The sequence below is a fragment of the Ranitomeya imitator genome, chromosome 2 (assembly GCF_032444005.1).
Source record: "Ranitomeya imitator isolate aRanImi1 chromosome 2, aRanImi1.pri, whole genome shotgun sequence".
NCBI classification, from domain to species: domain Eukaryota; kingdom Metazoa; phylum Chordata; class Amphibia; order Anura; family Dendrobatidae; genus Ranitomeya; species Ranitomeya imitator.
The window spans coordinates 269647062-269880122 of record NC_091283.1 but is presented as its reverse complement, the minus strand read 5'-3'; the positions used below and the strand labels follow the sequence as shown (position 1 = coordinate 269880122).

General features: G+C 47.2%; 3 protein-coding genes and 2 long non-coding RNA genes across 5 annotated transcripts; 3 read left to right on the top strand and 2 right to left on the bottom strand.

The window, feature by feature from the left end:
- Window positions 1-29942: 29942 nt before the first annotated feature.
- PSMD12 (proteasome 26S subunit, non-ATPase 12) lies at window positions 29943-38450 on the bottom strand. Its single transcript, XM_069749173.1, has 11 exons — window positions 38241-38450; window positions 33770-33829; window positions 32750-32878; window positions 32457-32564; window positions 32269-32373; window positions 31921-32070; window positions 31018-31152; window positions 30813-30925; window positions 30515-30689; window positions 30354-30431; window positions 29943-30251 (listed from the first exon to the last, which is right to left on the bottom strand). The coding sequence occupies exons 1-11, from the start codon at window positions 38343-38345 to the stop codon at window positions 30042-30044; spliced, it is 1368 nt and encodes a 455-aa protein (XP_069605274.1). The 5' UTR covers window positions 38346-38450; the 3' UTR covers window positions 29943-30041.
- Window positions 38451-62509: 24059 nt separating this feature from the next.
- On the bottom strand, window positions 62510-98001 carry LOC138663089 (uncharacterized). The gene is made up of 5 exons (XR_011318118.1): window positions 97485-98001; window positions 73883-73968; window positions 69010-69095; window positions 63151-63225; window positions 62510-62691 (listed from the first exon to the last, which is right to left on the bottom strand). It is a non-coding gene; the product is annotated as an uncharacterized lncRNA (long non-coding RNA).
- On the top strand, window positions 69091-74010 carry LOC138663088 (uncharacterized). Its single transcript, XR_011318117.1, has 3 exons — window positions 69091-71484; window positions 71585-71731; window positions 73880-74010. It is a non-coding gene; the product is annotated as an uncharacterized lncRNA (long non-coding RNA).
- On the top strand, window positions 88451-187349 carry PITPNC1 (phosphatidylinositol transfer protein cytoplasmic 1). The gene is made up of 10 exons (XM_069749172.1): window positions 88451-88777; window positions 138574-138722; window positions 150841-150929; window positions 153632-153639; window positions 161824-161895; window positions 163391-163486; window positions 179698-179853; window positions 179933-179996; window positions 183480-183598; window positions 187210-187349. The coding sequence occupies exons 1-10, from the start codon at window positions 88730-88732 to the stop codon at window positions 187213-187215; spliced, it is 807 nt and encodes a 268-aa protein (XP_069605273.1). The 5' UTR covers window positions 88451-88729; the 3' UTR covers window positions 187216-187349.
- Window positions 187350-202027: 14678 nt separating this feature from the next.
- On the top strand, window positions 202028-209416 carry NOL11 (nucleolar protein 11). Its single transcript, XM_069749171.1, has 18 exons — window positions 202028-202241; window positions 204093-204206; window positions 204337-204393; window positions 204555-204703; window positions 205878-205935; window positions 206028-206169; window positions 206245-206424; window positions 206561-206637; window positions 206719-206830; window positions 207123-207205; window positions 207359-207421; window positions 207514-207698; window positions 207786-207911; window positions 208034-208255; window positions 208363-208441; window positions 208518-208610; window positions 208694-208801; window positions 208890-209416. Exons 1-18 carry the CDS (start codon window positions 202077-202079, stop codon window positions 209004-209006), a joined length of 2130 nt encoding a protein of 709 aa, XP_069605272.1. The 5' UTR covers window positions 202028-202076; the 3' UTR covers window positions 209007-209416.
- Window positions 209417-233061: the final 23645 nt, after the last annotated feature.

Sequence of the window (233061 nt, the reverse complement as noted above, 5' to 3'; positions counted from 1 at the left end):
GAGAGGCGGGGAGGCAGGAAGTGTGAGAGGGACGGGGAGACAGGAAGTGTGAGAGAGGCGGGGAGACAGGAAGTGTGAGAAAGACGGGGAGACAGGAAGTGTGAGAGAGGCGGAGAGACAGGAAGTGTGAGAGGGACGGGGAGAGACCGGAAGTGTGAGAGAGGCGGGGAGAGACCGGAAGTGTGAGAGAGACGGGGAGACAGGAAGTGTGAGAGAGGCGGGGAGACAGGAAGTGTGAGAAAGACGGGGAGACAGGAAGTGTGAGAGAGGCGGGGAGACAGGAAGTGTGAGAAAGACGGGGAGACAGGAAGTGTGAGAGAGGCGGGGAGACAGGAAGTGTGAGAGAGGCGGGGAGGCAGGAAGTGTGAGAGGGACGGGGAGACAGGAAGTGTGAGAGAGGCGGGGAGACAGGAAGTGTGAGAGAGGCGGGGAGGCAGGAAGTGTGAGAGAGGCGGGGAGACAGGAAGTGTGAGAGAGGCGGGGAGACAGGAAGTGTGAGAGAGGCGGGGAGGCAGGAAGTGTGAGAGGGACGGGGAGAGACAGGAAGTGTGAGAGAGACGGGGAGACAGGAAGTGTGAGAGAGGCGGGGAGACAGGAAGTGTGAGAGAGGCGGGGAGACAGGAAGTGTGAGAGGGACGGGGAGAGACCGGAAGTGTGAGAGAGGCGGGGAGAGACCGGAAGTGTGAGAGAGACGGGGAGACAGGAAGTGTGAGAAAGACGGGGAGACAGGAAGTGTGAGAGAGGCGGGGAGACAGGAAGTGTGAGAAAGACGGGGAGACAGGAAGTTTGAGAGAGACGGGGAGAGACCGGAAGTGTGAGAGAGGCGGGGAGAGACCGGAAGTGTGAGAGACGGGGAGACAGGAAGTGTGAGAGAGGCAGGGAGAGACCGGAAGTGTGAGAGAGGCGGGGAGAGACCGGAAGTGTGAGAGAGACGGGGAGAGACCGGAAGTGTGAGAGGGACGGGGAGACCGGAAGTGTGAGAGAGACGGGGAGAGACCGGAAGTGTGAGAGAGACGGGGAGATAGGAAGTGTGAGAGAGACGGGGAGATAGGAAGTGTGAGAGAGACGGGGAAACAGGAAGTGTGAGAGAGATGGGGAGACAGGAAATGTGAGAGAGACGGGGAGATAGGAAGTGTGGGAGAGACCGGAAGTGTGAGAGAGACGGGGAGAGATCGGAAGTGTGGGAGAGACCGGAAGTTTGAGAGAGACGGGGAGAGACTGGAAGTGTGAGAGAGTCGGGGAGACAGGAAGTGTGAGAGAAATGGGGAGAGACTGGAAATGTGAGAGAGACAGGGAGAGACCAGAAGTGTGAGAAAGATGGAGAAGACGTGTGAGTGTCACGGATTTACCGCAACAGAGAGGAGCTAAGAGAGCGCAGCGTCTGATTTCTCCTACTCCTGCACTGATTAGAAGCACTTCACCTTCGTATTAAACGGTGCAGGTTTCTTCTAGCAATGCAGGGGTTAATCTGTTCAGTTGAGAGCTCCTGGAAGCTTTCCTGCATTAAGCCTCTCATCTGTGCACTGTTAGCCGCTCCCATGTCCTATATAATCTGGGCCCTGGCTAGCACTCATTGTCAGAGTTGCTTATGCTGCATGGCTGGAGGTTGCTGGTAGTTCTTGGCGAAGGCGTTTGGTGGATTTATATGTGACTGTCGCTAGGTTTTGAGTGTGTGATAATTCACTTTCTTCTACTTTGGTTTCACCGCATCCTCCACTCCCCGATGCATACCTCTGTTATACAGGTGCTTCTCACCAAATATCAAAAAGTGAATTTATTTCAGTTCTTAAGTACAAATAGTGAAACTCATATATAGAGTCATTACACACAGAGTGATCTATTTCACGTGTTTATTTCTGTTAATGTTGATGATTATGGCTTACAGCCAATGAAACCCCAAATTCATTATCTCAGTAAATTAGAATACTTTATAACACCAGCTTGAAAAATGATTGTAAAATCTGAAATGTCCTACTGAAATGTATGTTCAGTAAATGCTCTTGTTACTTGGTCGCGGCTCCTTTGCATCAATTACTGCATCAATGCGGCATGGCATGGAGGCGATCAGCCTGTGGCGCTGCTGAGGGGTTATGGAAGCCCAGGTTGCTTTGATAGCAGCTTCAGCTCGTCTGCATTGTTGGGTTTGGTGTCTCTCATCTTCCTCCTGACAATATCCCATAGATTCTCTATGGGGTTAAGGTCAGGCGAGTTTGCTGCCAATCAAGCCCAGTGATACTGTTGTTTGTACACCAGGTATTGGTACTTTTGGCAGTGTGGACAGGGACAAGTCCTGCTGGAGAACGACATTTCCATCTCAATAAAGCTTGTCGGCAGAGGGAAGCATGAAGTGCTCTAAAACGTCCTGATAGATGGTAGACAGCGGCGCTGACTTTGGTCTTGATAACACACAGTGGACATATACCAGCAGATGACATGGCTCCCCAAATCATCACTGATTGTGGAGACTTCACAGTAGACCTCCAGCAGCTTGGATTGTGGTCTCTCCACTCTTCCTCCGGACTCTGGGCCCTTGATTTCCAAATGAAATGCAAAATTTATTTTCATCTGAAAACAACACCTTGGACCCCTGACAACAGTCCAGTTCTTTTTCTCCTCGGCCCGGGTAAGACGCTTCTGGCGTTATCTATTGGTCATGAGTGGCTGACACAAGGAATGTGACACTTGTAGCCCATGTCCTGGATACGTCTGTGTGTGGTGGCTTCTTGAAGCAATAACTCCAGCAGCAGTCCACTCCTTGTGAATCCCCCCCACATTATTGAATGGCCTTTTCTTAATCCTTTCAGGGCTGCGGTTATCCCGGTTGCTTGTGCTCCTTTTTCTACCACAGTTTTCCTTCCACTCAACTTTCCATTGATATTCTTGGATACAGCACTGTGTGAACAGCCGGCTTCCCATCGTGGATTGTGTCAATGACTGCCTTCTGGTCATCTGTCAGGTCAGCAGTCTTCCCCATGATTGTGGAGCCTACTGGAACACTAAGGGACCTTTATAAACGCTTAGGAAGCCTATGTGGGTGCTTTTTGTTAATTATTCTAATTTACTGGGATGACGACTTTTGGGTTTTCATTGGCTGTAAGCCATAATCTTCAACATTAACAAAAATAAACACGTGAAATAGATCACTCTCTAATGACTCTATATAATATAGGAGTTTCACTTTTTGCATTGAACTGAAATAAATTAACTTTTTGATGATATTCTAATTTGGTGAGAATCATCTGTATGGGGGAGTATATTTGCATGATTGGAATTTTCTGTTATCCCTTGTTTGTATTTCCTTGTTAGTCTGGTTGATTTATTATGGTACACTTCTTCCCTGAGAGGGGGCAGGGTACAGACTGAGGGCGGATTCAGGAGCTTAGGCAAGGTACGTGGCCCCGGTATCTTCACCATCAGAAGTAATCAGGGCAAGCTAGGGCGCCCCCTAGTGTTAGGGACAGGGAAGGAGCCCCTGGTCCTGGGACACCCAACAACAGAGTCGTGACATGAGCTCTGATCAAAACCGTTTTTTTTTTAATCCAGTATGGATCCTATCACCGCTCTGACAGCGCAACTGCAGCCCAACCTGGAAGTGGCAGGTCTACGCACTGTCGTTTTGTAACACATCAGGTTTGGGGACCATGACTCCCAGGCGACTGTCCAAAATCGCTTTGCCTGACAGGTTTTCTGGGGGAAGCAAGAAAAGTTTTTTGTAACGGGTGTGGATAGTCTCTCCTTCAGGGTGACCCCCAAGCATGGGCATTCTCTCTTCTGTCTCACTCCCAGTCGCTCCAGACGATGGAGGAATTTTTTATCGCTCTTGGTTTTACATGCCACTTTCCCGACCGCGTCTCCCTCAGCAGAGAGACGGGCCGGTGTAGGAATATTGTTCCGAGTTTGGGCGGTGGTCCACAGACACTAAGTGGAATGATTCTGCGTTCCGTAGCCAGTTTTGTGAAGGTCTGTCAGTAAGGGTGAAGGATGCCTTAGCCCTGTTCGAGACTCCAATGTTCCTTGAAGTGGCCATGTCCCTGGCTCTCCGGGTGGATTGCCGTCTTTGTCAGATACATTGGGAAACAACCATGGGAAACCTGGTCTGCGTCATTTGAGGAACCCATGTAGTTGAGTGCTTAATCTCATCCTGGAAAGCAGTCTGTTGTTCAGCGCAAATGGGGAGGATGTTTTTACTGTAGGAAAAAGGGTCATTTAGTGGGTATTTGTTCTTTCATGTCTTAAAGTAAACAGCCGCTGGAAAACTAAGGAGCCCTGGTTGCAGGGAGGTTAGCAACCTGGGTGTACTTATCCCACTTGTGGGTAGGACACAATTTTTTCTTCCTGCTGAAATCGATCTGGGCAAAAATAAGGTGATTATTTTTGCCTTTCTGGGCAGTTGGGCAGGGTTTAACTTAATTGACGCTAGTTTAATCCAGGGCTTCAAACCACATACACTGTCCAGACATATATTCATAATGTCCAACGACTCTGCAACCTTGAGACGGGTATTTTACTCAATCTGTCCGAAGGTTACATGTACAGATCGGAGCCATGCACTCAGAAGGTATTGACTGTTATGTGCTAGAGGGTCTACCCTTACCTGTGGCTTTTGGACTTCCTTGGCTCATTCTGCACAATCCTGTGATAGATTGGCAGACTCGGTAAGTGGTAAAGGGAAGTGAGTATTGTCAAGGACACTGGGTACCCGGTTGGCTGGGATGGATACCCAATCTGTGCCTAAATACCTATTTGACTTTGGGGATGTGTTTTCGGAGCAGAGGTGCCAAGAACTTCGTACCCACCTGTAGTGAAATATGTATATATCTATATGTGTGTAGTGACATATATCTAGGGTTATATGTGTAACTAGCAGGAGTTGAACATGTCTCCTGAAACTGCAGGCCTCACAAAGGTCACAGTATACTTATCTTGAGAATGCAGACTACTGTCTCCACTCTCGCCAGGAGGTCGTGCTGGGAACCAAGAAAAAGGGAAACATTTGACACCTCCTAGCTCTTTGAAGAGAGATGTCAATTACAGCCTGACACCATCTATCTGTGAGAACTTTTATACAGGGAATCTCAGAGCAAATAATATACTCACTGGGGGGGGCAGCCACCGTCCAATCAAAAAACAAGCAATTATGGTATTAACCTGAGGGGCTGTTCTATAATTCTGACCGCCAGAGTAAAGCTATAAATTAGGCCTGTATACATAGAATCGTGTTCACATGTGAGGGCAGCATGGGAAGCTGATGTGTTCCACCAACTCCTTATTCACCCCCCCTCTGAGCAGAAAGCAGACTACAAAGTTAGACGCTTCTGTAAGTTTTCTCCTGATTATTTTATACTGTGTTGCGTACCTGTATGTCTTTTTATTATATGTTTATACCTATTTCTTACTGTAAGCACTGAACCTTTTTGAAATAAAGCATAAAACTTTAACAAGTTGAACCTTGAATGCTCTAATGAATCCAAAGCCTAAGGTGTGTGAGCCTTATGAGTGGTAGACAATATCATTATTAATATTTCCGGGACTCATCTCCCGTGTGTTCGATGAGTGGTGGCAGCGTGTATGAGTGGGTGTGTGGGCTGGGTCGGTGTGTGATTTATGCTCCCATTATAGCATAGGACTGAGGTTGATTGCTGGACTGAGAATGGGAAGATAGATTAACCCTTGCAGGCACAACCCCAAGTCACGTGCTGAGAGCGGGTGCGTGAGAAATTAGTGACGCCACGGAGTGGGATCCGTGACACCACTGTTCTTATGACTGCGCCGTTAATCTTGTTCCTGGGGCCAAGCTGTCTAAGAGCAGACTATATAATATCTCTGGTCCAGAGAGGCAGGCCATGAAGGACTACATCGCGGAAAGCCTGGCTAAAGGTCATATCAGACCATCCTCATCTCCCATTGCCGTGGGGTTTTTCTTTGTAAAGAAGATGGGTGGTTACTAGTGATGAGCGAATATACTCGTTTCTCGAGATTTCCCAAGCACGCTCGGGCGTCCGACGAGTAGTTTTTAGTGCTCGGAGATTTAGTTTTTATTTCCGCAGCTGAATGATTTACATCTGTTAGCCAGCATAAGTACATGTGGGGGTTGCCTGGTTGCTAGGGAGTCCCCACATGTACTTATGCTGGCTAACAGATGTAAATCATTCAGCTGCGATAATAAAAACGAAATCTCCGAGCACTAAAAAATACTCGGAGGACCCTCGAACATGCTTGTGAAATCTCAAGTAACGAGTATATTCGCTCATCACTAGTGGTTACACTCCTGCCTAGATTTCTGTGAACTGAATCAGATCACGGTCTGAGATCCGTATCTGCTCCCTCTCATCCCGGATCTCTTTAATCAGATTGTAGGAGCAAGATGGTTTTCTAAACTGGATCTTGGGGGGTGTATAATCTCATTCGCATTAAAGAGTGGAAAACAACTTTCAATACACCTGAGGGACACTATGAGAACCTTTTGATGCCATTTGGGTTGACTAATGCTCCCGCTGGCTTTCAGCACTTTGTAAATGTCCTCTTTAGTCACCTGGTAGGTAGATTTGTGGTGATCTATCTTGATATTAATTTATTCACCTGACCTTGAGTCCCATCAGGTACATGTCAGGCAGGTCTTACAGATACTCAGACAAATAAATTATTTGTCAAACCAGATAAATGTATGCTCTCAGTTGAGGAGATCCCTTTTCTAGGATATGTGTTATTGTCCACTGGTTTTCGCATGAATCCAGCCATAGTCCGGGCGGGACTGGATTGGGATTGTCCTTAGGATTTGAAGGTGTTACAAAGGTTTTTAGGTTTCGCCAACTACTACGGTAAGTTCATCAAAACGTTTTCGGTAGTGGCTAAACCGCCCCTGGGTGAACATAAACTTGTTTTTTCTTTCAGGTTACATTGGGGGGGCTTAACATACCGCCAAACAAAAAGTGGAATAACACGCGATGAAAAAGACAGAGAAAAATGACCATGGTACCGCTGAAAACATCATCTTGTCCTGCAAAAAACGAGCTGCCACACAGCATCATCAGCGAAAAAAATAAAAAAGTTATAGTCCTCAGAATAAAGCGATGCAAAAATAATTTTTTCTATAAAATAGTTTTTATCGTATAAAAGCGCCAAAACATAAAAAAAGATATAAATGAGGTATCGCTGTAAACGTACTGACCCGAAGAATAAAACTGCTTTATCCATTTTACCAAACGCGAAACGGTATAACAGCCCCCCCCCCCCCCCAAAGAATTTCATGAATAGTTGGTTTTAGGTCATTCTGCCCCACAAAAATCGGAGTAAAAAGCGATCAAAAAATGTCACATGCCTGAAAATGTTACCAATAAAAACGTCAACTCGTCCCACAAAAAACAAGACCTCACATGACTCTGTGGACCAAAATATGGAAAAATTATAGCTCTCAAAATGTGGTAATGTAAAAAATATTTTTTGCAATAAAAAGCTTCTTTTAGTGTGTGACGGCTGCCAATCATAAAAATCTGCTAGAAAACCCGCTATAAAAGTAAATCAAACACCCTTCATCACCCCCTTAGTTAGGGAAACAAAACAAATTTAAAAAATGTATTTATTTCCATTTTCCCATTAGGGCTAGGACTAGGGTTGGGGTTAGGGTTAGGGCTAGGGTTGGGGTTGGGGTTAGGGTTGGGGCTAAAGTTAGGGTTAGGGTTGGAGCTAAAGATAGGGTTGGGGCTAAAGCTAGGGTTACAGTTACGGTTGGGATTAGGGGTGTGTTTGGATTAGGGTTTCAGTTATAATTGGGGGGTTTCCACTGTTTGGGCACATCAGGGGCTCTCCAAACGCAACATGGCATCCGATCTCAATTCCAACCAATTCTGCGTTGAAAAAGTAAAACAGTGCTCCTTCCCTTCCGAGCTCTCCTGTGCGCCCAAACAGGGGTTTACCCCAACATATGGGGTATCAGTGTACTCAGGACAAATTGGACAACAACTTTTGGGATCCAATTTCTCTTGTTACCCTTGGGAAAATAAAAATTTGGGGGGCTAAAAAAAATTTTTGTGGGAAAAAAATTTATTTTTATTTTCACGACTCTGCGTTATAAACTGTAGTGAAACACTTGGGGGTTCAAAGTTCTCACAACACATCTAGATACGTTCCTTGGGGGGGGTCTAGTTTCCAAAATGGTGTCACTTGTGGGGGGTTTCTACTGTTTAGGTACATCAGGGGCTTTGCAAATGCAACGTGACGCCTGCAGACCATTCCATCTAAGTCTGCTTTCCAAATGGCGCTCCTTCCTTTCCGAGCTCTGCCATGCGCACAAACGGTGGTTCCCCCCCACATATGGGGTATCAGCGTACTCAGGACAAATTGGATAACAACTTTTGGGGTCGAATTTCTCCTGTTACCCTTGGAAAAATACAAAACTGGGGGCTAAAAAATAATTTTTGTGAAAAAAAATGTTTTTTTTATTTTCACGGCTCTGCATTATAAACTGTAGTGAAACACTTGGGGTTCACAGCTGTCAAACCACAGCTAGATAAGTTCCTTAGGGGGTCTACTTTCTAAAATGGTGTCACTCGTGGGGGGTTTCAATGTTTAGGCACATCAGGGGCTCTCCAAATCCAACATGGCGTCCCATCTCAATTCCAGTCAATTTTGCATTGAAAAGTCAAATGGCGCTCCTTCCCTTCCGAGCTCTACCATGTGCCCAAACAGTGGTTTACCCCCACATGTGGGGTATCGTCGTACTCAGAACAAATGGCACAACAACTATTGGGGTCCATTTTCTCCTGTTACCCTTGGGAAAATAAAACAAATTGGACCTGAAGTAAATTTTTTGTGAAAAAAATTTAAATGTTAATTTTTTTAAAAACATTTCAAAAATTCCTGTGAAACACCTGAAGGGTTAATAGTAACATAGTAACATAGTTAGTAAGGCCGAAAAAAGACATTTGTCCATCCAGTTCAGCCTATATTCCATCATAATAAATCCCCAGGTTTACCTCCTTCTACAGAACCTAATAATTGTATGATACAATATTGTTCTGCTCCAGGAAGACATCCAGGCCTCTCTTGAACCCCTCGACTGAGTTCGCCATCACCACCTCCTCAGGCAAGCAATTCCAGATTCTCACTGCCCTAACAGTAAAGAATCCTCTTCTATGTTGGTGGAAAAACCTATTCTCCTCCAGACGCAAAGAATGCCCCCTTGTGCCTGTCACCTTCCTTGGTATAAACAAATCCTCAGCGAGATATTTGTATTGTCCCCTTACATACTTATACATGGTTATTAGATCGCCCTTCAGTCGTCTTTTTTCTAGACTAAATAATCCTAATTTCGCTAATCTATCTAGGTATTGTAGTTCTCCCATCCCCTTTATTAATTTTGTTGCCCTCCTTTGTACTCTCTCTAGTTCCATTATATCCTTCCTGAGCACCGGTGCCCAAAACTGGACACAGTACTCCATGTGCAGTCTAACTAGGGATTTGTACAGAGGCAGTATAATGCTCTCATCATGTGTATCCAGACCTCTTTTAATGCACCCCATGATCCTGTTTGCCTTGGCAGCTGCTGCCTGGCACTGGCTGCTCCAGGTAAGTTTATCATTAACTAGGATCCCCAAGTCCTTCTCCCTGTCAGATTTACCCAGTGGTTTCCCGTTCAGTGTGTAATGGTGATATTGATTCCTTCTTCCCATGTGTATAACCTTACATTTATCATTGTTAAACCTCATCTGCCACCTTTCAGCCCAAGTTTCCAACTTATCCAGATCCATCTGTAGCAGAATACTATCTTCTCTTGTATTAACTGCTTTACATAGTTTTGCATCATCTGCAAATATCGATATTTTACTGTGTAAACCTTCTACCAGATCATTAATGAATACAGTTAGGGCCAGAAATATTTGGACAGTGACACAAGTTTTGTTATTTTAGCTGTTTACAAAAACATGTTCAGAAATACAATTATATATATAATATGGGCTGAAAGTGCACACTCCCAGCTGCAATATGATAGTTTCCACATCCAAATCGGAGAAAGGGTTTAGGAATCATAGCTCTGTAATGCATAGCGTCCTCTTTTTCAAGGGACCAAAAGTGATTGGACAATGGACTATAAGGGCTGCAATTAACTCTGAAGGCGTCTCCCTCGTTAACCTGTAATCAATGAAGTAGTTAAAAGGTCAGGGGTGGATTCCAGGTGTGTGGTTTTGCATTTGGAAGCTGTTGCTGTGAGCAGACAACATGCGGTCAAAGGAACTCTCAATTGAGGTGAAGCAGAACATCCTGAGGCTGAAAAAAAAGAAAAAATCCATCAGAGAGATAGCAGACATGCTTGGAGTAGCAAAATCAACAGTTGGGTACATTCTGAGAAAAAAGGAATTGACTGGTGAGCTTGGGAACTCAAAAAGGCCTGGGCGTCCACGGATGACAACAGTGGTGGATGATCGCCGCATACTTAATTTGGTGAAGAAGAACCCGTTCACAACATCAACTGAAGTCCAGAACACTCTCAGTGAAGTAGGTGTATCTGTCTCTAAGTCAACAGTAAAGAGAAGACTCCATGACAGTAAATACAAAGGGTTCACATCTAGATGCAAACCATTCATCAATACCAAAAATAGACAGGCCAGAGTTAAATTTGCAGAAAAACACCTCAAGAAGCCAGCTCAGTTCTGGAAAAGTATTCTATGGACAGATGAGACAAAGATCAACCTGTACCAGAATGATGGGAAGAAAAAAGTTTGGAGAAGAAAGGGAACGGCACATGATCCAAGGCACACCACATCCTCTGTAAAACATGGTGGAGGCAACGTGATGGCATGGGCATGCATGGCTTTCAATGGCACTGGGTCACTTGTGTTTATTGATGACATAAGAGCAGACAAGAGTAGCCGGATGAATTCTGAAGTGTACCGGGATATACTTTCAGCCCAGATTCAGCCAAATGCTGCAAAGTTGATTGGACGGCGCTTCATAGTACAGATGGACAATGACCCCAAGCATACATCCAAAGCTACCCAGGAGTTCATGAGTGCCAAAAAGTGGAACATTCTGCAATGGCCAAGTCAATCTCCAGATCTAAACCCAATTGAGCATGCATTTCACTTGCTCAAATCCAGACTTAAGACGGAAAGACCCACAAACAAGCAAGACCTGAAGGCTGCGGCTGTAAAGGCCTGGCAAAGCATTAAGAAGGAGGAAACCCAGCATTTGGTGATGTCCATGGGTTCCAGACTTAAGGCAGTGATTGCCTCCAAAGGATTTGCAACAAAATATTGAAAATAAAAATATTTTGTTTGGGTTATGTTTATTTGTCCAATTACTTTTGACCTCCTAAAATGTGGAGTGTTTGTAAAGAAATGTGTACAATTCCTACATTTTCTATCAGATATTTTTGTTCAACCCTTCAAATTAAACGTTACAATCTGCACTTGAATTCTGTTGTAGAGGTTTCATTTCAAATCCAATGTGGTGGCATGCAGAGCCCAACTCGCGAAAATTGTGTCACTGTCCAAATATTTCTGGCCCTAACTGTATGTTGAAGAGAACAGGTCCCAATACCGACCCCTGCGGTACCCCACTGGTCACAGCAACCCAGTTAGAGACTATACCATTTATAACCACCCTCTGTTTTCTATCACTAAGCCAGTTACTAACCCATTTACACACATTTTCCCCCAGACCAAGCATTCTCATTTTGTGTACCAACCTCTTGTGCGGCACGGTATCAAACGCTTTGGAAAAATCGAGATATACCACGTCCAATGACTCACCGTGGTCCAGCCTATAGCTTACCTCTTCATAAAAACTGATTAGATTGGTTTGACAGGAGCGATTTCTCATAAACCCATGCTGATATGGAGTTAAACAGTTATTCTCATTGAGATAATCCAGAATAACATCCCTCAGAAACCCTTCAAATATTTTACCAACAACAGAGGTTAGACTTACTGGCCTATAATTTCCAGGTTCACTTTTAGAGCCCTTTTTGAATATTGGCACCACATTTGCTATGCGCCAGTCCTGCGGAACAGACCCCGTCGCTATAGAGTCCCTAAAAATAAGAAATAATGGTTTATCTATTACATTACTTAGTTCTCTTAGTACTCGTGGGTGTATGCCATCCGGACCCGGAGATTTATCTATTTTGATCTTATTTAGCCGGTTTCGCACCTCTTCTTGGGTTAGATTGGTGACCCTTAATATAGGGTTTTCATTGTTTCTTGGGATTTCACCTAGCATTTCATTTTCCACCGTGAATACCGTGGAGAAGAAGGTGTTTAATATGTTAGCTTTTTCCTCGTCATCTACAACCATTCTTTCCTCACTATTTTTTAAGGGGCCTACATTTTCAGTTTTTATTCTTTTACTATTGATATAGTTGAAGAACAGTTTGGGATTAGTTTTACTCTCCTTAGCAATGTGCTTCTCTGTTTCCTTTTTGGCAGCTTTAATTAGTCTTTTAGATAAAGTATTTAAACTTCTTGAATGTGGTTTTGAGCACCCTGAGGGGTGCAGTTTTTAGAATGGTGTCACACTTGGGTATTTTCTATCATATAGACCCCTCAAAATGACTTCAAATGTGATGTGGTCCCTAAAAAATATTGGTGTTGTAAAAACGAGAAATTGCTGGTCAACATTTAACCCTTATAACTCCCTAACAAAAAAAATTTGGGGGTTCCAAAATTGTGCTGATGTAAAGTAGACATGTGGGAAATGTTACTTATTAATTATTATACATGACATATCTCTGTGATTTAAGGGCATAAAAATTCAAAGTTGAAAAATTGCAACATTTTCAAAATTTTCGCCAAATTTCCGTTTTTTTCACAAATAAACGCAAGTTATATCGAAGAAATTTTACCACTAACATGAAGTACAATATGTCACGAGAAAACAATGTCAGAATAACCAGGATCTGTTGAAGCGTTCCAGAGTTATAACCTCATAAAGGGACAGTGGTCAGAATTGTAAGAATTGGCCCGGTCATTAACGTGCAAACCATCCTTGGGGCTTAAGGGATTAAAAATACATGATTATACACAAGAATACCAAAAAAAAAAAAAAAAAAAAAATCTTTGGCTACAAGGAAATTGACATAAAAGAATATTTAAAAAAAAAAGCAAACAGGTGGCAAAGAATGCAAGACAGACCATAAAAGTATTCAAAGGAATATTGCTGGTAAAATTCTTATCATAAAAAAAATGTGGCACTAAAAGCTGCTCCATAAAAAAGCAAAAAATGTGAAAAATTACAATACAAAAAAAAAACAATATAATGAATAATAAATACCCAGTGGTAAATACAATCACAAAAAGTGCATAAAAAAAAACTGATAAGAATCAATGTATTGAAATTAATATATAAATTATTTAGACAAATAAGTGAATACATGATAGTGAAGAAATAAGACGGTATGTGCAAAAATGAGAATATAATAATTATTATTTTATTGTTAATTTAATAATAAAAGTGCAATAAATATTACAATGCATTATAAATATACGTAAAAAATAAAAGTGATGTGTAATTAGTGCGTGAAAAAATATATATAATTAAGGTGTATATGTGCAACCATAATATATATAGGTATACTATAAAAATATGTATGTGAAGGGATTATATTATTTAAAAAAAAATGTAAGAATGAAATGAATAATATAAGAATATAAAAAAATATTTTTATTATTAAAAAATATATGAAACAAAAAAGAATAAAAATGAAAAATATGCGTATGTATAAAAATAACACTGCCAATTAAAATATAATGTAAAAATAAAAATATGTATATAAAAATAATGAAAAGTACTGTACAAATATAAATGTGCAATACACACGTACAAGTACAATTTTTTTTTTATATGATTACGCACAAAAAAATCTTTAAATATATATATGCACCATTGAAAACACACACACGTACACATGAATGGACGACTGCATACAAAGATAAACCTAAAAAGAAGAGGAATTGGCAGCGTTACAGGCACTAGAAGATCAGGTGATAGATTCCCTTTAAAATAACCAAGATGGTTGATTCTCACTTAGTTCATCGGTTGCTTCAGTATCTGGTACACTGGAAGGGGTACGGTCCTGAAGAGGGTATGTGGGTAGCGGCATCTGACGGCCATGCGGCCAGGCTGATCGGTCTTTTCACGTGGCACACCCTGATAAACCATGTAAAATGCTTCTAGTAACAGTACCCCCTCCACTGCGCTCCTTTCATATATTGGACAGCGCTCTGACCCCATCGCTGCGCTCCCGTCCTGTAACGGATGCCGCTCTGATCTCCTTGCTGCGCTCCCCTCCTATATTGAACGGTGTGCTGAACCCCTCACTGCACTCTCCCCCTATACTGTGCGCCACGCAGACCCTCTCACTGCGATCCCCTCCTATACTGTACGCCACAGACCCTCTCACTGCGCTGCTATACTGTACAACACAGACCCTCTCACTGTGCTCCCCTCCTATACTGTATGCCACAGAACCTCTCACTGCGATTCCCTCCTATACTGTACGCCAGACCCTCTCACTGTGCTCCCCTCCTATACTGTACGCCACAGAACCTCTCACTGCGATTCCCTCCTATACTGTGCGCCACAGACCCTCTCACTGTGCTCCCCTCCCATATTGTGCACCACAGACGCTCACTGCGCTCCCCTCCTATACTGTGCGCCACAGACCCTCTCACTGTGCTCCCCTCCTATACTGTATGCCACAGACCCTCTCACTGCGCTCACCTCCTATACTGTGCGCCACAGACCCTCTCACTGCGCTCCCCTCCTATACTGTCCTCTCACTGCGCTCACCTCCTATACTGTACGTCACAGACCCTCTCACTGTGCTCCCCTCCTATACTGTACGCCACAGACCCTCTCACTGCGCTCACCTCCTATGCTGTACGCCACAGACCTTCTCACTGCGCTCCCCTCCTATACTGTACGCCACAGACCTTCTCACTGTGCTCACCTCCTATACTGTGCGCCACAGACCCTCTCACTGTGCTCCCCTCCTATACTGTACGCCACAGACCCTCTCACTGCGCTCACCTCCTATACTGTATGCCACAGACCCTCTCACTGTGCTCCCCTCCTATACTGTACGCCACAGACCCTCTCACTGCGCTCCCCTCCTGTACTGTACACCACAGACCCTCTCACTGTGCTCCCCTCCTATACTGTACACCACAGACCCTCTCACTGCGCTCACCTCCTATACTGTACGCCACAGACCCTCTCACTGCACTCCCCTCCTATACACCACAGACCCTCTCACTGTGCTCCCCTCCTATACTGTACGCCACAGACCCTCTCACTGTGCTCCCCTCCTATACTGTACGCCACAGACCCTCTCACTGCGCTCACCTCCTATACTGTACGCCACAGACCCTCTCACTGCGCTCACCTCTTATACTGTACGCCACAGACCCTCTCACTGCGCTACCCTCCTATACTGTACGCCACAGACCCTCTCACTGTGCTCCCCTCCTATACTGTACTCCACAGACCCTCTCACTGCGCTCACCTCCTATACTGTATGCCACAGACCCTCTCACTGTGCTCCCCTCCTATACTGTACGCCACAGACCCTCTCACTGCACTCACCTCCTATACTGTACGCCACAGACCCTCTCACTGCGCTCCCCTCCTATACTGTACAGCACAGACCCTCTCACTGCACTCACCTCCTATACTGTACGCCACAGACCCTCTCACTGCGCTCCCCTCCTATACTATACACCACAGACCCTCTCACTGTGCTCCCCTCCTGTAATGTCCACACGGTGTAAGGAATTTAAGAGAGAGTAAGCTTTAACTGTATTTTATTCTTCTCTTTTCCTCCAGCACACAACATACAGCAGCATAAGATTTCCTCCTCAGGCCAGAACTGAAACTGAAACTCCTCTCAACTCCCGCCCTCGCTTTCTTAAAGAGACAATCTAATTCTTATACATTACATCATCCCCCTTTTTTTTTTTTTTTTATATATATGTTAACCTAAAACAAATATTGACAATGTAACAATACAAAAATGTCCAAGAAAAACCATATGTCTGTATTGTCTTATTCCCCCTTTTGTTTTAAACTATATCTCTTCAATAAGTCTCGATGGAGCCCTTCTTTCCCGTGTAGGGTAATGTCTGCGTTCATTGGCGGTGTCCAGTGCTGACGGATCAGTCACCTCTTGTTGGTCCTCTCCACCGTCGGGTATCAAATCTTCCACTGGTGGGAGTTCATTATCATTGTTCTGCGGTATGATTTTAAAATGTGAGGAATTTCGAGTGATGGAGTGTCCGTCTCGCTCAGCCGTGACCATACTGCCTTTTCTCTCAGTAACATTATATTTTGCAGGACTATATACAGGTGAGGTTTTGTTGTTTGATTTTTGACGCACAACAACCATATCACCTCTTTTGATGGCACATGGCTGTGCCCGTCGCCTTCTGTCTGCATAATGTTTCATGGCTTGCTTGTTATAGAAATCCATTGATCGCACTGAAGAGTCATTTGGTAAGGGATGACTGGTCACATCAGGGATCCATGTACGAAGAGTTCTGCTGAACATTAGATGAGATGGCGCAGCATTAGTGGTGGAATGTGGCATGTTGCGGTAATTGCGCAGGAATTTGTATAGTGACTGTTTCAGTGGGGTGTGCTCCAGGCTAGCTGCCTTGATTCGTTTCCCCATGGTGCGCATGAAACGTTCTACGATTCCATTGGCTTGCGGCCAGCAAGGTATGATTTTTCTGTGGCTGAACCCCAAGTATTCAGAAAACTGTGCAAACACATGTCCATTGAATGGAGGTCCATTATCTGTTTTGACCACTCTTGGAATGCCATATGCAGAGAATATGTCGTCCAGTTCTGGTATGACACTATTAGAAGACGTTGAAGAGATGAATGAAATGACAGGGTATCTAGAATATTCATCAATTGTTACTAGAATGTATTGGCCATTTGGTAATGGTCCATATACAGTGGGGCAAAAAAGTATTTAGTCAGTCAGCAATAGTGCAAGTTCCACCACTTAAAAAGATGAGAGGCGTCTGTAATTTACATCATAGGTAGACCTCAACTATGGGAGACAAACTGAGAAAAAAAAATCCAGAAAATCACATTGTCTGTTTTTTTAACATTTTATTTGCATATTATGGTGGAAAATAAGTATTTGGCCAGAAACAAACAATCAAGATTTCAGGCTCTCACAGACCTGTAACTTCTTCTTTAAGAGTCTCCTCTTTCCTCCACTCATTACCTGTAGTAATGGCACCTGTTTAAACTTGTTATCAGTATAAAAAGACACCTGTGCACACCCTCAAACAGTCTGACTCCAAACTCCACTATGGTGAAGACCAAAGAGGTGTCAAAGGACACCAGAAACAAAATTGTAGCCCTGCACCAGGCTGGGAAGACTGAATCTGCAATAGCCAACCAGCTTGGAGTGAAAACATCAACAGTGGGAGCAATAATTAGAAAATGGAAGACATACAAGACCACTGATAATCTCCCTCGATCTGGGGCTCCACGCAAATTCCCACCCCGTGGGGTCAGAATGATCACAAGAACGGTGAGCAAAAATCCCAGAACCACGCGGGGGGACCTAGTGAATGAACTGCAGAGAGCTGGCACCAATGTAACAAGGCCTACCATAAGTAACACACTACGCCACCATGGACTCAGATCCTGCAGTGCCAGACGTGTCCCACTGCTTAAGCCAGTACATGTCCGGGCCCGTCTGAAGTTTGCTAGAGAGCATTTGGATGATCCAGAGGAGTTTTGGGAGAATGTCCTATGGTCTGATGAAACCAAACTGGAACTGTTTGGTAGAAACACAACTTGTCGTGTTTGGAGGAAAAAGAATTCTGAGTTGCATCCATCAAACACCATACCTACTGTAAAGCATGGTGGTGGAAACGTCATGCTTTGGGGCTGTTTCTCTGCAAAGGGGCCAGGACGACTGATCTGGGTACATGAAAGAATGAATGGGGCCATGTATCGTGAGATTTTGAGTGCAAACCTCCTTCCATCAGCAAGGGCATTGAAGATGAAACGTGGCTGGGTCTTTCAACATGACAATGATCCAAAGCACACCGCCAGGGCAACGAAGGAGTGGCTTCGTAAGAAGCATTTCAAGGTCCTGGAGTGGCCTAGCCAGTCTCCAGATCTCAACCCTATAGAAAACCTTTGGAGGAAGTTGAAAGTCCGTGTTGCCAAGCAAAAAGCCAAAAACATCACTGCTCTAGAGGAGATCTGCATGGAGGAATGGGCCAACATACCACCAACAGTGTGTGGCAACCTTATGAAGACTTACAGAAAACGTTTGACCTCTGTCATTGCCAACAAAGGATATATTACAAAGTATTGAGATGAAATTTTGTTTCTGACCAAATACTTATTTTCCACCATAATATGCAAATAAAATGTTAAAAAAACAGACAATGTGATTTTCTGGATTTTTTTTTCTCAGTTTGTCTCCCATAGTTGAGGTCTACCTATGATGTAAATTACAGACGCCTCTCATCTTTTTAAGTGGTGGAACTTGCACTATTGCTGACTGACTAAATACTTTTTTGCCCCACTGTATGTCGACTGCCACTTCCTCCAATACAGCAGTGGGTAACGGAGACATTTGTAATGGCTCTAGAGTTCATGATGGAGTAATTAATTGACAAGTGGAGCAATGTCTAATCTTCTCTTCCACCAATTTATCCATATTTGGGAACCACACTTTTTCTCTGAGTAACTTTTTTGTGCCAACAATTCCTAGATGACCTTCGTGTGCTATCTGTATGACTAGGTTGCGCAAGGCCTTAGGTACAACCAGTTTGGTACCATGAAGGATGAGTTGATCTTCAGTGACTGATAATTCCTCACGTACATTTGAAAATAGTTTTAACTCTTTCAGATCAATCCCATCTTCAGGAAATTTTTTCTTTTGAATTTCATGCCACCTTCTATTTTGGATAATTTGTATTAAGGCACAGAGTGTCTTGTCACTTGTTGTATTCACAAACTGATCAACAGAAAGTGCTTTTGGCACAGCGTGAGCTGCAACAAAGTGGATGTATTCTTCAATGGAGGAATGCACAGGTAAATCATCATTCGTGGGATGTCTTGAGAGATAATCAGCCGGATTGCTGTATTTTCCAGGTTTGTGAACAATTTTGTAATTATAGTCCTGTAGACGTAGACCCCATCGTTCAATCCGTGCTGGCATTTTAGCTCGGGGATTTCCAAAAATTGTAAGGAGAGCTTGATGATCTGTGACAATAGTGAAGGGAGCGCCATAGAGAAATAAGTGAAAGTGTTCACATCCCCAGACGACTGCCAAGCTTTCTTTTTCAGGTTGTGAATACTTTCTTTCAGTGCTTGTTAAGCTTTTACTTGCATAGGAAATGATGTGGGGACTTTGATTGTCATCCTTGTATTGTGCTAAAATTGCACCCAGTCCCACGGGACTAGCATCCACAATCAGTTCGGTTCGAAGAGCTGGATCAAAATAGGCCATGGTGGTTGTTGAGCAGAGTTCGTTTTTGATTGTTTCAAAAGAGGCCTGACAGTCTTGGGACCATTGAAAAACACAATTTTGTTTCGTAAGTTCCCTTAATGGAGTGCTGATTGTCGAAAAATTTGGAATATATCTAGCACAGTAACTTGCCATTCCAAGAAAAGAGCGCACTTCACTGGCTTCCTGTGGAATTGAAGCTGCTCTGATGGATTCCACTTTCTTGGGATCAGGTCGTACTCCTTCCGCCGAGAAAATGTGACCATAGAACTCCAATGAATTTTTATCAAATTCGCATTTTTCTTTGTTTAAAGTGAGTCCAGCAGAGAGCAGACATTCAAAGATAGCATATAGAGCACGATTATGTTCAGCTTGAGTTTTCCCAAAAACCAGTATGTCATCACTGTAATTAAAGGCATTTGGAATATGTTGAATGACGCTCCTTATCGTATCTTGAAAAATTTCTGCTGCTGAGCAGACCCCAAACGTCAATCTTTTGTATCTTCTGAGACCCAAATGGGTGGAAAATGTTGTTAAGTATCTGGATTCTGGACTCAATTCTAATTGATGATAGCCCTTATTGAGGTCGAGCTTTGAAAAAACAGTTGCTCCATTTAATAAATTAATAATGTCATCAATTGTGGGTGAGATGTGTCTTTCCCTTTGAATAGCAGTGTTGGGCAGGCGCATGTCAACACACAGTCTTACCTGTTCTGGAGTCTTTGGTTTTGGAACTACCACAAGTGGAGAGACCCACGGAGTGGGACCAGAAACGGTTTCAATGACATCATCATCCATGAGTAATTGGAGTTCCTTTTCTACCTTCTTTCTCAGGTGAAATGGAATACGCCTGTGAGCCTGGGCTACTGGACGGACACTGTCATCCACATGAAGATGCACTTGAGAGTCCGTTCATTTTCCTAATCCACTAAATAGGGAGGGAAAACTATTCACCATGGCTTGTACATCCAGGTCCGCAGGGTCGGTTATGGTATGAACAATCTGGATGAGTCCTAGCTTCAAGGCAGTGTGATAGCTGAGAAGACAGCCTCCTGATCCTTGTAATGCGTGAAAAGTGGTTTTCTGCCTATTTTCTTTATAGCTAAGTTCAGCATCAAACTGTCCCATTGTAACTAGAGGTGTTTTAGATCCATATGGAAAGATTTTAGTATGCACTTGCTGTAAGACTGGCTTTGTTTTCAATTGTTCATAAGTATTGCTGTCTATGATATCCACCGAAGCTCCTGTATCTATGGTAAAGGTGATATCCGTGTTGCAGATGGTGAGTGTAATACATGGAGACTGCACTGAGCCAGTGACAGAAGTTGTGAACACATAGTTCTCAGCCACAGACATTTCTTCTATATCCTGATTTACCATTTTTATATTTGCAGGCTTTGTCATTGGCAGAGGAGACTTGTTGGGCGCTGATTTGCAGACAACTGCAAAATGGTTCCCTTTTCCACATTTACTGCAAGTTTGTCCTATAGCTGGACATTTGTTCATGTGGTGAGGGAAATCTTGTCCACATCTATAACATTTCTTCTGTTGCGGGGCCTGCTTGCCTTGTGCACTGTTATGTTTGAGATTATGCACATGTAAATTATCCCCACTCTCCATTGCACTTGCCTGACGATCTGCTGTCTCTATAGCACGGGCCATCTTGAGTAAATCATGCAGAGAGAGATCCTGCTGCAGAGCTTTACGCCTTATGTTATTAGACGAGCAGGTGACAAATACTTGAGTTAGGATTTCATCATCATCTACATCAGTAAATGCACACCCATGTGCTAGTTCTTTTAGCCGGGTGACATAGGTGTCTATGGATTCTTCTGGAAGCTGCTTAGCAATCCTGAACTTGTATCTTTCATCTGATGTTTTGTTTAGGGTTGAAGTAGTCAGTGAGAGCTTTGGAGCATTTGCTGTACGTGTCTGTCTCCGCTGCTGGTAATGTGCTATATATGTCATAGACTCCTGTGCCCGCACAATGCAGGAACACGGCTTTTTTTCTGTTCTCCTCTCTTATATCTATTGCTTCCAGGAAATTCTCAAATCGATTTAACCATTTTCTCCAGTTATGAGAGAGATTAGTGACATCAGTCATATCAAACTGTGGGAACATGTGCAAGTATTCAGCCATGACGGAGTCTCTCAGTGGTGCTGGCGTGTGAAGCAGTAAAGCAGGGGTCAGTACTCACAGTAGCAGGTGATTCTATCCCATCCTCGTCGCCAGTTGTAATGTCCACACGGTGTAAGGAATTTAAGAGAGAGTAAGCTTTAACTGTATTTTATTCTCTCTTTTCCTCCAGCACACAACATACAGCAGCATAAGATTTCCTCCTCAGGCCAGAACTGAAACTCCTCTTAACTCCCGCCCTCGCTTTCTTAAAGAGACAATCTAATTCTTATACATTACACCTCCTATACTGTACGCCACAGACCCTCTCACTGCGCTCCCCTCCTATACTGTACACCACAGACCCTCTCACTGTGCTCCCCTCCTATACTGTACGCCACAGACCCTCTCACTGCGCTCCCCTCCTATACTGTGCACCACAGACCCTCTCACTGCGATCCCCTCCTATACTGTACGCCACAGACCCTCTCACTGTGCTCCCCTCCTATACTGTACACCACAGACCCTCTCACTGTGATCCCCTCCTATACTGTACGCCACAGACCCTCTCACTGTGCTCCCCTCCTATACTGTATGCCACAGACCCTCTCACTGCGCTCCCCTCCTATACTGTACGCCACAGACCCTCTCACTGTGCTTACCTCCTATACTGTACGTCAGACCCTCTCACTGTGCTCCCCTCCTATATTGTACGTCACGCAGACCCTCACTGTGCTCCTCTCCTATACGCCACGCAGACCCTCACTGTGCTCCCCTTCTATACTGTACGCCGTGCAGACCCTCACTGTGCTCACCTTCTATACTGTACGCCACGCAGACCCTCACTACGCTCCCCTCCTATACTGTATGCCACAGACCCTCTCACTGTGCTCCCCTCCAATACTGTACGCCACAGACCCTCTCACTGTGCTCCCCTCCTATACTGTACGTCAGACCCTCTCACTGTGCTCCCCTCCTATACTGTACGTCAGACCCTCTCACTGTGCTCCCCTCCTATACTGTGCGCCACAGACCCTCACTGCGATCCCCTCCTATACTGCACTCACCTCCTATACTGTACGCCACAGACCCTCTCACTGTGCTCCCCTCCTATACTGTACACCACAGACCCTCTCTCTGTGCTCCCCTCCTATACTGTACGTCAGAGCCTCTCACTGTGCTCCCCTCCTATACTGTACGCCAGACCCTCTCACTGCGCTCACCTCCTATACTGTACGCCACAGACCCTCTCACTGTGCTCCCCTCCTATACTGTACACCACAGACCCTCTCACTGCGATCCCCTCCTATATTGTACGCCACAGACCCTCTCACTGCGCTCACCTCCTATACTGTGCGCCACAGACCCTCTCACTGTGCTCCCCTCCTATACTGTACGCCACGCAGACCCTCTCACTGCGCTCACCTCCTATACTGTACACCACAGACCCTCTCACTGTGCTCCCCTCCTATACTGTGCGCCACAGACCCGCTCACTGTGCTCCCCTCCTATACTGTACGCCACAGACCCTCTCACTGCGCTCACCTCCTATACTGTGCGCCACAGACCCTCACTGTGCTCCCCTCCTATACTGTAAGCCACAGACCCTCTCACTGTGCTCCCCTCCTATACTGTGCGCCACAGACCCTCTCACTGTGCTCCCCTCCTATGCTGTACATCAGACCCTCTCACTGTGCTCCCCTCCTATACTGTGCGCCACAGACCCTCTCACTGCAATCCCCTCCTATACTGTACGCCACAGACCCTCTCACTGCTCTCACCTCCTATACTGTACGCCACAGACCCTCACTGCGCTCCCCCTCCTATACTGTACGCCACGCAGACCCTCTCACTGCGCTCACCTCCTATACTGTATACCACAGACCCTCTCACTGTGCTCCCCTCCTATACTGTGCATCACAGACCCTCTCACTGTGCTCCCCTCCTATACTGTACGCCACAGACCCTCTCACTGCGCTCACCTCCTATACTGTACGCCACAGACCCTCTCACTGCGCTCACCTCCTATACTGTACGCCACAGACCCTCTCGCTGTGCTCCCCTCCTATACTGTACGTCAGACCCTCTCACTGTGCTCCCCTCCTATACTGTACGTCAGACCCTCTCACTGTGCTCCCCTCCTATACTGTACGTCACAGACCCTCTCACTGTGCTCCCCTCCTATACTGTACGTCACAGACCCTCTCACTGTGCTCCCCTCCTATACTGTATGCCACAGACCCTCTCACTGCGCTCCCCTCCTATACTGTACGCCACAGACCCTCTCACTGTGCTTACCTCCTATACTGTACGTCAGACCCTCTCACTGTGCTCCCCTCCTATATTGTACGTCACGCAGACCCTCACTGTGCTCCTCTCCTATACTGTACGCCACGCAGACCCTCACTGTGCTTCCCTTCTATACTGTACGCCATGCAGACCCTCACTGTGCTCACCTTCTATACTGTACGCCACGCAGACCCTCACTACGCTCCCCTCCTATACTGTATGCCACAGACCCTCTCACTGTGCTCCCCTCCAATACTGTACGCCACAGACCCTCTCACTGTGCTCCCCTCCTATACTGTACGTCAGACCCTCTCACTGTGCTCCCCTCCTATACTGTACGTCAGACCCTCTCACTGTGCTCCCCTCCTATACTGTGCGCCACAGACCCTCACTGCGATCCCCTCCTATACTGTACGCCACAGACCTTCTCACTGCACTCACCTCCTATACTGTACGCCACAGACCCTCTCACTGTGCTCCCCTCCTATACTGTACACCACAGACCCTTTCTCTGTGCTCCCCTCCTATACTGTACGTCAGAGCCTCTCACTGTGCTCCCCTCCTATACTGTACGCCACAGACCCTCTCACTGCGCTCACCTCCTATACTGTACGCCACAGACCCTCTCACTGTGCTCCCCTCCTATACTGTACACCACAGACCCTCTCACTGCGATCCCCTCCTATACTGTACGCCACAGACCCTCTCACTGCGCTCACCTCCTATACTGTGCGCCACAGACCCTCTCACTGTGCTCCCCTCCTATACTGTACGCCACGCAGACCCTCTCACTGCGCTCACCTCCTATACTGTACGCCACAGACCCTCTCACTGTGCTCCCCTCCTATACTGTACACCACAGACCCTCTCACTGCGATCCCCTCCTATACTGTACGCCACAGACCCTCTCACTGCGCTCACCTCCTATACTGTGCGCCACAGACCCTCACTGTGCTCCCCTCCTATACTGTAAGCCACAGACCCTCTCACTGTGCTCCCCTCCTATACTGTGCGCCACAGACCCTCTCACTGTGCTCCCCTCCTATGCTGTACATCAGACCCTCTCACTGTGCTCCCCTCCTATACTGTGCGCCACAGACCCTCTCACTGCAATCCCCTCCTATACTGTACGCCACAGACCCTCTCACTGCGCTCACCTCCTATACTGTACGCCACAGACCCTCACTGCGATCCCCTCCTATACTGTACGCCACAGACCTTCTCACTGCACTCACCTCCTATACTGTACGCCACAGACCCTCTCACTGCGATCCCCTCCTATACTGTACGCCACAGACCCTCTCACTGCGCTCACCTCCTATACTGTGCGCCACAGACCCTCACTGTGCTCCCCTCCTATACTGTACGCCATGCAGACCCTCTCACTGCGCTCACCTCCTATACTGTACGCCACAGACCCTCTCACTGCGCTCACCTCCTATACTGTACACCACAGACCCTCTCACTGCGCTCACCTCCTATACTGTACACCACAGACCCTCTGCTATCCCCTCCTATACTGTACGCCACAGACCCTCTCACTGCGCTCACCTCCTATACTGTGCGCCACAGACCCTCTCACTGTGCTCCCCTCCTATACTGTACGCCACAGACCCTCTCACTGCGCTCCCCCTCCTATACTGTACGCCACGCAGACCCTCTCACTGCGCTCACCTCCTATACTGTATACCACAGACCCTCTCACTGTGCTCCCCTCCTATACTGTGCATCACAGACCCTCTCACTGTGCTCCCCTCCTATACTGTACGCCACAGACCCTCTCACTGCGCTCACCTCCTATACTGTACGCCACAGACCTTCTCACTGTGCTCCCCTCCTATACTGTGCGCCACAGACCCTCTCACTGTGCTTCCCTCCAATACTGTATGCCACAGACCCTCTCACTGCGCTCACCTCCTATACTGTACGCCACAGACCTTCTCACTGTGCTCCCCTCCTATACTGTGCGCCACAGACCCTCTCACTGTGCTCCCCTCCTATACTGTATGCCACAGACCCTCTCACTGCGATCCCCTCCTATACTGTATGCCACAGACCCTCTCACTGCGCTCCCCTCCTATGCTGTACACCGCGCAGACCCTCTCACTGTGCTCCCCTCCTATACTGTACACCACAGACCCTCTCACTGTGTTCAACTCCTATGCTGTATGTCACAGACCTTCTCACTGCGCTCCCCTCCTATACTGTGCGCCACAGACCCTCTCACTGTGCTCCCCTCCTATACTGTGCGCCACAGACCCTCTCACTGCGCTCCCCTCCTATACTGTACGCCACAGACCCTCTCACTGCGCTCACCTCCTATGGCTACGTTCACATTTGCGTTGTGCGCCGCTGCGTCGGCGACGCAACGCACAACGCAATAAAAACGCACCAAAACGCACGCAAAAACGCTGCGTTTTGCGACGCAGGCGTAGTTTTTTGCCGAAATTTGGACGCAAGAAAAATGCAACTTGTTGCGTTTTCTGCGCCCGACGCTTGCGGCGAAAAAAAACGCATGTGTCGCACAACGCATGTCCATGCGTCCCCCATGTTAAATATAGGGGCGCATGACGCATGCGTCACCGCTGCGTCGCCCGATGCAAACACGCAAAACGCTAATGTGAACGTAGCCTATACTGTACGCCACAGACCCTCTCACTGCGCTCCCCTTCTATACTGTACGCCACAGACCCTCTCACTGCGCTTACCTCCTATACTGTACGCCAGACCCTCTCACTGCGCTCACCTCCTATACTGTACGCCAGACCCTCACTACACTCCTATACTGTACGCCACAGACCCTCTCACTGTGCTCCCCTCCTATACTGTACGCCAGACCCTCTCACTACTGCATAACTATTATACTGGACTCCACGCTGAACTTCTCACTGCTCTAACCTATACTAGACACTGCTTTGACTCCATCGCTACCCTCCCCTCCTATATTGGACGCTGTGATGAACCCCTCACTACGCTCCCCTGCCATAATGGATGCGGCTCTGACACTGTCGCTGCGCTACCCATCCATAATGGTCGATGAAATGGTCCTCTCATACTGTTGCTTCAACACTGGCTGCCATAACGGCTTCCTCGCTGCGCTCTCCCCAATGTAAAATGCTTCTAGTAAGTCGCTGACCCCCACGCTTTGCGCCCCTCCTGTATCCTGTATTGGACGCTGCTCTCACCCCATCGCTGCGCTCCCCTCCTATATTGGACACTGTGCTGAACCCCTCGCTGCGCTCCCTCCTTTACTGGATGCCACGCCAATCCTCTCACCGCTCTCCCCTCCCATACTGGATTCCGCACTGACCCCCACTGCGCTCCTATACTGTATACCACGCAGACCCTCTCACTGTGCTCCCCTCCTATACTGTATGCCACGCACACCCTCTCACTGTGCTCCCCTCCTATACTGTACGCCACGCAGACCCTCTCACTGTGCTCCCCTCCTATACTGTACGCCACGCGCTCACTGTGCTCCCCTCCTATAGTGTACGCCACGCAGACTTTCACTGTGCTCCCCTCCTATACTGTACACCACGCAGACCCTCACTGTGCTCCCCTCCTATACTGTACGCTGCGCAGACCCTCTCACTGTGCTCCCCTCTATACTGTACACCACGCAGACCCTCACTGTGCTCCCCTCCTATACTGTACACCACGCAGACCCTCACTGTGCTCCCCTCCTATACTGTACGCTGCGCAGACACTCACTGTGCTCCTCTTATACTGTACTCCGCGCAGACCCTCTCCCTGTGCTCCTCTATACTGTATGCCACGCAGACCCTCAGTGCTCCTCTATACTGTATGCCACGCAGACCCTCTCACTGTGCTCCCCTCCTATACTGTACGCCACGCAGACCCTCTCACTGTGCTCCCCTCCTATACTGTACGCCGCACAGACCCTCTCACTGTGCTCCCCTCCTATACTGTACGCCACGCAGACCCTCTCACTGTGCTCCCCTCCTATACTGTACGCCACGCAGACCATCTCACTGTGCTCCCCTCCTATACAGTACGCTGCGCAGACTCACTGTGCTCCCCTCCTATACTGTACGCCGCGTACTCACTGTGCTTCCCTTATACTGTACGCCGCGCAGACCCTCTCACTGTGCTCCTCTCTATACTGTACGCCACGCAGACCCTCTCACTGTGCTCCTCTATACTGTACGCCACGCAGACTCACTGTGCTCCCCTCCTATACTGTACGCCACGCAGACCGTCTCACTGTGCTCCCCTCCTATACTGTACGCTGCGCACTCACTGTGCTCCCCTCCTATACTGTATGCCGCGCACTCACTGTGCTTCCCTTATACTGTACGCCGCGCAGACCCTCTCACTGTGCTCCCCTCTATACTGTACACCACGCAGACCCTCTCACTGTGCTCCCCTCCTATACTGTACGCCGCGCAGACCCTCTCACTGTGCTCCCCTCCTATACTGTATGCCGCCCAGACCCTCTCACTGTGCTTCCCTCAATACTGTACGCCACGCAGACCCTCACTGCGCTCCCCTCCTATACGCCACGCAGACCCTCACTGTGCTCCCCTCCTATACTGTACACCACGCAGACCCTCTCACTGTGCTCCCCTCCTATATTGTATGCTGCGCAGACCCTCTCACTGTGCTCCCCTCCTATACTGTACGCCACGCAGACCCTCTCACTGTGCTCCCCTCCTATACTGTACGCCACGCAGACCCTCTCACTGTGCTCCCCTCCTATACTGTACGCCACGCAGACCCTCTCACTGTGCTCCCCTCCTATACGCCACGCACTCACTGTGCTCCCCTCCTATACTGTACACCACGCAGACCATCTCAGTGCTCCCCTCCTATACTGTGCGCCACGCAGACCCTCACTGTGCTCCTCCTATACTGTACGCCACGCAGACCCTCACTGTGCTCCCCTTCTATACTGTACGCCGTGCAGACCCTCACTGTGCTCACCTTCTATACTGTACGCCACGCAGACCCTCACTACGCTCCCCTCCTATACTGTATGCCACGCAGACCCTCACTGTGCTCCCCTCCTATACTGTATGCCACGCAGACCCTCTCACTGTGCTCCCCTCCTATACTGTATGCCACGCAGACCCTCTCACTGTGCTCCCCTCCTATACTGTATGCCACGCAGACCCTCACTGTGCTCCCCTCCTATACTGTCACGCAGACCCTCTCACTGTGCTCCCCTCCTATACTGTATGCCACGCAGACCCTCTCACTGTGCTCCCCTCCTATACTGTATGCCACGCAGACCCTCTCACTGTGCTCACCTCCTATACGCCGCGCAGACCCTCACTGTGCTCCCCTCCAATACTGTATGTCTCGCAGACCCTCTCACTGTGCTTCTCCCCTATTCTGTATGCCACACACTCACTGTGCACGCACAGACCCCCTCACTTTTCTCCTCTCCTATACTGGACTCCATGCTGACCCTCTCACCGCATTTCCCTCCTATATTACTGGACGCCGCCCTGACCCCCTCGCAACGCTCCCCTCCTATAATGGATGCCACTGACTGATCCCCTCACTGCACTCCCCCTGCTATACTGGATGCTGTGCAGACCCTCACTGCTCTCCCTTTCTATTCTGGATGCTGCGCAGACCCTCTCACTACTGCACTACCCCATGATATTTGACTCCACGCTGACCCTCTCACTGTGCTCCCATTCTATACTGGATGCTGCGCTGACCCCTCGCTATGCTCCCCTCCTATAATGGACGCAACTCAGACGCGGATGAAGCGCTCCCCATCCATAACGGCCGATGCAACGGTCCTCTCATACTGCTGCTCCAGTACTGGCCGTGGTGGAGACCCCCGCGTAATGTTGCCCGTACTGGCCCCCTCGCTGCGCTCTCACCCATGTAAAATGCTTCTAGGAACAGTACCCCCTCCACTGCGCCCCCTGTGGTTCAGCAGCGCTCCAGCCAGCATCTGCCCTGCTACTGTCCCCTTTCTTTGTGGTGGAGGGGCAATAAAAGCTTCCATCGAACGCTCTGCCCAGTTATCTGGGGGGCAAGTCACGTGACATGGGGGCTGAAGAATCGGCACAGTCATCGTTTACGGAGATTTTACTATTAATATTAAACAATTCAAAACAAAACAGGAAACCTAAAAAGACGTAGGAATATGATACATTGTGACGCCACCGCCCCTCACTGCAGGTTGTGGATCATCTCCTCCTTGGCAATCAGGTGGGTGGTCTTGTTTACCAGCGCCATCAACGAGTTCAGCTTCTGGGACCAGTCGTTCAGGAGGTCGTTGGGGTCCTTGGGCCTCTGGAAGTTGATGATGCCGGCCAGGCGGTCCACCTTGGCGTAGATGGTTTTATTCACGACCAGCGTGGAGAGGAATTCCTCCGATTCCTGGAGAGGAGAGAGGAAGAACGTGGAGGGGAGGCCTGGCATCTCAGGGGTTAAACAGCCCGGCCAGTCGGGTGGGTGCACACGCTGCAGGCGATCACTTACATCCACAGATAGGTCCAGCATCTGCGCCATCCTCTTCATCGTGATCCGCGTGTAATACTTTGCCATAATCCGAATATTCTGTTGGAAAGCAAACGTGGCGGTGAGAGGTCGCAGCGGAGGACCCCCGACCCTCCCGGACCCCAGAAGCAGATGGCGCTTACGTGCTCCACGACGCGGTTCTTCAGGTCCTTCCAGTGCTTCTCCCCCTGCTCCGAGTAACTGAAGACATCCGTGGCCACGCTGTCCAGGGAGCCTTCCCGCAGCTCCTTCCCATACTCCTCCACCAGCGCGGACCACCGCATCAGCTCCATGGTGGTGAAGAGCTTGAGGAGATCCCTGCCGGAGAGAGGGTTACATGGGACTGCAGCTACTCCAGTGTGAGAACCGAGACATCACTGGAAGTGACAGCTACATTACCACTGTCAGCCAGGGTCTCGCATGGGACTGCTGGTCACTTACTTGTACTTGGGGATTTCTTCCAGCTTCTTGTCTCCACTTATCCTGTGCACCAGGTCGGACTGCTCGTTGTCGTAGGGGGAGAGGATGACGTAGAGGACCACGCTCTTCAGAGCCTGCAGGAGAGGTGGGCACGGTCATGTGACTGCTGGGGTGGGCGCGCACTGCGGGGAGGGTGAGCACTGCGGAGACCGAGGGCACAACTCACCTGCTGCCACTTCTCGCTCTCCGCCTGGATGCACGGCGTGTCGTAAATGGCGCGGTAGTGCTTACAGATAGAGAGGTAGGAGCCCTCGTGTTGGTCCACCTGGATCATCAGGTTGTAGTATTTCAGCTTCAGCTGCTGCAGAAGAGAGCGAAGAACCGGGGATAACGGAGGCAGACACAGGATGTAACTCAGGATCAGTAGTGACTGCACCAGCAGAATAGTGAGTGCAGCTCTGGAGTATAATACAGGATGTAACTCAGGATCAGTAATGTAATGTATGTACACAGTGACAGCACCAGCAGAATAGTGAGTGCAGCTCTGGGGTATAATATAGGATGTAACTCAGGATCAGTAATGTAATGTATGTACACAGTGACTGCACCAGCAGAATAGTGAGTGCAGCTCTGGGGTATAATATAGGATGTAACTCAGGATCAGTAATGTAATGTATGTACACAGTGACTGCACCAGCAGAATAGTGAGTGCAGCTCTGGGGTATAATACAGGATGTAACTCAGGATCAGTAATGTAATGTATGTACACAGTGACTGCACCAGCAAAATAGCGAGTGCAGCTCTGGGGTATAATACAGGAGGTAACTCAGAATCAGTAATGTAATGTATGTACACAGTGACTGCACCAGCAGAATAGCGAGTGCAGCTCTGGGGTATAATACAGGATGTAACTCAGGATCAGTAATGTAATGTATGTACACAGTGACTGCACCAGCAGAATAGTGAATGCAGCTCTGGGGTATAATACAGGATGTAACTCAGGATCAGTAATGTAATGTATGTACAAAGTGACTGCACCAGCAGAATAGTGAGTGCAGCTCTGGGGTATAGTACAAGATCGGTGTTTATTGGGGTCTCCGCCCTCGCTTGTCTTTCGTGGTGTCCTTACTTCGCTGTTCTCATCCTGGAAGAACTTGGTGTTGATCTTCTTGCTGATGATCTGGGTGCGGATATAATCCTTCACGGCCAGGCACAGGCGCATCTGCTCCAGGATGAACTCCACCTTCTCCTTCTTCTCCATGGATCCATAGGTCTCCACCTAGAACCAGAGAGGACATTACAGGACTATGTGACCAGATCCTGCACACGGGGGTCTTTACACGACAGATTAGCGTCCGTCTGTTGCTGCCGAGGCTGGAGACATTGTGCTGTCACCGCACTGACCGGACGCTCTGGCACCATATCACTGCCCCATGACCATGAATACGGCGGGCTCGTGGGTGCGGAGGGTCCTCACCTGGAGCTCCTGCAGGATGGACGCCGCCTCCGTCACGTCTCCGCTCTGCTCCTTGATGGCGGCCAAGGTCTTGGTGAGACGAGCCCGTTCTATCTCCACATAGATCTGTATGGGAAGAGTGGTCAGCGCGGCCGTCACTGCGGTCACAACCTCTCTGCACGCTGTCAGTGAAAGTCTCATCCGCTCACCTTCCCCTCGGTGACTGTCCGCAGCGTGTCGATTAACCGCAGCTTGAGGGGAAGCTCCGCCATCTCCTCCACGTACTTACAGCACTGCTGCACCATCTTGGCCACGGCCTGGAGAGAAACGTCCCAGAGATGGATCATATAGTGGAGGACCCCAATATCTGTAGGGGCCACAGTAAAGGGGGTGTCCGGATGTAGGACCCCCAACATGAAACACTTATGTACCACCACATAAATCTGACCAAAAAAAATATACACCCCAAGAGGGGTCAGAGGTCACAGTAAGGGGGCGGCACCTGCTTCAGCTGGCTCCTCCTCTTTGACAACAGCATGATGTTCTCGTTCAGCAGGTCCCAGTCTTTGGCTTCGTAGCACATCTTCACCACGGCCACCAGGATACGAGACGTGGATACCATGTCAGACGCCTGCAAGACAAGAAGGCACTGTGACAGGAGGAGAGGCAGCGCACCACCCCGGGGGCCACGTGTCCGGCAGCGGCCGCACCCCCCGGGGGCCACGTGTCCGGCAGTGGCCGCATCCCCCCCGGGGGCCACGTGTCCGGCAGTGGCCCCTCCCCCCAGGCCACGTGTCCGGCAGTGGCCCCTCCCCCCAGGCCAGGTGTCCGGCAGTGGCCCCTCCCCCCAGGCCAGGTGTCCGGCAGTGGCCCCTCCCCCCAGGCCAGGTGTCCGGCAGTGGCCCCTCCCCCCAGGCCAGGTGTCCGGCAGTGGCCCCTCCCCCCAGGCCAGGTGTCCGGCAGTGGCCCCTCCCCCCAGGCCAGGTGTCCGGCAGTGGCCCCTCCCCCCAGGCCAGGTGTCCGGCAGTGGCCCCTCCCCCCAGGCCAGGTGTCCGGCAGTGGCCCCTCCCCCCAGGCCAGGTGTCCGGCAGTGGCCCCTCCCCCCAGGCCAGGTGTCCGGCAGTGGCCCCTCCCCCCAGGCCAGGTGTCCGGCAGTGGCCCCTCCCCCCAGGCCAGGTGTCCGGCAGTGGCCCCTCCCCCCAGGCCAGGTGTCCGGCAGTGGCCCCTCCCCCCAGGAGTCCGGCAGTGGCCCCTCCCCCCAGGCCAGGTGTCCGGCAGTGGCCCCTCCCCCCAGGCCAGGTGTCCAGCAGTGGCCCCTCCCCCCAGGCCAGGTGTCCAGCAGTGGCCCCTCCCCCCAGGCCAGGTGTCCAGCAGTGGCCCCTCCCCCCAGGCCAGGTGTCCAGCAGTGGCCCCTCCCCCCAGGCCAGGTGTCCAGCAGTGGCCCCTCCCCCCAGGCCAGGTGTCCAGCAGTGGCCCCTCCCCCCAGGCCAGGTGTCCAGCAGTGGCCCTTCCCCGTACGCACCGTGCGGGTCTGCTTCTCCAGGGACAGCAGGGTTTCTATCACTTCCTGTAGTTTTCCCTCCTGAAACAAAAGATTATTATTAAAAGGAGAACTTAATAAAATGTCACATGACCCCGAGGAGCAGAACGGAGATGCGATGACATGACCCTGGACATCTACTAGAAAGAATCAATTAAAGACGAGGTCCAGAACTTCTCCCCCCCCCCCCCCCCCCCAGAAAGATCAGCGCGGACTCTGGACACTGCTGCCGGAAAACTGATGACGCCCCGTGGTGGCACGTCTGACCACAGATCTCCGCTGTAAGAAAAGGGGAACGTTCCATGTTAATGCTCCAAATGCTGAAACTCCCATGAACCCCCCCTCCTGGGGCCCCGTCCTCTTGTGCCCCCCACCACCATCCTGGGGCCCCGTCCTCTTGTGCCCCCCACCACCATCCTGGGGCCCCGTCCTCTTGTGTTCCCCCCCCCCCACCATCCTGGGGCCCCGTCCTCTTGTGTTCCCCCCCCCCCCCCCCACCATCCTGGGGCCCCGTCCTCTTGTGCCCCCCACCACCATCCTGGGGCCCCGTCCTCTTGTGTTCCCCCCCCCCCCCCCCACCATCCTGGGGCCCCGTCCTCTTGTGCCCCCCACCACCATCCTGGGGCCCCGTCCTCTTGTGCCCCCCCCTCCCCATCACCATCCTGGGGCCCGGTCCTCTTGTGCCCCCCCCTCCCCATCACCATCCTGGGGCCCGGTCCTCTTGTGAACCCATCCCAGTGTGACTTTACTGGTGAAGACGGCAGCTCATAACTGCCCACCCCGGTCTCCATGACCCCTTCTCCCAGGTGAATTGCCTTTTCTCCTCCTCTAACCCCAAAGTCTGTGGCCCCTTATCTACCCCTCTAGTCTGTGCCCCCTCCTCATTGACACCCCCATTCTGTTGACCCTTCTCTTCCTCTACCCCATCCCCCAGTTTGCGGCCACTTCTCATCTACCCCCCTAGTCTGTGGCCCCTTGTCCACCGGTGTCTATTTTCTGGCACCCCCTTTCCCACGGCCTCTGCCCCCCTATTCTCTGTGGCACCTGCTAACCTCAGTCGTCTCTGCGGACCCTTCCTTCTCCCCCTTCTGCCCCCGGTCTCTGCGGACCCTTCCCCCCCCCCCCCCGGTCTCTGCGGACCCTTCCTTCTCCCCCAGTCTCTGCGGACCCTTCCTTCTCCCCCAGTCTCTGCGGACCCTTCCTTCTCCCCCAGTCTCTGCGGACCCTTCCTTCTCCCCCAGTCTCTGCGGACCCTTCCTTCTCCCCCAGTCTCTGCGGACCCTTCCTTCTCCCCCAGTCTCTGCGGACCCTTCCTTCTCCCCCAGTCTCTGCGGACCCTTCCTTCTCCCCCAGTCTCTGCGGACCCTTCCTTCTCCCCCAGTCTCTGCGGACCCTTCCTTCTCCCCCCCCCCTCTCCCCCAGTCTCTGCGGACCCTTCCTTCTCCCCCAGTCTCTGCGGACCCTTCCTTCTCCCCCAGTCTCTGCGGACCCTTCCTTCTCCCCCAGTCTCTGCGGACCCTTCCTTCTCCCCCAGTCTCTGCGGACCCTTCCTTCTCCCCCAGTCTCTGCGGACCCTTCCTTCTCCCCCAGTCTCTGCGGACCCTTCCTTCTCCCCCAGTCTCTGCGGACCCTTCCTTCTCCCCCAGTCTCTGCGGACCCTTCCTTCTCCCCCAGTCTCTGCGGACCCTTCCTTCTCCCCCAGTCTCTGCGGACCCTTCCTTCTCCCCCAGTCTCTGCGGACCCTTCCTTCTCCCCCAGTCTCTGCGGACCCTTCCTTCTCCCCCAGTCTCTGCGGACCCTTCCTTCTCCCCCCCCCCCCCCGGTCTCTGCGGACCCTTCCTTCTCCCCCCCCCCCGGTCTCTGCGGACCCTTCCTTCTCCCCCCCCCCCCGGTCTCTGCGGACCCTTCCTTCTCCCCCCCCCCCCCCGGTCTCTGCGGACCCTTCCTTCTCCCCCCCGGTCTCTGCGGACCCTTCCTTCTCCCCCCCCCCCCCTGGTCTCTGCGGACCCTTCCTTCTCCCCCCGGTCTCTGCGGACCCTTCCTTCTTCCCCCGGTCTCTGCGGACCCTTCCTTCTCCCCCCGCTCTCTGCGGACCCTCCTTCTCCCCCGCTCTCTGCGGACCCTTCCTTCTCCCCCGGTCTCTGCGGACCCTTCCTTCTCCCCCCCCCCCGGTCTCTGCGGACCCTTCCTTCTCCCCCCCGGTCTCTGCGGACCCTTCCTTCTCCCCCCCTGGTCTCTGCGGACCCTTCCTTCTCACCCCCGGTCTCTGCGGACCCTTCCTTCTCCCCCCGGTCTCTGCGGACCCTTCCTTCTCCCCCCGGTCTCTGCGGACCCTTCCTTCTCCCCCCGGTCTCTGCGGACCCTTCCTTCTCCCCCCGGTCTCTGCGGACCCTTCCTTCTCCCCCGCTCTCTGCGGACCCTTCCTTCTCCCCCGGTCTCTGCGGACCCTTCCTTCTCCCCCCCGGTCTCTGCGGACCCTTCCTTCTCCCCCCCGGTCTCTGCGGACCCTTCCTTCTCCCCCCCCCCCGGTCTCTGCGGACCCTTCCTTCTCACCCCCGGTCTCTGCGGACCCTTCCTTCTCCCCTCTCCCCGGTCTCTGCGGACCCTTCCTTCTCCACCCCCCCCCCCCCCCCGGTCTCTGCGGACCCTTCCTTCTCCCCCCCCCCACCCCCCGGTCTCTGCGGACCCTTCCTTCTCCCCCCCCCCCCGGTCTCTGCGGACCCTTCCTTCTCCCCCCCGGTCTCTGCGGACCCTTCCTTCTCACCCCCGGTCTCTGCGGACCCTTCCTTCTCCCCTCCCCCCGGTCTCTGCGGACCCTTCCTTCTCCCCTCCCCCCGGTCTCTGCGGACCCTTCCTTCTCCACCCCCCCCCCCCCCCGGTCTCTGCGGACCCTTCCTTCTCCCCCCCCTGGTCTCTGCGGACCCTTCCTTCTCACCCCCCCGGTCTCTGCGGACCCTTCCTTCTCACCCCCGGTCTCTGCGGACCCTTCCTTCTCCCCTCCCCCCGGTCTCTGCGGACCCTTCCTTCTCCACCAACCCCCCCCCCCCCCGGTCTCTGCGGACCCTTCCTTCTCCCCCCCCTGGTCTCAGCGGACGCTTCCTTCTCACCCCCCCGATCTCTGCGGACCCTTCCTTCTCCCCCCCCCTGGTCTCTGCGGACCCTTCCTTCTCACCCCCCCGGTCTCTGCGGACCCTTCCTTCTCCCCCCCCCCCCCTGGTCTCTGCGGACCCTTCCTTCTCCCCCCCCCCCTGGTCTCTGCGGACCCTTCCTTCTCACCCCCCCGGTCTCTGCGGACCCTTCCTTCTCCCCCGGTCTCTGCGGACCCTTCCTTCTCCCCCCGGTCTCTGCGGACCCTTCCTTCTCCCCCCGGTCTCTGCGGACCCTTCCTTCTCCCCCCGGTCTCTGCGGACCCTTCCTTCTCCCCCCGGTCTCTGCGGACCCTTCCTTCTCCCCCGCTCTCTGCGGACCCTTCCTTCTCCCCCGGTCTCTGCGGACCCTTCCTTCTCCCCCCCGGTCTCTGCGGACCCTTCCTTCTCCCCCCCGGTCTCTGCGGACCCTTCCTTCTCCCCCCCCCCCGGTCTCTGCGGACCCTTCCTTCTCACCCCCGGTCTCTGCGGACCCTTCCTTCTCCCCTCTCCCCGGTCTCTGCGGACCCTTCCTTCTCCACCCCCCCCCCCCCCCCGGTCTCTGCGGACCCTTCCTTCTCCCCCCCCCCACCCCCCGGTCTCTGCGGACCCTTCCTTCTCCCCCCCCCCCCGGTCTCTGCGGACCCTTCCTTCTCCCCCCCGGTCTCTGCGGACCCTTCCTTCTCACCCCCGGTCTCTGCGGACCCTTCCTTCTCCCCTCCCCCCGGTCTCTGCGGACCCTTCCTTCTCCCCTCCCCCCGGTCTCTGCGGACCCTTCCTTCTCCACCCCCCCCCCCCCCCCCGGTCTCTGCGGACCCTTCCTTCTCCCCCCCCTGGTCTCTGCGGACCCTTCCTTCTCACCCCCCCGGTCTCTGCGGACCCTTCCTTCTCACCCCCGGTCTCTGCGGACCCTTCCTTCTCCCCTCCCCCCGGTCTCTGCGGACCCTTCCTTCTCCACCAACCCCCCCCCCCCCCGGTCTCTGCGGACCCTTCCTTCTCCCCCCCCTGGTCTCAGCGGACGCTTCCTTCTCACCCCCCCGATCTCTGCGGACCCTTCCTTCTCCCCCCCCCTGGTCTCTGCGGACCCTTCCTTCTCACCCCCCCGGTCTCTGCGGACCCTTCCTTCTCCCCCCCCCCCCCTGGTCTCTGCGGACCCTTCCTTCTCCCCCCCCCCCTGGTCTCTGCGGACCCTTCCTTCTCACCCCCCCGGTCTCTGCGGACCCTTCCTTTTCCCCCCGGTCTCTGCGGACCCTACATCCTCCCTGGAGCCGCAGCCTCCGGCCTCCTCATCCCCGGGCCGGCGTGACTCAGCCGCTGCTCCCCCTCACCGCAGCCAGCTTCTCGCACTCCGGCAGCCGCTGGTCCACCGTGGCGCTGTAGTCCACCTCCATCTTCACGATGCGGCCATCGGAGCGCTCCGTATCCTCAGACATGGTGACTCCGGGCAGACACCGAGCCGGAGCCTGACAGCAGCACGGGAGACTGGGGCCGAGGCTGGAGCAGGCACCGCCGGGGACACCTACAGCAGTCAGGACCCCAATGACAATGGAGAAGAATGAAGTCAGGCGATCGCTAAGGACAGCTCAATGACGTCACGACGTTACGTCCCAGGACCTGCTCCGTCTTTTTTTGCTTCATTCAGCTTTATTTGAATCAATACAAAATGACAAAATGAATTTGTAGGTGATAATTGTCACCATTTTGCAGAGCTGCACTCTCAGTTTGTGCTGCTGGTGAACATTTAATACGGAGAAAGTTGACACCAAACAAATTGATCTTTGATGGAGAAGGTAGAGAATCACGTAGCGTATGTGACGTTTCGACCCTTTCGGGGGTCTTTTTCAGACAACGCTGAAAGATAAGTGAACATATATCAATCGTGGTCTAAACAGTGGTGAATTCACTAAAGTAGAAATACATCCATAAAAAATCAACACCGCCACCGACAAAATAATACGTATCGGAACACATTTCATGCAAGCAAGAATAATGCAAATATTTGGGAAAATGGGGCGGGGAGGAGGAAGAGGCGCGCAATAAAGTAGCACTGCGGTATCAAATCTAGACATGGCGCGCACCAGGCTTGTTCTTCAGCCTTTATTGCAGCATCTTCTGCGGGAGAATGGGAACGGGTGCGTGAATGAAAAAAAATTATCGCCAAACTTCAAACCATTCTCCCCCTTTTCTTTTGTTTTTTTCTTGATTTTTCTTGATTTTTTTTACCTTAATTTCCCAATTTTTATATGATTATTATTTCATTTCTATCTGCGATTACTATCCCCCCCCCCCCCCCTTTTGCTTCGCTGCTTATTTTTCCCTGTTATGGCCATTGGGGCACTTCCTACTACATTAGAGCTATTCTGTGCTGCTCTGCACAAGCGCGCTATTTTATCTACTCCAAGCCTCTCCTTCACACTGCGCATGCGCCTATATCCCAAGCCTCCTCTTCATACCGCAGCCACTGTTTTACCTACACCAAGCCTCTCTTTCACACTGCGCATGCGACTATATCCCAAGCCTCCTCTTCATACCACAGCCGCTATTTTATCTACTCCAAGCCTCTCCTTCACACTGCGCATGCGCCAATATCCCAAGCCTCCTCTTCATACCGCAGCCACTGTTTTACCTGTTGTGAATTCCGCTCTTGGGCTCCCTCCGGTGGTTGTAAGTGGCACTTTTGTGAGTTCTGCTCTTGGGCTCCCTCCGGTGGTTTTAAGTGGTATGGCTGCTCCTTGGATTTAGCAGTCAGCAGCTGCTTCCACTGATTGTCTATTCTGCTCGGCTATTTAGCCTGGCTCTTTCCTTCAGCTTGTGCCACTTGTCAATGGTTCCTGGTTGGATTCACATCTCTTTGGATTTCCCTGTTATCCTGACCAGTTCAGCAAAGCTAAGTCCTTGCTTGCTCTTTTCTGTCCACAGGTTGTGGACTTATCCGTTCTGTGCTTTCTATGTTTGTCCAGCTTGTCAGTGTGAATTAATTCAGTTAAGCTGGAAGCTCTGGGAAGCAGATTTACCCTCCACACCTTCAGTCAGGTGTGGAGATTTTTGTAAACTCTGTGTGGATATTTTGTAGTGTTTTATACTGACCGCACAGTATTCCATCCTGTCCTATCTATCTAGCTAGACTGGCCTCCTGTGCTCATCCTGGTTTCATTCTGTGTATGTCTTTTCCCTCTCCACTCACAGTCATTACTTGTGGGGGGCTATCTATCCTTTGGGGATTTTCTCTGAGGCAAGATAGTTTTCCTGTTTCTATCTTTAGGGGTGGTTAGTTCTCAGGCTGTGACGAGGTGCCTAGGGAGTGTTAGGAGCATCCCACGGCTACTTCTAGTGTTGTGTTGAGCTTGAGGTACAACTTCCTTCAGAGCTCGTCCCATGTTGCTCCTAAACCACCAGATCATAACAGTACAAGTGGCCAAAAATGAATTAAGTGCATCTCAAAAGAAGGAAAAAATTCTGAGCCATATTTTTTCTGTGCTTTGTTTTGTCTTTTTTTTCCTCTTGATCTCTGGGTGGTTCAGGATTTATGCTCTGGCATGGATGTTCAGGGTTTGTTTTCTCGTGTGGATCAACTTGCTGCAAGAGTACAGAGTATCCAAGATTATGTTGTCCAGACTCCGGCTTTGGAGCCTAGAATTCCCACTCCTGATTTGTTTTTTGGGGACAGATCCAAGTTTTTGAACTTTAAAAATAACTGCAAATTGTTTTTTGCTTTGAAACCCCGTTCTTCTGGTGATCCCATTCAGCAAGTTAAAATCATCATATCCTTGCTGCGTGGTGACCCTCAGGACTGGGCATTCTCCCTTGAATCAGGGGATCCGGCATTGCTGAATGTAGACGCATTTTTTCAAGCGCTCGGATTATTGTATGACGAACCTAATTCTGTGGATCATGCAGAAAAAACCCTGTTGGCCCTGTGTCAAGGTCAGGAAGCGGCAGAATTATACTGCCAGAAATTTAGGAAATGGTCTGTGCTCACTAAATGGAATGAGGATGCTCTGGCTGCTATTTTCAGAAAAGGTCTTTCTGAAGCCCTTAAAGATGTTATGGTGGGCTTCCCTACGCCTACTGGTTTGAGCGAATCTATGTCTCTAGCCATTCAGATTGATCGGCGTCTGCGCGAGCGCAAAGCTATGCACCATATGGCAGTGTCCTCTGAGCAGAGTCCTGAGCCCATGCAATGTGATAGGATTTTGACTAGAACAGAACGGCAGGAACTCAGACGTCAGAATGGGCTGTGTTTTTACTGTGGTGATTCTGCTCATGTTATTTCTGATTGCCCTAAACGTACTAGGAGGGTCGCTAGGTCTGTTACCATTAGTACTGTACAGCCTAAATTTCTTTTATCTGTGACCCTGATTTGCTCATTGTCGTCCTTTTCTGTCATGGCATTTGTGGATTCAGGCGCTGCCCTGAACTTAATGGACTTAGAATTCGCCAGGCGCTGTGGTTTTTCCTTTCAGCCTTTGCAGAGCCCTATTCCTTTGAGGGGCATTGATGCTACACCGTTGGCCAAGGATAAACCTCAGTACTGGACGCAGATGACCATGTACATGGCTCCTGCACATCACGAAAATTGCCGTTTTCTGGTGTTGCATAACCTGCATGATGTTGTTGTACTGGGTTTTCCATGGTTACAGGAACATAATCCGGTGCTGGATTGGAAAACTATGTCTGTGACTAGTTGGGGTTGTCAAGGGGTACATAGTGTTGTTCCTTTGATGTCAATTTCCTCTTCCCCCCTCTTCTGAGGTCCCTGAGTTTTTGTCGGATTTCCAGGATGTATTTGATGAGCCCAAGTCCAGTTCCCTTCCTCCACATAGGGACTGTGATTGTGCTATTAACTTGATTCCTGGTTGTAAGTTCCCTAAGGGCCGACTTTTCAATCTGTCTGTGCCAGAGCATGCCGCCATGCGGAGCTATGTTAAGGAATCTTTGGAGAAGGGGCATATTCGGCCGTCTTCGTCACCATTGGGAGCGGGTTTCTTTTTTGTTGCTAAGAAGGATGGCTCCTTGAGACCCTGTATAGATTATCGTCTTCTTAATAAGATCACGGTCAAATTCCAATACCCCTTGCCTTTGCTTTCTGATTTGTTTGCTCAGATTAAGGGGGCTAGTTGGTTTACTAAGATTGACCTCCGAGGGGCATATAATCTTGTTCGTATTAAACAGGGTGACGAATGGAAAACTGCATTTAATACGCCCGAAGGCCATTTTGAATATCTTGTGATGCCATTTGGGCTCTCTAATGCTCCATCTGTGTTCCAGTCTTTCATGCATGATATTTTCCGCAATTATCTTGATAAATTCATGGTTGTATATTTGGATGATATTTTGATTTTTTCCGATGATTGGGAGTCTCATGTGAAGCAGGTCAGGATGGTGTTCCAGATCCTTCGTGATAATGCTTTATTTGTGAAGATTTCTAAGTGCCTATTCGGAGTTCAGAAGGTCTCTTTTTTGGGCTTTATTTTTTCTCCCTCGTCTATGGAAATGGATCCTGTTAAGGGCCAAGCTATTCATGACTGGATTCAACCCACATCTGTGAAGAGCCTTCAAAAATTTTTGGGCTTTGCTAATTTCTATCGCCGTTTCATTGCCAACTTTTCCAGTGTGGTTAAGCCCCTTACTGATTTGACGAAGAAAGGCGCTGATGTGACGAATTGGTCCTCTGCGGCTGTTGAGGCCTTTCGGGAGCTTAAGTGCCGATTTACTTCTGCCCCTGTGTTGCATCAGCCGGATGTTTCTCTTCCTTTTCAGGTTGAGGTTGACGCTTCTGAGATTGGGGCAGGGGCCGTTTTGTCTCAGAGGGATTCTGATGGTTCTTTGATGAAACCATGTGCTTTTTTTTCCAGAAAGTTTTCGCCTGCGGAACGCAATTATGATGTCGGCAATCGGGAGTTGTTGGCTATGAAGTGGGCATTTGAGGAGTGGCGACATTGGCTTGAGGGAGCTAAGCACCGCGTTGTGGTCCTGACCGATCATAAGAATCTGATTTACCTCGAGTCGGCCAAGCGGCTGAATCCTAGACAGGCTCGATGGTCCCTGTTTTTCGCCCGTTTTGATTTTGTGGTCTCGTATCTTCCGGGATCTAAGAATGTTAAGGCTGATGCCCTCTCTAGGAGTTTTTCGCCTGATTCTCCTGGAGTCCTTGAGCCGGTTGGCATTCTTAAGGAAGGGGTGATTCTTTCTGCCATCTCCCCTGATTTGCGGCGGGTGCTTCGGGAATTTCAGGCTGATAGGCCTGACTGCTGTCCAGTGGGGAAGCTGTTTGTTCCTGATGGATGGACAAGTAAGGTGATTTCTGAGGTTCATTGTTCAGTGTTGGCTGGTCATCCTGGGATTTTTGGTACCAGAGATTTGGTTGCTAGGTCCTTTTGGTGGCCTTCCTTGTCACGTGATGTGCGTGCTTTTGTGCAGTCCTGTGGGACTTGCGCCTGGGCCAAGCCTTGCTGTTCCCGCGCTAGTGGGTTGCTTTTGCCTTTGCCGGTCCCTAAGAGGCCCTGGACGCATATTTCCATGGATTTTATTTCGGCTCTTCCTGTTTCCCAGAAGATGTCTGTTATCTGGGTTGTTTGTGACCGGTTCTCTAAAATGGTCCATCTGGTACCTTTGCCTAAGTTGCCTTCCTCCTCAGATTTGGTTCCATTATTTTTTCAGCATGTGGTTCGTTTGCATGGCATTCCGGAGAATATTGTTTCTGACAGAGGTTCTCAGTTTGTCTCTAGGTTTTGGCGGGCCTTTTGTGCTAGGATGGGCATTGATTTGTCTTTTTCTTCGGCGTTTCATCCTCAGACTAATGGCCAAACTGAGCGAACTAATCAGACCTTGGAGACCTATTTGAGATGCGTTGTGTCTGCTGATCAGGATGATTGGGTGGCTTTCTTGCCATTGGCCGAGTTTGCCCTTAATAATCGGGCTAGTTCGGCTACTTTGGTTTCACCTTTCTTTTGTAATTTTGGTTTTCATCCTCGTTTTTCTTCTGGGCAGGTTGAGCCTTCTGATTGTCCTGGTGTGGATTCTGTGGTGGACAGGCTGCAGCAGATTTGGACTCATGTGGTGGACAATTTGATGTTGTCTCAGGAAAGGGCTCAACGTTTTGCTAACCGCCGTCGGTGTGTTGGTCCCCGGCTTCGTGTGGAGGATTTGGTTTGGTTGTCTTCTCGTCATGTTCCTGTTATGATACGGTGGTCTAGGAGCAACATGGAACGAGCTCTGAAGGACGTGGTAACTGTACTGACCGCAGTCCCTAAGCTCAACACAACACTAGAAGTAGCCGTGGAATGCTCCTAACTCTCTCTAGGCATCTCGTCACAGCCTGAGAACTAACTACCCCTAAAGAAAGAAGCAGGAAAACTATCTTGCCTCAGAGAAAATCCCCAAAGGATAGATTAGCCCCCCACAAATAATGACTGTGAGTGGAGAGGGAAAAGACATACACAGAATGAAACCAGGATGAGCACAGGAGGCCAGTCTAGCTAAATAGATAGGACAGGATGGAATACTGTGCGGTCAGTATAAAACACTACAAAAATCCTGTGCTCATCCTGGTTTCATTCTGTGTATGTCTTTTCCCTCTCCACTCACAGTCATTACTTGTGGGGGGCTATCTATCCTTTGGGGATTTTCTCTGAGGCAAGATAGTTTTCCTGTTTCTATCTTTAGGGGTAGTTAGTTCTCAGGCTGTGACGAGGTGCCTAGGGAGTGTCAGGAGCATCTCACGGCTACTTCTAGTGTTGTGTTGAGCTTAGGGACTGCGGTCAGTACAGGTACCACTTCCTTCAGAGCTCGTCCCATGTTGCTCCTAAACCACCAGATCATAACATTTACCTACACCAAGCCTCTTTCACACTGCGCATGCGCCTATATCCCAAGCCTCCTCTTCATACCGCAGCCACTATTTTACCTACACCAAGCCTCTGTTTCACACTGCGCATGCGCCTATATCCCAAGCCTCTTCATTCCACAGCTGCTGTTTTACCTACACCAAGCCTCTCTTTCACACTGTGCATGCGCCTATATCCCAAGCCTCCACTTCATACCACAGCTGCTGTTTTACCTACACCAAGCCCCTCTTTCACACTGTGCATGCACCTATATCCCAAGCCTCCTCTTTATACCGCAGCCGCTGTTTTACCTACTCCAAGCCTCTCTATCAGACTGCGCATGCGCCTATATCCCAAGCCTCCTCTTCATTCCGCAGCCGTTGTTTTACCTACACCAAGCCTCTTTCACACTGCGCATGCGCCAATATCCCAAGCCTCCTCTTCATACCGCAGCCATTGTTTTATCTACACCAAGCCTCTCGTTCACACTGCGCTGCGCTGTTATCCCAAGCCTCCTCATACCGGAGCAGCCACGTCCAGGTTCCATATACCGGAACTGCACCGCAATGCTCCCCTTTATGAGGTTATAACTCTGGAACGCTTCAACAGATCCTGATGATTCTGAGACTGTTTTCTCATGACATATTGTACTTCATGATAGCGGTAAAATTTATCACAAACCTAACCCTAACACACCACTAACCCTAATCCCAACCGTAACCCTAATCCTAACCCTAGCCTTAATCCTAACTCTAACCCCAGCCCTAACCCTAACTTTACCCCAATTCTAACCCTAATGGAAAAATGGAAATAAATATTTATTTTTTTATTTTATTATTTTTCACTAACTAAGGGGGTGATAAAATGGGGGGTTTGATTTACTATGTTTTATATTTTGTTCACTGTCATAGGGTCTATCACAGTGATCAAAATTAACCAATAAGAAAACTTTCCTATTGCTGCCCGGTGACGACCGGCAGATCTCGACGGACGCATTGCACATGTGCCCACCATTATCTCCCGGAAGAAGATGCCAGCAGCCCAGGGAACTTCATGGGGGATGCCTGGACACAAGAGGTAAAGGGGAGGGTGATCGGGGAACCCTATTTCTCTATCCTCTGATGTGAGATCACATCAGAGGAGAAAGAAATTAAGAGGGAAATGTGATTTTTACTTTTTTTGCAGTTGCTGTTATACCGTTAATAACAGTGATCACAACACCAGGGTCGGTAAAAACCGACCCGAATCATGCTCTCTGGAGTCTCAGCTACCCCCAGCAGCTGAGAACCAGGAGAAATTTCGATGCTGGGGGGCACTATACACTTAAACCTCAGCGCCGTTAAAAAGCGTATTGGCGGTCGATAAATGTTTAAGGTCCTGTCTGCTGCCACCACTAGGGGTATCTCCGTGTATAGATAGAAACATGATAAGATCCTGTCTGCAGTCACCACTAGGGGGAGCTCCCTGTATACAGAGATACATGGTAATATCTGTCTGCAGCCACCACTAGGGGGAGCTCCCTGTATACAGAGATACATGATAATATCTGTCTGCAGCCACCACTAGGGGAGCTCCCTGTATACAGAGATACATAAGATCCTGTCTGCAGCCACCACTAGGGGGAGCTCCCTGTATACAGAGATACATGATAAGATCCTGTCTGCAGTCACCACTAGGGGGAGCTCCCTGTATACAGAGATACACGATAAGATCCTGTCTGCACCCACCACTAGGGGGAACTCCCTGTATGCAGAGATACATAAGATACTGTGCAGCCACCACTAGGGGGAACTACCTGTATACAGAGACACACGATAAGATCCTGTCTGCAGCCACCACTAGGGGGAACTCCCTGTATGCAGAGATACATGATAGGATCCTGTCTGCAGCCACCACTAGGGGGAGCTCCCTGTATACAGAGACACATGATAAGACCCTGTCTGCAGTCACCACTAGGGGGAACGCCCTGTATGCAGAGATACATAAGATCCTGTGCAGCCACCATTAGGGGGAGCACCCTGTATACAGAGACACATGATAAGATCCTGTCTGCAGTCACCACTAGGGGGAGCTCCCTGTATACAGAGATACATGATAAGATCCTGTCTGCAGTCACCACTAGGGGGAGCTCCCTGTATACAGAGATACATGATAAGATCCTGTCTGCAGCCACTACTAGGAGGAGCTCTCTGTATACAGAGATACATGATAAGATCCTGTCTGCAGCCACCACTAGGGGGAGCGCCCTGTATACAGAGATAAATGATAAGATCCTGTCTGCAGCCACCACTAGGGGGAGCGCCCTGTATACAGAGATACATGATAAGATCCTGTCTGCAGTCATCACTAGGGGGAGCGCCCTGTATACAGAGATAAATGATAAGATCCTGTCTGCAGCCACCACTAGGGGGAGCTCCCTGTATACAGATACATGATAAGATTCTGTCTGCAGTCACCACTAGGGGGAGCTCCCTGTATACAGAGATACATGATAAGATCCTGTCTGCAGTCACCACTAGGAAGAGCTCCCTGTATACAGAGATACATGATAAGATCCTGTCTGCAGCCACCACTAGGGGGAGCTCCCTGTATACAGAGATACATGATAATATCTGTCTGCAGCCACCACTAGGGGGAGCTCCCTGTATACAGAGATACATAAGATCCTGTCTGCAGCCACCACTAGGGGGAGCTCCTTGTATACAGAGATACATGATAAGATCCTGTCTGCACCCACCACTAGGGGGAACTCCCTGTATGCAGAGATACATAAGATCCTGTGCAGCCACCACTAGGGGGAGCTCCCTGTATACAGAGACACATGCTAAGATCCTGTCTGCAGCCACCACTAGGGGGAACTCCCTGTATGCAGAGATACATGATAGGATCCTGTCTGCAGCCACCACTAGGGGGAGCTCCCTGTATACAGAGACACATGATAGGATCCTGTCTGCAGTCATCACTAGGGGGAGCGCCCTGTATACAGAGATAAATGATAAGATCCTGTCTGCAGCCACCACTAGGGGAAGCTCCCTGTATACAGATACATGATAAGATTCTGTCTGCAATCACCACTAGGGGGAGCTCCCTGTATACAGAGATACATGATAAGATCCTGCCTGCAGTCACCACTAGGGGGAGCTCCCTGTATACAGAGATACATGATAAGATCCTGTCTGCAGCCACCACTAGGGGGAGCTCCCTGTATACAGAGATACATGATAAGATCCTGTCTGCAGCCACCACTAGGGGGAGCTCCCTGTATACAGAGATACATGATAAGATCCTGTCTGCAGCCACCACTAGGGGGAGCTCCCTGTATACAGAGATACATGATAAGATCCTGTCTGCAGTCACCACTAGGGGGAGCTCCCTGTATACAGAGACACATGATAAGATCCTATCCATAACAAAAAAGAAGACAGCGCCACACCGGTCAGTGAAAAAAGACTTACAGATTTAATCTGCCATCTGCGGCGACGTTTCGGTACAATGACCTTTATCAAAGGTCATTGTACCGAAACGTCGCCGCAGATGGCAGATTAAATCTGTAAGTCTTTTTTCACTGACCGGTGTGGCCCTGTCTTCTTTTTTGTTATGGATTGGACTTTGTAGCTGGGCTGACCCCCTGGCAGTGACGTGCGCCACTAAGCCTATGAAGGCCGTATGGGTGGAGGGTGCGGTTTAACGCATTTTTTGGATTTTTACATGATAAGATCCTGTCTGCAGTCACCACTAGGGGGAGCTCCCTGTATACAGAGACACATGATAAGATCCTGTCAGCAGTCACCACTAGGGGGAGCTCCCTGTATACGGAGACACATGATAAGATCCTGTCTGCAGTCACCACTGTTGTGAATTCAGCTTTTGGGCTCCCTCCGGTGGTTGTAGAGGGTAATGCAGTTGTGCCTGGACTGCAGGAGTGGACATGTGTATCTACTAATTGCAAAACTGACTGGGGTATATAGCTTTGCAGGACTCTTTAGTCAGTGCCAGTTGTTCATTGTTTTTGCAGGATTCACTTCCCTGCTGGTCTCTCCAGTTTGCTGTGCTTTTCTACAAAGATAAGTCCTGGCTTTGTTTTTGCTGTTCACCTGCTGTGGACCTTATAGTTCTGTGCATATTCATGTTTTTGTCTTGTCCAGTTTTGTCTGTGAAGGATTTTTTGCAGCCAAGCTGTGTCTCTGGAGATGCAGATATACCCTCCATGTCTTTAGTCAGATGTGGTGATTCGTATTTTCTGTGGTGGATATTTTCTAGTATTTTTATACTGACCGCATAGTACTCTTTTCTTTTCTTTCTTTTTAGCTAGTATGGCCTCCTATGCTAAAATCTGATTTCATATCTGCGTATGTTATTTCCCTCTCCTCTCACAGTCAATATTTGTGGGGGCTATCTATCCTTTGGGGATTTTCTCTGAGGCAAGATAGGTTTCCTGTTTCTGTCTTTAGGGGTAGTTAGATCTTAGGCTGTGCCGAGGGGTCTAGGGAGTGTTAGGTACCCCCCACGGCTACTTCTAGTTGCGCTGCTAGGTTCAGGGTTTGTGGTCAGTACAGGGACCACCTTTTCCAGAGTCCGTCTCATGCTGCTCCTAGGCCACCAGATCATAACAGTACAACTGGCCAACAATGAGTTAATTGCATCTCAGAAGAAGGGAGGGAAGCTTTTGAGCCATTTTTTTTTCTTTAGCCTGTTTGGTATTTTCCTCCCTCTTTACCTCTGGGTGGCTACGGAATCTAGTATTAACATGAATGTTCAGGAGTTAGTTTCTCGGGTGAATCAGCTTGCTGCTAGGGTACAGGGTATTTCAGATTATATTGTTCAGACTCCTGCCTTAGAACCTAAGATTCCCACTCCTGATTTATTCTTTGGTGACAGATCCAAATTTTTGAGTTTCAAAAATAACTGTAAACTGTTTTTTTGCATTAAGACCCCGGTCTTCTGGTGATCCTATTCAGCAGGTTAAAATCATCATATCTCTGCTGCATGGTGACCCACAGGATTGGGCATTTTCCCTGGAAACTGGCAATCCTGCTTTGCTTAATGTTGATTCGTTCTTTCAGGCATTGGGGTTGTTGTATGATGAGCCTAATTCTGTGGATCAGGCTGAGAAAATCTTGTTAGCCCTGTGTCAAGGTCAAGAAGCGGCAGAATCGTATTGCCACAAATTTAGAAAATGGTCTGTATTAACTAAATGGAATGAGGATGCCTTGGCGGCAATTTTCAGAAAGGGTCTTTCTGAATCCCTTAAAGACGTTATGGTGGGGTTCCCCACGCCTGCTGGTCTGAGTGATTCTATGTCTCTGGCCATTCAGATTGATCGGCGCTTGCGCGAGCGCAGAGTTGTGCACACTGTGGTGTTGTCCTCTGAGCGGAACCCTGAGCCTATGCAGTGTGATAGGATTTTGTCTAGAGCTGAACGTCAAACATTCAGGCGTCAGAATAGGTTGTGTTTTTACTGCGGCGATTCTGCTCATGTTATTTCTGATTGCCCTAAGCGTACAAAGAGAATCGCTAGTTATGTTGCCATCAGTACTATACAACCTAAATTTCTGTTATCTGTGACCTTGATCTGCTCATTATCATCATTTTCTGTCATGGCATTTGTGGATTCAGGCGCCGCTCTGAACTTAATGGACTTAGAATTTGCCAGACGTTGTGGTTTTCCCTTGCAGCCTTTGCAGAACCCTATTCCTTTGAGGGGCATTGATGCTAGACCGTTGGCTAAAAATAAGCCTCAGTTTTGGACACAGCTGACCATGCGCATGGCGCCAGCCCATCACGAAGATTGTCGTTTTCTGGTGTTGCATAATTTGCATGATGATATTGTGCTGGGTTTTCCATGGTTGCAGCTACATAATCCGGTGTTAGACTGGAAATCCATGTCTGTGACTAGTTGGGGTTGTCACGGGGTTCATGATCAGGTTCCTTTGATGTCAATTTCCTCTTCCCCCTCTTCTGAAGTTCCTGAGTTTTTGTCAGACTTCCAGGATGTATTCGATGAGCCCAAATCCAGTTCCCTTCCACCGCATAGGGACTGTGATTGTGCTATTGACTTGATTCCAGGTTGTAAGTTCCCTAAGGACCGACTTTTCAACCTGTCTGTGCCTGAACATACCGCCATGCGAAGCTATATTAAGGAGTCTTTGGAGAAAGGGCATATTCGGCCATCTTCTTCACCGTTGGGAGCGGGGTTCTTTTTTGTTGCCAAGAAGGATGGCTCCTTGAGACCCTGTATTGATTATCGCCTCTTGAATAAGATCACGGTCAAATTTCAATACCCCTTGCCTTTGCTTACTGATTTGTTTGCTAGGATTAAGGGGGCTAGCTGGTTTACTAAGATTGACCTTCGAGGGGCATATAATCTTATTCGTATCAAGCAGGGTGATGAATGGAAAACTGCATTTAATACGCCCAAAGGCCATTTTGAATACCTTGTGATGCCATTCGGACTCTCTAATGCCCCATCTGTGTTCCAATCCTTCATGCATGATATCTTTCGGAGTTATCTTGATAAATTCATGGTTGTATATTTGGATGATATTTTGATTTTTTCCAATGATTGGGAGTCTCATGTGAAACAGGTTAGGATGGTATTTCAGATCCTCCGTGAGAATGCTTTATTTGTGAAGGGGTCAAAGTGCCTCTTTGGAGTGCAGAAGGTTTCTTTTTTGGGTTTCATTTTTTCTCCCTCATCTATAGAAATGGATCCGGTTAAGGTTCAGGCCATTCATGATTGGATTCAGCCCACATCTGTGAAGAGCCTTCAGAAATTCTTGGGCTTTGCTAATTTTTATCGTCGTTTCATTGCCAACTTCTCCAGTGTGGTTAAACCTCTGACCGATTTGACCAAGAAAGGCGCTGATGTGACGAATTGGTCCTCCGCGGCTGTTTCTGCCTTACAGGAGCTTAAACGCCGATTTACTTCTGCCCCTGTGTTGCGTCAGCCAGATGTTTCTCTTCCATTTCAGGTTGAGGTTGACGCGTCTGAGATTGGGGCAGGGGCCGTTTTGTCTCAGAGGAATTCTGAGGGTTCCTTGATGAAACCGTGTGCCTTCTTTTCTCGGAAGTTTTCGCCTACGGAACGCAATTATGATGTCGGCAATCGGGAGTTGTTGGCTATGAAGTGGGCATTTGAGGAGTGGCGACATTGGCTTGAGGGGGCCAAGCAGGGCTGCCACTAGAAATTTCGGGGCCCCATACTGGCAAAATTTTCGGGGCCCCCTTGAAACTCCGCCCAGGCTCCACCCCAGCCCCGCCTCCAGGCTCCACCCCACGAACTGTCCACAGTCCCACCACTCTCTCTTGGAAAATCTCCACTTCTCACCTATCACACATTAACAGTTCCCATCACCAGATCACACATATAGCCGGCAGCTTTTTTTTTGGCCAAAAGATTTTTTAAGCCGCCACCACAACAAGGTAGACACTTTTGGCCGGGCCCTACTCTACTGTAACCTACTAAATATTTGTTAAAATATGCAATACAATTTAGGTATATTTTTATTTATTTTTCAATTTTTAAAATGACCTATAATACTACATACAAGGAACAAATACCACAACACTATGACCAGATGACATATTACCACCACAGTGATCGAATAATATAAAATACAAGGAACAAATACCGCTACACCATGACCAGACCACATATTACCTCCACATCATGACCAGACCACATATTACCAACAATGACTGAATACTACAATACTGATCAGTAATACAAAAAAAAACCACAATACTATCACCATCAGTGCCATTATGCACAGGAGATCTGTAATTAGTAAGCAGTGTCTGTGTACAGGTAATACAGTGATCACTGGTGACATTACACACAGGAGCTCTGTATATAATGTATAGATAATACAGTGATCACTGGTGACATTGTACACAGGACCTCTGTATATAGTATACAGTGTATAGTGTAAGTGTATAGGTAACACTGACTCACCAGTGATGTCTCTAGGTGAAGTCCTTCATCTTTCATCCAGCACAGACCGCCATCACTTTATCCAGCCAGGACTCGTCTCTGCAGGAAATAAAACAGTTATCTCGAGTTCCGCTTGTAGAACACATTACTTAATTTTCCCAACTTCTACATTACACCACATGAAGAAGGCAACATAGTATCACTCTACACAGTAACAGGACCGCCCCCCCATTTAAAACAGTATACTCAAAAAATAAAATAAATACATCACTGCAATAATAATATCCCTTAATTAGCCCCTATGGTAATATTCGCCATCCTGGCCACCGTGTGTCTCATTTCAGGCTCCATCCATATGTTCTCTCATCCTGCCCTCATGAGTATCCATTCTACCCCATATGATCTCCCCATCCTGCCCCATCTGTCTCCATCGTATCCATCCTGCCCCATCTGTTTCCAATCCTGCACCATCTCTGTCCAGCACTCTGCCCCATCTCTGTCCAGCACTCTGCCCCATCTCTGTCCAGCACTCTGCCCCATCTCTGTCCAGCACTCTGCCCCATCTCTGTCCAGCACTCTGCCCCATCTCTGTCCAGCACTCTGCCCCATCTCTGTCCAGCACTCTGCCCAGCACTCTGCCCCATCTCTGTCCAGCACTCTGCCCCATCTCTGTCCAGCACTCTGCCCCATCTCTGTCCAGCACTCTGCCCAGCACTCTGTCCCATCTCTGTCCAGCACTCTGCCCCATCTCTGTCCAGCACTCTGCCCCATCTCTGTCCAGCACTCTGCCCCGTGTCCAGCTTTCTGCCCCCCATGTGTCCAGCTTTCTGCCCCCCATGTGTCCAGCTTTCTGCCCCCCCCGTGTCCAGCTTTCTGCCCCGCCCCCCCTGTCCAGCTTTCTGCCCCCCCGTGTCCAGCTTTCTGCCCCCCCCCGTGTCCAGCTTTACTGCCCCCCCCCCGTGTCCAGCTTTACTGCCCCCCCCCCCCGTGTCCAGATTTACTGCCCCCTCTGTGTCCAGATTTACTGCCCCCTCTGTGTCCAGATTTACTGCCCCCTCTGTGTCCAGATTTACTGCCCCCTCTGTGTCCAGATTTACTGCCCCCTCTGTGTCCAGATTTACTGCCCCCTCTGTGTCCAGATTTACTGCCCCGTGTCCAGATTTACTGCCCCCTGTGTCCAGCTTTACTGCCCCCTCTGTGTCCAGCCTTCTGCCCCCCGTGTCCAGCTTTACTGCCCCCCTGTGTCCAGCTTTACTGCCCTTCTGTGTCCAGCGGCCTTCTGCCCCCCCCCCCGCCCCCCCGTGTCCAGCTTTACTGCCCCCTGTGTCCAGCGGCCTTCTGCCCCTTCTGTGTCCAGCTGCCTTCTGCCCCCTCTGTGTCCAGCTGCCTTCTGCCCCCGTGTCCAGCTGCCTTCTGCCCCCTCTGTGTCCAGCTGCCTTCTGCCCCCTCTGTGTCCAGCTGCCTTCTGCCCCCTCTGTGTCCAGCTGCCTTCTGCCCCCTCTGTGTCCAGCTGCCTTCTGCCCCCTCTGTGTCCAGCTGCCTTCTGCCCCCCTGTGTCCAGCTGCCTTCTGCCCCCTCTGTGTCCAGCTGCCTTCTGCCCCCCTGTGTCCAGCTGCCTTCTGCCCCCTCTGTGTCCAGCTTTACTGCCCCCCGTGTCCAGCGGCCTTCTGCCCCCGTGTCCAGCTGCCTTGTGCCCCCTCTGTGTCCAGCTGCCTTCTGCCCCCTCTGTGTCCAGCGGCCTTCTGCCCCCCTGTGTCCAGAGGCCTTCTGCCCCCCTGTGTCCAGAGGCCTTCTGCCCCCGTGTCCAGCGGCCTTCTGCCCCCGTGTCCAGCTGCCTTCTGCCCCCTCTGTGTCCAGCTGCCTTCTGCCCCCTCTGTGTCCAGCTGCCTTCTGCCCCCTCTGTGTCCAGCTGCCTTCTGCCCCCCTGTGTCCAGCTGCCTTCTGCCCCCTCTGTGTCCAGCTGCCTTCTGCCCCCTCTGTGTCCAGCTGCCTTCTGCCCCCTCTGTGTCCAGCTGCCTTCTGCCCCCTGTGTCCAGCTGCCTTCTGCCCCCCTGTGTCCAGCTGCCTTCTGCCCCCTCTGTGTCCAGCTGCCTTCTGCCCCCCTGTGTCCAGCTGCCTTCTGCCCCTCTGTGTCCAGCTGCCTTCTGCCCCCTCTGTGTCCAGCTGCCTTCTGCCCCCCTGTGTCCAGCTGCCTTCTGCCCCCTCTGTGTCCAGCTGCCTTCTGCCCCCCTGTGTCCAGCTTTACTGCCCCCCTGTGTCCAGCTGCCTTCTGCCCCCTCTGTGTCCAGCTGCCTTCTGCCCCCTCTGTGTCCAGCTGCCTTCTGCCCCCCTGTGTCCAGCTGCCTTCTGACCCTCTGTGTCCAGCTGCCTTCTGCCCCCTCTGTGTCCAGCTGCCTTCTGCCCCCCTGTGTCCAGCTGCCTTCTGCCCCCCTGTGTCCAGCTTTACTGCCCCCCTGTGTCCAGCTGCCTTCTGCCCCCTCTGTGTCCAGCTGCCTTCTGCCCCCTCTGTGTCCAGCTGCCTTCTGCCCCCCTGTGTCCAGCTTTACTGCCCCCCTGTGTCCAGCTGCCTTCTGCCCCCTCTGTGTCCAGCTGCCTTCTGCCCCCTCTGTGTCCAGCTGCCTTCTGCCCCCCTGTGTCCAGCTGCCTTCTGCCCCTCTGTGTCCAGCTGCCTTCTGCCCCCTCTGTGTCCAGCTGCCTTCTGCCCCCCTGTGTCCAGCTGCCTTCTGCCCCCTGTGTCCAGCTTTACTGCCCCCCTGTGTCCAGCTGCCTTCTGCCCCCTCTGTGTCCAGCTGCCTTCTGCCCCCTCTGTGTCCAGCTGCCTTCTGCCCCCTCTGTGTCCAGCTGCCTTCTGCCCCCCTGTGTCCAGCTGCCTTCTGCCCCCCTGTGTCCAGCTGCCTTCTGCCCCCTCTGTGTCCAGCTGCCTTCTGCCCCCCTGTGTCCAGCTGCCTTCTGCCCCCGTGTCCAGCTTTACTGCCCCCCTGTGTCCAGCTGCCTTCTGCCCCCTCTGTGTCCAGCTGCCTTCTGCCCCCTCTGTGTCCAGCTGCCTTCTGCCCCCCTGTGTCCAGCTTTACTGCCCCCCTGTGTCCAGCTGCCTTCTGCCCCCTCTGTGTCCAGCTGCCTTCTGCCCCCTCTGTGTCCAGCTGCCTTCTGCCCCCCTGTGTCCAGCTGCCTTCTGCCCCTCTGTGTCCAGCTGCCTTCTGCCCCCCTGTGTCCAGCTGCCTTCTGCCCCCCTGTGTCCAGCTTTACTGCCCCCCTGTGTCCAGCTGCCTTCTGCCCCCTCTGTGTCCAGCTGCCTTCTGCCCCCTCTGTGTCCAGCTGCCTTCTGCCCCCTCTGTGTCCAGCTGCCTTCTGCCCCCCTGTGTCCAGCTTTACTGCCCCCCTGTGTCCAGCTGCCTTCTGCCCCCTCTGTGTCCAGCTGCCTTCTGCCCAAACCCCCCCCCCCCGATCGCCGCTCTCCGCTCTTAATAGAAAAAAAAAAAGTTCTACTTACCTGCCGCGCTCCTGATCTCTCCACGCAGCTGCACTGTGCACTCGCCGGCGACTGACAATGACGTCAGACGCCGGCGACCTGCACGCTGCGGCTGGCGGCTGTTAACTATTGACGTGCGGGCGCGGGCCCGCATGTCAATAGCGTACAGCTGCAGCGCCGGCCGCCGCTAAGGGCCCGGTTCAGCCTGCGGCTGCCGGTAGGGGCCCGGTGAGCAGGTAAGAGGGGGCCCGATGCGGGCCCCCTCTGCTCACCGGGCCCCTTACGCCAGTCACGGCTGTAATGCCCTGATGGCGGCCCTGGGGCCAAGCACCGTATTGTGGTCCTGACCGATCATAAGAATCTGATTTACCTCGAGTCTGCCAAACGGCTGAATCCTAGACAGGCTCGATGGTCCCTGTTTTTCTCCCGTTTTGATTTTGTGGTCTCGTACATTCCTGGTACTAAGAATGTTAAGGCGGATGCCCTCTCTAGGAGTTTTTTTCCTGATTCCCCTGGGGTTCTTGAGCCGGTCGGCATTTTGAAGGAGGGGGTGATTCTTTCTGCCATCTCCCCTGATTTGCGACGGCTTCTTCAGGAATTTCAGGCTGATAAGCCTGACCGCTGTCCTGTGGGGAAACTGTTTGTTCCTGATAGATGGACTAGTAAAGTGATTTCTGAGGTTCATTGTTCTGTGTTGGCTGGCCATCCTGGGATTTTTGGTACCAGAGATTTGGTTAGTAGGTCCTTTTGGTGGCCTTCTTTGTCGCGGGATGTGCGTTCTTTTGTGCACTCCTGTGGGATTTCTGCACGGGCTAAGCCTTGCTGTTCCCGCGCTAGTGGGTTGCTTTTGCCATTACCGCTCCCCGAGAGGCCCTGGACACATATTTCTATGGATTTTATTTCCGATCTTCCTGTTTCCCAAAGAATGTCGGTTATCTGGGTTGTCTGTGACCGATTTTCTAAGATGGTTCATTTGGTGCCTTTGCCTAAATTGCCTTCTTCTTCTGATTTGGTTCCATTGTTTTTTCAGCATGTGGTCCGTTTGCATGGTATTCCGGAGAATATTGTGTCCGACAGAGGTTCCCAGTTTGTTTCTAGGTTTTGGCGGGCCTTTTGTGCCAAGCTGGGCATTGATTTGTCTTTTTTTCTGCATTTCATCCTCAGACAAATGGCCAGACTGAGTCTAATCAGACTTTGGAGACTTATTTGAGATGCTTTGTGTCTGCTGATCAGGATGATTGGGTGGCTTTTTTGCCATTGGCCGAGTTTGCCCTTAATAATCGGGCTAGTTCGGCTACTTTGGTTTCGCCTTTTTTTTGTAATTTTGGTTTTCATCCTCATTTTTCTTCTGGGTAGGTTGAGCCTTCTGACCTTCCTTTTGTGGATTCTGTGGTCGACAGGTTGCAGCAGATTTGGGCTCATGTGGTGGACAATTTGGTGCTGTCTCAGGAGGAGGCTCAACGTTTTGCTAATCGTCGTCGGTGTGTTGGTTCCCGGCTTCGGATTGGGGGATCTGGTTTGGTTATCTTCCCGTCATGTTCCTATGAAGGTTTCTTCCCCTAAGTTTAAGCCTCGATTTATTGGTCCTTATAGGATTTCTGAGATTATTAATCCGGTGTCCTTTCGCCTGGCGCTTCCGGCCTCGTTTGCTATTCATAATGTCTTCCATAGATCTTTGTTGCGGAAATATGTGGAGCCCGTTGTTCCCTCTGTTGATCCTCCGGCCCCTGTGTTGGTCGATGGGGAGTTGGAATATGTTGTTGAGAAGATTTTGGATTCTCGTTTTTCGAGGCGGAAGCTTCAGTACCTTGTCAAGTGGAAGGGTTATGGCCAGGAGGATAATTCTTGGGTTTCTGCCTCTGATGTCCATGCCGTTGATTTGGTTCGTGCCTTTCATCGGGCTCATCCTGATCGGCCTGGGGACTCTGGTGAGGGTTCGGTGACCCCAGTTGTTCATTGTTTTTGCAGGATTCACTTCCCTGCTGGTCTCTCCAGTTTGCTGTGCTTTTCTACAAAGATAAGTCCTGGCTTTGTTTTTGCTGTTCACCTGCTGTGGACCTTATAGTTATGTGCATATTCATGTTTTTGTCTTGTCCAGTTTTGTCTGTGAAGGATTTTTTGCAGCCAAGCTGAGTCTCTGGAGATGCAGATATACCCCCCATGTCTTTAGTCAGATGTGGTGATTCGTATTTTCTGTGGTGGATATTTTCTAGTGTTTTTATACTGACCGCATAGTACTCTGTTCTTTTCAGCTAGTATGGCCTCCTATGCTAAAATCTGATTTCATATCTGCGTATGTTATTTCCCTCTCCTCTCACAGTCAATATTTGTGGGGGGCTATCTATCCTTTGGGGATTTTCTCTGAGGCAAGATAGGTTTCCTGTTTCTGTCTTTAGGGGTAGTTAGATCTTAGGCTGTGCCGAGGGGTCTAGGGAGAGTTAGGTACCCCCCACGGCTACTTCTAGTTGCGCTGCTAGGTTCAGGGTCTGCGGTCAGTACAGGGACCACCTTCTCCAGAGTCCGTCTCATGCTGCTCCTAGGCCATCAGATCATAACACACCACTAGGGGGAGCTCCCTGTATACAGAGACACATGATGAGATCCTGTCTGTAGTCACCACTAGGGGGAGCTCCCTGTATACAGAGATACATGATAAGATCCTGTCTGCAGTCACCACTAGGGGGAGCTCCCTGTATACAGAGATACATAAGATCCTGTCTGCAGTCACCACTAGGAGGAGCTCTCTGTATACAGAGATACATGATAAGATCCTGTCTGCAGTCACCACTAGGGGGAGCTCCCTGTATACAGAGATACATGATGATAAGATCCTGTCTGCAGTCACCACTAGGAGGAGCTCTCTGTATACAGAGATACATGATAAGATCCTGTCTGCAGTCACCACTAGGGGGAGCTCCCTGTATACAGAGATACATGATGATAAGATCCTGTCTGCAGTCACCACTAGGAGGAGCTCTCTGTATACAGAGATACATGATAAGATCCTGTCTGCAGCCACCACTAGGGGGAGCTCCCTGTATACAGAGATACATGATAAGATGCTGTCTGCAGTCACCACTAGGGGGAGCTCCCTGTATACAGAGATGCATGATAAGATCCTGTCTGCAGTCACCACTAGGGGGAGCTCCCTGTATACAGAGATACATGATAAGATCCTGTCTGTAGTCACCACTAGGGGGAGCTCCCTGTATACAGAGATACATGATAAGATCCTGTCTGCAGCCACCACTAGGGGGAGCTCCCTGTTTATAGAGATATATGATAAGATCCTGTCTGCAGTCACCACTAGGGGGAGCTCCCTATATGCAGAGATCCATGATAAGATCCTGTCTGCAGCCACCACTAGGGGGAGCTCCCTGTATACAGAGTTACATGATAAGATTCTGTCTGCAGTCACCACTAGGGGGAGCTCCCTGTATACAGAGATACATGATAAGATCCTGTCTGTAGTCACCACTAGGGGGAGCTCCCTGTATACAGAGATACATGATAAGATTCTGTCTGCAGTCACCACTAGGGGGAGCTCCCTGTATACAGAGATACATGATAAGATCCTGTCTGCAGTCACCACTAGGGGGGCTCCCTATATGCAGAGATCCATGATAAGATCCTGTCTGCAGCCACCACTAGGGGGAGCTCCCTGTATACAGAGATACATGATAAGATTCTGTCTGCAGAAAATACCAGAGGGAACTCCCTGCATACAGAGATACATGATAAGATCCTGTCTGCAGTCACCACTAGGGGGAGCTCCCTATATGCAGAGATCCATGATAAGATCCTGTCTGCAGCCACCACTAGGGAGTGCTCTCTGTATACAGAGATACCTGATAAGATCCTGTCTGCAGCCACCACTAGGGAGTGCTCTCTGTATACAGAGATACCTGATAAGATCCTGTCTGCAGCCACCACTAGGAAGAGCTCTCTGTATACAGTGATACCTGATAAGATCCTGTCGGCAGCCACCACTAGGGGGAGCTCCCTGTATGCAGAGGTGCATGATATGATCCTGTCTGCAGTCACCACTAGGGGGAGCCCAATGCATAGATACATGATAAAATCCTGTCTGCAGCCACCACTAGGGGGGGCTCCCTGTATATAGAGATACATGATAAGATCCTGTCTGCAGTCACCACTAGGGGAGCTCCCTGCATAGATACATGATAAGATCCTGTCTGCAGTCACCACTAGGGGGAGCTCCATGTATACAGAGATACATGATAAGATCCTGTCTGCAGCCGCCACTAGGGAGAGCTCCCTGTAAACAGAGATGCATGATAAGATACTGATACTATTACATTTAGAGAGAGAGAGAGAGATCATGTGAAATACCCTGCAGAGTATTACAATACTGAAATGTACTGATAAATAGGGGTACATCTTTAATTTAAAAAAAATAATAATAGTAATAATAGCATAGAAACATTTTTGCAAGACACGTGTGCACTATTTTCTGTCCTGTTTTTTTGTGGCTCTGGTCGTTTAATGAGTGGATGATGGAGATTAGGGGGAGATGAGGTGTTATTCTTCACATTTTCCGTACTATTATTGCAAATCAGACAGAAATTGATCACATTATTTTGTTGCTGAATCCTAAGGAGAGCAGATGCTTAACGTCCAGGGGAGAAGCTTTAGACGGAGAGCAGACGCATAACATCTCTGTGAGAAGCTGAAGGCAGAGAGCAGATGCCGAAAGTTCAGAGGAGAAGCTGAAGACGGAGAGCACAGGCCGAACGTAACGGGGAGAATCTGAAGACGGAGAACAGACACCGAACATCCCAGGGAGAAGCTGAAGACTGAGAGCAGACGCGGAATGTCACAGGGGGAAGCTGAAGACGGAGAGCAGATGTTCAACGTCCCGGGGAGAATCTGAAGACGAAGAGCAGACACTGAACATCCCAGAGAGAAACTGAAGACAGAAAGAAGATGCCGAAAGTCATGGGGAGAAGCTGAAGACAGAGAGCAGACACCGAACGTCCAGGGGAGAAGTGGAAGACGGAGAGCAGACATTGAATGTGTCGGGGAGAAGCTGAAGACAGAAAGCAAATGCCCAACGTCTCGGTGAGAACCTGAAGACGGAGAGCAGACACCGTACGTCCAGAGGAGAAGCTGAAGACGGAGAGCAGATGCCGAACGTTCAGAGGAGAAGCTGACGACAGATACCAGATGCCGAATGTCCCGGGGAGAATCTGAAGACGGATAGCAGACACCGAACATCCCAGGGAGAAGCTGAAGACAGAGCAGATGCCGAACGTCACGGGGAGAAGCTGAAGACGGAGAGCAGATGACGAACGTCCCAGGGAGAAGCTGAAGACGGAGAGCAGATGCCAAATGTTACGGGGAGAAGCTTAAGATGGAGAGCAGATGACGAACGTCCCAGGGAGAAGCTGAAGACGTAAAGCAGACACTGAATGTCCTGGGGAGAAGCTGAAGATGGAAAGCAGACGGCGAACGTCCAGGGAAAAAGCTGAAAACAGAGAGCAGACGGCGAACGTCCAGGGGAGAAGCTGAAGACAGAGAGCAGATGCCAAACATCCATGGAAGAAGCTGAAGACAGAGAGCAGACGCTGAACATCCCAGGGAGAAGCTGGAGACAGACAGCAGACGCTGAACTTCCCAAGGAGAAGCTGGAGACAGACAGCAGACGCTGAACATCCCAGGGAGAAGCTGAAGATGGAGAGCAGATGTCAAACATCCAGGAGAGAAGCTGAAGATGGAGAGCAGATGCCGAACTTTCAGAGGAGAAGCTGAAGACAGAGCAGACGTCGAATGTCCCAAGGAGAATTTGAAGACGGAGAGCAGACACCGAACAACCCAGGGAGAAGCTGAAGACAGAGAGCAAATCCCGAACGTCACGGGGAGAAGCTGAAGACGGAGAGCAGACACCGAACAACCCAGGGAGAAGCTGAAGACAGAGCAGATGCCGAACGTCACGGGGAGAAGCTGAAGATGGAGATCAGACGCCGAACTTCCAGGGGAGAAGCTGAAGACGGAGAGCAGACGCCAAACGTCCCAGGGAGAATCTGAAGACAGAGAGCAGATGCCAAATGTCACGGGGAGAAGCTAAAGACGGAGAGCAGACGCCAAACTTCTCGGGGAGAAGCTTAAGGTGGAGAGCAGATGACGAATGTCCCAGGGAGAAGCTAAAGATGGAGAGCAGACCCTGAATATCCCGGGGAAAAGCTGAAGATGGAGAGCACACGCCGAACATCCTGGGGAGAAGCTGGAGACGGAAAGCAGATGTCAAACGTCCAGGGAAGAAGCTGAGAACGGAGAGCAGACGGCGAACGTCCAGGGGAGAAGCTGAAGACAGAGAGCAGACGCTGAACATCCCAGGGAGAAGCTGAAGATGGAGAGCAGACGTCGAACATCCCAGGGAGAAGCTGAAGACGTCGAGCAGACTCTGAACGTCCCAGAGAAGCTGAAGATGGACAAGATGTTCAACGTCCCGGTGTCCTGTTCTGCTCCTCAATGGATCTCCGCTCTGGAGGAGACTTCATGGGAATGTTATATAGTCCCGAGTTGAGTCCCTGGGGTGAATAAATAGATGGGCAGACCAGAAACAGACTTTCGCAGTAGCAGGACCACCCCCTGTATATAACATCACATCCCCTGTACATTACACCTCTTCCCCTGTATATTACACCACACCCATGTATATCACACCTCCCCCCTGTATATTACACAGCACCCCCGTATATTACACCTCTTCCCCATATATGTTACACTGTAGCCCCCTGTGTATTTGTATTGCCAAGTTTTTAACACTAAGGTTCGGATACGGTATTAAAGGAGGCTACTATTTGCGATATAATGCAATTTTATTTCAAAGTACAAAATTAAAGGAATGGTATGATTGAATAGTGTGATTGCGTACACCTTTGTATATTTTAAGATACAAAGTACATACAGTATAAGGATTAAATACATATAATGATTAAGAATATATAAGGATTAAATACATATAATGATTAAGTACATATACTCACATCATCCGTCACCAAGGAGCTTTTAAACATCATCCATTTGGAAAATCAGAGAAGCAACACCAAGACAGAGAACCCCTGGAAAATTTACAACACTGCATGGGCGTCCCCACTTATGCAGGTATCACAACACTGTAAGTACAGGTATACCAGTTTATGCTTCTGTCCTAAGGTACCGTCACACTAAACGATATCGCTAGCGATCCGTGACGATGCAGCGTCCTGGCTAGCGATATCGTTCAGTTTGACACACAGCAGCGATCAGAATCCTGCTGTGATGTCGTTGGTCGCTGCAGAAAGTCCAGCACTTTATTTCGTCGCTGGACTTCCTGCTGACATCGCTGAATCACCGTGTGTGACGCCGATTCAGTGATGTCTTCACTGGTAACCAGGGTAAACATCGGGTTACTAAGCGCAGGGCCGCGCTTAGTAACCCGATGTTTACCCTGGTTACCAGCGTAAAAGTAAAAAAAAAAACAAACACTACACACTTACCTTCCACTGTCTGTCCCTTGGCGCTCTGCTTCTCTGCCCTGTGTAAGCACAGCGGCCGGAAAGCAGAGCGGTGACGTCACCGCTCTGCTTTCCGGATGGCCGACGCTGGCACAGGGCAGAGAAGCAGAGCGCCGAGGGACAGACAGCGGAAGGTAAGTATGTAGTGTTTTTTTTTTTTTTACTTTTACGCTGGTAACCAGGGTAAACATCGGGTTACCAAGCGCGGCCCTGCGCTTAGTAACCCGATGTATACCCTGGTTACTGGCATAGTTGGTCGCTGGATAGCTGTCTTTGTGACAGCTCTCCAGCGACCAAACAACGACGCTGCAGCGATCCGGATCGTTGTCGGTATCGCTGCAGCGTCGCTTAGTGTGACGGTACTTTTAGATAAACCCACCTCAGACAGAGGTTAAATAAACCTTGTTTTACAATAACAAACAGAAACAGAACTGTTTGTGAACCGAAAGGTCTTCAGACAATAAATAAACAGCTCTCAAGATTGTGTCACAATGAGCATTGTCTGTCTGTAAATGCATAACAAGAGTTGCTGCTCTGTAATGGTCTGTATGCGTTCAGTATATTTCAAAATGGACTCAAAATAGCCATTTTTATATTCACATTACAGTATTATACGGCACCCCATGTATATTACACTGCGCCCCATGTATGTTACACCGTGCCCCATGTAAATTACTCTGCAGCCCCTGTATATTACACAGCACCCCCGTATATTACACCTCTTCCCCATATATACTACACTGTAGCCCCCTGTAGACACAAAAGAGAATAGTAAAACCAAAAACACTCAGTTTGGAAAAATGTTGCAGTAATCCGCAAGTGCGGATCATACAGACTTGTTCACTGTGCAAGTAGCCCATGTGTTCCTGTTTCCATAATTGTTCTCTTGTGTCTACAAGACTGGGGAGTTCCACCACTCCTCTTGGGCTATCTGCACAAAAGCTGTTCTACCCTGTATGCACACATGGATTTTTCCTCTCTGAACCCTGTTCACACAGGTTATATACAGATGATCAGGTTTTTAAATACATCAGATAGGGATTGCATACATTAGTTAGGACTGCTCTGATAAGGGTATACCGTGAAGATTAGTAGAGCAGCTTAGTATACATTTTTTGCAAAAAACGTATCAACCAAATACCCTGTTTTTTACATCTTTTACTAGCACTTGCGGATTACTGCAACATTTTTCCAAACTGAGTGTTTTTGGTTTTACCATTCTCTTTTGTGTCTTCAGGTTTCTTGGTGGTGTGTGAACATGATCATACAGACTTGTTCACTGTGCAAGTAGCCCATGTGTTCCTGTTTCCATAATTGTTCTCTTGTGTCTACAAGACTGGGGAGTTCCACCACTCCTCTTGGGCTATCTGCACAAAAGCTGTTCTACCCTGTATGCACACATGGATTTTTCCTCTCTGAACCCTGTTCACACAGGTTATATACAGATGATCAGGTTTTTAAATACATCAGATAGGGATTGCATACATTAGTTAGGACTGCTCTGATAAGGGTATACCGTGAAGATTGGTAGAGCAGCTTAGTATACATTTTTTGCAAAAAACGTATCAACCAAATACCCTGTTTTTTACATCTTTTACTAGCACTTGCGGATTACTGCAACATTTTTCCAAACTGAGTGTTTTTGGTTTTACTATTCTCTTTTGTGTCTTCAGGTTTCTTGGTGGTGTGTGAACATAATCATACAGACTTGTTCACTGTGCAAGTAGCCCATGTGTTCCTGTTTCCATAATTGTTCTCTTGTGTCTACAAGACTGGGGAGTTCCACCACTCCTCTTGGGCTATCTGCACAAAAGCTGTTCTACCCTGTATGCACACATGGATTTTTCCTCTCTGAACCCTGTTCACACAGGTTATATACAGATGATCAGGTTTTTAAATACATCAGATAGGGATTGCATACATTAGTTAGGACTGCTCTGATAAGGGTATACCGTGAAGATTGGTAGAGCAGCTTAGTATACATTTTTTGCAAAAAACGTATCAACCAAATACCCTGTTTTTTACATCTTTTACTAGCACTTGCGGATTACTGCAACATTTTTCCAAACTGAGTGTTTTTGGTTTTACTATTCTCTTTTGTGTCTTCAGGTTTCTTGGTGGTGTGTGAACATGATCATACAGACTTGTTCACTGTGCAAGTAGCCCATGTGTTCCTGTTTCCATAATTGTTCTCTTGTGTCTACAAGACTGGGGAGTTCCACCACTCCTCTTGGGCTATCTGCACAAAAGCTGTTCTACCCTGTATGCACACATGGATTTTTCCTCTCTGAACCCTGTTCACACAGGTTATATACAGATGATCAGGTTTTTAAATACATCAGATAGGGATTGCATACATTAGTTAGGACTGCTCTGATAAGGGTATACCGTGAAGATTGGTAGAGCAGCTTAGTATACATTTTTTGCAAAAAACATATCAACCAAATACCCTGTTTTTTACATCTTTTACTAGCACTTGCGGATTACTGCAACATTTTTCCAAACTGAGTGTTTTTGGTTTTACTATTCTCTTTTGTGTCTTCAGGTTTCTTGGTGGTGTGTGAACATGATCATACAGACTTGTTCACTGTGCAAGTAGCCCATGTGTTCCTGTTTCCATAATTGTTCTCTTGTGTCTACAAGACTGGGGAGTTCCACCACTCCTCTTGGGCTATCTGCACAAAAGCTGTTCTACCCTGTATGCACACATGGATTTTTCCTCTCTGAACCCTGTTCACACAGGTTATATACAGATGATCAGGTTTTTAAATACATCAGATAGGGATTGCATACATTAGTTAGGACTGCTCTGATAAGGGTATACCGTGAAGATTGGTAGAGCAGCTTAGTATACATTTTTTGCAAAAAACGTATCAACCAAATACCCTGTTTTTTACATCTTTTACTAGCACTTGCGGATTACTGCAACATTTTTCCAAACTGAGTGTTTTTGGTTTTACTATTCTCTTTTGTGTCTTCAGGTTTCTTGGTGGTGTGTGAACATGATCATACAGACTTGTTCACTGTGCAATAACTATGATTATTTCACAGCACTAAAAGAGTTGAATCTATTCTCACGAAAACTTGTGTTGAAAAAACTACACTCCCGACACCCCATTGAGGGGACGTCGACATCTGACCAAGAAGTTGTCGCCATACTGGAAGAATTGGAGCGAGAATCTATCAACCCTCCTACAGGTATTCCTCCCCCGTCGATCCGTGCCAGGTCGGCCACGTTCCCCCCTTTGTCTTTATGCCCTCAAGTGGAAATCTTTACCAATTTAGTTGCTGCTGACTTAAAAACCATCAGCAACAGAAAGAAGAGGGATAACTTGACACGAGGTCAAAGAATTGCTCTGCAGGAAATCCGTGAGTTACGTGATGTCATCATTAAACCATCAGACAAAGGGGGGAACGTGGTGATCTGGCCTACGGACAAATATGAAAGAGAGGCGTTTAAACAATTGCGGAATAAAGATACATATACCATGCTACCTTATAATCCGTTACCTAAATTTATGAGGGAACTGGGAGAGATACTGGAGGAGGCCCTGTATCAGGGTATCATCAGTAAAAAAACGTTTGATGGCTTGATAGTAGAATATCCCGTGATGCCCACATTTTATCTTCTCCCCAAGGTCCATAAGGATTCAGTAAATCCCCCTGGGCGTCCGATTGTCTCTGGCATGGGAGGGCTATGCGACCCAATATGTAAATACATTGATTATTATCTGCGTTCGCAAGTAGAAACTTTGCCCTCCTATGTCAGAGACACTACGGACGTCCTGAGGAGACTGGATGGTCTTTCTTTGGAGCCAGACATGCTGATGGTCACGGCAGATGTCGAGACATTGTACACCTCCATCCACCATGATGATGGGATTGAGGCTGCTACCTTCTTTCTTGAATCTAGCAACATAGACTCAGATGTAGTGAGCCTGGTGTTGAGGCTTTTGCAGTTCATTCTAACACACAACTGTTTTACTTTTAAGGACCGATACTACCTCCAGAGTCGCGGGACCGCGATGGGGGCGGCGTGTGCGCCCTCGTATGCAAATTTATTTTTGGGATATTGGGAGAGAATGATATTCGGGGGCGCACACTCCGCCCCCCAGGTACTGGGGTGGTATCGGTACATTGATGACATTCTGTTTATTTGGCAAGGGTCTGTTGATCAACTTCATACATTTATGAAAGAGTTGAACCGTAACAGCCTCAACATCAGGCTCACCTATAACTTTGGTAGAGAGAATATCTCATTTCTCGACATCTTGCTGCAGACCCAGCTGGATGGCTCCATACACACGGATGTTTTCAGGAAGGAAACCTCAGTCAATGCACTCCTCCATGCTTCCTCATCCCATAACAGTCCCACAATAAGTGCAATTCCAATAGGACAATTCTTAAGGATGAGGAGGATTTGTTCTTCAGAGGAGGCGTTTGCTAGGCAATCTGTGGACCTTGGGGAGAGATTTAAATCACGTGGATACAGTAACAGGAGCATCAAACGTGGATTTTCCCGGGCTAAAAACCAGAAAAGGTGTGACTTACTGTCACAGACAGTGAGAACAAAGAAACAAGATGATGAAAAAATTCGATATATCTCGATTTTTAACCACCAGTGGGGGACAATGAGAAAGATCTTGAGGAGACATTGGCCTATTCTGAAGACTGAACCTACCTTGGCCAAGTATCTCTCGGATGAACCATTAATGACAGCAAGAAGATCAAAAAATCTGAGAGATATGTTGGTCAAGAGTCACTATATCTCCAAGAGTCCATCGATTTTTGGAGGTGGGAGAAAAAAATGGGGTTTCTTTCCATGTGGTGACTGCCTGGCTTGTCGGAATCATGTGAGGACGATATCCTTCACCTCCGCAGATAATACAAAAGAATTTAAAATAACGGATTACATCTCATGTAGTACCACTTATGTGGTCTATATGGCAAGATGTACATGTGGTCTGGCATATGTGGGACTAACTTCACGGGAATTGAGGGTTCGAACCCGTGAACATGTCAGAGACATTATGGCGGCTAAAGAGGTGAAGGACGTCGTGTCCCTAAAGACGATTCCCAGACATTTCAGGCAGCACCACAAATGTAATCCCAAAGATCTGAGTGTCTTTGGAATAGACCATGTTAGGAGTGGAATAAGAGGCGGAGATTTGAAGAAAAAGCTTGCACAACTAGAATGCCGCTGGATTACGGTGCTGGGCACGTTGGCCCCACATGGCCTTAATGAACAAATTAGTTTCGCTCCATTTTTATAGATCAAATTTATCAGGTTCATGTACTCATCTCTTGTCTAGATTTTAATTGTGTGTGTCTTATGTTTTTTTGTAGTACCTGTATCACGTGTATTCACTTCACCATCCGTTTGTCTTTGGGGCTGTATGAAGACATCTGGACATCTGGACAGCGGCATCTCGTTACTAAAGAAAAAGATTGAAGAATTACATATACTGTTGGCGGTGGTTTATGCTGCTACAAAGTGATAGTAGCAGGACAAATATTAGGTTTTCCATATATGACAGCAGTTGTGTATTGACAGGATTTGCTGTTCTTTACTGTGTTTTTACTTTCTTGTTTTTCTTTTCCTTTTTTTCTTATACACTTTTTCTTGTATTATAGGTGTCGATTATATGTTTTTTCTTGTAGTAATAATCATATGGTTGTCTAGTGATGATAATAGGGGTATTTATTCTAATAGGTACTGTACCTCTATCACATAGTAATAGTGGCATGTTATGCACGTATTCATATTTATTGTTATCCATGTATGTAGGGGCTGTCCCGTATTATACATTTATAGTGGCATCTTATGCACATAATCACTTATTCCGCTGTATGTTTAAATTGGCTTCGTTTTTTATATATATCGGTAGTGGCATTTTATGCATATATTTACGGATGGTGATATATAGCCAAGTGGGTGTTGTTCCCCATTCTGTATCAATAGCGTCATCTTTTGCATATATTTGCATTTGTTGTCACTAGTTTATTATTATATTTGCTTGTTTGTAATAAGGTAAAAAGTGGGGGTTATCTCTATATTGGGTGAGTTATGTGATAGGACACGCCCACTCTTTGTTCCACCCCCTTTAGGCATATCGCTTACTTATCAGTAATTCCTTACACTTTATCCCTATATATTCAGGTGCTTTCACGTCCCCATTTTTGAGATTGGGATACTATGTGGTGACACAGTACTGGTACGCTAGTCATATATACCTGCTGCCCTTTTCTCCGCCCACAGTAGAGATGGCCGCTGGTGCACGTGCGCATGCGTGCCGCAGTGGGATATTCCGACCATCTTCCCCGCCGCTCACAAGCGCCGAAGCAGGACATGACGTCACGAGGGATTTCCCTCTTCCTGCTTCTAGCGCCGGAGACGCCGGGGTTTATGTTACGGAGGTCTCACATATCGCGGTGCGCATGCGCTAATTACGTAGCGCCAATTAAGATCCAGCTGGACACGTCTCTTTATATAGTGCCCCAGTACACACACAAACACGACCCCCCGAGGAAGCCAACGCGAAACGCGCGTCGGGGCCGCCGGACGGACGCTGACACCTGAACTAACGCGGGTAAGACAGGCTATGCACCTTTCTACTATTCTAAGATGCCATTCAGTTTATAAGATGTAGTGCTATTGGGCAGATGTAGGAGGCACTATGCACTTTATATAGGAAAGGATATTTTGAAGGACTACTACATCCCTGATAGGCTTTTGGGTATATGCCTAGTCTGCACCCGAGGTGGTATATGTGGCGTGTTCTGTCTGCCGCACATGAACTACTCGTGTACATTTTATGTCAAGTCTGTGACTCTTTTGTAATTGTGTCATTTATGTAACAGGAGATTTAATAAATTTGTTAGCAACTTTTACATTTGGGTGTGTTAATACTCCGTAAGTTATCTGTAGGATTAATCTAATATTGGAGTTTCCCCGGTATTTATTTCTAGTCCATGATAGGGAGTTTCCCTGAATTTGATATGCATTGAAATATGCATCAGTGGTATGTATATCTAGTCATTTTCTGTGTATTCACAGTTTGGTGTACTGGTGCGATGGACTTTAAAGCACGAGAGAAAACGTGGCTTGTACAACTTGACAGGGTGTTCAGTGAGAGCCCATGTGCGGTTTTAGACTCTAGATCAAGAGATGTGACGGACCTGACCACTAAATTTAAGGAGCTTTTACATAAAAAAACTCGCCTGTGGTGGAATAAATCATTCTTGGAACGATACATTTCCTGTGGATTGATCCCGAGAGGGCTACGGATCCAAGTATTCCCGTCCTTTAGTGTGGATAATGATTCGTTTAAAAACGATTGGGAGGAAGTAGCAGCAACTTGCTCTAAAGGATTTATGACCCTTCTAATTAAAAATAATGAACTAACTATTAACGAACTTGATAAAGAATTGGAAGGGATTCAGGAAGAACTGATTAAAATCCTCACCCCTGAAGCTAATACCATCTTTAAAAATGAACTGGATTTAGATCTCCAGAAATGGGAAAAAGAGGTCGTAGCCCTTAAAACCAAAAAATATCAAAGGGATGTCTCCGACGCCAAAAACAACAGAGTATATAGGTGGAGGAATGCCCAGGCGATTAGGGGATTAGGATCAAGAATGAGATATGTATCATTCTCATCAGTATCATCTACTGACGAGAAAAGGGAAGATAAGGGTACGTCGGGACCTGAGAGGAATGATACATATAAAGACCGGTGGCAGAGAGTGACCAGACACGGTAACAAAAGAAAGGTCCCTACGTCCCCCTTGAAAGACAAGAGACCCAAGAGTACCACACTCGAGGTAATAAATTTATCACAACATACTCTTACAGAAACCCAGTGTGAAGTTCTGGCTCTCGGTCTTTCATTTTCCCCATGCAATAACTATGATTATTTCACAGCACTAAAAGATTTGAATCTATTCTCATGAAAACTTGTGTTGAAAAAACTACACTCCCGACACCCCATTGAGGGGACGTCGACATCTGACCAAGAAGTTGTCGCCATACTGGAAGAATTGGAGCGAGAATCTATCAACCCTCCTACAGGTATTCCTCCCCCGTCGATCCGTGCCAGGTCGGCCACGTTCCCCCCTTTGTCTTTATGCCCTCAAGTGGAAATCTTTACCAATTTAGTTGCTGCTGACTTAAAAACCATCAGCAACAGAAAGAAGAGGGATAACTTGACACGAGGTCAAAGAATTGCTCTGCAGGAAATCCGTGAGTTACGTGATGTCATCATTAAACCATCAGACAAAGGGGGGAACGTGGTGATCTGGCCTACGGACAAATATGAAAGAGAGGCGTTTAAACAATTGCGGAATAAAGATACATATACCATGCTACCTTATAATCCGTTACCTAAATTTATGAGGGAACTGGGAGAGATACTGGAGGAGGCCCTGTATCAGGGTATCATCAGTAAAAAAACGTTTGATGGCTTGATAGTAGAATATCCCGTGATGCCCACGTTTTATCTTCTCCCCAAGGTCCATAAGGATTCAGTAAATCCCCCTGGGCGTCCGATTGTCTCTGGCATGGGAGGGCTATGCGACCCAATATGTAAATACATTGATTATTATCTGCGTTCGCAAGTAGAAACTTTGCCCTCCTATGTCAGAGACACTACGGACGTCCTGAGGAGACTGGATGGTCTTTCTTTGGAGCCAGACATGCTGATGGTCACGGCAGATGTCGAGACATTGTACACCTCCATCCACCATGATGATGGGATTGAGGCTGCTACCTTCTTTCTTGAATCTAGCAACATAGACTCAGATGTAGTGAGCCTGGTGTTGAGGCTTTTGCAGTTCATTCTAACACACAACTGTTTTACTTTTAAGGACCGATACTACCTCCAGAGTCGCGGGACCGCGATGGGGGCGGCGTGTGCGCCCTCGTATGCAAATTTATTTTTGGGATATTGGGAGAGAATGATATTCGGGGGCGCACACTCCGCCCCCCAGGTACTGGGGTGGTATCGGTACATTGATGACATTCTGTTTATTTGGCAAGGGTCTGTTGATCAACTTCATACATTTATGAAAGAGTTGAACCGTAACAGCCTCAACATCAGGCTCACCTATAACTTTGGTAGAGAGAATATCTCATTTCTCGACATCTTGCTGCAGACCCAGCTGGATGGCTCCATACACACGGATGTTTTCAGGAAGGAAACCTCAGTCAATGCACTCCTCCATGCTTCCTCATCCCATAACAGTCCCACCATAAGTGCAATTCCAATAGGACAATTCTTAAGGATGAGGAGGATTTGTTCTTCAGAGGAGGCGTTTGCTAGGCAATCTGTGGACCTTGGGGAGAGATTTAAATCACGTGGATACAGTAACAGGAGCATCAAACGTGGATTTTCCCGGGCTAAAAACCAGAAAAGGTGTGACTTACTGTCACAGACAGTGAGAACAAAGAAACGAGATGATGAAAAAATTCGATATATCTCGACTTTTAACCACCAGTGGGGGACAATGAGAAAGATCTTGAGGAGACATTGGCCTATTCTGAAGACTGAACCTACCTTGGCCAAGTATCTCTCGGATGAACCATTAATGACAGCAAGAAGATCAAAAAATCTGAGAGATATGTTGGTCAAGAGTCACTATATCTCCAAGAGTCCATCGATTTTTGGAGGTGGGAGAAAAAAATGGGGTTTCTTTCCATGTGGTGACTGCCTGGCTTGTCGGAATCATGTGAGGACGATATCCTTCACCTCCGCAGATAATACAAAAGAATTTAAAATAACGGATTACATCTCATGTAGTACCACTTATGTGGTCTATATGGCAAGATGTACATGTGGTCTGGCATATGTGGGACTAACTTCACGGGAATTGAGGGTTCGAACCCGTGAACATGTCAGAGACATTATGGCGGCTAAAGAGGTGAAGGACGTCGTGTCCCTAAAGACGATTCCCAGACATTTCAGGCAGCACCACAAATGTAATCCCAAAGATCTGAGTGTCTTTGGAATAGACCATGTTAGGAGTGGAATAAGAGGCGGAGATTTGAAGAAAAAGCTTGCACAACTAGAATGCCGCTGGATTACGGTGCTGGGCACGTTGGCCCCACATGGCCTTAATGAACAAATTAGTTTCGCTCCATTTTTATAGATCAAATTTATCAGGTTCATGTACTCATCTCTTGTCTAGATTTTAATTGTGTGTGTCTTATGTTTTTTTGTAGTACCTGTATCACGTGTATTCACTTCACCATCCGTTTGTCTTTGGGGCTGTATGAAGACATCTGGACATCTGGACAGCGGCATCTCGTTACTAAAGAAAAAGATTGAATAATTACATATACTGTTGGCGGTGGTTTATGCTGCTACAAAGTGATAGTAGCAAGACAAATATTAGGTTTTCCATATATGACAGCAGTTGTGTATTGACAGGATTTGCTGTTCTTTACTGTGTTTTTACTTTCTTGTTTTTCTTTTCCTTTTTTTCTTATACACTTTTTCTTGTATTATAGGTGTCGATTATATGTTTTTTCTTGTAGTAATAATCATATGGTTGTCTAGTGATGATAATAGGGGTATTTATTCTAATAGGTACTGTACCTCTATCACATAGTAATAGTGGCATGTTATGCACGTATTCATATTTATTGTTATCCATGTATGTAGGGGCTGTCCCGTATTATACATTTATAGTGGCATCTTATGCACATAATCACTTATTCCGCTGTATGTTTAAATTGGCTTCGTTTTTTATATATATCGGTAGTGGCATTTTATGCATATATTTACGGATGGTGATATATAGCCAAGTGGGTGTTGTTCCCCATTCTGTATCAATAGCGTCATCTTTTGCATATATTTGCATTTGTTGTCACTAGTTTATTATTATATTTGCTTGTTTGTAATAAGGTAAAAAGTGGGGGTTATCTCTATATTGGGTGAGTTATGTGATAGGACACGCCCACTCTTTGTTCCACCCCCTTTAGGCATATCGCTTACTTATCAGTAATTCCTTACACTTTATCCCTATATATTCAGGTGCTTTCACGTCCCCATTTTTGAGATTGGGATACTATGTGGTGACACAGTACTGGTACGCTAGTCATATATACCTGCTGCCCTTTTCTCCGCCCACAGTAGAGATGGCCGCTGGTGCACGTGCGCATGCGTGCCGCAGTGGGATATTCCGACCATCTTCCCCGCCGCTCACAAGCGCCGAAGCAGGACATGACGTCACGAGGGATTTCCCTCTTCCTGCTTCTAGCGCCGGAGACGCCGGGGTTTATGTTACGGAGGTCTCACATATCGCGGTGCGCATGCGCTAATTACGTAGCGCCAATTAAGATCCAGCTGGACACGTCTCTTTATATAGTGCCCCAGTACACACACAAACACGACCCCCCGAGGAAGCCAACGCGAAACGCGCGTCGGGGCCGCCGGACGGACGCTGACACCTGAACTAACGCGGGTAAGACAGGCTATGCACCTTTCTACTATTCTAAGATGCCATTCAGTTTATAAGATGTAGTGCTATTGGGCAGATGTAGGAGGCACTATGCACTTTATATAGGAAAGGATATTTTGAAGGACTACTACATCCCTGATAGGCTTTTGGGTATATGCCTAGTCTGCACCCGAGGTGGTATATGTGGCGTGTTCTGTCTGCCGCACATGAACTACTCGTGTACATTTTATGTCAAGTCTGTGACTCTTTTGTAATTGTGTCATTTATGTAACAGGAGATTTAATAAATTTGTTAGCAACTTTTACATTTGGGTGTGTTAATACTCCGTAAGTTATCTGTAGGATTAATCTAATATTGGAGTTTCCCCGGTATTTATTTCTAGTCCGTGATAGGGAGTTTCCCTGAATTTGATATGCATTGAAATATGCATCAGTGGTATGTATATCTTGTTCACTGTGCAAGTAGCCCATGTGTTCCTGTTTCCATAACTGTAGCCCCCTGTGTATTATACGGCACCCCATGTATATTACACTGCGCCCCATGTAAATTACTCTGCAGCCCCTGTATATTACACTGCACTCTCTGTATATTACTCTTCAGTATATATTATCCGCACACCCTGTATATCACATCTCTCCCCTTCTATATTACACAACACCCCCTCGTATATTACACCTCTTCCCTATATACAACTCTGGCAAAAATTAAGAGACCACCACATCAAATCCCTGTCATGGCCAGCCCAATCTCCAGACCTGAACCCCATTGAAAACCTCTGGAATGTAATCAAGAGGATGATGGAAAGTCACAAGCCATCAAACACAGAAGAACTGCTTACATTATGGTACCAGGAGTGGCATAAGGTCACCCAAAAAGCAATGTGAAAGACTGGTGGAAAGCATGCCAAGACGCATGGGATTAAAAATCATGGTTATTCCACAAAATATTGATTTCTGAACTCTTCCTGAGGTAAAACATTAGTATTGTTGTTTCTAAATGATTATGAACTTGTTTTCTTAGCATTATTTGAGGTCTGAAAGCACCACTGTTTTCTTTTTTTTAATTTTGACCATTTTTCTTTGTCCAAAAAAAATACAAAATTTATTGCTTGGAAATTTGGAGACATGTTGTCAGCAGTTTATAGAATAAAAGAGCAATTTACATTTTACTCCAAAATATACCTACAAAGAGAAAAACTGAACATTTTGCAGTGGTCTCTTTTGCCAGAGCTGTATATTACTCCGTAGCCCCCTGTGTATTATAAGGCACCCTGTATATTACACCGCACCCCCTGTATATTACACTACAGCCCCCTGTATATTACACTACAGCCCCATATATTACACTACAGCCCCATATATTACACTACAGCCCCCTGTATATTACACTACAGCCCCCATATATTACCCTGCAGCCCCCTGTATATTACACTACAGCCCCCTGTATATTACACTTCAGCCCCATATATTACACTACAGCCCCCTGTATATTACACTACAGCCCCCATATATTACCCTGCAGCCCCCTGTATATTACACCGCACCCCCTGTATATTACACTACAGCCCCCTGTATATTACACTTCAGCCCCATATATTACACTACAGCCCCATATATTACACTACAGCCCCCTGTATATTACACTACAGCCCCCATATATTACACTACAGCCCCCTGTATATTACACTTCAGCCCCATATATTACACTACAGCCCCCTGTATATTACACTACAGCCCTCATATATTACCCTGCAGCCCCGTATATTACACTGCAGCCCTCCATATATTACACTGCAGCCTCCCATATATTACACTTCAGCCATCATATATTACACTACAGCCCCCTGTATATTACACTGCACCCCCTGTATATTACACCGCCCCCCCTGTATATTACACTACAGCCCCCTGTATATTACTATGCAGACCCGTATATTACACTGCAGCCCCCTGTATATTAAACTTCAGCCCTTATATATTACCCTACAGCCCCCATATATTACACTGCAGCCCCCTGTATATTACACTTCAGCCCTTATATATTACCCTGCAGCCCCCATATATTACACTGCAGCCCTCATATATTACACTGCAGCCCTCCATATATTACACTGCAGCCCCCTGTATATTACTCTGCAGCCCCTTATATTACACTGCAGCCCTCCATATATTAAACTGCAGCCCCCATATATTACACTGCAGCCCCCTGTATATTACACTGCAGCCCTCCATATATTAAACTGCAGCCCCCATATATTACACTGCAGCCCTCCATATATTACACTGCAGCCCCCATATATTACACTGCAGCCCCCATATATTACACTGCAGCCCCCTGTATATTACACTGCAGCCCTCCATATATTAAACTGCAGCCCCCATATATTACACTACAGCCCCCATATATTAAACTGCAGCCCCCATATATTAAACTGCAGCCCCCCCATATATTACACTGCAGCCCCCTGTATATTACACTTCAGCCCCCATATATTACCCTGCAGCCCCCATATATTACACTGCAGCCCCCATATATTACACTGTCTGCAGCCCCCATATATTACACTGCAACCCCCCAGTATATTACACTGCAGCCCCCCATATATTACACTGCAGCCCCCCTGAAGGAGTAATGTAAGATATAGAGGTTACATCGTCCTCTTCCCTATTGCAACCAATCCCAGAGCAGATTTTATTTTTCCAAAGCAGAAAAAAAAATGAAAGCTGTGCTGTAATTGGTCGCTATGGGCAACAAATACATTTCTAATTTCAGACAGTATTATACATCTCCTCAGTGATGTGTGAGGTAAAAATGGTGGAAAATTAAAGGGGAGAGGGCCAAGTATAAAGGGTGAGAGCGTAATATACAAGGAAGAGGGCCCGGTATACAGGGGGAGAGCGTAATATACAGAAAAGATCATAATATACAAGGGAGGGCATAATATACAGGGCAGAGCGTAATATACAAGGGAGGGTCCGATATACAGGGGAGAGGGTCCGATATACAGGGGAGAGGGTCCGATATACAGGGGAGAGGGTCCGATATACAGCGCAGCGTAATATATAAGGGAATGCAGTGTAACACACGGGGTGCAGTATAATATATAGGGTGTGTGCAGTGTAACATATAGGGGTGTAGTGTAATACACTGGGTTAGCAGTGTAATATATAGGGGGTATGTGTGCAGTGTAATACAGTTGTGCTCAAAAGTTTACACACCCCGCCAGAATTTTTGCTTTCTTAGCCTTTTTTCAGAGAATATGAAAGATAACACCAAAACTTCAAAACTTTTTCTCCACTCATGGTTAGTGGTTGGGTAAAGCCATTTATTGTCAAACTACTGTGTTTTCTCTTTTTAAATCATAATGACAACCCAAAACATCCAAATGACCCTGATCAAAAGTTCACATACCCCATTTCTTAATACCGTGTATTGCCTCCTCTAACATCAATGACAGCGCGAAGTCTTTTGTGGTAGTTGTGGATGTGGTTCTTTATTTTCTCAGATGGTAAAGCTGCCCACTCTTCTTGGCAAAAAGCCTCCAGTTCCTGTAAATTCCTGGCTGTCTAGCATGAACTGCGTGCTTGAGATCTCCCCAGAGTGACTCAATGATATTGAGGGCAGGAGACTGTGATGGCCACTCCAGAACCTTCACTTTGTTCTACTGTAGCTAATGACTGGTCGTCTTGGCCTTGTGTTTTGGATCGTTGTCATGTTAGAACGTCCAAGTACAACCCATGCCCAGCTTCCGGGCTGACGAGTGCAAATTTGCCTCCAGTATTTGCTGATAACGTGCTGCATTCCTCTTTCCTTCAACTTTGACCAAGTTTCCTGTGCCTTTGTAGCTCACACATCCCCAAAACATCAGCGATCCACCTCCACGCTTTACTGTAGGAATGGTGTTTCTTTCATCATAGGCCTTGTTGACCTCTCTCTAAATGTAACATAGTAACATAGTAACATAGTTAGTAAGGCCGAAAAAAGACATTTGTCCATCCAGTTCAGCCTATATTCCATCATAATAAATACCCAGATCTACGTCCTTCTACAGAACCTAATAATTGTATGATACAATATTGTTCTGCTCCAGGAAGACATCCAGGCCTCTCTTGAACCCCTCGACTGAGTTCGCCATCACCACCTCCTCAGGCAAGCAATTCCAGATTCTCACTGCCCTAACAGTAAAGGGCAGTAACGTTATGGTTGTGGCCAAAACGTAAAATTTTGGTCTCATCACTCCAAATTACCTTGTTCCAGAAGTTTTGAGACTTATCTTTGTGCTGTTTTTTGTATTGAAGGTGAGATACTTTGTGGCATTTGCGTAGTAATGGCTTTCTTCTGGCTTCCTCTTTATTGTGCATCTTGAAACAGGAACACTGCTAGTGTTCAGAGAGTCCTGTATTTCAGCTGATGTTTTTTGTGGATTTTTCTTTGCATCCCAAATAATATGGCAATTCTGGAAGACATTTTTGTTAGTCTACCTGACAGTGGTTTTGTTTTTTTCAGAGCCCCTGATTTTCCATTTGTTAATCACAGTGTGAACGCTGCTGACTGGCATTATCAATTCCTTGGATATCTTTTTGAATCCCTTTCCTGTTTTATACAATTCAACTTTTAACATAGATCCGTTGACAATTCTTTTGGTTTCCCCATGACTGATAATCCAGAAACGTCAGTGGCTGGATGAAAGATGCAAGAGTCTGCCTGGATCCAGGGACTCACTCAGCTTTTATGCACACACTGATTACAAGCAAACTGGTCACAGGTGAGGATGTTCCCTTTAGTAGCCATTTACACCCATTTGTGTCAACCTCTGTATGTTATCAGGGCAAAATCACCAGGGTATGTGAACTTTTGATCAGGGTCATTTGGATGTTTTGAGTTGTCATTATGATTTATAAAGAGAAAACACAGTAGCTTGACAATAAATGGCTTCACCCAACCACTAACCATGAGTGGAGAAAAAGTTTTGGTGTCATCATTCACATTCTCTGGAAAAAAAGGCCAAGAAAGCAGAAATTCTGCTGGCGTATGTAAACCTGAGCACTGCTGTATATATGGGGTGAAGGGTAATATATAGGGGTGAAGTGTAAGATACAGGGGGTGCAGTGTAATATACAGAATGGGGGGTGCAGTGTAATACACTGGGGGTGCAGTGTAATATATAAGGGGTGCAGTGTAATACATGGGAGGTAGAGTGTAATATATGGGGAGCAGTGTAATATATAGGGGGTGCAGTGTAATATATAGGGATGACGTGTAATATATATGGGGTGCAGTGTAATATATATGGGGTGCAGTGTAATACATGGGGTGCAGTGTAATATATAGGGGGTGCAGTGTAATATATGGGGTGCAGTGTAATATATAGGGGTGAAGTGTAAGATACAGGGGGTGCAGTGTAATATATAGTATGGGGGTGCAGTGTAATATATAGGGGGTGCAGTGTAATACATGGTGGGTGCAGTGTAATACACTGTGGGTGCAGTTTAATATACAGGGGGTGCAGTGTAATATACTGGGGGTGCAGTGTAATATACTGGGGGTGCAGTGTAATATACTGGGGGTGCAGTGTAATATACTGGGGGTGCAGTGTAATATACTGGGGGTGCAGTGTAATATATAGGGGGTGCAGTGTAATATCCAGGGGGTGCAGTGTAATATCCAGGGGGTGCAGTGTAATATCCAGGGGGTGCATTGTAATATATAGGGATGAAGTGTAATATATGGGGTGCAGTGTAATATATAGGGGTGAAGTGTAAGATACAGGGGGTGCAGGGTAATATATAGTATGGGGGTGCAGTGTAATATATAGGGGGTGCAGTGTAATACATGGGGGGTGCAATGTAATACACTGTGGGTGCAGTTTAATATACAGGGGGTGCAGTGTAATATACAGGGGGTGCAGTGTAATATATAGGGGGTGCAGTGTAATATATAGTGGGTGCAGTGTAATATACAGGGGGTGCAGTGTAATATATAGGGATGACGTGTAATATATATGGGGTGCAGTGTAATATATATGGGGTGCAGTGTAATACATGGGGTGCAGTGTAATATATAGGGGGTGCAGTGTAATATATGGGGTGCAGTGTAATATATAGGGGTGAAGTGTAAGATACAGGGGGTGCAGTGTAATATACAGGGGGTGCAGTGTAATATACAGGGGGTGCAGTGTAATATACAGGGGGTGCAGTGTAATATATAGGGGGTGCAGTGTAATATACTGGGGTTGCAGTGTAATATATAGGGGGTGCAGTGTAATATACAGGGGGTGTAGTGTAATATGCAGGGGGTGCAGTGTAATATATAGGGGGTGCAGTGTAATATACTGGGGTTGCAGTGTAATATATAGGGGGTGCAGTGTAATATACTGGGGGTGCAGTGTAATTTATAGGGGGTGCAGTGTAATATACAGGGGGTGCAGTGTAATATACAGGGGGAGCTGTTATGATATGGTGGTCTAGGAGCAACATGGAACGAGCTCTGAAGGAAGTGGTAACTGTACTGACCGCAGTTCCTAAGCTCAACACAACACTAGAAGTAGCCGTGGAATGCTCCTAACTCTCCCTAGGCATCTCGTCACAGCCTAAGAGCTAACTACCCCTAAAGAAAGAAGCAGGAAAGCTATCTTGCCTCAGAGAAAATCCCCAAAGGATAGATTAGCCCCCCACAAATAATGACTGTGAGTGGAGAGGGAAAAGACATACACAGAATGAAACCAGGATGAGCATAGGAGGCCAGTCTAGCTAAATAGATAGGACAGGATGGAATACTGTGCGGTCAGTATAAAACACTACAAAAATCCACGCAGAGTTTACAAAAAGTCTCCACACCTGACTAAGGCTACGTTCACACTAGCGTTGCGCCGCCCTGCGTCGGCGACGCAACGCGCGACGCATGCAAAAACGTGCGCAAACGCACGCAAAAACGCGCGCGTTTTGCGACGCGTGCGTCGTTTTTTGACCAAAATCGGACGCACAGAAAATGCAACTTGTTGCATTTTCTTGCGTCCGACGCTAGCGTCGAAAACGACGCAAGTGTCGAAAAACGCCACCCAAAAAACGCACGCGTCCCCTATGTTAAACATAGGGGCGCGTCGCCGCTGCGTCGCCGGCGCAACAGCGACGCACATTGGCGGAACGCCAATGTGAACGTAGCCTAAAGGTGTGGAGGGCAAATCTGCCTCCCAGAGCTTACAGCAAGACAGAATTAATTCACACTGATAAGCTGGACAAACATAGAAAGCACAGAATGGATAAGTCCACAATCTATGAACAGAAAAGAGCAAGCAAAAACATAGCTTTGCTGAACTGGTCAGGATAACAGGGAACTCCAAAGAGATGTGAATCCAACCAGGAACCATTTATAAGTGGCACTGGCTGAAGAAAGAGCCAGGCCTAAATAGCGGAGCAGAAGAGACGATAAGTGGAGGCAGCTGATGACACCTAACTCCAAGGAGCAGCCATACCACTAGAAACCACAAGAGGGAGCCCAAGAGCAGAACTCACAAAAGTGCCACTTACAACCACCGGAGGGAGCCCAAGAGCGGAATTCACAACAGGGAGCAGTGTAATATATAGGGGGTGCATTGTAATATACAGGGGGTGCAGTGTAATATATAGGGGGTGCAGTGTAATATACAGGGGGTGCAGTGTAATATATAGGGGTGCAGTGTAATATACAGGGGGTGCAGTGTAATATATAGGGGGTGCAGTGTAATATACTGGGGGTGCAGTGTAATATACAGGGCGTGCAGTGTAATATAGGGGGTGCAGTGTAATATACTGGGGTGCAGTGTAATATACAGGGGGTGCAGTGTAATATATAGGGGTGCAGTGTAATATACAGGGGGTGCAGTGTAATATATAGGGGGTGCAGTGTAATATACAGGGGGTGCAGTGTAATATATAGGGGGTGCAGTGTAATATACAGGGGGTGCAGTGTAATATACTGGGGGTGCAGTGTAATATACAGGGGGTGCAGTGTAATATACAGGGGGTGCAGTGTAATATATAGGGGGTGCAGTGTAATATACAGGGGGTGCAGTGTAATATACAGGGGGTGCAGTGTAATATATAGGGGTGCAGTGTAATATACTGGGGGTACAGTGTAATATACAGGGTGTGCAGTGTAATATATAGGGGGTGCAGTGTAATATACAGGGGGGTGCAGTGTAATATATAGGGAGTGCAGTGTAAAATACAGGGGGTGCAGTGTAATATACAGGGGGTGCAGTGTAATATATAGGTGGTGCAGTGTAATATACAGGGGGTGCAGTGTAATATAGTGGGGCGCAGTGTAATATACAGGGGGTGCAGTGTAATAACCAGGGGGTGCAGTGTAATATATAGGGGGTGCAGTGTAATATACAGGGAGTGCAGTGTAATATATAGGGGGTGCATTGTAATATACTGGGGGTGCAGTGTAATATACAGGGGGTGCAGTGTAATATATAAGGGTGCAGTGTAATATACAGGGGGTGCAGTGTAATATACTGGGGGTGCAGTGTAATATATAGGGGGTGTAGTGTAATATATAGGGGGTGCAGTGTAATATACAGGGGGTGCAGTGTAATATATAGGGGGTGCAGTGTAATATACAGGGGGTGCAGTGTAATATACAGGGGGTGCAGTGTAATATATAGGGGGTGCAGTGTAATATATAGTGGGTGCAGTGTAATATACAGGGGGTGCAGTGTAATATACAGGGGGTGCAGTGTAGTATATAGGGGGTGCAGTGTAATCTACAGGGGGTGCAGTGTAATCTACAGGGGGTGCAGTGTAATATACAGGGGGTGCAGTGTAACATATAGTGGGTGCAGTGTAATATACAGGGGGTGCAGTGTAATATACAAGGGGTGCAGTGTAATATACAGGGGGTGCAGTGTAATATATAGGGGGTGCAGTGTAATATATAGTGGGTGCAGTGTAATATACAGGGGGTGCAGTGTAATATACAGGGGGTGCAGTGTAGTATATAGGGGGTGCAGTGTAATCTACAGGGGGTGCAGTGTAATATATAGGGGGTGCAGTGTAATCTACAGGGGGTGCAGTGTAATATACAGGGGGTGCAGTGTAACATATAGTGGGTGCAGTGTAATATACAGGGGGTGCAGTGTAATACACGGGGGTGCAGTGTAATATACAGGGGGTGCAGTGTAATATACAGGGGGTGCAGTGTAATATATAGTGGGTGCAGTGTAATATACAGGGGGTGCAGTGTAATATACAGGGGGTACAGTGTAATACACGGGGGTGCAGTGTAATATACAGGGGGTACAGTGTAATATACAGGGGGTGCAGTGTAATATATAGTGGGTGCAGTGTAATATACAGGGGGTGCAGTGTAATATACAGGGGGTACAGTGTAATACACGGGGGTGCAGTGTAATCTACAGGGGGTGCAGTGTAATACACGGGGGTGCAGTGTAATATACAGGGGGTGCAGTGTAATATATAGGGGGTGCAGTGTAATATACAGGGGGTGCAGTGTAATATACAGGGGGTGCAGTGTAATATATATGGGGTGCAGTGTAATATATAGTGGGTGCAGTGTAATATACAGGGGGTGCAGTGTAATATACAGGGGGTGCAGTGTAGTATATAGGGGGTGCAGTGTAATCTACAGGGGGTGCAGTGTAATCTACAGGGGGTGCAGTGTAATATACAGGGGGTGCAGTGTAACATATAGTGGGTGCAGTGTAATATACAGGGGGTGCAGTGTAATATACAAGGGGTGCAGTGTAATATACAGGGGGTGCAGTGTAATATATAGGGGGTGCAGTGTAATATATAGTGGGTGCAGTGTAATATACAGGGGGTGCAGTGTAATATACAGGGGGTGCAGTGTAGTATATAGGGGGTGCAGTGTAATCTACAGGGGGTGCAGTGTAATATATAGGGGGTGCAGTGTAATCTACAGGGGGTGCAGTGTAATATACAGGGGGTGCAGTGTAACATATAGTGGGTGCAGTGTAATATACAGGGGGTGCAGTGTAATACACGGGGGTGCAGTGTAATATACAGGGGGTGCAGTGTAATATACAGGGGGTGCAGTGTAATATATAGTGGGTGCAGTGTAATATACAGGGGGTGCAGTGTAATATACAGGGGGTACAGTGTAATACACGGGGGTGCAGTGTAATATACAGGGGGTACAGTGTAATATACAGGGGGTGCAGTGTAATATATAGTGGGTGCAGTGTAATATACAGGGGGTGCAGTGTAATATACAGGGGGTACAGTGTAATACACGGGGGTGCAGTGTAATCTACAGGGGGTGCAGTGTAATACACGGGGGTGCAGTGTAATATACAGGGGGTGCAGTGTAATATACAGGGGGTGCAGTGTAATATATAGGGGGTGCAGTGTAATATACAGGGGGTGCAGTGTAATATATAGTGGGTGCAGTGTAATATACAGGGGGTGCAGTGTAATACACGGGGGTGCAGTGTAATATACAGAGGGTGCAGTGTAATATACAGGGGGTGCAGTGTAATATACAGGGGGTGCAGTGTAATATATAGGGGGTGCAGTGTAATATACAGGGGGTGCAGTGTAATATATAGGGGGTGCAGTGTAATATATAGGGGGTGCAGTGTAATATACAGGGGGTGCAGTGTAATATATAGGGGGTGCAGTGTAATATATAGGGGGTGCAGTGTAATATACAGGGGGTGCAGTGTAATATATAGGGGGTGCAGTGTAATATACAGGGGGTGCAGTGTAATATACAGGGGGTGCAGTGTAATATATAGGGGGTGCAGTGTAATATATAGTGGGTGCAGTGTAATATACAGGGGGTGCAGTGTAATCTACAGGGGGTGCAGTGTAATATATAGGGGGTGCAGTGTAATCTACAGGGGGTGCAGTGTAATATACAGGGGGTGCAGTGTAACATATAGTGGGTGCAGTGTAATATACAGGGGGTGCAGTGTATATATAGGGGGTGCAGTGTAATATACAGGGGGTGCAGTGTAATATACAGGGGGTGCAGGGTAATATACAGGGGGTGCAGTGCAATATATAGGGGGTGCAGTGTAATATATAGTGGGTGCAGTGTAATATACAGGGGGTGCAGTGTAGTATATAGGGGGTGCAGTGTAATCTACAGGGGGTGCAGTGTAATATATAGGGGGTGCAGTGTAATCTACAGGGGGTGCAGTGTAATATACAGGGGGTGCAGTGTAACATATAGTGGGTGCAGTGTAATATACAGGGGGTGCAGTGTAATACACGGGGGTGCAGTGTAATATACAGGGGGTGCAGTGTAATATACAGGGGGTGCAGTGTAATATATAGTGGGTGCAGTGTAATATACAGGGGGTGCAGTGTAACATATAGTGGGTGCAGTGTAATATACAGGGGGTGCAGTGTAATACACGGGGGTGCAGTGTAATATACAGGGGGTGCAGTGTAATATACAGGGGGTGCAGTGTAATATATAGTGGGTGCAGTGTAATATACAGGGGGTGCAGTGTAATATACAGGGGGTACAGTGTAATACACGGGGGTGCAGTGTAATATACAGGGGGTACAGTGTAATATACAGGGGGTGCAGTGTAATATATAGTGGGTGCAGTGTAATATACAGGGGGTGCAGTGTAATATACAGGGGGTACAGTGTAATACACGGGGGTGCAGTGTAATATACAGGGGGTGCAGTGTAGTATATAGGGGGTGCAGTGTAATCTACAGGGGGTGCAGTGTAATATATAGGGGGTGCAGTGTAATATACAGGGGGTGCAGTGTAATATACAGGGGGTGCAGTGTATATATAGGGGGTGCAGTGTAATATACAGGGGGTGCAGTGTAATATACAGGGGGTGCAGTGTAACATATAGTGGGTGCAGTGTAATATACAGGGGGTGCAGTGTATATATAGGGGGTGCAGTGTAATATACAGGGGGTGCAGTGTAATATACAGGGGGTGCAGTGTAATATACAGGGGGTGCAGTGCAATATATAGGGGGTGCAGTGTAATATATAGTGGGTGCAGTGTAATATACAGGGGGTGCAGTGTAATATACAGGGGGTGCAGTGTAGTATATAGGGGGTGCAGTGTAATCTACAGGGGGTGCAGTGTAATATATAGGGGGTGCAGTGTAATCTACAGGGGGTGCAGTGTAATATACAGGGGGTGCAGTGTAACATATAGTGGGTGCAGTGTAATATACAGGGGGTGCAGTGTAATACACGGGGGTGCAGTGTAATATACAGGGGGTGCAGTGTAATATACAGGGGGTGCAGTGTAATATATAGTGGGTGCAGTGTAATATACAGGGGGTGCAGTGTAATATACAGGGGGTACAGTGTAATACACGGGGGTGCAGTGTAATATACAGGGGGTACAGTGTAATATACAGGGGGTGCAGTGTAATATATAGTGGGTGCAGTGTAATATACAGGGGGTGCAGTGTAATATACAGGGGGTACAGTGTAATACACGGGGGTGCAGTGTAATATACAGGGGGTGCAGTGTAATACACGGGGGTGTAGTGTCATCTACAGGGGGTGCAGTGTAATCTACAGGGGGTGCAGTGTAATACACGGGGGTGCAGTGTAATATACAGGGGGTGCAGTGTAATATACGGGGTTCCTCGGTGCTCAGGGCAGGGTGTTAGGGGCTGCGGCTCCTGCTAGTTTCTGGCTCTGCAGCCCTGACACCAGCTGACCCCCGGCGGCAGCAGCAGATGAGCCCCCTCCCTCCAGGCTGCAGCCCCCACACCAGGCTCCTGTGAGGAGGGTCTCCCATTGGTCCGCACTGTGCATCCTTCCTCTGCTGATGTCACTATCACTCATGTAGGAACTGAGCGCAGGCTGCATCCTCTGCTGCTGGGGCCACGGCTCGTGCTGCGGGGGGCTGCAGGGAGCGGAGATCGGGGGCTGCGGAGATCGGGGCTGCAGGGAGCGGAGATCGGGGGGCTAAGATCAGTGTGGTAGGAGCTAACTTGGGGGGGAGGGCTGTAGGGCAGGGAGCTGATGTTGGGGGGCTGCAGGGCAGAAGCTGAGGTCAGGGGATTGCAGGGAGCTGAGGTCGGGGGGCTGCAGGGCAGGAAGCTAAGATCAGGGGGCTGCAGGGCAGGGAGCTGAGGTCAGGGGGCTGCAGGGAGCTGAGTTCGGGGGGCTGCAGGGCAGAAGCTGAGGTCGGGGGCTGCAGGGCAGGGAGCTGAGATCGGGGGGCTGCAGGGCAGGGAGCTGAGATCGGGGGGCTGCAGGGCAGGGAGCTGAGGTCGGGGGGCTGCAGGGCAGGGAGCTGAGGTCGGGGGGCTGCAGGGCAGGGAGCTGAGATCGGGGGGCTGCAGGGCAGGGAGCTGAGGTCGGGGGGCTGCAGGGCACGAAGCTAAGATCAGGGGGCTGCAGGGCAGGGAGCTGAGGTCGGGGGGCTGCAGGGCAGGGAGCTGAGGTCGGGGGGCTGCAGGGCAGGGAGCTGAGGTCGGGGGCTGCAGGGCAGATGATCTGTGATGGCTGCAGAGCAGTGATCATCATTTCCACGCGTGGGTCTGTGTGCGGGATTACGATGATTCCAGCCTGAGGCTTTGCGGTGCAGCGCATCCTCCCAGGGATCTTGTGAAGCCCCCTCGTCTCCGGCATCCCCCAGTCTGACCATGCTGCTGAAGGAGTACAGGATCTGTATGCCCCTCACTGTGGAGGAGGTAGGTGCCCTAGGAAGGGTTAATAATGGAGGGAGGGGTGATTCCTGGCCTGTTAACCCTTGACTGTAGTAACCCCCTTCATTGATGGATCCTGCTCATTAGACCCGTTAACCCCTTCACTGCTGCAGGGAATGCATTCCTCCAAAAGTAAGCTCTTCCTCTCATTCCTCCACAGTAACCCCTTCAGTGCCAGGATTGGTGAATTCTCTCAGCTTGTGTTGCATTTATTATGTGATATTTTCCCCACTTTCACACCCACATGTAATTTAAGGTGGGGGTCTTCTAGGAGATTTCAGAGCGGGAACATTATGGGAGTTATTACAGGGGAGCTGGTCTGTTATCGGGATATCTCAAAGAAGCTGGGACGTTCTGGGATATCACATTGGAGCTAGGAAATCATAGGGGCATCAAGGTGGAGCTGGGCTATCTTGGGCCATCAGGAGCTATTACAGGGGAGTTGGGCCATCATGAGGCCATCATAGGGTAGTTGTGACTTCAGGGGCCATCACAGGCAACAGGGGCATCACAGGAGAATTGGACCATCATGGAGCAATCACAAGAGAACTGGGTCATCATGATCCATCACTGGGTTGTTGGGCTATCATGGGGCCTTCACATTGGAGCTGGGCCATTGTGGGACCATCACAGGGGAGTTTGGGCCATCATGGAGCCATCACGGGGAGTTGGGTGATCATGGGACAATCACGGGGTAGTTGAGCCATCATGGGGAAACCACAGTGGAACTGAGCCATCATTGAGTCAGCACATTGGAGTTGGACCATCACAGGAGAGTTGGGCCATCATAGAGCCATCACGGGGGAGTTGGGCCATCATGGGGCCATCACACTGGAGCTTGACCATCACAATGTAGCTGAGCCAACATAGTACCATCACATTGGAGCTGGGCCATCATGGGGCCATCACATGGGAGTTAGGGCCGTCACAGGGAAGTTGGACCATCATGGGGCTATCACCGGAGAGCGGGGCCATCACAAAGGGCATTAGATGAGAGTTGGACCATCACGGTGCCATGACAGGGGACTTGGGCCATCACGGTGGAGCTGGGCCATTATAGGGCCATCACAGCGGAGTTGAGCCATGAGAGGGGCATGACTGGAGAGTTGGACCATCATAGAACCATCACAATAAAGCTGGGTCATCATGGGGCCATGACAGGGGAGTTGGGCCATCATTGGAGCATCACAGTGGAGCTGAGCCCTCGTGGGGCCATCACGGGGGAGTTGGGCTATCACGGAGCCATCACATTGGACCCTGGGCCATTATGGTGCCATTAGGCTGGAGTTGGGCCATCAAGGTGGAGTTGAGCCATCACAGAGCCATCACATTGGACCCTGGGCCATTATGGGGCTTTTATGCTGGAGTTGGGCCATCACGATGTAGTTGGGCTATTATGTGGTTATCACTGGGCCATCATATTGAAGCTGGGCTATCATGGGGCTATCACGGGGGGAGCTGGACCATCATGGGGCCATCACAGGTGAGCTGAGCCGTTACAGGGTCATCACAGGGTAGCTGGGCCATCATGGGGAATCACGTTGGAGATGGGTCATCATGGCCGGAGCTGGAACATCATGGGGCTATCACAGGGTGATCACAGGATGAGCTAAGATATCACATTGGAGCATGGCCATCATGTGGCTACCACAGTGGGAGTTGGACCATCACGTGGCCATCATAGGAGAACTGGGCCATCACAGGGTCATCATAGAGGAGATGGGCCATCATGCAGCATCACATTGGAACTGGGCTATCATGGCGTCATCAGAGGGGAGTTGGACCATTATGGAGTCATCACAGTAGAGCTGGGCCATCATGAGGCCATCTCATTGGCGCTGGGTCATCATGGGGCCATCTCATTGGCGCTGGGTCATCATGGGGCCATCTCGGGGGGAGCTGGATGTTTATGGGCCAGCACAGAGAAGCTGGGTCATCATAGGGCCATCACGGGGGAAGCTGGACCATCATGGGGCATCACAGGAGAGCTGGGCCATCATGGGGGCATCACATTGAAGCTTGGCCATCATGGGGCCATCACATTGGAGCTTGGACATCATGAGGTCATCATAATGGAGCTTGGCCATCATGGGGCCATCACATCGGAGCTGGGCCATCATGGGGCCATCACATTGGAGCTGGGACATGATGGAGCTTCACAGTTGAGCTGGGCCATCATGGGGGCATCACATTGAAGCTGGGTCATCATGGGGCCATCACATTGGACTGGGCTATCATGGGGCCATCACATTGGAGCTGGGCTATCATGGGGTCATCTCATTGGAACTGGGCCATCATGGGACCATCACAGTGGAGCTGGGCCGTCATGCGGCCATCGAATTGGAGCTTGGCCATCATGAGGCCATCACATTGGAGATGGGCCATCATGGGCTCATCTCATTGGAACTGAGCCATCATGGGACCATCACAGTGGAGCTGGGCCATCATGGGGCCATCACATTGGAGCTGGGCTATCATGGAGCCATCACATTGGAGCTGGGACATCATGGGGCCATCACATTGGAGCTTCGACATGATGTGGCATCATGGGGGCATCACATTGAAGCTTGATCATCATGGACCATCACACTGGAGCTAGGCCATCATGGGGTCATCTCATTGGAATTGGGCCATCATGGGACCATCACATTGGAGCTGGGCCATCATAGGACCATCACATTAGAGCTGGGACATCATGGGGATCATTGGAGCTGGGACATCACAGTGGAGCTGGGCCATCATGGGGCCATCATATTGGAGCTTACCAATCACTATAATCATTTACTGGGGCGCTGGGACAACATTGGGGTCCCCCTTTACCAAGTGTAACCCCCACCTTGTGTCTTGTAATATGATAATAACCCTTTCAGTGATGATGAACACTCTTGGGTCCTTCTCTCTGAGCACTCTGATGGTGAGATGTTAACCCTTTCCTATACAGTGTGGGGCACAGGCTGTGTTGTCACATTGTATCCTCTGCTGGTTGCTACAATGATGTATTCAGAGATATTGTTGCTTCTCCCTTTGTGCTGTTTCCTATCAGACGTGTACAGCGCAGTGCACACTGCTCCACCTGCCATCTGTCCTCTCCTTATAATCTCCCTGTATGATGGCGCTGCCTCTTGTGTCTGGTGATGGAAGGGTTAACCAGCTGTTATACAGCCACATATTGCCGTGACCGTGTACTGATGTTTGGGGGGCTTCATGTCTCGTGGTAGGGGGGTCTGTGAATGGGAACGGACTGCTACCCTCCTCTCATTCACCCGCCGCTCATTCAGCCTCCTCTCATTCACCTGCCGCTCATTCAGCCTCCTCTCATTCACCTGCCGCTCATTCAGCCTCCTCTCATTCACCCGCCGCTCATTCAGCCTCCTCTCATTCAGCCGCCGCTCATTCAGCCTCCTCTCATTCACCCGCCGCTCATTCAGCCTCCTCTCATTCACCCGCCGCTCGTCCGTTCAGAAATCTGAGCAGAAAACGTTAATGGAACAAACCATTCACTAAAGTGACTAGTCTGAGCGCTGAGCGGAGCCACCTCATCCTCTCCGGAGCAGAAATCATAACATACTTAACCCTTCATATCAGGAACTCTGGAAGCAGAACATTCCAGGAGTGATATCTGATACGTAATACCGTCTATGTATGTATGGATGCACAGCAACGCTCACTGCTCTCTGTATGTATGGATGCACTGCGCTGCTCACTGCTCCCTGTATGTATGGATGCTCAGTGCTGCTCACTGCTCCCTGTATGTATGGATGCACAGCAATGCTCACTGCTCCCTGTATGTATGGATGCACAGTGCCGCTCACTGCTCCCTGTATGTATGGATGCACACTGCTGCTCCCTGTATGTATGGATGCACAGCAACGCTCACTGCTCCCTGTATGTATGGATGCACAGTGCCGCTCACTGCTCCCTGTATGTATGGATGCACACTGCTGCTCACTGCTCCCTGTATGTATGGATGCACAGCACCGCTTACTGCTCCCTGTATGTATGGATGCACAACAACGCTCACTGCTCCCTGTATGTATGGATGCACACTGCTGCTCACTGCTCCCTGTATGTATGGATACACAGCACCGCTCACTGCTCCCTGTATGTATGGATGTACAGCAATGCTCACTGCTCCCTGTATGTATGGATGCAGAGTGCCACTCCCTGTATGTATGGATGCACAGCAAGGCTCACTGCTCCCTGTATGTATGGATGCACAGCAATGCTCGCTGCTCCCTGTATGTATGGATGCACAGCAACGCTCACTGCTCCCTGTATGTATGGATGCACAGTGCTGCTCACTGCTCCCTGTATGTATGGATGCACAGCAACGCTCACTGCTCCCTGTATGTATGGAGGCACAGTGCCGCTTATTGCTCCCTGTATGTATGGATGCACAGCAATACTCACTGCTCCCTGTATGTATGGATGCACAGTGCTGCTCACTGCTCCCTGTATGTATGGATGCACAGTGCTGGTCACTGCTCCCTGTATGTATGGATGCACAGTGCTGCTCACTGCTCCCTGTATGTATGGATGCACAGTGCTGCTCACTGCTCCCTGTATGTATGGATGCACAGTGCTGCTCACTGCTCCCTGTATGTATGGATGCACAGCAATGCTCACTGCTCCCTGTATCTATGGATGCACAGTGCTGCTCACTGCTCCCTGTATGTATGGATGCACAGCAATGCTCACTGCTCCCTGTATCTATGGATGCACAGTGCTGCTCCCTGTATGTATGGATGCACAGTGCTGCTCACTGCTCCCTGTATGTATGGATGCACAGCAATGCTCACTGCTCCCTGTATCTATGGATGCACAGTGCTGCTCACTGCTCCCTGTATGTATGGATGCACAGTGCTGCTCACTGCTCCCTGTATCTATGAATGCACAGCAATGCTCACTGCTCCCTGTATCTATGGATGCACAGTGCTGCTCACTGCTCCCTGTATGTATGGATGCACAGCACCGCTTACTGCTCCCTGTATGTATGGATGCACAGCAACGCTCACTGCTCCCTGTATGTATGGATGCACACTGCTGCTCACTGCTCCCTGTATGTATGGATACACAGCACCGCTCACTGCTCCCTGTATGTATGGATGCACAGCAATGCTCACTGCTCCCTGTATGTATGGATGCAGAGTGCCACTCCCTGCTCCCTGTATGTATGGATGCACAGCAAGGCTCACTGCTCCCTGTATGTATGGATGCACAGCAACGCTCACTGCTCCCTGTATGTATGGATGCACAGCAACGCTCACTGCCCCCTGTATGTATGGATGCACAGCACTGCTCACTGCTCCCTGTATGTATGGATGCACAGCAACGCTCACTGCTCCCTGTATGTATGGATGCACAGTGCCGCTTATTGCTCCCTGTATGTATGGATGCACAGCAATACTCACTGCTCCCTGTATGTATGGATGCACAGTGCTGCTCACTGCTCCCTGTATGTATGGATGCACAGTGCTGCTCACTGCTCCCTGTATGTATGGATGCACAGCGCTGCTCACTGCTCCCTGTATGTATGGATGCACAGTGCTGCTCACTGCTCCCTGTATGTATGGATGCACAGTGCTGCTCACTGCTCCCTGTATGTATGGATGCACAGCAATGCTCACTGCTCCCTGTATCTATGGATGCACAGTGCTGCTCACTGCTCCCTGTATGTATGGATGCACAGCAATGCTCACTGCTCCCTGTATCTATGGATGCACAGTGCTGCTCACTGCTCCCTGTATGTATGGATGCACAGTGCTGCTCACTGCTCCCTGTATGTATGGATGCACAGCAATGCTCACTGCTCCCTGTATCTATGGATGCACAGTGCTGCTCACTGCTCCCTGTATGTATGGATGCACAGTGCTGCTCACTGCTCCCTGTATCTATGGATGCACAGCAATGCTCACTGCTCCCTGTATCTATGGATGCACAGTGCTGCTCACTGCTCCCTATATGTATGGATGCACAGTGCTGGTCACTGCTCCCTGTATGTATGGATGCACAGTGCTTCTCACTGCTCCCTGTATGTATGGATGCACAGCGCTGCTCACTGCTCCCTGTATGTATGGATGCACAGTGCTGCTCACTGCTCCCTGTATCTATGGATGCACAGCACTGCTCCCTGCTCCCTGTATGTATGGATGCACAGCACTGCTCACTGCTCCCTGTATGTATGGATGCACAGTGCTGCTCACTGCTCCCTGTATGTATGGATGCACAGTGCTGCTCACTGCTCCCTGTATGTATGGATGCACAGTGCTGCTCACTGCTCCCTGTATGTATGGATGCACAGTGTTGCTCACTGCTCCCTGTATGTATGGATGCACAGTGCTGCTCACTGCTCCCTGTATGTATGGATGCACAGTGCTGCTAACTGCTCCCTGTATGTATGGATGCACAGTGCTGCTCACTGCTCCCTGTATGTATGGATGCACAGTGCTGCTCACTGCTCCCTGTATGTATGGATGCACAGTGCTGGTCACTGCTCCCTGTATGTATGGATGCACAGTGCTGCTCACTGCTCCCTGTATGTATGGATGCACAGTGCTGGTCACTGCTCCCTGTATGTATGGATGCACAGTGCTGGTCACTGCTCCCTGTATGTATGGATACACAGTGCCGCTCACTGCTCCCTGTATGTATGGATGCACAGTACCGCTCACTGCTCCCTGTATGTATGGATGCACAGTGCCTCTCACTGCTCCCTGTATGTATGGATGCACGGTGCTGGTCACTGCTCCCTGTATGTATGGATGCACAGTGCTGCTCACTGCTCCCTGTATCTATGGATGCACAGTGCTGCTCACTGCTCCATGTATGTATGGATGCACAGTGCTGCTCACTGCTCCCTGTATCTATGGATGCACAGCAATGCTCACTGCTCCCTGTATCTATGGATGCACAGTGCTGCTCACTGCTCCCTATATGTATGGATGCACAGTGCTGGTCACTGCTCCCTGTATGTATGGATGCACAGTGCTTCTCACTGCTCCCTGTATGTATGGATGCACAGCGCTGCTCACTGCTCCCTGTATGTATGGATGCACAGTGCTGCTCACTGCTCCCTGTATCTATGGATGCACAGCACTGCTCCTTGCTCCCTGTATGTATGGATGCACAGCACTGCTCACTGCTCCCTGTATGTATGGATGCACAGTGCTGCTCACTGCTCCCTGTATGTATGGATGCACAGTGCTGCTCACTGCTCCCTGTATGTATGGATGCACAGTGCTGCTCACTGCTCCCTGTATGTATGGATGCACAGTGTTGCTCACTGCTCCCTGTATGTATGGATGCACAGTGCTGCTCACTGCTCCCTGTATGTATGGATGCACAGTGCTGCTAACTGCTCCCTGTATGTATGGATGCACAGTGCTGCTCACTGCTCCCTGTATGTATGGATGCACAGTGCTGGTCACTGGTCCCTGTATGTATGGATGCACAGTGCTGCTCACTGCTCCCTGTATGTATGGATGCACAGTGCTGGTCACTGCTCCCTGTATGTATGGATGCACAGTGCTGCTCACTGCTCCCTGTATGTATGGATACACAGTGCTGCTCACTGCTCCCTGTATGTATGGATGCACAGTACCGCTCACTGCTCCCTGTATGTATGGATGCACAGTGCCTCTCACTGCTCCCTGTATGTATGGATGCACGGTGCTGGTCACTGCTCCCTGTATGTATGGATGCACAGTGCTGCTCACTGCTCCCTGTTTGTATGGATGCACAGTGCTGGTCACTGCTCCCTGTATGTATGGATGCACAGTGCTGCTCACTGCTCCCTGTATGTATGGATGCACTGTACCGCTCACTGCTCCCTGTATGTATGGATGCACAGTGCTGGTCACTGCTCCCTGTATGTATGGATACACAGTGCTGCTCACTACTCCCTGTATGTATGGATGCACAGTGCTGCTCACTGCTCCCTGTATGTATGGATGCACAGTGCTGCTCACTGCTCCCTGTATGTATGGATGCACAGTACCGCTCACTGCTCCCTGTATGTATGGATGCACAGCGCTGCTCACTGCTCCCTGTATGTATGGATGCACAGTACCGCTCACTGCTCTGTGTATATTTCACAGTCCTACATAAGCATTGTCACGGTTCATACCGTTATCATCCCCACAACTCACACCAATTTGTCATGAACCGGGGTTGTTTGGTTGCCCCTGGTTCTTTCTGAAGGGGATTTATCTATATCCCACTTCTGGTTTGGAACTTGCAGCTCTCTGGCGCCCCCTTACCCTCAGATCAGTCAGGGTACTGCACCTAGGGTAATTGGTCACCAGAAAGGCTGCCTGCTATGTACTGGCTATTGGGCATGCTGCAGTGAGGGCGATATACTGTAACTACTCCCACTCAGGCGGGAACAATAATTATCAACGCCGCCGTCACTACTAAGCCTTCCAATTGCACAGGACAAATTCTTCTGCCACCAGCTCCAATTTTGTAAGTATTAACGGGTCTGGAGCTAACCCAAATCAGTAGCGTGATTCACCTCAGAGGACGCGACAGTTCGTTATAGATCATGGAGAGACAAAGCTAGTAATTTTTTATTTTACTCCAAAAAAAAGGTAGGCAGTGTTTGCAGAAGTATAAAAAGATATTATAAAGAAGACAAGTGTCTTATCTATAGTACAATTACAAATAAAATGGGATTAAAGTTGAAAACACTTACATTTCGTTCAGATCATTTCATCTCCTGGCCGACCATGTGCTCAGGGGCCACATCTAGATGCATATCACACATCTGTATAGCAGCTAGACCGTGGACAAAAGACACACTCACAACTCAGCAGGGTTAAGATATGCTCTCTCATCGTGACATCACTGAGTGGGCTGAGTTATGAAATGCACTCCTCTTTTCTGAGCTTGACAAACCATTTTTTGACATAGCTCACTGTATGAACCTTATACGGATGACACCATGATCAGGAGGTGCACCACGTCGGGGCGATTCTTTTAAGTGTAAACACAGTGTAGTTACATGACCCGCTTACGGAGAAACCCGCACCTTGCACTCGTTGGGTTTAGCTTCTAGCGATTTCAGTGAGCTATAGATCTCTCGATGGACATCTGGAATATATAATCCTTATATCTCTAGCCCTTATCTGTGCCAATATATTTAACTTTAAAATAACAATCGAATCAAATGCTTTCTGTACCAGTTTTAGCCAGTATCAGGTGGGTGGGGGAATGAGGAGTGTAGGGAGACCTGCTTTCGCAGCTCAAAGCCATAAAAATTCTTGAGGGAGGTGGAAATGAGGGGTTTAGGATTCCAGCCTTCTGCTGGCAGGCCCAGGAAACTGCAGCTGAGAGCATCTTCTGTTGTGTGACCCGGTGCACAGTCCCTTCTCCTGTACACCTGTATGTGTGTACGGTTCCATGTGCTTTTCTTGTATGAAAGAGAACCAGTACAGCACTGCTTGTGTGAACAGGGAGGAATCACATTTGCCTGCAGGATCACGAGCGTTAATGGCTTGCTCTATCAGGGTCAAGAAGCAGTAAGCTTTCTGCAGGATCAGTGTCAGTAGAAATGTTTACCTGCAGGATTGAGTCCAGAAGCAGTGACTCTTTGCAAGATCTGGGTCAGGAGCCTTAACTTTCTAAAGTATTAGGGTCAGGAGCAATATCATTCGACAGTATCAGGGTCAGGAGCAGTAACTTTCTACAGTATCGGGGTCAGGAGCAATATCATTCTACAGTATCAGGATCAGTAACTTTGTACAGTATTACGGTCAGGAGCAATATCATTATACAGTATTAGGGTCAGGAGCAGTAACTTTCTACAGTATTAGGGTCAGGAGCAATATCATTCTACAGTATCATGGTCAGGAGCAATATCAATTTACAGTATGTAGAGTCAAGAGCAATATTATTCTACAGTATTAGGGTCAGGAGCAGTAACTTTCTACAGTATTAGAGTCATGAGCAGTAACTTTCTACAGTTTTAGGGTCAGGAGAAGTAACTTTCTACAGTTTTAGGGTCAGGAGCAATATCATTCTACATTATCAGGATCAGTAACTTTGTACTGTATTATAGTCAGGAGCAGTAACTTTGTACAGTATTACGGTCAGGAGCAATATCATTATACAGTATTAGGGTCAGGAGCAGTAACTTTCTACAGTATCAGGGTCAGGAGCAGTAACTTTCTACAGTATCAGGGTCAGGAGCAGTAACTTTCTACAGTATTAGGATCAGGAGCAGTAACTTTCTACAGTATCAGTGTCAGGAGCAATATCATTCTACAGCATCAGGGTCAGGAGCAGGAACTTTCTATAGTGTCAGGGTCAGAAGTAATAACTTTCTACATCATCAGGGTCAGGAGCAATATAATTCTACAGTATCAGGGTCAGGAGCAGGAACTTTCTACAGTATTAGGGTCAGGAGCAATATCATTCTACAGTATCAGGGTCAGGAGCAGGAACTTTCTACAGTATCGGGGTCAGGAGCAATATCATTCTACAGTATCAGGGTCAGGAGCAGGAACTTTCTACAGTATCGGGGTCAGGAGCAATATCATTCTACAGTATCAGGGTCAGGAGCAGTAACTTTCTACAGTATTAGGGTCAGGAGCAATATCATTCTACAGTATCAGGGTCAGGAGCAGGAACTTTCTACAGTATTAGGGTCAGGAGCAATATCATTCTACAGTATCAGGGTCAGGAGCAGGAACTTTCTACAGTATCGGCGTCAGGAGCAATATCATTCTACAGTATAAGGGTCAGGAGTTTCAGGGTATGTGCACACGTAGGTGGGATGTCTGCGGATTTTCCCGCACCTGTTTTTGTAAATCTGCAGGTAAACCGCAATGCGGATTACCTGCGGAATTACCGCGGATTTATTTTTGTGTGGATTCCACCTGCGGTTTTACACCTGCAGATTCCTATACAGGAGCGGTATCGGCACAAAGAATTGACATGCTGCGGAATAAATAACGCTGCGTTTCCGTGCGTTTTTTTCCGCAGCATTTGCACTGTGGATTTTGTTTTCCATAGGTTTACATGGTACTCTACAACGCATGGAAAACTGCTGCAGATCCGCAGCAAAATCCGCAGCGTGTGCACGTAGCCTAAGCGTGCCACGGGGCATCTCGTGTGTGGAGACAGCGCGGACACAGGTCATTCGTACTGGGCACAGTGTCATTCCATAGCTGCACGTGTATTTCATAATTGTAGATTTCGCCCTTGTGCAAATACATTGCCGTCTCAGGTTATGCTTGATAATCTTAGCTAGATTAATGTAGTTATAAATCTTTTTGGTGTACCTTTCCCATGATTTGCATAATCAATATATTATATTGGATAATTCATATATTAATATACGGGGTGGTCCAAAAGTAGGTGGACAGTATGTGTAATAGGGTTATGAAGGGGGAGATTTATCAAACATGGTGTAAAGTGAAAATGACTCAGTTGCCCATAGCAACCAATCAGATTCCACTTTTCATTCTTCACAGACTCTTTGAATAATGAAAGGTGGAATCTGATTGGTTGCTAAGGGCAACTGAGTCATTTTCACTTTACACCATGTTTGATAACTCCCCTCCCTTCTTAACCCTATTACACATACTGTCCACCTACTTTTGGACCACCCTGTATAATATTGGACAATTCATATATTAATGTCTACAGATTGATACAGGATACTAGTATGTGCTATGACATGTGTTCCTGTGCATTGACGCGGACTGCTCCGGCTTAGTCTCCTTATGTATATGTGTTCTATGGTTTGAGGCACCCTGTTTTTAAGGATTTTGTATATACGTTTCTATATTGTTTGAATAAAGTTTCACACTAGCGTTTTTATGATCTGCGGAGGGCTGCGGACTTCCTCTGTGAAGCCCCACCCTCAGCCGCACTTCCGCCGCTATCTCCGCCTACTTCTGCATGCGGCCCGCATGCGGCCTGCGTACCTATCTTTAACATTAGGTATGCAGGTCGTGCAGCTGTATGCGGTGACTTCCTGCAGGATCAGGGTCAAAAACGATGACTTCCTGCAGAATCACGGTCAGGAACAGTGACTTTCTGCACGATCATGGTCAGAATCAGTGACTTTTTTCAGGAATGGTCAGGAGCGGTGACTTTATTCAGGATCAGGAGTAGTGACTTCCTGCAGGATCAAGAGCGGTGACTTTTTGCAGGATAAAGGTCAGGAGCGGTGACTTTCTTCAGAGTCAGGAGTGGTGACTTCCTGCAGGATCAGGGTCAGGAGTGGTGACTTCATGCAGAATCAAAGTCAGGAGTGGTGGCTTTCTGCAGAATCAGGGTCAGGAGCAGTGACTTTCTTCAGGATTAGGGTCAGGAGCGGTGACTTCCTGCAGGATCAGGAGTGGTGGCTTTCTGCAGAATCAGGGTCAGGAGCAGTGACTTTCTTCAGGATTAGGGTCAGGAGCGGTGACTTCCTGCAGGATCAGGAGCGGTGACTTAATGCAGGATCAGGGTCAGGAGTGTTATGATCTGGTGGCCTAGGAGCAGCATGAGACATACTCTGGAGAAGGTGGTACCTGTACTGACCGCAAACCCTGAACTTAGCAGCGCAACTAGAAGTAGCCATGGGGGGTACCTAACATTCCTAGACCCCTCGACACAGCCTAAGATCTAACTTCCCCTAAAGACAGAAACGGGAAAACTATCTTGCCTCAGAGAAAATCCCCAAAGGATAGACAGCCCCCCACAAATATTGACTGTGAGAGGAGAGGGAAATAACATACGCAGACATGAAATCAGGATTTAGCATAGGAGGCCATACTAGCTAAAAAGAAAGAATAGGACAGAGTACTATGCGGTCAGTATTAAAACACTAGAAAATATCCACCACAGAAAATACAAATCACCACATCTGACTAAAGACATGGAGGGTATATCTGCATCTCCAGAGACACAGCTTGGCTGCAAAAAATCCTTCACAGACAAAGCTGGACAAGACAAAACATGAAAATGCACTGAACTATAAGGCCCACAGCATGTGGACAGCAAAAACAAAGCCAGGACTTATCTTTGTTGAAAAGCTCAGCAAACAGGAGAGACCAGTAAGAGATGTGAATCCTCCAAAAACAATGGACAACTGGCACAGACTAAAGGATCAAGCAGGACTAAATAGCTGAGTCCAAATTGCAAAAAGTGAACACACCTGATAAATGCTGCGATCCGAAAACAGCAGCAGTACCACTCATAACCACCGGGGGGAGCCCAAGAGCAGAATTCACAACACAGGAGCTGTGACTTCGTGCAGAATCAGGGCCAGGAGCCGTGACTTTCTGCAGGATCAGGGTCAGGAGCAGTGACTTCATGCAGAATCAGGGTCAGCAGCCGTGACTTTCTGCAGGGTCAGGAGCGGTTACTTTCTGCAGGGTTAGGATCAGTGAATTTCTGCAGGATCAGGGTCAGAAGTGGTGACTTCCTGCAGGACAGGGTCAGGAACTGTGATTTCCTGCAGGATCATGGTCAGAAGAGGGGACTTTCTGCAGGATCAGGGTCAGGAGCGGTGACTTCCTGATTGATCAGGAGCTGTGATTTCCTGCAGGATCAGGGTCAGGAGCGGTGACTTCCTGATTGATCAGGAGCTGTGATTTCCTTCAGGGTCAGGAGCGGTGACTTCCTGCAGGATCAGGAGCGGTGACATCCTGATGGATCAGGAGCTGTGATTTCCTGCAGGATCAGGGTCAGGAGCGGTGACTTCCTGTTGGATCAAGAGCTGTGATTTCCTGCAGGGTCAGGAGCGGTGACTTCCTGCAGGATCAGGAGCGGTGACTTCCTGCAGGATCAGGAGTGGTGACATCCTGATGGATAGGGAGCTGTGATTTCCTGCAGGATCAGGGTAAGGAGCGGTGACTTCCTGTTGGATCAAGAGCTGTGATTTCCTGCAGGATCAGGGTCAGGAGTGGTGACTTCCTACAGGATCAGGAGTGGTGACTTCTGCAGGATCAGGAGTGAACAGAATTCCATAATTTCCTGCAGGATTGAAGTCAGGACTAGTAACTCTACACAGTCAGGAGTGGTGACTTCCTGCAGGATCAGGGTCAGGAGCAGTAACTTCTTATAGGACCAGGACAATTAAAGGGCCATACACTACATTTTGCAGTTTACAGCTGCTTTGAGTGCAGTTGTTCAGGGAAGATGCCCAATTTTGTGATATAACAGGCGCCACTCTGTTTCTCCACTCCTGTATATGTTGGTGCCGTGGGTGCTGCATGCTCTGCCGTGTCTCCTACCACCACTCATTCCACCGCATCGTCTATGCAGCTAATGATGCGCTGATTGATGGGAAATATTTTGACTTCTGCGTTCTACCCTCCCTCAATGCCTTCTTGTCTATTGTCACTTTGTCCACTGGGTCCATGATTTTGGGGCCACATAGCAACAGAACAAGGGAACCTGCCTCCTCCTCTGCTGTCCTCTTCCTGACAAACCAGTTCTGACAACAAGAGATGGATCCTGACTCCAGGGGCCTGAAGCAGCGAGAAACAGACAAATTAAGCTAATGGTGCTGAGTCTGCTGATAACAGAGAACCAGAGAAGTGGTACTGTGCAATGTATATATAGAGGAGGAGTGGTACTGTGCAGTGTATATATACAGGACAGGAGGAGCGGTACTGTGCAATGTATATATAGAGGAGGAGTGGTACTGTGCAGTGTATATATACAGGACAGGAGGAGTGGTACTGTGCAATGTATATATAGAGGAGGAGTGGTACTGTGCAATGTATATATACAGGACAGGAGGAGCGGTACTGTGCAATGTATATATAGAGGAGGAGTGGTACTGTGCAGTGTATATATACAGGACAGGAGGAGTGGTACTGTGCAATGTATATATAGAGGAGGAGTGGTACTGTGCAGTGTATATATACGGGACAGGAGAAGTGGTACTTTCCAGTGTGTATATACAGGACAGGAGGAGTGGTACTGTGCAGTGTATATATACAGGACAGGAGGAGTGGTACTGTGCAGTGTATATATACAGGACAGGAGAAGTGGTACTGTGCAATGTATATATACAGGACAGGAAGAGTGGTACTGTGCAGTGTATATATACAGGACAGGAGGAGTGGTACTGTGCAGTGTATATATACAGGACAGGAGAAGTGGTACTGTGCAATGTATATATAGAGGAGTGGTACTGTGCAGTGTATATAAACAGGACAGGAGAAGTGGTACTGTGCATTGTATATATACAGGACAGGAGTAGTGGTACTGTGCAGTGTATATATACAGGAGGAGTGGTACTGTGCAGTCTATACATACAGGACAGGAGAAATGGTACTGTGCAGTGTATATATAGAGGAGGAGTGGTACTGTTCATTGTATATATACAGGACAGGAGAAGTGGTACTGTGCAATGTATATATAGAGGAGGAGTGGTACTGTGCAGTGTATATATACAGGACAGGAGGAGTGGTACTGTGCAGTGTATATATACAGGACAGGAGGAGTGGTACTGTGCAGTGTATATATACAGGACAGGAGAAGTGGTACTGTGCAATGTATATATAGAGGAGGAGTGGTACTGTGCAGTGTATATAAACAGGACAGGAGAAGTGGTACTGTGCATTGTATATATACAGGACAGGAGGAGTGGAACTGTGCAATGTGTATATAGAGGAGGAGTGGTACTGTGCAGTGTATATATACAGGACAGGAGGAGTGGTACTGTGCAGTGTATATATACAGGACAGGAGGAGTGGTACTGTGCAGTGTATATATACAGGACAGGAGAAGTGGTACTGTGCAATGTATATATAGAGGAGAAGCGGTACTGTGCAGTGTATATATACAGGACAGGAGGAGTGGTACTGTGCAGTGTATATATACACGACAGGAGTAGTGGTACTGTGCAGTGTATATATACAGGAGTAGTGGTACTGTGCAGTGTATATATACAGGAGGAGTGGACCTGTGCAGTCTATACATACAGGACAGGAGAAATGGTACTGTGCAGTGTATATATAGAGGAGGAGTGGTACTGTTCATTGTATATATACAGGACAGGAGAAATGGTACTATGCATTGTATATATTCAGGACAGGAGAAGTGGTACTGTGCAGTGTATATATACACGACAGGAGTAGTGGTACTGTGCAGTGTATATATACAGGACAGGAGGAGCGGTACTGTGCAGTGTATATATACACGACAGGAGTAGTGGTACTGTGCAGTGTGTATATTCAGGACAGGAGAGGTAATGTGCAGTGGTCGGGGGATTGTAGTATCCTCTCATCATGGTCAGGGGATTGTGTAGTCCTTTCCTCGTGGTCGGGGGACTGTGGGGTCATCTCCTCGTGGTTGGGGGGATCGTGGGGTCTTCTCATGGTTGTGGGATTGTGGGGTCCTCTTCTCATGGTTGGAAGATTGTGTGGTCCTCTTCTCGTGGTCTGGGGATTGTGGGGTGCTCTCCTCGTGGTAGGGGTATTGTGGAGTCCTCTCCTCATGGTCGGGGAATTGTGGGGTCCTCATGGCCAGGGATTGTGGGGTCCTCTCCTCATGATTGGCAGATTGCGGGATCCTCTCCTCATGATCAGGAGATTGTGAGGGCCTCTCCTCTTGATCGGAAGATTGTGGGGTCCTCTCATAGTCGTAGGTTTAGAGGGTCCTCTCCTCATGGTCGGGGATTGTGGAGTTCTCTCCTCGTGATTGGGAGATCGTGGCGTCCTCTCCTCATAGTCAATGGATTGTGTGGTCCTCTCCTCGTGGTGGGGGATTGTGGGATCCTCTCCTCGTGGTTGGGAGATTGTGGGGTAGTCTTAATGGTCTGAGGATTATAGGGTCCTCTCCTCGTGATCGGGAGATAATATGGTCCTCTCCTTGTGATCGGGGGATTGTGGGTTTCTCTCTTCGTGGTCAGGGGATTGTGAGGTCCTCTCATGGTTAGGCGATTGTGTGGTCCTCTCCTCGTGGTCGGGGATTCTAGTGTCCTCTCCTCATGATTGAGGGATTGTGGGGTCCTCTACTCGTAGTCGGGTGATTGTGGAGTCCTTTCCTTGTAGTCAGGGGATTGTGTGGTACTTTTAATGGTTGGAGGATTATATGGTCCTCTCCTCATGATCGGGAGATCTTGGGGTCCTCTCCTTGTGATCAGGGGATTGTGAGGTCCTCTCTTCATGGTCTGTGGATTATGGGGTTCTCTACTCATGGTCGGGGGATTGTGGGATCCTCTCATCGTGGTCGGGGGATTGTTGGGTCCTCTCCTCGTGGTTGGTGGATTGTGGGGTACTCTTAATGGCCGGGGGATTATATAGGGTCCTCTCCTTGTGATCAGGAGATCGTGTGGTCCTCTCCTCATGGTTGGGGGGACTGTGGGGTCCTCTCCTCGTGGTCTTTGGATTGTGTGGTCCTCTGCTTGTGGTCGGGGATTGTGGGGTACTCTTAATGATTGGCAGATTATGTGATCTTCTCCTTGTGATCGGGAGATCGAGGGGTCCTTTCCTCGTGGTCGGGGATTTGGGGGTCCTGCCCTCGTGATTGTGGGATTGTGGGGTCCTTTATTCATTGTCAGTGGATTGCGGGGTCCTGTCATGGTCAGGGGGGATTGTGGAGTCCTCTTCTCTTGGTTGGGGATTGTGGAGTCCTCTCCTCGTGGTTGGAGGATTGTGGGGTTCTCTCCTCGTGGTTGGGGGATTGTAGGGTCCTCTCATGATTGGGGGATTGTGGGGTCCTTTCTTTGTGGTCGGGGATTGTAAGGTCCTCTCCTCATGATTGGGAGATTGTGTTGTCCTCTCCTCATGATTGAGAGATTGTGGGGTACTCTTAATGGTCATAGGATTATAGGGTCCTGTCCTCATGGTCGGGGATTTTGGAGTCGTCTCCTAGTGGTCGGGAGATTGTGTGGTCCTCTCCTCGTGGTCGGGGGATTGTGTGTTCCTCGTTGTGGTCGGGGGATTGTGGGGTCATCTCTTCATGGTCTGTGGATCATGGGGTCCTGTCCTCATGGTCAAGGGATTGTGGGGTCCTCTCCCTGTTGCCCGGGGGATTGTGGGGTCCTCTCCTCCTGGTTAGGGAGATTATGGGGTACTCTTAATGGTCGGAGGATTATAGTGTCCTCTCCTCGTGATCAGGAGATCGTAGGGTCCTCTCCTCGTGGTTGGAGGGGATTGTGGATTCCTCTGCTTGTTGTCAGGGGATTGTGGAGTTCTCTCTTTATAGTAGGGGGATTGTGGTGTACTCTTAACCCTGCTGTACTGTTCGGTCAAAAATGACCGTTTTTGAACTTTGATATTTTTGAAACAATTCATTATGCGGTTCTGAAACTTGTGGTTACTTCTATTTTCCTAATTTGAGGGGTTCTTTCTAAGGGTCCTTTTTTGGTTTAGTTTTTGTGCCACTTTTTTTTTTTACACTTGTACTGTTCCCGGTCAAAAATGACCGAATAGCATTTTAGCTAATTTCAGCCATTTTTTGAGTAAAACAAATGAGTTATAATTTCTTTTGAGACTACTTATTTGCATCTACTATTGTTTATGAAGTAAACAGTTGCTTTAGGTGCAGATTTACACATGCAAACCATAAAATTAGCTAAAACCGGGAACAGTACAAGTGTAAAAAAAAACATATTGGCTTTCAGTACAGTTCTGTACAAACAAGCCTGAGCTTCCACAAGGTATTCTCAGCAAAAGAGGTGTAGATAGTTCCATGTTTTATTTCACTCAAGACACAACAGTGGTTTCTTATGTTCCCAAAAAAAATAAACAAGTGATACTTATGAGCACAATGCACAATGATGATGCAATAAGCAATCAAGGAGATAGAAAGCCGGACATGATAATGGACTAGGCAAACATGTGTATTATTGCTGTCCTGAATGTAAACAATAGAATTATGTGAAGATTTTCTGAAAAAAACTGATTTTTTAAATTTTTTTTTATTATTTTTACTTTTTTTTTCAAAATGTTTGCACGCAGCTAAATTTTATACTATAGTTAATTTTAGTTTTAGTTGTAGTTAGTTATAGTTGTTATAGTAGTAGTAGTTGTTTTAGTTAGTTAGTTAAGCTCAAATTTGTAATTTATGTGCAGAATTCAATAAGCCCTTGTAACCTTTATCAGCACAAAATAAATAAATAAATTGAGTTTTTTACATATTTTTTTTACGATGACCAATCATGCTCGCATACAGTATACAGGTATTAAAAATTTTTTTTTTAAGTAGCTAAAGCAGCATTTTAATAGGTCCGGTCAAAAATGACCGGAGCAGTACAAGTGTTTAGTGGAGGTTGTGGAGTCCTGCTTGTGGTCAGGGGATTGTGGAGTCCTCTCTTCATGGTAGGGGAATTGTGGTGTACTCTTAATGGTCGTAGGATTATAGGGTCCTCTCCTCATGGTCGGGGGATTGTAGGGTCCTCTTCTCATGGTCAGGGGATTATGGGGTCCTCTTCTCCTGGTCGGAGGATTGTGGGGTCCTCTACTCATGGTCAGTGGATTGTGGTCCTTTCGTCGTGGTTGGGGGATTGTGGGGTCCTCTCTTCATGGTTGGGGGATTGTGGAGTCCTCTCCTCATGGTTGGATATTGTGGGGTCCTCTCATGGTTGGGGGATCATGTGGTCCTCTCCTCGTGGTCAGGGATTGTGGGGTCCTCAGCTCGTGATCGGGAAATTGTGAGGGCCTCTCCTCATAATCTGGAGATTGTGGGGTCCTCTCCTCATGATTGAGAGATTGTGGGGTACCCGTAATGGTCGTAGGATTATAGGGTCCTGTCCTCATGGTCGGGGATTGGGGAGTCATCTCCTCATGGTCGGGGAATTGTGGGGTCCTCTCCTCGTGGTTGGGGGATTATATTGTCCTCTCCTCATGATTGGGAGATCTTGGGGTCCTGTCCTTGTGGTTGGGAGATTGTGAGGTCCTCTCTTCATGGTCGGGGGATTGTGGGGTCCTTTCATCATGGTGGGGGGATTGTGGGGTACTTTTAATTATCGGTGGATTATAGGGTCCTCTCCTCATGATCGAAAGATCGTGGGGTCCTCTCCTCATGGTTGGGGGATTGTGGGGTCCTCTTCTTGTGATCGGGAGATTGTGGAGTCCTCTCCTCTTAGTTGAGGGATTGTGGGGTCCTCTCCTCGTGGTCGGGGGATTGTGTGGTCCTCTCCTCGTGGTCGGGGGTTTGTGCGGTCGTTTCCTCGTGGCCGGGGGATCGTGGGGTCCTCTCTTCATGGTTGGTGGATCGTGGGGTCCTCTCCAACATGGTTGGAGGACTGTGGGGTCCTGTCCTCGTGGTCGAGGGATTGTGGGGTCATCACCTTGTGGTCGGGCGATTGTGGGGTCTGTTATGTTTGCTAATGACAGGTGTTATGAAGGCAATCCAGAAACACAGTGTGCTTAGCGATCAGAGCGCACACAGTGATCTGACAAATACCCAAAAATACAAGAACGAGCTCTGAGACGTGGAAACTCTGTAGACTGCACACCTGATCCTATCCTAAACACAACTAAAAGCGGCTGTGGATTGCGCCTAACAACTACCTAGGCAACTCGGCACAGCCTAAGAAACTAGCTAGCCTGAAGATAGAAAAATAGGCCTGACTTGCCCCAGAGAAATTCCCCAAAGGAAAAGGCAGCCCCCCACATATAATGACTGTGAGTAAGATGAAAAGACAAAACGTAGGGATGAAATAGATTCAGCAAAGTGGGGCCCGATATTCTAGGACAGAGCGAGGATAGTAAAGCGAACTTTGCAGTCTACAAAAAACCCTAAAGCAAAACCACGCAAAGGGGGCAAAAAAACCCACCGTGCCGAACTAACGGCACGGCGGTACACCCTTTGCGTCTCAGAGCTTCCAGCAAAACAAAAGACAGGCTGGACAGAAAAAAAGCAACAAAAAAGCAAAAAGCACTTAGCTATACAGAGCAGCAGGTCACAGGAACAATCAGGAGAAGCTCAGATCCAACACTGAAACATTGACAAGGAGCAAGGATAGCAGCATCAGGCGGAGTTAAGTAATGAAGCAGTTAACGAGCTCACCAGAACACCTGAGGGAGGAAGCTCAGAAGCTGCAGTACCACTTGTGACCACAGGAGTGAATTCAGCCACAGATTTCACAACAGGGGTCCTCTCCTTGTGGTTGGGAGATTGTGGCGTACTCTTAATGTTCGGAGGATTATATGGTCCTCTCCTCGTGTTCGGGAGATTGTAGGTTCCTCTCCTCGTGGTCAAGGAATTGTGGGGTCCTCTCCTCATGGTTGAGGTATTGTGGGGTCCTCTTCTCGTGGTCATGTGATTGTGGGGTCCTCTCCTCATGGTCGGGGGATTGTGGTGTACTCTTAATGGTTGTATTATTATGTGGTCCTCTCCTCGTGATTGGGAGATCATAAGCTCCTCTTTTTGTGGTCACAAAATTGTGGGGTCCTCTCCTCGTGGTCAGGGGACTGTGGGATTATCTCCTCGTGATTGTGGGATTGTGGGGTCCTCTCATCATGGTCGGGGAATTTTGAGGTCCTCTCCTCATGGTCGGGGAATTGTGGGGTCCTCTCCTTGTGGTTGGGGGATTATAGGGTCCTCTCCTCATTATTGGGAGATCTTGGGGTCCACTCCTTGTGGTTGGGGGACTGTTGGAGTCTCTCCTCGTGATTGGGGGATTGTGGGGTCCTCTCCTCATGGTCAGGGAATTGTGAGGTCCTCTTTTCATGGTCGGGGATTATGGAGTCCTCTACTCATGGTCGTGGGATTGAGGGATCCTTTCATCGTGGCCGAGTAATTGTTGGGTCCTCTCCTCATGGTTGGGGGATTGTGGGGTCCTCTCTTCGTGGTCGGGGGATTGTGGCATACTTTTAATTGTCGGTGGATTATAGGGTCCTCTCCTCGTGATCTGTAGATCGTGATCGTGTGGTCTTCTTGTGGTCAGGGATTGTGGGGTCCTCTCCTCGTGATCGGGAAATTGCGAGGTCCTGTCCTCATAATCGGGAGATTGTGGGATCCTCTCCTCTTGATTGAGAGATTGTGGAGTACCCTAAACGGTCGTAGGATTATAGGGTCCTGTCCTCATGGCGATCTCGACGGCCATTTTCCTGAAGCCCCGGGAAGCCGAGAAGAACCATCTGCGCACGCGCGGCCTCACAAAGATGGCCGCGCCCACCGATAAACGGCTGAATAGCGCAGATCGCGCTATTTTCCTTGAAGCTGCGCAGTGGATTCACCACTTGGACATGCGCACACCACTACGCCACCAACGGAGATCTTGGGGAGAAACAGCGCTGTCACCACGCCCATATGACCTGACCAGCGTGAGTGACAGCCCAAAACGGCGACTTTACAAAGGTATTTCGGCAGCATAGGTTGGGAATAAAGGCTCCAAAATACACTAATGTAAAGCCCAGCTCTGCCCCTATTTAACGCTATTTTTAGTTCTTCTTGAAAAAACGGGGTGACAGGTTCCCTTTAATTTGATAAGCAGGGAGGGGCAAATTACATTTCGCAACGGGCTCACAGCCGCGGGCCCAGTCTGCGACCGACAAGCGGCCAGCCAATGAGCGGCTACGAAGCTTCGCCCCTCCTTCCATTTCTGCTGTGACTTAAAAATAACAGTGTTATTATCGTCATCTTTAAGGTTCAAGTATTAAAAACATTTTTTAAACGTCACAAAAACATTAGCAAATATGTAGGGGAGGGAGGGTGGGACAATAGCTTCCAGAGGGTCATCCGGGGAGAAAGAGGAAGGAACTGATCCCGGCACCTGGATTTAACCCTTGTGTGTGTGGCCGGACGCCCCTTCCTCTCTCTTCCCGTTGGTCAGCTGGGCGTCCCAATTAGTGCATCACCTGGAGGAGTAGTGTGAGGGGGAATAGGCACTGCACGGTAGGGGCTCCGCAGTCTGAGGCACGTTCCCTATGCGGTACCATGCCTGCCTGACTGCGGAGACCCGTGTGTCGTAAATAGTGCCTTCCCCCTACCACCAATCCCGAAAAAACAACCCGAAGAGGCTCAGATGGGTTGAACTAGTCGGTCACAGTTTATTAATTTGATAAGCAGGGAGGGGCAAATTACATTTCGCAACGGGCTCACAGCCGTGGGCCCAGTCTGCGACCGACAGGCGGCCAGCCAATGAGCGGCTACGAAGCTTTGCCCCTCCCTCCACTTCTGCCACGGAGGATCATGTGTACTACCTACACGTGACTCCGACCCCCACCCATCAGCGTTAGGACCTGTTCAATCCCGTCTTGTAGACCTGACAAAAATATATTGAGCCCAATGTCCATGAGATGAATGCCGTCGGGACTCAGCAGTCCTGATTTGTCGCCTTCCAGTTGGTAGTGGCAAACTACAATGCCGAATTTTGATTTTACAAATCTTGCCACTCCCAGGTTGACCTTTTTCTTTGATCGTTCTAAGCCTCTTGGGTCCTTAGCCCCGTGCCAGACCGCTCGTGGCACCATCTCCGACCACACCAATATCAGGTAACAGGTGAAAGAAGCGTTCGATATCAGCTGTCATCGTTGAACTGAGCTCAATACATCTCTGTTTTCCCAGATCGTTGCCGCCAGCATGCAAGACTAGTATCATCGGCCCTTTGGCCCTCTTAGCGATGTCAACGACTTCTGGGAAGAATTTTTGCCACTGTAGGCCTCTTATCCCTCTCCAGTTGACCTCTACATTCCTGAAGCCTAGAATCGCACCAACGGGCCGATGTTCAGCCTGTTTCTTTGCCCAGTAGATGTATGAATGTCCAACCACCCAAACTGCAGGTTTTTGGGTGCCTGGAAAAGACAAGATATGTTACTTAAGCAGGTCGGGTCTTATGTATCTGGCAAAGCATGCGGATTTCCATCGACCCAAACGCTGCACTTCAGCCTCAGGGATCCCAGCCTTAGCCGCCTCGGTGGCAGCCCCTATACGGAAAGAATGTGTACCGTATTCCGACGGATCGACACTAACGGCTTCGAGACACCGATTAAAAATTGTGTGGAACTGGTATTTGGTAAGGGGGAGCCATCTGCGTGCGACAGAAAGAATCTACCCGCGCATTTCGTTGCCGTGTATCTTTTTACTACGTTAAGTGGGCATACGGGACCAACCGATGACTTAACGAGGACCCACGTCCCTCTACCAGCGGGGTCGCATTTGGATTTGTGCACCCTAATGCGCAGTGCATCGTTACATATGACAAGGTCTTCGTTGATTAGTCCGCCATCTGATGAGGTTTTTGAACGCGGTACCAGCTCGCTAATCCGAAGCGCTCCGAAAAAGGTAGTGGCAAACGCAGCTGACACTAGGACTGACTCGTATTGGGAAGTGCATACTGATGGGGAAATCGTGATAATATCGTGCAGTAAACTCAAAGAAATGGGACAACGACACTCCTGACTAGGTTGGAGCCTTTTCCAGCCTTTAACGGCTTGTCTGATGAAAAAATACTTCGTCACGTCTGCCCACCCCAATAGCTGGAAGAAAAAGGCTATTCCCGAAAGATGACGCTGCGCCGATGTTCCAGACGTGCCTCTTTGCCTGAGCAAATTCAAAAGCTCAACCAGCACCTCGCATCTCGCCCGAACGCACCTATCAACTGGTCTTCCGTGAATTAATGAGCACCACTCGTCCCACGCCTTACCGTAAACCTGCCAGGTAGCCGGCGTAACTGATGCGCGGATCAGTGGCATCATTGATTGGCTACCGTGTCCAAAAGGAGTGTTGGACACTGGACACCCGATAGTTGCGCGGTCGGAAGGAGAGCTTTGAAGGCCTGCCAGTTGGAAAATAACAGAGTGTTAACAAGGTTATCATCAACCGACGTAACTGTGGCACGACACCAGATGTTGTGTTTTAAGCATAGTAATGCTAGGCGGTGCAGAAGAGCGAGTAAAGGTGGGGATGCAGAAGACATGCTGTTCAAGCTCTTTGCTGTGCCGGGGTGTTTTGTTGAGAATCTTATGTGCCGTGCGCCCCAGAGCTCTACTGCAGCTGCGATCGCAAAGACTTCTAGCAGGGCTGGGTCGCGGCCCCAATCGGCGTAGGCCCACAAAGCTGGCCAGCTCGCTTTGCATCATTGGTCTTGGTAGATTGCCACAAACCCGTCTCTGAGATTTCCTCCCGCTGCTAGTCCTAGCTCTTTACTTAGCGTTTCTTGAGACATGAGGCAAGTATGGCTATTGTAGGAATTTAGGAATGTTTTCCAGACTAGCAAGTCTTCCTTCAGTGTGCGAGTAAGCCTAATTCTATAGCCTGGCTGGGAGATGCCCTTCGTCGCCAGCGATAGTCGGCGTGTAAAGGTTCTGCCCACTGGCATTACGCGGCAAGCAAAATTGAGCAAACCTAGCAGGGACTGCATCTGTTGTAGGGTGACTTTTTTAACCACGCAGAAATTTTCAACCATTTGCAGAGTTTTCTGCTATTTATCTGCTGGCAATCTTAAAACCATTGCGTTGGTATCTATCTCTATGCCAAGGAAAGGCAGTACATTACACGGGCCGACTGTTTTTTCTGTTGAGAGAGGCACGCCGAAATGACTGGCTAGAAATTTAAATTTTTGGAGGAGGAAATAGCAGAGTTTCAAGTCTTTCGGCCCGATGAACAAGAAATCATCGAGGTAATGAACCGTCGAATTGCTGCCGGTTTCGTAACGCACTACCCAGTCAAGAAAAGTGCTGAAAAGCTCGAAATAGTGACAGGAGATGGAGCAGCCCATCGGTAGGCACATGTCAAAGTAGAAGAACTGGTCCACCTTACAACCCAACAGGTGGAAGCATTCGGGGTGAACGGGCAATAGGCGAAATGCTGACTCTATGTCCGATTTTGCCAGCAGGGCGCCGGGCCCAGCAGTCCGCACGAGCTCGACTGCCCTGTCAAATGAAGCGTAAGTTACTGATGCCTCTTCTGGGAGTATCGCGTCATTAACCGAATCGCCTTTAGGGTATGAGAGGTGATGGATTAACCAATATTTTCTTTTTTAGGGGCGATGCCCAGGGGTGAGATTCTAAAATTCCTGAATGGCAGCGATGTAAATGGGCCTAGTTCTATCTCTTTTTGAATTTTTTTTCGTAAGATCTTGGGAAATTTGCGAGCGGATTTAAGATTATTTGCCGATTTCGTTTTGCGACTAAAGTTAAAGGGGATAAAGAAACCGAATTTGAAACCGTGATCGAGTTGCTGCGCGGCCTCTTTATTGGGGTAGAGGCTTAGCCAAGGGCCCATTGCGGTAACGTTCACCGGGGTTATGCCTTGCAAGTGCCTGGCGCTTACATCTCGAGTGTCCGCCACCGCAGGTGGAGCAGTCGTATTTGTATCTACAGGAACCGTGGGAGCGGCAGTACCCCTCGTTATACAGCAAACAGGCCCCTGGTCTCCATACGACCACTGAATTTTGGCCTGCGGTTGCTGGGTAATTAGTGTCTGACAATGAAAAGGGGGGTTGTTTTTGGGATAGCGTAAGACGCAACCAAACATCCGTCGCTTTAACGCCCCAGCCTAGGTCGGGTTGCATGGCAAGCCGCCTGCGGAATTCTTCGTCGTACCGCCTCCACGCTGACCCGCCGTGAGACTTATATGAGTTATATATTAGGTCCTGGTATATGAATAGTTCGGAACGCGGCACTCGGAACTGTCAGACCATCCCGATGTGGATGGTGAGTGCCACCTAACAGACCGGGATCTGTGGCGATACGCATGCGCGCTGCGTCTGCGCCGATAGGGGGAATAGTGGGAATTAGGGGGGCCGTAGACGTAATGCTGGGAGTCTTCGGAGGAGGATGGGGACGGTCTGCGGCGTCTACGCCTGTGACTGTCGTGGTTAGGGGATGAGACTGAGGTGCGCTGACTGTGTGTCATAGCTGGCGGTGTGTGGCGTGGTGACAGCGTTGGCGATAAGGCGATGACGTTAGCCGCCAAGGGTGTGCGGGAAAGGACCAGGGAGGGTGTATTAAACAGATCAATTTGCGTCTGGGTGTATGGTGGTGTCAGCGGTGCACCGTTTATTAGTGGTGTGTACGTGTTGCGTGCGACCGTGCTTGTGTTACACTGTACCAGTTGTGGAGTGCGCTGGATGGTCGAGATGGACAGATCAGTGCGCTCCGCGACTGCGTTCCTGGGTGGAAGACCTAACCGCACGGCCCCCCGTGCAGACATTGCAGCAATGCCTGCCGGAAGACGCTGTGGGCCAGGCTGCGGCTGGTGGATGCTCTGTGCTGGGGCGGCGGTTGGGTGAGCGGGAACTGGCTCTGGGGGCAAGACATCGCTGCCTGTGAGGCGCCCCTCCGCACTATTTGGTGGGCTGGGGCTCCACCGGCTAGCGCTGTGCTAGCAGTGAGAGCAGGGGTGGAAGTGGGCGGGGCTTGACGGTGCCAGGCCGGCATCAGGGAGGGGATGATCTCCGGAGATGCAGGGCACCTGCGGCGCGCCCGGGCTGGCTGGCCTCGCCGCACCCCGTTCTTGCTGAGCGGCTGGCGCTTCGGGCCTGGATGAAGGAAGTGGGGCCGGAAGTGGGCGTTTCTTTCCAGGCCCGCACTGCACTCTGGGCGACAGGGCAGGCCTGAATTGTGGGAGTGGGCGGGGATTCCGCCACGCGCGCTGGGCCCCGGTCTGTAAAGCAGGGACCGGAAGCGACCGGAGTCCGGGCGCACTCAAGGTATGGCGCCTGGCACCGGCGGGCAGCGGGGCCCGGTGCAGCCGTCGCGGTGCCCCCCGGAGCCGCACGTGGGGCAGAGGAAGGAGCATGGCGAGATGGAAGCACCTGCTCCCCACCGACGCACAGGCGCTGGGGAGGACGGGAAGAACGCCCCGAGCATCTACCCGGAGGCGCCGCTGCACCATCGTGGACAGGAGCGCCGGGGTCTGGGAATGGGAGCTCCGGTGGACCGGATATGGGTGGGTTGACCCCGGCATTTGCAGTGGACGGGGACAATCCCACGGGCAAGGGAGGGGGGGTTGGCAGCCCTGGGGCGGCAGGAGAGGACGAGGCCCCGGGGGAAAGTGTATCCGAGGGCGAAGCCCTGGGGGACAACGGGGAGGCTAGGGGGTGAGGAGAGGGCACAGGAAGGTGAGCACCCAGGCCAGAAATAAGGGATCACAACCATTGCTCACCTTCCTGTGCGGCTCTCCGCTGTTTGGCCTCAATCATAGGGTCAGACATGGTAGTCAGGATATCCGGGACAATTGCTTCCAGAGGGTCAGCCGGGGGAAAGAGAAAGCAACTGACCCCGGCACCTGGATTTAACCCTTGTGGGTGTGGCCGGACGCCCCTTCCTCTCTCTTCCCGTTGGTCCGCTGGGCGTCCCAATTAGTGCCTCATCTTGGGGAGTAGTGTGAGGGGGGAGTAGGCACCGCACGGTGTTTCCTATTAGCTGCTTCTATAGGGGGCTCCGCAGTCCGAGGTGCGTTCCCTATGCGGTACCGTGCCGGCCATTCCTGGTATTAATACTTTGTTGATGCTCACGTCACCATACAGTGTCACAGAACAACACTCTCCATCCAGTAAACAAGAAAGAGGAAACCACCGCCCAAAAATAACCCTTTCTAATGACTCGTACGTGGACGTGACCGTGTAACCTGCTGCTCACAAGCAACTTTCATTTCCTGTGAGTGGGGTGGAGGGCGTGACGGTAACACGCAGAATTATCCATAGGCTGTAGATATATCCTGTCTGAGACTATGCTTCACTTATTCAGCAGTTTCATATCTCTACTTGCTGTAAGTGACTGACATCCAGAGACTGCAAACCTACTGAACCCCATTGTATCAGGCTGGAGACCACATATGATACACTGTAACAAACCCTCAGCTGTGGGAAGTCTCATCCTGTGTCAAGTGCTGCCCCCAAATTCGGCAGACAGGGATCCCGCTAATTCCTGCCTTCTGATTATTGTGTTAAATTAAATTTCTTTCAGGGAATGATCAAGCAGGAGACATATTGGAGGGCTGGTGGGGAGGGGGCGATGCTACGGCGGTTCTTACCCGTAAGTGTTTCGTCTTCTTAGGGAACATCTGTCTATTTAGGATCAGACAAGATTTAGAAATACTTCTTTCGGAATTAAGGTTACGAAAGAGGGATAAAGGTTATGGAGGAAGACAGGGTAATGGGGATGGGTGTGGGGCAAAGGAAGGTGGAGGTGGGGGTAACATGGAAGATGAGGAGGAAATTGGGGGACAGGAAGGAGAAGATGGAGGTAACAAGAAACAAGAGGGTGAAAATGGGCAAAGGAAGGATAAGATGGGCTAATAAGGAATACGAGGAGGAAATTGGGGCAAAGGAAAGACAAGATGGGGATAACAAGTAAGATGAGGGGGCAAAGGAAGAAGGAGATGGGGATTCCAAGGAAGGAGAGGAGGAAAAAAGGGGCAAAGGAAGGAGCAAATGGGGTTAACATGGAAGAGAGGAGGAAAAAGGGGGCAAAGGAAGGAGGAGATGGGGATAACCAGGAAGAGACAAGGAAAAAGGAGGCAAATGAAGGAGGAGATGGGGATAACCAGGAAGAGACGAGGAAAAAGGAGGCAAATGAAGGAGGAGATGGGGATAACCAGGAAGAGACAAGGAAAAAGGAGGCAAATGAAGGAGGCAAATGAAGGAGGAGATGGGGATAACAAGGAAGAGATGAGGAAAAAGGAGGCAAATGAAGGAGGAGATGGGAATAACCAGGAAGAGACGAGGAAAAAGGAGGCAAATGAAGGAGGAGATGGGGATAACAAGGAAGAGATGAGGAAAAAGGAGGCAAATGAAGGAGGAGATCGTGACAACAAGGAAGGAGAGGAGGAAAAAGGGGCAAAGAAATAATGACGAGATGGGCATAATAAGGAAGGAGAGGAGGAAAAGGGGGCAAAGGAAAGAGGAGATGGGGATAACAAGGAAGAGACAAGAAAAAAGGAGGAGGAGATGGTAATAACAAGGAAGGAGAGGAGGAAAACGGGGCAAATGGAGGAGGAGATGGTGATAACAAGGAAGGAGAGGAGGAAAAAGGGGCAAATGGAGGAGGAGATGGTAATAACAAGGAAGGAGAGGAGGAAAACGGGGCAAATGGAGGAGGAGATGGTGATAACAAGGAAGGAGAGGAGGAAAAAGGGGCAAATGGAGGAGGAGATGGTGATAACAAGGAAGGAGAGGAGGAAAAAGGGGCAAATGGAGGAGGAGATGGTGATAACAAGGGAGAGGAGGAAAAAGGTGCAAAGGAAAGAGGAGATGGGGATAACAAGGAAGGAGAGGAAGTAAAAGGGGTTAAGGAAGGAGATGGGGCTAACAAGGAAGGAGATGAGGAAATAGGGGCAAAAAATGAGATGGGGATAACAAGGAAGAAGAGGAGGAAAAAGAGGCAAATGAAGTAGAGGAGGGAAAATGGAAAATGGAAGGACAAGATGGGGATTACAAGGAAGGAAAGGAGAAAAAAGGGAGCAAAGAAGTGCAGGAGATGGGGTAACAAGGGAAAAGGGGGCAAAGAAGAGATGGGGATAACAAAGAACAGAGAAGGAAAAATGGGCAAAGGAAGGAGGAGATGGGGATTACAAGGAAGGAGAGGGGGAAAGGACAAAGAAGTGGAGGAGATTGGGTTACCAAGGGAAAAAGCGGCAAAGAAGAGGAAGAGATGGGGATAACAAAGTAGAGAGGAGGAAAGGGGGCAAAGGAAGGAGGAGATGGGGATAACAAAAGAAGAGAGGAGTAAAAAGTAGCAAAGGAAAGATGAGATGGGGATTACAAGGAAGGAGAGGAGGAAAAGGGGGCAAAGGAAAGAGGAGATGGGGATAACAAGGAAGACTGGAAGGAAAATGGGGCAAAGGAAGGAGGAGAAGGGGGTAACGAGGAAGGAGAGGAGGAAAGGGGGCAAAGGAAGGAGCAGATGGGGATAGCAAAGAAGGAGAGGAGGTAAAAGGGGCAAAGGAAGGAGGAGATGGGGATAACAAGGAAGGAGAGGGGGGAGGACAAAGAAGTGGAGGAGATTGGGTTACCAAGGGAAAAAGCAGCAAAGAAGAGGAAGAGATGGGGATAACAAAGTAGAGAGGAGGAAAGGGGGCAAAGGAAGGAAGAGATGGGGATAACAAGGAAGAGAGGAGTAAAAAGGAGCAAAGGAAGGAGGAGACGGGGATAACAAGGAAGGAGAGGAGGAAAAGGGGGCAAAAGAAAGAGGAGATGGGGATAACAGGGAAGACTGGAAGGAAAATGGGGCAAAGGAAGGAGAAGGGGGTAATGAGGAAGGAGAGGAGGAAAGGGGGCAAAGGAAGGAGCAGATGGGGATAGCAAAGAAGGAGAGGAGGTGAAAGGGGCAAAGGAAGGAGGAGATGGGGATAGCAAGTAGAGAGGAGTAAAAAGGAGTAAAGGAAGCAGGAGATGGGGATAACAAGGAAGGAGAGGAGGAAAAGGGGGCAAAGGTAAGAGGAGATGGGGATAACAAGGAAGGAGAGAAGGAAAAAGGGGCAAAGGAAGGAGGAGATGGGGATAATAAGTAAGGAGAGGAGGAAAAAGGGGCAAAGGAAGGAGATGGGGATAACAAGGAAGGAGAGGAGGAAAAGGGGGCAAAAGAAAGAGGAAATGGGGTAACAGGGAAGACTGGAAGGAAAATGGGGCAAAGGAAGGAGGAGAAGAAGGGGGTAACAAGGAAGGAGAGGAGGAAAGGGGGCAAAGGAAGGAGCAGATGGAGATAGCAAAGAAGGAGAGGAGGTAAAAGGGGCAAAGGAAAGAGGAGATGGGGATAACAAGGAAGAGAGGAGTAAAAAGGAGCAAAGGAAGCAGGAGATGGGGATAACAAGGAAGGAGAGGAGGAAAAGGGGGCAAAGGAAAGAGGAGATGGGGATAACAAGGAAGGAGAGAAGGAAAAAGGGGCAAAGGAAGGAGGAGATAGGGATAATAAGTAAGGAGAGGAGGAAAAAGGGGCAAAGGAAGGAGATGGGGATAACAAGGAAGGAGAGGAGGGAAAAGGGGGCAAAGAAGTGGAGGAGATGGGGGTACCAAGGGAAAAGGTGGCAAAGAAGAGGAGGAGATGGGGATAACAAAGAAGAGAGGAGGAAAGGGGGCAAAGGAAGGAGCATATGGGTATAACAAAGGAGAGGAGTAAAAAGGAGCAAAGGAAGGAGGAGATGGGGATAACAAGGAAGGAGAGGAGGAAAAGGGGGCAAAGGAAAGAGGAGATGGGGATAACAGGGAAGACTGGAAGGAAAATGGGGCAAAGGAAGGAGGAGATAAGGGTAACAAGGAGAGGACGAAAGGGGGCAAAGGAAGGAGCAGATGGGGATAGCAAAGAAGGAGAGTAGGTAAAAGGGGCAAAGGAAGGAGGAGATGGGGATAACAAGGAAGGAGAGGAGGAAACAGGGGGAAAAGAAGTGGAGGAGATGGAGGTAACAAGGGAAAAGGGGGCAAAGAATATGAGGAGATGGGGATAACAAAGAAGAGAGGAGGAAAAGGGGGGCAAAGGAAGGAGGAGATGGGGTGACAAGGAAGGAGAGGAGGAAAAGGGGCAAAGGAAGGTGGAGATGGGGATAACAAGTAAGGAGAGGAGTGAAAAGGGGGCAAAGAAGTGGAGGATATGGTGTAGCTAGGGAAAAGGGGGCAAAGAAGAGGAGGAAATAGGGTAACAAGGAAGATGAGGAGGAAAAAGGGGAAAAGGAAGGAGGAGATGAGGATAACAAGGAAGATGAGGAGGAAAAAGGGGCAAAGGAAGTAGGAGATGGAGTTAGCAAAGTGGAAAAGGAGGCAAAGAAGTGGAGATGGGGTATCAAGGAAGACGAGGAGGAAAAAGGGGCAATGGAAGGAGGGCATTGGGTAACAAGGAAAAAGGCTGGAGGACAGGGGGCAAGTAGAGGCTTAATAGAGGGAAAATGCAACAAGGATTAAAATGAGGAAAATTAGATGATGAGAGAATTAATAGCAGGAAGAGGTGGTCTGAGGGCAAATCGGAGGCCAAGCAAGGAATGGAAAGGGGGCAACAAGGAAAAAGAGGAGGATGGGGTGATCAGGGAGGTTGTGTGGCGGAATGGAGGGGAAATTGAGACAAGATAAAGAGAAGATGAAGGCAACAAGGGATAAGGGGGACAAGGGTGAAAAGCGGGTAACAAGATGATGCAGAGGAAGATAAAGACTGGGGCAAATAGGGGACGGAGGAGCTGATTCAGGGGGCAAAAAGATTAAAGGAGGACAGGGGCAACAAGAAAGAGGGGGCAGGAAACAGGTTAAAAGTGGTTAAAGAAGGAGTAGTACAGGGGGCAACAGGTAAAGTGGACAGCAGGGCAGCAAGGAAGAAGTGGAGGGGGACCAGAGCGGAAGAGGAGGAAGCAGAGGCACACACAGGAAAAATGGAGGCAATAGATGACACAGGGGCAACAACTGGAAGATCAGGAAGAGACAGAGACAGAAAAAGGTTTTAGGGCATGGGACAAGGCTACAGGGGGCAGCAAGGGAGAGATCAGGGAGGCAGAAAATTTAGGGGGCACGAGGTCAGTGAGGGGTCAGCAGGAAGGAGAGACCCAGTGGGGGATTGGAGAGGGCAGGGTAGGTAGAGGGGTCGCTCCCCCCATAGTCCAGGGTAGGTAGAGGGGTCGCTCCCCCCATAGTCCAGGGTAGGTAGAGGGGTCCTCCCATAGTCCAGGGTAGAGGGGTCGCTCCCCCATAGTCCAGGGTAGGTAGAGGGGTCGCTGCCCCATAGTCCAGGGTAGAGGGGTCGCTCCTCCATAGTCCACGAGCTGTGTATTCGTCCCTCTGTTTATTATTGGGGTCCTAACATCATCCGCTGCCAAGTGCGATTTCTAGGAAAGGTGGGCACCTTGTGTCTGTGGTGACCCCCCATCAGCCCGCTCGGTCCGTGTCAGTGTTTCCGCCATCACTGCCAGGCGGGTCACGTTGGGGGCCATTTACTTTAGGCGCATAAACCTGACCTGATCTCGATGATGATGGCGACGGCTGCGACGTACGTAACCGGTCGGAGCACTAGTGTGCCAAATCATCGCACCACATAATGAAGGAGGTGTCCATTCACTGACAGCAAGCAGAGGCTGACAGGCCATCCGGGGCCTAGTCCTGCTCACACAGCTGAGGGGCCGTTACAGTGTGTCAGTGCAGACAGTCCTCTGCCAGGTAAACAGCTGCACCAGTCCTGATTCTGCAGTTAGGTCAGCACCTCTGGATTTCTCCTTAGCCCATACTTGGCAGATAACAGAGAGCACGAGCCACGGTGTGTACATAAGGACACGGTGTCACCTGACCCTCGGCGTGCAGCCGGTAATTACTTCCCTGCGACTTATAGTGGATCTGGGATGAAACGTGGTTATCTTCTCCGAGAAATACTCGCGTTTTCAGTTGTAAACTCCTGGGACGAGATCAGATACCAATCCCTCAATGCTGCCGTGCTGTCTGCCCCTGGGAAAGCTGGGTGAGCAGCGGTACAGATCTCAATGTAGATAGCACCCAGCTTTCCCAAACCCTGATCAGTGATGATAGATCACTTCATATCGAGGCTATGTAAATATGGCACACTACTAGTCACCCAGCTTTCCCAGGCCCTGATCAGTGATGATAGATCGCTTCATAACAATGTTGGGTAAATATGGCACACTTCTGGTAACCCAGCTTTCCCAGGCCCTGATCATTGTTAATCACACAGTTAATATATATTGCCACTCAACTTTACCAAGATTCAAAATGACACTATGATAAATCTCCAGCTTTAGCATTACAGGCTTTTCACCCAGCTTTCCTAAGTGTCTGCATATTTACGGACTGACTAAAAGGCCTACTGCTATCTTGCAGGGTTGTCACCCAACTTTCCCAGGCTCCAGACATATGATTAATAAGTCTCCAGCTCTTCCCACTCAGGCCCCCGGGAAAGCTGGGTGGTGGCTGTGTGTATTCTAGCGTGGCGTCCTTCAGCGAGGTAACGCTATCTGCTTGCGGAGATACCTGCAGATTACAGCCGGCTATTAATAAGTTTACACACCCAGGCCCCCCCACCATTGTTTGGATGTCACCATGGTGACATCGGTCATATGTCCAGGGTGGGTTCCCGGGCCACCCAATGAAACTAAAGCCCCCCATTACTGGAATGACACTTTAACAGCTGCCCCCGGTGGCCTCTCAGCTTCCCGGCCACAAGTGTCACTATGTCCTTACCATACAATCCGCGCCAAGAAGAATTGTCACCGACGGTGTCCGAGGATAGTAATGACCCAAGTGTCACAAGCCACTATTCACAGCGAGTAATCGTCAGGTAACCAGGTGATCGCCACCATGGCGGGGAGGGTTTGTTACAGTGTGTCAGGTAAAGACATCAGCACCAATTTCCCCCCGCCTGTATTATACTCCAGAGCTGCACTCACTATGCTGCTGGTGCAGTCACTGTGTACATACATTACATTACTGATCCTGAGTTACATCCTGTATTATACTCCAGAGCTGCACTCACTATTCTGCTGGTGCAGTCACTGTGTACAGACATTACTGATCCTGAGTTACATCCTGTATTATACCCCAGAGCTGCACTCACTATTCTGCTGGTGCAGTCACTGTGTACATACATTACATTACTGATCCCGAGTTACATCCTGTATTATACTCCAGAGCTGCACTCACTATTCTGCTGGTGCAGTCACTGTGTACAGACATTACTGATCCTGAGTTACATCCTGTATTATACCCCAGAGCTGCACTCACTATTCTGCTGGTGCAGTCACTGTGTACATACATTACATTACTGATCCTGAGTTACCTCCTGTATTATACCCCAGAGCTGCACTCACTATTCTGCTGTTGCAGTCACTGTGTATATACATTACATTACTGATCCCGAGTTACATCCTGTATTATACCCCAGAGCTGTGCTCACTATTCTGCTGGTGCAGTCACTGTGCACATACATTACATTACTGATCCTGAGTTACATCCTGTATTATACTCCAGAGCTGCACTCACTATTCTGCTGGTGCAGTCACAGTGTACATACATTACTGATCCTGAGTTACCTCCTGGATTATACCCAAGAGCTGCACTCACTATTCCTATACCCGCAGCTCTGGGGTATAATACAGGTACTGTGGTGCACACATTCGGGTACATTTTCCGTCCTGGCTCTCACACCACAGAACACATGGGGTGCTGACGCTCTCGCGTGGCACTGCTGCTCCTCCACCTGGGCGGCTCTGGTCCTGTGCCCATCGCGGGTCCCTGGGTGCAGCGTGCGTCCTGCCTTTCGCCTCTCAGCAGACTCTCGGCTCTCGTTAACCCCTCACATCCTGTGGCAGGTCCGCCCCACAGTGTGAAGATTATGAGGCTTCAGGGGGACATTTACTTTACATGTAGCCTCCTTCCCCTCTGTTACTTGTAATTAACCTTTTACTTCCCAGCATCTTGTTTTCCTTTCCACTCTTCCCTCAGGACCTGTGACTAGAATTTCACATCTTTGAGGCACCGGCCCTAAATTATTGTTTCTCAAAATCAAATTTCTTAAAATTGATCACATGGTCTCCATCATGGGGGAAAAGGCGTAGTCACCACATTGGCCACAACTGTGTTTGTATATGAAAATAATATGTGCCATGCATAGGAGTAAGTTCCTCAGGGGCGTATGCAGGTGTAAGCTGCTCGGGGGCGGGCTCTCAGATTCTTACCCTATTGGTCAGGATTAGTGATGTAACTGGAGAAATGTAAAGTCAAACTCCAGGCAAAAATTGGAAATGTCTGTCTCTTCCAGCCTTCTTCCACATATCCTTTATAAGAAAACGCGTAGGGTGGGCTCTTTCTGGGGCCCATAGTCTGAACTAAGCAGCAGGGGGTCTTGTTGGTTCCTTTCAGTGGTCGGCTCTTCCTTTCAGGCTGCTCCATTGTTAGAGCACTCTATTATGTTTCATAGTGGCCCTTCTTTGTTAGCGTGCTTCTTTCAGTTACATGTTTTCTCATCTATGTGCGCTCTCTTGCATTTTATGCTGGCACATCTCTGTGAGCTCACTTTTTGTGTTTCATGTTGGCTCATCTTTATTACAGCGCTCTCTTGATTTCATGGTTGCTCATCTCTGTGAGCTCGCTCTTCTGTGTTTCATGCTGGGTCATCTTTTTTACAGTGCTCTCTTGATTTCATGCTGGCTCATCTCTGTGAGCTCTCTTTTCTGTGGTTCATGTTGGCTCATCTTTATTACAGCGCTCTCTTGATTTCATGTTGGCTTATCTCTGTGAGCTCTCTCTTTTGTGTTTCATGTTGGCTCATTTTTACAGCGCTCTCTTGATTTCATGCTGGCTCATCTCTGTGAGCTCTCTCTTCTGTGGTTCATGTTGGCTCATCTTTTTTAGAGTGTTCTCTTGATTTCACACTGGCTCATCTCTGTGAGCTCACTCTTCTGTGTTTCATTCTGGCTCATCTTTTTTAGAGCGCTCTCTTTATTTTATCCTGGCTCGTCTCTGTGTGCTCTCTTGCATTTTATGCTGGCTCATCTCTGTGCACTCTCTTGATTTTATCCTAGCTCATCATTTTTAAAGGGCTCTCTTGATTTCATACTGGCTCCTCTCTGTGAGCTTGCTCTTCTATGTTTCATGCTGGCTCATCTTTTTTACAGCGCTCTGTTGATTTCATGGTGGCTCATCTCTGTGAGCTCTCTCTTTTGTGTTTCATGCTGGCTCATCTTTTTTACAGCGCTCTCTTGCTTTCATGGTGGCTCATCTCTGTGAGTTCTCTCTTTTGTGTTTCATGTTGGCTCATCTTTTTTAGAGCGCTCTATTGCTTTCATGCTAGCTCATCTCTGTGCGCTCTCTTGATTTTATCCTGGCTCATCTTTTTTACCGCGCTCTCTTGATTTCATACTGGCCCCTTTCTGTGAGCTTGCTCTTCTGTGTTTCATGCTGGCTCATCTCTGTGATCTCTCTCTTTTGTATTTCATGCTGGCTCATCTTTTTTGGAGCGCTCTCTTGATTTCATGCTGGCTCATCTCTGTTAGCTCACTCTTCTGTGGTTCATATTGGTTCATCTTTTTTAGAGTGCTCTCTTGATTTCATGCTGGCTCATCTTTTTTGGAGCGCTCTCTTGATTTCATGCTGGCTCATCTTTGTGAGCTCACTCTTCTGTGGTTCATATTGGTTCATCTTTTTTAGCGTGCTCTCTTGATTTCATGCTGGCTCATCTTTTTTAGAGTGCTCTCTTGATTTCATGCTGGCTCATCTCTAGGGCCACTACCTCTTGTGTTCATTGTGGCTCTTTGCTTGCACATACGCCTGCAGTTCATGCTGTCTCATTTCTGGTACATACTTATTTGTGTGCCATGGTGGGTTGTTTCTAGTAGTGCACTTGCTGTGCCCATGGTGGCTTTTCCAATAGCGTTCTTGCTTGTGGGTGATATTATGGATGATCTCTAATATTGCTTTTTTTGTATCCGATGGCTCATTTCTGGTGGCATGCTTGTGTGCGTTTCAAGCTTGCTCATATATGTTAGTGCTCTCTTGTATTTCATGGTGGCTCCCCTACAGTAGTCTCGCTTGTATTTTATATCTCTTGTTGGTGCCTTTTTGTATTTTATGGTGGCTTATTTCTGGAGGCAATGTTATCTGCCTGCTGTTATCTGGTATTACTCTCGACTATATTTCAAGGTGGCTTAGTGCGCTCTCTTGGCTCCTCTCTACTGTATTTATTTCGTCCCTGGTGACATGCTCTCATGTATTTCATGGTGGCTCAGGTCTGGTAGTGTTTTCTATTATTCCATGGTGGTCATCTCCAGTAGCATGCTCTGTTATATTTCATAGTGGCTCATGAGTGGTATCATGCTCGCTTATATCTCTTGGTGGCACTTGTATGATAGTGCACCCTCTTGTATTCCATGGTGGCTCATGCCTGGTAGTATGCAGTCTTGTATTTTATGATGGCACTTGTATGGTAGCACACTCTCCTATATTTTATGGTGGCTCATCCTCGGTAGTGCTCGGTCTTGTATTTCATGGTGGTTTATCTCCGGTAGCATTGTCTCTTATATTTAGTCGCAACTCGTGGTATCATATTCGCTTATATCTCATGATGGCAATTGTATGGTAGTGTGCTTCCCTGAATTTCAGGGAGGCTCATCCCTGGAAGCGCACGGTCTTAAATCTCATGGTATCTCATCCCTAGTAGTGCGCGGTCTTGAATGTTATAGTATCTCATCCCTCGTAGTGCGCGGTCTTGTATGTCATGGTGGCTCATCCCTGGTAGCGCACGGTCTTGTTTGTCATAATGGCTTCTCCCTAATAGCATGCGGTTTTGAAAGTCATGTTGGCTCATCTCTGGTAGCGCGCGGTCTTGTATGTCATGGTGGCTCATCCCTGGTAGCACGCTGTCTTGTATGTCATGGTGGTTCATCCCTGGTATTGCGCGGTCTTATATGTCATGGTGGCTCATCCCTGGTAGCGTGCGGTCTTATATGTCATGGTGGTTCATCCCTGGTAGCGCACGGTCTTGTTTGTCATAATGGCTTCTCCCTAATAGCATGCGGTTTTGAAAGTCATGTTGGCTCATCTCTGGTAGCGCGCGGTCTTGTATGTCATGGTGGCTCATCCCTGGTAGCACGCTGTCTTGTATGTCATGGTGGCTCATCCCTGGTAGCGCACGGTCTTGTATGTCATGGTGGTTCATCCCTGGTAGCGCGCGGTCTTGTATGTCATGGTGGTTCATCCCTGGTAGCGCGTGGTCTCATATGTCATGGTGGCTCATCCCTGGTAGCACACGGTCTTATATGTCATGGTGGCTCATCCCTGGTAGCGTGCGGTCTTGTATGTCATGGTGGCTCATCCCTGGTAGTGCACGGTTTTATATGTCATGGTGGCTCATCCCTGGTAGCGTGCGGTCTTGTATGTCATGGTGGCTCATCCCTGGTAGCGCACGGTCTTGTATGTCATGGTGGTTCATCCCTGGTAGCGCGCGGTCTTGTATGTCATGGTGGTTCATCCCTGGTAGCGCGTGGTCTCATATGTCATGGTGGCTCATCCCTGGTAGTGCGCAGTCTTGTATGTCATGGTGGCTCATCCCTGGTAGCGTGCGGTCTTGTATGTCATGGTGGTTCATCCCTGGTAGCGCGCGGTTTTATATGTCATGGTGGTTCATCCCTGGTAACACGCGGTTTTACAGTATACACTGCACAGTACCACTCCTCCTGTCCTGTATATATACACTGCACAGTACCACTCCTCCTGTCCTGTATATATACACTGCACAGTACCACTCCTCCTGTCCTGTATATACACTGCACAGTACCACTCCTCCTGTCCTGTATATATACACTGCACAGTACCACTCCTCCTGTCCTGTATATATACACTGCACAGTACCACTCCTCCTGTCCTGTATATATACACTGCACAGTACCACTCCTCCTGTCCTGTATATATACACTGCACAGTACCACTCCTCCTGTCCTGTATATACACTGCACAGCACCACTCCTCCTGTCCTGTATATATACACTGCACAGTACCACTCCTCCTGTCCTGTATATATACACTTCACAGTACCACTCCTCCTGTCCTGTATATATACACTGCACAGTACCACTCCTCCTGTCCTGTATATATACACTGCACAGTACCACTCCTCCTGTATATATACACTGCACAGTACCACTCCTCCTGTCCTGTATATATACACTGCACAGTACCACTCCTCCTGTCCTGTATATATACACTGCACAGTACCACTCCTCCTGTCCTGTATATATACACTGCACAGTACCACTCCTCCTGTATATATACACTGCACAGTACCACTCCTCCTGTCCTGTATATATACACTGCACAGTACCACTCCTCCTGTCCTGTATATATACACTGCACAGTACAACTCCTCCTGTCCTGTATATACACTGCACAGTACCACTCCTCCTGTCCTGTATATATACACTGCACAGTACCACTCCTCCTGTCCTGTATATACACTGCACAGTACCACTCCTCCTGTCCTGTATATATACACTGCACAGTACCACTCCTTCTGTCCTGTATATACACTGCACAGCACCACTCCTCCTGTCCTGTATATATACAGTGCACAGTACCACTCCTCCTGTCCTGTATATATACACTGCACAGTACCACTCCTCCTGTCCTGTATATATACACTGCACAGTACCACTTCTCCTGTCCTGTATATATACACTGCACAGTACCACTCCTCCTGTATATATACACTGCACAGTACCACTCCTCCTGTCCTGTATATATACACTGCACAGTACCACTCCTCCTGTCCTGTATATATACACTGCACAGTACCACTCCTCCTGTCCTGTATATATACACTGCACAGTACCACTCCTCCTGTCCTGTATATATACACTGCACAGTACCACTCCTCCTGTCCTGTATATATACACTGCACAGTACCACTCCTCCTGTCCTGTATATATACACTGCACAGTACCACTCCTCCTGTCCTGTATATATACACTGCACAGTACCACTTCTCCTGTCCTGTATATATACACTGCACAGTACCACTCCTCCTGTATATATACACTGCACAGTACCTCTCCTCCTGTCCTGTATATATAAACTGCACAGTACCACTCCTCCTGTATATATACACTGCACAGTACCACTCCTCCTGTATATATACACTGCACAGTACCACTCCTCCTGTCCTGTATATATACACTGCACAGTACCACTCCTCCTGTATATATACACTGCACAGTACCACTCCTCCTGTCCTGTATATATACACTGCACAGTACCACTCCTCCTGTATATATACACTGAACAGTACCACTCCTCCTGTTTATATACACTGCACAGTACCACTCCTCCTGTATATATACACTGCACAGTACCACTCCTCCCATCCTGTATATATACACTGCACAGTACCACTCCTCCTCTATATATACACTGCACAGTACCACTCCTCCTGTCCTGTATATATACACTGCACAGTACCACTCCTCCTGTCCTGTATATATACACTGCACAGTACCACTCCTTCTGTCCTGTATATATACACTGCACAGTACCACTCCTCCTGTCCTGTATATACACACTGCACAGTACCGCTCCTCCTGTCCTGTATATATACACTGCACAATACCACTCCTCCTGTATATATACACTGCACAGTACCACTCCTCCTGTATATATACACTGCACAGTACCACTCCTCCTGTCCTGTATATATACACTGCACAGTACCACTCCTCCTGTATATATACACTGCACAGTACCACTCCTCCTGTATATATACACTGAACAGTACCACTCCTCCTGTTTATATACACTGCACAGTACCACTCCTCCTGTATATATACACTGCACAGTACCACTCCTCCCATCCTGTATATATACACTGCACAGTACCACTCCTCCTCTATATATACACTGCACAGTACCACTCCTCCTGTCCTGTATATATACACTGCACAGTACCACTCCTCCTGTCCTGTATATATACACTGCACAGTACCACTCCTTCTGTCCTGTATATATACACTGCACAGTACCACTCCTCCTGTCCTGTATATACACACTGCACAGTACCGCTCCTCCTGTCCTGTATATATACACTGCACAATACCACTCCTCCTGTATATATACACTGCACAGTACCACTCCTCCTGTATATATACACTGCACAGTACCACTCCTCCTGTCCTGTATATATACACTGCACAGTACCACTCCTCCTGTATATATACACTGCACAGTACCACTCCTCCTGTATATATACACTGCACAGTACCACTCCTCCTGTCCTGTATATATACACTGCACAGTACCACTCCTCCTGTCCTGTATATATACACTGCACAGTACCACTCCTCCTGTCCTGTATATATACACTGCACAGTACCACTCCTCCTGTATATATACACTGCACAGTACCACTCCTCCTGTCCTGTATATATACACTGCACAGTACCGCTCCTCCTGTCCTGTATATATACACTGCACAGTATCACTCCTCCTGTCCTGTATATATACACTGCACAGTACCGCTCCTCCTGTCCTGTATATATACACTAAATAATTTCAAGCCCATCCCATGGAAAAAATTCAAGAAAATCAATCTGGACAAAGATATAATCATATAAAATATAATTTTTATTGAGTTCCACATATAAAATTAATAAGAAAAAAGATAACAATAATTAATACTATATATATGTAAACGATATATTACAACATGCCCCAAAGTTCCTGGCTATTATAATCTAGATCTCTGTAAAAACTCTCAATCTTACTGCCTCCTGAAAAAAACCAAAATGTATATAAAAATGTTAAAGTTGAATAAAAAGTGCAATGTGCAAAAAGTGCCAAGGTATATGTTTATACTTGTAAGTGGAATACCGATAATATATAAAAGGACAAAAAGGTGCTATATAACAGTGCAGATGCAGGAAGGATATACAGATAGAGGTAAGAGAACACTTACTCAGATCAATATTTGCAATATAGTCCACAGTGGGCAGCCAGGAAGAATTGGGGGCACTGCACAGTACCACTCCTCCTCTATATATACATTGCACAGTACCACTCCTCCTGTCCTGTATATATACACTGCACAGTACTGCTCCTCCTGTATATATATACTGCACAGGACCACTCCTCCTCTATATATACATTGCACAGTACCACTCCTCCTGTCCTGTATATACACTGCACAGTACCACTCCTCCTGTCCTGTATATATACACTGCACAGTACCACTCCTCCTGTCCTGTATATACACACTGCACAGTACCGCTCCTCCTGTCCTGTATATATACACTGCACAGTACCACTCCTCCTGTCCTGTATATACACACTGCACAGTACCGCTCCTCCTGTCCTGTATATATACACTGCACAGTACCGCTCCTCCCCTATATATACATTGCACAGTACCACTCCTCCTGTCCTGTATATACACACTGCTCAGTACCTCTCCTATTGGATGCCCATGCAGACACCTGCACATGAGTCATACATGAGTAATTTGGGGGGTCCCTTCTCCCTCCCTGCTGTGATTAGCAGATAATTGGGGGTTATTTCTGCTCCCAGCAGCCACCTGTGTTTACTTTCTGTAGATGAGAACATAGCTGTGAGAGATGAAGCAGTTGGGGGGCCGCGTCTGTCTTTGATGTGGGAGTTCTCCCCTCCCCCTCTTTTGATGCAGTTATATAAAGGCATCTTTGCCATCTGTGAGCCATATGTAGATGACAGCGGCCAGAGAGAGGCTTTTTATGGGTAAATACCGGGTTTGAGGGTCATTTATTATCACCAGTTCCCTCTGCTCTGAAAAGTAAAGCTGAAGAAGGAGACCTTGGCCAGATGTGCCCAATGTGGGGATGCTTCTTGGAAAAAAATAATCTTACTTATCCAAACTATTACTGGAAGAAAAGCAGATGAGGTGGAAATATGTGAACCCTCATTTTCTCCAGACTTACAAGGGATTCATCTTTCCTACAGGTAGAGGAATTGATTAGGAGTTGTGAAGGACGAGACGTGGGATGAGAAGTGCACACATAGTGGATATCCCATTGGAGGCTATGGATGGCTTGTCTCCATCCATGATCTTATGTGTAGTAGGAACTAGCGCAGAGAACTAAAGTCCTACAGACTCCTTAGTACAGGCCAATAAGGAAGGAACTGGAGGAAGTCTTAGTCAATATGAAGGATGTGGGGAAAGTATCGGACAATATGAGGGTCAGAGGTTTCTTGGTCAATATGAAGGATGGGCAGGAAAGACAAGAAACGGAGCCTTGGTTAATATGAAGAGCAAGAAGAGAGTCTTGGTCTGTATGAAGAGCAATAAGAGAGTCTAGATCTTTATGAAGAGCCAGAATAGAGTCTTGGTCTTTATGAAGAGCAATAAGAGAGTCTAGGTCTTTATGAAGAGCAAGAAGAGAGACTTGGTCTTTATGAAGAGCATGAAGTGAGTCTTGATCATTATGAAGAGCAAGAAGAGAGTGTTGGTTATTATGAAGAGCATGAAAAGAGTCTTGATCAATATGAATGACGAGGAAAACATTGTTAGTCTGTGTCGAGCAAGGAGAGAGTCTTAGCCGATATTAATGGTGAGGAAGAGAGTCTTTGTTAATTTGAAGGATAAGGAAGAGAGTCTTGGTCAACATGAAGGATATGGAAGAGAGCATTCTCCTTTGTGAAAGGCAAGAAAGAGAGTCTTGGTCAATATGAATGATAAGGAAGAGAGTGTTGGTCATTATGAAGGTGAGGAAGAGAGTCTTAGACAATATGGAGGAGGAGGAAGAGCGTCGTTGCCAATATGAAAGGCTAGGATTTTTGCTTGGTCAATATGAAGAGTAAAGAAGAGAGTCTTAGCCAAAATGGAAGAAAAGGAAGAGTGTCTTGGTTTAGATGAAGGATGAGGAATAAACCTTGGTCAATATGAAGGTCGAATTAGAGAGTCTTGGGCAATATGAAGGGTAAGAAGAAAGCCCTGGTCCTTATGGAGGAAGAGGAGAGTCTTGGTTAATATGATGGGCAAGAAGAATGTCTTGGTCAATATGGAGGATGAGGAAAAGAATCTTGGTCAATATGAAGGGTAAGAAAGACAGTCTTGATTAAAATGAAGGTCAAGAAAGAGAGTCTTAACGGTAATGAAAGGGGAGGATTCTTCCTTGGTGAATATGAAGGCTAAGGAAAAGAGTCTTTGTCAATATGAAGAGCAAGAAGAGACTCTTGGTCAATACGAAGAACGAAGAAGAGAGTTTTAGCCAATGTGGAGGAGGAGAGTCTTGGTCAATATGAAGGATTAGGAAGAAACATTGGTCAATATGAAGGTCAACTAAGATGGTCTTAGCCAAAATGAAGAGTAAGAAGAGAGTCTTGGACAATATGGCAGAAGAGGAGGAATGGTTATTGTGTAGGGTATAAAATGAAGGGATAAATGTTGGAGGTGCAACAGAAGGAAACTTTCACTAGGTATAAAACTAGTAGAGTTGGATCTCCCAAGCTGGGCGTTTCCATGAGATGGCGTCTGACAAAGCTTCTTTCCGCTTTCGTCTTTCTCTCCCGATTCTCTGGTACACATGAGCCTTAAGTTCTGCTGAGCGTTCATGTATTTTCAGTGAGGAAATAAGAGAAAGTCAGTGCCACTTCTGGCAGCGGTTTTATTGCCCGTGAAAACTAGGGATCGGGCATTGAAATTCTAAGATGATGACGTGTCGGATTGAGAGTCAGAAGCCCCATTCCTGGATTATGTTCGGCCAGTCCTGCCAACTTCCATGAGTTCAGACATCTTTCATCTAATGTCCATTACCCCGTATTGGTGTCTTCAGAAGATGTCTTAGACCTTTTCTAAGGAGGTCAGCAGATGCCTCAGTCACAGGGGCAGCCTTACCCTGAAGTGACCCCACACCAAATTAGCATCTCCCACTAAGGAAGACAAGCTGAAAGATCTGCACAAATAGCGCTACTGTAAGGGGTTATCACCTTTAGGGATTTTTCTTTCCTCGCACAGATGGATATAGGAAAAAAAAAGCTGAAGGAAAGAAAGTGTCATGTCCACAATACCCTGTGTACATCTGCGCTGTCAGCTCTCCGCCTGTGTGCTAGAACAGCCGTGCCGCATGTGCCGGAGCGGGCGAGCAAAGCAGCAATTATTTTTAGGCATTTGGGAAAATACTGGAGGGCTGCCTGACTTTGTCACATATCATGTTAGAGCGTGAGGGATGGTCACATGCGGAGGTCCCGCTGCCTTAATTTATAGAGCCTCCTCAGCGGCCTCTTAAGTTAAAGTATTTTCCCTACGTTCATTCATTATTTAAAGGGCAGATATTTGAGAAAACGGAGGTCTGAGAGCTACGACAATCGCCCCCTGATCGGCTCTTGTGTCAATAGACCCTCAGCTCTCTCACTACACTCCTCACACTGAGGTTCAAGATTATTCCACACTTTATCCAAAACTTTTTTTTTTACCCTTTTTGTTAGTTATGGGTCATAACCTCCATCAAGACCCCAAAGGGTGAAGACCCTAGACACTAGAGGGTCATTTAGGAGCTTCAGATATTCATTGATGATCACTTAGTGGAGAAAGAAGATGATGCATGTAATCTCTGCCCTTAGGGTCTATGAGAATTTACTTTGTGAGTTATGGACCATTTCTGCACATAAGCCCCCGTAAGGTTAAGGCCACAGAAATGGGAGGGTTGTTTGGGGTCTTCACATTCTCACATGGTGGCTAAAGAAGAGGGCCCATGTCATGTCTGTCCTTAGAGTCTCCAAGGCTTTACTCTTTCCTTGAGTTATGGACTGTTTTTGCTCATAAGTCTCCCATTAGGTTTAGACCACAGGGATGAGTTATTTGGGGTCTTCACATTCTCAGATAGCGGATAAAAAAGAGGGTCTATAAGGTCTACAACATTTGACTCATAGTTATGGACAGCTCCAGATACGGTATTAGAAGGTTATTTATGGTCTTCAGATATTCATTGGTGATCACTTAGTGGAGAAAGAGGAGGTCCCATGTCATCTCTGGCCTTGGGGTCTACGAGACTTTACTCTTTCTTTGAGTTATAGACTTACCACTCACGAGCCCCTGTTAGGGAAAGACCCTAGATATTAGAAGGTCATTTAGAGTCTTCAGATTTTTATTGGTGATCCCTTATTGGAGAAAGTCTCATGCCATGTCTGGCCTTAGGGTCTAGGAGACTTTACTCTGTTTTAGAGTTTGGACTTACTACTCACGAGCTCCCGTTAGGGGAAAACCCTAGATATTAGAGGGTAATTTATGGTCTTCAGATATTTATTGATCACTTAGTGGAGAAAATCCCATGTCATCTCTGGCCTTAGGGTCTAAAAGACTTTACTCTTTCTTTGAGTTATGGACTTACCACTCACGAGCTCCCATTAGGGGAAGACCCTAGAAATTAGAGTGTCATTTAGGGTCTTCAGATATTCATTGGTGATCACTTAGTGGAGAAGGTCCCATGTCATGTCTGGCCATAGGGTTTATGAGACTTTACTCTTTTTTGAGTTATGGAGTTACTACTCACGAGCCCCGGTAATGGGAAGATCCTAGAAATTAGAGGGTCATTTAGGATCTTCATATATTCAATGGTGACATTTGAGGACCCATATGCCATTCCTGCCTACAGGATGAAGTAAGCCCTGCAGTATTGTGGGGGTCAGAGGTTCTTCAGGACTGGGACCAAATCCTATCTTGGGACCTGCTGCTTTGGATTTTGGATCCAACTTCTTCTTTAAACTTTACCTTCCCACCCGGAGTCCAGACCAGGACCTTGGTCGTCTTACATTGTGTGACTCTGGAGACGAGTTTGTGACTTCTTTGCACTATAAGGTCTCGGCCGCTCGTACAGACGCATTTCTCCGTCCGGTCCTATCCTTGCGTTCTTGCTGTGCTCTTCCCTCCAGCTGTCGCGCACGCTCCCCGTGCTGACGATGTGTTAATGACTTGACGCCACACGGTTACAATCGCGCTAATCACTCCAAGACGTCCATCAAAACAGATGGAGCAGCCTTTGTTTCCACCTGGCTCGGTCTGTGGGACCCTCCCTGTCCCTGTGAGATACGAACTATGGAAAACCTTGTATTTTGGGGGCAGAATTGGGACATTTTCGGCATTCTTGTCATTCCTGGACGCCTTTGCAGTAATCTCCAGACTTCTTACTTTACAATGGACGCAGAGAATGTGCTGCTCTGAGGAAAAACACTGACAGGAGCCCCACCGGTTGCCACGAGACGACACAATAGCTGGAAAAACAGACACCGGGAATCAATGGCGCGCCCCTAATATTAGTCCTCGTCTCCGTACTCAATGCCGCCTCCTATAGTGTCATTGCTTCCACCTCATTATTACCGGGGGTCACTTACTTTCGCCTTCTCTCAGTTCCGTTTGGTATTTTCGAGGGTTAAGTTTCTTGGCGCCAGGGCACACGTTACACGCACCGACATGTGAACTCGGAAAAGTTTAGTCTCCAGCTGACATGGAAAGATTCCCGCAGATAACATCTGCACAAGTCTTCGGCGCGCCACATGATATGGGGGGGGCGTCACGTGATCCCCGTGTTGCGTAACAAGCGGAAATCTGAAACAGCTGCCCTGAAAAAAAGGCAGGATCCGCGACTCCATGTAAATGTGCTGACAACCAGCCTGTATGTGGTGTGTGAGGTTGTCAGGGCTCCTCCGTCCGACTCGCGAGTTCATGGCGTTGCGGTGAACGTCGTCGGTCTCTGTAATGGACGTCGTTTCTGCATCCCGACGTGTTGCTGTCCGCCGTCCTGATTCATTGAGCCATTTTCCGCTGACTCAGGACGGGGGACCCCCATCATTCTGCTCCTGTCAGCGTGGCCGCCTCATACTTATAGATTTCTGGATCAATAGGTGACCATCAGGCCTGAAATATGGCAGCAATTCCGCTTTTATTAAATGTCCACCATTAAATATTCAGAAGGCTTAACCCCTTAAATTCTGGCCTAACATTTATTAAGAAACCTTAAAGGTATTTTTAATCTGATTCTGGTGACAAAGAATATGGCCGCCATTACCCCTAACCTACTTGGTGTTCTCTCTATGCCCCGTCTGATTATACGTGTGAATGATCGCAGCTGGCGACATCGATGTCGAGGGTCCCAGTCATACTCCAACTGCACACAGAGCCTGCTGTTAAACCAAAGTCCGTTATATTATCAGTAGAACTACAAGTCCCAGCATATGTGTGACTAGAAAGTAATGAAGGACCCGGCCCAGAAAAAGTATTGATTCTAATAGACAGTGTGTGATACCTCACTTCTCCTCTGGGGGCACTGCAGGGAGATTGAACACTTGCATAGTGGGGGTAGGATGTACAGAAGAGGGGTATATGTATACTGTAGTCACATCTTCATCCAGGCCCTGAGGGGCCCAAACTGCCCTGCCATGTAGCATGTCCCTCTGTGGTGTGGTGACCTGGGGGTCCCCTGATGTCGCTCACCGTTCTCCGTCCTTCTTGCAGTACAGAATCGGGCAGCTCTACATGATCAGCAAGCACAGCCACGAGCAGAGTGACCGCGGAGAAGGTGTGGAGGTCGTCCAGAACGAGCCCTACGAGGACCCGGTGCACGGCCCGGGACAGCTGACCGAGAAGAGGGTCTACCTGAACAGGTACAGCCAGCATCCCGCGCTGATAACAGAGAGCAGTCGCACGCTGCAGCATTTCAGAAACGTTCTCGTACATTCAGGTTCTGCTTGTTGCCAGTGAATGGAAACTGGAAAACGTGACCTGATCACACTGCTGAGGGGTTGTTACCGTGTGTGAGCTGGAGCGGACACCTGGAGGAATAAACTGAGGGGCAAGAGAGAGAAACATTGTAACAAACCTTCAGCTGCAAAAAGTCTTCAGTCTATACAAGTTAGTTTATAACCATGTAACATAAAACGTGTCAATGTACAGGAGGTTAGCCTGGATACAGTGTAACAACCCCTCAGCTGTGTCAGTGTGCAGTGTACAGGAGATTAGCCTGGATACAGTGTAACTGCCCCTCAGCTGTGTCAGTGTACAGGAGGTTAGCCTGGATACAGTGTAACAACCCCTCAGCTGTGTCAGTGTACAGGAGGTTAGCCTGGATATAGTGGAACAACCCCTCAGCTGTGTCGGTGTGCAGTGTACAGGAGATTAGCCTGGATACAGTGTAACAGCCCCTCAGCTGTGTCGGTGTGCAGTGTAGCCTGGATACAGTGTAACAGCCCCTCAGCTGTGTCAGTGTGCAGTGTACAGGAGGTTAGCCTGGATACAGTGTAACAACCCCTCAGCTATGTCAGTGTACAGGGGGTTAGCCTGGATGCAGTGTAACAGCCCCTCAGCTGTGTCAGTGTGCAGTGTACAGGAGGTTAGCCTGGATACAGTGTAACAGCCCCTCAGCTGTGTCAGTGTGCAGTGTACAGGAGCTTAGCCTGGATACAGTGTAACAACCCCTCAGCTATGTCAGTGTGCAGTGTACAGGAGGTTAGCCTGGATACAGTGTAACAGCCCCTCAGCTGTGTCAGTGTGCAGTGTACAGGAGGTTACCCTGGATACAGTGTAACAAACCCTCAGCTGTGTCAGTGTGCAGTGTACAGGAGGTTAGCCTGGATACAGTGTAACAACCCCTCAGCTGTGTCAGTGTGCAGTGTACAGGAGGTTAGCCTGGATACAGTGTAACAGCCCCTCAGCTGTGTCAGTGTACAGGAGGTTTGCCTGGATACAGTGTAACAGCCCCTCAGCTGTGTCAGTGTACAGGAGGTTAGCCTGGATACAGTGTAACAGCCCCTCAGCTGTGTCAGTGTGCAGTGTTCAGGAGGTTAGCCTGGATACAGTGTAACAGCCCCTCAGCTGTGTCAGTGTGCAGTGTACAGGAGGTTAGCCTGGATAAAGTGTAAGAACCCCTCAGCTGTGTCAGTGTGCAGTGTACAGAGGGTTAGCCTGGATACAGTGTAACAGCCCCTCAGCTGTGTCAGTGTGCAGTGTACAGGAGGTTAGCCTGGATACAGTGTAACAACCCCTCAGCTGTGTCAGTGTACAGGGGGTTAGCCTGGATACAGTGTAACAGCCCCTCAGCTGTGTCAGTGTACAGTGTACAGGAGGTGAGCCTGGATACAGTGTAACAGCCCCTCAGCTGTGTCAGTGTACAGGAGGTTAGCCTGGATACAGTGTAACAGCCCCTCAGCTGTGTCAGTGTGCAGTGTACAGGGGGTTAGCCTGGATACAGTGTAACAGCCCCTCAGCTGTGTCAGTGTGCAGTGTACAGGGGGATAGCCTGGATACAGTGTAACAGCCCCTCAGCTGTGTCAGTGTGCAGTGTACAGGAGGTTAGCCTGGATACAGTGTAACAGCCCGTCAGCTGTGTCAGTGTACAGGGGGTTAGCCTGGATACAGTGTAACAGCCCCTCAGCTGTGTCAGTGTGCAGGAGGTTAGCCTGGATACAGTGTAACAGCCCCTCAGCTGTGTCAGTGTACAGGAGGTTAGCCTGGATACAGTGTAACAGCCCCTCAGCTGTGTCAGTGTGCAGGAGGTTAGCCTGGATAAAGTGTAACAGCCCCTCAGCTGTGTCAGTGTGCAATGTACAGGAGGTTAGCCTTGATACAGTGTAACAACCCCTCAGCTGTGTCAGTGTACAGGAGGTTAGCCTGGATACAGTGTAACAGCCCCTCAGCTGTGTCAGTGTACAGGGGGTTGGCCTGGATACAGTGTAACAGCCCCTCAGCTGTGTCAGTGTGCAGGAGGTTAGCCTGGATACAGTGTAACAGCCCCACAACTGTGTCAGTGTACAGGAGGTTAGCCTGGATATAGTGTAACAACCCCTCAGCTGTGTCAGTGTGCAATGTACAGGAGGTTAGCCTGGATACAGTGTAACAGCCCCTCAGCTGTGTCAGTGTGCAGTGTACAGGAGGTTAGCCTGGATACAGTGTAACAACCCCTCAGCTGTGTCAGTGTACAGGGGGTTAGCCTGGATACAGTGTAACAGCCCCTCAGCTGTGTCAGTGTGCAGTGTACAGGGGGTTAGCCTGGATACAGTGTAACAGTCCCTCAGCTGTGTCAGTGTACAGGAGGTTAGCCTGGATACAGTGTAACAGCCCCTCAGCTGTGTCAGTGTGCAGTGTACAGGAGGTTACCCTGGATACAGTGTAACAGCCCCTCAGCTTTGTCAGTGTGCAGTGTACAGGGGGTTAGCCTGGATACAGTGTAACAGCCCCTCAGCTGTGTCAGTGTACAGGAGGTTAGCCTGGATACAGTGTAACAGCCCCTCAGCTGTGTCAGTGTGCAGTGTACAGGAGGTTAGCCTGGATACAGTGTAACAGCCCCTCAGCTGTGTCAGTGTACAGGGGGTTAACCTGGATACAGTGTAAAAACCCCTCAGCTGTGTCAGTGTACAGGGGGTTAGCCTGGATACAGTGTAACAGCCCCTCAGCTGTGTCAGTGTGCAGTGTACAGGAGGTTAGCCTGGATACAGTGTAACAGCCCCTCAGCTGTGTCAGTGTACAGGAGGTTAGCCTGGATACAGTGTAACAGCCCCTCAGCTGTGTCAGTGTGCAGTGTACAGGGGGATAGCCTGGATACAGTGTAACAGCCCCTCAGCTGTGTCAGTGTGCAGTGTACAGGAGGTTAGCCTGGATACAGTGTAACAGCCCCTCAGCTGTGTCAGTGTGCAGTGTACAGGAGGTTAGCCTGGATACAGTGTAACAGCCCCTCAGCTGTGTCAGTGTGCAGTGTACAGGAGGTTAGCTTGGATACAGTGTAACACCCCCTCAGCTGTGTCAGTGTACAGGAGGTTAGTCTCGATACAGTGTAACAGCCCCTCAGCTGTGTCAGTGTACAGGGGGTTGGCCTGGATACAGTGTAACAGCCCCTCAGCTGTGTCAGTGTGCAGGAGGTTAGCCTGGATACAGTGTAACAGCCCCTCAGCTGTGTCAGTGTGCAGTGTACAGGAGGTTAGCCTGGATACAGTGTAACAGCCCCTCAGCTGTGTCAGTGTGCAGTGTACAGGGGGTTAGCCTGGATACAGTGTAACAACCCCTCAGCTGTGTCAGTGTGCAGTGTACAGGAGGTTAGCCTGGATACAGTGTAACAGCCCCTCAGCTGTGTCAGTCTGCAGTGTACAGGAGGTTAGCCTGGATACAGTGTAACAGCCCCTCAGCTGTGTCAGTGTACAGGGGGTTAGCCTGGATACAGTGTAACAGCCCCTCAGCTGTGTCAGTGTGCAGTGTACAGGAGGTTAGCCTGGATACAGTGTAACAGCCCCTCAGCTGTGTCAGTGTGCAGTGTACAGGAGGTTAGCCTGGATACAGTGTAACAGCCCCTCAGCTGTGTCAGTGTACAGGGGGTTGGCCTGGATACAGTGTAACAGCCCCTCAGCTGTGTCAGTGTGCAGTGTACAGGAGGTTAGCCTGGATACAGTGTAACAGCCCCTCAGCTGTGTCGGTGTGCAGTGTACAGGAGGTTAGCCTGGATACCGTGTAACAGCCCCTCAGCTGTGTCAGTGTACAGGGGGTTAGCCTGGATACAGTGTAACAACCCCTCAGCTGTGTCAGTGTACAGGGGGTTAGCCTGGATACAGTGTAACAACCCCCCAGCTGTGTCAGTGTACAGGGGGTTAGCCTGGATACAGTGTAACAACCCCTCAGCTGTGTCAGTGTACAGGGGGTTAGCCTGGATACAGTGTAACAGCCCCTCAGCTGTGTCGGTGTGCAGTGTACAGGAGGTTAGCCTGGATACAGTGTAACAGCCCCTCAGCTGTGTCAGTGTACAGGGGGTTAGCCTGGATACAGTGTAACAACCCCTCAGCTGTGTCAGTGTACAGGGGGTTAGCCTGGATACAGTGTAACAACCCCTCAGCTGTGTCAGTGTACAGGGGGTTAGCCTGGATACAGTGTAACAGCCCCTCAGCTGTGTCAGTGTACAGGGGGTTAGCCTGGATACAGTGTAACAGCCCCTCAGCTGTGTCAGTGTGCAGTGTACAGGGGGTTAGCCTGGATACAGTGTAACAGCCCCTCAGCTGTGTCAGTGTGCAGTGTACAGGAGGTTAGCCTGGATACAGTGTAACAGTCCATCAGCTGTGTCAGTGTACAGGAGGTTAGCCTGGATAAAGTGTAACAACCCCTCAGCTGTGTAAGTGTGCAGTGTACAGGAGGTTAGCCTGGATACAGTGTAACAGCCCCTCAGCTGTGTCAGTGTGCAGTGTACAGGAGGTTAGCCTGGATACAGTGTAACAACCCCTCAGCTGTGTGCAGTGTACAGGAGGTTAGCCTGGATACAGTGTAACAACCCCTCAGCTGTGTCAGTGTGCAGTGTACAGGAGGTTAGCCTGGATACAGTGTAACAGCCCCTCAGCTGTGTCAGTGTGCAGTGTACAGGAGGTTAGCCTGGATACAGTGTAACAACCCCTCAGCTGTGTCAGTGTGCAGTGTACAGGAGGTTAGCCTGGATACAGTGTAACAGCCCCTCAGCTGTGTCAGTGTGCAGTGTACAGGAGGTTAGCCTGGATACAGTGTAACAACCCCTCAGCTGTGTCAGTGTGCAGTGTACAGGAGGTTAGCCTGGATACAGTGTAACAGCCCCTCAGCTGTGTCAGTGTGCAGTGTACAGGAGGTTAGCCTGGATACAGTGTAACAGCCCCTCAGCTGTGTCAGTGTGCAGTGTACAGGAGGTTAGCCTGGATACAGGGTATCAACCCCTCAGCTGTGTCAGTGTGCAGTGTACAGGAGGTTAGCCTGGATACAGTGTAACAGCCCCTCAGCTGTGTCAGTGTGCAGAAGGTTAGCCTGGATACAGTGTAACAGCCCCTCAGCTGTGTCGGTGTGCAGTGTAGCCTGGACACAGTGTCCGTGCTTCCTCTCCTGCAGGCCGTCTCCCCACCTTCTGAGGAATACGCTGCGGTTTGCAGTCTTGGCCGCTGCGGTGCTGACACAGCGGGGCTGCGCTGGAGGACGGGGTGACCCTGGGGGTCTCACATGTGACCAGTACTGGGGGGGTGATGGATTAATACATGTCATTTCCCTCCGGGGCCGCGGTTGTCTCTTCAGGTTTTCTTCCAGGAGACAGAAGTGCTGCGTCCCCGTCATTGTATCTGGGCCGCTGGAGAGGACGGCAGCACTGTAAATCCGGAGGGAAAGAGCCATGTGATCTCTGTGGAAAACAACAATCCTGCAACTGCTGTGATTGGCAGCAGTCACACGGTCAGGATTCCCTGGCAGAGCGCTGAGCGATATTTCCACAGTAACTCGCAGCACGGCGCCCACGCTCGCCCCAAGATCTGTCGTGTTTACAGCTCGTATTCTGAAGAAGCGGCTGCGTCTCCATCTGTCACAGCTAACAAACCCCCGGCTCCGGCCTTATATACCCAACTGTATGGAGAAGTGTATACAGATGACTCATCTGTCATAAGACCGCCACTCACAGCAAGGGCGCCATAATGACTCAGGAATATCTCATGTGGAACGTACAACTACCGTAATACTGCCCCATATACAAGACTACACTATAATACTGCCCCTATATACAACACTACACTATAATACTGCCCCTATATACAACACTACACTATAATACTGCCCCTATATACAAGACTACACTATAATACTGCCCCATATACAAGACTACACTATAATACTGCCCCATATACAAGACTACATTATAATACTGCCCCATACACAAGGCTACACTATAATACTGCCCCTATATACAACACTACACTATAATACTGCCCCATATACAAGACTACACTATAATACTGCCCCATATACAAGACTACATTATAATACTGCCCCATACACAAGGCTACACTATAATACTGCCCCTATATACAACACTACACTATAATACTGCCCCATATACAAGACTACACTATAATATTGCCCCATATACAAGACTACACTATAATACCGCCCCATATACAAGACTACACTATAATACTGCCCCATATACAAGACTACACTATAATACTGCCCCTATATACAAGACTACACTATAATACTGCCCCTATATACAAAACTACTCTATAATACTGCCCCTATATACAAGACTACACTATAATACTGCCCCTATATACAAGACTGCACTATAATACTGCCCCATATACAAGACTACACTATCATACTGCCCCTATATACAAGGCTACACTATAATACTGCCCCTATATACAAGACTACACTATAATACTGCCCCTATATACAAGACTACACTATAATACTGCCCCTATATACAAGACTACACTATAATACTGCCCCTATATACAAGACTACACTATAATACTGCCCCTATATACAAGACTACACTATAATACTGCCCCTATATACAAGACTACACTATAATACTGCCCCATATACAAGACTACACTATAATACTGCCCCTATATACAACACTACACTATAATACTGCCCCTATATACAAGACTACACTATAATACTGCCCCTATATACAAGACTACACTATAATACTGCCCCTATATACAAGACTACACTATAATACTTCCCCATACTGAAGACTACACTATAATACTGCCCCTATATACAAGACTACACTATAATACTGCCCCATACACAAGACTACACTATAATACTGCCCCGTACACAAGGCTACACTATAATAGTGCCCCATAGACAAGACTACACTATAATACTGCCCCATACACAAGACTACACTATAATACTGCCCCTATGTACAAGAATATAACTACTATAACACTGCCCCTAAGTATAAGAATATAAATACTATAATACTGCCCCTAAGTATAAGAATATAACTACTATAATACTGCCCCTATGCACACGAATATAACTACTATAACACTGCCCCTAAGTATAAGAATATAACTACTATAATACTGCCCCTATGTACAAGAATATAACTACTATAACACTGCCCCTATGTACAAGAATGTAACTACTATAACACTGCCCCTAAGTATAAGAATATAACTACTATAATACTGTTCCCTGTGTACAAGAATATAACTACTATAATACTGCCCCTATGTAGAAGAATATAACTACTATAATATTGCCCCCTATTTACAAAAATATAACTACTATAATACTGCTATGTACAAGAATATAACTACTATAATACTGCCCCCTATTTACAAGAATATAACTACTATAATACTGTTCCTATGTACAAGAATATAACTACTATAATACTGACCCTATCTACAAGAATAATAACTACTATAATTCTGCCCCTATGTACAAGAATATAACTACTATAATACTGCCCCTATGTACAAGAATATAACTACTATAATACTGTCCCTATGTACAAAAATATAACTACTATAATACTGCCCCTATATACAAGAATATAACTACTATAATACTTCTCCTATGTACAAGAATATAACTACTATAATATTGCCCCTATGTACAGGAATATAACTACTATAATACTGCCCCTATATACAAGAATATAACTACTATAATACTGCTCCTATGTGCATGAATATAACAACTATAATACTGCCCCTAAATACAAGAATATAACTACTATAATACTGCTCCTATGTACAAGAATATAACTACTATAATACTGCCCCCTATGTACAAGAATATAACTATTATAATACTGCTCCTATGTACAAGAATATAACAACTATAATACTTCCCCCTATGTACAAGAATATAACTACTATAATACTGCCTCTATGTAGAAGAATATAACTACTATAATACTGCTCCTATGTACAAGAATATAACTACTATAATACTGCCCCTATGTACAAGAATATAACTACTATAATACTGCTCCTGTGTACAAGAATATAACTACTATAATACTGCCCCTATATACAAGAATATAACTACTATAATACTGCCCCTATATGCAAGAATATAAGTACTATAATACTGCTCCTATGTACAAGAATATAACAACTATAATACTTCCCCCTATGTACAAGAATATAACTACTATAATACTGCCCGTATGTACAAGAATATAACTACTATAATACTGCCCCCTATATACAAGACTATAACTACTATAATACTGCCTCTATGTACAAGAATATAACTACTATAATACTGCCCGTTTGTACAAGAATATAACTACTATAATACTGCCTCTATGTACAAGAATATAACTACTATAATACTGCCCCATGTATAAGAATATAACTACTATAATACTGCTCCCATGTACAAGAATATAACTACTATAATACTTCTCCTATGTACAAGAATATAACTACTATAATACTGCTACTATGTACAAGAATATAACTACTATAATACTGCACCTATATACAAGAATATAACTACTATAATGCTGCCCCCTATATACAAGAATATAACTACTATAATACTGCCCTTATGTACAAGAATATAACAACTATAATACTTCCCCCTATGTACAAGAATATAACTACTATAATACTGCCTCTATGTACAAGAATATAACTACTATAATACTGCCTCTATGTACAAGAATATAACTACTATAATACTGCCCGTATGTACAAGAATATAACTACTATAATACTGCCCCCTATATACAAGACTATAACTACTATAATACTGCCTCTATGTACAAGAATATAACTTACTATAATACTGCCTCTATGTACAAGAATATAACTACTATAATACTGCCCCTATGTACAAGAATATAACTACTATAATACTGCTCCTATGTATAAGAATATAACTACTATAATACTGCACCTATATACAAGAATATAACTACTATAATGCTGCCCCCTATATACAAGAATATAACTACTATAATACTGCCCCTATGTACAAGAATATAACTACTATAATACTGCTCCTATGTACAAGAATATAACTACTATAATACTGCTCCTATGTACAAGAATATAATTACTATAATACTGCCCCTATGTACAAGAATATAACTACTATAATACTGCCCCTATATAAAAGAATATAACTACAATAATACTGCTCCTATGTACAAGAATATAACTACTATAATACTGCCCCTATATACAAGAATATAATGCATTTCCAGATGTCTCTGGCTCTGCCACTGCTTATCTGGATGTCTCTGTCGCTGGATGACAGAGGTAACCACGCAGTATACTGACTCACATACAGTCATGGCTGAAAGTGTTGGCTCCCCTGAAATTGCCCCAGAAGATGACATATTTTCCCAGAACATTATCACAATCTCTCACGTTTCTTATTCTCAGGTTTATTTCCTTTGTGTTTCTTGGAACAATAAATAAAACTGATAAAAATTGTAGATAATTTCACACAAAACCCCAAAAATGGTCTGGACAGAATTGTTGCCCCTTTTCTGATTTGCGGGTAACACCTTTGTTTCCAACCTTTGATGCTTGCTCACACTTACCTGTGGCAGGTAACAGGTGTGGGCAATATGGAAATCACCCCTGAGAGCAGATAGAAGGGGAGACGTTGCCCCAATCTTTGCATTGTGTCTGTGTGCCGCTCTAAGCATGGAGAACACCGAGAGGAGAAGAGAACGGTCTGAGGATGGAGATCACCAATCTCTGGATTACAAGTCCATCTCCAGAGATCTGGATGGTCCTCTGTCCGCAACATAGTCCAGACGTTTACTACTTCTGGCGCTGCAGCTAATCTCTATGGATGTGGACAGCAGATAATTGATGAAAGGTCGAAATTCATGATAGTTCAATGGTGGATAAGCCCCAATAGGGTCCAAATAGATCCATTCTGTCTGTAGGCTCAGGGGGCATCAGTGTCAGTGACAACTATCTGTCCACATGTGAATGAAATGCTATGTGCCTAGGAGGACCCCACTGCTGACACAGAAACATGAGGCTAGACTGCAGTTTGCCAAACCTTCAGAGAAACCAAAAGCCTTCTGTGAAAGCATCTTGTGGACTGATAAGACAAGATAGAGCTTTTTGGTAAAGCACATCATTCTACTGTTTACTGAAAACAGAATGAAGCTACAAAAAAGATCACAGTACCTACAGTCAGACACGGTGGAGGGTCACAGATAAGAGCACAATACCGACAGTCAGACATGGTGGAGGGTAACAGATAAGAGCACAGTACCTACAGCCAGACATGGTGGAGGGTCACAGATAACAGCACAGTACCTACAGTCAGACATGGTGGAGGGTCACAGATAATAGCATAGTACCTACGGTCAAACATGGTGGAGGTTCACATATAAGAGCACAGTACCTATAGCCAGACATGGTGAAGGGTCACAGATAAGAGCACAGTACCTACAATCAGACATGGTTGAGGGTCATATATAAGAGCACAGTGCCTACAGTCAGACATGGTGGAGGGTCACAGATAAGAGCACAATACTGACAGACATGGTGGAGGGTCACAGATAACAGCACAGTACCTACAGTCAGACATGGTGGAGGGTCACAGATAATAGCATAGTACCTAGAGTCACACATGGTGGAGGGTCACAGATAAGGGCATAGTACCTAGAGTCACATATGGTGGAGGGTAACAGATAACAGCACAGTACCTACAGCCAGACATGGCGGAGGGTCACAGATAACAGCACAGTACCTACAGTCAGACATGGTGGAGGGTCACAGGTAAGAGCATAGTACCTAGAGTCACACATGGTGGAGGGTCACAGGTAAGATCACAGTACCTACATTCAGACATGGTGGAGGGTCACATAACAGCACAGTACCTACAGCCAGACATGGTGGAGGGTGACAGATAACAGCACAGTACCTAGAGTCACATGGTGGGAGGGTCACAGATAAGAGCACAGTATCAACAGTCAGACATGGTGGAGGGTCACAGCTAAGAGCACAGTACCTACAGCCAGACATGGTGGAAGTTCACAGATAAGAGCATAGTATCTAGAGTCACACATGGTGGAGGGTCAAAGATAAGGGCATAGTACCTAGAGTCACATATGGTGGAGGGTAACAGATAACAGCACAGTACCTACAGTCAGACATGGTGGAGGGTCACCGATAAGAGCATAGTACCTAGATTCACACATGGTGGAGAGTCACAGATAAGATCACAGTACCTACAGTCAGACATGGTGGAGGGTCACAGATAAGAGTATAGTACCTAGAGTCACACATGGTGGAGGGTCACAGATAAGAGCACAGTATCGACAGTCAGACATGGTGGAGGGTCACAGATAAGAGCACAGTACCTACAGCCAGACATGGTGGAGGGTCACAGATAACAGCACAGTACCTACAGTCTGACATGTGGAGAGTCACAGATAAGATCATAGTACCTAAAGTCACATATGGTGGAAGGTCACAGATAAGAGCATAGTACCTATAGTCACACATAGTGAAGGGTCACAGATAAGAGCACAGTACCTACAGCCAGACATGGTGGATGGTCACAGATAACAGCACAGTACCTACAGTCTGACATGTGGAGGGTCACAGATAAGAGCATAGTACCTATAGTCACACATGGTGAAGGGTCACAGATAAGAGCACAGTACCGACAGTCAGACATGGTGGAGGATCACAGATAAGAGCATAGTACCTAGAGTCACACATGGTGGAGGGTCACTGATATTTTGGAACTGTTTTACTGCCTTTGGCATTGGGTACTCTGACTGTGACCTGAGGGCGCCAACAATTTTTTCCTTCCCATTTTGGGGGTTTTGTGTGAAATTATGTCCCATTTGCTTTTTATTCTGTATACTAAATTTAGCATATAAATATAAACGCGTCACAAAACAACAGTGTGTGAATCCCTGGGGTGCGATGAAACATTCCCGAGTTATTGCCTCATTAAGTGACACTGGTCACTGCGGGGTTAATGTGACTTCTGTGTATTTTCCAGCAAACTCCCAAGTTGGGCGCGCGCCGTGGTCCCGAAGATCTTCTACGTCACCGAGAAAGCCTGGAACTACTACCCCTATACAATCACAGGTAGGGGAGCGGATGAGATACACGGTGCATCCAGTACCACACAGGAGAGGATTAGATACACGGCTCAGCAGTCAGTATAACACAGGAGAGGATTAGATACATGGCTCAGCAGTCAGTATCACACAGGATAGGATTAGATACATGGCTCAGCAGTCAGTATCACACAGGATAGGATTAGATACACGGCTCAGCAGACAGTATCACACAGGAGAGGATTAGATACATGGCTCAGCAGACAATATCACACAGTAAAGGATTAGATACACGGCTCAGCAGACAGTATCACACAGGAGAGGGTTAGATACATGGCTCAGCAGTCAGTATCACACAGGATAGGATTAGATACATGGCTCAGCAGTCAGTATCATACAGGATAGGATTAGATACACGGCTCAGCAGACAGTATCACACAGGAGATGATTAGATACATGGCTCAGCAGACAGTATCACACAGTAGAGGATTAGATACACGGCTCAGCAGACAGTATCACACAGGAGAGGGTTAGATACATGGCTCAGCAGTCAGTATCACACAGGATAGGATTAGATACATGGCTCAGCAGTCAGTATCACACAGGATAGGATTAGATACACGGCTCAGCAGACAGTATCACACAGGAGAGGATTAGATACATGGCTCCGCAGTCAGTATCACACAGGAGAAGATTAGATACACGGCTCTGCAGTCAGTATCACACAGGAGAGGATTAGATACACGGCTCCGCAGTCAGTATCACACAGGAGAGGATTAGATACACGGCTCAGCAGACAGTATCACACAGGAGAGGATTAGATACATGGCTCAGCAGACAGTATCACACAGTAGAGGATTAGATACACGGCTCAGCAGACAGTATGACACAGGAGAGGGTTAGATACACGGCTCAGCAGTCAGTATCACACAGGATAGGATTAGATACATGGCTCAGCAGACAGTATCACACAGGAGAGGATTAGATACATGGCTCCGCAGTCAGTATCACACAGGAGAGGATTAGATACACGGCTCAGCAGTCAGTATCACACAGGATAGGATTAGATACATGGCTCAGCAGACAGTATCACACAGGAGAGGATTAGATACACGGCTCAGCAGTCAGTATCACACAGGAGAGGATTAGATACACGGCTCAGCAGTCAGTATCACACAGGAGAGGATTAGATACACGGCGCAGCAGTCAGTATCACACAGGATAGGATTATATACATGGCTCAGCAGACAGTATCACACAGGAGAGGATTAGATACACGGCTCAGCAGTCAGTATCACACAGGAGAGGATTAGATACACGGTTCAGCAGTCAGTATCACACAGGAGAGGATTAGATACACGGCGCAGCAGTCAGTATCACACAGGAGATTAGATACACAGCTCAGCAGTCAGTATAACACAGTATAGGATTAGATACACGGCTCAGCAGTCAGTATCACACAGGAGAGGATTAGATACTCGGCTCAGCAGTCAGTATCACACAGGAGAGGATTAGATACATGGCTTAGCAGTCAGTATCACACAGGAGAGGATTAGATACACGGCTCAGCTGTCAGTATCACACAGGAGAGGATTAGATACACGGCTCAGCAGTCAGTATGACACAGGAGAGGATTAGATACACGGCTCAGCAGACCGTATCACACAGGAGAGGATTAGATAAACGGCTCAGTAGTCAGTATAACACAGGAGAGGATTAGATACATGGCTCAGCAGTCAGTATCACACAGGAGAGGATTAGATACACGGCTCAGCAGTCAGTATCACACAGGAGAGGATTAGATACACGGCTCAGCAGTCAGTATCACACAGGAGAGGATTACATACACGGTCCAGCAGTCAGTATCACACAGGAGAGGATTAGATACACGGCTCAGCTGTCAGTATCACACAGGAGAGGATTACATACACGGTCCAGCAGTCAGTATCACACAGGAGAGGATTAGATACACGGCTCAGCAGTCAGTATCACACAGGAGAGGATTAGATACACAGCTCAGCAGTCAGTATAACACAGGATAGGATTAGATACACGGCTCAGCAGTCAGTATCACACAGAATAGGATTAGATACACGGCTCAGCAGACAGTATCACACAGGAGAGGATTAGATACATGGCTCAGCAGTCAGTATCACACAGGAGAGGATTAGATACACGGCTCAGCAGTCAGTATCACACAGGATAGGATTAGATACACGGCTCAGCAGTCAGTATCACACAGGATAGGATTAGATACACGGCTCAGCAGTCAGTATCACACAGGATAGGATTAGATACATGGCTCAGCAGTCAGTATCTCACAGGATAGGATTAGATACACGGCTCAGCAGTCAGTATCACACAGGATAGGATTAGATACACGGCTCAGCAGTCAGTATCACACAGGATAGGATTAGATACACGGCTCAGCAGTCAGTATCACACAGGATAGGATTAGATACACGGCTCAGCAGTCAGTATCACACAGGAGAGGATTAGATACACGGCTCAGCAGTCAGTATCACACAGGATAGGATTAGATACACGGCTCAGCAGTCAGTATCACACAGGAGAGGATTAGATACACGGCTCAGCTGACCGTACCACGCTGATATGATAGTGCAGCCATGTTATTGGTCTCTTCTTGTTGGGCCCCTGTGGCCCCCGGTTGCTGCTCGTTAATGGTGTGTATTTTCTCTCCTTCTCTCGGTGGTCGTTTCCCGGCGGTAGAATATACGGTAAGTCTGGATGTATTATTTATCTGTCCGGGGGAGCGACACACACAATATGGCCGCCTTCTTGGCCTCCTGGTCCGCTGCCCCTCATAGCATCGGGATGTGAACCATTAGTGATATTAACCCTATAACTGACCTCTCTATTAATGAATATCTGTGAAGAGCGTGTTCTGTTGATGGATCTTTGTGGGCGGGCCGCCCGTACTCTACACATTTAAAGGGGAACACCACCAAAACAAGAAGATCAGGATTTTCTGGACATGAGGGAGGGAAGGATCACTGTCTGGATTTTGGATACATTTCTACCAGGTAGGGGATGACTATAGTTGGAAGAGAAGCTGGGAGGCGGCCATGTTGGTTATTTCTAACGTTTCCCAGATACGAGGCAGCGACATAGGACTGTATGAGCGGCATAGTGGGTGTACGTCACCAAGACGTGTATTTATGAGGGGCAAAGTTGTGATTTTAGGGGGAGACGCTCTGTATATCATCGACCAACAAAAGAAATGTCAGGAAAAGAAATCTGAGGATGGTTGCCTAGCAACCAGATAAAAATCCCGACTTTTTCTATCTTGTGCTATGACGTCTTCCCGAGACCTAAAAATACATTTTTCGTGACCCTTCAGCTTCTGCGACGTGAAGAGAGAAAACATTAATTTGTAAAGCGCTGCGGAATATGTTGGCGCTATATAAATAAAAATTATTATTATTATATAAAACTTGCAGCGTCGGCGGCTCCTGTGTCATCCAATATGGCCGCCTGATACAAAAATCACGGTTGTGAATGGCAACCTGTAATTGTCTAGTAGTTATGTCAGCAACATCACTGGGCTCTAATCAGCCTGATGACTCCTGAGGGGTTTTATCAGAATTATTAATATTAAAAGCGACGACAGAAGTCAAGACTTCCGTAAAGATGTGAAAATCTAGTGATATAATCAGGCCCTTCCCCCAAGGAGCTGATAAGCTAGTGATATAATGATCAGGCCCTTCCCCCAAGGAGCTGATAAGCTAGTGATATAATGATCAGGCCCTTCCCCCAAGGAGCTGATAAGCTAGTGATATAATGATCAGGCCCTTCCCCCAAGGAGCTGGTAAGCTAGTGATATAATGATCAGGCCCTTCCCCCAAGGAGCTGGTAAGCTAGTGATATAATGATCAGGCCCTTCCCCCAAGGAGCTGGTAAGCTAGTGATATAATGATCAGGACCTTCCCCCAAGGAGCTGATAAGCTAGTGATATAATGATCAGGCCCTTCCCCCAAGGAGCTGGTAAGCTAGTGATATAATGATCAGGCCCTTCCCCTGAGGAGGTGACAAGCTAGTGATATAATGTTCAGGCCCTTCCCCCAAGGAGCTGACAAGGTAGTGATAATTATCAGGGCCTTCCCCTGAGGTGACAAGCTAGTGATATAATGATCAGGCCCTTGCCCTGCGGAGCTGGCTGACAAGCTAGTGATGATCAGGCCTTTCCCATGGAGCTGACAAGCTAGTGATATAATGATTAGGCCCTTCCCTTGAGGAGCTGACAAGCTAGTGATATAATGATCAGGCCCTTCCCTTGAGGAGCTGACAAGCTAGTGATATAATGTTCAGGCCCTTGCCCTGCAGAGCTGGCTGACAAGCTAGTGATGATCAGGCCCTTTCATAGGCCCTTCCCCTGAGGAGCTGACAAGCTAGTAATATAATGTTCAGGCTCTTCCCCTGAAGAGCTGACAATCTGTTGATATCTAGTAATATGATCAGACCTTTTCCCCGTTGAGCTGATAATCTAGTAATATGATCAGACCTTTCCCCTGAGGAGCTGATAATCTAGTAATATGATCAGACCTTTCCCCTGAGGAGCTGATAATCTAGTAATATGATCAGATCTTTCCTCAGAGGAGCTGACAATGTAGTGATAGGAGGCATTCAGAGTAGAATTTCAATATTTGCAGATGACACTAAGCTCTGCAGGGTAATCAATACAGAGGAGGACAATTTTATATTACAGGATGATTTATGTAAACTAGAAGCTTGGGCTGATAAATGGCAAATGAGCTTTAATGGGGATAAATGTAAGGTCATGCACTTGGGTAGAAGTAATAAGATATATAACTATGCGCTTAATTCTAAAACTCTGGGCAAAACCGTCAATGAAAAAGACCTGGGTGTATGGGTGGATGACAAACTCATATCCAGGGGCCAGTGTCAGGCAGCTGCTACAAAGGCAAATAAAATAATGGGATGCATTAAAAGAGGCATAGATGCTCATGAGGAGAACATAATTTTACCTCTATACAAGTCACTAGTTCGACCACACTTAGAATACTGTGCACAGTTCTTGTCTCCAGTGTATAAGAAAGACATAGCTGAACTGGAGAGGGTGCAGAGAAGAGCGACCAAGGTTATTAGAGGACTGGGGAGTCTGTAATACCAAGATAGGTTATTACTCTTGGGGCTATTTAGTTTGGAAAAACGAAGACTAAGGGGTGATCTTATGTTAATGTATAAATATATGAGGGGACAGTACAAGGACCTTTCTGATGATCTTTTTAATCATAGACCTGAAACAGGGACAAGGGGGCATCCTCTGCGTTTGGAGGAAAAATGGTTTAAGCATAATAACAGACGTGGATTCTTTACTGTAAGAGCAGTGAGACTATGGAACTCTCTGCTGTATGATGTTGTAATGAGTGATTCATTACTTAAATTTAAGAGGGGACTGGATACCTTTCTGGAAAAGTATAATGTTACAGGGTATATACACTAGATTCCTTGATAGGGCGTTGATCCAGGGAACTAGTCTGATTGCCGTATGTGGAGTCGGGAAGGAATTTTTTTCCCCAATATGGTGCTTACTCTTTGCCACATGTTTTTTTTTTGCCTTCCTCTGGATCAACATGTTAGGGTATGTTAGGCTATGGTTTGAACTAGATGGACTTATAGTCTTCCTTCAACCTTAATAACTATGTATGTAACTATGTAACTATATAATTATCAAACCCTTCTGTTAAGGAGCTGCCAGTCTAGTAATATAATCACATCCTTCCCACAGTAGCTAACAATGTAGTGATATAATGATCGGATCCTTCCCCCAAGGATCTGGCAATTAAGTGATTTAGTGATCAGTCCCTCCACCCATGGCTCCATGGAGCCTATAATCAATATAATGATCATACCCTTCCCCCAAGGAACTGACACTCTAGGGATATTATTAGACCCTTCCCCCTGAGGAGCTGATGTTCTGTTGATATAATGGTCAGACTCTTTCCCTGAGGAGCTATGTAATTATATGATCAGACCTTTTCCCTGAGGTGCTGACAATGTGGTGATATAGTGATCAGACCCTTTCCTCGAGGAGCTGACAATGTAATAATATGAACAGACCCTTCCCCTGAGGAGCTGACTATGTAATAATATGAACAGACGCGTTCCCTCAAGGAGCTATGTAATAATATGATCAGACCCGTTCCCTGAGGAGCGGACTATGTGGTGATATAATGATCAGACCCTTCCCTCAAGGAGCTGACTATGTAATAATATGATCAGACCCGTTCCCTCGAGGAGCTGACTATGTAATAATATGATCAAACTCTTCCCCTGAGGAGCTGACTATGTAATACTATGATCAGACCTGTTCCCTGAGGAGCGGACTATGTGGTGGTATAATGATCAGACCTTTCCCTCAAGGAGCTGACAATGTAATAATATGATCAGACTCTTCCCCTGAGGAGCTGACTATGTAATAATATGATCAGACCCTTCCCCTGAGGAGCTGACTGTGTAATAATATGATCAGACCCGTTCCCTGATGAGCTGACTATGTGGTGATATAATGATCAGACCCTTCCCTCAAGGAGCTGACAGTGTAATAGTATGATCAGACCCTTTCCTTGAGGAGCTGACTATGTAATAATATGATAAGACACTTTCCCTATGAAGCTGACTATGTGGCGATATAATGATCAGACCCTTCCCTCGAGAAGCTGACAATGTAATAATATGATCAGACCCTTCCCTCGAGGAGCTGACAATGTAATAATATGATCAGACCCTTCCCCTGGGGAGCTGACTTTGTAATAATATGATCAGACCCTTCCCTGAGGAACTGACTATGTGGTGATATAATGATCAGACCCTTCCCTCGAGGAGCTGACAATGTAATAATATGATTAGACCCTTTCTCTGTGGATCTGACAATGTAATAATATGATCAGACCCTTTCTCTGAGGAGCTGACTATGTAATAATATGATAAGACACTTTCCCTGAGAAGCTGACTATGTGGCGATATAATGATTAGACCCTTCCCTCGAGGAGCTGATAATGTAATAATATGATAAGACACTTTCCCTGAGAAGCTGACTATGTGGCGATATAATGATTAGACCCTTCCCTCAAGGAGCTGACAATGTAATAATATGATCAGACCCTTTCCCTGAGGAGCTGACATTGTAATAATATGATCAGACCCTTTCCCTCGAGGAGCTGACAATGTAATAATATGTTCAGACCCTTCCCCTGGGGAGCTGACAATGTAATAATATGATCAGACCCTTCCCCTGAGGAGCTGACAATGTAATAATATGTTCAGACCCTTCCCTGAGGAGCTGACAATGTAATAATATGATCAGACCCTTCCCTGAGGAGCTGACAAGGTAATAATATGATCAGACCCTTCCCTCGAGGAGTTGACTATGTGGTGATATAATGATTAGACCCTTCCCTGAGGAGCTAACAATGTAATAATATGATCAGACCCTTCCCCTGAGGAGCTGACTATGTGGTGATATAATGATTAGACCCTTCCCTCGAGGAGCTGACAATGTAATAATATGATCAGACCCTTCCCTGAGGAGCTGACAAGGTAATAATATGATCAGACCCTTCCCTCGAGGAGTTGACTATGTGGTGATATAATGATTAGACCCTTCCCTGAGGAGCTAACAAGGTAATAATATGATCAGACCCTTCCCCTGAGGAGCTGACTATGTGGTGATATAATGATTAGACCCTTCCCTCGAGGAGCTGACAATGTAATAATATGATCAGACCCTGTTACAAACCCCCAAATATAACAGAAAGCATGGAAAGTCTACTTCTAAAGCAGATAGATGAAGCTGCAACCCATAATGAGGTCCTGGTTATGGGGGACTTTAACTACCCGGATATTAACTGGGAAACAGAAACCTGTGAAACCCATAAAGGCAACAGGTTTCTGCTAATAACCAAGAAAAATTATCTTTCACAATTGGTGCAGAATCCAACCAGAGGAGCAGCACTTTTAGACCTAATACTATCTAATAGACCTGACAGAATAACAAATCTGCAGGTGGTTGGGCATTTAGGAAATAGCGACCACAATATTGTGCAGTTTCACCTGTCTTTCACTAGGGGGACTTGTCAGGGAGTCACAAAAACATTGAACTTTAGGAAGGCAAAGTTTGAACAGCTTAGAGATGCCCTTAATCTGGTAGACTGGGACAATATCCTCAGAAATGAGAATACAGATAATAAATGGGAAATGTTTAAGAACATCCTAAATAGGCAGTGTAAGCGGTTTATACCTTGTGGGAATAAAAGGACTAGAAATAGGAAAAACCCAATGTGGCTAAACAAAGAAGTAAGACAGGCAATTAACAGTAAAAAGAAAGCATTTGCACTACTAAAGCAGGATGGCACCATTGAAGCTCTAAAAAACTATAGGGAGAAAAATACTTTATCTAAAAAACTAATTAAAGCTGCCAAAAAGGAAACAGAGAAGCACATTGCTAAGGAGAGTAAAACTAATCCCAAACTGTTCTTCAACTATATCAATAGTAAAAGAATAAAAACTGAAAATGTAGGCCCCTTAAAAAATAGTGAGGAAAGAATGGTTGTAGATGACGAGGAAAAAGCTAACATATTAAACACCTTCTTCTCCACGGTATTCACGGTGGAAAATGAAATGCTAGGTGAAATCCCAAGAAACAATGAAAACCCTATATTAAGGGTCACCAATCTAACCCAAGAAGAGGTGCGAAACCGGCTAAATAAGATTAAAATAGATAAATCTCCGGGTCCGGATGGCATACACCCACGAGTACTAAGAGAACTAAGTAATGTAATAGATAAACCATTATTTCTTATTTTTAGTGACTCTATAGCGACAGGGTCTGTTCCGCAGGACTGGCGCATAGCAAATGTGGTGCCAATATTCAAAAAGGGCTCTAAAAGTGAACCTGGAAATTATAGGCCAGTAAGTCTAACCTCTATTGTTGGTAAAATATTTGAAGGGTTTCTGAGGGATGTTATTCTGGATTATCTCAATGAGAATAACTGTTTAACTCCATATCAGCATGGGTTTATGAGAAATCGCTCCTGTCAAACCAATCTAATCAGTTTTTATGAAGAGGTAAGCTATAGACTGGACCACGGTGAGTCATTGGACGTGGTATATCTCGATTTTTCCAAAGCGTTTGATACCGTGCCGCACAAGAGGTTGGTACACAAAATGAGAATGCTTGGTCTGGGGGAAAATGTGTGTAAATGGGTTAGTAACTGGCTTAGTGATAGAAAGCAGAGGGTGGTTATAAATGGTATAGTCTCTAACTGGGTCGCTGTGACCAGTGGGGTACCGCAGGGGTCAGTATTGGGACCTGTTCTCTTCAACATATTCATTAATGATCTGGTAGAAGGTTTACACAGTAAAATATCGATATTTGCAGATGATACAAAACTATGTAAAGCAGTTAATACAAGAGAAGATAGTATTCTGCTACAGATGGATCTGGATAAGTTGGAAACTTGGGCTGAAAGGTGGCAGATGAGGTTTAACAATGATAAATGTAAGGTTATACACATGGGAAGAGGGAATCAGTATCACCATTACACACTGAACGGGAAACCACTGGGTAAATCTGACAGGGAGAAGGACTTGGGGATCCTAGTTAATGATAAACTTACCTGGAGCAGCCAGTGCCAGGCAGCAGCTGCCAAGGCAAACAGGATCATGGGGTGCATTAAAAGAGGTCTGGATACACATGATGAGAGCATTATACTGCCTCTGTACAAATCCCTAGTTAGACCGCACATGGAGTACTGTGTCCAGTTTTGGGCACCGGTGCTCAGGAAGGATATAATGGAACTAGAGAGAGTACAAAGGAGGGCAACAAAATTAATAAAGGGGATGGGAGAACTACAATACCCAGATAGATTAGCGAAATTAGGATTATTTAGTCTAGAAAAAAGACGACTGAGGGGCGATCTAATAACCATGTATAAGTATATAAGGGGACAATACAAATATCTCGCTGAGGATCTGTTTATACCAAGGAAGGTGACGGGCACAAGGGGGCATTCTTTGCGTCTGGAGAAGAGAAGGTTTTTCCACCAACATAGAAGAGGATTCTTTACTGTTAGGGCAGTGAGAATCTGGAATTGCTTGCCTGAGGAGGTGGTGATGGCGAACTCAGTCGAGGGGTTCAAGAGAGGCCTGGATGTCTTCCTGGAGCAGAACAATATTGTATCATACAATTATTAGGTTCTGTAGAAGGACGTAGATCTGGGTATTTATTATGATGGAATATAGGCTGAACTGGATGGACAAATGTCTTTTTTCGGCCTTACTAACTATGTTACTATGTTACTATGTTCCCTGAGGAGCTGACAAGGTAATAATATGATCAGACCCTTCCCTGAGGAGCTGACAAGGTAATAATATGATCAGACCCTTCCCCTGAGGAGCTGACTATGTGGTGATATAATGATTAGACCGTCACCCGATTATCAGACTAATGATATGATCAGATCCTGTCCCAAGAACTGAAATCGAGTGATATACACTCACTGTTATAGTGTTACCGGTTAACTCCATCCAATCTTCTGGAAGAGATAACTAACATTCTGGAAGAGATAACTAACATACAGATAATTAATGGACGTTGGGACATGTTTGTAGATGGGATGACTTGCTAACACTTACAGCCCCGAACAGTTGGGAGAGATGTCTGGTGGAATCCAGCAGAACCCCATCCACCAGCTTCCCGCTCCGTGGGGGCGGGGTTATTCTTCCACTAAACGCCCCTGAGAACTACACGTCTAGCAGAGACTCACCCTCTTTTGGCGTCCTCCCATCTGTATGTTTGGCTTCTGCTCAATCTGGTGGAATTGCCATTTTACTCTTCTATTGCAGGATTAGGATTATTTATTTTTTTTATTTTTTCCCAGTGTTCATTCCTTCCTAAATTCTCCATCCACATAGAGACGAAGTACGAGGACAATAAAGGGAGTAACGACAATGTGAGTATGACCGTGGAGCCTCCTGTAATGTGAAGGGATATTATCCGGGGCCCCCATAGCATAAATTTACATGACGACAGTTAACCCTTTAGTAAACCACAGAAAAAACATCTGTTCTGTGCAAACCCATGGAAAGATGAACGTGTCGCCGTGCCACTGGAGCGCCCCGTCAGGGCAGCGGGGTACTCGGTACCGGGTCCTTCGGTTCACAGGGGATGTCACGGTGGCTAACCCGGTCCGTGGCCCTGGGACGTCCGTGTAAAAGGGAAAGGTATTTAAAGGGATAAAGTTTGTGTTCGTGACGCCACCTGTGGTATTCGGTCAGGGTGACCGACGCTGCTTTAAGTGGTCCTCTGGGGTGATGTTATGGCAGCTAGATGGTATACCTTCCCACAGGTGAAGTATGTCCCCAGGGCTTCCCAGTGTGTAGATGGTGAATGATGAGAGGCGCAGTGAATAATGAGGACACAAGGTTGCAGTCTCTTTACCTTTACTGAAGACTTCAGCATCCACTGTCCAGGGCACCGGATCACAGGGCAGGCAGAGTCCGGCCGGTTTGGAGGCAAGTCCAGAGTTCCCTTGTGCAGGTAGAAATCAGTAGCCTTCCTTTAGCACCGTGGTGTTGTAGTCCCTTCCTGCTGAGCTTCTCATAAGGTCCCCACAGATGTTATAGATGTTATGTCTCTCTCTGTCCCCCGGATAGGATAGGACAAACCCGTATGACCGGTGGCTTGAGGCGTTTTACAGGGACTCTATCATGCCCCAGCCTCTAAGTGGTGCCACCGTGCCTCCTGGGTGTAGGGCGGGCAGGTAACGTGCAATTAGCTGTCCTGCCGGTCTCTGGAGCAAGGCATAAAGGATCGTTGCTCCCTCGGTGTTCCGGCTACCGGGATCCTGCGCCTCAGAAGGAGGCAGCTTGTGTAGGGCAGAACTTCTGGTATCCATTCCTTTGCTACGACTTCTTTCACCTTCTCTGCAATACAGTTCTGCCTTCGATGTCTCTTTCTGGGAGCTGCAGCTCTCAGGGCATGCACAGCTCCGTGTCCTTCTGTCTCGGTCTCTGACAGGATCCCACCTCTGCCAGGGACCAACTACCTGAGCCAAGCTCAGCCAGCAACTAACTAACTTTCCCTACAGGCAACCAGTTTTACCTAAGTGTGGGGAGTGACCTAATAAATAGAAGCAAGGCTCCCCCTGGTGGCCTGGAGTGTGAAATGTGTTGCATGTTTGTCATATCTGGATGCAATTGTCCTTCTTTGCCTCCAAACGTAATATCACTCTCCCCGAGAGGAAAATGACGTTACTGCAACAACCAGGACCCTGGGGCGCTGCACCACCATCTAGTGGTCAGCGCAGGAAAAGCAGGCCTCGGTCAAATGAATGTGGTGGATTATCAAATATTCTGGATTATAAAGTCATGTTTCTCCTGCCACGGAGCAGCGCTCTGATTGGTTGATGTGTGTATATGGCGTCACCCGGTCTTCTATCCTTGCAGATATTTCACAATGAGCTGAAGGACCTGGAGCGTGAGGTCTGCTTCATCGATATTGCGTGCGACGAGGTGCCGGAGAGATACTACAAGGAGTCGGAGGTGAGTGGCCCCAGAATCTTAGAATCGGTGAGCAGTGATGTCATCAGTGGTGGTTACAGATGATAGAACATATTGGTGGCCAGCAGCCCTCCCAGGGAGAGATATACCTAATAAACAGTGGAGTGCGTCCATGTGGGACCTGAGGGGTTAATGCCGCACCGTCCGACCACGCTCCGCCGGGTAATTACTTAATATTCATACCACCTGGCATCAGCTCCTTTCTGTTCCAGCTGCTCTGCCAGCCCCAGGGGGTGAAGGGATGAGGCCAGCTGCATCCCACACAGGCTGCAGAAAGCGCGACTGGGGAGAGAAGCTGGGGAAAAAAATAAGGGGAGGAGCCAGAAAATGGGGGAGGATCCAGATATATAAACAAGGGGGAGGAGCTAGAGCAGGAAAGAGTATGAGGACCCTTTCTATGCTAGTCAGAAACATTGAGCTCCATTTCAGCTGCATCTGATCTGGTCATTACCTTTTCCCAAAGAAACTAGTCAGACCTACTTGTCCCCTGCCAGTGAAAGATTTGTCTTCCTGTGCTGAGTGCTAAAGCTAAGTGTTTGGAGTAGAGTTGTTGTAGTAGTTGTCACGGTTCCCGGGGAGGATACCTTTATCATCCCCACTACTCACACCAATTTGTCATGAACCGGGGTTGTTTGGTTGCCCCTGGTTCTTTCTGAAGGGGATTTATCTATATCCCACTTCCTAGTTCCGGATTGGAACCTGCAGCTATCTGGCGCCCCCCTTACCCTCAAGTCAGACCGGGTACTGCACCTAGTATAATTAGTCGCCAGAAAGGCTGCCTTACTTTGCACTGGCTAATGGGCACACTGCAGTGAGGGCGATATAACTACTCCCACTCAGGCGGGAACAATAATTATCAACACCGCCGTCGCTACAAAGCCTCCCAAATGCACAGGAGAAATCCGCTGCCACCAACTCCAATTTCTTAATTAATAACAGGTCAACCCAGATTAGTAGCATAAATCACTTCAGAGGACGTGACAGTACGTTATAGAGCAAGGAGAGACAAAGCTAGTAATTTTATATTTTACTCCAAAAAAGGTAGGCAGTGTTTACAGAGGTATAAAAAGATATTATAAAGAAGACAAGTATCATTTGTACAGTACAACTACAAATAAAATGGGATTAAAGTTGAAAGAACACTTACATTTCGTTCAGATCATTTCATCTCATGGCTGACCGTGTGCTGTGGGGGATGGGCAAAAGACACTCGAAGACTGCTGCTTCACTCACTTATTTCCCAGCCTAAAACCAAGGCCTCCCCCTGTGGTGACCTCACTCAGGACTGAATCCTCCCCTTTCTTAGAGCTGTGACAAACCATTTTTATACATAGCTCGCTGTATGAACTTCGTATACGAACAACACAATGATCAGGATGGGCACCACGTCAGGGGGAATCTTTTAAGTGTAAACACTGGGTTTAGCGCCTAGCGGTTTTCAGTAAGCTATAGATCTCTCGATGGACATCCGGAATATATAATCCTTATATCTCTTGCCTGGATCGGTGCCAATATACATAACCTTAAAAGAACAATAGAATTCCATGCTTGCTGTACCAGTTTTAGCCAGTTTCAGTTGGGAGGGGGATGAGGGGTTTTACACAGAGTCTGGCTTTCGCAGCACCAAGCTATAAACATTCCTGAAGGAGGGGTAAATGAGGGGTTTAGGATTACACACGCAGGCACAGGAAACCAGCTGAGAGCTCTGTATGTGTAATTGAAGTAATCAGAACTTTCCTATTTCCTGACAGTAGTGTTCTGTGGTTTGCTGTAGTATGTGTGTCTATCTCCTGGTCCCTGTTCCCATTTAGTTTATTCCTCCCAGTCCTAATCCTCCTCCCTCTTGTTGATTAGCGCTTTTTTATGTAATTGTTTTTTCTGTTATCCCTGTTTTGTCTTTGTGTCTTGTTTACATTACTATTCTGTCCCAGGCCTCATGGGGTGGGGGAGGGGACAGATCAGGTTTTAACAGAGTTCATAGAAAGGTCAGAGACTCGGGCCTCTCTACCTTCAAGAGTACCCTCTGCACAGTGTTACGGCTGCGACCGCAGAAGTGGCCGAGCCGACGCCTCCACGTCGCCTGAACATGACGACGTGGGCGAGCGTCCCAAAAAGGAACGCAATGTGGACCCACTGGTCCACATAGATTAACCTGGACCTACCCAGACTAAGGAAGGGCAGCGAGCAGGTCTGTGGCAGCTGAGCATGTGAACAAGATGTCAATTTGCAGAACTAGACTACACCGCACAACTTCAGGTATGAAGAAACAAAGTTTACTTAAATGAAATCACAGTACATAACAAAACATAATGATTTCAGGATCCCGATTCCACACATCAAGGAAGGGTACACGTCTCAGACGTCAGACGATGGCAGGAGTCATCACGGGTTGATGCAGTCAGGATCAACTGGCACGGGCATACTAGGACGGCCTCTCTCTCAGGCCTCAGGCATAGCACAGGCTCAGCAGGAGAACATCAGACACCGATCCCAGAAGGACGTCGTCACTGGGTGAACCCCGGGAAACTGGTGGAACATTGGATCACAGGCTAGACATCAGGACACAGGCAGGACATCAGGATACAGGCAGGACATCGGGACACAGGCAGGACATCGGGACACAGGCAGGACATTGGGACACAGGCAGGACATCGGGACACACAGGGTCGGACTGGGGTGTCTGGGGCCCACCAGGGGAATGGACTCTAGGGGCCCACCCTACAGCTATATGCAAATATCTGTCATTATAGTGGAGCAACGGCTGTAAAACACCGGCAGCTGCTGCACATCTACCGTGTGCTCCAATAACTGGGATGTATAATTACGGTAGTTTACATTAATGGGGTTCTTGGTTAAAACAAGTTATCACCGATCCATGGGCTCCACAGGATAGGTGATCGCTTAGATCCCACTATTAGAAACTGGCACCAATCGGAAGAATGGGGAAGTTTTATCCCTGACAGGACACTTTTATCACTATTTTAAAATGCAGTGGCAGGTGGGATGTCTGATTGCAGCTCCATTCATTCTCTTTGGGGCTTCCAGAAAAAAACAAGTGCAGCCACTGAGGGAATGAATGGATCAGTGATCTAATTGGACATGCCACTCCAGTCTAATGGGGATAAAAAGTTCCACATTTTACTGAATGGGTCCAAGCAGTCAGACCCCCACCAATCAATACGTTATCACTTATCCTGTGGAGAGGTGATTACTTTTTTCCACAGGAAACCCCCTGTAAGTGCATCTCCACTGCTGTGTACAAAGCATTAAAACTCTAATGGAAATAAAGAATCTTCTCCTAATTAATATCAGAGAGAACAAATGACCACCATGCACAACACAATCCACTATACCAAGACCAATATTACCACATACAGGAAAAAATACCACCACACCATGACCAGACCACATAGTGACCGAATAATACTACATACAAGGGACAAATACCTCCACACCATGAACAGATCACATATTACCACCACACAGTGACCGTATAATATGACATATTAGGGCAGCACGGTTCAGAGGTTAGCACTGCAGCCTTGCAGCGCTGGGATCCTGGGTTCAAATCCCACCAAGGACATCTGCAATGAGTTTGTATGTTCTCCCCGTGTTTGCGTGGGTTTCCTCTGGGTACTCTGGTTTCCTCCCACATTTACAAAGGCATACTGCTAGGGAATCTAGATTGTGAGCCCCATCGGGGACAGTGGCAATAATGTCTGTAAAGTGCTGTGAAATTAATAGCGCTATATAAATGACTAAAAATAAATAAAAATAAATATTACCAGCATATAGGGACCACATGATACCACATACAAGGAGAAATACTGCCACGCCGTGACCAGACCACAAATTACCAACACATAGTGCCCGAATACTACAATATTGATTATGAATACAAACCACAATACTAACAACACTGTTATTACCACCAGTGACAATGTACACAGTACCTCTGTATATAGTGTCAGTGTACAGGTAATACAGTGATCACCAGTGACATTATACACAGGAGCTCTGTATATATTGTATAGTGTACGGAAGTTGGGAGAAAAGGGATCCTGCTAGTCCCTGAGCCTATTGTCATGATCCCAATGGCAGGGGATCACAAAAGGACAAGCACAAAAAACAAAACAAGCTCTAGGGTGATGGAAACTGAGCTGACCGCGATCCTGAACCTCAACACACAACTAGCTGTAGCCGGGGAACGTGCCTACGATGATTCTAGACGTCTTGCGCCAGCCGAAGAACTAACTTTCCCTATTAGAAGAAACACAGACCTCTCTTGCCTCCAGAGAAACACCCCACAGAAATAGCAGCCCCCCACATGTAATGACGGTGAAATGAGAGGAAAGCACATACGTAGTTATGAAAACAGATTCAGCAAAATGAGGCCCGCTAAAGCTAGATAGCAGAGGATACAAAAGTGAACTGCGCGGTCAGCGAAAAACCCTACAAAAAACCATCCTGAAATTACTTGAACTCATGTTCCAACTCATGGAACATGAGGAGTAATATCAGCCCACTAGAGCAACCAGCAAAAAGGAATCACATATCTGCAAGCTGGACTAAGACAAAAATTAAGCAAAACGTGGAACAGGAAAATCAAAAACTTAGCTTGTCCTGAAGAATACAGAAGCGGGAAGCAGAGGTAACAAGACACACTGATTACATTGATAGCCGGCGAGGAAATGACAAGAAAGCCAGGTTAAATAGGAAACTCCCATATCCTGATAGAACAGGTGGACACCAGAGACCGCAGAGAACACAAGTCACCCAGTACCATCTGTAACCACCAGAGGGAGCCCAAAAACAGAATCCACAACAGTACCCCCCCCTTGAGGAGGGGTCACCGAACCCTCACGAGAACCACCAGGGCGACCAGGATGAGCCCTATGAAATGCACGGACCAAATCAGCAGCATGAACATCAGAGGCAACCACCCAAGAATTATCCTCCTGACCATAACCCTTCCACTTGACCAAATATTGGAGTTTCCTTCTGGAAACACGAGAATCCAAGATCTTCTCCACAACATACTCCAATTCTCCCTCCACCAGCACCGGAGCAGGAGGCTCAAGCGAAGGAACAACAGGTACCTCATACTTCCGCAACAACGACCGATGGAACACATTATGAATAGCAAACGATGCCGGGAGATCCAAACGAAACGACACAGGGTTAAGAATTTCCAAGATCCTATAGGGACCGATGAACCGAGGCTTGAACTTAGGAGAAGAGACCTTCATAGGAACAAAACGAGAAGACAACCACACCAAGTCCCCAACACGAAGTCGAGGACCCACGCGGCGACAGCGATTAGCAAACTGCTGAGCCCTCTCCTGGGACAACTTCAAATTGTCCACCACATGACTCCAAATCTGATGCAACCTATCCACCACCATGTCCACTCCAGGACAATCAGAAGGCTCCACCTGACCAGAGGAAAAACGAGGATGAAACCCCGAATTACAAAAGAAAGGAGAAACCAAGGTAGCAGAACTAGCCCGATTATTAAGGGCAAATTCGGCAAGCGGCAAAAAGGTAACCCAGTCATCTTGATCAGCAGAAACAAAACACCTTAAATAAGTTTCCAAGGTCTGATTAGTTCGTTCCGTCTGGCCATTCGTCTGAGGATGGAATGCAGACGAAAAGGACAAATCAATGCCCATCTTAGCACAGAACGTCCGCCAAAATCTAGACACAAACTGGGATCCCCTGTCAGAAACGATGTTCTCCGGAATCCCATGCAAACGAACCACGTTCTGAAAAAACAGAGGGACCAACTCAGAGGAGGAAGGCAACTTAGGCAAGGGTACCAGATGAACCATCTTAGAAAAGCGGTCACACACAACCCAGATGACGGACATTTTTTGAGAGACAGGGAGATCCGAAATAAAGTCCATGGAAATGTGCGTCCAAGGCCTCTTCGGGATAGGCAAAGGTGACAACAATCCACTGGCCCGAGAACAGCAAGGCTTAGCCCGAGCGCAAACTTCACAAGACTGCACAAAAGAACGCACATCCCTCGACAAGGAAGGCCACCAAAAAGACCTGGCCACCAAGTCTCTAGTACCAAATATTCCAGGATGACCTGCCAACGCAGAAGAATGGACCTCGGAGATGACTCTACTGGTCCAATTATCCGGAACAAACAGTCTTTCAGGCGGACAACGATCAGGTTTATCCGCCTGAAACTCCTGCAAAGCACGTCGCAAGTCTGGGGAGACAGCCGACAAAATCACCCCATCCCTAAGGATACCAGTGGGCTCAGAATTTCCAGGGGAGTCAGGCACAAAACTCCTAGAAAGAGCATCCGCCTTCACATTCTTTGAACCTGGCAGGTATGAAACCACAAAATCGAAACGGGAGAAAAACAGTGACCAACGAGCCTGTCTAGGATTCAGACGCTTGGCAGACTCAAGGTAAATCAGATTTTTGTGATCAGTCAAGACCACCACACGATGTCTAGCACCCTCAAGCCAATGACGCCACTCCTCAAATGCCCACTTCATGGCCAAAAGCTCCCGATTACCAACATCATAATTCCGCTCAGTGGGCGAAAACTTTCTAGAAAAGAACGCACATGGCTTCATCACTGAGCAATCGGGGCTTCTCTGTGACAAAACCGCCCCCGCTCCAATCTCGGAAGCATCAACCTCAACCTGAAAAGGAAGCGAAACATCTGGCTGACGCAACACAGGAGCAGAAGAAAACCGGCGCTTAAGTTCCTGAAAGGCCTCCACAGCCGCAGGAGACCAATCAGCAACATCAGCACCCTTCTTAGTCAAATCCGTCAAAGGCTTAACAACACTAGGAAAATTAGTTATGAAACGACGATAAAAATTAGCAAAGCCCAAGAACTTCTGTAGACTCTTAAGAGATGTAGGCTGCGTCCAGTCACAAATAGCCTGAACCTTGACGGGATCCATCTCAATAGTAGAAGGGGAAAAAATATACCCCAAAAAAGAAATCTTCTGGACTCCAAAGAGACACTTTGAACCTTTTACAAACAAAGAATTGGCCCGCAGGACCTGAAACACCTTCCTGACCTGCTGAACATGGGACTCCCAGTCATCCGAAAAAACCAAACCATCATCCAAATACACAATCATAAATTTATCCAGATATTCACGGAAAATATCGTGCATAAAGGACTGGAAGACAGAAGGAGCATTAGAAAGTCCAAAAGGCATCACCAAATACTCAAAATGGCCCTCAGGCGTATTAAATGCGGTTTTCCAACTCATCACCCTGCTTTATCCGCACAAGATTATACGCACCCCGAAGATCAATCTTAGTGAACCATTTAGCCCCCTTAATGCGAGCGAACAAATCAGTCAACAATGGCAAAGGATACTGATATTTAACTGTAATCTTATTCAAAAGACGGTAATCTATACAAGGCCTCAAGGAACCATCTTTTTTGGCCACAAAAAAAAAACCTGCTCCCAAAGGGGACGAAGATGGACGGATATGTCCCTTTTCCAAGGACTCCTTAACATAATCCCGCATAGCAGTATGCTCTGGCACTGACAGATTGAACAAACGACCTTTAGGAAATTTACTGCCAGGAATCAAATCTATAGCACAATCGCAATCCCTGTGAGGAGGAAGCGAATTGAGCTTAGGCTCCTCAAAAACATCCCGATAATCAGACAAAAATACCGGAACCTCAGAAGGAGTAGATGAAGCGATAGAAATCGGAGGTGCATCATCATGAACCCCCTGACATCCCCAGCTTAACACAGACATCGTTTTCCAGTCCAAGACTGGGTTATGAGTTTGTAACCATGGCAGACCAAGCACTAAGACATCATGTAAATTATACAGTACCAGGAAGCGAATCACCTCCTGATGAACGGGAGTCATACGCATGGTCACTTGTGTCCAGTACTGAGGTTTATTCATAGCCAAAGGTGTAGAGTCAATTCCTTTCAAAGGAATAGGGACTTCCAGAGGCTCCAGACTAAACCCACAGCGGTTGGCAAATGACCAATCCATAAGACTCAGGGCAGCGCCTGAATCCACATAGGCATCGACGGAAATGGCTGATAATGAACAAATCAGAGTCACAGACAGAATGAACTTAGACTGTAAAGTACTAATGGCAACAGACTTATCAACCTTTTTTGTGCGTTTAGAGCATGCTGATATAACATGAGCTGAATCACCACAATAAAAACACAACCCATTTTTCCGCCTATAGTTTTGCCGTTCACTTCTGGACTGAATTCTATCACATTGCATTGTCTCAGGTGCCTGTTCAGAAGACACCGCCAAATGGTGCACAGGTTTGCGCTCCCGTAAACGCCGATCAATCTGAATAGCCATAGTCATAGACTCATTCAGACCTGTAGGCGCAGGGAACCCCACCATGACATCCTTAATGGCCTCAGAAAGGCCATCTCTGAATCTTGCAGCCAGGGCGCACTCATTCCACTGAGTAAGCACCGACCATTTCCGAAATTTCTGACAATATATTTCTGCTTCATCTTGCCCCTGAGAGAGAGCCAATAAAGCTTTTTCAGCCTGAATCTCTAGGTTAGGTTCCTCATAGAGCAAACCCAATGCCAGAAAAAACGCATCCACATTGAGCAACGCAGGATCCCCTGGTGCCAATGCAAATGCCCAATTCTGAGGGTCACCCCGCAGGAAAGATATAACAATCTTGACTTGCTGAGCAGGGTCTCCAGAAGAGCGAGATTTCAAAGAAAGAAACAACTTGCAATTGTTCCTAAAATTCAGAAAACTAGATCTATCTCCAGAAAAAAACTCTGGGATAGGAATTCTAGGTTCAGACATAGGAGCATGTACAACAAAATCTTGTATATTTTGAACCTTAGCAGCAAGATTATTCAGGCTGGAAGCCAAACTCTGGACGTCCATGATAAACAGCTGAGGTCAGAGCCATTCAAGGATTAAGAGGAGGTAAGACGCAGCCAGGCTGCAATTAAGGCTATGCAGCAAACTCTGAGGGGGGAAAAAAAAAAAAAAAAAAACTTCCTCAGACTACTTTTCCTCCTACTTCAGCCAATACGATTACCACTTTTTGGCCGGCTATACTGTCATGATCCCAATGGCAGGGGATCACAAAAGGACAAGCACAAAAAACAAAACAAGCTCTAGGGTGATGGAAACTGAGCTGACCGCGATCCTGAACCTCAACACACAACTAGCTGTAGCCGGGGAACGTGCTTACGATGATTCTAGATGTCTCGCGTCAGCCGAAGAACTAACTTTCCCTATTAGAAGAAACACAGACCTCTCTTGCCTCCAGAGAAACACCCCACAGAAATAGCAGCCCCCCACATGTAATGACGGTGAAATGAGAGGAAAGCACATACGTAGTTATGAAAACAGATTCAGCAAAATGAGGCCCGCTAAAGCTAGATAGCAGAGGATACAAAAGTGAACTGCGCGGTCAGCGAAAAACCCTACAAAAAACCATCCTGAAATTACTTGAACTCATGTTCCAACTCATGGAACATGAGGAGTAATATCAGCCCACTAGAGCAACCAGCAAAAAGGAATCACATATCTGCAAGCTGGACTAAGACAAAAATTAAGCAAAACGTGGAACAGGAAAATCAAAAACTTAGCTTGTCCTGAAGAATACAGAAGCGGGAAGCAGAGGTAACAAGACACACTGATTACATTGATAGCCGGTGAGGAAATGACAAGAAAGCCAGGTTAAATAGGAAACTCCCATATCCTGATAGAACAGGTGGACACCAGAGACCGCAGAGAACACAAGTCACCCAGTACCATCTGTAACCACCAGAGGGAGCCCAAAAACAGAATCCACAACAGCCTATCAAGGAAGATGTGCCTGTAGTACTGGGAATGAACATCCTACGTGAACTCGATCAGATTATGTTTACCAAATGGGGACCTGGCTTTTGGAAGAAGGCTACTACACATATGCCTACTCAAGAAGCTCTTCAACGACTAATCCGCGTCTGTGGGACGCAGAAGAGTGTGCCATCTTATCAGACGGTAGGGGTCATCCGGGCTCCTGGTAAAGAACCTGTAATCCTACCTCCCGAGCGAGAAACTATAGTATACCTTCCAGTGGGGACTCACCGCAACCTTGATGGGTTGGAAGTGGTTGTTCAGCCTGTGGTAGGCAGAGGAGTGGACCAAGAAGTCATGACAGCTCGTACGATAGCTGTGGTCCAGCGAGGACATATCCCCATAAGAGCTTTGAATGTGGGCCCCAGGGAGGTCACCTTGCCACAAGGGACAGATCTTGCCCTGGTGTACCTACATAAGGGTAAAGTGGTGAGTCAGAAGGAGATGTCTTTATCACCGAAAGAAGGTGTGGGGTGAACCCTAGCAGTTGCTGCGGGGGACGAAGAGACGCCATCCCCGGAGTGGAGTGGATGGGTCATCCTTGATCAAATGGACGTGGGTGTGAAGGCTCTGGGCCCTGAGCGTGTGCAAGCAATAGAAACTATGCTGTGGTAAAATCAGGCCGCATTAGCCCATCACACCGAAGATTTTGGCTGTACTGAAGCCATCATACATGAGATACCGACTGGGGAAGCTCATCCAATTCGAGAACGATACCGGCAGATCCCGCCCAAGATGTATCAAGAGGTGAAAACATTACTGAGGCAAATGTTGGATTCAGGAGTGGTGCGGAGTAGTCAGAGCCCTTGGGCAGCTCCGGTGGTGCTCATCAAGAAAAAGGATGGGACCATCCGGTTCTGGGTAGATTATAGGAAACTCAATGCCTTCACTGTTTGAGACTCGTATCCGTTGCCCCGCATCTAGGAATCCTTGACAGCGTTGGGGAAAGCCAAGTACTTCTCCACCTAGCAAGTGGATACTGGCAAGTAGCCGTGGCAGAAAAAGACAAAGAGAAAACCGCCTTCATCTTCCCTATGGGGCTGTTTGAGTTTAACCGGATGCCCTTTGGGCTCTCCAATGCTCCAGGCACATTTCAACGGCTGATGGAAAAATGTTTGGGAGACTTAAATTTTGAGGCTACCCTGATCTATCTGGATGACATCATTGTGTTTTCGGCCTCATTCGAAGAACACCTTGCCCGGCTTGGACAGGTACTCGGAAGACTGTGGGCTCATAACCTGAAGGTGAAGCCAAAGAAGTGCCACCTCTTCAAGAGAGAGATTGAGTACCTGGGCAACATAGTGTCACAAGATGGAGTTCTACCCTCGCCAGAAAAAGTAGCTGCTATCCAGAAGTGGCCAGTCCCTCGAACAGTGAGAGAACTCCAGGCCTTCCTGGGACTCGCTGGGTACTACCTGAGGGGGACCGCTGGAGTGCCAAAGACCCAGCACATCCCCTGGGCACAGGGATAAGACGAGGCCTTCCAGAATGCCCTTACTTCAGCCCCGATTCCCCCCCAGCTCCTCCACACAGTATTAAGCCCCGGGCCCCGCACAGTATTTCCCCCCCCAGCTCCTACACGCAGTATGTATTGCAGTATTATGCCCCCACACAGTATTATGCCCCCCTCCCCCTGCACAGTATTATGCCCACCCCGCACAGTATTATGCCCCTCCCCCCCGCTCCTTCATAAATTATTATGGGCCCCAGTCAGACATAAAGAAGAAAAAATCCTCACCTCTCCCGTTCCCACCACAGGTCCGCTGCACTCAGCGTCTCTCCGGCTCTGCAACGCTCAGGACAGAGAGGCTGAGCGCGCAGTGATGATGTCATCGAACCCTCTGCCCTGAGACGTCGCAGAGTCAGAGGGCGCTGAAGACACTGCAGCTGCCGCAGGAACCAGGAGAGGTGAGTATTAGAAGGGGGGCCCGATGCCAGCGCTGGCACCGGGGGGGGGGGGGGGGGCCCTGGTAGTGGCAGCAGTCGGCGCTGCCCGCAGATTTAAATGGCTTGCGTCTCCTTTTTTTTTTTCTTCTTCCTCCTCCTCCTCCTCCCTGGGTCGGGGCCCACCATGCATTTCACTGGTATCCCGGTGGGCCAGTCCAACCCTGGGGACACAGGCAGGACATCAGGACACAGGCAGGACATCGGGACACAGGCAGGACACCTTGGACAGACATCAGACGATGGCAGGAGTCATCACGGGTTGATGCAGTCCAGGGTCATCTGGCACGGGCTTACTAGAATGGCCTCTCTCTCAGGCTTCAGGCGTAGCACAGCTTCAGCAGGAGAACATCAGACACCGATCCCAGAAGGACGTTGTCACAGGGTTGACCTCAGTCCATCAGGACAAAAACAGGACATCAGGTCATAGACAGGACATCAGGACACAGGCAGGACATCAGGAACATAACACAAAGGACACAGTGCAGACAGGATCAGGTACTGGATATGCAGCCTCCAGGATAGGCGGATCTGGGTACTCTGCCCCCAGAACAGGTGGACAAAACAAGATACTAACCGATCTGGGTACTCTGCCCCCAGAACAGGCGGACAAAACAAGATACTAACAGATCTGGGTATTCTGCCCCCAGAGAAGGCGGGATCTGGGTACTCTGCCCCCAGAACAGGCGGACAAAACAAGATACATATGGATCTGGGTATTCTGCCCCCAGAGAAGGCAGGATCTGGGTACTCTGCCCCCAGAACAGGCGGACAAAACAAGATACATACGGATCTGGGTATTCTGCCCCCAGAGAAGGCGGGATCTGAGTACTCTGCCCCCAGAACAGGCGGACAAAACAAGATACATACGGATCTGGGTATTCTGCCCCCAGAGAAGGCGGGATCTGGGTACTCTGCCCCCAGAACAGGTGGACAAAACAAGATACTAACGGATCTGGGTATTCTGCCCCCAGAGAAGGTGGGATCTGGGTACTCTACCCCCAGAACAGGCGGACAAAACAAGATACATACGGATCTGGGTATTCTGCCCCCAGAGAAGGTGGGATCTGGGTATTCTGCCCCCAGAACAGGTGGACAAAATAAGGTACTAACGGATCTGGGTATTCTGCCCCCAGAGAAGGTGGGATCTGGGTACTCTGCCCCCAGAACAGGTGGACAAAACAAGATACTAGCGGATCTGGGTATTCTGCCCCCAGAGAAGGTGGGATCTGGGTACTCTGCCCCCAGAACAGGCAGACAAAACAAGATACTAACGGATCTGGGTACTCTGCCCCCAGAACAGGCGGACAAAACAAGATACTAATGGATCTGGGTATTCTGCTCCCAGAGCAGGCGGGATCTGAGTACTCTGCCCCCAGAACAGGCGGACAAAACAAGATACTAACGGATCTGGGTATTCTGCCCCCAGAGAAGGTGGGATCTGGGTACTCTGCCCCCAGAACAGGCGGACAAAACAACATACATACGGATCTGGGTATTCTGCCCCCAGAGAAGGCGAGATCTGAGTACTCTGCTCCCAGAACAGGCGGACAAAACAAGATACAAACGGATCTGGGTATTCTGCCCTCAGAGCAGGCGGTAGACAGGTATCAGCTCTCCCAGAACAGACTGCAGACAGAACGGGAGCTGCATACCTAACTCACTAGGCAAGACACAGAAACAGAATGCAATGCTCTGGCCACGCCCAGTAGCAAAGAGGAAGTTTATATAGGAGTTTATATAGACTGTGGAAGCAACTCAGGTGCACACTCAAACCCTGATAAAAGCAGGGTAGGTGTGGCCGTGCGCACCCTAAGCACAAACAGAAACCACTACAGCACAGATAGCACAGGAACTGTGGCTTAGGGCCCCTGGCAGCGACTGCTAGCCTGGACACACGTGGAAAGTCATGCACCAGCTGCAGAGGACCTCGCAAGCCGTGGCTAGCTTCCAAGCGGCAGACAGGGACCGCACATGCGAGTGGCCATGCAGCAGAGCAAAGACATCACAGCACATGTACAGCTACGCAGTGGTGGCAGGGAACTGAGCAGCGTCCATACAGGTAGCAGACAACAGTATCCCTGCACATTAGGGGGAGGGGAGCAAGGGTTAAAAGCAGAGACATGCAAAAGTAACGCCGAAGAAACTAGGTATAAACCCAAAGACACAAAAGAGCACCGAGAAGTCAAAAATACTTTGTTGTAAAACAAATCACAGTAATAAGCAAGTGCTAGTCAAAAGATGACCTCACTCTGCTCTTTTGTGTCTTCAAGTTTCTTGGTGGTGTGAACAGGTTCCTACAGACTTGTTCAATGTGCAAGTAGCCCATGTGTTTCTGGTTCTATAATTGTTCTCTTGTTTCTACAAGACTGGGGAGTCCACCACTCCTCTATGGGCCATTTGCATAGACGCTGTTCCATCCAGCATGTCCACATGGATATTCCCTATCTGAACCCTGCTTATACAGGTACTATACAGATGATCAGGTTTTTAAATACATCAGATAGGGATTATATACATTAGGTAGGACTGCTCTATATGGGTATACCTTGGCGATTGGTGGAGCAGCTTAGTATACTTTTTTTGCAAAAAAACGTATCAACTAAATACCCTGTTTTTTTCCATCATTTGACTAGCACTTGCTTATTACTGTGATTTTTTTTTTACAACAGAGTATTTTTGACCTCACTGTGCTCTTTTGTGTCTTCAAGTTTCTTGGTGGTGTGAACAGGTTCCTACGGACTTGTTCAATGTTCAAGTAGCCCATGTGTTTCTGTTCTAGGTATAAACCCAGCGGCGTTACACACAGTTAGGGTACTCTGGATGGTTAGGGTTCCAGGGACATTTTGAGGTCCCGATTCCTTATCAAAGACTGAGTATGAGGAACCAGAGATACAAACAAGGGGGAGTATCCAGAAAAGAGGGGGAGGGGCATGAGATATAAACAAGAGTCAGGAGCCAAAAAAGAGGCAGAGGAGCCAGATATATAAACAAAAGGGAGGAGCCAGAGCAGGAAACTAGTATGAGGAGCCTAAGATACAAACCAGGGGAAGGATCCAGAAAAGAGGAGGAGGAGCTGGGGATATAAACAAGGAGAGGAGCCAGAAAAGAGGGTGAGCGGTGGGAGGTACAAACAATGAGGAGGAGTCAGAGCAGGTAACAAATGTGAGGAGCTGAAAATATAAACAAAAGGGGGAAAGGAGCCAGAAAAGAATAGGGCCAGTGATACAAACAATGGTAACGAGCCAGAAAAGAAGGGAGCCGGATATACAAACAAGAGGGTGGAACAAGAAAAGAGCGGATGGAGCATGAGCCAGAAAAAAGGGTGAGGAGAAGGGGTTTCAAACAAGGAGGAGGAGCTGGAGATACAAACAAGGGGGAGGAGACAGAAAAAGTGGGTGTGAAGACTAGGTACAAATGACGAGGAAGAATTCACAGCCAGAGACGACATAAAAAAGACAAATCCAGAAATCAGGAGGAGGAGCTGGAGATACAAACAAGGGGGAGGAAAGGGGGTGAGGAGCCAGAGGTACAAATAAGGGGAAGGAGCCAGAAAAGGAGGGATGGTGAACGGTCAGAGATTGTTCCTTCTCTGGCTCCTCCCCCTTGTTTGTGAGTGTGAGGTGCTAGAAGATATAAACAAGGGGAGGGGCCATAATTAAATGGGAAGGGCCAGATACAAAGAAGGGGAGGGGTCAGCACAGGAAACGGGGGGAGTCGCTGGAGTTCAAAACTAAGGGGATGGGGCCAGAGCAGGAAACGAGTGTGAGGAGCTAGCAATTAGGGTGAGGAGCTTAATCTAACAATGAGGGTGGGGAGCTACCAATGCAGGGAAGGAGCTAACAATGCAGAGGAGGAGCTAGCAATGCAGGGGAGGAGCTAACAATACAGGGGAGGAGCTAACAATGCAGAGGAGAAGCTAGCAATGCAGGGGAGGAGCTAACAATGCAGAGGAGGAGCTAGCAATACAGGGGAAGGTGAAGATGAAAAAAAACCAGATACTTTTGTGAAGTAATGAGAGCGGCGTTTACATCTCTGGGGAGCGCAGCATTATATCTCCGGATTGGCAGCAATCACGGCCACCACAATGTCTTATTCTTCTAAATCACCATCTGACAACTGACACGAGGATTGTTCCGGAATAAGGCAAATTAAGAAGCTTCTCGACGTGCACTGCCAGGACTGAGGCCGCCGATAATCCAGCAACATCTAGAAATCAGTGATATTCTAGTCACATCCAAAGCTGCATATAGAATCAGGTATAATCAGATCTACACACAGAAACCACTACTCATCGATCACTGCTGACAACCAGCCTGTATTCGTGTGTGAGAAGTTGTCAGCTCCTCCCCCAGCTGGTGACATCACACAGTTTTTATTTTTTCTTGTTTCAGGACCCCAGATCCTTCAAATCTGAAAAGACAGGACGGGGGCTTCTCCGGGACGGTTGGAGGGAGTCGCAGCAGCCCATCATGTGCTCGTATAAGTTGGTTGCGGTGAAGTTTGAAGTTTGGGGGCTGCAGACACGGGTGGAGCAGTTTGTGCACAAGGTGAGTGTGGTCGTCCTGGGGGCGTGAATCTTCATGCAATGGCTCCTTCCAGTGGAATGACAAATCCTCTTCTATGCAGGTGGTGAGAGATGTCTTACTCATCGGACACCGGCAAGCCTTCGCCTGGGTGGATGAGTGGTACGGTAAGTAATCAGTGTGGTTCATACATGGTTAAATCAAAGAAAATAATAGGTGAACTGCAAATAGGAGGGATAGGATAATGGGTTCAGGTGCTGAGACAGAAAGTAAAGACTGATCCTATATTACTATAAATGAGAATAGACTTTTATATTTTATATAATTTCCAGATCGAGCATCACTAGGCCTGACTGAGGGACCCATCGCGGTCCCTGTCACTCCTATCTGCGACTGTTCATAGAGGACTTGTGGCTTTGATAACCCGACTGTTTAAGTGTAAAATGGTTTTATTCACTATAACAACTCCATGGGTTGTGCACTTCCTCTGTTATTCCTCCTGGAAATGTATGAATAAATCGACAGCTGGGTGTTATCAGCTGTGGGTTGTGTCCCTACATAATGTGACACTGTCCAATTAGATGGTACAGGAAAAATGTGAAAGGATAATGTGAATGGCAACATCTCAGCAGCTATATTTCCAGGAAGACAAACTGCAGACAGTTCTCAACAAGATACTCCGGAATGACTAGATTGTTTGGGATCCGAGTATTTACTGGAATGGCCGTGTCAGGGGAGCAGACATCTGCTTGGAGGAACCATGATTGGGCGCTGAGGATTTTATAGATTATGGACTGTTGCCCTCTAGTGGTGATTGCTGGAGCAGCGGTTCTAAAATATTGTCGCCTTAAAGGGGAGCTCCACGGCTCAGTCTGATATATCAGACAGACATTTTTTAATATTATTAACTCTTTGCTTCCCAGCATCGGTGTCATCTCCTCTGTTTCTTGCCTTCTATGATGCTGTAGGGATGGGTGGGGTTTGGATGGAGGCGTAATCCACAGTGCATGAGATATACTGAACTGCACATTCACTTACAAGCCGTCCTATGTGATGATATATTGTACACCAGGCTATACATGGACTCCTCGCAGGATCGATTATTAATGTCTGCTCAATAGGCTATCTCTACAGAGAGCACTGGGTATATTCTGCCTGTGCTTAATGTTTTGTCACTCAACCCCTGTATAAGCCCCCCGGAAACAGAGCAGTTTGCTTAGTCAACCCCAGTATAAGCCCTCCGAAAACAGAGCAGGATACTCAATCAATCCCTGCACAACAATCCATCTATATATCCAAAACAGCCACTGCCAATAAGCTATTTGACAGAAATTTCTAATTAATCCAGTGACTGATTCCACAGATCAGGTGTCGCCAATTCATCTATTTTAGTGCAACATAACAGACATAACCAATCAGCCATGTCCGTGGTTGGATCATGTAGCTCTGGTACAGCCATATGTTCCTATTAGTCCTGTCCAATCAGAAAGATCAGGCATGACTAATCCATCTAAATGCCCTAGCCATACAGAACCTTCATGACCAATCAATGATTGGACCAAGTCCAACCAGAAGGACCAGGCAAGGTTAATCAATCCATCTATATACCATAGTCATAGAAAGCAGGCAATAAACTAGCTGAGCTATGCACACATTGATCAGGCACGACCAATCAATTCCTATCCTGAGCATACCGAGCAGGCACGACTAATCTATCCCTATCCTGACCATACAAAGCAAGTACGGCCAATCAATCCCTATCTTGACCATCCAGAGCAGGCATGGCCAATCAATCCCTATCCTGACCATACCGAGGAGGCACAATTAATCTATCCCTATATCCTGACCATACCGAGCAGACACAACTAGTCTATCCCTATCCTGACCATACCGAGCAGGCATAACTAATCTATCCCTAACCCGACCATACCGAGCAGGCACAACTAATCTATCCCTATCCTGACCATACATACCGAGCAGGCACAACTAATCTATCCCTATATCCTGACTATACCGAGCAGGCACGGGCAATCTATAATAATAATAATTTTTATTTATATAGCGCCAACATATTCCGCAGCGCTTTACAAATTATAGAGGGGACTTGTACAGACAATAGACATTGCAGCTTAACAGAATCTATCCCTATATCCTGACTGTCACGGATCCCTTCTCTGTGGTGCCACTTTAATCGTCAGGTGCCTGCTCTCACACGTGACTTGGGGTTATGCCTGCAAGGGTTAATCTATCTCCCCACTCTCAGTCCAGCATTCAACCTCTGTCCTATGCTGTAATGGGAGCATAAATCACACACCGACCCAGGCCACACACCCGCTCATACGCGCTGCCACCACTCGTCGAATACACGGGCGATGAGTCCCGGAACTAACAATACTAATAAAAATATGTCTATCACTCATAAGGCTCACACACCTTTAGGCTATGGATTCTTTAGAGCATTCAAGGTTCAACTTGTTAAAGTTTTATACTTTAATAGCAAAAAGTTCAATGCTTACAATAAGAAAAAGGTATAAAAATATGATACTAAAAAGACATACAACTTATGCAAAACAGTGTCAAAGTAAACAGGAGAAAACTTGCAGAAATGATCTAACTGGTAGTTTGCTTTCTGCTCCCTGAGGGGGGGAGTGAATGGAGTTGGTGGAACACATCAGCTTCTCAGGCTGCCCTCACATGTGAACACAATTCTCTGTCTGCAGCCTAAATTTATAACTTTGGTCTGAGGTCAGGTTTCTAGACTGGCCTTCCAGGTTAATATCATAATTGCGGTCTGTTTGATTGGGCACGGCCGCTCTACTAATGAATATATATTATTTTCCTCTGGAGACACTTGTGACCAGGTTCCCAGGAATTCATCACCACAGGCTGCAATTTAGCATCTCCCCTCCAAAACCTCAGAGGTGCCAAATGTTGCTTTTCTTCTCGGCCCTAGCTAGACCCCCTGGTGAGATATGGAGACAGAATTTCTACTAGTCCCAAGGAAGTACCTATTAACACCTAGGTGCGACTTGCCTTCAGGACAGATGTTACATTATCACTAGTCACACATATAACCCTAGACATATGTCCCTACACACATATAGATATATATATATTTCACCACACTGACCATACTGAGCAGGCACGGCCAATCTATCCCTATCCTGACCATACCGAGCAGGCATGACTAATCTATCCCTATCCTGACCATACCGAGCAGGCATGGCTAATCTATCCTGCTTGGAACCTTCATGATGTCGCTCGTCTCTAGTGTATCTCCAGGTTCTAGTCTTCAGGTGGGAGAAAGCTTGTAATAATTTAGTATTTTCTTCCTGTTTCTTTCCCTCCAGGTAAGTAGAAATCTCCAGAACTTTCCTTCTTTCCGTTGCGATCTCTTGAATCCTTTTTCTAAGAGATCCCTGGCTGCCATCTTCCCCTGAACCTCTCCTGCTCCTCTTGCATCACCGCCGCCTAATCCTCTTCTGATTCACACTAACTTTATGAGACACACTCTCAATAAAGCTAGCGGCGTCCAGATCCCGCCCTCTGCTCGCCCGCCCTCTGCTCGCCCGCCCGCACGCCTATCCTTCACCGACTCTTCTGCTCCCTGTCCTCCGATCACCACATCTGTCACTTTGGACTCTTTGCAGATATGACGTTGGAGGACGTCCGACATTTCGAGAAAAATATGCAATTCAAAACGAACATAAAAGTGTGCAGCCAGCCCGCGCCGGCACCAGACGAGATAGGCAGCGCCGCCCGGGAAAGTGTAGGTGCCGGTCTGTTACTATCACACCCGAAATAGGGTCACCAGTGGTAATGGAGGGAAAAGGGCTCGCTGGTGATGAGGAGCACTGCCACCTACTACAGCCCCAGCCCCTCATCTACTGCTGCTGACAACCAGCTGTACACCATGTGCGAGAGGTTGTCAGCCCCACCCCCTGGTGATGACATCACTCGTATGACATGTGATCAGACATCAACCCGCCCCCTGGTGATGACATCACCCGTATGACATGTGATCAGACATCAGCCCGCCCCCTGGTGGTGACATCATTCGTATGACATGTGATCAGACATCAGCCCGCCCCCTGGTGATGACATCACTCATATAATGATGTGATCAGACATCATCCTGCCCCCTGGTGATGACATCACTCATAATGATGTGATCAGACATCAGCCCACCCCCTGGTGATGACATCACTCATATAATGATGTCATCAGATATCATCCCGCCCCCTGGTGATGACATCACTCATAATGACATGTGATCAGACATCAGCCCACCCCCTGGTGATGACATCACTCATAATGATGTGATCAGACATCAGCCCACCCCCTGCTGGTGACATCACTCCTCATATAATGACATGTGATCAGACATCAGCCCACCCCTGGTGATGACATCACTCATATAATGATGCGATCAGACATCAGCCCACCCCCTGGTGATGACATCACTCATATAATGATGTGATCAGACATCAGCCCACCCCCTGGTGATGACCTCACTCATATAATGATGTGATCAGACATCAGCCCACCCCCTGGTGATGACATCACTCATATAATGATGTGATCAGACATCAGCCCACCCCCTGGTGATGACCTCACTCATATAATGATGTGATCAGACATCAGCCCACCCCCTGCTGGTGACATCACTCATATAATGACATGTGATCAGACATCAGCCCACCCCTGGTGATGACAGGACCACGGTGAGTCATTGGACGTGGTATATCTCGATTTTTCCAAAGCGTTTGATACCGTGCCGCACAAGAGGTTGGTACACAAAATGAGAATGCTTGGTCTGGGGGAAAATGTGTGTAAATGGGTTAGTAACTGGCTTAGTGATAGAAAGCAGAGGGTGGTTATAAATGGTATAGTCTCTAACTGGGTCGCTGTGACCAGTGGGGTACCGCAGGGGTCAGTATTGGGACCTGTTCTCTTCAACATATTCATTAATGATCTGGTAGAAGGTTTACACAGTAAAATATCGATATTTGCAGATGATACAAAACTATGTAAAGCAGTTAATACAAGAGAAGATAGTATTCTGCTACAGATGGATCTGGATAAGTTGGAAACTTGGGCTGAAAGGTGGCAGATGAGGTTTAACAATGATAAATGTAAGGTTATACACATGGGAAGAGGGAATCAATATCACCATTACACACTGAACGGGAAACCACTGGGTAAATCTGACAGGGAGAAGGACTTGGGGATCCTAGTTAATGATAAACTTACCTGGAGCAGCCAGTGCCAGGCAGCAGCTGCCAAGGCAAACAGGATCATGGGGTGCATTAAAAGAGGTCTGGATACACATGATGAGAGCATTATACTGCCTCTGTACAAATCCCTAGTTAGACCGCACATGGAGTACTGTGTCCAGTTTTGGGCACCGGTGCTCAGGAAGGATATAATGGAACTAGAGAGAGTACAAAGGAGGGCAACAAAATTAATAAAGGGGATGGGAGAACTACAATACCCAGATAGATTAGCGAAATTAGGATTATTTAGTCTAGAAAAAAGACGACTGAGGGGCGATCTAATAACCATGTATAAGTATATAAGGGGACAATACAAATATCTCGCTGAGGATCTGTTTATACCAAGGAAGGTGACGGGCACAAGGGGGCATTCTTTGCGTCTGGAGGAGAGAAGGTTTTTCCACCAACATAGAAGAGGATTCTTTACTGTTAGGGCAGTGAGAATCTGGAATTGCTTGCCTGAGGAGGTGGTGATGGCGAACTCAGTCGAGGGGTTCAAGAGAGGCCTGGATGTCTTCCTGGAGCAGAACAATATTGTATCATACAATTATTAGGTTCTGTAGAAGGACGTAGATCTGGGTATTTATTATGATGGAATATAGGCTGAACTGGATGGACAAATGTCTTTTTTCGGCCTTACTAACTATGTTACTATGTTACTATGTTACTATGACATCACTCATATAATGATGTGATCAGACATCAGCCCGCCCCCTGGTGATGACATCACTCATATAATGACATGTGATCAGACATCAGCCCGCCCCTGGTGATGACCTCACTCATATAATGATGTGATCAGACATCAGCCCACCCCCTGGTGATGACATCACTCGTATGACGTGATCAGACATCAGCCCCGCCCCCTGGTGATGACATCACTCATATAATGATGTGATCAGACATCAGCCCCGCCCCCTGGTGATGACATCACTCATAATGACATGTGATCAGACATCAGCCCACCCCCTGGTGATGACCTCACTCATAATGATGTGATCAGACATCAGCCCACCCCCTGGTGATGACATCACTCATATAATGCATGTAAAGTAAGCTGCGGAGACACCATCACGTGTTTCTCAACGCAAGCAATGAATAGCCAGGCCTTTCCCCGGGAAGGAACAACCACGGGAAGGGCAGCATCCAATAAAGGAAAACATCCAATAAAGGAAAACCACCTATGCCAAGCATGGTATCCATCCACAGACAGCTGTACGGGGTTTTTGCCCCTCATCAGTGTGGAGTAGGAAACTGGCTATTAGGAGCAGTGCCTAGTAAAATGCTGTGAAGGTACAGATGAATGACCTCGGGGAGACCAAAACATCCAACACCGCGGAGACACCATCACGTGTTTCTCAACGCAGTGATCCAGAACACTGCCCCCATCCCTTATGGGAAATATGCAAATGCATGTAAAGTAAGCTGCGGAGACACCATCACGTGTTTCTCAACGCAAGCAATAAATAGCCAGGCCTTTCCCCGGGAAGGAACAAGGTCATTCATCTGGTGGTTTTCCTTTATTGGATGTTTTCCTTTATTGGATGCTGCCCTTCCCGTGGTTGTTCCTTCCCGGTGAAAGACCTGGTTATTCATTGCTTGCGTTGAGAAACACGTGATGGTGTCTCCGCGGTGTTGGATGTTTTGGTCTCCCCGAGGTCATTTATCTGTACCTTCACATCACTCATATGACATGTGATCAGACATCAGCCCGCCCCTGGTGATGACCTCACTCATATAATGATGTGATCAGACATCAGCCCACCCCCTGGTGATGACATCACTCGTATGACATGATCAGACATCAGCTCCGCCCCCTGGTGATGACATCACTCGTATGACGTGATCAGACATCAGCCCCGCCCCCTGGTGATGACATCACTCATAATGATGTGATCAGACATCATCCCGCCCCCTGGTGATGCTTCTTGGATAAAACCTTGCCAGAGAATACAGTGGCTGCCCGTCATCGGTGACGTGGTGATATAAGTGGTCAGTGCTGATGACATCACACAGCCAGGTGGAGCGATCTGATAGTGCGATGTCATCAGATGATGTCACAGGTGTCGCTTTGCCCTGAAACTCCTTTCCTTGTCTTTTGCAGACATGACGATGGATGAAGTGCGGGAGTACGAGCGGACGATTCAGGAAGCCACCAACAGGAAAATTGGGATCTTCCCGCCAGCCATATCAATCACTGACATTGCGCTGCCTTCCTGCTCCCGTAGCGGCCCCTCCAGTGCACCTTCCACCCCTCTGACCACCGAGGCTCCAGAATTTCTGACCGTTCCCAAAGACCGACCTCGGAAGAAATCCGCCCCGGAAACATTAACGCTGCCGGACCCCGCCCTTAGCGCACAAAGCATGTTTAAGAGTAACAAGTCCGCTCATCCCGAGTAACTGGTCCGAATCCCCATCCAAAAAGGGGGCGTAGAAATCCTAAAAGGAGGAGCGAGGAAGCCCCGGCGCGTTCCACAGCCATGTCCTCCTCTGGCCGGGGCGCTCCTTCCCGCTGCTCCCCCCTTCATTTATCCCGTTGCTTGTTCTTCGACATTCGGTCTGACCATTCGCATATTGTATTCTTCTAGAACAAAGAACATTTTTTTTTTCTTATGGGAACTCCAGACTGAACGCTTTAACCCCTCGATAGACAGGGAGTATAAAGTGGCTGACGCGTTTCGCTCAGCCCCGAATCTGCTTCTCAGTGCAGAGCTGCGTACGCACTACGGAGAGACCATCTGCATGTATCAATCTTTACTAACGGTTATGACAGGAGCAGACAGAGCTTGAAGGGAGCCCCAGTGACAGATATAGGGGCCCATTACTAAACATGGGGGATGGAAAAGTGGTTCCCCCATTGGCCATCAGCATCCATAGAATGCGGGCGGATGGTTGTCTCCTGTCGCTCAAAGGTTGCAATTTATGAGCCATGTTGTTTGCCGGTGCTACTTCTGCCGAACATAGAGGAAGTTGTAGTTTAGTTCGGAGACGGTTAGTTAGTAATATTTAGCTACCACTTTGATTGCTGGAAGTCTTTATCTTCTTATTCCTGGAAATAGAACAGTTAAATGGCGCTCCTCGAGGGTGTAGCTTTCACTCCTTGGGGGTGGGGCTTTAACTTTTTTGGGTCAAAGCTTTGACTACTTGGATGTAAGGTTTTCACTTCTCATGGTGATGTATTTTACTCCTTGGGAGTGGGGCTTTCACTCTTCAGGTGAGAGGTTTCACTCCTCATGGGTGTGGTTTTCTTGTGGGTGGGGGCTTTCTCTCTTTTGTGTCGGAGCGTTGACTACTCATGTGCAAAGCATTCACTTCATCATGGAGTGTCTTTCACTCCTTGGGTGTGGGGCTTTCACTTCTCATGTGGGTGTCTTTTACTCCTTGGGCGTGGGGCTTTCACTCCTCTGGTTAGAGAGGCTTTCCGTGTCCTTCACTCCTTGAGGGTAGGGCTTTCACTCCTCATGGGTGTGGTTTTCTTCTCCTTGGAGGGTGGGTCTTTCACTCTTTTGGGTCAAAGGTTTGACTATTCAGCTGTAAGATTTTCACTTCTCATGGGGGGTGTCTTTTACTCCTTGAGCGTGGGCTTTCACTCTTCAGGTGAGCGGCTTTCTTTGTCCTTTACTCCTTGGGGGTGGGGCTTTCACTCCTCATGGGTGTGTTTTTCTTCTCCTTGGAGGGTGGGGCTTTAACTCTTTTGGGTAAAAGCTTTGACTATCCAGGTGTAAGATGTTCACTTCTCATGGGGGTGGTGTATTGTACTCCTTTGGTGTGGGGCTTTCACTCCTCAGGTGAGAGGCTTTCCATGTCCTTTACTCTTTGAGGGTGGGGCTTTCACTCAGGTGAGAGGTTTCACTCCTCATGGGTGTGGTTTTCTTTTCTTTGGAGGGTGGGACTTTCATTCCTTTGGGTCAGAGCTTTGACTCCTCATGTGCGAAGCATTCACTTCCTCATGGGGTGTCTTTTACTGCCTGGGGGTGGGGCTTTCACTCTTTTGGTCAGAGCTTTGACACTTCAGGTGAGAGGCTTTCACTTCCTCGTGAGGTGTTTTTCACTACTTCAGGGTGGGGCTTTCACTCCTCATGGGTGTGTTTTTATTCTCCTGGGGGTAGTGCTTTCACTTCCTCATGGGCTGTCGTATACTGCCTGGGGGTGGTGCTTTCACTTCCTCATGGGGTGTCTTGTACTGCCTGGGGGTGGTGCTTTCACTTCCTCATCGGCTGTCGTGTACTGCCTGGGGGTGGTGCTTTCACTTCCTCATGGGGTGTCTTGTACTGCCTGGGGGTGGTGCTTTCACTTCCTCATGGGGTGTCGTGTACTGCCTGGGGGTGGTGCTTTCACTTCCTCATGGGGTGTCGTGTACTGCCTGGGGGTGGTGCTTTCACTTCCTCATGGGATGTCTTTAACTCCTTGGGGGTGGTGCTTTCATTTCTCACGTGGGAGGCTTTCACTCCTCATGGGTGTGTTTTTATTCTCCTGGGGGTTGGGCTTTCACTCCTGTAGTCAGAGCTTTGACACATCAGGTGAGAGGCTTTCACTTCCTCATGGGGTGTCTTTAACTCCTTGGGGGTGGGGCTTTCATTTCTCACGTGGGAGTCTTTCACTCCTCATGGGTGTGTTTTTATTCTCCTGGGGGTGGGGCTTTCACTCCTGTAGTCAGAGCTTTGACACCTCAGGTGAGAGGCTTTCACTTCCTCTTGGGTGTGTCTTTCACTCCTTGGGGTTGGGGCTTTCACTCCTCATGGGTGTGTTTTTATTCTCCTGGGGGTGGGGCTTTCACTCCTGTAGTCAGAGCTTTGACACATCAGGTGCGAGGCTTTCCCTTCCTCTTGGGTGTGTCTTTCACTCCTTGGGGGTGGGGCTTTATTTCCTCAAGGGGAGTGCCTTTCTGCTTGGTTGCATGTTAGACATTATAATTGTATTCTAGATTAACGGGTACGTGCATCCTCCATACAGATGTAGCATGAAGACACCTTGCTGGGCTCAGGACAGCAAGGAAACCACAGATGTCAATAAGGAGCCATGTGTACATAGTCATCACAAGTCTCTCACTTTAGATCAGACGATCGGGGTCTTTTTATTTCTTCACATCTTAGTTCTGCTTTTTTCTCGTATTTTGTGTCTTAGAACAAGAGGGCGGCACATATTATAATTAGACGTCTAGTAAGGGCGCTTATACTTTTTGGCATTTGGCCATTTTTTTTTATATATTTCTCTGTTTTCAATGTTTTTCTAATATCATTATTTGCGTATTTCTTGTGTTTTTGCATCGTATTTACACTCGTTGTTATATGGTGGCCGAGTATATCGCCGTCCGCTAATTAGGTTGTTCATTTTGGGACCTGGACGGAACAGATTTGGCTCCAGAATAGTTTTTGTAAAGGAAAGAAAAATGATCTGATGCAGTGGAAAAATCGGCGAGACAATCAGAAGAACTGATCCGCCATGGCTAATCGGCCCCACAATTTATGTAAAAAAAAAATTCCTAAAGCTTTCAGATATAGCGGCGCCGTTAACGGTTAAGGATATGTTGTATCCACAGCTGCCCTGGGACATATTTCGGAAGATGGCTCTCCAGATAATGATTTGACGTTGTCAAGTAGCCACCATCTTTGGGATATGTCCTATTGACTGAGAAAACGGGAGATTTTTGGAATGTTGTACAGAATTTTTGTAAATGTTTTTGGAAAAAAAATGAAATAAAAAAAAAAAAAAACATGGAGAGAGATCTCCTGATAGTTTTCCGTCCTGGAAGGCATGAGGTCACTTTATTACGGATGCACCTTCTTCTGGCCATGGGTCTCGTGCTGGAGGTTAGTGACCTCCAGCATCGACCTAAAGGAGTCTTCAGCCTGGACCCAAGGGAGTCTCAAACCTCCACCAAAGGGGGTCTCAATCCTCCACCCAAGGGGCTGTCCAGCCTCCACCCTATTGGGTCTCAATCCTCCACCCAATTGGGTCTCCATACTCCACCCAAGGGGGTCTCCGGCCGGCGGCCTCCACCCAATTGGGTCTCAATCCTCCACCCAATTGGGTCTCCATACTCCACCCAAGGGGGTCTCCGGCCTCCACCCAATTGGGTCTTCATCCTCCACTCAAGGGGGTCTCCACCCTCCACCCAATTGGGTCTCCAGCTTCCACTCAAAGGGGTCTCCATCCTCCACTCAAGGGGGTCTCCATCCTCCACCCAAGGGGCTCTCCATCCTCCACCCAATTGGGTCTCCATCCTCCACTCAAATGGGTCTCCTGCCTCCACCCAAGGGGGTCTCCATCCTCCACCCAATTGGTTCTCCAGCCTCCACTCAAATGGGTCTCCGTCCTCCACTCAAGGGGGTCTCCACCCTCCAACCAAGGGGGTCTCCAGCCTCCACCCAATTGGGTCTCCATCCTCCACTCAAGGGGGTCTCCATCCTCCAACCAAGGGGCTCTCCAGCCTCCACCCAATTGGGTCTCAATCCTCCACCCAATTGGGTCTCCTTCCTCCACCCAAGGGGTCTCCGGCCTCCACCCAATTGGGTCTCCATCCTCCACTCAAGGGGGTCTCCATCCTCCAACCAAGGGGCTCTCCAGCCTCCACCAATTGGTTCTCCATCCTCCACCCAAGGGGGTCTTCCGCCTCCACCCTAGGGGGTCTTCGACCTCCACCTAAAGGCTTCAGAACACCTTTCTAATGTCTAGTCTGAAGACATTGGTAGATGGCTGCTCAATGCCAGTAAGGTAGCAGTAAAGAAGTTAGCCATGAGCTGGAGGCAACAGATTTAGCCAAGGCTTCGTCCTGCCATCTTCCCCATTTGGTGATCATTCGATTAGCAAAATCCGGGCCAGACAGGGGGTCAATGAACAACACGAATCTCAGTTTAGGGTTAGGATTGGCTATCCTTCGCAAGTCTCAACCGATTGTACAATCCGATTGGCCGACAATAATTACCTTTCAGTGTAATTTGGGCAAGTGTCTGAATCTAGGTCCCGGGACCCTCAGGTAGATCTACCCGTATGTAGGATTAGGCCACAGTCGCCATGTTCTTTGCTCGTACCAATCTACAAGCTCAGGGAGTGAGAAAAGCCCTTCATCCCCGGCGCCGCTGATCCGGCTCTTCCGTTTTCTGGTATAGGGGGTCACTTATTTTTTCCTGCTCTATGGCTCCCTTCTCCTAGGATGATTTTCTTCCGTCGGACTGTGACATTTTTCAGGACCAATATATTAAAAAATAAAAAAAAGTACAAAAACTTTTGATTTTTGGAAACTTTCGTGTTACTGTTAGATTTGGGCCCCGATTGGTTCCAGCAGCGACTGTTGTTTGTGCCTCGTTCATGATTTTTTAAATTATTTTTTCTGTGAACAATTTTCTCTCCGGGACCCGACTGAACACAAAATCTAATTTACTTTTTATTTGTATTTTTGTTAACTGTAAAACGGCGTCAAAAAGCAAACAAAAGGTTAAAAAAAAGGTAAAAAAAAAAAAAAACAGCTCACATAAAAGAATACATGTTTGTGTATTGATTCCTCACCTTTCTCCCCGACTCTGCTTGCTGTCAATGAATAGAAGCTTTCATCATTCACCTCTAGGGCGGCAGCACCGAGCTCTTTTCCACACTGTTGCGTATGTCAGATGTGTAAGCAGGACGCCGGAGATTTGTGTTTTATGTAAACTGTAATTTTTCTTTTCACTGACAGCAAGCAGAGATCCTACAAACTCAAAAATATCAGCAAAAAAGTTTTTTTTTTTTTATCTTTCCCTTTTTAATCAGGGATGTGTAGCTCTTCTCCCCTTCACTATTCTGTGCAAAGGAAACATTTCATTATTAGAAATGTGTCCGGGCGTCCACTGTCTATACTAATAGTGAGGGGGCGGGGGCTCGTCCCATCGCCTGCCACCACCGACTGTGAAACCAGCGCATGATAATCCGCACGACTGCCATCTACTCACCTATTTATTGTCTTTTCTTTCCTTTCTCCTTATGTCGTCTTGTAAATAAACTTCCAAAAATACTTTACAAGAGTTTCTGTTGTCTTTTAAATCTGACTCCTCCCCCTAATTTATATGCGTACGACCCCCTTCTTCTCATTATCATAAATATGACACTTACATATACCTGACCCAACCTCTAAGTTTTGGAAAACAGCTGAGGGAAAGTGGACAGCTGGGAAGGGGCCAATAGCCATAAAGGTTCCCAGGCTATGAATATGAGCTCACAGCTGTTTGCTTAGCCTTTACTGGTTATTATAGAGGAACCCCCCCCCCCCCCAAAAAAAAAAAAAAAAGAATAACATAGGTTCCCCCTTATATTTACTAACCAGATAGCTTTTGGCTGATATTACTAGCCTAGGAAACGGCCAGGGATATTGGCCCCCTCCCAGATGAAATGTATTCTTCTCTTTTCTTGAAATCTAATTTTCTGCTTGATTCAGTCCCCAAACGTGCAGGTAGGTAGTACTGGTACACAGATACATCTCTACACACTATTGCGTCTATGTTCTTGATTGAAAATATATTTTTTTCTTACCTTGAAATCATTATAAAATATTGAAAAATAGTTCAAACTGTAGCGCTACTGCCAGCGCCCCTCTACAGTGTCCCCTTTTCCCCTGTGCTGGGACGCCGGTGCAGTCCCCGGTGTGTCCCGGCCTATGTCACATCCTGGTGTGCACGCTACATTGTGTCTAGTGTGCGCATGCGTGCACTCCCCTGTTCTTAAAGGGGTAGAGCGCACATGGCAAATGCCCTTAGCTATCAGCTGGGAGGCATCTTGTATTAAAGGATACTTCCCCACCTGGGAGGGGCCTGAGCAACCCCTATAGTTCCTGTTAGGTGGTTTAGTGTTGCCGTCCTTAGTCTTTTTAATCCCTTCCCGACATACTGTTCTGCAGAAGCTGCATTCGCTCATCGAGATGTATATGCGCATCGCCGCAATCGCGTTGGTTCACACTGTGCACCGCGGCGATCGGTGCGAGTGTCAGCTCTAGGTGAGAGCTGACATCCTGCAGGAATGCTCACAATCGGTGCTATCACCGATCGCGGATGTTTAACCCCTCTGAAGCCGCTGTCAATAGTGACAGCGACATCGAGGAGCATCGCACAGGGAGTGAGCTCCCTCCGTGCTCACATCAGCACAAAGCAAGATGATCGCGTTGTGCTGATGATTTGCATGGGGACCCACAGCCACACGATGGCTGCGGGGTCCTTAAAGGTCCTGCAGGCAAAGTGGCTTTGAGCTCCTGCTAACAGCACGAGCTGAGACGCCTCCTTCCCTGTCTGTCAGATGCTGACCTGATGCTCTGCAGTGCAGAATCATTGCAGACTATCAGGTCAGCAATCTGTCACTGTACAGTAATGTCCCATCCTGGGAGAATGTAAAAAGTTTAAAAAAAAAAGTTATTGCAAAGTGTAAAAATATTTTTTTTTAAATTCCCAAATAAAGAACAACAAAAAAAAATATTATTCCAATAAATACATTTATTTAAATAACGTTCACATATTTGGTATTGCTGCATAGGGAAGGACCCGGCATATAAAACTTTCCCAAAAAAGAGGCAAAAAGCAATTCTTTATCATCATACCGCAAAACAAAAAGTGGAATATAACGCAATAAAAAAGCTGGATGTAAACAAACATGGCACCCCTGAAAACATCATCTTGTCCCACACAAAAAAGAGCCGCCATACAGCATCATCAGCAGAAAAATAAAAATGTTATCGCTCTTACAATAATTATTTTTTCTATAAAAGATTTTATTGTGTAAAAGAGCCAAAGCATAAAAAAAGATATAACTGTGCGCTGTAATCGTACTGCCCAAAGAATGCAGCTGCCTTACCAATTTTACCGCACATGGAACTGTGTAAAAAAAAACAAAAAACAAACAAAAAGCAATTCCTGAATTGCTGGTTTTTGTTCATTCTGTCTCCATAACATTGGAATAGAAAGCGATCAAAAAATGTCATGTGCCCGAAAATGGTATCAATAGAAACGTCAACATGTCCCGCAAAAAACAAGACCTCATATGACTCTGTGGGCCAAAATATGGATAAATTATAGCTCTCAAAATGTGGTGATGCAAAAACTAGTTTTTGCAATAAAAAGTGTCTTTTAGGGTGTGACAGCTGACAATTATAAAAACCCGCTATAAATCTGGTATCGCTGCAATCGCACCGACCCGAAGAATAAAGTCGCCTAATCACTTATACCGCATGAGGAACGGTGTAAAAAATAAATAAAACCAATTCTTAACATGCTGTTGATTTTTTTCATTCGGCCTCCCAAAGATCGCAGTAAGGCTTGGAGCACATTTATCCTGCACTCTGTGCTGAGCGCTTACACTGGGGTTTCCTTGTAAATTTCTGAAATATGTGATTCAGACAGAACTCCCGATGGAAGATTCCCTATAATGAGGCAGATGGAGGCACTGTGGACAACATAAGGACCTGTGATCCGGCGGTGTCCTTTTTAGGATTGCATAAAAGTGCCGTCAGCCACAGTTTTGTGCGCTTCAGAAAACGACACTGCTGAACAGAGGCCAGATGGAGTCCAGAGTAAATCTGCTGCCTCATAGTGAATGGATCCCTCGGGGGTTTCATCTGTCACGTCACTCAAGAGATTTAGATGGAAACCCCAAAGAAAGTGCTCAGCGTAAAGCGCAGGATAAATGTGATCCCAAGCGTTATGTAAAATGTTCCCAATAAAAACTTCAACTCAATCCACAAAAAAAGCAAGTCCCCACTCAGATCTGTCATCTGTTAACGGAAATAGAGGGGGCTTCCACATTACTGGTAGCACAAAGGCTCTGGAAAAGCTAAATGGCTCCTCACCCCCCAGAAGAAATTCAGCAAATTCTCTGCTCCCAAATCCAAATTTCCTCCTCCCTTCTGAGTCCCAGTGTGTCTAAACCACATTTAGAGTCCACATGTTTGGCATTTCTGTGCTGATGAGAGCCCGCCTAATTTCCGGGTGCGTGTCTCCAGAGCTGGCAATAATGTACTGGTCTCTACAACGTACTGGTCACTACAACGTACTGGTCACTACAACGTACTGGTCACTACAGCGTACTGGTTACTACAGCGTACTGGTCACTACAGCATACTGGCCACTGCAACGTACTGGTCACTGCAACGTACTGGTGACTATAATGTACTGGTGAGTACAACATACTGGTGAGTACAACGTACTGGTCACTATAGCATACTGGTCACTACAATGTACTGGTCACTATAGCATACTGGTCTCTACAACGTACTGGTCACTATAGTGTACTGGTGAGTACAACGTACTGGTGACTACAGCATACTGGTGAGTACAACGTACTGGTCACTACAGCGTACTGGTCACTACAACGTACTGGTCACTACAACTGCAGTTTGCAATTTTCGATCGACAACATTCATTGCTGCTTGTTTCTGGAAAACACCTATGGAGTCAAAATCATCACTACAGTACATCTGTAGATAAATTGCCAAAGGGGTATAATTTTCAAAATGGGGTCACTTTAGGGGGGATTCTGCTCTTCTAGCACTTAGGGGCTCTGTACATGGAGTCCGCAAACTCTTCTAGGAAAATCTGTGCTGCAGGAGGCAAATAGCACTCCATCCCTCCCAAGTCTCTCTGTATCGCTAAGCAGCACTGTACAGCCACGTATGGGGGATTTCTACATTCAGTAGATATTGTGGGACACAATTTGGTGCCATTTTACCTATTTCTTGTGTCAAAATGTAAATCTTGGGGCCAACACAATCTTGGTGGTAAAATTATAGTTGTTTCTTCACTGCCCAATGGTATAAAATTCTGTGACACACCCCTGGTGTCAATATAATCATTGCACCCCTAAATGAATTCATTGTGGAGTGTAGTTTGTAAAATGGGGTCACTTATCGGGGGTTCTGCTGTTCTGGCCCCTCAGGGGCTCTACCAGTGGGTCATGGCACCTGTAAACCATAACCGTAAAACCTGCCCTATAATATGGTCCTCCTTCCATTCCGAGCCTGGCCGTGCACCCACACAGTAGTTTTCCCCCACATATGAGGTATCGGTGTACTCAGGAGAAATCGCACAACTTTTAGGGTCCATTTTCTCCTGTTACCTTTGTGAAAATAAACAACTTTGGGTCTAAAGTAATCTTTTTGTGAAAAAAAAAGTAAAATGAGAAATCGCTGGTCAACTTTTAACCCTTATAACCTCCTAGCAAAAAATAAAATTCCAAAATTGTGCTGATGTGAAGTCGACATGCGAGAAATGTTATGTATTAAATATTTTGTGCATTATGACTCTCTGATTTAACCCCATTGGACGTACTATCCCGTCAAGGAGACCTGGGACTTAATTCCCAGTGACGGGATAGTACGTCCAGTGTAATCAGCCGCGCTCACGACTGTTGCAGCTGACATCTGGCACTATGTGCCAGGAGCGGTCACTGACCGCCCCTGGCACATTGCGATCAAACATGATCGCAGTGTTCCAGCAGTATAGGGAAGCATCGTGCAGGGAGGGGGCTCCCTGCGTGCTTCCCTGAGACCCTTGGAGCAACGCGATGTGATCGCGTTGCTGCGAGGGTCTCTTACCTCTTACCTCCTCCTCCCTGCAGCAGGCCCGGATCCAAGATGGCCACGGGGCTGCATCCGGGTCCTGCAGGGAGGTGGCTTACCAAGTGCCTGCTCAGAGCAAGCGCTGGTAAGAGTCCCTGCTGTGCCTGTGTGATCGCTAATCTGACACAGTGCACGGCAAAGTGTCAGATCAGCGATCTGTCAATATAATATGATGCGCCTTCCCCCCCCACGGGGCAAAGTAAAAAAGTTTTAAAAAAATTTTTTTACATGTGGAAAAAAAGAAAAAAAATACTAAATAAATAAAAAAAATAAAGAATATTGTTCCAATAAATACATTTCATTATCTAAATAAAAAAACAATAAAAGTACACATATTTAGTATCGCCGCGTCCGTAACGACCCGACCTATAAAACTATCCCACTAGTTAACCCCTTCTGTGAACACAGTAAAAAAATAAAAAAAACAAGGCAAAAAACATATTATCATATCGCCGAACAAAAAAGTGGAATAGCACGCGATCAAAAAGACTGATATAAATAACCATGGTACCGCTGAAAACGTCATCTTGTCCCGCAAAAAACGAGCCACCATACAGCATCATAAGCAAAAAAATAAAAAAGTTATAGTCCTCAGAATAAAGCGATGCAAAAATAATTATTTTTCTATAAAATAGTTTTTATCGTATAAAAGCGTCAAAACATAAAAAAATTATATAAATGAGGTATTACTGTAATCGTACTGACCCGAAGAATAAAATTGCTTTATCAATTTTACCAAACGCGAAACAGTATAAACGCCCCCCCAAAAGAAATTCATGAATAGCTGTTTTTTTGTCATACTGCCTTTATTCAAAAATCGGAATAAAAAGCGATCAAAAAATGTCACGGGCCTGAAAATGTTACCAATAAAAACGTCAACTCGCCCTGCAAAAAACAAGACCTCACATGACTCTATGGACCAAAATATGGAAAAATTATAGCTCTCAAAATGTGGTAACGCAAAAAATATTTTTTGCAATAAAAAGCGTCTTTTAGTGTGTGATGGCTGCCAATCATAAAAATCCGCCAAAAAACCCGCTATAAAAGTAAATCAAACCCCCCTTCATCACCCCCTTAGTTAGGGAAAAATAAAAATAATTTAAAAAATGTATTTATTTCCATTTTCCCATTAGCATTAGGGTTAGGGCTGGGGTTAGGGCTAGGGTTAGGATTAGGGCGAGGGCTAGGGTTAGGGGCTAGGGTTAAGGCTATAATTAGGGTTAGGGCGAGGGTTAGGGTTGGGGCTAGGGTTTGGATTACATTTACGGTTGGGAATAGGGTTGGGATTAGGGTTAGAGGTGTGGTTAGGGGTGTGTTTGGGATTAGGGTTCGGGGTGCGTTTGGATTAGGGTTTCAGTTATAATTGGGGGGTTTCCACTGTTTAGGCACATCAGGGGCTCTCCAAACGCGACATGGCGTCCGATCTCAATTCCAGCCAATTCTGCCTTGAAAAAGTAAAACAGTGCTCCTTCCCTTCCGAGCTCTCCCATGTGCCCAAACAGGGGTTTACCCCCACATATGGGGTATCAGCGTACTCAGGACAAATTGGCCAACTTCTGGGGTCAAATTTCTCTTGTTACCCTTGGGAAAATAAAAATTTGGGAGGCTAAAAAAACATTTTTGTGGGACAAAATTATTTTTTATTTACACGGCTCTGCGTTGTAAACTGTAGTGAAACACTTGGGGGTTCAAAGTGCTCACCACACATCTTGATAAGTTCCTTAGGGGGGTCTAGTTTCCAATACGGGGTCACTTGTGGGGGGTTTCTACTGTTTAGGTACATTAGGGGCTCTGCAAACGCAATGTGACGCCTGCAGACCATTCCATCTAAGTCTGCATTCCAAACGGCGCTCCTTCCCTTCCGAGCCCTCCCATGCGCCCAAACGGTGGTTCCCCCCCATATATGGGTTATCAGCGTACTCAGGACAAATTGGACAACAACTCTTGGGGTCCAGTTTCTCCTGTTACCCTTTGTAAAATAAAACAAATTGGAGCTGAAGTAAATTTTTTGGGAAAAAAAGTTAAATGTTCATTTTTTTTTAAACATTCCAAATATTCCTGTGAAACACCTGAAGGGTTAATAAACTTCTTGAATGTGGTTTTGAGCACCTTGAGGGGTGCAGTTTTTAGAATGGTGTCACGCTTGGTTATTTTCTATCATATAGACCCCTCAAAATGACTTCAAATGAGATGTGGTCCTTAAAAAAAAAATGGTGTTGTAAAAATGAGAAATTGCTGGTCAACTTTTAACCCTTATAACTCCCTAACAAAAAAAATGTTGTTTCCAAAATTGTGCTGATGTAAAGTAGACATGTGAGAAATGTTACTTATTACATAGTAACATAGTAACATGTAACATAGTTAGTAAGGCCGAAAAAAGACATTTGTCCATCCAGTTCAGCCCATATTCCATCATAATAAATCCCCAGATCTACGTCCTTCTACAGAACCTAATTGTATGATACAATATTGTTCTGCTCCAGGAAGACATCCAGGCCTCTCTTGAACCCCTCGACTGAGTTCGCCATCACCACCTCCTCAGGCAAACAATTCCAGATTCTCACTGCCCTAACAGTAAAGAATCCTCTTCTATGTTGGTGGAAAAACCTTCTCTCCTCCAGACGCAAAGAATGCCCCCTTGTGCCCGTCACCTTCCTTGGTATAAACAGATCCTCAGTGAGATATTTGTATTGTCCCCTTATATACTTATACATGGTTATTAGATCGCCCCTCAGTCGTCTTTTTTCTAGACTAAATAATCCTATTAAGTATTTTGTATCACATATCTCTGTGATTTAAGGGCATAAAAATTCAAAGTTCGTGTGGTGAAATATGAATATATATATATATATATATATATATAGTATATATATATATATATATATATATATATATGTGTGTGTAGGGACATCTGTCTAGGGTTATATGTGTGACTGGTGATAATGTAACATCTGTCCTGAAGGCAAGTCGCACCTAGGTGTTAATAGGTACTTCATTGGGGATAGTAGAAATTGTGCCTCCATATCTCACGAGGAGGTCTAGCTAGGGCCGAAAAGAAAAGCAACATTTGGCACCTTCTAGGTCTTGGAGGGGAGGTGGTAATTGCAGCCTGAGGGAAGCTATCCCTGGGAACCATCTCACACGTGTCTCCAGAGGAAAATAATATATATTCATTAGTAGAGCGGCCGTGCCCAATCAAACAGACCGCTATTATGATATTAACCTGGGAGGCCGGTCTAGAAACCTGACCTCAGACCAAAGTTATAAATTTAGGCTGCAGACAGAGAATTGTGTTCACATGATGGGGGCAGCCTGAGAAGCTGATGTGATCCAATCTACCTTCCTACTTCCCTCAGGAAGCAGAAAGCAACTACCAGTTAGATAATTTCTGTAAGTTTTCTCCTGTTTAATTTGACATTGTTTGCAAAAGTTGTATGTCTTTTTATTATCGTATTTTTATACCTTTTTCTTATTGTAAGCATTGAACTTTTTGCTATTAAAGTATAAAACTTTAACAAGTTGAACCTTGAATGTTCTAAAGAATCCATAGCCAAAAGGTGTGTGAGCCTTATGAGTGATAGACATTATTAGTATTGTTAGTTCCGGAACTCATCGCCCGTGTATTCGGTGAGTGGTGGCAGCGCGTATGAGCGGGTGGGTGACCTGGGTCGGTGTGTGATTTATGCTCCCATTACAGCATTGGACAGAGGTTGAATGCTGGACTGAGAGTGGGGAGATAGATTAACCCTTGCAGGCATAACCCCAAGTCATGTGTGAGAGCAGGCACGTGATGAATAAGTGACACCACGGAGTAGGGATTCGTGAAAGTTGGAATATTACGAAATTTTCACCAAATTTCCATTTTTTTCACAAAATAAACGCAAGTAATATTGAGGAAATGTTACCACTAACATGAAGTACAATATGTCACGAGAAAACAATCTCAGAATCAGCGGGATCCGTTGAAGCGTTCGAGTTATAACCTCATAAAGGGACAGTGGTCAGAATTGTAAAATGTGGCCTGGTCAGATTCCGACTGTTTTCAAAGCTACCAATCACATCGCTGAGTTCTAATGAGTAGCCAATCAGATCCCTGCTGTGTCCCCTTTGCAACCAATCATTGTCCTGCTCCCACATTCCTGATAACGCCCCCTGTCGATAGTTTCCTTAGTGTATAAGATTTCTCGTGGCCCCAGAGTAACCAATCACAGCCCACAGCTCTTGTTAGTCCGCGTACTGATTGGTTGCTATGGGGAACGCTCCTCCTCTGTCTTCTCCCCTCAGTGGGTGTTATTTAGTCCTCCGACCGCCAGGGGCCGCTGTCTCCTCTCTGTTTATGAGATCTTCCCGGCCGGATGTCGCTCTCTATATCTTGCCTGTGACGTCAATCTCGTGCGGCCAACATGGCGGCGATGTGTGAGGAGTTCACGTTGTGCGGTCTGCTCTCCGGGACCGAGGATCGGCGCCAGCAGCATCAGCAGGAGGACGGACTGCAGGGGGTGGAGGAGGCCGCGGAGCCGGACACGGTGCTGGTGACGGACAGCGGCAGGACGGTGACTGTGTACAAGGTGCGGAAACACGTGTGCGTGAGAGAGCCTGGGAGGTACCCGGGACTGTGTGTGTCTGTCTGTCTGGGGGGTTCCCGGAGACCCTGTGTGTGTGTGTCTGGGAGGTTACTGGGGACCCTGTGTGTGTGTCTGGGGGGTTCCCAGTGTGTCTGGGGGGTTCCCGGGGACCCTGTGTGTGTGTCTGGGGGGTTCCCGGGGACCCTGTGTGTGTCTGGGGGGGTTCCCGGGGACCCTGTGTGTGTGTGTGTGTCTGGGGGGGTTCCCGGGGACCCTGTGTGTGTGTGTGTCTGGGGGGGTTCCCGGGGACCCTGTGTGTGTGTGTGTCTGGGAGGGTTCCCGGGGACCCTGTGTGTGTGTGTGTCTGGGGGGGTTCCCGGGGACCCTGTGTGTGTGTGTCTGGGGGGGTTCCCGGGGACCCTGTGTGTGTGTGTCTGGGGGGGTTCCCGGGGACCCTGTGTGTGTGTCTGGGGGGGTTCCCGGGGACCCTGTGTGTGTGTGTGTGTCTGGGGGGGTTCCCGGGGACCCTGTGTGTGTGTGTGTGTGTGTGTCTGGGGGGGTTCCCGGGGACCCTGTGTGTGTGTGTGTGTGTGTCTGGGGGGGTTCCCGGGGACCCTGTGTGTGTCTGGGGGGGTTCCCGGGGACCCTGTGTGTGTGTGTGTGTGTGTCTGGGGGGGTTCCCGGGGACCCTGTGTGTGTGTGTGTGTGTGTGTCTGGGGGGGTTCCCGGGGACCCTGTGTGTGTGTGTGTGTGTCTGGGGGGGTTCCCGGGGACCCTGTGTGTGTGTGTGTGTGTCTGGGGGGGTTCCCGGGGACCCTGTGTGTGTGTGTGTGTGTGTCTGGGGGGGTTCCCGGGGACCCTGTGTGTGTGTGTCTGGGGGGGTTCCCGGGGACCCTGTGTGTGTGTGTCTGGGGGGGTTCCCGGGGACCCTGTGTGTGTGTGTGTGTGTGTCTGGGGGGGTTCCCGGGGACCCTGTGTGTGTGTGTGTCTGGGGGGGTTCCCGGGGACCCTGTGTGTGTGTGTGTGTGTCTGGGGGGGTTCCCGGGGACCCTGTGTGTGTGTGTGTGTCTGGGGGGGTTCCCGGGGACCCTGTGTGTGTGTGTGTGTCTGGGGGGGTTCCCGGGGACCCTGTGTGTGTGTGTGTGTCTGGGGGGGTTCCCGGAGACCCTGTGTGTGTGTGTGTCTGGGGGGGTTCCCGGGGACCCTGTGTGTGTGTGTGTCTGGGGGGGTTCCCGGGGACCCTGTGTGTGTGTGTGTCTGGGGGGGTTCCCGGGGACCCTGTGTGTGTGTGTGTCTGGGGGGGTTCCCGGGGACCCCGTGTGTGTGTGTGTCTGGGGGGGTTCCCGGGGACCCTGTGTGTGTGTGTGTGTCTGGGGGGGTTCCCGGGGACCCTGTGTGTGTGTGTGTGTGTCTGGGGGGGTTCCCGGGGACCCTGTGTGTGTGTGTGTGTCTGGGGGGGTTCCCGGGGACCCTGTGTGTGTGTCTGGGGGGGTTCCCGGGGACCCTGTGTGTGTGTGTGTCTGGGGGGGTTCCCGGGGACCCTGTGTGTGTGTGTCTGGGGGGGTTCCCGGGGACCCTGTGTGTGTGTGTGTCTGGGGGGGTTCCCGGGGACCCTGTGTGTGTGTGTGTGTGTCTGGGGGGGTTCCCGGGGACCCTGTGTGTGTGTGTGTGTGTCTGGGGGGGTTCCCGGGGACCCTGTGTGTGTGTGTGTGTGTCTGGGGGGGTTCCCGGGGACCCTGTGTGTGTGTGTGTGTCTGGGGGGGGTTCCCGGGGACCCTGTGTGTGTGTGTGTCTGGGGGTCCCCCTGTAGGGTGGTCATGTTGATGTGGGGTGTAACCCTTTCTCTCCCTCCAGGTGTCGGACCAGAGGCCGCTGGGCAGTTGGGCGGTCCGGCAGGGTCAGCGCATCACGTGCCCGGCTGTTTACAATCACAGCAGCGGGGAGTTCGTGGTTGTACAGGATGAGAAGGTAACTGACACCGTGGATATTAGCGGTGCCTCCGGGGGGGGCCATTAGATAACACTGCGGGGGAGGGGCCGTCAGATATCACGGCTGGGGGGGTACTTGGCGCCGCTGATCTTCTGTGTTTTGTCCTCAGGTCGTCAGGGTGTGGAGGGCCGATGACGTCAGTCTCGATAAGGTGTTTAAAGCCACGGTACGTCCTGATGTCGGGGGCACATGGTGGGGGGCACAGGGGTCTGTTCAGGGTCCGGTCACTGCTCTCAGATTGTCATTACAGTGGACCCTTGAAGGTGCAGAGGCTGAGCAGCCGGACCCCTGTGTAAGCCCCCTGACATGCAGTTTCTTCCCCCACAGCTTTCCGCTGACGTCTGTCGGGTCCTCAGTCTCCCGGACGATGAGCCCCTGGTCTTGTTTCGGGGGGGAGCGTTGCGATATCTGGACGCTTTACTCGCAAATCCACAACAAGAAATTGAGACGATCGTAACCGAAGGCGAGAAGATCATGTATGTAGGCTGCTGGGGGTAGTACTGACTGGGCAGGATGTCGGAGACTGCTGGGGGTAGTAGTGACTGGGCAGGATGTCGGGGAATGCTGGGGGTAGTAGTGACTGGGCAGGATGTCGGGGAATGCTGGGGGTAGCAGTGACTGGGCAGGATGTCGGGGAATGCTGGGGGTAGCAGTGACTGGGCAGGATGTCGGGGAATGCTGGGGGTAGCAGTGACTGGGCAGGATGTCGGGGAATGCTGGGTGTAGCAGTGACTGGACAGGATGTCGGGGGATGCTGGGGGTAGCAGTGACTGGGCAGGATGTCGGGGGATGCTGGGGGTAGCAGTGACTGGGCAGGATGTCGGGGAATGCTGGGGGTAGCAGTGACTGGGCAGGATGTCGGGGAATGCTGGGGGTAGCAGTGACTGGGCAGGATGTCGGGGAATGCTGGGGGTAGCAGTGACTGGGCAGGATGTCGGGGAATGCTGGGGGTAGCAGTGACTGGGCAGGATGTCGGGGAATGCTGGGGGTAGCAGTGACTGGGCAGGATGTCGGGGAATGCTGGGGGTAGCAGTGACTGGGCAGGATGTCGGGGAATGCTGGGGGTAGCAGTGACTGGGCAGGATGTCGGGGAATGCTGGGGGTAGCAGTGACTGGGCAGGATGTCGGGGAATGCTGGGGGTAGCAGTGACTGGGCAGGATGTCGGGGAATGCTGGGGGTAGCAGTGACTGGGCAGGATGTCGGGGAATGCTGGGGGTAGCAGTGACTGGGCAGGATGTCGGGGAATGCTGGGGGTAGCAGTGACTGGGCAGGATGTCGGGGAATGCTGGGGGTAGCAGTGACTGGGCAGGATGTCGGGGAATGCTGGGGGTAGCAGTGACTGGGCAGGATGTCGGGGAATGCTGGGGGTAGCAGTGACTGGGCAGGATGTCGGGGAATGCTGGGGGTAGCAGTGACTGGGCAGGATGTCGGAGACTGCTGGGGGTAGCAGTGACTGGGCAGGATGTCGGGGAATGCTGGGGGTAGCAGTGACTGGGGAGGATGTCGGGGAATGCTGGGGGTAGTAGTGACTGGGCAGGATGTCGGGGAATGCTGGGGGTAGTAGTGACTGGGCAGGTTGTCGGGGAATGCTGGGGGCTATGGGGTCACAATCGTACTGATCCCCCCCACTCCATCATTTCCCTCTGCAGCTGGTCCCGGGCGCTGTCGGGTGGTGGGCAGCCGCTGATTGTCTTCATCACGGAGCAGGTGAGTTACATCTCGTGTCTGGTGCTATGGTGATCGGGCCCACCGGTGTGACTGTGATCGGGCCCCCCGATGTGACGGTGCATCTATTTCAGCCTCCGGATTGGTTCGTGTACACGTGGCGTCCTGCGTTCAGCACCTGTCAGCGGTGGAAGCTGCCGCCAGCCACGGACAGCTCCAGACTGTTGGATTATTCGGCCGTGATAAAGAACAACCTAGTGTCTCTGGTGTTACTGTGTAAGTGTCAGGGTGCGGGGTCCTCCGGCGTGCGGGGTTCTCCGGTGCGTTAACCTCTTTATTCCCTTCTTCCAGACTCCAGTGGACATGTGCGTCATTGCGAGGTTCCCCTCTCACCGTCGGACCAGGAGGGGGCGCCAGAGCTGCTGCTGTCTCCCCTGCTGCAGCTGCCGGAAGCCGTGGACAGCGGAGCGGTGGTCATCCTCCATGACTCCTACATAGCGACGTTCACACCCTCCGCCGCAGGGCAGAAAGGTAACGAGGCCACAGTGCACACGTGAGACCACCCATCCTGGGACCTCTGGCTGCACATCCTCCCATTGGTTGTGCATGGGCGCTGTGAGACCTGTGGGGGTCTCTAATAATGGCGGCACTTGCTCCCCTCTTACAGATCGTCTCTGTATATGGAACACTTCCTTCCAGACCTTACAGGATTGTAAGGAGTTCTCCCGGAAAACATGGCTGCAGGTAATAGAGGGGGCCCACTCTGCATGATGGGGGTTATACCCTCCCGTGTATTGCACTCACACTGCTGCGATTTGCTTCCAGCTCTGGAGTCATGCCGGTAAGCTGTACATCCCGCACGCCGGCTCCCTGCTGGTGCTGCGCTTCTCCTGCGAGGCCTCCAGTCTGGCATCTGCACTCGGCAAAGGCAAATCAGGTAACCGGTTCGAGGCCCGAAGCCTGAGGCTGCACCACTGAGACGGCCCCATGCATCACACGCACGCTTGCGCCGTTGTCCAGCACTCTGCTTGCTGTATGTGAATAGGAGCAGCAATGTCCTTGCCTGTAAAGCCCCTTTGTTGTGGAGCAGTGATGGCTGCACGTGTTTCCTTGGGGGAAACCATGAGACCTAAAACCCTGGCCCCAGTATAAGCCACCAGTCCGCTCTTATATATCAGCTGCCTTGTGGTGGTCCGCACTGTATGTAACCTCTGGTCTTCTGTCCTCAGCCCCGGGGGCCGTGTCCATAGTGAACTGGGAAGCACTGACTGTGACTACAGATTCGCTTAAACCGGTCGCAGACAGGAGAACGGTGAGTGATGATGCAAGCGCCCAGCACCATGGGTGCGGGGACGATCTACCCTGGACCAATCTGACTCACACAGCTGAGGAGCTGTTACAGTGTGTCAGGCTGGAGGCCACGAGAGTGATGGGCTCAGCTGTGGTTTCTTTTCCTCCCCTCCAGCCCAGAGCAAAAAAGACCCCGAGCAGCGAGGAGGAACCGGCTCCGTCCTTGGAGGTCCTGCAGGTAGGAGCCGAGTGCTGGATGGAGCACCCCTTCTCTCACGTCCTGATGGTCCGTTCCATTTACCACCTGTCAATCATCTGTCCACTTCTCAGAGGGCCCCAGAGCAGCAGATCCTTTCCCTGGTGCAGCGGATCTGGGCGGTGACGGATCTGGCGCGGTTCCAGGAGGCCGTCAGCAGCGCCGCACAGAGGCTGGTCGCCCGCTGCAAGAACGAGCCCAATTTCTACCCGCAGGGTGCCTTCATCAAACTGCTCGAGTCCGGCATGTTGTCCTACAGGTGTGCAGAACTGGGAGCGCAGCTCCGGATGTGGCGCAGTTCTCCGGATTCTGCCCCCGTCTCACCAGTCTCTGGTTTCTCTTACAGCCTGTGCCCGGGATTGTTGCCCTTGTGCCTGGAGAAGCAGGACCTCCAGGGGGCACAGCTGTGCCTGGAGCAGCTGGTGGATGTCCCGGAAGGCATCCTCTGCTCCTGCCTGAAGTCTTTCCTCAGGTCAGTGCTGCTCGGCCACCTTGGGCCCCTCGGCCACCTCTGGACGCTTACGTCTTCCGGTCACTGACATGAAGCAGGGATCTGGTAATTTCGGGGAGTTGATGGCACCTTTTGTTTTCCAGTGTCGGTGAAGATGTCGTCAGCGCGGCCGTCCTCAGCACCCAGTCTGCGGCCCCGTACGTGCAGGAGAGCGGCCCCAGCCCGGCGGCGGCCATGGACCCGGTCACCCAGAATGGCTGCAGCTCGCCCGTGGTGGTAGAGTACAGCGGTGACGTCCCCGTGAAGGTCCCCCCCAGAGATGAGGCGCAGCGCTGCCCGGTCAGCCTGAGACGCGCCGTCCTCCTGTATCCTTCTGTGCATGGAAACCGTCAGCATGCTGCTGGCCTGAACTCCAGCTTTATTAATGACTGTGGTTTCCAGTAGTATTTTTTTCCTTAATGTCTGTGCTCAGAAATTCGGTGCTCACCTCGCCGTTCAGCGAGCGCTTCCTCCTGCCGCACCTGAAGGACCTCACCTCCGAGCAAGTGATTGTACGTATGTGCGAGCGTCGGCCTGCGGGGGGCGCTGTGGTCGCCCTATAGTAACGCATCTTCCCTTCCTCCGCAGCTCCTCCTGCGCTACCTCCAGTACCTGTACCAGAAATGCAGCGAAAACCTGGAGCTGAGCCTGCCGGGAGAGGGGCGTCTGTCCGTCACAAAGGTGAGATCCCCGCTCTTAACCCCTTCATGCTCCACGTCTCCCCCAGGTGTAAGGGGGTCGCTGATCCGTCCCGTTCCTTGCAGGTCCTGGACTGGATGAATCTGATCCTTGATGCCAACTTCACCGTCCTGGTTCTCCTGCCCAAAGCCAAAGCCCTGCTGCGCTCCCTGCAGAAGTACGTGCGCTGCCAGGTGAGTGCCCGGCTGATAACAGGGAGTAATAGGGGTCATGTGACGGTGCCCCCGATAAACAATTGTTTTGTTTTTTTTTCTCCTCTAGGTGAAGTTTTTCTCGGAGTTGAGCGCAATAGAGGGAAGTTTATCAGAACTGCAGAAGTTACAGACGCCTCAGCGGGGAGGCGGGCGCTACTGCATCGAGGTGCTGGAGCTTTACTGATGTCGCCCTCCGGAGGCTGCTGGCGAGGAGAATGGCGCCTCCGATGTGTAATGTTTCTGTATGGACCCCCGTGTCTGGTGCTGGGGGGCTGTGAAAGAAGGACACTAATGTGCGCTTTATCTGGAGATAAACATTTAAGTATGACAGCTCTGCCAGTCCGGACCCCTGTGGGGAGGTGGCTCTGCCAGTCCGGACCCCTGTGGGGAGGTGGCTCTGCCAGTCTGGACCCCTGTGGGGAGGTGGCTCTGCCAGTCTGGACCCCTGTGGGGAGGCGGCTCTGCCAGTCCGGACCCCTGTGGGGAGGCGGAGGCTCTGCCATTTGGACCCCTGTATGTGGGGGTGTGGTGGTCATCGGACCCCCGTCTATAGTGACCACCTTACTGCTGCATTTATTAAAGCAGTGTTTCCTATCTCTGTTTTGTCGTCAGTCCACTGCTCATCCAATGCTGCCTGGTGCATGACTATAATGCCAGGGTGGCAGTGAGCGCTGAAAGGAGCTTACTACAAAACCCAATCATCCAGGGGATCACTAAGAGGGCGACATGGCACTTGTAGTGCATCCGCAGCCCGTGCTCCCCTGTACGTCACAGGGTCTCCACACCTGAGCTTTACCACCTTGTGAAGTCCCCAACACACTGCCGGCAGGAGCAGAACACCCCCTCTACAGGTTTGGTGCCTTCCCCTCCATGTGCAGCATGGGACTGGGATGTACTATTTGCTGCAGAAGAGGGGGAACAACTACTGTTGTATTGGGGGCTGCACACTAGTTAGAATCTCCCCTGAATTGTGCGACCAGAAACGAGGGGCTCCTAACTAGAATTACCCCAAAAGGCGAAGGTATCGCGTGTCCGATAAGGCCCCCGATGTGTAAGCAGCTCGTGGAGTCCTCCGCCGTCCTCCCAGGATTATGATCTCATGTTTATTCTATTGTGCCTCATTATTACGTGTTGATTGGGAGGTGTGGCCTGTGTGACCGGGGCGGGGCTTACTAAGGCCCTTCTGCATCAGACTCCGCCCACAGGGTGCAGGTTCCAGCTGCTGCCAACAGATGTCACTGGTGCCTCACTCCAATGATCCGACGTGACTGGAGGCGGGGTTATTACATCACTGCTGGGGGAGGAGCCACAATAATCCCATCAACCCCGCAGTGGGGGTTAATCAACCATAGAATAAATTGCTGGAATCTACTGGGATTAAATGCAGACCGCTGGAATCTATATACACACCGCTGTAATCTACAGGGATTATTATATACACACCGCTGTAATCTACGGGGATTATTATATACAGACCGCTGTAATCTACGGGGATTATTATATACAGACCGCTGTAATCTACGGGGATTATTATATACACAGAGCTATAATCTACGGGGATTATTATATACACAGCGCTGTAATCTATTGGGATTATTATATACACATAGCTATAATCTATGGGGATTATTATATACACAGCGCTGTAATCTACGGGGATTATTATATACAGACGGCTGTAATCTACGGGGATTATTATATACACACCGCTGTAATCTACGGGGATTATTATATACAGACAGCTGTAATCTATGGGGATTATTATATACAGACGGCTGTAATCTACGGGGATTATTACATACACAGCTATAATCTAAGGGGATTATTATAAACAGTTCTATAATCTACGGGGATCATTATATACACAGCGCTACAATCTACGGAGATTATTATATAAAGAACGCTGTAATCTACAGGGATTATATACAGACCGCTGTAATCTACGGGAATTATATGCAGAACGCTGTAATCTACGGGGATTATTATATACACAGAGCTGTAATCTACGGGGATTATTATATACACAGCACTATAATCTACGGGGATTATTATATACACAGCACTGTAATCTACGGGGATTATTATATACACAAAGCTGTAATCTACGTGGATTATTACATACACACTGCTGTAATCTACAGGGATTATTATATAGACAGCTGAAATCTACAGGGATTATTATATACACAGAGCTATAATCTACAGGGATTATTATATACAGACCGCTGTAATCTACGGGGATTATTATATACACAGCGCTGTAATCTACGGGGATTATTATATACACAGCGCTATAATCTACGGCGATTATTATATACACAGCGCTATAATCTACAGGGATTATTATATACACAGCGCTGTAATCTACGAGGATTATATACACAGCGCTGTAATCTACGGGGATTATTATATACACAGCTGTAATCTACGGGGATTATTACATACACACTGCTGTAATCTACAGTGATTATTATATACAGACAGTTGAAATCTACAGGGATTATTATATACACAGAGCTATAATCTACAGGGATTATTATATACAGACTGCTGTAATCTACGGGGATTATTATATACACAGCGCTGTAATCTACGGGGATTATTATATACACAGCGCTGTAATCTACAGGGATTATTATATACAGTTAGGGCCAGAAATATTTGGACAGTGACACAATTTTCGCGAGTTGGGCTCTGCATGCCACCACATTGGATTTGAAATGAAACCTCTACAACAGAATTCAAGTGCAGATTGTAACGTTTAATTTGAAGGGTTGAACAAAAATATCTGATAGAAAATGTAGGAATTGTACACATTTCTTTACAAACACTCCACATTTTAGGAGGTCAAAAGTAATTGGACAAATAAACATAACCCAAACAAAATATTTTTATTTTCAATATTTTGTTGCAAATCCTTTGGAGGCAATCACTGCCTTAAGTCTGGAACCCATGGACATCACCAAACGCTGGGTTTCCTCCTTCTTAATGCTTTGCCAGGCCTTTACAGCCGCAGCCTTCAGGTCTTGCTTGTTTGTGGGTCTTTCCGTCTTAAGTCTGGATTTGAGCAAGTGAAATGCATGCTCAATTGGGTTTAGATCTGGAGATTGACTTGGCCATTGCAGAATGTTCCACTTTTTGGCACTCATGAACTCCTGGGTAGCTTTGGCTGTATGCTTGGGGTCATTGTCCATCTGTACTATGAAGCGCCGTCCAATCAACTTTGCAGCATTTGGCTGAATCTGGGCTGAAAGTATATCCCGGTACACTTCAGAATTCATCCGGCTACTCTTGTCTGCTCTTATGTCATCAATAAACACAAGTGACCCAGTGCCATTGAAAGCCATGCATGCCCATGCCATCACGTTGCCTCCACCATGTTTTACAGAGGATGTGGTGTGCCTTGGATCATGTGCTGTTCCCTTTCTTCTCCAAACTTTTTTCTTCCCATCATTCTGGTACAGGTTGATCTTTGTCTCATCTGTCCATAGAATACTTTTCCAGAACTGAGCTGGCTTCTTGAGGTGTTTTTCTGCAAATTTAACTCTGGCCTGTCTATTTTTGGTATTGATGAATGGTTTGCATCTAGATGTGAACCCTTTGTATTTACTGTCATGGAGTCTTCTCTTTACTGTTGACTTAGAGACAGATACACCTACTTCACTGAGAGTGTTCTGGACTTCAGTTGATGTTGTGAACGGGTTCTTCTTCACCAAATTAAGTATGCGGCGATCATCCACCACTGTTGTCATCCGTGGACGCCCAGGCCTTTTTGAGTTCCCAAGCTCACCAGTCAATTCCTTTTTTCTCAGAATGTACCCAACTGTTGATTTTGCTACTCCAAGCATGTCTGCTATCTCTCTGCTGGATTTTTTCTTTTTTTTCAGCCTCAGGATGTTCTGCTTCACCTCAATTGAGTTCCTTTGACCGCATGTTGTCTGCTCACAGCAACAGCTTCCAAATGCAAAACCACACACCTGGAATCCACCCCTGACCGTTTAACTACTTCATTGATTACAGGTTAACGAGGGAGACGCCTTCAGAGTTAATTGCAGCCCTTAGAGTCCATTGTCCAATTACTTTTGGTCCCTTGAAAAAGAGGACGCTATGCATTACAGAGCTATGATTCCTAAACCCTTTCTCCGATTTGGATGTGGAAACTATCATATTGCAGCTGGGAGTGTGCACTTTCAGCCCATATTACATATATAATTTTATTTCTGAACATGTTTTTGTAAACAGCTAAAATAACAAAACTTGTGTCACTGTCCAAATATTTCTGGCCCTAACTGTACACAGCGCTGCAATCTACGGGGATTATTATATACAGAACGCTGTAATCTACGGGGATTATTATGTACACAGCTGTAATCTACAGGGATTATTATATACAGAACGCTGTAATCTACGGGGATTATTATATACAGACCGCTGTAATCTATGGGGATTATTATATACACAGCGCTGTAATCTACGGGGATTATTATATACAAAACGCTGTAATCTACGGGGATTATTATAAAGTTATATAATCTACGGTGATTATTATATACAGAGCTGTAATCTATGGGGATTATTATATACACAGCGCTGTAATCTACTGGGATTATATACACAGCGCTGTAATCTACTGGGATTATATACACAGCGCTGTAATCTATGGGGATTATTATATACACAGCGCTGTAATCTACTGGGATTATTATATACACAGCGCTGTAATCTACGGGGATTATTATATACACAGCGCTGTAATCTACTGGGATTATTATATACACAGCGCTGTAATCTACGGAGATTATTATATGCAGAACGCTGTAATCTACAGGGATTATTATATACACAGCTATAATCTATAGGGATTATTATATACACAGCTATAATCTACAGGGATTATTATATACACAGTGCTATAATCTACGGGAATTATATGCAGAACGCTGTAATCTACAGGTATTATTATAAAGTTCTATAATCTACGGAGATTATTATATACACAGCGCTGTAATCTACAGGGATTATATACAGACCGCTGTAATCTACGGGGATTATTATATACACAGCACTAATCTACGGGGATTATTATATACACCGCTGTAATCTACGGGGATTATTATATTCACAGAGCTATAATCTACGGGGATTATTATATACACAGCTGTAATCTACAGGGATTATATACAGAACACTAATCTACGGGGATTATTATGTACACAGCTGTAATCTACGGGGATTATTATATACAGAACGCTGTAATCTACGGGGATTATTATATACAGACCGCTGTAATCTACGGGGATTATTATATACAGACCGCTGTAATCTATGGGGATTATTATATACAGACGGCTGTAATCTATGGGGATTATTATATACAGACGGCTGTAATCTACGGGGATTATTATATACACAGCTATAATCTAAGGGGATTATTATAAACAGTTCTATAATCTACGGGGATCATTATATACACAGCGCTACAATCTACGGAGATTATTATATAAAGAACGCTGTAATCTACAGGGATTATATACAGACCGCTGTAATCTACGGGAATTATATGCAGAACGCTGTAATCTACGGGGATTATTATATACACAGAGCTGTAATCTACGGGGATTATTATATACACAGCACTATAATCTACGGGGATTATTATATACACAGCACTGTAATCTACGGGGATTATTATATACACAGAGCTGTAATCTACGGGGATTATTACATACACACTGCTGTAATCTACAGGGATTATTATATACAGACAGCTGAAATCTACAGGGATTATTATATACACAGCTATAATCTACAGGGATTATTATATACAGACCGCTGTAATCTACGGGGATTATTATATACACAGCGCTGTAATCTACGGGGATTATTATATACACAGCACTATAATCTACGGGGATTATTATATACACAGCGCTGTAATCTACGGGGATTATTATATACACAGCACTATAATCTACGGGGATTATTATATACACAGCACTGTAATCTACGGGGATTATTATATACACAGAGCTGTAATCTACGGGGATTATTACATACACACTGCTGTAATCTACAGGGATTATTATATACAGACAGCTGAAATCTACAGGGATTATTATATACACAGCTATAATCTACAGGGATTATTATATACAGACCGCTGTAATCTACGGGGATTATTATATACACAGCGCTGTAATCTACGGGGATTATTATATACACAGCACTATAATCTACGGGGATTATTATATACACAGCGCTACAATCTACGGAGATTATTATATAAAGAACGCTGTAATCTACAGGGATTATATACAGACCGCTGTAATCTACGGGAATTATATGCAGAACGCTGTAATCTACGGGGATTATTATATACACAGAGCTGTAATCTACGGGGATTATTATATACACAGCACTATAATCTACGGGGATTATTATATACACAGCACTGTAATCTACGGGGATTATTATATACACAGAGCTGTAATCTACGGGGATTATTACATACACACTGCTGTAATCTACAGGGATTATTATATACAGACAGCTGAAATCTACAGGGATTATTATATACACAGCTATAATCTACAGGGATTATTATATACAGACCGCTGTAATCTACGGGGATTATTATATACACAGCGCTGTAATCTACGGGGATTATTATATACACAGCACTATAATCTACGGGGATTATTATATACACAGCGCTGTAATCTACGGGGATTATTATATACACAGCACTATAATCTACGGGGATTATTATATACACAGCACTGTAATCTACGGGGATTATTATATACACAGAGCTGTAATCTACGGGGATTATTACATACACACTGCTGTAATCTACAGGGATTATTATATACAGACAGCTGAAATCTACAGGGATTATTATATACACAGCTATAATCTACAGGGATTATTATATACAGACCGCTGTAATCTACGGGGATTATTATATACACAGCGCTGTAATCTACGGGGATTATTATATACACAGCACTATAATCTACGGGGATTATTATATACACAGCGCTGTAATCTACGGGGATTATTATATACACAGCTGTAATCTACGGGGATTATTACATACACACTGCTGTAATCTACGGGGATTATTATATACAGACAGTTGAAATCTACAGGGATTATTATATACACAGAGCTATAATCTACAGGGATTATTATATACAGATTGCTGTAATCTACGGGGATTATTATATACACAGCGCTGTAATCTACAGGGATTATTATATACAGTTAGGGCCAGAAATATTTGGACAGTGACACAATTTTCGCGAGTTGGGCTCTGCATGCCACCACATTGGATTTGAAATGAAACCTCTACAACAGAATTCAAGTGCAGATTGTAACGTTTAATTTGAAGGGTTGAACAAAAATATCTGATAGAAAATGTAGGAATTGTACACATTTCTTTACAAACACTCCACATTTTAGGAGGTCAAAAGTAATTGGACAAATAAACATAACCCAAACAAAATATTTTTATTTTCAATATTTTGTTGCAAATCCTTTGGAGGCAATCACTGCCTTAAGTCTGGAACCCATGGACATCACCAATCGCTGGGTTTCCTCCTTCTTAATGCTTTGCCAGGCCTTTACAGCCGCAGCCTTCAGGTCTTGCTTGTTTGTGGGTCTTTCCGTCTTAAGTCTGGATTTGAGCAAGTGAAATGCATGCTCAATTGGGTTTAGATCTGGAGATTGACTTGGCCATTGCAGAATGTTCCACTTTTTGGCACTCATGAACTCCTGGGTAGCTTTGGCTGTATGCTTGGGGTCATTGTCCATCTGTACTATGAAGCGCCGTCCAATCAACTTTGCAGCATTTGGCTGAATCTGGGCTGAAAGTATATCCCGGTACACTTCAGAATTCATCCGGCTACTCTTGTCTGCTCTTATGTCATCAATAAACACAAGTGACCCAGTGCCATTGAAAGCCATGCATGCCCATGCCATCACGTTGCCTCCACCATGTTTTACAGAGGATGTGGTGTGCCTTGGATCATGTGCCGTTCCCTTTCTTCTCCAAACTTTTTTCTTCCCATCATTCTGGTACAGGTTGATCTTTGTCTCATCTGTCCATAGAATACTTTTCCAGAACTGAGCTGGCTTCTTGAGGTGTTTTTCTGCAAATTTAACTCTGGCCTGTCTATTTTTGGTATTGATGAATGGTTTGCATCTAGATGTGAACCCTTTGTATTTACTGTCATGGAGTCTTCTCTTTACTGTTGACTTAGAGACAGATACACCTACTTCACTGAGAGTGTTCTGGACTTCAGTTGATGTTGTGAACGGGTTCTTCTTCACCAAATTAAGTATGCGGCGATCATCCACCACTGTTGTCATCCGTGGACGCCCAGGCCTTTTTGAGTTCCCAAGCTCACCAGTCAATTCCTTTTTTCTCAGAATGTACCCAACTGTTGATTTTGCTACTCCAAGCATGTCTGCTATCTCTCTGCTGGATTTTTTCTTTTTTTTCAGCCTCAGGATGTTCTGCTTCACCTCAATTGAGTTCCTTTGACCGCATGTTGTCTGCTCACAGCAACAGCTTCCAAATGCAAAACCACACACCTGGAATCCACCCCTGACCGTTTAACTACTTCATTGATTACAGGTTAACGAGGGAGACGCCTTCAGAGTTAATTGCAGCCCTTAGAGTCCATTGTCCAATTACTTTTGGTCCCTTGAAAAAGAGGACGCTATGCATTACAGAGCTATGATTCCTAAACCCTTTCTCCGATTTGGATGTGGAAACTATCATATTGCAGCTGGGAGTGTGCACTTTCAGCCCATATTACATATATAATTTTATTTCTGAACATGTTTTTGTAAACAGCTAAAATAACAAAACTTGTGTCACTGTCCAAATATTTCTGGCCCTAACTGTACACAGCGCTGCAATCTACGGGGATTATTATATACAGAACGCTGTAATCTACGGGGATTATTATGTACACAGCTGTAATCTACAGGGATTATTATATACAGAACGCTGTAATCTACGGGGATTATTATATACAGACCGCTGTAATCTATGGGGATTATTATATACACAGCGCTGTAATCTACGGGGATTATTATATACAAAACGCTGTAATCTACGGGGATTATTATAAAGTTATATAATCTACGGTGATTATTATATACAGAGCTGTAATCTATGGGGATTATTATATACACAGCGCTGTAATCTACTGGGATTATATACACAGCGCTGTAATCTACTGGGATTATATACACAGCGCTGTAATCTATGGGGATTATTATATACACAGCGCTGTAATCTACTGGGATTATTATATACACAGCGCTGTAATCTACGGGGATTATTATATACACAGCGCTGTAATCTACTGGGATTATTATATACACAGCGCTGTAATCTACGGAGATTATTATATGCAGAACGCTGTAATCTACAGGGATTATTATATACACAGCTATAATCTATAGGGATTATTATATACACAGCTATAATCTACAGGGATTATTATATACACAGTGCTATAATCTACGGGAATTATATGCAGAACGCTGTAATCTACAGGTATTATTATAAAGTTCTATAATCTACGGAGATTATTATATACACAGCGCTGTAATCTACAGGGATTATATACAGACCGCTGTAATCTACGGGGATTATTATATACACAGCACTAATCTACGGGGATTATTATATACACCGCTGTAATCTACGGGGATTATTATATTCACAGAGCTATAATCTACGGGGATTATTATATACACAGCTGTAATCTACAGGGATTATATACAGAACACTAATCTACGGGGATTATTATGTACACAGCTGTAATCTACGGGGATTATTATATACAGAACGCTGTAATCTACGGGGATTATTATATACAGACCGCTGTAATCTACGGGGATTATTATATACAGACCGCTGTAATCTATGGGGATTATTATATACAGACGGCTGTAATCTATGGGGATTATTATATACAGACGGCTGTAATCTACGGGGATTATTATATACACAGCTATAATCTAAGGGGATTATTATAAACAGTTCTATAATCTACGGGGATCATTATATACACAGCGCTACAATCTACGGAGATTATTATATAAAGAACGCTGTAATCTACAGGGATTATATACAGACCGCTGTAATCTACGGGAATTATATGCAGAACGCTGTAATCTACGGGGATTATTATATACACAGAGCTGTAATCTACGGGGATTATTATATACACAGCACTATAATCTACGGGGATTATTATATACACAGCACTGTAATCTACGGGGATTATTATATACACAGAGCTGTAATCTACGGGGATTATTACATACACACTGCTGTAATCTACAGGGATTATTATATACAGACAGCTGAAATCTACAGGGATTATTATATACACAGCTATAATCTACAGGGATTATTATATACAGACCGCTGTAATCTACGGGGATTATTATATACACAGCGCTGTAATCTACGGGGATTATTATATACACAGCACTATAATCTACGGGGATTATTATATACACAGCGCTGTAATCTACGGGGATTATTATATACACAGCACTATAATCTACGGGGATTATTATATACACAGCACTGTAATCTACGGGGATTATTATATACACAGAGCTGTAATCTACGGGGATTATTACATACACACTGCTGTAATCTACAGGGATTATTATATACAGACAGCTGAAATCTACAGGGATTATTATATACACAGCTATAATCTACAGGGATTATTATATACAGACCGCTGTAATCTACGGGGATTATTATATACACAGCGCTGTAATCTACGGGGATTATTATATACACAGCACTATAATCTACGGGGATTATTATATACACAGCGCTACAATCTACGGAGATTATTATATAAAGAACGCTGTAATCTACAGGGATTATATACAGACCGCTGTAATCTACGGGAATTATATGCAGAACGCTGTAATCTACGGGGATTATTATATACACAGAGCTGTAATCTACGGGGATTATTATATACACAGCACTATAATCTACGGGGATTATTATATACACAGCACTGTAATCTACGGGGATTATTATATACACAGAGCTGTAATCTACGGGGATTATTACATACACACTGCTGTAATCTACAGGGATTATTATATACAGACAGCTGAAATCTACAGGGATTATTATATACACAGCTATAATCTACAGGGATTATTATATACAGACCGCTGTAATCTACGGGGATTATTATATACACAGCGCTGTAATCTACGGGGATTATTATATACACAGCACTATAATCTACGGGGATTATTATATACACAGCGCTGTAATCTACGGGGATTATTATATACACAGCACTATAATCTACGGGGATTATTATATACACAGCACTGTAATCTACGGGGATTATTATATACACAGAGCTGTAATCTACGGGGATTATTACATACACACTGCTGTAATCTACAGGGATTATTATATACAGACAGCTGAAATCTACAGGGATTATTATATACACAGCTATAATCTACAGGGATTATTATATACAGACCGCTGTAATCTACGGGGATTATTATATACACAGCGCTGTAATCTACGGGGATTATTATATACACAGCACTATAATCTACGGGGATTATTATATACACAGCGCTGTAATCTACGGGGATTATTATATACACAGCTGTAATCTACGGGGATTATTACATACACACTGCTGTAATCTACGGGGATTATTATATACAGACAGTTGAAATCTACAGGGATTATTATATACACAGAGCTATAATCTACAGGGATTATTATATACAGATTGCTGTAATCTACGGGGATTATTATATACACAGCGCTGTAATCTACAGGGATTATTATATACAGTTAGGGCCAGAAATATTTGGACAGTGACACAATTTTCGCGAGTTGGGCTCTGCATGCCACCACATTGGATTTGAAATGAAACCTCTACAACAGAATTCAAGTGCAGATTGTAACGTTTAATTTGAAGGGTTGAACAAAAATATCTGATAGAAAATGTAGGAATTGTACACATTTCTTTACAAACACTCCACATTTTAGGAGGTCAAAAGTAATTGGACAAATAAACATAACCCAAACAAAATATTTTTATTTTCAATATTTTGTTGCAAATCCTTTGGAGGCAATCACTGCCTTAAGTCTGGAACCCATGGACATCACCAATCGCTGGGTTTCCTCCTTCTTAATGCTTTGCCAGGCCTTTACAGCCGCAGCCTTCAGGTCTTGCTTGTTTGTGGGTCTTTCCGTCTTAAGTCTGGATTTGAGCAAGTGAAATGCATGCTCAATTGGGTTTAGATCTGGAGATTGACTTGGCCATTGCAGAATGTTCCACTTTTTGGCACTCATGAACTCCTGGGTAGCTTTGGCTGTATGCTTGGGGTCATTGTCCATCTGTACTATGAAGCGCCGTCCAATCAACTTTGCAGCATTTGGCTGAATCTGGGCTGAAAGTATATCCCGGTACACTTCAGAATTCATCCGGCTACTCTTGTCTGCTCTTATGTCATCAATAAACACAAGTGACCCAGTGCCATTGAAAGCCATGCATGCCCATGCCATCACGTTGCCTCCACCATGTTTTACAGAGGATGTGGTGTGCCTTGGATCATGTGCCGTTCCCTTTCTTCTCCAAACTTTTTTCTTCCCATCATTCTGGTACAGGTTGATCTTTGTCTCATCTGTCCATAGAATACTTTTCCAGAACTGAGCTGGCTTCTTGAGGTGTTTTTCTGCAAATTTAACTCTGGCCTGTCTATTTTTGGTATTGATGAATGGTTTGCATCTAGATGTGAACCCTTTGTATTTACTGTCATGGAGTCTTCTCTTTACTGTTGACTTAGAGACAGATACACCTACTTCACTGAGAGTGTTCTGGACTTCAGTTGATGTTGTGAACGGGTTCTTCTTCACCAAATTAAGTATGCGGCGATCATCCACCACTGTTGTCATCCGTGGACGCCCAGGCCTTTTTGAGTTCCCAAGCTCACCAGTCAATTCCTTTTTTCTCAGAATGTACCCAACTGTTGATTTTGCTACTCCAAGCATGTCTGCTATCTCTCTGCTGGATTTTTTCTTTTTTTTCAGCCTCAGGATGTTCTGCTTCACCTCAATTGAGAGTTCCTTTGACCGCATGTTGTCTGCTCACAGCAACAGCTTCCAAATGCAAAACCACACACCTGGAATCCACCCCTGACCGTTTAACTACTTCATTGATTACAGGTTAACGAGGGAGACGCCTTCAGAGTTAATTGCAGCCCTTAGAGTCCATTGTCCAATTACTTTTGGTCCCTTGAAAAAGAGGACGCTATGCATTACAGAGCTATGATTCCTAAACCCTTTCTCCGATTTGGATGTGGAAACTATCATATTGCAGCTGGGAGTGTGCACTTTCAGCCCATATTACATATATAATTTTATTTCTGAACATGTTTTTGTAAACAGCTAAAATAACAAAACTTGTGTCACTGTCCAAATATTTCTGGCCCTAACTGTACACAGCGCTGCAATCTACGGGGATTATTATATACAGAACGCTGTAATCTACGGGGATTATTATGTACACAGCTGTAATCTACAGGGATTATTATATACAGAACGCTGTAATCTACGGGGATTATTATATACAGACCGCTGTAATCTATGGGGATTATTATATACACAGCGCTGTAATCTACGGGGATTATTATATACAAAACGCTGTAATCTACGGGGATTATTATAAAGTTATATAATCTACGGTGATTATTATATACACAGAGCTGTAATCTATGGGGATTATTATATACACAGCGCTGTAATCTACTGGGATTATATACACAGCGCTGTAATCTACTGGGATTATATACACAGCGCTGTAATCTATGGGGATTATTATATACACAGCGCTGTAATCTACTGGGATTATTATATACACAGCGCTGTAATCTACGGGGATTATTATATACACAGCGCTGTAATCTACTGGGATTATTATATACACAGCGCTGTAATCTACGGAGATTATTATATGCAGAACGCTGTAATCTACAGGGATTATTATATACACAGCTATAATCTATAGGGATTATTATATACACAGCTATAATCTACAGGGATTATTATATACACAGTGCTATAATCTACGGGAATTATATGCAGAACGCTGTAATCTACAGGTATTATTATAAAGTTCTATAATCTACGGAGATTATTATATACACAGCGCTGTAATCTACAGGGATTATATACAGACCGCTGTAATCTACGGGGATTATTATATACACAGCACTAATCTACGGGGATTATTATATACACCGCTGTAATCTACGGGGATTATTATATTCACAGAGCTATAATCTACGGGGATTATTATATACACAGCTGTAATCTACAGGGATTATATACAGAACACTAATCTACGGGGATTATTATGTACACAGCTGTAATCTACGGGGATTATTATATACAGAACGCTGTAATCTACGGGGATTATTATATACAGACCGCTGTAATCTACGGGGATTATTATATACAGACCGCTGTAATCTATGGGGATTATTATATACAGACGGCTGTAATCTATGGGGATTATTATATACAGACGGCTGTAATCTACGGGGATTATTATATACACAGCTATAATCTAAGGGGATTATTATAAACAGTTCTATAATCTACGGGGATCATTATATACACAGCGCTACAATCTACGGAGATTATTATATAAAGAACGCTGTAATCTACAGGGATTATATACAGACCGCTGTAATCTACGGGAATTATTATATACACAGCACTATAATCTACGGGGATTATTATATACACAGCACTGTAATCTACGGGGATTATTATATACACAGAGCTGTAATCTACGGGGATTATTACATACACACTGCTGTAATCTACAGGGATTATTATATACAGACAGCTGAAATCTACAGGGATTATTATATACACAGAGCTATAATCTACAGGGATTATTATATACAGACCGCTGTAATCTACGGGGATTATTATATACACAGCGCTGTAATCTACGGGGATTATTATATACACAGCACTATAATCTACGGGGATTATTATATACACAGCGCTATAATCTACAGGGATTATTATATACACAGCGCTGTAATCTACGGGGATTATATACACAGCGCTGTAATCTACGGGGATTATTATATACACAGAGCTGTAATCTACGGGGATTATTACATACACACTGCTGTAATCTACGGGGATTATTATATACAGACAGTTGAAATCTACAGGGATTATTATATACACAGAGCTATAATCTACAGGGATTATTATATACAGACTGCTGTAATCTACGGGGATTATTATATACACAGCGCTGTAATCTACAGGGATTATTATATACAGTTAGGGCCAGAAATATTTGGACAGTGACACTATTTTCGCGAGTTGGGCTCTGCATGCCACCACATTGGATTTGAAATGAAACCTCTACAACAGAATTCAAGTGCAGATTGTAACGTTTAATTTGAAGGGTTGAACAAAAATATCTGATAGAAAATGTAGGAATTGTACACATTTCTTTACAAACACTCCACATTTTAGGAGGTCAAAAGTAATTGGACAAATAAACATAACCCAAACAAAATATTTTTATTTTCAATATTTTGTTGCAAATCCTTTGGAGGCAATCACTGCCTTAAGTCTGGAACCCATGGACATCACCAAACGCTGGGTTTCCTCCTTCTTAATGCTTTGCCAGGCCTTTACAGCCGCAGCCTTCAGGTCTTGCTTGTTTGTGGGTCTTTCCGTCTTAAGTCTGGATTTGAGCAAGTGAAATGCATGCTCAATTGGGTTTAGATCTGGAGATTGACTTGGCCATTGCAGAATGTTCCACTTTTTGGCACTCATGAACTCCTGGGTAGCTTTGGCTGTATGCTTGGGGTCATTGTCCATCTGTACTATGAAGCGCCGTCCAATCAACTTTGCAGCATTTGGCTGAATCTGGGCTGAAAGTATATCCCGGTACACTTCAGAATTCATCCGGCTACTCTTGTCTGCTCTTATGTCATCAATAAACACAAGTGACCCAGTGCCATTGAAAGCCATGCATGCCCATGCCATCACGTTGCCTCCACCATGTTTTACAGAGGATGTGGTGTGCCTTGGATCATGTGCTGTTCCCTTTCTTCTCCAAACTTTTTTCTTCCCATCATTCTGGTACAGGTTGATCTTTGTCTCATCTGTCCATAGAATACTTTTCCAGAACTGAGCTGGCTTCTTGACGTGTTTTTCTGCAAATTTAACTCTGGCCTGTCTATTTTTGGTATGGATGAATGGTTTGCATCTAGATGTGAACCCTTTGTATTTACTGTCATGGAGTCTTCTCTTTACTGTTGACTTAGAGACAGATACACCTACTTCACTGAGAGTGTTCTGGACTTCAGTTGATGTTGTGAACGGGTTCTTCTTCACCAAATTAAGTATGCGGCGATCATCCACCACTGTTGTCATCCGTGGACGCCCAGGCCTTTTTGAGTTCCCAAGCTCACCAGTCAATTCCTTTTTTCTCAGAATGTACCCAACTGTTGATTTTGCTACTCCAAGCATGTCTGCTATCTCTCTGATGGATTTTTTCTTTTTTTTTTCAGCCTCAGGATGTTCTGCTTCACCTCAATTGAGAGTTCCTTTGACCGCATGTTGTCTGCTCACAGCAACAGCTTCCAAATGCAAAACCACACACCTGGAATCCACCCCTGACCTTTTAACTACTTCATTGATTACAGGTTAACGAGGGAGACGCCTTCAGAGTTAATTGCAGCCCTTAGAGTCCATTGTCCAATTACTTTTGGTCCCTTGAAAAAGGACGCTATGCATTACAGAGCTATGGTTCCTAAACCCTTTCTCCGATTTGGATGTGGAAACTATCATATTGCAGCTGGGAGTGTGCACTTTCAGCCCATATTACATATATAATTTTATTTCTGAACATGTTTTTGTAAACAGCTAAAATAACAAAACTTGTGTCACTGTCCAAATATTTCTGGCCCTAACTGTACACAGCGCTGTAATCTACGGGGATTATTATATACAGAACGCTGTAATCTACGGGGATTATTATGTACACAGCTGTAATCTACGGGGATTATTATATACAGAACGCTGTAATCTACGGGGATTATTATATACAGACCGCTGTAATCTATGGGGATTATTATATACACAGCGCTGTAATCTACGGGGATTATTATATACAGAACGCTGTAATCTACGGGGATTATTATAAACAGTTATATAATCTACGGTGATTATTATATACACAGAGCTGTAATCTATGGGGATTATTATATACACAGCGCTGTAATCTACTGGGATTATATACACAGCGCTGTAATCTATGGGGATTATTATATACACAGCGCTGTAATCTACTGGGATTATTATATACACAGCGCTGTAATCTACGGGGATTATTATATACAGACCGCTGTAATCTACAGGGATTATATACAGAATGCTGTAATCTACGGGGATTATTATAAACAGTTCTATAATCTACGGGAATCATTATATACACAGCGCTACAATCTACGGAGATTATTATATGCAGAACGCTGTAATCTACAGAGATTATTATATACACAGCTATAATCTATAGGGATTATTATATACACAGCTATAATCTACAGGGATTATTATATACACAGTGCTATAGTCTACGGGAATTATATGCAGAACGCTGTAATCTACAGGTATTATTATAAAGTTCTATAATCTACGGAGATTATTATATACACAGCGCTGTAATCTACAGGGATTATATACAGAACACTAATCTACAGGTTTTATTATATACACAGCGCTATAATCTACGGGAATTATATGCAGAACGCTGTAATCTACGGGGATTATTATATACACAGCGCAGTAATCTACGGGGATTATTATATACACAGCGCTGTATTCTACAGGGATTATTATATACAGACTGCTGTAACCTACGGGGATTATTATATACACAGCGCTGTAATCTACAGGGATTATTATATACAGAACGCTGTAATCTACAGGGATTATTATATACACAGCTATAATCTACAGGGATTATTATATACACAGCGCTATAATCTACGGGAATTATATGCAGAACGCTGTAATCTACGGGGATTATTATATACACAGCGCTGTAATCAACAGGGATTATATACAGACCGCTGTAATCTACGGGGATTATTATATACACAGCACTAATCTACGGGGATTATTATATACACAGCGCTGTAATCTACGGGGATTATTATATTCACAGAGCTATAATCTACGGGGATTATTATATACACAGCTGTAATCTACAGGGATTATATACAGAACACTAATCTACGGGGATTATTATGTACACAGCTGTAATCTACGGGGATTATTATATACAGAACGCTGTAATCTATGGGGATTATTATATACAGACCGCTGTAATCTACGGGGATTATTATATACAGAACGCTGTAATCTACGGGGATTATTATATACAGAACGCTGTAATCTACGGGGATTATTATATACACAGCTGTAATCTACGGGGATTATTATATACACAGCTGTAATCTACGGGGATTATTATATACAGACCGCTGTAATCTACGGGGATTATATACACAGAGCTGTAATCTACGGGGATTATATACAGAACGCTGTAATCTATGGGGATTATATGCACAGAGCTATAATCTACTGGGATTATTATATACACAGAGCTGTAATCTACGGGGATTATATACAGAATGCTGTAATCTACGAGGATTATTATAAAGAGTTCTATAATCTACGGGGATTATTATATACACAGAGCTGTAATCTATGGGGATTATTATATACACAGAGCTGTAATCTATGGGGATTATTATATACACAGCGCTGTAATCTATGGGGATTATTATATACACAGAGCTGTAATCTACGGGATTATATACACAGCGCTGTAATCTACGGGGATTATTATATACAGACCGCTGCAATCTACAGGGATTATATAGAGAATGCTGTAATCTACGGGAATCATATACACAGCGTTACAATCTACGGAGATTATTATATAAAGAACGCTGTAATCTACAGGGATTATTATATACACAGCTATAATCTACGGGAATTACATGCAGAACGCTGTAATCTACGGGAATTATTATAAACAGTTCTATAATCTACGGAGATTATTATATACACAGCGCTGTAATCTACAGGGATTATTATATACAGAACACTAATCTACAGGTTTTATTATATACACAGCGCTATAATCTACGGGAATTATATGCAGAACGCTGTAATCTACGGGGATTATTATATACACAGCACTAATCTACGGGGATTATTATATACACAGCGCTGTATTCTACAGGGATTATATACAGACCGCTGTAATCTACGGGGATTATATACACAGCGCTGTAATCTACAGTGATTATTATATACAGAACACTAATCTACAGGGATTATTATATACACAGCGCTGTAATCTACGGGGATTATTATATTCACAGAGCTATAATCTACGGGGATTATTATATACACAGCTGTAATCTACAGGGATTATATACAGAACACTAATCTACGGGGATTATTATGTACACAGCTGTAATCTACGGGGATTATTATATACAGACCACTGTAATCTACGGGGATTATTATATACAGAACGCTGTAATCTACGGGGATTATTATATACAGAACACTGTAATCTACGGGGATTATTATATACACAGCTGTAATCTACGGGGATTATTATATACAGACCACTGTAATCTACGGGGATTATTATATACATAGTAACATAGTAAGGCCGAAAAAAGACATTTGTCCATCCAGTTCAGCCTATATTCCATCATAATAAATCCCCAGCTCTACAGACCGCTGTAATCTACGGGGATTATATACACAGAGCTGTATTCTACGGGGATTATTATATACAGAACGCTGTAATCTATGGGGATTATTATATGCACAGAGCTATAATCTACAGGGATTATTACATACACAGCGCTGCAATCTACGGGGATTATTATATACAGAATGCTGTAATCTACGAGGATTATTATAAACAGTTCTATAATCTACGGGGATTATTATATACACAGAGCTGTAATCTATGGGGATTATTATATACACAGCGCTGTAATCTATGGGGATTATTATATACACAGCGCTGTAATCTACGGGGATTATATACACAGCGCTGTAATCTACGGGGATTATTATATACACACCGCTGCAATCTACAGGGATTATATACAGAATGCTGTAATCTACGGGAATCATATACACAGCGTTACAATCTTCGGAGATTATTATATAAAGAACGCTGTAATCTACAGGGATTATTATATACACAGCTATAATCTACAGGGATTATTATATACACAGCGCTATAATCTACGGGAATTATATGCAGAACGCTGTAATCTACGGGGATTATTATAAACAGTTCTATAATCTACGGAGATTATTATATACACAGTGCTGTAATCTACAGGGATTATTATATACAGAACGCTGTAATCTACGGGGATTATTATATACACAGAGCTGTAATCTACGGGGATTATTATATACACAGCTGTAATCTACGGGGATTATATACACAGAGCTGTAATCTACGGGGATTATTATATACAGAACGCTGTAATCTATGGGGATTATTATATGCACAGAGCTATAATCTACAGGGATTATTATATACACAGCGCTGTAATCTACGGGGATTATTATATACAGAATGCTGTAATCTACGAGGATTATTATAAACAGTTCTATAATCTACGGGGATTATTACATACACAGAGCTGTTATCTATGGGGATTATTATATACACAGCGCTGTAATCTATGGGGATTATTATATACACAGCGCTGTAATCTACGGGGATTATTATATACACAGCGCTGTAATCTACGGGGATTATTATATACAGAATGCTGTAATCTACGAGGATTATTATAAACAGTTCTATAATCTACGGGGATTATTATATACACAGAGCTGTTATCTATGGGGATTATTATATACACAGCGCTGTAATCTACAGGGATTATTATATACACAGCGCTATAATCTACGGGAATTATATGCAGAACGCTGTAATCTACGGGGATTATTATAAACAGTTCTATAATCTACGGAGATTATTATATACACAGCGCTGTAATCTACAGGGATTATTATATACAGAACACTAATCTACAGGTTTTATTATATACACAGCTATAATCTACAGGGATTATTATATACACAGTGCTATAATCTACGGGAATTATATGCAGAACGCTGTAATCTACGGGGATTATTATATACACAGCACTAATCTACGGGGATTATTATATACACAGCGCTGTAATCTACAGGGATTATTATATACAGAACGCTGTAATCTACAGGGATTATTATATACACAGCGCTATAATCTATGGGAATTATATGCAGAACGCTGTAATCTACAGGGATTATTATATACACAGCACTAATCTACGGGGATTATTATATACACAGCGCTGTAATCTACAGGGATTATTATATTCACAGAGCTATAATCTACGGGGATTATTATATACACAGCTGTAATCTACAGGGATTATATACAGAACACTAATCTACGGGGATTATTATGTACACAGAGCTGTAATCTATGGGGATTATTATATACAGACCACTGTAATCTACGGGGATTATTATATACAGAACGCTGTAATCTACGGGTCTACGGGGATTATTATATACAGAACGCTGTAATCTACGGGGATTATTATATACACAGAGCTGTAATCTACGGGGATTATTATATACACAGCTGTAATCTACGGGGATTATTATACACAGAGCTGTAATCTACGGGGATTATTATATACAGACCGCTGTAATCTACGGGGATTATTATATACAGACCACTGTAATCTACGGGGATTATTATATACAGACCGCTGTAATCTACAGGGATTATATACACAGCTGTAATCTACGGGGATTATTATATACAGAACGCTGTAATCTATGGGGATTATTATATGCACAGAGCTATAATCTACAGGGATTATTATATACACAGCGCTGTAATCTACGGGGATTATTATATACAGAATGCTGTAATCTACGAGGATTATTATAAACAGTTCTTTAATCTACGGGGATTTTTATATACACAGAGCTGTAATCTATGGGGATTATTATATACACAGCGCTGTAATCTATGGGGATTATTATATACACAGCGCTGTAATCTACGGGGATTATTATATACAGACCACTGCAATCTACACGGATTATATACAGAATGCTGTAATCTACGGGAATCATATACACAGCGTTACAATCTACGGAGATTATTATATAAAGAACGCTGTAATCTACAGGGATTATTATATACACAGCTATAATCTACAGGGATTATTATATACACAGCGCTATAATCTACGGGAATTATATGCAGAACGCTGTAATCTACGGGGATTATTATAAACCGTTCTATAATCTACGGAGATTATTATATACACAGCGCTGTAATCTACAGGGATTATTATATACAGAACACTAATCTACAGGTTTTATTATATACACAGCGCTATAATCTACGGGAATTATATGCAGAACGCTGTAATCTACGGGGATTATTATATACACAGCACTAATCTACGGGGATTATTATATACACAGCGCTGTATTCTACAGGGATTATTATATACAGACCGCTGTAATCTACGGGGATTATATACACAGCGCTGTAATCTACAGGGATTATTATATACAGAACGCTGTAATCTACAGGGATTATTATATACACAGCGCTATAATCTATGGGAATTATATGCAGAACGCTGTAATCTACGGGGATTATTATATACACAGCACTAATCTACGGGGATTATTATATACACAGCGCTGTAATCTACGGGGATTATTATATTCACAGAGCTATAATCTACGGGGATTATTATATATACAGCTGTAATCTACAGGGATTATATACAGAACACTAATCTACGGGGATTATTATGTACACAGAGCTGTAATGTACGGGGATTATTATATACAGACCACTGTAATCTACGGGGATTATTATATACAGAACGCTGTAATCTACGGGTCTACGGGGATTATTATATACAGAACGCTGTAATCTACGGGGATTATTATATACACAGAGCTGTAATCTACGGGGATTATTATATACACAGCTGTAATCTACGGGGATTATTATACACAGAGCTGTAATCTACGGAGATTATTATATACAGACCGCTGTAATCTACAGGGATAATTATATACAGACCACTGTAATCTACGGGGATTATTATATACAGAACGCTGTAATCTATGGGGATTATTATATGCACAGAGCTGTAATCTACGGGGATTATTATATACAGACCGCTGTAATCCACGGGGATTATTATATACAGACCGCTGTAATCTACAGGGATTATTATATACAGAACGCTGTAATCTATGGGGATTATATGCACAGAGCTGTAATCTACAGGGATTATTATATACAGAACGCTGTAATCTACGGGGATTATTATATACAGAACGCTGTAATCTATGGGGATTATTATATGCACAGAGCTGTAATCTACGGGAATTATTATATACAGACCGCTGTAATCTACGGGGATTATTATATACAGAACGCTGTAATCTATGGGTATTATTATATGCACAGAGCTGTAATCTACAGGGGTTATTATATACAGAACGCTGTAATCTACGGGGATTATTATATACACAGCGCTGTAATCTACGGGGATTATTATATACAAAACGCTGTAATCTACGGGGATTATTATATACACAGCGCTGTAATCTACGGGGAATAGTATATACACAGCGCTGTAATCTACGGGGATTATTATATACACAGCGCTGTAATCTACGGGGATTATTGCATACCGCTTGGAATCTACTGGTATTAGATGCAGACCGCTGGAATCTATGGGGATTATTATATACAGAATGCTGTAATCTACGGGGATTATTATAAACAGTTCTATAATCTACGGGGATTATTATATACATAGCGCTGTAATCTACGGGGATTATTGTATACACAGCGCTACAGTCTACGGAGATTATTATATAAAGAACGCTGTAATCTACAGGGATTATTATATACAGAACGCTGTAATCTACAGGGATTATTATATACAGAACGCTGTAATCTACAGGGATTATTATATACAGAACGCTGTAATCTACA

Bases quoted from the DNA above. Each gene is read 5' to 3' on its own strand.
- PITPNC1 (XM_069749172.1), top strand. From the start codon at position 88,730: ATGCTGCTGAAGGAGTACAGGATCTGTATGCCCCTCACTGTGGAGGAG. The intron at 138,723-150,840 runs GTACAGCCAGCA...TGTATTTTCCAG, and splicing joins AAGAGGGTCTACCTGAACAG to CAAACTCCCAAGTTGGGCGC. The intron at 161,896-163,390 runs GTGAGTATGACC...CTATCCTTGCAG, and splicing joins ATAAAGGGAGTAACGACAAT to ATATTTCACAATGAGCTGAA.
- NOL11 (XM_069749171.1), top strand. From the start codon at position 202,077: ATGGCGGCGATGTGTGAGGAGTTCACGTTGTGCGGTCTGCTCTCCGGG. The intron at 206,831-207,122 runs GTAACCGGTTCG...TTCTGTCCTCAG, and splicing joins ACTCGGCAAAGGCAAATCAG to CCCCGGGGGCCGTGTCCATA. The intron at 208,442-208,517 runs GTACGTATGTGC...CTTCCTCCGCAG, and splicing joins TCACCTCCGAGCAAGTGATT to CTCCTCCTGCGCTACCTCCA.
- PSMD12 (XM_069749173.1), bottom strand. From the start codon at position 38,345: ATGTCTGAGGATACGGAGCGCTCCGATGGCCGCATCGTGAAGATGGAG. The intron at 32,879-33,769 runs GTGCGTACGGGG...CTTGTCTTGCAG, and splicing joins TGGAGAAGCAGACCCGCACG to GCGTCTGACATGGTATCCAC. The intron at 30,926-31,017 runs GTGAGTTGTGCC...CCTCTCCTGCAG, and splicing joins AGAGCGAGAAGTGGCAGCAG to GCTCTGAAGAGCGTGGTCCT.